Here is a 269,621-nt window from a genome sequence, read left to right as displayed (position 1 = left end):
GGAAAAATCCCAGCCTGGGATCCCTTCCCAGCGAGGCCTTTTTGCTTTTTTCCCTTCGGGGCGGGGGCGGCGCTTCCCTGAGGTGGAAATGAGAGAAAAATTCAAGAAAAAAAAAATTGAAAAAGAAGTTTAAAAAAAAAATGGAATTAAAAAAAAAATAAATAAAAATAAAAACGTTCCCGGGCGGGAGGAGCCGGGGCCGGATCCGCTTCCGGGGCGGGGCCGCTCCCGCCTGAGGCAGCGCAGAATAAAAACAGAGTAGTGCAAAAAAACCGGCTCCGGACTCGTCTTTTGCGGTATTTTTGGGCCTTTTAAGGGTTTTTTAATTATTGTTATTTTTAAAGGGTTTTTGGGGATTTTTTAAACGGTTTTTTTGGGATTTTAAAAGGGATTTTTTCCGGATTTTTAGGGGGGTTTTGAGGGCTTTTTCTTAAATTTTTTGTGGATTTTTTTTAAATTTTATGGGGATTTTGAGGGCTTTTTTTTGCTTTTGAGGGGTGTTTTAGGGCCGCTTTTGGGGATTTTGAGGACTTTTGCAGGTTTTTAAGGGCAATTTTTGGGGGTTTGGCGCCATTTTGGGGTTCGGTGGCCGGGGCTGCTCCCGCCTGAGGCAACGCAGAATAAAAATTGAGAGGAGTGCAAAAAATGGGCTCTGGACTTTTTTGGGGGGGTATTTTTGGGTTTTTTAAGGGTGTTTTTTCTTTTATTTTTAGGGTGTTTTTTGGGGGGAATATTTTTGGGATTTTTAAGGTTTTTTACAGGGGTTTTGAGGGCTTTTTGGGGGGGGAGTTTTTTGGGATTTTTAAAAGGGATTTTATGGGGATTCTGGGGGCTTTTTTTTTCTTTTTGCCATTTTTTGAAGAGTTTTTAGGGGGGTTTTGAGGGCTTTTTTTGGGTTTTTGAGGGTTTTTGGTTTTTTGCTTTTTGAAGGGTATTTTGTGGCCATTTTGGCGGCCTTTTTTGAGGGGTTTGGGGGCTTTTTATTTGGTTTTATTGGGGGGTTTTGTTCACCTTCTAAGGGGCTTTTTTTGATTGGGAACCTTTTTTGAGTGGTGGTGTTTTTTTTTTTTTTTGCTTTCTTGGGGTTTTTTTGGCGGGTTTTCCTTGAGCCTTTTTTTGGAGGTTTTGGGGATTATTTTGGTGGGCGGTCGGGTTTTTGGAAGGGTTTTTTGGGATCTTTTGGAGGGTGGGCCGGGGGCTTTGCACTTTTTTTGGGGCTTTTTATGGGGGCTTTTTGGGGCCTTTTTTTGGGATTTTTGGGGTGGTTTTGGGCTCTATCTCAGAATTTCTGCCTCAAATCCGCCTCTCCTGGATCCCATCGCTGCCTGGGCACGGATCGAAATCTTCCAGCATCTTTTGGGATTTTGGGGGGGCTCTTTTGGGCTGCATCACAAGGAATTTGGTGGTGCTGGAGATTCCCAAATTCCTGGGGGATCCCGCATTCCCAGAGATCCCAAACTCCTGGAGATTCCCAAATTCCTGGGGGATCCCGCATTCCCAGAGATCCCAAACTCCTGGAGATTCCCAAATTCCTGGGGGATCCCGCATTCCCAGAGATCCCAAACTCCTGGAGATTTTGAAATCCCTGCTGGAAATTCCCAAATTCCTGAAATTCGGCTCCGTTTGGTGCTGTCAGCAGTGCGAGGCCCCTGATCCCACCCCGATCCCTTTCCCTCGGGATGAATCCCCCACAACCCCAAAACCACAGCTCCCCTTCATTAATTAACCCATCAATCAAATCAATTAACCAGCAAATCAAAACCACCCCTGGACGCTCCTCCAGCTTCACAAAAACCCCTGGGAAAACCCCGGGCAGGATGCATTTGTTCACCTCCCAGATCAGACATTAAAAACCCACTTTTATTTCGATTTTCTCCTAATTTTTTTTCTTTTTTTTTAATTTTATTTTTTTTTCCTGCTGTTTCATTTCCCGGGAGCCTCTGCCAGGCTCCGGCCCCCGCTCGGAGACGCCGTGGGAGGGGAGAGCCGAGCTGGCGTTTCCTCTCCGTGGGAGCCGGAGGTGACAGCGCTGTGTCACCAGTGCCATCTGTGCCACCACCCCGGCCCGGGGACACCGCCGTTATTCCCGGCTTTGTTCCCAGGATTATTCCCGGGATTCATCCTGATGGTCTCTACCCACTAAAAGAGGAGGGAAAGCTGATTTCTTTTGAAAAAAAAAAAAAAAAAAGTGGGGGAAAAGAATCCACAAGTGGATTTTGGAGCCTTGGAAGTGACAGCGCTGTCACCAGTGCCATCTGTGCCACCGCCCCAGCCTGGAGACACCGCCGTTATTCCCAGGATTATTCCCGGGATTATTCCTGGAATCTGCATTTCCTGACGCTGATGTGCTGAGCTGCCACCTAAGAGGAGGAAAAGCTGATTTTCCTTGGAAAAGGTGGCAAAAATGAGCCACAAGTGGATTGTGGAGCCTCGGATGTGGCATCAGCCATCGGTGCCACCACCCCAGCCCGGGGACACCGCGGTTGTTCCCTGGATCAGCAGCTCCTGACGTGGATTTCTCCAGGAGCCTTTTCTGAGCACTTTCCCACCTGGAGGGGCCGGGACACCCTGGAGCTGGTGCCACCCTCTGGAATGCGATTTTCCAGCCGGGGGAATTCCGACTTTGCCGTTTTCCTCTTGGTGGCTGAGGTGGTTTTGGTCCTTGTGCCAGGGCCTGGGAAGTGATGTCCCAAACCCTGTCCCAATCCCTGTCCTCATTCCTGATCCCATCCCTGTCCTCATCCCTGTCCTCATTCCAATCCTCATCCCTGCTCTTATCCCTGTCCTCATCCCTGTCCCCATCCTTGTCCCCTGTCCCCATCCCTGATCCCATTCCTGTCCTCATTCCTGTCCCAGTCCCTGTCCTTATTCCAATCCTCATCCTTGTCCTTGTTCCTGTCCTCATCCCTGTCCTAATCCCTGTCCCCACCCCTGATCCCATCCCTGTCCTTGTCCCTGTCCCCATCCCTGTCCTAATCCCTGATCCCATCCCCATCCTCTGGGAAAGGAGGATTTTCCCATTTTTCCAACATTTCCATGGAATCCTCCAGCAGAGGCAGCCCCAGAGCCGCTCCCGCCCTTCAGCCCCTGCACCCCAAATCTCTGGGGGTGCTGCCATCCCCCCTTGGCCCTGGGGGGGGGATTCCCTTTGCTGACCCCAAACATTCCAGAGGGTGTCCAAGGGGTCCCCATCAGCCAGGGGGAACTTCCCTGAGGCTGCCCTCGGCTCCAAACCTCCCGGAAAATGTTGGGAAGAGGGAAAAAGGACACGGGGGACAGAGGGGGGGTTCCCCGTGCTCCCCTTTCCCCCCGATGGGCTCCATGGAAAACCCAGCCTTGGGAAGAGCAGGGGGATGCCCAGGTTGGGTCCAGCACTGTCCATGGAGGCTCTGGGAACCCCAAATCCCCAAAATCCCCCAAATCCCAGGGAATTTGGCTCAGGTGAGACAATTCCAGCAGCTTGGATCTGTCCTGCCTTCCTCTGCTCCTCCTCTCCGACCCTGTCACAGCTCCCGGGGTGGCTCCGAGCTTTGTCCCCATCTCCCGGGGACCTCCTGTGCCCCTCGAGGGGGGGATCCCTGCATCCATCAGGACACTCCGGGATGGTTTCGCTTCCGAATTAACTCCGGAGCTGACGGAAATTCTTCATTTGCACTTCAAAGCGCTTTGCAGCGAGTCCTCGGCCGGCGCCGGGAGCGGGATGGTTTTGCGGCAGATCCCGTCCCTGAGGATTCCTGCGGGTCCCTTTGGGTCCCTTTGAGTCCCTGCAGATCCCTTTGGGTCCCTGCGGGTCCCTGAGGATCCCTTTGGGTCCCTGAGGATTCTTGCGGGTCCCTGTGGATCCCTTTGGGTCCCTGTGGATCCCTTTGGGTCCCTGCGGATCCCTTCGGGTCCCTTTGGGTCCCTGCGGGTCCCTGAGGATCCCTTTGGGTCCCTGCGGATCCCTGCGGGTCCCTGCGGATCCCTGAGGATTCTTGCGGGTCCCTGAGGATCCCTTTGGGTCCCTGAGGGTCCCTGCGGGTCCCGCCCGCCCTCCCCCGCTGCTGTCCCACCCTAAAGGTGACATTCCAGGAGCTCTTTGCCTTCCCCAGGCCACGCACCGAGGGCGAGGCACGATTCCCTGCTGGGAATTCCATCGGTGCACCCCTGGCATCGGCCTCCCAAAATATTCCCGGCCTCGTGGGGCGTGTTTAGCTTCCGTGGGAACCTCCTGGAATCTCGGCATCCCCGGGTGGCTCCCCCCACTGCCGGGGGTCTGTCCGTGCCCCCAGCTCAGGGGCTGGATCCCCTCCAGCCTCTCCAGGATGTCCAAGGGAATGTGGACTGGGAATCCCGTGGCTGCTCCCAGTTGGAAATTTTGCTCCCTTTGAGTCCGACCCCAAATCCCGAGCTGGATTTTTCAGCGGTTCCTTCTCCCCCATGGTGACAGAGCCACGGTCAGGACCAGGATTTCTCCATGCTGGCACCTCCCAGCTGGGCTTTGGGGCCGGATCCCCCTCAGTGCCGGTCCCTGAGGCCTTGGCAGGGATGTTTGGAATGTCGGGGTCCTGCAGACCCCCCCTGGGCCCCATCCCTGGGGTTCTGCTCCCACTCCTGGCAGCTCTGCTGGGGTGGGATGAGGCCCTGGCAGGAATCTGGGGCCACCGGGATCGCTCAGAGCCGTGGATGTGTCCGTGGGTGGGTCTGGCCATGCCGTGGGTCATTCTAGGCTCTGTCCTCGGGCACCAAGGCTGGCAGTGACCCCACCGAGGGGTCTGCAGGGGTCTGTCCATGCTGTGGGTCATTCAGGGTCTGTCCTCGGGCATTGGAGTGGCAGTGACCCCAATCCGGGGATCTGTCCATGCTGTGGGTCACCATGGGCACCAAGGCTGGCAGTGACCCCCACCCGGGGGTCTGTCTGTGCCGTGGGTCTGTCTGTGCCATTCCAGGGTCTGTCCTGGAGCCCTGTGGGTACTGGGATGGCACTGGACCACCCACCCAGGGGTCTGTCCGTGCCATGGGTCATTCAGGGTCTGTCCTCGGGCACTGGAATGGCAGTGACCCCACCGAGGGGTCTGCAGGGGTCTGTCTGTCCCATGGGTCATTCAGGGTCTGTCCTTGGGCACCGGGATGGCAGTGACCCCCACCCGGGGGTCTGTCTGTCCATGCCATGGGTCATTCCAGGCTCTGTCCATGGGCACCAAGGCTGGCAATGACCCCCACCCGGGGGTCTGTCCGTGCCGTGGGTCTGTCTGTGCCATCCCAGGGTCTCTCCTCGGGCACCGGGTTGGCAGTGCTCCCCCTCCGGGGGGATTTTTGTCCCCTGGAGCCCCCGGCAGCCGCGGCGAAAGGAGAGCAGCTATTAATAACCCTGCGCACCCAGGGAAAAGATGTAATTCCATAATGGAAGCGGCTCCGAGCACAATTCGGGGAATAAAATGTTCGGGGAGGGGGGAGGGGGGGTTGGGGGGCGGGGGCAGGGGGGGAGCCCAGCCCCCACCGCGCGGGGCTGCGGCTCCGCGGTGCCGGTGCCCCCCGGGATGGAGGGAGAAGCCCCCCGGCCCCGCCACCACCCCCGGGGGCTCCGCAGGGCACGGGGGGCGCCGGGGGGCGCCGGTGCCCCTCCCGGGGCAGGCCACGGCAGCGGGGTCGGGGTCCGGGCTCCGGCGCGTGTGTCCCCCCCGGAGCAGCCCCGGGACCGGCCGAGCCCCGGTGGGGGGGGGGGGGTCACAGCCCCGGGGGCGGCCCCGGCGCGTGGCGGGGGAGGGGCTGGCGGCCGCCCGGTGCCCACGTGGTTTGTCGGTGTCTCCGGAGCGGAAGAAACGGCGGCGGGGCCGGGGCTGCGGCGGGGACCGGGAACGGCAGCGGGACCCGGCGGGGCGGGGACGGAGCCGCATCCCGGCGGGCGCCGCCGCAGCGCAGCAGCAGCGCCGGTGAGTGCGGGGCCTGGGCCGGGGGACGGCGGCAGCGGCCGGGGGGGCACAGCGGGCTGCCCCCGCCCCACCGGGCCTGTCCTCTCCCGCCACAGCGCGACCCCGGCCCCGGCGCCGTCTGCCCCCGCCGCCTTCACCATCCCCGCTTCATCCTCATGCGCTGCTCCATCCCCATCCTCATCCTCACCCCCATCCTCATCCCCATCCCCATCCCCATCCTCATCCTCACCCCCATCCTCATCCTCATCCCCATCCTCATCCTCATCCCCATCCCCATCCTCATCCTCATCCCCATCCTCATCCTCACCCCCATCCTCATCCCCATCCTCATCCTCATCCCCATCCCCATCCTCATCCCCATCCTCATCCTCATCCTCATCCCCATCCTCACCCCCATCCTCATCCCCATCCTCACCCCCATCCTCATCCTCACCCCCATCCTCATCCCCATCCTCATCCTCACCCCCATCCTCATCCCCATCTCTATCCCCGGCTGGATTCGCATCTTCATCCCCACCTTCATCCCCATCCCCGGTTCCGTGCCCATCTCCACCCCGGTTCTATCCCGCTTCCGTCCGCATCCCCGGCTCCATCCTCATCCTCATCCCGTCCCGGCTCCGCCCCAGACCCCTCCTGCGTTTCCGTCCCCGGCCCCCGGCGCGGTGCGGCCCCGGGCTGGACGCGGGGGGGGCCGGGCGGCACCGGGCCGGTCCGGGGGCGTTCGGGGACGGTTTCCGGGGGCTCCGGGGCCGCCGCAGGCCGGACCCCCCCCCTCACCCTATTGCGACCCCCGTCCGCGCTCACCGCGCACCGGGCCTGGCTCGCCAAGTCGGGGGCGCGCTCGCCCCGTGCCCCTTTCCCCGCCGGTTCTCCCCCGGCTCCCCCCCGGTTCCACGGCCGCTGCCCTCGCTCGTGGCCGTGGCGGTGCCCCCAGCCCCTCCCCGCGTCCCCCCAGCCCCGCAGCACCGGGACAGCGCCGGGGGGGTCCCAGCCATGAGGAGGGGGCTCGTCCCGGCCGCGGCCACCGAGGGCCGGGCAGGGGGGGCTGCCCTAGGCCGGCTCCTCCCGAGTGCATCCTCCCGACCCCCAAAAGGGTTTTTTGGGGGGGCCAAGCCCTGTCTCTAACCCAGCCAGGTGCCAGCAGCACCCACAGCCTGGCACATCCCATTCCCGTCCCCATTCCGTTCCCGGTCCCGTTCCCATTCCCACCGGAGCCCTGAGCCGGCCGAGCCCTCCCGCAGTGTCCCAGTCCCAGGGAGCTGCAGCCCCATTTCTGCTCATTTTCCAAGCCTCATTTTTGCTCATTTTCCAAGCCCCATTTCTGTTTTTTTCCAAGCCCCATTTCTGCTTTTTTCCAAGCCCTATTTTCAGTTTTTCTCCCCAGGCATTTGCGGGCCTCGAGGAGGGGCCGGGAGTGCGGAGGGGGCGCGGGGACCCCGCCTGGAACCGATGAGAGCAGCCCTGGCACCCACCGATCCTCTCTTGGCCGATGTCCGGAGCTCCCGCACCTGAGCCACGCCTGTGCCAGCCCCGTGACACGCCGGTGACACGCCAGTGACACGCCTGTGACACGCCTGAGCCCGCGCCGCAGCCCTGCCCAGCCCGCGCTGCTTCGCCCCGCGCCCGGGGCCCGCTGCAAGGCACGTGCCCCAGTGGGCTGGGGAAACTGAGGCACGGCACTCCGGGCAGCAGCAGGGACACCCCGGGGAGCTCCGGGCCGGGCTGGGGACACACAGCTGCCTGCAGGCCCGGAGTGTTGGGGACAAAGAGTGTCCTGTCACCTCGGTGCCTCCGCTGGCAGGGCTTGGGACCCCCCCAAAGGCTCGGGGGATCTTCATTTGGGGGGGTCACCAGAGCTTGGGGAGCCTCATCTTGGCTTTGGGGGTGCCTCAGTTTCCCCAGGAGGGTGATGGCAGTGCCCTCCCTGCCCGAGCAGAGATGTGTCCCCTCTGTCCCCACCCCGGGGGTGGATTTAAGCCCCCTGGTCCAGGATTTGTTCTCTGTGTCCCATGGGACCCCCGGCCTGGGGGTGCCAGGGGGGCCGGGCTGTCCCCAGGCTCCCGAGGGGGCCGTGCTGTGCCCCCCTCCTGTGCCAGCACCCCGCAGACCTCTCCTCCCTCTGCCAGCTCCGTGCCATGAATTATTTGTGTGGCAGTGGCTCCAGATGTCTGCCGAGCCACCCTGCTGCCCGCGGGGACAGGGACAGGGACAGGGATGGGGACAGGGACAGGGACAGGGACAGGGATGGGACAGGGACAGGGATGGGACAGGGACAGGGACAGGGACAGGGACAGGGACAGGGACAGGGCTGGCTGCGCTGCCTCCGGGCACCGCTCCCACCGGGAAACGCCCCGGGAGCCACCGGAGGCGGCGGCTGCGGGAGCCGCGGCCAGCCCGGAGCCCCGCGCGGGGTCCGCGCCGCGGCGGGGCGGGACGGGCGCGGCGGAGACCCCGGGAGGGGTTGGGGACGGTGCCGGGAGCCAGGTGGCTCCCGGGGCTGAGCGGCAGCGCCGGTATTTAGGGCACGGCTGCGCGAGGCGTGGGAGGCCGGGAAGCCGCTCGCGTGCGGGAGCCGCGGCACCGGCCGCTATTTCTGGTGCTCGGTCCCCGGAGGGGACGTCAGGAATGTCACCGTGTCCCCCCCGGGGGGCTCTGCCCGGGGTGCTCTCTGCTCCCTCCCTCCTGCTGATGGAGGCTGGGGGGGTGAGGATCTGTGTCCCCTCTTTCCCCCGTGGGGACGGAGGCGATGGCGTGGCCGGTGTCCCCTTGTCACCCCAGGGGACAGCGTGGGGTCGGAGCTGCTGGTGGTGGTAGCCCCTGGGACCGTCACTCGGTGTCACCGGGACAGGCTGAGCTCCCACAGACCCCGCTCTGACCCACCTGGGCCGGGTGGGTCACCGCCACCCCAGGGTCCCCCCAGCCCCAGCGCTGCCCTGGCCGGGCCCAGCCCCGGCCGGGTGTCAGCGGAGCGTCCCTGCAGGCAGGACATGGACTCCATGTTCGAGGACGACATCAGCATCCTGACGCAGGAGGCGCTGGGGCCGGACGAGGACTGGCTGGACAGCCCCAACACCGACCTGTCGGGCGAGATGTGCTCGGCCTCGCACTTCGCCCTCATCACCGCCTACGACGACATCAAGAACCGGCTCACGGGGCTGGAGAGGGAGAACTCCACGCTCAAGCGCCGCCTCAAGATGTACGAGGTCAAGGTGAGGGGTCGGGGGAAGCTCGGGGGGGCCGGGGGGCCGGAGGGACCCCGCTGACCGCCTGCCCCGCGGCCGCAGTACCCCCTGATCGGCGAGTTCGGCGAGGAGCACATCTTCTCCCTCTACGAGGCCAAGGAGAACTCGCTGCTCAAGAGCGAGAAGGCGTCGCTGCAGCAGCAGCTCAACCAGTTCCAGCACGAGGTGAGGAGAGACTGGGGGTTTGGGGGGGCTTTAGAGGGTCCCTGAGCCATCCACCCACCCCCAAATCCCCTCCACCTTCCCCTGGCAGCTGCAGAAGAGCAAGGAGCGGGAGGAGCAGCTGGAGGAGATGATCCAGGCGTACGAGAAGCTGTGCGTGGAGAAGGCGGACCTGGAGACGGAGCTGGGAGAGATGGTGGGTGACAGCCACCGGCGGGACAGCAGGGCCCCGTCCCCTCTCCACAACAGCACCTGGGCCCATGGTGTCCCCATCTCTGGGGAGGCAGGGGGGCCGTGGCGTTTTGGGGTTTTAGGGATGCTCAGATTTACCCATCTTCCCGCTGTCCCGGTGCCAGCCGGGCATCCCCAGCTCCCCTTTCCCAGCCGGGGAGCCGCTCCTGCCACGCCGCTGCCACCGGATCGATCCCGCTCCAAAAAACCACCCCGAAATCCGCGTGTGCCGGGCGGGGGGGTGGGCAGGACGAGCCCCGGGGAGGGGGCGCAGCGTGGCCGAGGCTCAGCCCCGTCCCCTCCCGTGCAGCGGGCGCTGGTGGAGACGCACCTGGGCCGCATCCGGAGCTTGGAGCAGCAGCTGCGGCAGCGCGACGGCGGCGCCTTCCCGGGGCTGGGCGCTCAGGACGGGCCTTTCATCGCCCGGCACCCCAGCCCCGGCCTGAGCCACGGTGAGCGCCCCTCCCCGCCCCGCCGCGCCCCCGGGACCCGCGGCCGAGCCGGGCTGAGCCGTGCCGGGCTGAGCCGTGCCGGGCTGAGCCGAGCACCCCCCGGGACCCGCGGCCGTGCCGGGCTGAGCCGTGCCGGGCTGAGCTGAGTGGTGCCAGGGCTGAGCCGTGCCGGGCTGAACCGTGCCGGGCTGAGCTGAGTGGTGCCAGGGCTGAGCCGTGCCAGGCTGAGCCGTGCCGGGCTGAGCCATGCCGGGCTGAGCCATGCCCAGGGCTGAGCCGAGCTGTGCCCACAGTGCTGGAGCGCGCCGGGGGCTGGCAGAGCCGCGGGCTGGAGGCCGAGCTGGAGGCGGCGCGCCAGGAGAACCAGCGCGCCCAGCACCGCGAGGAGCACCTCAAGGCCGAGTGCGAGAGGCTGCAGGCGGAGCTGAAGCACCTGCAGGACACCCGGGAGCAGGTGCGGAGCAGGACCGGCCCCGGGGCCGCCCCCGGCCTGGGCGGGTGGGGTTTGGGTGCCGAGGGGTGGCTGGGAGCTGGAACGGGGCAGGGTCTGACCCACGGGACCCCCCTAACCTCAGTGTGTGGGGTTTGGGTGCTGAGGGGTGCTGGGAGCAGGAACAGGGCAGGGTCTGACCCCACAGCACCCCTCATTCCTGCTGGGTGGGGTTTGGGTGCTGAGGGGTGCTGGGAGCAGGAACGGGGCAGGGTCTGACCCCACAGCACCCCTCATTCCTGCTGGGTGGGGTTTGGGTGCTGAGGGGTCTGACCCACGGGACCCCCATGGCCGGGGGGTCCCGGTCTGAGCAGCTCTGTGTCCCCAGGAGCAGTCGGAGCGGGACATGGCCTGGGTGAAGAAGGTGGGCGATGACCAGTAAGTGCTGGGAGGGGGCTGGGCCGGGGGCTGGGGGACCCCCACGCTGGCAGGGGGGGTGGGGGCACACGGGACCGGCTCTGGGGCACGGTGGTCACCCCACACCTCTGGACGGGCTCCCAGGGGGTTCCCCGCATGGAAGTGCTGCAGTGGGGGGATCCCGCACCCCAAAATCACCGACTGTGCCCCAGGGGCTTGGGGCTGAGCGGGGCTGCGGGCACGGGGTGCCCGACACCGAAAATTGTCCTGGTTCCCCGTGCCCCTTTCCCAGTGCCCGGTGCCCGGTGCTGGCTGTTGTCTCGGTGCCTGGTCCCTGGTGTCCGCTGCTGGGTGCCATGTGCTGTCCTGGTGTCCGGTGCCCGGTTCCCGTGTATAGTCCCGGTGCCCGGTGCCCGGTGTCCGTGCATTGTCCCGGTTCCCGGTGCCCGGTGTCCGTGCGTTGTCCCGGTTTCCAGTTCCCGGTGTCCGTGCGTTGTCCCGGTGCCCGGTGCGGACTCGGCGCTGCCTCCAGAGGGCACTGACGGCTCGCGGCTGCCGAGAGAGCGGCCCCGAGTGGCACCGAGGCGGTGACGGTGTCCCCGGACCCCCAAACCCCGAAATTCCCCGGTGGCACCGAGTCGGGGGCACTGTCCCCGAACCCCCCCAAACCCCGAGCGGTGGCACCGAGCTGGTGACGCTGTCCCCATACCCCAAAAACCCCCGAGTGGCACCGAGGCAGTGACAGTGTCCCCGGACCCCCAAACCCCAAAATTCCCCGGTGGCACCGGGTCGGGGCCGCTGTCCCCGCTCTGACGCGGCGCTGGCCTCGCTCGCCGCTGTCCCCAGGCCGGGCGGTGACGGTGACAGCGGGGCCGAGCTGCGGACAGATCGGGGCTGACACGGGAAGGTGCCGGCTGCTGTTTGGGGGGCTGGATCCATCCCCTCCTGCTCCCGAGGTGTCGGATGTTTCCTGTCCTCCTGCGGCACATCAGAGCGAGCGGATCCAGGGGGGGCTGGATCCCTCCCGGGGGGGCCCCCCCCTCTCCCTTCCCCTCCTTAATTCCCCCGATTTCCATAAAGTTCCCTCCATTTCCATTCATTCCCTCCGTTTCCATAAAATTCCCTCCATTTCCATAAAATTCCCTCACCCGAGCTCACCCCCAGATCGCCCCCACGCTCCTCTCACCCCCTTCCCGCAACATCCACGGAAATCCAAACTCCCAAACATCTCCGTTAACGTTCCCCCACCACCAAAATCTTTCGTTTTTAAGCCCAAATCCACCACGCTGGCATGGGGAAACTGAGGCAGGGCTGGCTCCTCACCCCCTCCCCGGGCACAGCTTTTCCCTCCGCGCTCTTTTCTTGCCGATTCAGCTCTTTTTTTGTCACCTGCTTCTCTCCGCCGCTGATTCTTTGGGTGTGAAAAGCGCCTTATCGGCGCTTTCCATCTCCGGGTGATTTTCTAGTGCTTCTGCCGCGCTCTGCTTGGGGCGGGGGTCCCCCCGCGTCCCGATCTTTTATTTTGGTGTCTTTCCTGAGGTTTTAACCTTTTTTGGCTTTCTGAGCTCGCGGTTGTTCCCTCTTGGCCTCCCTCACTAGAAAAACCAGGAGACAAATCTTGAGGAAAGCCCTGGAAAGAGCAGGGTGGGGATTCGGGGGGTCAGACCACCCCCCACTTCCCCGCCCCGCGTTTTTGGGGGCATTGTGTGGGTTTTAATGCCTCTTGCACCCATGGGTGCCAATGTCGGGCATGTCCCCAGCCCTGGCTCCTCCGGCTCTGCAACAAAAAGGGTCTGGGGGACACAAAGGTGACATTCTGTGCGTGTCCCCCATGGCTTTTGTTTTTCTTTCCCTCCTTTTCCTTCTTTTCCTTCCTTTTCCTTCATTTTCCTCCTTTCCTCATTTTCCTACTTTTCCTCCTTCTCCTTCATTTCCTCCTCTTTCTTTTCCTCCTTCTCTTTCTTTTCCTTATTTTCTTTCTTTTCCTCATTTTCTTCCTTTTCCTCTTTTTCCTTCTTTTCCTTTTTCCCCTCCTCTCTTTTCCTTCTTTTCCTTCTTTTCCTCCTTCTCTTTCTTTTCCTCCTTCTCTTTATTTTCCTTCTTTTCCTCCTTTTCCTTGTTTCTCTCCTTTTCCTTTTCCCCCTTCTCTTTCTTTTCCTCCTTTTCCTTTTTTCCTTTTCCCCCTTCCTTCTTTTCCTTCTTTTCCTTCTTTTCCTTCTTTTCCTTCTTTTCCTTCTTTTCCTTCTTCTCCTCCTTTTCCTCCTTTTCCTCCTTTTCCTTTTCCTCCTTCTCTTTCTTTCCCTCCTCTTCCTTTTTTTCCATTTTCCCCTTCTCTTTTCCTTCTTCTCCTCCCTCTCATCCTTTCCCTTCCCCTCCTTTTCCTTTTCTCCTTCACCCATTTTATCTTTTTTTTTCCTCTCCATTCTTCTCCTCCTTTCCCCCCCTCACTCCTTCCCCTCCTTTCCCTCGTTCTTTTCCTCACTTTCCCCTTCTCCTCCTCCTTTCCCACCTCTCTCGGCGCTGTGCCCGCGGGCTCGGCCGGGCCCGGCGCTGTCAGCCGCGGTTACGAGCGGCGGCTCTGGTCCCCGCGGTGTCACAACGGCTCAGCGGGGCCGCGCCGGGACGCGCCGAGCTCCGGCCCCGCGGCTCCTTCCTCCCCTCGCGTCCCCGCCGAGAATCCCGGCTCGGAAAGCGACACCAACTCGGGGCAGAATTGATGATTTTGGCAGCGCTTCCGAGCGCCGGGAGCTGAGCGGGGGGGAGCGCCATCCGCGGCAGCAACTTTTCCATTTGGAGTTAAAAAAATGAATTTGGGGTGGTTTGGAGTCGATTCTTGGGGGGACAGCGGGGCTGTGTGGTGTTTGCGTTCTCTGTTCTTGTGGTATTTATATTCTCTGTTCAGAGATACCCAAAATATCCACAGTGGGGCCACCAGATACTCCCACCTATGGATGCTCCCAGGTGTGGATAATTTTGGGATGGGATATTCCCAGGGATTCCATAAGCCACTGTGTCCCCTTTGGGAATTGTCCTCTGGATCTGGTGGTGTGGCCAGGGTGGAGGGAGGGAATTTCACACACCCTGAGGTGGCTTTTTTTTTCCACCCTGGGTCATGAATTCCTCAGGAATTTCCTGGAGGAATGCTGGAATCACCATCCCGGCAGCAGAACGAAACATTTTTTAGCTGTATTTATTAAAAAAGAACCCAAAAACCAAAACAACCGAAATTCCAGGAGGGAGGTCAAACCCTACCCAAGGATTTCAGCCCTACTGAAGGAGATCACCCCTACTGGAGGATTTAACCCCTGCTGAAGGATTTAACCCCTCCTGAGGGATTGAACAGGTTTTAACCCCTGCTGAGGGATTGAACTGGATCTCATCCCTGCTGAGGGATTTAATCCCTCCTGAGGGATTGAACAGGATCTCATCCCTCCTGAGGGATTGAACTGGATCTCATCCCTGCTGAGGGATTTAACCCCTCCTGAGGGATTGAACTGGATCTCATCCCTCTGAGGGATTGAACAGGATTTAACCCCTGCTGAGGGATTGAACTGGATCTCATCCCTGCTGAGGGATTTAACCCCTCCTGAGGGATTGAACTGGATCTCATCCCTGCTGAGGGATTTCTCCCTGCTGAATCCCAGGGATGTTGGCTGTGCTTTGCTCCGCAGGGTGAACCTGGCGCTGGCCTACACGGAGCTGACGGAGGAGCTGTGCCGCCTGCGGAACCTCAGCTCCCTGCAGAGCCAGATCCTGCGGGCGCTGCTGCAGGACAAGAGCCTCAACGGGGGTGAGAGGAGCCCTGGGGGCTGCGGGGTGGCCCTGGGGGGCACAAACACCGGGAAAAGGGGCTGGGAGAGCTCGTCCTATGGATGGGAGTGAGCGCCGGTGGGTGTCGGTCCCGCCCAGGGAGTGTCCCACACCAAGGGTGTTGCATCCCAAAATATCCACACCTGGTAGCATCCATACCTGGGAGTATCCATTCCAAAATATTCATACCTGGGAGTATCCGTCCCAAATATCCATACCTGGGAGCATCCATGTGTGGGATCATCCACACCTAGGAATGTCCCATAATCCAAGAACATCCATACCTGGGAATATCATCCCAAAAGTACCCACACCTGGGAGTATCCACACCTGGGAGTGTCCCATCCCAAAATATCCATACCTGGGAGTATCCACACCTGGGAACGTCCCATCCCAAAATATCTGTACCTAGGAGTATCGACACCTGGGAGCATGCACACCTGGGAATATCCATCCCAAAATATCCATCCCTGGGAGTATCCACACCTGGGAACATGCATACCTGGGAGTATCCATCCCAAAACATCCATCCCTGGGACCATCCATCCCTGGCTGCATCCCCCACAGGATTTCCCGCAGGGTCCCCATAGTTGAAGGGGGGATGCTCCTGGGTGCTGAGGCACATTTCCCACACTTCCCACATGTCCCACACTTCCCACATTTCCACACTTCCCACATTTCCCACGTGTCCCACGCGGCCGAGCTAACGCGCAGCATTCCCCGTGTGTGTCCCCCTTGTCCCGTGCCAGGCCAGCGCCACTCCCCGCTGTCCCAGTGCCACTCCCCGGCCCAGCAGCGCCGCTCGCCCGCCCCGCAGTGCCCCTCGCCCGTTCCTCCGGGACGCTCCCAGTGCCAATCTCCCGCCCTCCAACGCCGCTCGCCGGGACCCCCCAGCCAATCTCCGGCCCAGCAGCGCCGCTCGCCGGCCCCGGGCCCGTGCCAGTCGCCGGCCCAGCAGCGCCGATCCCCGGTGCCACCCCCCAGCCCATCGCCGGCCCCGCAGCGCCGCTCGCCCGCGCCGCCGCCGCCCTGCCCGTCGCCCGCCTCGGCGTCCCCGCACCGCCTGCCCGGCGAGAGGATGGAGCTGGCCTACGCCAAACCCTCGAGCCGCCACATCAAGGCCGGCTTCCAGGGCCGCCGCAGCTACTCGGAGGTGACCAACGTGGCCCTGTACCAGCAGAGCCGCTCGCTCTGGCTGCAGCCCGAGGCCTCCACGCTGCCCAAGCACCGGCCCTACGGCGAGGTTTACCTGGGCGGCGCCGGGGCCCCGCTCAGCGCCCACGAGCCCTTCGAGGAGCACGTCCGCTTCGAGAAGCAGTCCTCGGACGAGGAGGAGTGGGCGCTGCCCAGCCCGCCCAGCCCCGAGGCCGGGGCCATCCGCTGCGCCTCCTTCTGCGCCGGTTTCCCCGCGCCCGACGCCGACGCCGTGCACCGGACGGCGGCCGCCTACGCCCGGGCCGAGCACGCCCAGTCCTGGCCTTCCATCAACGTGAGGAGGACCCCCCCCAATCTCCCCGCGGGGTTTTGGGGTGGGTTTAGCGGTGGGGAGCATCGAGGGAACCCCCCCAGCGCGGCGGCACCCCGCAGCGAGGTGGCGTGCCTCAGTTTCCCCGGTTGTCACCCGGCCTCCGGCGGGCTGGGGGCAGTGGGGGGTTCGGGGGGGAGGTGGCCGAGGGGATGTGGCCAGCGTGGGGGTCTGATCGCCCTGTGCCCCCCGCAGCTGCTGCTGGAGACGGTGGACTCGGAGGTGCGGAGCTGCCCGCTGTGCCAGCTGGCCTTCCCCATCGGGTACCCGGACGATGCCCTGGTCAAACACATCGACTCGCACCTGGAGAACAGCAAGATCTGAGCCTTGCCCCCCTTCCCCACCTCTGGATGCTGCATGGAAACACACCGGGAGCGCCCGGCTCCCGAAATACCTCCAAGTCTTCAGTAGCTACGGAAAGACTGAGCCCCCCCAGCCCACCCCCCGAGCCCCCCGGAGCCCCCCGGAGCCCCCGGCCCGCTCGGAGCGGGCTCGGCCCCGCCCGCCTCGCCCCCCGTGCCAGGTTTGGATGCTCCGGGTGGGGGACCAGCACCACGCCGGGCCGGGTGGTGGCCGGAGGGGACCCTCTGTGCCCCTGGCTGTCCTCTGTCCCCTCGAGTGTCGCTGCTCGATCTCAGGGAGGATCCGAGGGGCCGGGTCCGGATCCGGCCCCCAGGAAGCAGGTGAGGGGAAGGGGCCGCCCCTTCCCCGGCCCGTGGGGTCAGAGGTGGGGTCGGGGTTGGGAGTGGGGGGCAGCTGCTTGTTCTCGGTCCCCTCTGCCTCGTCCCGCCGGTTCAAGCATCTTTCCTCTCTTTTACATTAAAAGCACCCCCCCACCCCCCGAATTTCCCCCCCTCCCCACAACGATGCTGCTGAGAAACGAACCCGGAGGAGCAGCATGGACCCCCCCCACACACACAGCCCCCCAACATTGCACTGGGCTCCCTGGGGCTCCCCGCACCCCCCGCACGGCGTGGGGACAGCGCAGCCCCCCAGCAGCCCCCCAAATCCCCAGCCCCCCTCCCCGTGCTTCAGCCGGGGGCTGCAGGCGGCTGCTGACCCTGAGCCCCCCACCCCGTCCCCCCCCGTCCCCCCACGTTCGATCTACCTCAAAGCCGCCGGGAGAGGGGGGGTCCGCAGCACGGTCCCCCCTCACCGAGCCGCTCGCGCTGCATGTCCCCCCCGTGTCACAGCGCACACCCCCACGCGAGCCGGGGCTCGGCCGGGCGCGGCCCCCCCACCCCACGCCGGGACCCCCGGGACGAGGGACGCGCCCTCGCTGCCACGCCACCGACTCCAATAAAACCTTCCCAGCGCCCAAAATGCCTCGGGGGGGCTGCAGGCGTCTCCTCTCTCGGGGTCCCTGGGGGAGGAGAGGGGGGGTCCAGCTGGAGGTGTCCCCCCGGGGATGGGGCTGGGGTCGGGGATGAGTCTGGGGGTCGACAGAGCCAGCCTGTGTCGCCGGGGTGGCCATGGGGGTGACACGGTGTGGGGTGTCCTGCAGCTCCCGGCCCTTTCGGGGTTTATCGGGCAGGTGAGTGACCCCAAACGGGACAATCAGGGGCAGAACGGAGCTCGCCAGGCTCGTGGTGACAGAAGGGACACGGCAGGAGCCGGGCTGGGGGGCGATGGGTGGCAGCGTGGGGGGATTGTGCCAGGTTTCCTGGGGAAGGGTCTGGGCAGGGGGAACCCTGTCCCTCCCTCCTCTGTGTTTTTGTAGGTCCTGCACCCCCTCCTGCGGGCTGGGGGGGCCGGGCCAGCGCTGCGGGACCCCCGGGCGGGGCAGCTCCAGGCACGGAGCCCCGGGCACGGAGCACCGGGCGTGGACCCCCGGGCACGGACCCCCGGGCACAGACCCCCGGGCACGGAGCCCTGGCATGGAGCCCCGGGCACGGACCCCCGGGCACGGAGCCCTGGCATGGAGCCCCGGGCATGGAGCCCCGGGCATGGAGCCCTGGCATGGACCCCCGGGCATGGACCCCCGGGCACGGAGCCCCGGGCATGGACCCCGGGCACGGAGCCCTGGCATGGACCCCCGGGCACGGAACCCCGGGCACGGAGCCCTGGCATGGACCCCCGGGCATGGACCCCCGGGCATGGACCCCCGGGCATGGAGCCCCGGGCATGGAGCCCCGGGCACGGACCCCCGGGCACGGAATCCCGGGCACGGACCCCCGGGCACGGACCCCCGGGCATGGAGCCCTGGCATGGACCCCCGGGCATGGAGCCCCGGGCACGGAACCCCGGGCACGGACCCCCGGGCACGGACCCCCGGGCATGGAGCCCTGGCATGGACCCCCGGGCAGGGAGCCCCGGGCACGGAACCCCGGGCACGGACCCCCGGGCACGGAACCCCGGGCACGGACCCCCGGGCACGGAACCCCGGGCATGGAGCCCCGGGCACGGAGCCCCGGGCACGGAGCCCTGGCATGGACCCCCGGGCACGGAGCCCCGGGCACGGAGCCCCGGGCACGGGCCGAGCTCCGCTCTCCGGCCGGGGAGCCCCGGGGGGCTGCGGGGGGGTCCCGTCCCGGTTCTCCGGGCCCGGCCCGGCCCCGAGCAGGGTGCGAGGGCGGCTCCCGGTGCCGCGGGCCGATGGTGTGAAGGAGATAAGGCGCGGTGCCGCAGCCTTATCGCCGCCTCATCTCCGCGTCTGCCCGGGCACGGGCAGGAAGAGCAGCCTCTGCCCACCGCCCGCGCCCCTCGCTGGGCACCGGCAGCTCCGGGGGACCGGAGGGAGAGGCAGAGCCGGGGAGGGGGCACAGGGGGGACACGGTGACCCCCCCGGGGAGGTGATGCTGCAGGGTCGGGTCCCCAAAGGCACCCGCGTGCGGCGGGGCCGTGACCGGGCTGTCCCCCAGTTCGGACCGGGCTGGGGGCGCAGCGGGGCCTGCCCGCGGTCCGGGGGTGCCGGGCCCCCCCCTTCTCCCTCCGCCCGCCTTTTCCCCCGGTTTTGTCTCTCTTTTTTTGAAATCACGTGATAAATGCCAAACGGCGCTGCCGTTACTCATCCCGGCACCGTCCCGGCACCGCCTCCCCCGGGGGCGGCTGCCGCTGACTCAGGACCCGCCCGGCTCCCCCCGCACCGCGGGGACCCCAAAACCACGTCCCTTCAGGAGGTGTCACCTGCTGCAGCAGCGTCCCCGCGATGCTCGCCGGAGCCTGGGGGGCCCCGGCACCCCCGAGCCGCTGCCTGGGGGTGCCCCAGCTCATGGGGGGTCCCGGGGTGCTCGGTGGTCGTCGCTCGGTGCCACGCTGGCACCTCCCGCCAGCAGGGTGATGTCCCCGCGTCTCTGTCAGCCGTGGGGACCCTCCCGTCCCCGTGGGGAGACTCTGAGCCCACCTCACTGCGAGTGGGAGCGGCTCCCACGGCTGCCGCCGTGCCTCAGTTTCCCTTTCCCACCCCGCCGCCTCGCACTGCCCAGCGCGGAGGGAAGCGGGGGTGCCCGGGGGGGGCGTTTGCGGCCCCATTTCCTGTGACCCCCCCGAGCTGCGCCCCGCCGGGGGAGCTGCCGACCGCAGCGCTGGGCTGTGCCTTCGGTGACAGCACCGTCCCACGGCGGGGGTGTCCTCCCCACGCGGCCACCGCGATGCCACCCCCACAGTGTCCCCAAAGCCACCCCGCAGCCCCCCTCAGCCGCCCCGAGGGGCTCCGGGGATGCGGCCCCGCTGTCCCCACGGTGCGGGGCGTGGGGCAAGGTGGCTTTGGTGGCTCTTGGTGGCGTCCCGAGTCCGGCCGGAGCCGGCAGGTCCCCCGCGTGGCCTGGCTGTGCCAGCTGCGGCGACAAGGGACGAGCCGGGCCTGCCTCAGCCGTGACAGGGCCGGGGTTTGTCACCTCCCGCCTGTCCCGAGGGCGGTGGGAGCATCCCCGGGGGATTGTCCCCTCTAATTGTCCCCAGCAGTGGCACAGGGCACTGTCCCCAGGGCCACCCAGGGGTGCGCAGCACCCTCCCACCCCGGCTGTGCCCCCCACTCCTGGTGGGACACGCCTGGCTCCGTGTCCCCCTGTGTCCCCCTGTGTCCCCCATGTCCCCCTGTGTCCCCCTGTGTCCCCCATGTCCCCTGTGTCCCATGCGTCCCCACGCCAGTGGGTCACACCTCACCATTTCCTAGGTGATAACTTCATGGGTTTCTTTTGTTTTTCCCAGCAAAACCCCCTCTTATTTTGGGCACCTTTAAGGTTTCTTTTTCCAGCTTTCAGTTGGGTTGGGTTTCGGGTTTTTTTTCCCCCTTTTCTCCGTGTTTTTATCATTTAGAGGAAAAAACGAAACAATTCTCACTGCTCGGGCCCCGCTGTCCCCTGCAGGGGGGAGGGACACGGGGACCGAGGGTGCTCTGGAGGGGTGGGACTGTCCTGGTCCCCCTGGCTGCAGGAGTCACTCAGGGGATTCTCTGATGTCCTCTGAGGTGAGATCCCTCTGGAATCTCATTCCCTCATTCCCTTTGTCCTTCCAGAGGGATCACCTGCCAGCACAAACCCAAAGCAGCGAATCCAGGGGGGCTCCAGGGACCCCCAGCTGGGCTCGGGGCACACGGCGGCACCTCGGCGTCCCCTCCGTCGGGGTTTATAGGAAACGGCTCGGCGAGGAAGTGCCCGGCTCTGGTGCCCGGGTGAGCGTTTTTTTCCTGCCGTGGGCGCCCCGAAAGGCCCCTGGCTGCGGGGGATCCGGCTGAGTCAAAGCGGAGCCCTGGGGTTTAACCACAGCCCCCAGAGCTGCCGTGTCATGGCAGAGCCGCTCCAGAGGCGTTTATAAGAAATGGAGGGGATGCCCTCGGGGGGAGGCTCCCCCCGGGCCCCCCCCCCAGCTGCCACCGCACCCTGGGGACAGCTCCTCTGGCTCCGGGGCTCGGATCTCAGCCCGGCTTTTCTGCAAAGGGGCCGGCGCCGCTGCGCTTCAGCCTGGCAGCTCAGCCCCTCCCCGGGGTGCCTGGATCCCCCCAGAGTGCCCAAACCGCCCAAGGGTGCCCGTGTCACACTGAGGTGACCTCGGGTGCCTCATCCAGCTGGGTGCCTGGTGCCAGCATCACCCTGGGGTGGCTGTGTCCAGGCTGGAAATGCAGTGCCAGCATCACCCTGGTGCCAGCATCACCCTGGTGCCAGCATCACCCCAGGGTCCTCAGGTCGTTCTGGGTGCCTTCATCTAACTGGGGGTCCTGGTGCCAGCATCACCCATGGGTGGCTGTGTCCAGGCTGGAAATCCAATGCCAGCATCACCCTGGTGCCAGCATCACCCCGGGATCCTCAGGTCATTCTGAGTGCCTTCATCTAACTGGGGGTTCTGGTGCCAGCATCACCCATGTCCAACATCCAGTGCCAACATCACCCCAGCGTCCCCTTGTCACCCCTGGGTGCCTTCATCTAACTGTGGGTCCTGGTGCCAACATCACCCCAGGGTGGCTGTGTCCAGGCTGGAAATGCAGTGCCAGCATCGCCCCAGTGTCCCCTCGTCACCCCTGGGTACCTTCATCTAACCGTGGATCCTCATGCTAGCATCATCCATGGGTGGCTGTGTCCAGGCTGGGTACCCATTGCCACCATCACCCTGGTGCCCACATCACCCCAGGGTCCCTTGGTCACCCCTGGGCACCAGCGTCCAGCAGGGTCGGGGGTTCCTGCACCATCCCTGTATCCAGCTGCGTTCCAGGTGCCAGCATCACCCAGGTGCCAACATCACCCAGGTGCCAGCAACACCCCTGGGCAGCTGTATCCAGCTGTGTTCCAGGTGCCAGCATCCCTCCAGGGTGCCCACATCACTCCCAGGTGCCTCAGTCCTGTCCCTGCCTCACCCTGGGGTGCTCACACCCCGAGCGGAGCTGCTCCTTGTGCCCCCCCCGTTCTCCTGCCCCCCGCCTGTCACTGCCCTGCTGTCCCCACTGTCCCTGTCCCGCAGCAGTGCCAGCATCTCCTGTCCTCTCGCAGATGCTTTTCCTGGAGGTTTCCACACCTCGGGGACAGGGGACAGCGGTGGTGGCACCCGCGGTGCCCGGGCACCTCCTGCCCTTCCCAGCCGGGACACCGCGGCCTGGGGGAGGCCGCGCCGTGTCCCCTCCTGGCCGAGCCACCGCGGTGTCCCCGGTGCCCGTGGTGGGATCGGCTCCCTCCCTGTGCACGGCGGCCTCAGCTGACAGCTCGGGGGGGACGCGGAGCCCGCACAAGCGCGGTCCCGGCTGCCATGTGCCCAGCACCATCATCAGCTGCGGAGCGACGAGCGCCGCCGGGCCCCGGGGAGCCGCGGGCCGCCCGGCCCCGCCGCCCCGCTGCGGGAGGTGACGGAGCCAACGCGCCGTGACACCGGGCTCGCCGACCCCCCCGCGCCACGGCCAGCGCCTCGCCAGCGCCCGCCGGGGGGGACTTGGCGGCTGTCACATCCCATCTGCGCTGGGGACAGCGTCTGCCGGCGCCGTAAGTGGGGTTAAACTCGGGGTCACCCCGATCGAGCATCCGAAGGGGGGGTCTGCTGGAAGGGCACAGCCCCCTCCCCAAATCCCGCCGCGCCCCGGCACCCCCTGCCCCTGTTGTCACCAGGGGAGGGACGGTGAATGCGTCCCCCGGTCCCTGCGCGGCTCTCGGGGACAGCAGCGGTGGTGGCCGGGCGCGGCGCTGGCCCCGGGGCTGTCGTGTCCCCAGGGTGCTGCTCCTCAGCGCTCGCTGCGAGTCACCGCGGCCACGGGGACACGCGTGGCCGTGAGGGACATGACCCGCGGCTGGCCCCGCTCTGGCCGCCGGCCCAAAATCCGCCACCCGGGGGTCACGGACAGCGGCGGCCTGAACTCCCGGTGACCCGCCCGGACCGCGGCTGCGGCCGCCGCGGGGCCACCCCGGCACCGGGCCGCCCTCCCGGGATCACGCCCAGCGGTCCCGGGTGGGTCCCGCCCCGATCCCCCACGAGAAAGCCGGGGCTGTCCAAGAGCCCTCCAGGGCTGCGACAGCGGCGATTTGGGGACGATGTGGCCCCTCTTGGTGGCAGGAACGGGGTGCCAACCGGGTGGGATTTGGGGCTGGGGTCCCACGGCCCTGGCAGAGCTCGTGGCGTGGGTGGCGCGTCCCCTTCCCCTCATCTCCATCGCCCCCTCCCTCCTTTCCGTCCCCCCCGCCACCGTCGGGGCTCTCGCGGTGCCCCGGGCCCGCGGGCGGCTCCTTTAAACCCGCGGCTGAAACGAAACCGGCTCCGGGTCCTTCCCCGCGACCTATTTTTAACATTTGATTGGAATTTGTTATTTGGCTCGGTTTTTTCTTATTATTTATTATTATTATTATTTTCTCCTCCTTTCCTTCCCTCTTCCCGGGTGCGAGCGCGGTGTCAGCCCCGCGTCACATCCATGAACGCGCGCGGGGCGTCATTTGTCACTTCGCATTTCCCCAAGGCCACCTCTCCGCGGCCGCGGCGGTGGCGGGGGGCGCAGCCGGGCTGGGGGTGACCCCCCCCCGGGGTGACGGCGACGAGGATTCTCCTCCTGCCCCACGATTTTGGGAGGGGAGGGCCGGGACCCGGCTGCCGCTGCTGCTGCCGCCCACCCCGGCGGGGTCGCGGTGCTGGGTACGAGGGTCGCTGGCGGGGGCCGGGACACCGGAGTCCGGCCCCCCCCCGACCCCGAGCAGCCGGTGGCGACACCTCCACTTCCGTCGGCACGGCCCCCGCGGGTATTTTTAACTCTGCCGCTTGGCACGCTCTGAGCGTCCGTCCCCGCCTCCGGCCGCCTGGCCCGGCCCGCGCCGGGCGCTCCGGGGCAGCACCGGGCTCTCCGGGGTATCACCGGACCCTCCGGGGCGCCACCGGACCCTCCGGGGCAGCACCGGGCGCTCCGGGGCAAAACCGGACCCTCCGGGGCAAAACCGGACCCTCCGGGGCAAAACCAGACTCTCCGGGGCAGCACCGGGCTCTCCGGGGTATCACCGGGCTCTCCGGGGTATCACCGGACCCTCCGGGGCAGCACCGGACCCTCCGGGGCAGCACCGGACCCTCTGGGGCCGCACGGGACAGGATTGGGACTGGTGGAGCAGGAATAGACCCCATCGGGGATGATTAGAGCAGGGTGCGACCCCACAGAGTGCGATGGGGACGTGCGGGACAGGGTGGGATCCCATGGGGCAGGATGGGATCCCGTGGGGCAGGATGGGATCCCGTGGAGCAGGATGGGATGTTGTGGGGGTATCAGCCCCCAAAAAGCAGGGTGAGACCCCACAGAGTGGGTCGGGACCCCACTCCCCAGGGAGTCAGGATGGCAGGACAGGACCCTGCAGCACAGGAGGGGAACCTCTGGAGCAGGACCGGACCCTATAGGGCAGGATGGGGGGCTGGAAAGCAGGAATAGAGTCCACGGGGCAGGATCAGATGCTGTGGGGGAACATGGGACCCTGCAGGGTGGGACCCTACAGCTCCTGCAGGGCTGGACCTTCCAAATCGTGGTGGGACGCTGGGACAGGGCGGGGTCTGACAGGTGGGACCGTCCCCCATGGGACAGGACCGGTACCTGTGGGGCAGGATTGATCCCAGTGGATCAGGATTGATCCCAGTGGGACAAGACTGGTCCCCGTGGGGCAGGACTGGTTCCAGTGGGGCAGGACCGGTACCTGTGGGGCAGGATTGATCCCAGTGGATCAGGATTGATCCCAGTGGGGCAGGACTGGTCTCAGTGGGGCAGGACTGGTTCCAGTGGGGCAGGATTAATCCCAGTGGGTCAGGATTGATCCCAGTGGGGCAGGACCGGTACCTGTGGGTCAGGATTGATCCCAGTGGGTCAGGATTGATCCCAGTGGGGCAGGACCGATACTTGTGGGGCAGCATCCACATCTCCACCCCTTCCGCCGGGCAGGACCATCCTCACCCCCATCCCAGAGGGGTCCAGCCCCACAATGTCCCCACGTCACCCGTGTCCCCTAGCCCGCGGGACGCCTCCCTGGCCGGATCCCCGACCGGGGGGGGCTCTGGGGAGGGCGCTGGCAGCGGCGCGGGCGATCCCGCACACGCGTGTGCCCGCGGGGGCCGCGTGTTGTCAGAAGCTGTAGCCCGTGTCTCGCCCGCCGTCCCCCCGCCCGGGCAGCGCACATCACTCCCCGGCCTTCGCCTCCCGCTGACGAAGAGGAAGGGCCGGGGGCGCCGGCCCGGAGCCCCCCGCGCCCCCGTCACGCTAAGCCGGCCGGACAGGGGCTGCAGCCCCCCGGCGCTCCCCAGGGAGCCGCGGCTCTTCGCCGAGGATGCGGCTCCCGCTGAAGAAAATCGCCTCGTACAGGAGCGGGGCGAGGGGCCGCGGACGGCGGCGGGGGGTGACACGGACCCCCCGGACCCCCCCGGACCCCCCCGGACCCCCCGGAACCCCCCGGCCCGGCGCACGGTGTCGGCCTGATGCGCACACACGGGCACAGCTGCGTCCTTGCACACGCGTGGCTGCGACCCTTGCACACCCACGGCGGTACCCGGCACACCCTGACACCCACCCGGCCCCCTCTCACACTCGGGGACCCCCTCGCACACCCTGGCAGCCTCTTGCACACCCGAACCCCCTCAGCTCCCCTTTCACACCCCAGCCCGTGACACACCTTTGCACACCCGTGGACACCCCCAGCACGCTCTTGCACACCCACGCAGCCATTGATCCCCCCCGGTGTCCCGCCCCACGCGCGGGGGGCACCCCGGCCGCGGTGTCACGGAGCGGGGACACGGAGCGAGGACACCGTGGGGCGCTGCCCACGCACGCTGCCACCTCCCACGCAGGCTGCCACGGCCGGGGCGAGGAAGAGGAGGAGGGACCGGAGCCGAAGCGCGGATCGGTCTCCGGGGCAGAGGGGACAGGAGGGACCGGGGTCCCCCCGCCGCTGAGTCCCGGCAGCGGGACCACCCCAGGGAGGGGTTTTGGGGGGATCTCATGGCGGTGCCACCCAACGCCAGCGCTCCCGGGGGGACAGCGCAGTGACAGCGGGCACGGGGGGCACGGGGGGCACGGGGGACACGGGGGGCACGGGGGGCACGGGGGGCACGGGGGGCACGGGGGACACGGGGGACACGGGGGGCACGGGGGGCAGCGGTGCTGGCGGCGCGGGGCTCAGCACCAGGAGGGTTTTGGATGGCAGCGGCTGGAACGATGTTAATGACTTTTCTTCCTGTCGCTCTCCTTTTACACCGAGGGCAGCTCCGTAACCAGAGCCGCTTCCTTCCCCGAGATTAAGGAGCCGTCTGCTCGCCCTCCCCGGGCCGCTGAGCCACCCCCCCGCCACGCGGAGCTGTCACCGAATTGTCACCCCCGGCTGGCCCGGGCCTGGCCCTGGTAGCGCTGGCGAAGCGACACCCACCCCTGTCACCCTTGGGTGCCCCTTCCCCGCGAGGTCCGGCGGGGCTGAGCATCCTCCCGGCGCTGCTCAGGACTTGCCCAGGGGGTTCGAGAGTTCTTTAGGGGCCTCGCCACGACCCCCCCGCGGGGCTCCTTCCCTCCGTCCCCCCGTGGGGGTCCCCCAAAGCGGGGCTGCCCGGGTGGGGCTGCGCGGGGTGCTTGGGGCAGGAAGAGGAGGGTGACAACGCCGGGCTGCAGCAGGAGGAGCCGCGGCGTGGGGGGGACAGCGGCTGGGACCCTCCACGCGGGGAGCTGAGCCCCCCAAAACCCACCACCGGCTCTGCTCGGCACCACCCGTGACTCGATTTCCCCGCTGGGACTCAGAGGACTTGGGGGACCTGGCCAGCCTCGGCAGAGGGGACAAAGTGCTTGGGGTGGGACATGAGGGGGCTTTGCAAGGTGGGAGACGGGCGGGGGTCTTGGGGGGGCTCCCAGCGTCTCTCCGCTCCGGGGGGAAGCGGGGATGCGGCTCCGTCCCTCGCCGCCGGCGCAGGCTGCAGGTGGGCGGCGGATGCGGCCCCGGGCCGGGGGTCCCGCGGGTGGGTGGCAGGCGGCCCCGGGTGGGTGGCAGGCGGCCCCGGGTGGGTGGCAGGCTGCCCCGGGTGGGTGGCAGGCAGCCCCGGGTGGGTGGCAGGCGGCCCCGGGTGGGTGGCAGGCGGCCCCGGGTGGGTGTTAGGCAGCCCCGGGTGGGTGGCAGGCGGCCCCGGGTGGGTGGCAGGCCGCCCCGGGTGGGTGGCAGGTGGCCCCGGGTGGGTGGCAGGCCGCCCCGGGTGGGTGTTAGGCTGCCCCGGGTGGGTGGCAGGCGGCCCCGGGTGGGTGGCAGGCGGCCCCGGGTGGGTGGCAGGCTGCCCCGGGTGGGTGGCAGGCGGTCCCGGGTGGGTGGCAGGCCGCCCCGGGTGGGTGGCAGGCGGTCCCGGGTGGGTGGCAGGCCGCCCCGGGTGGGTGGCAGGCGGCCCCGGGTGGGTGGCAGGCTGCCCCGGGTGGGTGGCAGGCGGCCCCGGGTGGGTGGCAGGCGGCCCCGGGTGGGTGGCAGGTGGCCGGGCCGGCCCGGGGGCCCTGCGGTTTGCAATTCAGGTTTCCATGAAGCGCTCGTCACCGCGCTGCCTTCGAGCAGCAGCGAGATGCAAATTCCTCTGGGGTGGGGGCAGTATTTTTGGTTTTCCCTGAGACCAAATTTAGCCCCCGCTGGTGCCCGGTACCCTCGTGCTCATTTTAATAATGAAAACAGGAACAATGCCACTGACTAAGAAAATTACCGCCGAGTTTCCCCTCGTTCCCCAGAAGCCAAATTCCTGCCGCGTCCTTCCATGGCAGAGGCAGAACCTGCCCGGGGGCTGGTCTGGAGGGAGGGGACACTTTGGGGACACTTTGGGGACACTTTGGAGACTTCAGAATTGCAGCCCCGGCTGGGTGCGACCCTCTGCCCTGTCCCTCTGCGGGGTTTTGGGGACGATGCCCAGGAGCGGGGCCGTGTAGGATGCGACATTCCCCAGAGGTGACGGGGAAATCCGGGATAATCCCCCCACCAAGGGTCCAACCCCCATCCCGGCGCTGGAGACCCCAGGGATGGGGGAAACTGAGGAACGGGCGATGCCAGGCTGGGCTCAGGGATGTTTGGGATCCCGGGAATGCTGCCGGGCACGGGCACGGGCTTGGCACTTTGGAAGGGAGGTGGCCCGTGGTGACAAACGTGTCGCCAGCCCCGGGCGTGTCCTGCAGCCGAGCCACTTCCTCCTGGCTCCTCTGCGAGGGCGTCCGGCGAGTGCCAAAGCCACGAAGGTGGCCAGGAGGGACCGGGCACGGCGACCACAAGGTGCTGGCCTCGGCCACCCCGGGGACGCTCGGATGTGTGACGTGTGTGTCACCCACAGAGGGGAAACTGAGGCACGGGGCTGGGGAAGGAGGGGATTTAAGCCCGAGCAGGTCCCGGAGCTCTGGAAGGGCCCCGCGGGGGAGGACGCCCGGCTGCGGGGAGGGCTGGAGCCCAAATCCCGGTGGTCTCTCCTGGTGGAGGGCCGAGCTCAGGCTCAGAGCGCCCCATCCCAAGGGACGCTGTGTCCCAGGGGTGTCCGGGATGTCCCAGAGCATCCCTGTCCCCGGCCAATGGGACAGCTGGTGGCCGGTCAAGGTGATGCTCAGGACACGGCTCCTGTCCCTCCTGTCCCTCTGTCCCTCCTGTCCCTCTGTCCTTCCTGTCCCTCCTGTCCCTGCCGTTCCTCCCGTCCCTCTGTCCCTCTGTCCCTCCCGTCCCTGCTGTCCCTGCTGTCCCTTCCTGTCCCTTTGGCCCTCCTGTCCCTCTGTCCCTCTGTCCCTGCTGTCCCTGCCGTCCCTCTGTCCCTGCTGTCCCCTCCTGTCCCTCTGTCCCTCTGTCCCTCCTGTCCCTCCTGTCCCTTTGTCTCTCCTGTCCCTCTGTCTCTCCAGTCCCTCCAGTCCCTCCTGTCCCTCTGTCTCTCCTGTCCCTCTGTCCCTCCTGTCCCTCTGTCTCTCCTGTCCCTCTGTCCCCTCCCGTCCCTCCCGGCCCTGCGCGAGTCCTCCCTGCACGGGGACACTTGTGACAACCATCTCCCCAGGAGTCCCGCCGCGCCTTCCAGTGTCCCTGGTGTCACTTTACCGTGGCAGGGGGAGACTCAAGGGCGTGACATCCTGAGGACAGGGCCACCACGCTCCTTGTCGCGCCCCTCCGGACCCCGCTGCCGGCGCCGTCCAGGACCGGGACCCTCAGGGCGAGGGGGACGCGGGGTGGCGGTGGCGGGTCCCCAGCTGCGGCCGCGCTGGGGACACTGGCGAGCCCGACACCCTCTGGGTGGCCACGGCGCTGGTCCCTCAGCGGGGGGGTGTCCCTGTGAATTTATTCTCGGCGGCGATGGCAAAACGGGAATGAATTAGCGCGCCGTGACGTTAGGAGCACTTGTGCCTCAGCGCTCGCTCCCCCCCCGTTAATGAGTCGCTCCCCCCGTCCTTAACCCCCCTCCGGCCTTTATGCTCCCTCCTAGAAAAAACAATTCTGGAAATTTCCTTGTTTTCCTTCTTTTCCTCACTTGAGAGCTCGGTGGGTGGGGAGGGGGTGGCAGCGCCCTGGCGGTCTGGGGGTGTCCCGGGAGGGTGGGGACAGCTGAACGGGGGATGTTGTCCCCCCTGCTAGCCTCATGGAGCCGGAAAAGTGTGGGGGGGGGTCAGCAGGGGGGGCTTTGCATAGAGATTGAAGGCCGGGACCCCTCTGAACAACGGCAGCGCTGCAAAGCCGGCCCGAATGGCCGCTAAGCTGCGTCTGCTGGGCCAATCCACACCCCCCGGGACACCCCCGAGCCCCCCGCGTCTGCCCCGGCCCCACGGCCCGTCCTCCCGCCCGGCCGCCTCCTTAACTCCCCATTTCCTCCTGCCCCCAGCTGGGCTGTCCCCATTCCTCGTCCTCATCCCTGTCCCTGTGGCTGACCCGTCCCCGTCCCGGGCCACATCCTCATCCCTGTCCCCATCCTTAGCTGTGTTCCCACCTCCACCTCTGCCATCTTCACCCGTGTTCCTATCTCCAATCATGAGAGATCATCTCTGTCCCCATCCCTGTCCCCATTCCTGTTCCTTGTCCATGTCCCCTTCTCCATTCCTGTTCAAATCCCCATCCCTGTCCCCATTCCTGTTCCTTGTCCCCACCTCTATCCCCATTCCCATCCCTGTCCCCGTCCCCACCCCGCTGTCCCCGGGGGATCCCCACCCGTGACCCTGATCCCGGGGGTGGTTCCGGTGTGGGTTCGGTACCGACCCACGGCTCCCCCTTCTCCTCCTGCCCCGCCCCAGCCCCAGGGGTGTCCCGGCGGTGTGGGGAAGGTGCCCAGCTGCCAGGAGAGGGGACAGTGGCAGTGCCACCCGTCCTGCTGCGCGGTGTGGGTGTCACCGAGCCACCGGGAATGGAAAGTATTGACGGGAGCCGGGCTGGGCAGCGGCCAAGGCCAAACGCCTCGGCGATGGCTCCGGGGGACACCGGGACTTCCCCGGGCACGGCGGGGTCAAGGACAGGTGCCGGGAAGGCCTGGCCTCGGGTGGCACGGGGTGGCACGGGGGGTGGCACGGCTCGGCTGAGCTTCGTGGGGATGTCAAACCACCCCAAAACCGACAAGGGGAGGGGGGACCAGGAGGCGCCGAGCTGTCAGCGCCACCCCTCAGGCGTGTCACCCCCCCAGCAGTGACCGCAGTGACACCAGGGCGGGGGAGGGCCCGAATTGTCCCTTCCCTGTGTCCCCCAAAACCCCAAAACACGGGCAGGAGCGTGGCCCCCCCTTGTCACTGCGTCCCCACACTGTCCCTGTCCCCTCCCGTGTCCCCACCCCCGCTCCCCCGTCCCGTCCCCGGCTCCCCGCGTGTCGCGGTCCCGCGTGGCCCCCTCCCCGCCCCCGGCCCGCCCCGCTCGGGGGTGGGGAGGGCTTGCAGGGCGGAGCTCCCGGTGCGGAGCCGCTTCTTTGGATAAGAGCGCGGGGCCGCGGGGATGGGCAGGTGGAGCGTGTGAGGCACCGGCACCGGCACAGGGCACGGAGCCCCCCCACGCCACTTTTAGGGGTTTTCCGGCTGTTTTAGGGTATTTTTTGCGGGGTTGGTTTTTTTCGCCCCCTCTCCCTTTTGGCTGTCCCCGGACCGCCGCCGCTCGGGGCTCCCCCGGTAGCACCGGGCATGGAGGGGGCGGCGGGAGCCGGTTCAGGCGGGCAGCGCTGAGCGGCGCCGCGTCCCGGGGCCGCCGCCGGCGGGGACCCCCATGAGCGGCTGAGCGGGGCCGGTGCCCCCCGCCCGTCCATGGGCGCGCTGGAGCCGGGCACCGGAGCCCCCCGGCCCGCCGCCCCCATGCTCAGCGCCGCCGCCAGCTTCGCCAAGGAGCCGCCGGGCCCCCGGGACGCCGCCGCCGCTTTCTTCGGTGATGGAGGGGGACCGGAACCGGGAGCCCCCCCGCTGCCTTACGGCGCTCCCGGCGGCTTCGGCGGCCGGTTCCTGGGGCCGTGCCCGCCGTACCGGGCGCCGCCGCCTCCCGCCGGGCCGGTGGAAGGTTACGCGGGCGCCGAGGGCGGTTTCGGCGGCGGGGGGGCCCCGCTGTGCCCCCCGCTCTGTGCCCTGCCCGGGTACCGGGCGGCCGGGAAGGTGCAGGTGATGCTCAACAATTACCCGCTCTGGGCCAAGTTCCACAAGCACCAGACCGAGATGATCATCACCAAGCAGGGCAGGTGAGCCGGGAGAACCGGGGCGGCTCCGGGCCGAGACCGGAGAGCCGGGGAGCACCGGGGAAAAGCGGGGCTAGGGGGCGGCGGGGCACTGGGAGGGACTGGAGGGGACTGCGGTGGGCTGGACGGGGGGGGACGGGGGATTGGCGGGACCGGGGTGTGCGGGGACCGGGAGCTGCCGGTGGGGACACCGGCAGTGAGGGGGGTGGGACAAGCCGGGGGGCTGGCACGGTGAGGGGCTGAGGGGTCCTGCCTCGTATCCCCAACGGGCTGGAAGGGTGGGAGGTGTTTGTGCAGTTGGGGGTGCAAGAGGGGGAGCCCCGTCCCGTGTTGGGTTTCAAGAAAAGCCTGCGAGGGGGAGGCAAAGCATCCCAGACGTCCCCTGGTGCTGTTGCCTTGGGGATTGAGGCTTGTGGGAAGGAGAAAAGGGTCTGGGGGTGTCCCCACGTGTACCAGGGAGGGACAGGGGGGTCCGGACCCTCGGTGTCAGGAAGGTGGCAGAGGTGCTGGCTGCTTTGATCCGGCCCCAACCCACGGGCCGGATCCGGAGCTCGGCGCTGCAACAAGTGGCGAGGAGCTGCTGCCACCCCACAGCGCCGTGGGAGGGTGGTGGGTGACACCCTGTCCTCTCCCCGTCCCCTCGCTGGGGTGGGACCCCCCCTCTCTGTGGGGCAGAGAGAGCCCGGCCGCCCCACGTGTGCCCAGGGAAGGGGCAGCGTTTTGGCCACGTCCTGGCTGCCAAAAATGTCCTGGGTGACGCCACAGCCGGGCACTCGCTGTCCCCTCCGTGCTGGGCTGCAGCTGCCCGAGGCTGGGAGAGGATTGGGGGATTTTTGGGGTGTCTGCCAAACCCCAGTTTGGGGACTCTGGGTGCTCTGTGGGGCCGTGGAGTCGACACAACTTGGCAGCAAGGGGAGCCCGAAATGCTGAACCCGTCCTTCAGCACCACCCTGGGGTGATGAGGACGAGGGTAACCCCACCCTGGGCTGGACTTTGGGGGTCTCGGTGAGAACGGGATCCCAGCAGGGATCACACACAGCTCCGCCTCCGCCAGATCCCCCCGAGGGGCCCCCAAAACGCCGTGCCAAGGGGCAGCAGGGCTGCCTCCCCCCGCTGTGCCCTCGGCAGCTGGCACAGACCCCTCCTGCCGCGCTGCCCCCCCTGCCCAGCCCCATCCCCGCGCCCAGGGGTCCCTTTCTGCCCGGCGCCCCTCGGCTGGCTCGGCCGGGAGGCAGATGGTGTCACTTCGATGCTGAGCCCGACCTGCTGGATGTGTTGGAAGTCTAAACACGTTAGGGCCGCTCGGTTTGCCACGGCCGTGCCCGGCCCCGCTCCGAGCCAAGCCGCGCCGGCACGGGTGGGGTGACACGTCCCCGGGGGGTGGCAGGGGTGGAGGGCACCCCAAATTGTTGTTTGTCGCCCGCCATCCCTCAGGCCTTGCAGGAATGTGCCAAAATTCTGCTTTTTTCCCTCTTTCCTCCGCTCTTTCCCGGCTGGGTGCTGGGGAAGTGTCGCCCCTGCGGTGTCAGGACCTGCTGCTGAGGGTCTGGAAATTGGGGTGGCCCCACAGATCCCATCCCCCCTGGCCCACTGCGCCTCTGCTTTCACCTCCCAGCCTGAAGCCGGCGGGTTTGGGGTTTTTTCCCAGCTCCATGCCCCGCGATGGAGGGGCTGCGGGCTGAGGGGGGGTTGCTCTGTGCAGAGGGGGCTCACGGCGAGCCCAAGCCCGTGGAGAGCGTCAAACCCAGAGCCACAGAACATCCGTTTCCCCCGACCCTGAGCTGCTTTTGCAGCGTGCAGGGCCGGGCTGCAGCGCTGCTGAGACAGGAAAAACCCCAGCGGGGCTCCAGGGGGACGTTGAGCCCCAAACGGGGACCCGAGGAGGGGACCTGAACCCCAAAACGGGGACCTGCCAGGCCGGGGGGCTCTGGGGCAGGGCAGGGGACGCGTTCCCATCCCGCTGTTGGCTCTGCAGCCCCATCCCGCCTCTCCCTCAGCACTGTTGGGGTGCAGCCCCCCCCTTGGACCCCCGGGGAGGAGCTGAGGCTGGGGGGACGTGGTGGCACCGGGGCGAAGCTGGCCAGGCACTGGGATGGACCCTGCTGGCACCGTTCCTGCTGTCCCGTGCCATCCTGAGCTGTCCCGTGCCATCCTGAGCCATCCCGCCCTGTCCTGGGCCACCCCCCCCCAACCATCCCGGTCCGGACCATTCCCGGCCGGTTTCCCACGCCTGTCCCCGCTGTGTCCCCGCTGTGTCCCCGCTGTGTCCCCGCTGTGTCCCCGCGCTCTCGGGGCTGGGCAGGGCAGGATTCCTGCGGAAAGCCCCAAGGGCTCGCCGGCACCCCGGCAGCGACGGGCACGGGGAATTCCTGCCCTGGGGTTCTGCAGCAGGGCCGGGGCTGGCTCTGCAGTTTTGGGGTGACACAGGGGCTGGCCCTGCCCTTTGGGGTGACACGGGGCCCGTCTTTGCGTTTTGAGGGGACGCAGGGGCTGGCTTTGGCTTTTGGGGTTGCACCAAGGGCTGGCGCTGTGTTTTGGGGTTACACGAGGGGCTGGCTTTGCGTTTCGGGGGGACACAGGGGCTGTCCCTGTCATTTGGGGACACACAAGGGCTGTCCTTGCACTCGGGGGTGGCTCAGGATGGCACAGCCTCGCTTTTGGGGGCTGCAGGGCTCTGTCTGCATTTGGGGACACAGGGATGGCTTTGCCTTCGGGGACGACACTGGGGTGGCTTTGGGGACACAAAGTCCAGCGGGTGGCTTTGATTTGAGGAGGGACAGCAGAGGTGGCAGCGCCTTTTGGGGACACTGGGGGTGGCTCTGCCGGGCTGGCAGTGGCTGTGCCCGGCTGGCAGCTCGGCGGGGTCGGTGCAGACATGTTGTGACTTGTCACCGTGCCCGGCTGCGCTGTGACATTTTAGCTGTGCCCCGTCACCCATGCGGGCAGTGCAGCTGTGCTGTGCAGATGTGCCGTGCCAGGCAGCAGTGCCACCGGCGTCACCGGGACTCATCCAGCTGTGCCACCGTGCTGTGGCACCACGGCGTGCATTGCCATGTCACCGTGCCACGTCCAGCAGCTGTTCCATGTCACCGTGCCATGCGTTGTTGTGTCACCACTGTGCCGTGTCACCGTACCGCGTCCAGCAGTTGTTCCATGTCACTGTGCCATGCATTGGTGTGTCACCATGTCATGTCACCGTGCCATGTGCTGGTGTGTCACCTTTCAATGTCACCACGCCATGTCCAGCAGCCATGCCATGTCACTGTGCCATGTGTTGGTGTGTCACCACTGTGCCATGTCACCGTACCGTGTCCAGCAGCCATGCCATGTCACCGTGCCGTGAATTGGTCTGTCACCACCGTGCCATGTCACCATGCCATGCATCGCTCTGTCACCACACCATGTCACCGTGCTCTGCACTGCCGTGCCACCACCGTGCCATGCCACCCGCCCCTCCCGTGCCCGCCGTGCAGCGGGGCTGGCCCGTGTCCCACGCGGCCCCGGTGGCTCCCGCGGTCCCCGCGCTGCCGCCGGGGCAGGGGGAGGCTCTGACCCCCTGCACCCCTTCCCTCGCACCCGACACCCTCCCCGTGTCCCCAGTGTCCCCGCTGTCCCCTCGGTGTCCCCGCGCCGCCGCGAACCGAGGGGGTCACGCCGGGACAAAACCTCCGAGGGCGAACCCGGCGGTGCCCACCCGCTGTTTTTGGGGGGAGGGCACCTCCCAAACCGCAGTGCCCGAGCCCGATCCTGCCTCGAGCGCCGAGGGGGGTTAAAAATAAAGGCGAGGCGAGCGCGGTTTGGGGTTTTGCCCCCACCCTGCCGTGCCCGGCCGGGCCCGTGCGGTTTCCCCGCGGCGGCGGCAGCGTGCGAGCGCCGGGGCTGCGCTGGCAGCGCCGGGGAGCTCGCTGTGGGAGCGGAGGGCAAAAAAAACCCCAAAAAACCAACCCCCTCCAAAAAAAAAGCTGTTTTTAAACTCTCCGCTCCTTGCAGAGCTGGGGCTGGTGCAGCAGCCGCGCTGCGAGCTCGGCGCGCCCGTAGCCGGCGCCTCGGCCGGTGCCCCGGCGGCTCCCCGGTGGTTTTTCGTGCGGTCGCGATGTTTTCTCAGCGGCCGGAGCGCCCCTGCCCCAGCGCGGCCGCCCGGAGCTCGCTGCACAGGGGATGTGAGCCCGCGGGACGGCCCCTCGGGGCACACCGGGGGAAAAGGGGGCTCGGGGGTCCCCGGGGCTCCGGGATGCTCGGGGCCAGCGCCGGTCCCGAGCACGTGCAGCTCCTCGCCACGGCTGCCGCTTTCTCCGCTTCTTTCTCTTTCTGCTTCTCTTTTTATCCTAATCTTTCTCTGTATCTTTAGCGTTCTCTTTATCTTTTACTTTTTCGTTTTCTTTATCATATTTTCATTCTTATTTTTACTATTTCATGTTTTTGTTTTTAGTCATTATCTTCTCCTTCGTTCTCTTCTCCACCTGATTATTCTTCACTTTTCCTCTTCTTTTTTTTTCAGTTATTTTTCATTTTTCTCTTCCTTTTTCTTCTTTTTATTTTTTTATCTACCTTTCCCCCTCCTTCTTTTTCTTAATCTTCATTTTCTTCTCTTGTCTTTTTCTGGCTTATTTTTTTTTTCTTCTTTTTTTTTCTTTCTCTTTCTATTTTTCCTTTTTTCTTCTCTTTCTTTTTCTATTCCTCACCCTCTCGCAAGGGCAATTTTGAGTCAGCCTCCACCCGCTGACTTTTCTTTCCACTGCTCTTCCCCCGGCGCTGCCCCAGCCCCGCTTCCTGCGGGGGCCCGGACCCCCCTTTTCCCCTCGCGTCCCCTCTCCCCCCAGGAATTCGGGGTGAATAATCCCCGTTTGGGGACACCCCCGTGTCCCCGTGCGGGTTTGAGGGGTGCCCGGTGGTGGCTCTCAGCGGGGGGACATGCCCGGGGTGACCGGGCTCCAGCTCCGGCCATCGGAGCTCCAGGAATTGCCAAAATTCCACGGCTGGGAACCGCGTGGGGGCCGAGCCGCTGCCCGCAGCCACGGCTGGAGGTCCCGCTGCCAACCTGGGCTGGGGCTACTGGGGCTACTGGGGATACTGGGGAGCCTGGGGATACTGGGGCTACTGGGGCTACTGGGGCTACTGGGGCTACTGGGGAGCCTGGGGCTACTGGGGATACTGGGGAGCCTGGGGATACTGGGGTTACTGGGGCTACTGGGGCTACTGGGGCTACTGGGGAGCCTGGGGCTACTGGGGCTACTGGGGCTACTGGGGAGCCTGGGGATACTGGGGTTACTGGGGCCACTGGGGCCACTGGGGCTACTGGGGTTATTGGGGCTACTGGGGCTACTGGGGCTACTGGGGCTACTGGGGATACTGGGGCTACTGGGGTTACTGGGGATACTGGGGCCACTGGGGTTACTGGGGGCTACTGGTGCTACTGGGGACCACTGGGGCGAGCGGGCAGGGATGGACGGAGCCGGGAGCGGAGATCTCCCAGCGCAGCGCTGCGGTTTGAGGGGACCCCCGGGGGTCGGGGGGGTGCGGCCCCCGGGGGGGTGGCAGCTGCCGCCCCGTGGTGCCCCCCGGTGCCACCGTGTCCCCTTCCTGCCCTTGGCGCGGGCTGGCGCCCAGCCCGAAATAGCAGCGGTGTTGGTTTCCGATCCGGAAGGTGCTTGGGGAGGGGGAGGAAGATGCCGGGAGGGGGGGGATCGGCCCCGACAGCATCCCCCAGCTGCCGGGGTCACTCAGCTCCTCACGGGCACCCCGCCGGCCGCGGGAGGGGCGGGGGGTGGGCGCCGCGCTGCCTCAGTTTCCCCCAGCACCCCCCCAAACCGCCCTGTGCGCCAAGGGCCGAGCGGGGTGGGGTGACAGTGTCCGTGCCTCTGTCCCCTCCCCAGGCGAATGTTCCCCTTCCTCAGCTTCAACCTGTCGGGGCTCAACCCCGTGGCGCACTACAGCGTCTGCGTGGACGTGGTGCTGGTGGACCAACACCACTGGCGCTACCAGGGCGGCAAATGGGTGCAGTGCGGGAAAGCCGAGGGCAACATGCCAGGTACGGGCCCTCCATCCCGTGCTCAGCCTCCTGCTGCTGCCGGGAGCGGGGCTGACGCTGTCGCCGCTGTCCCCTCCCCAGGGAACCGCCTGTACCTGCACCCCGACTCGCCCAACACGGGCGCGCACTGGATGCGGCAGGAGGTTTCCTTCGGGAAGCTGAAGCTCACCAACAACAAAGGAGCCTCCAACAACGTCGGGCAGGTGAGGCGAGGCTCCTGCCTCCGTGGCAGCTCCCTGGGACCCCCCCACGACCGCTCGCTGTCTCATTTTACCCCCCCAGATGATCGTGCTGCAGTCGCTGCACAAGTACCAGCCGCGGCTGCACGTCACGGAGGTGAAGGAGGGCGAGGGGGAGGACGGGTACCCCTCCCCGCACACCCACACCTTCGCCTTCCCCGAGACCCAGTTCATCGCCGTCACCGCCTACCAGAACGCCGACGTGAGTACGAGACACCCCCCCGCAAAAAAAAAAAAATCCCCCAACAGCGCAAAAACTCCAGCAACCCCCTCAGCATCCTCCCAGAAACCAGGCAGGATATCCCAGTGCCAGCACAGCCCCCCAAAACCGCGCCAGAGCAGCCCCGTTAACCCCCCCAGCATCATCCAGGGTGTCCAGCTTCGGGTGGCCTCCCCCCTGTCTGCCAGCACCTGCAGCATCCCTGCCACCTCAGCATCCCAGGATCTTCCACTGCATCCCTTCAGCATCCCAGAAGCCTTCCATGCACCCTCAGATTTCCAGAGCTTCCCCCTGAATCCCTTCGGCATCTCAGGATCTTCCCCTGAATCCCTTCAGCATCTCAGGATCTTCCCCTGCATCCCTTCAGCATCCCTTCAGCATCCCAGAAGCCTTCCATGGACCCTCACATTTCCAGAGCTTCCCCCTTGGATCCCTTCGGCATCCCAGCATCCCTCCCAGAACTGTCCCACAGCATCCTGCAGCATCCCAGGATCTCCCCCTGCATCCCTGCAGCATCCCAGAGCCTCCCAGTGCCCCCAGATCCCCTCAGATCCCCAGAGCCTCCCCCTGGATCCCTTCAGGCCACCCCTGGATTCCCCGCTACCCCCCAGGACCGTCCTACAAACCTAGCACCCCCTGCCCTGGCAAAGGGTGGGATTCCGGTGGGATGGGGGCAAAGGGACAGGGGGGGACACCCCGGAGGAGGAACAAGCTGCCGGCAGCCCCCCCAACCCCACGTCCCCCCCAGATCACCCAGCTGAAGATCGACCACAACCCCTTCGCCAAAGGATTCCGGGACAACTTTGACTCGTGAGTGCCACCCCCTCTCCTCCCTCCCGTGCCCCCCCGGTGCCCTCCCGGCCTCATGAGGCTGGAACAACCCCCCAAAACCTCACGGTGTGCCCCCCCCCCACCGCAGGATGTACGCGGCCTCGGAGAGCGACCGCCTGACGCCGTCCCCGCCGGAGGCCGCGGGCTGCCAGCAGCTGCTGCCGGCCCCGCGCTTCCAGCCCTTCGTGCCCGAGCAGTACCCGCTGCCCCCGGGCCGCTTCTTCGGGGGGGACCGGGGGGCTGCGCTGCCCCTGCCCCCCAAAGACCCTCCCCACTGGTACTTCCCCCCGCAGCAGCCCCCCGGCCCCGGCGCGCTGGAGTACGGCGGCTACGACGGGGGGTACGGGGGTGGCAAGCTGGTGCCCTACGGGGTGAAGCCGCTGGCGCTGCCGCCCGCCCCGCACCCGCCCCTGCCCTACTACCCCGAGGCCCCGGCGGGTTTCGGGGTGACGGGCGGCTGGAGCCCCGGGCAGTACGGCCCCAAGGGCGGCGCCGCGGCTCTGGGCTGGTACCGGGAGCCCCGCGAGGAGAAGGGCAAGGAGCTGGAGGGATGGGCCGGCGAGCCGCCCGCCGCCGCGGCCGCGGGGGACTCGCCGGACTCGGGGCTGTACGAGTGCAAGCGGCGCCGGGTGTCCCCGTACCCCTCGAGCACCGAGAGCTCCTCCCCGCCCCGCAACGGCGACGCCTACGACAAGGAGCCGCTCACCGACGGCGGCTACTACGGCTTCTACGGCAACTGAGGCACGGCGGCCGCGGGCAGCGAGGGCTCCGAGCGCCCCCGGGCACCCCAAATCCCCCCACAGCACACCCTGGGACGGCCGGAGCGGAGGGGGGCTCAGCACGACAATCAGCCCCCGGTGCCACCCCGGAGGGGCCGCGGGGGCGAGCGGGGAGGGGACGGGCGGGGAGGGAGGGATGATGGTGAAGTTTTTGGGTTTTTTGTTTTTTTTTTTTGGTGTCGGTGGTTTTTAAGGGGGGGGGGGGTTGATGCTGAAGTATTTATTGAGCCCCCCCCGCCCCGCGGCCGGTGTGGGGGGCAGCAGCATATCGCAATAAAGGGGACATTGTGGGACGCGGCTCTGTGGGCGATTCTGTGCGTGTGGGGAGGGAAACTGAGGCACGGGGTGGGGGAGGGACTTGCGCATACCCAGCCTGATTTAGGAGGAGGGTCCTGAGCCCCCCCGGGGGTGGTGATGGTGGCGGGGTGGGGAGAAGGAATCTCTCTGCACACCCCAACTCTTCACAGCCTTTATTAGAGCAGCCCTGTGCACAATTTGGGGTGGGGGGCAGTGGGGTCTCCCCGCCCGCGGGCACCCTGCGACCCCCTAAACCCCCCCATTATCATCCTGTGCCCCCAGGGCAGGGGGGCACTGCCAGCCCCTGCCCCGAAGTGCCTCAGCTGTGCCCAAGGCTCTGCCCTGGGCCGGGGGGAGGCATTGCCAGTGCCCCTCTCCCATTTTTGCATCACAGTTTTACCGAAACAGCGGCAAAATGGCTCGGAAAGAGGAGGGGGGGATTCTGCACCCCCAGTGCTGGGGGGACCAGCCCCATGCTGGGCACTGCTGTGAGGAGCTGGGGGGGCTCAGCACCCCCAGTTTGGGGGTGGCTACCAGAGCACTGCGCTGTCCAGGTGCGAGAAGCCGGGGTCCAGGCGCAGCTTCCAGTAGGTGTTGTTGGTCACCCACGACTCCTTGCCACTGGCATCCGTCACACGCCTGGGCACGGGGTGGGCACGGTCGGGAATTCCGAGGGGGGGGTTTCCCATTCCCTGAGAGCCCCACGCTCCTCTGAACCATGAGGTCTCCGGAGGGTCTCACCATTCCCTTGATTTCCCACACCCCCCTGAGCCATGGGGTGCCCTCAGGACTCCCATGGGGGGGTTTTCCACATTCCCTGACAGCCCCCCACCCCCTTGAGCCATGGGGTGTCCTCAGGGTGGCACCCACAGGGGTTTTCCCCTTCCCTGACAGCCCGCCACCCCCCTGAGCCATGGGGTGCTCCCAAGACTCCTGGGAAGGGTCTCCCCACCCCATAAGAGCCCCACATCCCCCCGAGAGCCCCACGTCCCCTGAGCCAAGTGGTGCCCTCAGCACCCCCAGAAGGTCTCCCCACCCCACAAGAACCCCTCATCCCCCCACTCCGCGGGTCCCCCCAACCTGAAGAAGCGAGCCTGGTGGGCGATGTTGTTCTCCTCCATGACGCGGCGCCGGTCCCGCTGCAGCTGCTCGATCTGGCGCTTCTGCGCCTCGGCCGCCGGCACGTTCCCCTCCTCCAGGTACCTGGGGGACACCGGACAGGGCCGTGACCGCCTGGCCGGCCTCAGCCCGGCCTGGCCGCACCCCGGGGTGCCGCTGACCGCTGGTCCGGCCGCAGCCGCGTGTCCGTGGAGGGCAGGACGCGGCGCAGCTCCGGCGTCAGCTCGTTCAGCTCCAGCGCGAACTGCGTGAAGCCGTAGTTCCTCTCGTGGTCACGGGGCATGGGGTCTGCGTGGAGGGGCGTGGGGACAGTGAGAGACCCCCCTGGGCTGGGGTAACCCCCCCAGAGCTGGGATAACCCCACTAGGGCTGGGGTAACCCCCCCAGGGCTGGGATAACCCCCCCAGGACTGGGGTAACCCCCCCAGGGCTGGATAACCTCCCCAGGGTTGGGGTCACCCCCCAAGGCTGGGGTAACCCCCCCAGGGCTGGTGTAACCCTCCCAGAGCTGGGGTAACCCTCCAGGGTTGGGATAACCCCCCCAAAATCAGGGTCACCCCCCCAAGGTCAGGGTCACCCCCCAAGGTCAAGGTCACCCCCAAGGTCAGGGTCACCCCCCCAAGGTCAGGGTCACCCCCCAAGGTCAGGGTCACCCCCCCAAGGTCGGGGTAAAACCCCAAAGCTGGGGTCACCCCCCCAAGGCCAGGGTAACCCCCCAAGGTCAAGGTCACCCCCAAGGTCAGGGTCACCCCCCAAGGTCAGGGTCACCCCCCCAAGGTCGGGGTAAAACCCCAAAGCTGGGGTCACCCCCCCAAGGCCAAGGTAACCCCCCAAGGTCAAGGTCACCCCCCAAGGTCGAGGTCACCCCCCCAAGGCCAGGGTAACCCCCCAAAGTCAAGGTCACCCCCAAGGTCAGGGTCACCCCCCAAGGCCAGGGTCACCCCCCAAGGCCAGGGTCACCCCCCGGTGGTCTCCCCGGGTCCTCACTGGCTTTCCAGACGCAGTGGCCCGGGCTGGGCCCGCGGTGCAGCCCCTCGTGCCACTTGCCCGCCAGGCGCTCCACGGCCGTCCCGGCGCGGCTCAGCACGGCGCCCTGCACCTCGTTGGCCCCCGCGCCCCAGTACCGGGCCTGCGGCAGCGGCGCCTGAGCGCGGCGGCCGCGGCCAAGGGCGGGGCCGGGAGGGTGGGGCGGGGTCGGGGGAAAGGGTGTGACTGTGATGGGTGGGGGAATTGGGAAAGGGTGTGGCCATACAAAAAGGGTGTGGCAGGCGGGCGAGGGCGTGGCTATGATGGGTGGGGTCATTGGGAAAGGGTGGGGCCATGGGGAGGAATCTTCTGGAAAGGGTGGAGTAACTGGAAAGGGGCGTGACCACAAGGGTGGGGCCAGTGGGAGAGGGCGTGGCTATTGAAGAAGGGAGGGGCAATGAGTGCTGGGTGGAAATTTCCAGAAAGGGCGTGGCTGTGATGGGTGGGGTCATTGGAATGGGCGGGGCTGCTGGGAAAAGGGTGGGGCCAGGAGTGCTGGGCAGGGCTATTGGGAAGGGGTGGGGCCAGACAAGGGGCGGGGCGACAACACAGCGTTTAATTAGCGAGGTGGTTTAATTAGGGGGTGGGGCCAGGCCGCGATAATGCAGAGGGGAGGGGTCAGAGCAGCGTGTGGGCATGAAGGAGCGGGGCGTGGCGGGCACACCTTGCAGAAGGTGAGCTTGCAGTGGAAGGAGGCGTCGCGGGTGTTGCGGATCAGCACCTCCCCGTAGTGCTCGATCCAGCGGGGCCCGCTCAGCACGTTGTGGATGCACGTGGTCACCTTGTTCCACTCGTAGTGGTCCCCGGTCCTGCGGGCACCGGCCCCGTGGGTGGGCACGGAGGGCGGCGGGGCACGGGGGTGCACTATCGGGGGGCTGTCTGTGGGGTTGGGGTCTCACCTGGGCAGCTGGACATTGACGGTGCCCATGGGGACGATCTCCAGGGATTTGCCCCAGAATTTGTTCTTCCACCTCATGTCTGGAGGAGAAGGAGGAGGAGGTGAGACCGGTCCCACCTTGGGGGGCCTCTCCCAGCGCCCAACGCCGTCCCGGGCTCTCACCTTGCCAGAAGACAAAGTTGTCGGACTCGGCGTGGCAGGCGGAGATGGGAGGGTGGTGGGACACCTGGGGGGACAAGGAGGGACATGCCAGCGCCCCGCCCAGCTCCGGGGTGCCCCCCAAGGACCCCCCGGTGCCCACCTGCTCGCTGATGAAGCGGAAGCCGCGGTCGGGCCGCACGCACTCGTAGGTCTCACCCAGCACGGGGTTGAAGGGTTTGCTGCCCGCCCGGTAGTAGGTGGAGGCGTAGGCGGACACGGCGAAGGCGGCCACGTACACCTGTCACCACGGCCACCGCCACGCTGTCACCACGGCCACCGCTGTGCTGCCACCCCGCCCGGGACGGGCACACGCGTGCCCTCCCCCGTTGCCACAAGTCCCAGGAGCCCCGTGTGTCCTCAGACACCTCTGAGCCCACTAAATCCTCCAATTCTCCTTGTCCCCACCTGTCCTCGGGGTCCCCCATGTCCCCTAAATCCCCAAATTCTCCCTGTTCCCACATGTCCTCGGCTTCCCTCGGTACTCCCAGCTCCCTCCCAGTGTCCCAGCTCCCCCCATTGCCCCGGTTCCCCCGATGTCCCGGTTCCCCCGGTGCCCCCAGCTCCCCCCCGTGTCCCGGCTCCCCCCAATGCTCCCGGTTCCCCTGGTGTCCCAGCTCCCCCCGGTGCTCCCGGTTCCCCCTGATGTCCCGGTTCTTCTGGTGTCCCAGCTCCCCCCGGTGCTCCCGGTTCCCCCTGATGTCCCGGTTCTTCTGGTGTCCCAGTTCCCCCGGTGTCCCGGTTCCCCCGGTGTCACAGCTCCTCCCGGTGCCCCCCGCTGCCCCCGGTGTCGCAACTCCCCCCGCTGTCCCGGTTCCCCTGGTGCTCCTGGTTTGCCCGGTCTCCCGCTGCCCCCGGTGCCCCCGCTGCCGCGGCTCCTCCCGGTTCCCCCGGTGCTGCCGGTGCCCCCGGTGCCGCGGCCCCCCGCTCACCAGGCGCTGCCGGGGGTCGCGGGCGCGGCTGGCCCTGTCGAGCAGCTCGCTGTACTCCAGCTCCTCGCAGAGCCGCTGCAGCGTGTTCAGCGGCTCGTTCAGCTGCACGGGCAGCGCCACGCGGGACAGGTCCTTGCCCACGCTGCTCCGCAGGAGCCCCCACAGGCTCACGTCCCCCGTGGGCGCGGGGGGCGCGGGCAGGCGGCTCCTCCGCCGCGGGTCCGGCCCCGGCAGCTCCAGCGGCGGCTCCAGCGGCGGCGGCTCCGCCGGCAGCCCCGGGCGCTCCGCTCCTACCGGGCAGCGGCCGGTGGGATGGAGCCGCGCCCCTCCCCGGAGCTCTCGGGGAGCGGAGCCGTCCCTTCCTCCCGGTTCTCCCCGTCCCGTGTTCCCGTGTCGGGAGGCAGCGCTGCCTCCGCCGCGGTTCTCCCCTCCCGCACCTATCCGGGGGTGAAGCCGCCCCCTCCAGCGGTGCCCATTCCCTGCCCGGTGCCCTCCCCGGTGCTCCCGGTACCTGTCGGGGGGCGGCCCGGCCCCCCCGGCTCGGCGGGCTCCTCGCAGACGCCGGCGGTGACCTCGCTGATGCACGACTCGTCCTCCGAGGGCTGAGGAGCGCAGGGACCGTCGGCGGCTTCGGGGGTCCCGGGGGGATGGGGGGGATGTGGGGGGCGCCCCATGGAGGGGGCGCTACCGGGAAGGGCCCCCCCGAGAGGGTGGGATGAGCCGCGGGATCCGGGATGGGGGTGTCGGGATGAGGGGCGGGCGCCGGGGGGGGGCACCGGCAGCACCCGGCCCCGGCACCGGGCTCAGAGACTGCGGAGACCCCGGGAGCGGGGAGGGAGGGGGCTGCAGGGGGCTGGGGGGGACACGGGGAGCAGGGGGGATCCAGGGGCTGGGGGGGACACGGGGGGCGGCTCTCGGGCTGGCTAATGAGGTGGGACGGGGGAGAGAGAGGGGAGAGATGAACCCAGAGCAGCGAGGAGTGGCAGGGGGTCCGCAGAGCCCCCCACCACCAACAGAGCCCCCTCCCCAGCAGAGTTCCCCACCAACAGAGCCTCCTCCCCAGCAAAGACCCCCTGAGCCCCCTCACCTCGTTCTCAGAGGAGCTGGCGGAGAGGAAAACCTCGCAGGCATCGAAGAACTCGGTGTGCGAGTCGGCCAGCGAGACGATGCTGCGGTTGGAGAGCTGCTGCTCCCGGCCCTTGGCGGGCAGCGCGTCCGGCTGCGGGGACAGCACCGGCTCAGCCCCCACGCCAGGGGGGCCACAGCACCCCCAGAGCGCCCCACGCCACCCCCCTGACCTCATCCGGGTGCAGCGAGGCAAAGGAGTCCAGGGTGGTGTCGGAGGACGCGGACAGCGAGTGGAAGCGGCGCAGGGCGGGCTGCGGGAAGGGAGAGGCTGAGCCGAGCCCCCCCGGCCGGTCCCCTGCAGCCAGGGACGGGCTGACAGGGCCAGGGGACACCCAGCACCCCGCTGAGACCCCAGAAGCAGCACCCGCGGTCCCCCGCGCTCCCTCACCCCGGCGGTGCCGGCGCTGCCGGGGCGCGGGGCCGGGCCCTGGCGGTGCAGCGCCTGCCGCATCTCCTCCAGACGGGCCCTCTCGGCCACCAGCGCGGCCACCACGCTGCTCAGCGAGCCGTGCACTGCCGGGGGACACGGCCGGGAGTCAGCCTGAGGGTCGGCACCCCAAAACCCGCCCCGGGAGCCCGCCCTGAACCACCTTTCTGGGCCAGGACCCAGAAGCTGCGCTGCAGCTGGCTGTACTCCGGGGGGACGCTGAAGGGCAGCTGGCTCTGCGACGACTCCAGGTAGCGGGACAGGTTGGGGACGGAGCCGTGCAGGCGGCCCACCTGGGGGGACACGGGGCTCGGCGGGGTCACCTGGGGGGCTCCGTGCCCCCAGGCAGTGGCCGAGCTCGGGGTGGGGGCTCCAGCTCACCCTCACCCTGCCGATGGTGTCGTCCTTGGCGAAGCTCTGCGTGCACCAGATCTTGGTGCTCCTCCGGCCCTTCTTCGGCCTCTCCGTGGAGGCCGAGGGCTGGCAGGGAGAGGAGGGAGCTGCAGCTGGACCCTCGCCAGGAAGGGGGGACACGGGACCCCCTCCCTCAGCTGGCTGAGCCTCTCACCTGGCTGCCGGAGATGAGCGGGGCCGAGGGGATGCGGTGCAGGGCCTCCAGGTGTTGGAGCATTCCCGTCAGCTCCTGCAGCTTGGCCTGGCACTCCGACAGCTCTGCCAGGGGCACAGAGGTCAGGGAGGGGCACGGGGACCCTGCCCGGCCCCGCACACCCCCTCGGGCCCCGCTCACCGGCCGAGCAGCGCTCCAGCCCCTCGCTGTCCTTCAGCCAGGCGTTCACCTTGTCCCGGGAGCTGGCCAGCATGGACAGGGCAGGGGCACTGCCCGAGGGCAGGATCCGCGTCCACTGGCCCTGCAGCCGGGCACAGAGGGCATCAGTCGCTGTCAGGAGCCACTCGCCCAGGCGTTGTCACCCCGAGCTGCCACCCACCTGCGTGCTGGTCCCCGTGGGACCCCCGGGGGGACACGGCTCCGGCCGCTCGCCGCGGTGGTGGGCGCACAGGCTGCTCACCCAGCTGGAGAACGCCTCCGGGGACTTGATCTGGGGGACAGGGCCGAGTTGCAGGGGACAGGACCTGATGTCCCCAGCCCCGTCCCAGCCCAGCTCCAGAGCCCCAGCGGCACCTTGAGGTGATAAATGTTGTCCTCTGTGTCCAGGTCAACCCTCTGCGCCTTCTTGTTGACGGACATGACGGACTGCCGGACGTCGATGGCACCGTGCAGTTTGCCCTTGAGGACCTGGGGGAGCCCAGGGACGCCTGTCAGGGGGAAGACCCCCCTTTTTCAGGGGGGCCACGGGGGTGTCCCCAGCCCTGAGCCCCCCAGGAGGCTGCGTGGCCGCAGCCTGGGCACACACTCACGTCCTGGCGCGTGGTGGAATATTTCAGGATCCCGTTTTCCAGCACGAAGTACCGCTGGGGATGGAGGGGAAAGGATTTTTTTGGGAGGGGGTGCAGACAGCAGCTGCTACAGCCAGCACCCCCTGCCCAAATCCTGCCAGGACCAGCCGGGATCACGGCTCCTGGTGCCAGCTCTGCCCGTTACCTTGTGCCAGCCCTTCAGGGGCCATTTCCTCTTCTTGAGCAGGTACCCCTCGTGCCGCTGCGGCTGCTGCCCGGGGCTGCCCCGGGCACGGGGCTCCTCCACCACCTCCCAGCTCTCCGAGCCCTGTGGGGACAGGGCTCAGCGTGGGGGTCCCTGAGCACCAGAGGCTGCTGCCCACCTTGTCAGAGACATTTGGTACCCACAGGGGCATCATCGTAAAGCAGGGGGAAGCCCCCAAAGCCTCCCCGTGCTCCTTCTGAGCCCCCTAAATCCAAATGCAACCCCTCCAACCTGCTGGACGCTGCTGTGCTTGGAAGACACGGTGCTGCTGGAGCGGGACAGGGCCCTTTTCGGAGAGCACGGGTCCTTCTCGTGGCTGCCCATGGCCGGAGGGCAGAGGGGGCAGGGGGCACCGGGCCGAGCCCCCCCTCCCGCGCGGGCTGCGGGGCCGGGGGTCCGAATTCGGTTGTCACGGCGGGAGCCGCTGCGGGGAGGGGTCGGGGAGCTCAGGGGTGGCGGCCGCAGCCTCGCCGGGACCGGGGGGTCCCCAGCTCCCGGGGGGCTCCGCACGGCACCGCCGGCGGCACCGAGAAACTTCTGCGTCAGCCGGAGCCTTTGACCCTGCCCGCGCTATCTCGGCTGTGCCACCCAGTCCGGGTCCAGAGTCCGGCCCCGCCGCCCCGTGGACCGGCTACCGCGGGGCAAGCGCGGCACGGCCGGGAGGGTGGCACCGGGACAAGGACCGGGATTAAACCCTGCTCCGGCCCGCAGCACCGAGCCAGGACGCGGCCCCTCCACAGCCCCGCGCCCTCCCGGCGCGGCGTTTGTTCCCTTTGCCCTTCCAGAGGGGAAACTGAGGCACGGGGAAGCTTCTCCCGGCCTTGCCGTCCCCCCTGGCGCTGTGCCTGGTGGGGCAGCCGTGAGTCCCGGCCGCTGCCGTAGGATGGATCCTGGGATAACCCCGGGACAGCGGCCAAGCCCCGGCACCGGTGACCACCGCGCCGGTAACCGCGGCAGCGGTACCCGCGGCACCGGGCAGATAAGCCCGCTGCCATGGATAACCCGGCACCGGTAACGGCGGCGCCGAGGGGAGGGCACCGGGGGTGTCCCGGCTCTCTCCCGCAGGCGCTGCCGCGGATCGGCACCGACCCCTCGCAGCGGAGCGGGGCTGTGCCGGTACAACCGGGAGTCTCCGTCCCTCCCGCGGGGCAAAGCCCATCCCCGTGTCCCCGCGGCGGTGTCACCCCCCGGGGCAGCGGGGGCCGGGGGTCGCGGGGCCGGCCGGACCTCCCCCCCGTGCCGGTCGCCGGGGCTCACCTGGGCGGGCGGCGGGCGGGCGGCGGGAGCCGGTCGCATCCTGCCCGGCGGCGGCGGCAGGAAGCGGAACACGGAGGGCGGTCCGGAGCCGCTCGGCTCTGCCCCCTGCTCCGTGGAGGACCGGAGCCGCCAGCACCGGGAGCCACCGGCACACCGGGAGCCGCGGGACACCGGGAGCCGCGGGACACCGGGAGCCGCCGGGACACCGGGAGCCGCGGGACACCGGGAGCCGCCGGGATACCGGGAGCCGCCGGGACACCGGGAGCCGCCGGGATACCGGGAGCTGCCGGCACACCGGGAGCCGCCGGGGCACCGGGAGCCGCGGGACACCGGGAGCCGCCGGGATACCGGGAGCGGGCAGCGCCCGAGTGCCCACATGGAACCGGGGCAGCCCCGGGGAAAGGGGTGGGGAGACCCCCGCGAGAGGCAGCGCCGCACGGGGGTCTCGGGGTTGGTCATCCCATGGGGGTCCCGGTAATCACCGATCCCTGAGGATCCCGGGAATCACCGACCCGCGGGGGTGTCGGGATGGATGTCTGAGGGTCTCAGGAGCATCATCCCATGGATGGCTTGGGGACTGCCAGCCCCCGAGGGTCTCAGGGACCCCTGACCCACCGGCATCCCGGGAATCATCATCCCACGGGGGTCCCTGGACTCACCACCCCATGGAAGCCCCGGGAATCACCGACCCACGGGGGTGTCAGGGACCACCCCCCCAGGGTGGTCCCGGGGCATTCCCAGCCTGGGATTTCCCTCTCCCACCCCCAGCTCTGCTCCCTCAGAGCAGCCCTGGCCTCTCCCCCCACCCCCGGGGGGCAGGAACACCCCCAACCCACCCCCCAAAATCCCAGACGAGGCCTCGGCATCTCCACGCAGACACTTTAATGGACGGGACAGCGATCCCGGGGTGGGATCAGTGTTACAGCACACCCCCATTCCCAAGGCACGGGGCTTGGAGTGCCCAAAATCCCCCCTGGAGGCTCCATCCCGTGCTCCTCCTCCTGCTCTGGCTGATCCCAGAGATCCCCGATCTCTGCTGGGATGATCCCAAGGGAGCACAAGGGAATGGCCACCACTCCCTGCTGGGACTGGAGGGGGCCACAAGACCCTCAGTGTCAAACCACCAGTCCCTGACACCCCTCTGCGGAGCTGGAGAATTCCATGGGAATTGTGTCCATGATCCTTGAACCCCTCATCTGGGGGGGCTCCCCGTGTCCCAGAGCCAGGGAGGAAGCGGTTCCCGGTGTCCAGCGTCAGCTCCCCGCAGCGCTCCGGCCCGGGGGAGGCCCCGCGGCCGCCGCCGCGTCCCGCAGGCGCCGGACGTGCTCGTCCAGGAGCGCCGTGAGGCGGGCAGGGCCCCGCTGGAGCAGGGAGGAGGTCTGGGAGCACAGCTGGGACAGGGCTGCCACCGTCTGCCCCCGGGACACCTCCAGGGACGGCAGCCGGGCGAAGTTCTCCACGCCCTGGCGGCTCAGGATCGTGTCGTCGATGCAGGCGCCTGCCAAGAGGGAGCTTGGGATGGGCATGGAATGCCAGAGACCTCTGGGAAAGGATTCCTGGCTCCTGCAGGCTGCCCACCCCTTGTTGGATGGGCATGGAATTCCAGAGCTTTTTGGGAAGGGATTCCTGGCTCCTGCAGGCTGCCCACCCCTCGCTGGATGGGCATGGAATTCCAGAGACCTCTGGGGAGGGATTGCTGGCTCCTGCAGGCTGCCCACCCCTTGTTGGATGGGCATGGAATTCCAGAGACCTCTGGGAAAGGATTCCTGGCTCCTGCAGGCTGCCCACCCCTTGTTGGATGGGCATGGAATTCCAGAGCTTTTTGGGAAGGGATTCCTGGCTCCTGCAGGCTGCCCACCCCTCGTTTGCATGGATGCAGCCCCGTCAGGGGGCCTCATTCCCAGTCCTGGCCTAGCATTCCCAACCCTGGATGAGCTTCCCAAGCTCTGGGTCCCCATTCCCAGCCCTAGACCCTCAATCCCAGTCCTGGATGAGTTTCCAAAGCCCTGGGCCCCCATTCCCAACTCTGGGCCCCCATTCCCATCCCGTGCCCCATTCCCATCCCGTGCCCCATTCCCATCCCATGCCCCCACTCCCATCCCATGCCCCCACTCCCATCCCATGCCCCCATTCCCAACTCTGGGCCCCTATTCCCATCCCGTGCCCCATTCCCATTCTGTGCCCCACTCCCATCCCCAGCTGACCCCAGCCCGATTCGGGGTCTCACCCAGCAGGATGACCTGTGGCACTCCCTTGAGCACCCGCAGCATCTCCCTGGCCCGCGGCTCCGGGCTCACCAGCAGGACGTTCCGGCACACGAACAGCGGCAGCAGATTCCGGAGCTTGGACTGTGCCAGCACCGGCCGGGCAACCTGGGAGACAGCCCGGGATGAGCACCGGGGCACCGGGACACCCCGGAGCCACCGGGATAACCCTCACCGGGACACCCTGGAACCACCAGAACACCCCGGAGCCACCGGGACACCCCAGAGCCACCGGGACACCCCGGAACCACCGGGATACCCTGGAACCACCGGGATACCCTGGAAGCACCAGGACACCCCGGAACCCCTGGGATACCCCTGGAACCCCCGGGATACCCCTGGGATATCCCCGGAACCACCGGGATACCCCCGGAACCACTGGGACACCCCGAAACCACCGGGACGCCCATGAACCCACGAGGATACTCCCAGAACCCCTGAGATACCCCTGGGATACCCTTGGAACCATCACCATACCCAGGGATACCCCTGGAAGCACCGGGATAGTCCCAGAATCACCGGGATACCCCAGGGATATCCCCAGAACCACTGGGATACCCCTGGGACACCCCAGGATACCCCAGAATCCACGGGATACCCCTGGAACCCCCAGGATAGCCCTCGAACCCCCAGGATAACCCCAGGACACCCCAGAACCCTTGGGATACCCCCAGACACCCCAGAACCCTCAGGATAGCCCTGGAACCCCCAGGACACCCCAGAACCCCCAGGATACCCCAGAACCCCCAGGACACCCCCAGAACCCCCAGGACACCCCAGAACCCCCGGGATACCCCTGGAACCCCCAGGATAGCCCTGGAACCCCCAGGACACCCCAGAACCCCCAAGATTCCCCCAGGACACCCCAGAACCCCCGGGATACCCCTGGAACCCCCCGAGCCCCTGCAAGGGGCTGAGCCCAACCTCGTTGAGCACGAACTTGAGGTGGATGCCGTGCCTGCGCAGGAAGTGGCGCAGCGTGGCCACGTCCTCCTCCGCCATGGAGTTGTAGTGGCACACGGCCACCATGCGGCTGGCCCGCAGCGTGTCCTGCAGCTGGCCCCGCAGCACCCGCGCGTAGCCCTCCTCCTGGGGACAGGGGGTTTGGGGACAGGGTGGGACCTCTGAGGACACCACATGTGGGGTTTGGGGACAGGGACAGCCCAGGTGTCACAGCACCCACGTGTAGCCCTCCTCCTGGGGACAGGGGGTTTGGGGACAAGGTGGGACCCCTGGGGACACCAAATGTGGGGTTTGGGGACAGGGACAGCCCTGGGGTCACAGCACCTGCAGGAAGCTGTCCTCCTGGGGACAGGGAATGTGGGGTATGGGGACTGAGGGACAGCCATGCTCCCATGGATCTTGCAAGTGTTCCCATGGATCTCAAGGTGCCCTCACAGATCTCAAGGTGTTCCCATGGATCTCGAGGTGCTCTCATGGACCTCGAGGTGTTCCCATGGACCTCGAGGTGCTCCCATGGATCTCGAGGTGCTCTCATGGACCTCGAGGTGTTCCCATGGACCTCGAGGTGTTCCCATGGACCTCAAGGTGTTCCCATGGACCTCGAGGTGCTCCCATGGATCTCAAGGTGATCCCATTGATCATGAGATGACCCCATGGACCTCGAGGTGCCCTCACAGACCTGTCCATCCCGCACACGGGGTCTCGGCTGTTTCCCACTCCCACCCCGGGTCCCGGCCTGCGGATGCCGCGTGTCCCACGTTCCCGGGCCGTGCTGGGCTCACCTGGGGCGCGCGGGGCGCGGGCGGGGGCAGGCAGCGCGGGGGCAGGCTGGGCCGCGGGGGCAGGTACTCGGTCAGGGCCAGCAGCTTCTGCCGCTGGAAGTGCATGGCCTTCCAGTGCCGCGTCACCGCCTTGGAGCCGCGCCGCAGCAGCTGCAGGGCGGGCAGCCAGGCTGCGGGCAGCGCTCAGCGCCGGGGGAGGCTGGCACCAGCCCCCGCCGTGCCCTGGACCCTGATCGTGCCCTGGACCCTGATCGTGCCCCGTTCCCGATCGTGCCCTGGACCCTGATCATGCCCCGTTCCTGATCGTGCCCTGGACCCTGATTGTGCCCCACTCCTGATCGTGCCCTGCTCCTGATCGTGCCCCGTTCCCAATCGTGCCCCATTCCTGATCGTGCCCTGGACCCTGATCATGCCCCGTTCCCGATCGTGCCCCACTCCTGATTGCTCCCCAGTCCCTGATCATGTCCCCGGTCTCTATCCCTGGCCCAGTCCCGTTCCCATTCCTGTTCCCTTTCCCGTTCTCATTTCTGTTTCCATTCCCACTCCCATTCCCATCACCATTCCTATCACTATTCCCACATTCCCGTTCCCATTCCCCATTCCCATTCCCATTCCCATCCCAGCCCTATTCCCACTCCCATTCCTGTTCCTCTCCCATCCCACTCCCATTCCCAGCCCCAATCCCATTCCTGTTCTCATTCCCATTCCCGCCCCTGTTCCTATCCCCATTCCCATCCCCGTCCCCGTACCCATCCCCATTCCCATTCCTGTCCCAGCCCTGCTCCCATTCCCATTCCCATTCCTGTCCCCATTCCCGTCCCCATTCCCATTCCCGTCCCCATTCCCATTCCCGTTCCCGTCCCCGTCCCCATTCCCATTACCGTCCCTGTTCCCGTCCCCATCCCCGTCCCCATTGCCATTCCCGTTCCCGTTCCCGTTCCCATTCCCGTTCCCGTCCCCATTCCCATTCCCATTGCCATTCCCGTCCCCGTCCCCATCCCCGTCCCCGTCCCCATCCCCGTCCCCGTCCCCATCCCCATTCCCGTCCCCGTCCCCATTCCCGTCCCCATCCCCGTCCCCGTCCCCATTCCCGTCCCCATCCCCGTCCCCATTGCCATTCCCGTTCCCGTCCCCGTCCCCATTCCCATTCCCATTCCCATTCCCATTCCCATTCCCATTCCCATTCCCATTCCCATTCCCGTCCCCATTCCCGTCCCCGTCCCCGGTCTCTCACCCCGCCGCCACCGCGCCCCGCCGCTGCCCAGCGCCGCCATCTTGGCGGTGGCGCGCAGGGGCTGCTGGGAAGGGGCCGCGCGGCGCTTCCGGCGGGCCGGTCTCCATGGCAACGGCGCCGGAAAACCGGCCCCGGACCCGGAAAACCGGCCCCGGCCCCGGCCAACCGGCCCCGGCCAACCGGCCCCGGACCCGGCCACCCGGCCCCGGCCCCGGCCACCCGGCCCCGGCCCCGGCCAACCGGCCCCGGTGAAACCCCCCGGCCTCCCCGGGGCTCTCGGAGCCCCCAGCCCGCCGTGCCCCGTGCTGCTGCGCTGCTGTGGCTCCATCCCGGGGGTATCTGAGATCCCCAAACCACTGAGGCCTGGCCCTGGTGACCCCCCTGGCCCTATCCCGGGGGTCTCTGAGAGTCCCCATTCAGTGAGGCCTGGTCCTAGTGACTCCATCAGGGGTCTCTGAGATCCCCAAACCAGTGAGGCCTGGTCCTGCTGACCCCCCCAGCCGCATCCCGGGGGTCTCTGAGATCCCCAGTGGGGTTCCTGGCCCCCCTGATCCCCCCAGTTCCAGTGCCATAACCCCCCCATCCCACAGAGCCCCTCTGCCCCCAGCCAGCTCTGACCCCCATCCCAGCCATCCTTTCCCCACTGACACCCCCAGCCCGCAGCTTTGTCACCTCTGTCCCCTCAGACTGTCACCCCTGAGGAGGGGACAGGGACCCTGTGGCCATGGCTGAGCGAGGGGACAGCCTTGGTGGGGGTGAGTGAGATTTTGGGGGGCTCCTCCTGGGCAGGGGGGGGCTGCACCCCTGGCCTGGACCCCCACCCTGAATTCCCACAGCCCCAGAGGAGCCGTCCCCAGGAGTGACCCTCAGTGACAGCCTCGTCAGCACCCGCAGCCGGTGAGGAGCACAGGGCACCCCAAAACCCCACAGAGCCTGGGATGGGGCTCAGAGCACCCCAAAACCCCACAGAGTCAGAGCTGGGGCTCAGAGCACCCCAAAACCTCACAGAGCCAGAGCTGGGGCTCAGGGCACCCCAAAACCCCACAGAGCCCGGGATGGAGCTCAGAGCACCCCAAAACTCCACAGAGCCAGGGCTGGGGCTCAGGGCACCCCAAAACCCCACAGAGCCCGGGATGGAGCTCAGAGCACCCCAAAACCCCACAGAGCCTGGGATGGGGCTCAGAGCACCCCAAAACCCCACAGAGCCCGGGCTCAGGGCACCCCAAACCCCCCCTGGGCTGGCAGGGAGGGGGCCCAGGGCACCCCAAATGCCCCTGGGCTGGCAGGGAGGGGGCTCAGGGCACCCCAGGGCTGGCAGGGAGGGGGCTCAGGGCACCCCAAACCCCCCCGTGCCCCTGCAGCCCCACAGGGCCGCTGCCCACTGGCACGCTCCGCCTGGACCGGGAGCAGATCTCCTCCATCGGGCGGCTCCGCGGGCGGGGGGACATCCACAGCCTCTACCTGCAGCAGGTACGGAGCTGGGGGGGCAGCTGGCACTGGGGGGCACAGAGACCCCGGTTCTGATCCCACAGACACCCCCAGTTCTGATCCCACAGAGACCCTCAGATCTGCTCCTGGGGAGCACAAACACCCCCGGTTCTGTTCCTGGGGGGCACAGAGACCCCCAGTTCTGCTCCCACAGACACCCCCACTTCTGCTCGAGTTTTCCCTCCCCAGTATCCAGACAGGAACAATTTCTCTCCATCCCAGAAGGTTTTGTCCCAGTGATCCTCACAGAGGTCTCTGAGCCCCCCACCCTGGTGGGTTTCGTCCCAGTGACCCCCCAGTCCCCTCACGGGGGTCTCTGAGCCTCCCCCCATTCCATCCCCCCTGGAATTCCCGTGTTCCCAAGCCCCCATGAGGATACTCAGCTCAGGGCCCTGGATTCTGGGATCTCTCCATGTTCCCTGCTACCCCATTCCCTCTCCAGAATCTCCAGAATCTCCTGGGCTGCCCCCAGGGTTGGTTGGAGCAATCCCAGAGCGTTCCGAAAAATGTGAATTTTCATTCAGTAGGCATAAAAATTAAACCAAACCAAAAAAAAAAAAAAAACAACAAAAACAAAAAAAAAACCAAAAAAAAAAAAAAACCAAAAAAAAACCCCACACATTGGTTGTTTGTTTTTTTTTTTTTTCTATTTTATTTTCCAGAACCAAATTGAGAAGATGGAGAATTTGGAGGCTTTTCCCAACCTGAGGTCCAGCAGCTCCTCCCTCCTCCCAAGGATTTCCTGGGCTGGGGAAGCCAAGGGGGGCTGTGACATCCCCCCAAAACCCTCCCTGTGCCCTCCAGGTTCCTGTGCCTGGCTGGGAACCGCATCCAGAGGGTGGAAAAGCTGCAGGGGCTGCCCCACCTGAGTGCCCTGGACCTGTCCCACAACCTGATCCAGGTGCTGGACACAGGTGGGAACGCAGGAACCCCCCCAGGCCCGTGTGGCACTCCCATCCCCCCCTCCCTGCCTCAGTTTCCCTGGGTCTGGGGGGAATTGCTGCTTTGGGGGGTTGCCTCAGGAGTGAGGGAAGAGCTCAGGGGGGTTTGGGGGAGCAGGAATTTTGGCTCCCAGCCCCTCTGTGCTTTGCCTTTGTCCTGGCAGAGGAGCTGCCCCGCAGCCTCCGGATCCTCGACCTGACCGGGAACCGGTGCACCCGGCAGGAGGGATACAGGTGGGTCAGGGGGGGCAGAACAGCCCCCCAGAAACCGGGAGAAGCCTCGGGGTGATCTCACGGTGGCCTTTGGGTACCTCCAAGAGAGCTGGGAAAGGGATTTTGGACAAAGGATGGAGTGACAGGATAAGGTGGGGATGGATTCGCATTGCCAGAGGGGATTTTGGGAAGGAATTCCTGGCTGGGAGGGTGGGGAGGGGATGGAATGGAATTCCCAGGGAAGTTGTGGCTGCCCCTGAATCCCTGGAAGTGTCCCAGGACAGTTTGGAGCAGCTGGGATAGTGGAATGTGTCCCTGGATGGGATTTAAGCTCCCTTCCCACCCAAACCATTCCATGAAATCTCAAACACAGCCTGTCCCACCAAACTTCAGGGATGTGAATCCCTGCTCTCCAAACCCTAGGGATGTGAATCCCTGCTCAAACCCCAAGGATTTGAATCCCTGCTCAAACCCCAGGGATGTGAATCCCTGCTCTCCACACCCAGGGATGTGAATCCCTGCTCAAACCCCAGGGATTTGAATCCCTGCTCTCCAAACTTCAGGGATTTGAATCCCTGCTCTCCAAACTTCAGGGATTTGAATCCCTGCTCAAACCCCAGGGATGTGGATCCCTGCTCTCCAAACTTCAGGGATTTGAATCCCTGCTCAAACCCCAGGGATGTGGATCCCTGCTCTCCAAACCTCAGGGATTTGAATCCCTGCTCTCCTCCCTCAGGCTCCGGTGGGCTGAGGGAGGATGGGACACCCACTCCCAATCCCACAGCTGCAGAAAATTTGGCTTTTCCTTCATTTTCCCACAGGGATCTGGTGTTGGCAGCCCTGCCCCAGCTCCTGCAGCTGGATTCCCAGCCCGTGCATGGAAACACGGCCGAGCAGGAGGCGGGAGGAGGCTCCTGCAGCAGCAGCGAGGAGGAGGAGGAGGAGGAGGAGGAGCTGCTCCCTGAGCTGAGGGTTCCCTTCACCGTGGACAGAGGTGTCGGGATGGGGCCGGGGCAGGCGGCACTCGGGGCTGGCAGTGCCACAGCTGCTGGAATGCTGTCCCGGCAGATTTCCTGCTGGATCTGCGGCGGGAGCTGGCGGGGCGGGCGCGCTGCAGGCGCAGGACGAGCCTGCAGGAGCACCGGGCCCGGCTGCAGGAGCTGTGCGAGCGCCGGGCTCTGCTGCTGGGCCCGGGGCAGGACGGAGCCGCCACACCCCGCTGTCCCCAGGGCAGCCCCGGGCCACCGTTGTCACCTCTGCCGGCAGCCAGCGGGTCCCAGCCAGCTCCCGGGGCCATCCAGCCCCCAGGCGAGGCTCTGGAGAAGGAGACTCGTGCCAGAGGAGCGGGGAATGGGCAGTTATCCCAAATACCCTGCAGCAGCAGCAGGCAATAAAGGCTTTATTCCCACCCCAGTCCAGCTGGATGCCACCCTACAGCCATCCCGAGGGGCTGGAAATGGGGGAGAGCACACACAGGGCTGTGGGCAGGACTCCCAATCCCATCCCACATCCCTGTCCTTCCCCTGGCACCTCATTCCAGGCCGAGGGCACCTCTCAGTGCTTTCTCCAGGCTAAACTGGGGGCTGGGACCCACGGGGGGAATCAGAAGAGTCAGGGTTGGGCTCTGGGAATGTTTTGTGATTCCCTATCCATGAGAAACGCCATGGGGGAAGCCCAGTCCACCCACCTGTGTGGGGTTTAGGTGTAAAACTTCATCTCGGCCTCCACGCAGTCGAAGAAGAGGTCGGCCAGTTCCTCGGGGCAGGGGCTGGCGGTGCCCTCCAGCAGCTCCCGCATCGCCTGCAGGCCCTGCTTCTCCAGCTCCTGCAGCGTGTCCAGGAGCTGCTGGCCCCGCTCCTGCGGGATCGGGGTGGGTCAGAGAGCTCAGAGCCTGATCCCATTGCAGGGTGGGGTCAGAGAGCTCAGTTTGATCCCATTGCAGGGTGGGGAAGGGTCAGTGAGATCTGTAGGGTCTGCAGGGTCTGTGGGTTCTGAAGGGTCTGCGGGGTCTGTGGGGTCTGCAGTGTCTGTGGGATCTGTGGGACCTGCAGGGTCTGTTGGGTCTGTGGGACCTGCAGGGTCTGTGGGATTGCAGGGTCTGTGGGATCTGCAGGGTCTGTAGGATCTGCAGGTCTGTGGGATCTGTGGGACCTGCAGGGTCTGTGGGGTCTGTAGGTCTGCAGGGTCTGTGGGATCTGCAGGGTCTGTGGGATCTGCAGGGTCTGTGGGCCCTGTGGGATCTGCACTACCTGGTCCCGCTCCATGAGCTCCAGCGCCGCCTGATGCCGGCGGTACAGCTCGTGCCGCCGATCCACGGAGCTCTGGAATCTCGGGATCTGCTTGGCCGGATCCTGCAGGAACTCAGGGGATCTCACCTGCGGTGCCGGCTTGATACCGGCCACGAACACGAAGGGCTTGAAGACAGACCTGGAGGAGAAGCTGGGCTGAGAGAGCAGAATTCAGGGAGCACCACGTCCCCATCCCCAGCGCCGGCCTCACCTGGAGGGGTCCGGGGTGGCGGTGAAGAAGTGGACGCAGGGCAGGGCGGGGTCGCGGGGCAGCACGGACACCATGCTGCCGGCCGTGCGGAACCCCTCTGTGTCCACGCAGATCCCGCTGGCCTTGTCCCGCAGGATGGACATCACCGTCTCCGCCGTGATGTGACCTGGAGGGACGGGCAGGGCCACCTCAGCGCTGCCAGCTCGGCCGTGGGGACGCGTTCGGGGGAGCCGAGGGTGGCTGTCCCCACCCCAGGCCCTGTCCCCAGGAACTGGGGATGTGCCAGCACAGATGCAGCCCTTGGTGAGCCGTGGGATCCCTGTCGCCATCCCTGTCCCCACCTGAGTTCTGCCACAAGAGCTTCTTATCAGTGTGGAAGCAGCCCTTAGGAAGCCATGAATGGGTATTGCTATCCCTGTCCTGTCCCCACCCCTGTCGTGTCCCCATCCCTGTCTCCGTCCTATCCTCCTTCCTGAACCCATCCTGTTCCCATCCCTGTCCTTGTCCTGTCCATCCTGTTCCCATCCCCATCCCTGTTCCTATCCCAGTCCTGCCCTCATCCCCATCCCAGTTCCTGTCCCAGTCCTGCCCTCATCCCCATCCCTGTCCCCATTCCTGTCCCCATCCTGTTCCCATCCCTGTCCCCATCCCTGTTCCCATCCCCATCCCCATCCCCGTCCCTGTCCCTGCCTTGTCCCCACCTTGTCCCCACCCTGTCCCATCCCCATCCCCATCCCTGTCCCATCCCCGTCCCCATCCCTGTCCCATCCTCATCCCCGTCCCCGTCCCCACCTGCGTGCTGCCGCAGCAGCTCCCTGCCAGCGCGGAGCCGCGCCTTGGCCGCCTCCATGCGCGGGGGCTGCTCCTGCAGGGAGAAGGCCCGGGCGAAGCTGAACTCGCCGGCCCCGCTCCACCAGCCCTGGCTCCGCGCCCGCTCCCGCAGCCCCGGGTGCTCGGCCGTGATGTCGCTGCCGATGCTCAGCTGGTTGGAGATGTTGCGGCTGCCCTCTGCGCCGGCCGGGCCCGGGGGTCACTCGGGGCGCTCCGGGACCCCCCGCGCCCCCGGCCCGCCCGCTCCCCGCTCACCGCGGATGCGCTGCGCCGCCCAGTAGCGCCCGGCCGTCTCCAGCAGCCAGGCCTCGCTGCGGTCGGCCAGCAGGAAGGTGTTGTGGTACACGAAGGGCACCGGCTCCTCCTTGCAGCTCCCGCCTTGGCCGTAGCGCTCCAGCAGGGTCGTCATCACCTCCAGGGCCTCCCGGGCTGAGCCACCCCGCTCCAAACCCAGCCTGCGCCGGGAGGGTTGTCAGAGAGTGCTGGCGGCTGGCACAGTGTGGGCATGGGGCTGGCACAGCGTAGGGACAAGGGGCTGGCACAGCGTGGGGACACGGGGCTGTTTTCATCCTCAGCATCCTCACCATCCTCAGCATCCTCACCTCACCAGGTCCATGCCCAGCAGCGCCTCGGCCTCGCCCACGGGCTCGCGGGTCCACACGCCCTCGTTGCCCACGCAGACGCCGCAGTCGTTGGCGCCCATCTCGGCGCCCCAGAGCCAGGCGGGGCGGCTCAGCACCACGGCGTGCGTGTGCTCCGCCTGCTCGATCTCCAGGTATGTGCACTGCGGGGACACGGCGGGACACGGTGTGACACCTGGCACGCTCAGGGCTCTGTCCCTGCAGCCGCCCTGGCACATGGAGGTGATCTGAGGGGACATAGAGGTGACACCTGGCACGCTCAGGGCTCTGTCCCTGCAGCCACCCTGGCACACACAGGTGACACCTGGCACACCAAGGTGCTCAGGGAGACACAGACGTGACACCTGGCATACTCATGGCTCTGTCCCTGCAGCCACCCTGGCACAGAGGGATGACACCTGGCATGCTCAGGGCTCTGTCCCTGCAGTCACCCTGGCACACACAGGTGACACCTGGCACACCAAGGTGCTCAGGGAGACACAGACGTGACACCTGGCATACTCATGGCTCTGTCCCTGCAGCCACCCTGGCACATGGAGGGGACACCTGACATGTTCAGAGCTCTGTCCCTGCAGCCACCCTGGCACAGAGGGATGACACCTGGCATGCTCAGGGCTCTGTCCCTGCAGTCACCCTGGCACATGGAGGTGTTCTGGGGGACACACAGGTGACACCTGGCATGCTCAGCATTTGTCCCTGCAGCCACGCTGGCCCTGCACAGTGGGAGGACACACACGGCTGACCTGGCACCTGATGCACTGACCCCTCTGGCCCCTTTGGCCCAGCACGGCTCACCTGGACTTTGTCCCCAGGACGGTGGCTGGCAGCAGGGACATAGACGATCTCCTGGACCTCGTCTCGGGGACGATCGGCGTTCTTGCCGAAGATGACGGCGGGGGACGCCGTGTGCGGTGGCAGTGCCACGAAGCAGTCGCAGGACGAGGGCACAGCACCGTGCCCGGCCATCCTAAACCGCGTCGGGGCGGGCACCGAGGCCGATGTCAACCCCCTGTCCCTGCCCTGGGTGTGTCCCCAGGGTCCCTTTGGGGCTGGGCGGGGGAGTCTGGAGGGGCGGCCGGGGGGTGAAGAGGTGCCTGGAGCTGCGGGACACCAGGGACCCCACGGCGGGGTGACTTAGGGGCACCCCCCGCCCCGGGACCCCGCAGCTCCGCGCCGACCGGAGCCACCCCCCTTGGCAGCCCCGGTAACCGGGACCCCCGCAGCCCCGACCGCGGGCGGGACCCCCTCCCTCGCAGCCCCGCGGGAGCCTCCCGTTCCCACGGACCTGCCGCTGTTTCCGCACCTCCGCCGCTGCCCGGTCCCGCCCCGGCCCGCCCGGTCCCGCCCCGGCCGTGCGACGGCGGCGCCCGGTGGCCGGAGGCCGCACGGCGGCAGCGGCGGGGACCGGCCGCGGCACCGGCACCGACACCCGCGTGGGTCGGGGGGAAGTTCCCAAAAGAGCCCGGGGACGGGGGTCCCGAATTTCCTCCCGTGGATCAGGAACGGCGGACCCGGGTGTGTCCCGCGGGGGTCCCGTGGGTCAGAGCCCCGCGTGGGCAGCACCCCCGTGGGCACCCCCGCACCTCCGTGGGCGGCACCGGCGTGGGTGGCACCTCCCGTAAACACCCCCGCGCCCCCGTGGGCAGCCCCCGCGTGGGCAGCAGCCGCGTGGGCAGCGCCCCGCCCGGCCCGCGGTATGCGGCCGGACCTGCCGGGCAGCGCCCTGCCCGCGGGGGGACCCGGCCCGGGGGGTGCAGGGCGGGACCCTCGTGGGGGGCTCGGCTGGTCCCAGCCCGTGTCACCCCCGCAGCCAGCAGCCCCCGGACGGTGTCCCCGTCCTGGGAAGCCTTGGAGAGCCGAGGCCAGGCTGGGGGGGCCCTGAGCCCCTCGGTGGGGATGGTTTGGGGTCGGGATCCCAGACCCCTGGGTCCCTTATTTGGGGTCGGGATCCGAGACTCCTGAGCCCCTTGGAATGAATTATTTGGGGTCGGGATCCCAGACCCCTGGGTCTCTTGGAATGAATGATTTGGGGTCGGGATTCCAGACCTCTGGGTCGCCTGGTGGGGATGATTTGGGGTCAAGATGCCGGACCCCTGAGTCCATTGAAAATAAATTATTTGGAGTCAGGATGCCGGACCCTTGGGTCCCTTGGTGGGGATAATTTGGGGTCGGGATGCCAGACCGTGAGTCTCTTGGGCAGGGCTGATTTGGGGTCGGGATTCCGGACCCCTGAGCCCTTTGGCAGGGCTGATTTGGGGTCGGGGTGCCCGAGTCCCTTGACAGGGATAATTTGGGGTCGAGTTGCCGAACCCCTGAATCATTTGACAGCGAAAATTCGGGGTCAGGGCGCCGGACCCCCGCGCCCTTCGGCAGGGATGGAGCCGGAGAGCCGGAGCGTGGAAAACACGCGGCGTTTATTCCAGTACAAAACCCAAACCCCACAGCCCCGCAGCCTCTTCTCAGCACAAACTCTCCCCTCGCCGGGCACCCCCGGGGCCGCCCCGCTCCATCCCCGCCGCAGCCGCCCCCCAGCCCGGGGCCCCGGCCGGGCCGGTCCCTCCCTGCCCCGGGGAGGCGGCCCGGGGGTGGGTGGGGGACGCGGCGGTTCGGGGCGCGGGGCCGGGATCCCCACGCCGCAGCAGGCTGGACTGGTTTCCCGGCCGCCGTCCCTCCCCACCCGGTTTTACAGCCTTCATTGCCCCATCGCGGCAGGCAGAGCCGCGGGGCTGCGGGGGCTGAGCGCACCTGGGGGGGCTGAGCGCACCTGGGGGGGCTGAGCGCACCTGGGGCCCCCTCGCAGCCCCCCGGCTCTGAGCCAGGCGGGGACAGCTCGCTGAGGCTGAACCCCGAGGCCCGGCGTGGCCGTGGGACCTCCCCTGCCCACACGTGGGGTGCCCTGGTGCAGCCCCCCACAATCTGCGGCTCCCCAAAAGGCCGGAGCCCCCCCAGATGCTGCTGGAGCCGGGCTCGGCCGCTAAAGTCCCGTCGGTGCCGCACTGTGGGACACTGGGGAGGGTCCTGAGCCCCCCCGGGGTCCCTTTGGGAGATGAAATCCCACCTGGGGGACACCGAGGGGGAATTTTGTGCTGGAAAAAGCAAATTCCGGAGTCGGGGACGTCCTTCGAGAGCTGCGGACAGCCCAGGTCACCCGAGTGCTGCGGAGGGACGGCGGTGGCCGTGCTGGGGCTGGGGCCACGTCCTCGCGGACCCCCCCAGCGAGACTTCACCTCGTGCTGGGGGGTCCCGGCCCCACGGCTCGCCCCTGCCCCACGGCGCGGGGGGGCTGCTGCCAGCCCCTCGCGCATCCCTGGGGACGGGGATGGGGACAGGGACAAGGACGGGACCCTTTGAGGGGTCCGACCCCTCCCCATCGGCACAGCCCACGGCCACAGCTTCGGCCTGGGACATCCACTCTGCCCGAGCGGCAAAGCCTGGCTTCACCTTAATAAAATAATAATAATAATTAATAATTAATAATTAATAATAATAATTAATAATTAATAATTAATAATAATAAAACACTCAAAACCGAAGGCCTCGGGGCGCCCTCTGGGCACGGACCCCACTCGATTTCACCTCTACCCCTTCCCCCCTGACCTCGGGGTGCTCCAAGCCTGGGCAGCCCGGGGGGTCAGCGCCCCCCAAATCTCCACCCCCTCCCCAGATTCCCAACTGGTTTGAACTGGTGTTGGCTGGGGGGCAGCGCCGGGGGGACCCCCGGGTGCCTTGAGCAGCCAGTGAACCCCCCCCCCTCAAAAAAAAAACCCTCCCCAGGTCCCGGGTTTAGCGTCTCCTTCTGTGTCCGAGGGGTTCTGCCAAAATCGGGGTGTAAGACCCCAAAAGATCTAAAAACCGAGATTCGTGGACCCCCAGCCAGGGGTGTGGGACAGATACGGGGTGCCCTGGGGACAGGGGGTGACCGCAGGGCAGGAAAACCACGGGGTCCCTGGTGGGGGAAGGCCCGGGGGGTCCCCGGGAGGTGCAGGGAACTGGGAAGGGGCAGGCGTGGGGTCCCCGGGGGGACGGGCAGCATGCACGGGGGGCCAGGCAGAATTCCCTGGAATTTCGGGATCCCGGGGAGGGACGGCTACGGGGCCACGGGGGGACAGGCAGCATGCACGGAGGGGACACGGGGTCCCTGAGGGGACGGGGGGATGGCTGCGGTCCCCAGGAGGGACGAGGGGGGCACAGGCAGCTCGCCCGGGGCTGGGGGATGCCCCGCAGGGAGCGGCGGGGGGCTCGGGGCGGCGGGCGGGCAGCGCGGCCGTGCCGGGCCGGAGGAATGCGGCCGTCCCGGCTCTCCCGGGCCCGCGGCCGCCCCGGTGCTTCCCGCCCGGGGCCGCGGCGGTGGGTGTGGGAAAGCTGCAGGTGTGCGCTTGGGCAACCGCCCGCCGCCCTCCGCTCGCCCGCCGCGGCCCCCCGAGCTCCCCACGGCTCACATTCACGCGGGACTCCTCTTTTTTTGGGTTTTCCTCCCCCGCTTTTTCCCCATTCTAGCCACGATTCAGGCCGAAAATGGGTTTCACCATCCTCAAGCCCCACAGCCAAAGCGGGGCTCCGAGGGGTGGGGGGACCCCCCGCCAGCTCAGCATCCTCAGCTGGGGCAGGGGGATGTCGCCAGCCCCCGACCCCCGCGTGTCGCCCGTGGGTGGTGGGCGACAGGAGAACGGGGCTGGCACGGGGCAGGGGCTGAGCCCGGGGTGCCACGGTTTGGAGGGGACCGTGGGGAGGGCGCCGGGGGGCTGCGGCCGCGCCCCCCGAGCGGAGGCTCCCGGGTTTCTCCTCTCCTCTCTCCCTTTCTCCTTCTCCTTCCTCCCCTTTGGGCTGGACGTGCCCGGGCAGCTCCTGCTCCTTCGGCTCCCATTGATGTTCCTCCCAAACAGCCCCGCCGCCTGCCAGCAGCCTCCCGGAAAAAAAAAAAAAAAAAGATTTGGGAAGCCGGGGGAGGATGAGTGGGGGTGGGGGGGGAGCGGGAGGGAGAACCGGGGCGGGAGAGCGGGAGCGGGACAAGTGAAACCGCCGCGGGGCAGCTCCGGCTGCGGCGCTCCCCAACGAGCGGCGGGGACGGGGCCGCGCCACCGGCGCCGTCCCCGGCCTCGCCGCCGCTCCCGGCACAAGGTGCCAGCCCTGCGCCCACCCCCGCCCGAAATCCCTTCGGAGACCGGCCCCGAAGGCTCCCCCCGGCCCCCGCCCCACCTCCATCCGCGTCCCCCCGGGGCTCAGCGGCTCAGTTTGTGGGGGCGGCCGTGCCCCCCTCCGGCTCCCTCTTGCCTCCCTTGGCCGCCGACGGGTCCCCGGCGCCTTTGCCCTCGGGCTCGGCCCCGTCCTTGCCCCCGTCGTGCGTCTTCATGTGCTTGCCCAGGTGGTCGCTGCGCATAAAGACGCGGCCGCAGACGGGGCAGGAGAATTTCTTGGCGCCCGTGTGGGTCTGGAGGTGCCGCTGGAGCTCGTCGGAGCGGGTGAAGCGCTTGCCGCAGAAGAGCCAGTTGCACACGAAGGGCCGGTCGCCGCTGTGCCAGCGCAGGTGGGCTTTCAGGTGGGAGGTCTTGGCGTACGCCTTGCCGCAGCCGGGGATGTGGCAGTTGTGCAGGTGCTTGCGCTTCGCCCCCTCGGGGCACGGGCCCCCTCTCTCCGCCTCCTGGCAGTTGGGGCAGCGGCACGCCGCCTGCCCCCCGCCCCTGGGCACGGCCCGCCGGGCCCCCTTGGGCCGCCCCCCGGCCTCCCCCTCCGGCCCCCGCGGCTCCGGGGGCCCCTCCAGCGCCTTCACCCCCTCGGCCGCCAGCAGATGCTGCGGGGGCAGCAGGTGGGCGGGGGGCGCGCAGAGCTGGTGCTCGGCCCCGCCGTACCCGCCCAGCCCCGCGGGCAGCCCGGGGTGCCCGGGCACCTGCAGCCCCCCGCCCTGCCCGGGCGGCAGCTCCATCCAGCTGGCCCCGGCGTGCAGCTCCCACCAGTTGACGCCTCCGCCTTCCTCGCCGGGGGCTCCGGGGTGCGGGGGCCGAAACCAGGGCTCGTAGGGATGCGCCATGTCCGGGGCGGCCGGCAGCAGCTTGGCGTAGGCTCCGGGGGCGGCGGGGCCGTCGGGGGGCAGCTCTAACCTCGGGGGGCCATGCGGGTCGTAGGCGCCGGCGGCGGCGAAGGCGGCGGCGGCGTCGTCGGGCCCCGGCAGCGGCAGCTCGGGCGGCGGCAGCGGCGAGGCGAAGTCGGGGGCCCCCGGCGCGGCGGGGCCGTGGGGCTGGAAGGGCTGGAGCGGCTGCAGGTCCAGGTGGGTCGGGGAGGCGCGGGGCGCGTCCGAGGGCTGGGATCCCAGGGAGCCGCAGACCGCCGTCAGCATCGCGGGGCGGCGGCGCGCACGGACCTGCGGGGCCAAGCGGGGCGGGCGGGGAGCGGGGAGAAGAGCGGTGAGAGGAGCGGGGGGCGCAGCTCCGCACCCCCCGTATCTGCGCGCACCGGCACCGGCACCGGCACCGGCACCGGCACCGGCACCGGCACCGGCACCGGCACCGGCACCGGCACCGGCGGCTCTGCAGCGCCCGGCAGCCGCGGTTCGGGGGTCGTTGAGCCCCCAGCGAGGAGGTCACGCTGCTCTGCAGCACCGCTGTGACACCGGGATGGTGGCACCCGTTTAGGGGGCACCCCTTACACCCGTCCCCGCCCCCTGCGGACCCTGTGCCAGCCCCTGGTGCCGGTGGGTCACGTCAGCAGAAGGGATCGGTGCCCGATCCCAAAATCGGAGGAAACCTCCAACATCTGCTTGGTCACCCCCCGACTGCGTCCCACAACGCTGCCTGGGTGCCCAAGGGGACGTAGGTGGCATCCCCAAGCCCATGGAAGGGACAGGGCACCCACGGGGGGACACGGTACCCACGAGGCCAACCTGTCTCTCCCGCATGGCAGCCGGGCTGGGAAAGCATCACCCCCCTCTGCTCCCGCCCCAAGGCCAGGGCCCGGCTGGGAGCCCTCGGGCTGTTTTTTGGGGGGGCTGCACCCCCGGGCTGGTTGGCAGCGGGATGAGGCAGCGGCGCCGCGGGCCGAGCCCCCGGCAGCGCTTTGAAGCCGGGCTCGGGGCTGGGCTTGGCCCGGGGCACCCCCGGGCACCCCCGGGGCACCCCCGGGCGCCCCCAGACCCCCGGGCACCCGCGGGCTCCCGGCAGGGCGGCCGTGACTCAGCGGGAGCTGTGCAAACCCCACGGGGCTGGGGACGGGCCCCACCCCGGTGTCGAAATCCACCTGCCGCCACCGGCTCCCGCCACCGGCTCCCGCCCCCCGGCTCCCCGCGGCGAGGGGCGGCCGCGACCCCCGCCCCGGAACCCCCCTGGCACCCCCGGCCGCTCTCGTCGCCATCCCCTTGTCCCCGCCGCCCCCACGCTGCTCCCCCCAGCCCGCGGGGGACACGGACAGACCCTCGGGGACACACTCGGGGGGTGCTGGAAGATTTGGGGTGGGGGATCCCCTAAGGGACCCCCAGCGCCCCCCGATGCCAACGCTGTGATTCCAGGGTCCCCACAATGCTGGAGACCCCTCGGCTGCGCGGGGGCACCGGCGGGGACACCGAATTCCCCTGCCAGGTGTCGCCCAGGAAGGCAGGGGGACCCCAAAGGTCGGGGTGGGAGTTTGGGGGGTCCCAAAATCCCCTTATGGGACCCAGCTGTACCTGTGCTGCGGGCACAGGTGGGCGCTGGCAGGGTGAGCCCCCCAGGGTGGCCGCTGAGCAGATTTTGGGCTCCTGCTCCCCCGTGGGGGCTCAGCTCTGCCCACCCCAACCCTGGGGACGCCCTCCTGGGGACTGTCCCCTCCTCCTGGGGACACCAGTGGGGTGGGAGGGGGCTGGCACTGCCGGGGTGCATCGCTCCCCCCGCAGTGCTGCTCGGTGGGCTCCTGAGCCCCCCAAATTGGGGTCGAACCCACAAAGCGCCACGGTGCCAGCCCCTCACGGGGCTGTGGGGGGGCAGCTGGCACGAACAGGGCCCCCCAGATCTGGGGGTGTCCCCCAGCCCCCCTGACCCCCACGGGACGGGGGGGACCCTCCTCGCGGTCCGGGGGTCGCTCCCACCCCGTCAGGTGCAGCACGGGGCTCTCCTGGACACCCCAATCCCAGCTCGGGGGATCTCCCCCGTTTCGGGGGTCCCACGGCCCCCCCGGTGCAGCCCCACCTTGACCAGCGGCATCATCCCCCCCCCCGCCTCCCGTACCAGTTCCAAACCGGGGCAAAAGGGCCACGACCGGGATGGGGGGAGCGCAGGGAGAACCCCCCCGCACGGGCCTGCCTCGCCAGGCACGGAGCCTCCCAGGACATTTTTCCATCCGGGAATGATGACAAAAATCCCCAGGGGCCCCCAGCGTCCTCCCTCCCTCCCTGGCGGGGCTCAGCGACGCGTTGGCCATTTCACCGCAGGGAAACTGAGGCAGCGGCGGGTGAAGCGTCCCGTGAGTCACGGCCCGGGCTGGGCAGAGGCGGCCCGGCCCCGTCTCCCGGCTCCGCCGGTGCCTCGCCCCGCGGCGGGGCCGGGCGGGCGCCGCTGCCCCCAGCACCGGGAGCCCCGACGGGGGGCACGGGGGCGGCGGCGGGGCCGGGCCCGGGGGATGCCGCGGGTTTGGGGGGGATGCCGCGAGTCCCGGGGGATGCCCCGGGGCCGGGGGGGTGCGGTGGGTTCGGGATTGTCCCCCCGGCCCGACCCAGGGCAGCGCTGCCCCGGGGACGTTCCGGGAGGGGAACGGGGCCGCACCGGTGGCGGCGGGGGGTCCAGCCTGTCCAGCCCCCCGCAGGACTCGGTACCACGGGAGGGGTCTGAGACCCACGGGAAGAGTCGCGGTCCCGAGGGGAGGCGGTCGCGCTGGAAATTGGAGCGCGGGGACGCAGCGCGGTGTCCCGGGAGGTGGCGGGGCCGGGAGCCCCGGGGCTCGGTGGCCAGCGGACGCGGCGGGGTGGCGAGCAGCGACTCGCCGGGGCCGGAGCGGCCGCGACCGCGTCCCTGCCGTCGGTCAGCGCGGCCCCGTCCCCGAGAGCATCGCGGGGGTCGCATCCCCGCGGCCGGTGGCACCGGGGGTACGTACGGGTCTAGCGGCAGCGAGGTCCCGGCGGGTCCGTCCTCATCGGCGGGGCGCGGGCGCTGCTTCCCGAGGGGACCCCGAGGGACCCGCGCGGCTCCCCAGGGACGGGGCACCCACTGGGCCGGGCGAGCAGGAATGGCCGGGTCCCAGCCCGGCCGCCGGCTCTTCCCTCCGCCCCCCCGCCCAGCTCCACCCCCGGCCCGGTGATTTTAACCCTTGGAGGCAGAGCCGCAGCCCCGCCGCTTGACAGGAGCCGGCTCCGGTCCCAGGATCCGGCGGATGAAAGCGGAGGGAGGGGACGGGAAGTTCGCAGCAGACACCGCAAACAGGGGGGTAATTAAAGAAGAAAGCAACAACCGCCTCCCTCCCGCGCCCGTGGCCGCCTCCTCCTGCCACCCCCCCACTGCCCGGAGACCCCCGGGCGCCCCTTGGGTCCCCACCCCCGCCCAGGCACCGCAGCTGTCCCCCCCTCGCCTCTTGGTGACACACAGGGGTGGCCGCCCCCTCCTCCTGCCACCTCCGGGGACCCCCAAGTTGTCCCCGCACCCAGCGGTGGCCCACGGGGGTGGCCGCCCCCTCCTCCTGCCACCTCTGGGGACCCCCAAGTTGTCCCCGCACCTAGGGGTGACACACAGGGGTGCCACCCCCTCCTCCTGCCCGCAGGGGTGTCACCTGTCCCCGTGGGGGGCTCAGTGCCCCCATTGCGCCTCGGTTCTGAGCCGTGGGGTCAGTGGGACGCGGGTGGGCGCCGGGGACAATTTGGGGGTCAGAGCCGGCAGGAGGGGGTGGGACACAGGAGGCACCGATGGATTTGGGGTAACCCAAAACCGCCCAGCAGGTGCCGGCCGAGCCTGTCCCCGCTCGGCCGGGGGTGTCCAACCCCCCTGTCCCCCGTGTCCCCCCACGAGGCTGCCGGGAGGGACAAACCCGGGTGACAACACCACGGCCAGCGGAGCCACTTCTTCACCGCCGCGTCGTGTCCCCATTTCCACCCCCCGCCCCCGGCCGGCGGCCACCACGGCCCCGTGGGGACCCCGGTCCCCAAATGCCACGGGAGAAGGCGGCGGTGGCCCCGCGGGGCCGCGCCAGGGCCGGGATCGCGGCTGGCGCTGGGAGCCCGCACCTCCCGGCCGGCCTGGCAAGGGCCCGGGCGGGCGGAGGGAGCCGGGAGCTCCTCCCTGGCCCCGGGGAAAACTCTCCCGGTTTTCATCATCCCAGCAGGGACGGCTCCGCCGCCGCCGCCACCGAAACGCGGCGGCCTCGTGCGCTGAGCGCGGCCCCGCGGCCCGGCCCCGCCGCGCTCCGGGAGGGGCGGCCCGGGGGGACACCGGGAACGGGGACACCGGGAACGGGGACACGGGAATGGAGACATGGGGATGGGGACATTGGGGATGGGGACACGGGAATGGGGACATGGGGATGGGGACATTGGGGATGGGGACACGGGGATGGGGACATTGGGGATGGGGACATTGGGGATGGGGACATTGGGGATGGGGACACGGGGATGGGGACATTGGGGTGGGGACACTGAGGTGGGGATGGTGGGATGGGAACACTGGATGGAGACACTGGGATGGGGACATGGGAATGGGGACACTGGGGTGGGGACACTGGGGTGGGGACATGGGAACTGGGACCAGGGGATGAGGACACCGGGAATGTGGACACTGGGGATGAGGACATGAGGATGAGGACTTCGGGATGGGGACACCGGGATGGGGACATTTGGGATGGGAACATGGGGATGGGGACACTGGGATGGGGATACTGGAGTGGGGACACAGGAATTGGGACCTGGGGATGGAGACACGGGGATGGGGACACTGGGATGGGGACAGCGGGATGGGGACAGCAGGATGGGGACAGCGGGATGGGGACCCTCGAATGGGGATCCTCGGATGGGGATCCCGGGATGGGGAGGAGGATCCTGCCATGGGGATCCCGGGATGGGAAGGGGCAGGACAAGCCGCTGCTGGGGTTTCTGGTTCTGCAGAAATGGGGGTGAACACACGCCTGGGGCTCTGCTGAGGGGATTTGGGTGCACCCCAATCTCGGGGTCCCACTGTGTCTCCTCTCCTCTGCCTGCCCGGGAGGATCCAGGGCTGTTCCTGTGGCTGCTCCAGTTTGGGGACCCCCGAGTGCTGTTGGGGTGGGGGTGGTGGCCCTGGGGGCCGGATCGTGGCCACCAAGAGCCCTCTGGGGCAGACCTGGCGTGTGCAGCTCCAGCCATCCCAATTCCCATCCCCAGTCCCCATCCCATTCCCAATCCCCATCCCAATCCAAATTCCCATCCCCAGTGCCCATCCCATCCCCAATTCCCATCCCAACCCCTGTCCCCATCCCTGCTGTTCCACCACAGGGAACAGGGACGGTGTCTCCTGGTCCCCAGCTGCCCCTCAGCCACCCTGCACACGTGGCCTGTCCCCGTCCCTTCGTTCCAGGGGCTTCTCCCAGTGCTCCCATTGCTCCCAGTGCTCCCAGTGCCCCCAGTGTTCCCAGTTCAGGATGATCCCAGGCTCTCCCACCCAGCCATTCCCCACTCCAGGAAGGGGCTGCAGGGTGGGAGGATGTGGGCGACACGTGGGGACAGGGATGGGGATCCGGGAGGGCCACGAGCACCTCATCCCACCCGCACCGCACCCTAAAACCCCACTGGGACCGTCTGGACCCATCCCAAAACTCAGATCCAGGCTGGGACTCTGCTGGGATGAGGCTGGGAGCAGCATGAGGGGGTGGCACAGGACTGGGGGCACTGGGAGCACTGGGGGGACTGGGGGGACTGGGGGGAGCAGGATTTGGGGTAAAACCCCACTGGGATCCTCCAGCCCCATCCCAAAACTCAGATCCAGGCTGGGACCCTGCTGGGATGAGGCTGGGAGCAGGATGAGGCGGTGGCACAGGACTGGGGGCACTGGGAGCACTGGGAGCACTGGGGGGAGCAGGATTTGGGGTCTGGGGGCTCCTGGAGCCCCCCGCGGCAGAGCTGGGACCACCCAGGGCAGGGAATCACGGCGCATCCCAGGGGGGATCTCCTCTCAGCACCGAATGTCTGAAACCCCGAGCCGTGCCTTGAAATTACTGCTAATTACAGAGCTCATTTGCATAAATTATGAGGCAAGAGGCAAATGCCTCCAATCCCTCCGAGTGATCAGGCAGCGGGGGAGGGGGGACGGGGGGGGACAGAGGGGGACAGGGGGGTCGGTGCTCCCCAAAACGGCAGCGGCACCTCGGGGTGTCCCCAGAGCCTGGCATGGGGGGGACACGGCCCTCGGGGGGTGACAGGGAGGGGGACAGGGGCAGGATCGGGCGGGGGGTGGCACTGGGGGTTGGGGACAGCGCTGTCCCCAGGGGAAGTGGGGGTGGGGATGAAGGGACAGCGGGACAGAGGGACGGAGGGACAGAGGGACAGAGGGATGAAGGGACAGAGGGACACAGGGACAGAGGGACAGCGGGACAGCGGGACAGAGGGACAGAGGGACAGAGGTACAGCGGGACAGAGGGACAGAGGGACAGCGGGACAGGGGGGACAGAGGGACAGAGGGACGGAGGGACAGGGGGGACGGAGGGACAGGGGGGACGGAGGGACGGAGGGACAGAGGGACAGCGGGACGGAGCAGCGCGGTCACCTCGCGCTCCCCGCAGCCGCCGGTGGCCGGGGAACAGAGGCACAGCGATGTCCCCCGGGGGACGCAGAGGGAACAAAGGGACATCGCGGCCCCCTGCCAGCCCCGGCCGAGCACTCCCAGCGCTCCCGGCTCCGGGCGGGCGGCGATTCCCTCCGGGGCCACCGAGGAACGGCTGAGGGGAGCGCGGCCGTGTCCCCGTCGCCGTGTCACACGGGGGGGTGACAGCGCGGCTCCCGGCTCATCCCTGTCCCCGAGCACGTCCCTGCGCGCCCTCCCACGCGCGTGGGTGCGGATCGCGCACTCGGGGTGCCCCGGGGGGGCTCTGCCGCGGCCGCCACGGGGCTGCGACGTCTGGGTCGCCGCACGCCCCGGGGGCAGCCCGGGGGTGGCCGCGGGGCCCCAGACGGGCACAGGCGGAGCTGCCCGGATCCTCCCCGCGGGTTTTGGGGGGCCCCACGCCCAGACGGCCCCGAGGGGGTGACGCCGGGGTGACGTTGAAGCTGCTGAGCCTGGGGGGGGACCCCGGGACTGCTGGAGGTGGCACGGTGGGGACGATGCCAGGTGAGGAAGGGATGGTGGTGGCACTGGGTGGGAACAGCCCTGCGGGGTGGGCACAGTCCTGGGGGGGTGTCACAGCCACCATGGGTGTGTCACAGCCCCCACGAGGGTGTCACGGTCCCCACGGGGGTGTCACAGTCCCCATGGGGGTGTCTCAGCCCCCAAGGGGGTGTCACTGCCACCACGGGGGTGTCACAGCCAGCACGGGGGTGTCGCAGCCACCATGGGGGTGTCACAGCCACCACAGGGGTCTCACAGACACCACGGGGGTGTCACAGCCCCCACAGGGGTGTCAGGATCCCCACGGGGGTGTCACAGAGCCCCACAGAGATGTCACAGCCACCACGGGGGTGTCACTGCTACCACGGGGGTGTCAGGGTCCCCACGGGGGTGTCACTGCCACCACGGGGGTCTCACAGCCCCGACGAGGGTGTCACAGTCCCCACGGGGGTGTCACAGCCCCCCGGGGGTGTCCCCACAGCTGCTGGGACACCAGCCCCTCCCTGCCCTCCAGCTGTGCCCCCACAAGGTGCAGCTGGCGACAAGAACGGAGCCACCCCCGTGCCAGCCGCAGCGCCCAGGGCACCGCTGGCACCGCTGGCACATCTGGCACCTCTGGCACGGCTGGCACGGCTGGCACGGCGCTGCCCACCCGCTCCCCGCGGCCAGGGCCGCCCGCCAGCCGGCAGAGATCTCTATCGCGATTATCGCGGCGGGGTTGCCCTGCCCGCAGCGCGGCCGGGTCACGGCGCGCCCGCGGGCGGCGTTTCCCCGGCGGAGCGGGAGCCGCTGTCGGGACTCGGCCTCGGCGACGGAGCTGGCGGCTCGGCGGAGGCTTCAATGGCGTTTTTAATTGGAGTTTTAATTAGTCCCGTGCTAATCGCGCTGCCGTATCTGCGCCCAGCCGGCCCGGCTGTCAGTCACGGCCCGGGGAAACCTGCGCGGCGCGGGGCGGGGAGCGGCGGCGGCGGGCACGGGGACAGCGGGGACAGAACGGGGACAGAGGGACAGCGGGGACAGAACGGGGACAGAACGGGGACAGCGGGGACAGAACGGGGACAGCGGGGACAGCACGGGGACAACGGGGACAGAGGGACAGAACGGGGACAGAACGGGGACAGAACGGGGACAGAGGGACAGAACGGGGACAGAACGGGGACAGAACGGGGACAACGGGGACAACGGGGACAGCGGGGACAGAACGGGGACAGCGGGGACAGCGGGGACAGAACGGGGACAGAACGGGGACAGCGGGGACAGAACGGGGACAGAACGGGGACAGAACGGGGATAGAGGGACAGAACGGGGACAGTGGGGACAGGACGGGGACAGCGGGGACAGAACGGGGACAGAACGGGGACAGAGGGACAGAACGGGGACAGAGGGACAGAACGGGGACAACGGGGACAGCGGGGACAGAACGGGGACAGGGACAGGAACGGGGACAGCGGGGACAGAACGGGGACAGGAACAGGGACAGGAACGGGGACAGCAGGGACAGGAACGGGGACAGAACGGGGACAGGGACGGGGACAGGAACAGGGACAGGAACGGGGACAGCGGGGACAGGAACGGGGACAGGGATGGGACAGGGACAGGGTTAGGGGATTTTGAGGGTAGATTTTGGGGAGCGGGGCGGAGCTGGGGTGGATTTCGGGGTGCGGGGCGGGGCCGGGGTGGATTTTGGGGAGCTGGGGTGGGTGAGTAAGCGGGGCGGGGATGGCAGCGGGAGGCTCCCGCCGCAGCAGCTGCCCACAAATGGAGGCCCCGCGGCCACAGACACGGCACAACAAAGCACCGGCAATTATTTGGCTCCAGCGGGAGGGAGCTGCCGGGCCTGGGGGGGTGCAGCCAGCCGGGCACCCCCGAGCACCCCCGGGCACCCCCGAGCACCCCTGAGCACCCCCGAGCACCCCCGAGCACCCCCGGGCATCCCCGGGCTGGCACGGCCAGGGGCCCCGGGGGGAGTGGGGAGGTTCAGGGACCCCCATGGGTTTTGGGGACCCCGAAATTTGTGAGGGGTTCGGGGATCCCCATGGGTTTTGGGGACCCCAAAATCTGTGAGCGGTTTGGGGACCCCACTGGGCACCCCAACCTCTGCTGGAGACCCCTGAACCCTACAAGGGAACAGGGCACCCCCAATCCCTCCAGGCACCCCGATCTCCACCAGCACCCCCACTCTGACAGGGCGCTGGGGACCCCCATCCCGGGGGGAGACGGGGGGAACCCCAAATTCCGCAGGGACCCCCCCAAATTCCGCAAGGACACCAAATTCCGCAGGGACACCAGATTCTGCAGGGACCCCAAATTCCGCAGACCCCCAATGCCGCAGGGTCCCACAATTCCACAGGGACCCCAAATTCCTCAGGGACCCCCCCAGTTCCTCGGGGGCCCCAAATTACACAGGAACCCCCAATTCCTCAGGCACCCCCAGTTCCACAGGGAGCCCCCAAATTCCAAAGGGAGCCCCCGACCCCCGCCCGAGGAGCCTTTAACGGGTGGGGGGCGAGGGGGATCCCCGGGACTCCCCACCCGCCGTGACGTCATCCGCCTCCAACAACCGCTCGGGCTCCCCCTCCGCCAATCACGGACGCAGCTCGTGCGCCTCGCACCTCCCATTGCTTGCTTGAGCTGTCGATCAAAATCTTTGACCAATCATAAGGCGTATTTCGGGTGGGTCCCGCCCACGAGACTGTCCGCCCCTCTTTGACGGGCTGTCAATCAAACAGCGGCTGGGCTTGCGGCCATTGGCTGTCTGCACTGTCAATCAGAGATCTGCGCTTCTATTGGCTTCCCGCTGCCGTCCATCACCTCAGATCTCCGCGCCCATTGGCGGAACCACCCCTCCATCACCATCCTTATCGCTCAGCGCAGCTGCCAATCAACCTCCACCCCAACTCCGATTGGCCGCTTCTCCCCCATCTCACCGGCTATTGGCCAGCTCTCAAAGGACCCGTTCGGCGATTGGTCCGAACGCGGCCAGGGGGCGGGCGCAGCAGGGCGGTGCCGGGCGGAGGAAGATGGCGCCGTGAGCGGTGGGAGCCGCCGCCGCCGCCGCCGGCCGGTCAGTGCGGGGCCGCCGGGGCCGGGCCGCGGCCGCCGCGGGGCCGCCCGGCCGGGAGCGGCCTCCCCGAGCCGCCCCCCCGGCAGCGCCCGCCGGGCGGGCCGCGCTTCCGGCAGCGGGGCCCGGTCGGGGGCGGACCCGGCCTGTGGGACCCGCCCCCCCCGGGACCGGCGGGGGGGATGTGAGGGGGTTTGGGATGATTTGGGGAGGTTTGAGGGGGGTTTGGGGGTGTTTGGGGGGATTTGAGGGGGTTTGGGATGGTTTGGGGGTGTTTGAGGGGGGTTGGGGGGATTTGGGGGAGGTTTGGGGGGATTTGAGGGGATTTGGGGGTGTTTGAGGGGGGTTGGGGGAATTTGGGTGTGTTTGAGGGGGATTTGGGGGAGGTTTGGGGGAATTTGAGGGGGTTTGGGGGGATTTGGGGTGTTTGGGGGAGGTTGGAGGGGTTTGGGGGGATTTGAGGGGGGTTTGGGATGGGTTTGGGGAGGTTTGAGGGGATCTGGGGGGATTTGAGGGGTTTTGGGGTGGGGGATTTGGGGTTTTGGGGGGGTTTGTGAGGGTTTGAGGGGGATTTGGGAAGGATTGGGGGGGGGTTGAGGGGGATTTTGGGGGGTTTGGGGGAATTTGGTGGGGGGGAGGATTTTGGGGGAAGGTTTGGGGGGAGTTTGGAGGTTTGAGGGGTTTTAGGGGAAGCCAAATTTCCCCTGGGGATCTGGGGCTGGTCCCCGGGGATCTGGGGGTGGTCCCTGGGGATCTGGGGATGGTCCCTGGGATCTGGGGCTGGGATCTGGGGATGGTCCCTGGGGATGAGGGGCTGGTCCCCAGGGATCTGGGGCTGGTCCCTGGGGATCTGGGGCTGGGATTTGGGATCTGGGGCTGGGATCTGGGGCTGGGATCTGGGGCTGGTCCCTGGGATCTGGGGCTGGGATCTGGGGCTGGGATCTGGGGCTGGTCCCTGGGATCTGGGGCTGGGATCTGGGGATGGTCCCTGGGGATGAGGGGCTGGTCCCCAGGGATCTGGGGCTGGTCCCTGGGATCTGTGGATCCCTGGGGATGAGTGGCTGGTCCCCAGGGATCTGGGGCTGGTCCCTGGGATCTGTGGATCCCTGGGGATGAGGGGCTGATCCCTAGGGATCTGGGGCTGGTCCCCAGGGATCTGGGGCTGGGATTTGGGACCTGGGGCTGATCCCTAGGGATCTGGGGCTGGTCCCCAGGGATCTGGGGCTGAGATCTGGGGCTGGGATTTGGGATCTGGGGCCGGTCCTGATCCCCTCCTGGCCTGTCCCACAGCTGCAGGGACAGCATGGCTGCCACGGCCGCCGTCAGCCCCAGCGAGTACCTGCAGCCCACCGCCGCCTCCGCCCAGGTGAGCCCGGCCCCGGAGGGGCAGGAAACTCCCGGGGGATCTCCCGGGGGCTCCTTCCTTCCTCCCTCCCGGGGGTCTTCCTCCTTGCTGAGGGTCTGTGCTGTTCCCAGGCTGGGCTTCCAGCTGTTTGTGATGGTCCCTGGGAAACCCCAGGGAGTTTTCGGGATGTCCACAGCTTTAGGGTGGTTCTAAGGGCTTTTTACAGTGGTTCTAAGGGTGGTTCTAAGCTTTAGGGTGGTTCTAAGGATGGTTCAAATATTTAGGATGATTTTAAGCTTTAGCGTGGTTTTAAGGACGGTTCAGATATTTAGGATGATTGTAAGGATGGTTCTAAGGATGGTTCTAAGCTTTAGGATGGTTTTGAGGATGGTTTTAAGTTTTAGGATGATTTGAAGGATGGTTTTAAGCTTTAGGATGGTTTTAAGGATGATTCTAAGGGTGGTTCTAAGCTTTAGGTTGGCTTTAAGGATGGTTCTAAGCTTTAGAATTATTTTAATGATGATTTGAAGCTTTAGGATGGTTCTAAGGGTGGTTCTAAATATGGTTCTAAGCTTTAGGATGGTTTAAGGATGGTTCTAAGGGTGGTTTTAAACTTTAGGATGGTTCTAAATCTTAGCATGGTTCTAAGGGTGGTTCTAAGCTTTAGGATGGCTCAAATATTTAGGATGATTTTAGGGATGGTTTTAAGTTTTAGGATGATATGGAGGATGGTTCTAAGCTTTAGGATTATTTTAAGGGTGGTTCTAAGCTTCAGGATGGTTTTCAGGACACAAGGATGGGATTTTAAAGGATTTCAGGGCACAAGGATGGGATTTTAAATGTCCCCACTGCTGAAAGCAGCGAGGTGCTGGACATGGGGAGGAATTCCTTCACAGAAAAATTGGGAATTGGGATGAACTGCCCGGAAAGGTGCTGCAGTCACCTGGGGGTGTTTAAGGGAAACCTGGACGTGGCCCTCAGTGCCCCCAGGTGGGACTGGACAGTCCCAAAGATCCTTTCCAGCCTCATTTTTTGGGGAATTCCCACACACGGGTAATTAATCCTCTCCCTTAATCAGGGCTGAGCTCTGTTGTTTTGATTTTTAAAAGTGCTACGTTTTCTTTTATTTTTTTTTTTTAAGTTTTAAAGTTCTTATAGAACTCCTTTAGCTTTCTGATAATGTTTATGTATTTGATAATCAGAGTTTTTACACATTTTATGTGGAAATAGATTAGTTTCCATATTTCTGTGTGGATGGAGAGAAATGATTGATTGATGGATGGATGGATGGATGGATGGATGGATGGATGGATGGATGGATGGATTGATTGATTGATCGATCTTTGGACCAGTGTGGTTGGAGAGGTGCTGATTCCATCCTCCAATCCACGGTCACTTCTGGAATTCTATAAATACCAGATCTTTGAATAAAACTGGTATTTTCTGGTATCTTCTGAACTTAAAAAAAACAAACAAAAAAACAACGCAAAAAAATCCAAGAAAAACCGCAAAAAAAAATCCCAAGAAAAACTGCAAAAAAAATCCCCAAAAAACCCGCAAAAAATCCAAGAAAAACCGCAAAAAAATCTAAAAAAAAATCGCAAAAAATCCCAGAAAAACTGCAAAAAACCCAAGAAAAACCACAAAAAAACCCAAGAAAAATCACAAAAACCCCCAAGAAAAACCACAAAAAAACCAAACAAAATACCAAAAAAAAACAACCCCAAAAAACAAGCAAAAAACCGCCAAAAACCCCAAAAATGGTAAGAAAAAGGTAATATTTTTAAGATTCAGAAGAGCGGAGCTGCTCCTGCCGGGGCTGGCCCTGACTGCCCTCTCTCCCCAGGACTCGCAGCCCTCTCCCCTGGCCCTGCTGGCCGCCACATGCAGCAAGATCGGTCCCCCGGCCGTGGAAGCGGCCGCGGCGCCGCCGGCGCCTCCCCAGCCCGCCCCTCGCAAGCTGGTGCCCATCAAACCCGCCCCGCTGCCGCTGGGCTCGGCCAAGGGCGGCATCGGCATCCTGTCCTCCAAAGGGAACCTCTTCCAGATCCAGGGCTCCCAGCTGGGCGCCTCCATCGCCGGCGGGCAGCTGGTTTTCGCCATCCAGAACGCGGCCGTGCTCAACAAAAGCTCGCGTTCCTCCTCGTCCTCCTCGTCCTCCTCGTCGTCCTCGTCGTCCTCCTCCAACATCCAGTACCAGGCGGTGCCGCAGCTGCAGCCCGGCGCGGCTCAGACCATCCAGGTGCAGCCTAACCAGATCCAGATCATCCCGGGCACCAGCCAGGCCATCCTCGCTCCCTCCTCTTCCTCGCACAAACCCGTGCCCATCAAACCGGCCCCGGCGCAGAAAGCGGCGGCGGCGGGTGGCGGCGTGGTCAAACTGCCCGGCGGCGGCAACGTCACCCTCACCCTGCCCGTCAACAACCTGGTGAGCGCCGAGGCGGGCGGGCAGCCCCAGCTGCTGACGGACAGCCCTTCCAAAGCGGGCAAGAAACCTCGGAAAAAGACCACGGCGCCGGGCCAGCCCGCCGCCCTGGCCGTGGCCGAGCAGGTGGAGACAGTGCTGATCGAGACCACGGCCGAGAACATCATCCAGGCGGGCAGCAACCTGCTGATCGTGCAGAGCCCCGGCGCGGGGCAGCCGGCCGTGGTGCAGCAGGTGCAGGTGGTGCAGCCCAAGCAGGAGTCGCAGGTGGTGCAGATCCCGCAGCAGGCGCTGCGCGTGGTGCAGGCGGCCTCGGCCACGCTGCCCACCGTGCCCCAGAAATCCTCGCAGAACTTCCAGATCCAGGCGGCCGAGCCCACCCCCACCCAGGTACGGCCTCCCTGGAGTCTGCTCCCTCTTGTTCCCCTCCGCTGCTCGCCCAGGGTTTGGGGCTGGAGGGTTTTGTGAGATATTCCCAGCTTGGGGGTGGTTCAGGCATTGCTGAGTGGATTCTCTGGAGATCGGGGGTGCAGCCATGCCCTCTGCAGGGATTTAGGAGCTCCAGCTGCTTTTTCAGTGTCCTGAAGCCTCCCCAGTGCCACAGCTGGGGTTGGGATGAGCCAGCTGGGAGCCCCTGGGACACGAATGGGGGAGGGAGAGGGGTTGGTGTCTTTGTGTTGCCTTGGGCAAAATCCAGGAGTAAATCCAGGAGCTTTCTCCTTTCTCCAGCGGTCCCACAAAGCTCCAGACTCACTTCCCAGTGAGAGGGAGGAGGGGCTGGGATGCATTTCCCAGACAAGCTGTGGCTTCCCCATCCCCGGCAGCATCCAAGCCCAGCTTGGACCACCCTCCTCCAGCAGAACCAAGTTAAAACAAGACAAAACCTCCAAACAAAACCCCACCAACCCCAAACCATCCCACCACTCCCGAGCTGTGCGGGGCCCATCAGATCCCTGCCAAATCCTGCTCCTCTTCTGCGGGGGCGCCGGGCTCCAGGACGGTTTGGGTGGATGGAGACCAGAGATCTCTGAAGCTGCTCTTAGAATATCTGGTTTATTAGAGAGGGTGACGGGCCCTGCTTGGAGTCACCAGAGGTGACCCGTGGCAGGCCCTAGGGCATGGGGGCAGGGAGAGGCAAGGGGTAGAGGGAGATAAGAGGATGCTCCAGGAGAGGGGGGAAGTTCCAAGAGAGTGGGAGTTCCAAGAGAGGGGAAGTTCCAAGAAAATGGAAGTTCCAAGAGAGCGTCTGGCTCCTCAGGGACCCCTTATCAGGGGGCTTCAAGGTGGGCTGGAACAAGACTTAGGCCAATGGGGTCACAGACTCCTGATGCTTCAGGGGAGGGTTACAGGTGTGGGATGAACCACACATTGGGGTGAGATCGAACAGTCCATTTGACCCTTGGACCTACCTGTAGGTAAGGGCATTATTCAACCAGAAGGGTGATTGTCTTCATCCTGGCTGTACTATTGTCTTCTACTTGTGCAGTAACTAAGGTTTGGTATGTCACAAACAAAGTGGGAGTAGGAGTAGGAGGAGATGTTACCATCTCAATCACTGTATTTCCTAAATCCTTTACCAGGAAATCCTATTTATAAGGCTTTTCTTGTTCCATCTTCCCCAACACTTCCCTCCTGGTCTGCAGGTGTACTTCAAGACGCCGTCGGGCGAGCTGCAGACGGTGCTGCTGCAGGACACCTCGTCCATCCCGGTGCTGCCGCCGGCGGGGCCGGCGGGCGGCCCCGCGCCGCGCAGCCCCGGCCGCAAGCCGGCCCCGCGCAAGGAGCGCCCGCTGCCCAAGATCGCCCCAGCCGGGGGCATCCTCAGCCTGAGCGCGGCGCAGCTGGCGGCGGCCGCCCAGGCCATGCAGACCATCAACATCAACGGCGTGCAGGTGCAGGGCGTGCCCCTCACCATCACCAACAGCGCAGGTGGGCGCCAGCGCCGGGGGGCTCCCGGAGCTTCCCGAGGGTGGGCATGGGCGGTGGGATCAGCCCTGGAGCAGAGCAGATCAGATCAGATCCTGAGGGTGACAGGGATTGAGCTTCCCGAGGGTGGGCATGGGCAGTGGGATCAGCCCTGGAGCAGAGCAGATCAGATCAGATCCTGAGGGTGACAGGGATTGAGCTTCCCGAGGGTGGGCATGGGCGGTGGGATCAGCCCTGGAGCAGAGCAGATCAGATCGGATCCTGAGGGTGACAGGGATTGAGCTTCCCGAGGGTGGGCATGGGCGGTGGGATCAGCCCTGGAGCAGAGCAGATCAGATTGGATCCCTCAGGCTCCTGAGGGGGACAGGGACTGAGCTTCCTGAGGGCAGGGATAGGCAGTGGGATCACCCCTGGAGCAGATCAGATCAAATTAGATCCTGAGAGTGAGAGGGATTGAGCTTCCCGAGGGTGGGCATGGGCGGTGGGATCAGCCCTGGAGCAGAGCAGATCAAATCAGATCCCTCCTGCTCCTGAGGGGAACAGGGAGAGTGGGCAGCTCCCGGAGCTTCCCAAAGATGGAAGGTCCTTGGATCAGATCAGATCAAATCAGATCCCTTGTGCTTCTGAGGGGGACAGTGGGCAGCTCCCGGAGCTTCCCAAGGGTGGGGATGGGCAGTGGGATCAGCCCTGGTGCAGGTCAGATCAAATCAGATACTGAGGGTGACAGGGACTGAGCTTCCTGAGGGTGTGGATGGGCAGTGGGATCAGCCCTGGAGCAGAGCAGGTCAAATCAGATCCCTCAGGCTCCTGAGGGGGCCAGGGACTGAGCTTCCTGAGGGTGGGGATGGGGAATGGAATCCTCACCAGATTTAAACAGATCCCTCGTGCTCCTGAGGGGGATGAGGACACTGGGAAGCTCCCTGAGCTTCCTGAGGATGGGGATGGGGAATGGAATCACCCCTGGATCAGATCAAATCAGATCCCTCGTGCTCCTGAGGGGAACAAGGACAGTGGGAAGCTCCCTGAGCTTCCTGAGGATGGGAGGTGTCTGAAACAGATCAGTTCAGATTGGATCAGATCTCTCGTGCTCCTGAAGTGGACAGGGACAGTGGGCAGCTCCCTGAGCTTCACAAAAATGGGAATGTGGAATGGAATCCGGTCTGGATCAGATCAGATTAAATCAGATCTCTCGTGCTCCTGAGGGGGACGAGGACAAGGAGCAGCTCCCTGAGCTTCCCAAAGATGGGATGTCCCCAGATCAGATCAGATCTGATCCCTCGTGCTCCTGATGGGGGACAGGGACAGTGGGCAGCTCCCGGAGCCTCCCAAGGATGGGATCTCCCCGGATCAGATCGGATCCCTCTTGCCCCCAGGGGCTCTGCAGTGTCAGCACCTCCTGCAGTCACTCCCACGAGCCGGGAGTGTTTCCCAGAGTGTCCTTTGGGTGGTTGCCAGCACGTCCTGGAGAGCTGTGGGTGACAGGGATGGCTGCCTGCCCAACCTGGCTGTGCCAAGCTGGGGAAGCACCTGAGGTTTCCTGGGGCTGGAGCATCTCCCTTGATCCCATTCCAAGGCTGGAGCATCTCCTTTGATCCCATTCCAGATCCCATTCCAGGGCTGGAACATCTTCCTTGGGTCCCATCCAGATCCCATTCCAGATGCCATTCCAGGGCTCGAACATCTTCCTTGGATCCCATCCAGATCCCATTCCAGATCCCATTCCAGGGCTGGAACATTTCCCTTGGATCCCACTCCAGATCCCATTCCAGGGCTGGAACATCTCCCTTGGATCCCATTCCAGATCCCATTCCAGGGCTGGAACATCTCCTTTGATCCCATTCCAGATCCCATCCCTGGGGCTGGAACATCTCCCTTGGATCCCATCCAGATCCCATTCCAGGGCAGGAACATTTCCCTTGGATTCCACTCCAGATCCCATCCCCTGGAACATCCCCACCCCTGGCAGCGAGGAACTCTCCACGCTCCCAAGCCCAGGAGAGGCACATTCACCCCCCCAGCTCCATTTTTCCAGCTCCACATCCAGGGATCACCATTCCAGGGCAGGAACCCCTCGCTCCAGGGATCTTCCCGAAGCCCAAACCCGCCGGGCTCGGCCCCGCTGCTCCCGGTGCCGGGAGCGTCACGTCCTCACGTCCCTGTCCGGTCCCACGGAGCCCAGGGGAGGCAGCTGTGTCTGCAGGGAGCTTATCTCTTATCTCTTATCTCCTCCCTGAGATAAGGCCGCTCCTGCTGCCTCCCTGCTTTCTGCCCCTCTGCTCCTCCTCAGCACAAACCCCAACCCCAGCGCCGTTTCCCGCTCCACCGTTCTCCCAGGACTGGCTTTTGTGGCGCAGGGGGGGATTGAATTAATTGGATTAATTAGCTCTTTCAATCAGTGTGGAGGGGACCGGTAGGACCTGCTGCCCACGGGGTGCGCTGAGCTGAGCCAGCCTCAGCCAGGACATTCCCACCTCCTCCCATCCTTCGGCTTCGCGCTGCCGCCGGATCCCTCGCTCCCTCGCTCCCTCCCTGCTGCTGTGCTCCTGCGCTGCCAAACCCCACTTGTTCTTCCCCTCCTCCTCCTCCTGCTGGGAGCAGCAATCCCAGTCCTGATCCCAATCCCAATCCCGATCCCGACCCCGCTTGCTGACGCTGACCCCGTCTTCTTCTTTCCAGCCCCTGTCACGGCTGCCAGGGACGCCCGAGCCTGGAGCGGCCCTTAGGCTGGCTGCTGGGGTAAGTCCCGTTTTTTTGCTCAATATATTGCACGTTTTTTCAAAGTTTCTTTTTTTGTTTCCTCTTTTTGAGCCTTTTTTTCCCCGCCCCCCTAAAAGGGTCGAAAAACTTTTTTGAAAACTTTGAAAAACCGCACAGTATATTCAGAAAAAAGGGACTTACCGGGAGAGGCACGCGGCAAAGGGGGGCTGTGCTGCATGAGGGGAGAAATCTGGGATATTCCCTGCTCCAGAGGGTCCGGTGGGAGCAGCGTGGATGGATCCTGACTGCTCCTTTTCCCTCCCCAGGCCAGCAGCAGCTGACGGTGCAGAACGTGGCCGGCAACAACGTGACCATCAGCGGGCTGAGCCCCACGCAGATCCAGCTGCAGATGGAGCAGGCGCTGTCCGGGGACATCCAGCCCGGAGAGAAGAGGAGGAGGATGGCCTGCACCTGCCCCAACTGCAAGGACGGCGACAAGCGGTGGGTTGGGAGAGCGGGAAGGGCTCGTCCTGCTGGGATCCACCTCTCCCAGAATAACCCGGAGGGGCTCATCCTGCTGGGATCCACCTCTCCTTGAATAATTTGGAGTGGCTCGTCCCGCTAGGATCCGCCTCTCCTGGAATAATCTGGAGGGGCTCATCCCACCGGGATCTGCCTTTCCTGGAATAATCCAGAGGGGCTCATCCTGCTGGGATCCACCTCTGCTGGGCCATCCTTTGGGATCCTCCTCTTGGAATAACCCAGAGGGGCTCATCCCGCTGGGATCCACCTCTCCCGGGCCATCCCTCGGGATTTACCTCTCTTGGAATAACCAGGAGTGACTCATCCCGCTCGGATCTGGGATCTGCCTGACCCGGGAGCAGTTTATCCCTTGGGATTCGCCTGTCCCAGGAGGGGTTCATCCCTCGGGAGCTGCCTCTTCCGGGCTGACCCAGAGCGGTTCATCCCTCCGGATCTGCCTGTTCTGGGAGCTGTTGATCCCTCTGGATTTGCCTCTCCCAGGCTAACTCAGAGCGGTTCCTCCCTCGGGATCCTGCTTGTCCTGGGATCTGCCTCTCCCAGGAGCAGTTCCTCTCCCGGGATCCGTCTCTCCTGGAATAACCGGGAGCGGTTCCTCCCTCGGGACTCGCCTGTCCCGGGCTAACTTAGAGAGCTTCATCCCTCGGGATCCTGCTTGTCCTGGGATCCGCTTCTCCCAGGAGCGGTTCCTCCCTCTGGACCCGCCTCTCCTGGAATAACCGGGAGCGGTTCCTCCCTGTGGATCTGCCTGTCCCGGGCTAACTCAGAGCGGTTCCTCCCTCGGGATCTGCTTGTCCTGGGATCCACCTCTCCCAGGAGCGGTTCCTCTCCCGGGCTAACCTGGAGTGGCTCATCCCGCTCAGATCCGGGATCCACCTCTCCCAGGAGCGGTTCCTCCCTCGGGATCCGCCTCTCCTGGAATAAACTGGAGCGGTTCCTCCCTCTGGATCTGCCTGTCCCGGGCTAACTCGGAGCGGTTCCTCTCCCAGGATCCGCCTCTCCTGGAATAACCTGGAGCCGTTCCTCCCTCTGGATCCGCCTCTCCTGGAATAACCGGGAGCGGTTCCTCCCTCGGGGCCCGCCCGTCTCCGCTGACCCCGTCTCTCCCGCAGGCCGGGCGATCCCGGGAAGAAGAAGCACATCTGCCACATCCCCGAGTGCGGGCGGACGTTCCGCAAGACGTCGCTGCTGCGGGCGCACGTGCGGCTGCACACGGGCGAGCGGCCCTTCGTCTGCAACTGGGTGTTCTGCGGCAAGCGCTTCACGCGCTCCGACGAGCTGCAGCGGCACGCGCGCACCCACACAGGTCTGGGACCCCCGGGGACCCCTGAGCGTGGGGCGGAGACACACACGGGGCTGGGGTGTCCCGGGATATCCCCAGTTCCCATGGCAGAGACAGACACGGGGCTGGGATGACCCGGGATATCCCCAGTTCCCATGGCAGAGACACACACGGGGCTGGGATGTCCCTGGAGTGTCACTGTTCGCAGTGCAGAGACACACACGGGGCTGGGGTGTCCCGGGATATCCCCAGTTCCCATGTCAGAGACACACACGGTGCTGGGGTGTCGCGGGATATCCCCAGTTCCCATGGCAGAGACACACACGGGGCTGGGATGTCCCTGGAGTGTCACTGTTCGCAGGGCAGAGACACACACGGGGCTGGGGTATCCCCATTTCCCAGGGCAGAGATCCCAAACGGGGCTGGGATGTCCCTGGAGTGTCCCTGTTCGCAGGGCAGAGACCCACACGGGCTGGGATGTCCCAGGATATCCTCAGTTCCAATGGCAGAGACACACACGGGGCTGGGGTATCCCGGGATATCCCCAATTCCAATGGCAGAGACACACACGGGGCTGGGGTATCCCTGTTCACAGGGCAGAGACCCCAAACGGGGCTGAACCCCCCGGGGGACCCCTGAGCGTGGGGCAGAGACACACACGGGGCTGGGTTATCCCGGGATATCCCCAATTCCCATGGCAGAACCCCAAACTGGCACTGCAGTCCCACCCCGCTGTCCCCACTGTCCCTGAGCCCTGTCCTTGTCCCCACAGGTGACAAACGCAGGTGCCAGCAGCTGTGTCCCCGCTGTCCCCTGACCCCCGTCCCTGTCCCCAGGGTGACAAACACAGGTCCCTGCTGTCCCTGACCCCCGTCCCTGTCCCCGCAGGTGACAAACGCTTCGAGTGCGCGCAGTGCCAGAAACGCTTCATGCGCTCCGACCACCTGACCAAGCACTACAAAACCCACCTGGTCACCAAGAACTTGTAGGGCCGGCGGGGCCCGGCCCCACAGCCGGGGCCAGGCCGGGTCCCTCCCCGAGCCCCGCGCTGGCCCAGCCCCACGGCACGGCCGGGGTGACCGTGGGGCACCGGGGGGACCCGGGCACGGCCCCACGGCACGGCCGGGGTGACCGTGGGGCACCGGGGGGACCCGGCCCTGGCCCCACGGTGTGCCCGGGGTGGCCGTGGGGCACCGGGGGGACCCGGGCACGGCTCCACGGCATGGCCGGGGTGACCGTGGGGCACCGGGGGGACCCGGGCACGATCCCACGGTGAGCCCGGGGTGACCGTGGGGCACCGGGGGGACCCGGGCACGGCCCCACAGTGAGCCCGGGCGGCCGTGGGGCACCGGGGGGACCCGGGCACGATCCCACGGTGAGCCCGGGGCGGCCGTGGGGCACCGGGGGGACCCGGGCACAGCCCCACAGCACAGCTGGGGCAGCCATGGGGCACCGGGGGGACCCGGCCCCGGCCCCACGGTGTGCCCGGGGTGGCCGTGGGGCACTGGAGGGACCCGGGCATGACCCCACAGTGAGCCCGGGGCGGCCGTGGGGCACCGGGGGGACCCGGCCCCGGCCCCATGGTGTGCCCGGGGCGGCCGTGGGGCACTGGGGGGACCCGGGCACGGTTCCACGGCACCGAGCGCCCCAGAAAGGGGCTGGGAAGCCCCCGGGCTTGGGGGTGACACACAGACCCACCTGTGACCCCCCGGGTTTGGGGGTGACACACAGACCCACCTGTGACCCCACAGACTTCGGGGGTGACACACAGATCCCGGTGACCCCATGGGTTTGGGGGTGACACACAGACCCACCTGGGACCCCCCGGGTTTGGGGGTGACACACAGACCCCAGTGACCCACGGGTTTGGGGGTGACACACAGACCCACCTGGGACCCCACGGGTTTGGGGGTGACACACAGACCCCAGTGACCCACGGGTTTGGGGGTGACACACAGACCCACCTGGGACCCCACAGACTTCGGGGGTGACACACAGATCCTGGTGACCCCATGGGTTTGGGGGTGACACACAGCCCCCCCACAAGCTCATGGGGTACCCCAGACCCTTCCTGGGACCCCACAGATTTAAGGGGTGTCCCTGAAACTCATGGGGTACCCCAGACCCTCCCCTGTGACCCACAGTCCCCCCTGTGACCCCCCAGGTTTATGGGGTGCCCCAAACCCCCCCTGTGACCCCCTCAGATTTACGGGGTACCCCCAAACCCCGCAGAGGCCCCCGGGAGGAGGGGCAGGAGCACATTCCTACTTTATATTTAAAGTTATAAATACTATAAATATCTATGATCCCTTTGGAAAAATCCCTTTTTTTCTATGGAATCGTTGCCTTACACTCCCCTCCCCAGCCCCCCGTGCATCATGAGTGCTTTTTTAATCTATTTAATCCCTCAGTTCCCTCACAAAATTCCCATTTTTCCCCTCCCCCACGGCCAATTGTCTCTCCCGATTTTTATTTCCGAGCAACGTCGGCATTTCCCCACTTTATTTTATTTTATTTGCAATTTTGGGACTCCATCCCTTATTTCCCCCCCCCTTTTTTTTTTTCTATTTTTCCCCTTTTTTTTCTATTTTCCCCCTATTTTCTCCAATTTTCCCCCCTTGTTTTTTCTATTTCCACCCTTGTTTTTCCCTTTTTTTTTCTTTTTTCCCCCCTTTTCCCCCTTTTTCCCCCTTTATTTTTCTTTCCCCTTTTTTCCTTTTCCCCCTTTTTTTTCTATTTCCCCCCTTTTTTCTGTTTCCCTTTTTTCATTTTTCCCCCTTTCTCTTTTCCCCTTTTTCTCTTTTCCCCTTTTTCTTTTCCCCCATTTCCTCTTATTTTTTCCTTTTTTCCCCCCTTTTTTCTTTTTTCCCCTTTTATTTCCCCCCTTTTTTTTCCTTTTCCCCCCTTTTTTCCCTTTTTTCCCCCCTTTTCCCCCACGTGTGCGTCCCCTCCGTGTACAGTGTACATTGTATCATAGATTATATTGCTTTGGAGCTTTTAAATTAAACAAAATCCACTTTATTTTTTAGTTGAGGGCGTTTTCCCTGGATTATGTGACGGATCTGTTCCCAGTTTTCTGAGCTGTACCCGGAGGCAGCCGGGAGCTTTTCCTTGCTAAATAAATTCAGTCACCAGAGGCCATTCCAGGCTCGTGTTCCCTCTTTTTCTTATTCCCTGGGAATTTCGTGGATGTGGTGAGAAAATTGGGAATGGGGGAATTTGGATGAATTGATGGAAAATTGGAGGAATTGATAGAAAATTGAGGAATTGATGGAATTTCAAGAAATTGATTGAAAATTGAGGAATTTTTGCAGGAAATTTGCTCCCTACCCCACCTGTGAGCTGCTGGGTCAGGAGTGGCGGTTCGTCCCCAGATGTCCCTGTCCCCAAATCCCTGTACCCCTGTCCCCAAATCCCTGTCCCCAAATCCCCCTGTCCCCAAATCCCCTTGTCCCCAAATGTCCCCAAATCCCTGTCCCCAAATCCCCATCCCCACCTCTCCCAGCCCCTGTCTCTCATCACAATCCCCCCCAGCCATGCCCAAGGGTCCCGTTCCCACCGTCCCAGTGTCGCTGTCCCGGTGTCCCCGTGTCCCGGTGTCCCCTGTCCCCTCCCGGGGTCGCGGCCCCTTTAAGAGCCCCGCGCGCCTCTCCGTACTCCGCCACTACTTCCGGGTCTCTTGTCCCCGCCCCTTTCCTCCTCCTCCAATGGGCCGCCAGCTCCTCCGGAGGCGCGCGCTCTGTGCCGCTCCCTATTGGCTGTGTTGGAGGAGGGGGCGTGTCCGTTCTCGGCCACGCCCCCGGCGCGGTGCGGGGCCGCAATGGAGCTGGAGCAGCTGCGGAAGCGGTACCGGGGGGACAGCGAGGTGGTACCGGGACACGGGGGACACGGGGGGACAGCGAGGTGGTACCGGGACACGGGGGACACGGGGGGACAGCGAGGTGGTACCGGGACACGGGGGACACGGGGGGACACGGGGGGACACGGGGGGGACAGCGGGGACAGGGAGGGGACAACGGGAGGACAGGGAGGTGTTCTCCCGGTCCCACCCCGGTGTCCCGTGACCGTTTCCCGGTGTCCCCAGGCGTTCGAGGAGTGTCACCCGCTGTCCCCTGACCAGTCCCCATGTCCCTTCGTGTCCCCAGGCGTCCGAGGAGTGCCACCCAGTGTCCCCTGTCCCCGTGTCCCCCTGACCCCTGACCTGTCCCCTGTCCCCAGGCGTTCGAGGAGTGCCACCCAGTGTCCCCTGTCCCCTGACCTGTCCCCTGCCCCCTGACCTGTCCCCTGTCCCCTGACCTGTCCCCAGGCGTTCGAGGAGTGCCACCCGCTGTCCCCTGTCCCCTGACCTGTCCCCAGGCGTTCGAGGAGTGCCACCCAGTGTCCCCTGTCCCCTGACCTGTCCCCTGCCCCCTGACCTGTCCCCTGTCCCCTGACCTGTCCCCAGGCGTTCGAGGAGTGCCACCCAGTGTCCCTTGTCCCCTGACCTGTCCCCTGCCCCCTGACCTGTCCCCTGTCCCCTGACCTGTCCCCAGGCGTTCGAGGAGTGCCACCCAGTGTCCCTTGTCCCCTGACCTGTCCCCTGCCCCCTGACCTGTCCCCTGTCCCCTGACCTGTCCCCAGGCGTTCGAGGAGTGCCACCCAGTGTCCCCTGTCCCCTGACCTGTCCCCTGCCCCCTGACCTGTCCCCTGTCCCCTGACCTGTCCCCAGGCGTTCGAGGAGTGCCACCCAGTGTCCCCTGTCCCCTGACCTGTCCCCTGCCCCCTGACCTGTCCCCTGTCCCCTGACCTGTCCCCTGTCCCTGTCCTGTCCCCAGGCGTTCGAGGAGTGCCACCCAGTGTCCCCTGTCCCCTGACCTGTCCCCTGACCTGTCCCCAGGCGTTCAAGGAGTGCCACCCGCTGTCCCCTGTCCCCTGACCTGTCCCCTGCCCCCTGTCCCCTGACCTGTCCCCTGTCCCTGTCCTGTCCCCAGGCGTTCGAGGAGTGCCACCCGCTGTCCCCTGTCCCCTAACCTGTCCCCTGTCCCCTGACCTGTCCCCTGTCCCTGTCCTGTCCCCAGGCGTTCGAGGAGTGCCACCTGGTGTCGCTGGAGCCGCTGGGGCAGCTCCGGGCGTGGCTGCAGGAGGCGCTGCAGTGCCCGGACATCGCCGAGCCCAACGCCGTGTGCCTGGCCACCTGCGGCAGGTGCCACCGCGGGGACACCGGGACACCGCGGGGACATGGGGGGGACACCGGGGACACCGCTGGGGGGACACCAGGGACAGACTGGGGACACCGCAGGGGACACCGGGGGTGAGACGGGAGACACCGGGGAGTGACACAGGTGACATGGGAGTGACACACAGGAGGTGACATGGGTGACACTCAGGTGACACTCAGGTGACATGGGTGACACTGGGGGTGACACACAGGAGGTGACACAGGTAACACACAGGGGGTGACGAACACACAGGGGGTGACATGGGTGACACTCAGATGACACTGAGATGACACAGGTGACACCCAGGGGGTGACACAGGTGACATACAGGTGACACTGAGGTGACACACAGGTGACACTGGTGACACGCGTGTCCCCGCAGGGATGGGCGGCCCTCGGCCCGCATGGTGCTGCTGAAGGGGCTGGGCCCGGACGGGCTGCGCTTCTTCACCAACTACGAGAGCAGGAAGGGCCGCGAGCTGGTGAGGCCTGGGGAGCCAAAAACCCTGAAAGCACCCCAAAATCCTGATAAACCCCCCAAAATCCTGATAAACCCCAATAAATCCTGATAAATCCTGGAGCTGGTGAGGCCTGGGGAGCCAAAAACCCCCAAAAGCACCCGAAATCCTGATAAACCCCCCAAAATCCTGATAAACCCCCCAAAATCCTGATAAACCCCCCAAAATCCTGATAAACCCCAATAAATCCTGGAGCTGGTGAGGGCTGGGGAACCCCTGAAATCCCAGTAAACCCTGATAAACCCCGATAAATCCCCAGAAATCCTGATAAATCCCAATAAATTTGGAATTCCTGGAACTGCCAAGGGCTGGGGGAGGGAAATTTTGGGATAAATCTGGAATTCCGGGATCCTCTTCCCACCAGGACTCCAATCCCTTCGCCTCCCTCGTCTTCTACTGGGAGCCGCTCTGCCGGCAGGTGAGGGGGTCCCGGGGTGCTGCCCTGGGGTTTGGGGTCACCCCCGGGGGGATTTGGGGCTGGGGTCACCCTCAAGGGGGATTTGGGGCTGGGGTCACACCCGGGGGGATTTGGGGCTGGGGTCACCCCCTCAATGGGAGGATTTGGGGCTGGGGTCACCCTCAAGGGGGATTTGGGGCTGGGGTCACCCCTGGGTGGGTGCTGGAGTGAGACAGCATGGGGGTGGTTGCGGTTTTTGGGGGGAAAAGTCAGGAAATTGGGTGGTTTTGAACTCGGGAGTGCCTTTAACATCGCTAGCCAGGTCCTGGAGGATGGTGGACCCCAGCAGGGACATGATCCCTGTGGTTTTTGGGTGGAAAAGTTGGGGAATTGGGTGGTTTTGTGCTAAGGAGCCCCTTTGGACCTGTGCTGGCCCAGGTGTGGGGTCAGGCCCCGTCCTGCCGCACAGGAGCGGGGTCAGGGTTCAGGGTGTGGGTTCAGGGCTGTTCCTGCCCCACAGGAGCGGGTTCAGGGTGTGGGTTCAGGGCTGATCCTGCCCCACATCTGTGGGTTCAGGGTGTGGGTTCAAGGTGTGGGCTCCGGGCCATTCCTGCCCCACAGGTGTGGGTTCAGGGTGTGGGTTCAGGGCCGTTCCTGCCCCACAGGTGCGGGTGGAGGGCTCGGGGCTGTTCCTGCCCCACAGGAGCAGGTTCAGGGCCGTTCCTGCCCCACAGCTGTGGGTTCAGGGTGTGGGTTCAGGGCCGTTCCTGCCCCACAGGTGCGGGTGGAGGGCTCGGTGCGGCGGCTGCCGGAGGAGGAATCCGATCGCTATTTCCAGTCCCGGCCCAGGGACAGCCAGATCGGGGCCGTGGTCAGCAGGCAGAGCTCCGTCATCCCCGACCGCGAGGTGGGCCGGGGTCGGGATCGGGGCCGGGGTCGGGATTGGCCTTGGGATCGGGATTGGCATTGGGATCAGCCGGGATCCACCAGGATCGGCCTCCCTGTTCCCTTTGGGATCAGCTCTGGGATCCCCTCACAGCCCCGTTGTGTTTGGGGTCCCCTCACGGCCCCGTTCCCTTTGGCATCCCCATTCATTCCCTCTGGGATCCCTGTTCCCTTTGGGATCCCCTCACAGCCCCGTTCCCTTTGGGATCCCTGTTCCCTTTAGGATCAGCTCTGGGGTCCCTGTTCATTCCCTCTGTGACCCCTCACGGCCCCGTTCCCTTTCAGTACCTGCGCAAGAAGAATGCGGAGCTGGAGGAGCTCTACAGGGACAAGCCGGTGCCCAGGCCAGACTACTGGTGAGCACGGGGAGCTGAACCCCCAAATCAGCCCAGAACCCCCCTAGAACCTCCCTGAGCCCCCCTAAGACCCCCAGACCCCTTCAGAGCACCCTCAGAGCCCCCCTGAGTCCCCTTAGATCCCCTCAGAGCCCTCTGAATCCCCTCAGATCCCCCCAGATCCCCCCTGAACCCCCTCAGATCCACCCAGAGCCCCCATGAAGCCCCCCAGATCCCCCCAGAGCCCCCCCGGTCCGGTGTCCCCGGCAGGGGCGCGTACCTGGTGGAGCCGGAGGTGGTGGAGTTCTGGCAGGGCCAATCGAACCGGCTGCACGACCGGATCGTGTTCCGGCGGCTGCGGGACCGCACGGCGCCGCTCGGGGCCATGACCCACCGCGGCCACGGCGACTGGGTCTACGAGCGCCTCTCGCCCTGAGACCGAGTGGCCCCGGACCGGCCCCGGACTGGCACCGAGCGGCCCCGGACCGGCACCGGACTGGCACCGAGCGGCCCCGGACCGGCACCGGACCGGCACCGAGCGGCCCCGCAATGTCCCCGAGTGTCGCGACTGCCCCAGAACTTCTTGGGGAATATCCCCGAGGGAATGTCCCCGAGGGTGGCGGCGGCCCCACAATGTCCCCGAGCGGCCCCGGAACGTCCCCGAGGGTCGCGGCCGCCCCGCCCTGTCCCTCGCTGTACGCTGGGGAATGGCTTTGGAGCTGCCCTCACCTCGGTGTGTCCCCAAATCTGCCTGCAGCTGCTTCTGGTGGTTAATTAATCGTGTTAATGATCGTGCAGGGTCTGGCTGTGACCCCAGTGACCCCCCTGTCCCCATCCCTGTCGCTGTCCCTGTCCCTCGCTTTGTGCTGAGGAGTGGGTCCAGAGCTGCTCTCACCTCGCTGTGTCCCCAAATCTGCCTGCAGCCGCTTCTGGTGGTTAATTAATCGTGTTAATGATCGTGCAGGGTCTGGCTGTGACCCCAGTGACCCCCCTGTCCCCATCCCTGTCGCTGTCCCTGTCCCTCGCTTTGTGCTGAGGAGTGGGTCCAGAGCTGCCCTCACCTCGCTGTGTCCCCAAATCCGTATGCAGCCGCTTCTGGTGGTTAATTAATCGTGTTAATGATCGTGCAGGTCCGGCTGTGACCCCAGTGACCCCCCTGTCCCTATGCCTGTCGCCATCCCTGTCCCTGTCCAGCCGCTGCCACCTCTCCCTCCCTGTTTTAGCTGGAATTGTGGAATGTGCTCCATTCCCAGTTCGTTACCGCTGTTGTTTAATTAACTTAAATCGTGTTGCCGTTGTCGTGGCCTGTCCCAGGGCCGCGAGCCCCCAGCCCTCACCCGTCCCCTCCTCCAGCTGCCTGGGAAAAAATAAACCGGGATTTCTGTGCAGCCTTTGGGTTAATTCCGGGTTAATGTTTACCCAGGCGGGGCCGGGCTCTCCCGGGACAGCCGGAGCTCGGAGCTGCCGCGAATCCCGGGCCTGGACCCGGCCCTGGCTGAAACCAACCCCAAAAACGCGCCCCGGTCCCGAGTGTGCTGTCCCGGAGCGGGATCGTGCCAAGGGCACCCTGTCCTGGGCGGTGCCAGGGCAGCCCTGGCATGCAGGGACGGTGGCCACGGGGCTGTCACCCCCTTTGTGCCACTGTCACAACCCCGGAGTGGCTCTGGACCCGTCCCGTGGCAAGGACAGGAGGGGACAGGGCGACGTGGCAGGAAGGGGCACAGAATTGTCCCAAATTCCAGGGGTGAAAGGAGCGAGGGGCTCCGCTCTCCTCCCGGATCCGCCGGGACACGATCCGGGATCCCGGAGCGACAAGGGACGAGCAAACAGAGCCCAGGGCGGGACCGGGGGCAGCTGGCACCGGCCCGGGGGGCAGCTGGCACCGGCCCGGGAGGAGCTGGCACCGGCCCCGTGCCGGGAAACCGGGGCTGGGCTCGGGGCGGGGCTGGAGCTCAGGAACAGCCGCGCCCTGCGGAGCTGGATCCCGGCATCGCGGATCCCGGGATCACGGATCCCGGCATCGCGGATCCCGGGATCCTGGCTCGTCCCTTTCTCCGCGGGCTCCGGGATCTGGGAGGGCTCCCCGGGCTGCGGCCGGCCCCGCGTGTCCCCTTTTCCAGCGGGTCCGGGATTCCCCGGGATGGCCGCGCTCCCAGCGGGGCTCCAGAGGGAGCCAGACCTGCCAGCAGGGATCCCGGGATCCGCAGGAAATCCCTGGAGCCGCCTCTGCGGGGTCAAGGATTCCTCAGGATGGCTCCCAGAGGGATCCAGACCTGCCAGGAGGAATCCCAGGATCCGCAGAAAATCCCGGGAGCCGCCTCAGCTTCCACCTCCCGCGTGTCCCTTTTTCCCTCGGGGTTAGGGATTCCCCGGGATGGCTCCCAGAGGGATCCCGGAGGGATCCAGAGCCTTCCCACCCTTCCGTGCCGGGTTCCGGAATCCCGGAGCTCTCCCGGATCCGCCTCTGCTTCCTCGTCCTTCACCGGGGCAGGGATTCCCCGCCCCGCCCCGCTCCCACCCGTGTCCCGCGGCGATCCGGAGCCTTCCCACCCCTCCAGGCCGGACCCAGCGGAGCTCTCCCGGAGCTGCCTCCGCCCCCAGGCTGGGTTTATTAACCGCAGTTAATTAGCAGCAGGCGCGAGCGCTCCCAGCCCGGCGGGGCGGGATCCCCGCTTCCAGCAGCGGGGAGCGATTCCCGGGAATTGCGGCTCCTCCTGGGAGCGCTCCGCGGTCCCCGCGCGGGGATCGGTCCCGCACGGTCCCTCGGGACGGGGAAGGGTCGCATCCCCTCCCGGGGCTCTGCAGCCCCTCGGGACTGGGGCACGAGCGGGGCTCGGCCCCAAAAAGCGACGGGAGGAGGGGATTGGGATGGGATTGGGAACGGGATCGGGAATGGGACTGGGGCAGAGCCAGGGCGGCCACGGGGGGACTGTCCTCATCCCAGTACGAACCAGTCGGCGCTGGGCAGCGGGAGGGACGGGGAGCGCCGGCCCCGCCGTGCCCCGGGGCCAGTCCCGCAGGTCAGGGATAATCTATCCACAGGTAAATTCCAGCCCGAGTTCTCTCCGCTCCGGCGGCCCCGGCGGGCGACAATCCTCCCGGCTCACTTCTCGTCGCGCTCGCCGGCCCCGCACAGGTTGGGATGCTCGGCCAGCGTCGCCCTGACTTTCTTCTTCTCCTTGAAGCGCCCGGAGTGCGAGACCTTGACGTGCTTGCCCTTGGTGCTCTTGTCCACGATCTTCTCCAGGCGGGCGGCGAAGCCGGGGGTCCCCTCGGGGCCCGGCCCCTCCGCGCCGTCCCCGCCCGGCGCCGCCGGCCCCTCGGGGCTCTCGTAGAGCACGGCGGGCGCTGCCTGCCGCTTCCGCAGGAACGTCAGCTTCCACCAGCCGTGCCCGTCGCCCATCCTGCAACGGGATTCGGGGGTCGCGCTCCCTCCCGCAGCTCCCGCCGCCCTCCCCGGGGCTGCGCTCCCGCAGCTGCATCGGGGGCGCGGCGCTTCCTTCCCGCGGGATGCTCGCGGCGGGATCCCCCGGGAGCACCGGGACGGGATGGGCGTTCCGCGGCTCGGGAATTGCGGAGGAAAGCCGGGAAAGGCCGCCGGCAGTGCCGGGAGCTGCCCTTATCAGCCACGTGTGGCGGGGAGGGAGCGCGGCGAGCAACCAGGAACAGGAACTGGGCAGGTGGCACCGGGAGGTGCCGGCGGCGCTGCCGGGGGGTCCCCGCCTGCCCCACACCGGGCTCGGCGCTCCCCGTCCCCGCCGGGGCCGGGCGGGAGCGCGGCAGGGGCCGGGGAAGGCTCCGGGACGGCTCCGGAGCCGAGCGTGGCTCCGGGGCAGGAACCGAGGGAAGGCGGCTCCCGAGCCCGGGGCACGGAGGGGATTCCCGGTGCCGGGGTGCAGCACAGCCCGGTGTCCCGTCCCTGTCCCCACCCGTGTCCCCGTGGCGCTCGGCCACCAGCGATCCCTCCCCGGTGTCGCCCGGGGCATCGCTTTGGGGACAAAACCCCCGTTTCCCGCTGCGACGTGGGGACAAGGGCACGGGGACTGCGGCCGCCACCCCGCCGCTGGCCCCGGTGTCCCCGGCGCCCCTTGCCCGTGCCGCAGCCAGGTGGGACCATCCCTGGCCGTGTCCCCAGAGCGTCCCCGGGGGTCCCACAAACCATCCCCGGCACGGATACCGCACCCCGGTACCTGCTCCTGCCGCGACGGGGTCCCGGGGCTGTCCCGGACTGTCCCGGAGGTATCCCGGGGATTTCCCGGGGTGTCCCGGGGGGGCAGCGTGGGCAGGTGCCACTCACCTGCCGCTGTCCCGGTGTTCCCGTCAAGGTGAACCCGCTCCCAAACCCCTCCCGCCGGAGCAAACAGCGGGGCCGGGCCAGGCACGGCTGAATATTCATGACAGGGAGCGGTGCCAGCCCCGGGAGGGTGGCCCTGGCTGGCCCCGGGTGGCCCTGGCTGGCCACAGGTGGCTCTGAGTGGCCCCGGGTGGCTTTGGGTGGCCCCAGGTGGCTCTGAGTGACCCTGAATGGCCCCGGTGGCTCTGGGTGACCCTGGGTGGCTCTGGGTGACCCTGGGTGGCTCTAGGTGGCCCCGGGTGGCTCTGGGTGACCCTGGGTGACCCTGGGTGGCTCTGGGTGACCCTGGGTGGCTCTAGGTGGCCCCGGGTGGCTCTGGGTGGCCCCGGGTGGCTCTGGGTGACCCTGGGTGGCCCCAGGTGGCCCCGGGTGGCTCTGGGTGGCCGTCACCGCCGCGGGCCGGCCGTGGCAGCGCTCGGGGCACGGTGGCCTCGAGGCCCGGTGGCGGCAGCTCGGTGGCACGAGCAGATCCCGAGGTGGCACGACGAGGGTCGGGCACCGGGAGCGGGGGAACCGCGGCCCCCGCTGGGAGCAGCTCGCGCTGTCCCCACCGGGTCACCGGCACCGTGTCCCCACGGGGATCCCGCAGGGATTGGGATCTGCTCGGGGATCCTGCAGGGTTTGGGATCTGCTCAGGAGGCTCGCGGGGATCCCTGAGGGATGGCTGGGAGGGATCCCGGGGATCCCGGCTCGGTACTGGGGCACCTTGGGACTGGGACCGGGATTGGTGCCAGGTTTGGAACCGGGACTGGAATTAAGGGTGGAATTGGGATTGGGACTGGGATTATGGCCGGGACCAGGATCGGGACCGGGATCTGGACCGGGATCGGGATTGGGATCAGGGAAGGGACCGGGACCGCTATCGGTATCAGGATCAGGACCGGGATCGGGATCGGGCCTGGGATTTGCTCCGGGCCCGGGATCAGGACCGGGACCGGGATCAGGACCGGGCCCGGGATTTGCTCCGGGCCCGGGATCAGGACCGGGCCCGGGATTTGCTCCGGGCCCGGGATCGGGATCGGGCCCGGGATTTGTTCCGGGCCCGGGATCAGGAGCGGGCCCGGGATTTGCTCCGGGCCCGGGATCAGGACCGGGATCAGGATTTGCTCCGGGCCCGGGATCAGGACCGGGCCCGGGATTTGCTCCGGGCCCGGGATCAGGATTTGCTCCGGGCCCGGGATCAGGACCGGGACCGGGATCAGGAGCAGGCCCGGGATTTGCTCCGGGCCCGGGATCAGGACTGGTTCCAGGTTTGGAGCCGGGACCGGGTCCGGGCCCCCCGAACTCCCACCGCCCTCTCCGATTGGTCCGATCCATCCCCGCCCCTTTCCCCTCCAGCCAATCGAAACACAGGGACGTGGCGCTGCTTCCGAGCTGAAGCCTTGTGATTGGCGGGAGCGGGACCTTGGGGCGGGGCGCGCTTTGATTGGCTGAGGCGCGGGAGCTGAGGCCGCCGATTGGCTGGAGCGGGGAGGGCGGAAGTGGAGGGGCGGTGACGGGAAAGATGGAGGTGCGGAGCGGAGCGGGGAAAGGAGCGGGACCGGGAGCGGGGAAGGGAGCGGGACCGGGACCGGGGAAGGGAGCGGGACCGGGGAAAGGACCGGGACCGGGAGCGGAGCGGGGAAAGGAGCGGGACCGGGACGGGGACCGGGACCGGGACCGGGACCGGGACCCGGAGCGGGGAAAGGAGCGGGACCGGGACCGGGGAAGGGAGCGGCACCGGGACCGGGAGCGGGGAAAGGGCCGGGGAAGGGACCGGGAGCGGGGAAGGGAGCGGGGAAAGGGCCGGGAGCGGGAGCGGGGAAAGGGCCGGGGAACGGAGCGGCACCGAGGAAGGGAGCGGGGAAAGGGCCGGGGAAGGGATCGGGACCGGTACCGGGAACGGGACCGGGACCGGTACCGGGGAAGGGGCCGGGAGCGGGTCCAGGTCCAGGGCAGCGGGGCCAGCCGGGCCCGCCGCTGGAGCGGAGGGTCCCGACCCCCGCCCCGCTCCGGTGCCGCTCCCGGTGCCGCTCCCGGTGCCGGTGCCGGTTCCCGCAGCCCCGTTCCTGCCGTGTCCCCCGCAGGTCGCTCCCCAGGACTACCGGAACGTTCCCATCGACATCCAGACCAGCAAGCTGATGGGTACGGGAAGGAATCCCGGCCCCGGGAAGGAATCCCGGCGCCGGCCTCTCCCGGCTCCGCTTCCCTCCGAACCGGGCAGGGACCGGGAATTCATCCCGATGATCCCGGCCCAGTTCCCGCGTTTTTCCTCCTGCCCTGGGGGCAGAGCTGGGATCCATCCCAGAGGTTGGGAGAACACTCGGGAATTCCTCCCGGTGTTTGTCCCCCATGTCCCCAAACCCGGGGGTGTCCCTGCGGTGATGGCACTGTCCCCTTAGCCCAGGGGTGTCCCCATGCCCGGTGCTGTCCCCAAACCTGGGCTGTCCCAAACCCTGCTGTCCCCAAACCTGGGCTGTCCCTGCGGTGTCATGGGCCTGTCTCTATCCTGGGCTGTCCCAAACCCCGCTGTCCCTGTACCTGGCTGTGCCTGTGGTGACACAGACCTGTCCCTGTGGTGGCACAGTGCTGTCCCTGTACCCGGCTGCCCCTACAGTGACATGGTGCTGTCCCCATACCCGGCTGTCCCCACGGTGACACGGTGCTGTCCTCACGGTGACACGGTGCTGTCCCCACGGTGACATGGTGCTGTCCCCATACCCGGCTGTCCCCACGGTGACAGACTGGCTGCAGGACCGGCGGCACTGCGGGCGCCGCTGGCCCTATGGTGACACAGACCTGTCCCTGTGGTGACACGGTGCTGTCCCCACGGTGACAGACTGGCTGCAGGACCGGCGGCACTGCGGGCGCCGCTGGCCCGCGCAGGTGGCGCAGGTGCGGGAGCGGATCCGCGCGGCGCTGCAGGACATGCCCGAGCACCCCGAGATCCGAGCGCTGCTCCAGGGCTCCTGTCAGTGCCTGCGGGGCCGGGGGTTTGGGGTCTGGGGGATTTGGGGAATTTGGAGTTGGGGTTTGGAGATTGGAGGTTGGGAACTGGGATTTGGGAATTGGGGATTTCATATTTGGAGATTTGGGGTTTGGGGTATTTGGGGTTTGGGGTATTTGGGGTCTGAGGTATTTGGGGTCTGGGGTCTGGAGTTTAGGGTATTTGGGGTTAGGGCTATTTGGGGTCTGGGGCTTGGGGTATTTGGGGTTTGGGGTATTTAGGATTTGGGGTTTGGGGTGTTTGGGGTTTGGGGTCGGGGTTTGGAGATTGGGGGTTGGGAACTGGGATTTGGAAATTGGGGATTTCATATTTGGAGATTTGGGGTTTGGGGGCTTGGGTCTGGGGTATTTTCGGGTCTGGGGTTTGGGATTTGGGGATGGTTCTTCCCACCCCCCACCCCACCCCCCACCCAAGAGCCAGGATTTGGGGTGGTGGTGGCACCTCAAGAACCCCCCAAAACCTCCTGGGGATCCCCTAAAACCTCCCGGGGATCCCTCAAAACCCATTGGAGATTCTCTAAAACCTCCTGAGGGTCCCCCCAAGCCCCCCAGGCCCCTGACCCCACTGCCCCCCCAGACCTGCACTACTTCCACTGCCTGCGCATCGTGGAGATCCTCAAGGGCACCGAGGCCTCCACCAAGAACCTCTTCGGCCGCTACTCGTCCCAGAGGATGAAGGTGGGGGCGCCCTCCTCTTCCTCCTCCTCCTCCTCTTCCACCTCCATCCTCCTTTTCTTCCTCTTTCTCCTCATCCTCGTCTTTCTCTTCACACTCCCCATCCTCCTGTTCCTCCTTGTCCTCCTTACCCTCCTCATCTTCTTCTCCCTTGTCTTCCTCGTCCTCCTCTTCCTCTTCTTCCTCCTTTTCCTCCACATCCTCTTCTTCCTTGTCCTCTTCCTCTTCTTCCTCCTCTTCCAGCTCCATCCTCCTTTTCTTCCTCTTCCTCCTCCTTCTCCTCCTCCTTCTGCTGCTGCTGCTGACCCTGGTGTTTGTCCCCAGGACTGGCAGGAGATCGTGTCCCTCTATGAGAAGGACAACGCCTACCTGGGTGAGGGGGGAATCACGGGAATAACGGGAATATCGGGAATAATGGGAATATTGGGAATTATGGGAATATGGGAATAGTGGGAGTGGGAATTATGGGAATATGGTAATAAAGGGAAGGGGAATAATGGGAATTGGAATATTTAGGATAATGGGGATAATGGGAATAATGGGAATGGGAATGGGAATTCCCTGAGGTGTCCCAAAGAACCCCCCGGGTGGGTGAAATTTAATCCCCAAACTGGGATGGGAAAAGATGGAACAGGGGAATCCGGCACCCAAACTGGGTCAGGATTTAAGGTGAATTCAGCCCCAAACTGGGACAGGATTTAAGCTGAATTCAGCCCCAAACTGGGACAGGATTTAAGCTGAATTCAGCCCCAAACCAGGATGGGATTTGAGGTGAATTCAGCCCCAAACCGGGATGGGATTTAAGGTGAATTCAGCCCCAAACTGGGACAGGATTTAAGGTGAATTCAGCCCCAAACCGGGATGGGATTTAAGGTGAATTCAGCCCCAGACCGGGTCAGGACGGGATTTAAAGCTCAGGGTGTACTCGATCCCGCGGGACGAGCCCCCCGGGGTGTCGGGGACGCCCCGAGCCCCTCGGGGTGACCCCGCCGTCCCCCCAGCCGAGCTCTGCAGCCTGCTGGGGCGCAGCGTCAGCTACGAGGCGCCGGCGCTGCGGCGGCAGCGGGGCCGCTGGCAGCAGGCGCAGCAGGAGCTGGCGCGGCGCGAGGACGAGTGCCAGCTGCGGGCGGGCGAGCTCCGCGAGCGCTTCCTCGGCTCCTGCCGCCAGTACGGCATCGCCGTGAGTGCCCGCGCAGCGCCGGGGCAGCGGGACGGGCTGGGGAGAGCGGGAATGAGCCCAGAACGGGCTGGGAATGAGCCCAGAACAGACCGGGAATGAGCCCAGAACAGGCCGGGAATGAGCCCAAAACAGGCCGGGAATGAGCCCAGAACGGGCCGGGAATGAGACCAGACCGGGCCGGGAATGAGCCCAGAACGGGCCGGGAATGAGCCCAGAATGGGCTGGGAATGAGCCCAGAGCAGGCTGGGAATGAGCCCAAAACAGGCTGGGAATGAGCCCAAAACAGGCCGGGAATGAGCCCAGAACGGGCCGGGAATGAGCCCAAAACAGGCCGGGAATGAGCCCAGAACGGGCCGGGAATGAGCCCAGAATGGGCTGGGAATGAGCCCAGAACGGGCCGGGAATGAGCCCAGAACGGGCCGGGAATGAGCCCAAAACAGGCTGGGAATGAGCCCAAAACAGGCTGGGAATGAGCCCAAAACAGCCCGGGAATGAGACCAGACCGGGCCGGGAATGAGCCCAGAGCAGGCTGGGAATGAGCCCAGAACGGGCTGGGAATGAGCCCAAAACAGGCCGGGAATGAGCCCAAAACAGGCTGGGAATGAGCCCAGAACGGGCTGGGAATGAGCCCAGAGCAGGCCGGGAATGAGCCCAAAACAGGCCGGGAATGAGCCCAGAACAGGCCGGGAATGAGCCCAAAACAGGCTGGGAATGAGCCCAAAACAGGCCGGGAATGAGCCCAGAACGGGCCGGGAATGAGCCCAAAACGGGCCGGGAATGAGCCCAGAACAGGCTGGGAATGAGCCCAGAACGGGCTGGGAATGAGCCCAAAACAGGCTGGGAATGAGCCCAGAGTAGGCCGGGAATGAGCCCAGAACAGGCTGGGAATGAGCCCAGAACAGGCCGGGAATGAGCCCAGAACAGGCCGGGAATGAGCCCAGAACGGGCCGGGAATGAGCCCAGAACGGGCTGGGAATGAGCCCAAAACAGGCCGGGAATGAGCCCAAAACAGGCTGGGAATGAGCCCAGAACGGGCTGGGAATGAGCCCAGAACAGGCCGGGAATGAGCCCAAAACAGGCCGGGAATGAGCCCAAAACAGGCCGGGAATGAGCCCAGAGCAGGCTGGGAATGAGCCCAGAGCAGGCCGGGAATGAGCCCAAAACAGGCCGGGAATGAGCCCAGAACGGGCTGGGAATGAGCCCAGAACAGGCCGGGAATGAGCCCAGACCGGGCCGGGAATGAGCCCAGAGCAGGCCGGGAATAGCCCCAGATGGGCCCCAAAATAACCCCTGAACAGAGCCTGAAACAGGTGTCCCCGCAGTGTCCCAGGGTGTCCCTGTGGTGTCCCTAGGGTGTCCCCTCAGTGTCCCCTCAGTGTCCCCTCGTGTCCCTACAGTGTCCCCAAGTGTCCCAGGGTGTCCCTGTGGTGTCCCCAGGGTGTCCCCAGGGTGTCCCCTCAGTGTCCCCTCGTGTCCCCGCGGTGTCCCCAGGGCGAGGACGTGCGCCGGGAGCTGCTGGCGCAGGCTCAGGCGCTGCCGTCGCTGCTGTCCCGCGTCGGGGACGGTGCCAGCGCCCTCGGGGACGCCATCGAGCTGTACCAGGCCTGCGTGGCCTTCGTGTGTGACAGGTGGGACGGCCCCGACACCCCAAAACGGCCCTGGTACCCCAAAACAGCCCTGAAACAGCCCTGACACCCCAAAATCAGTCCCAAAACGGCCCCAGAACAGCCCCAAAACAGCCCTGGTGCCCCAAAATGGCCCCAAAACAGCCCTGGCACCCCAAAATCAGCCCCAAAACAGCCCTAACACCCCAAAACAGCCATTACACCCCCCAAAACAGACCCTACCCCCAAAACCAGCCCTGGCACCCCTCAGTACAGACCCTACCCCCAAAACCAGTCCCCAGACTTCCCTCAGCCACCCTAAAACAGCCCCAGAACAGCTCCCAGTCCCTCCCAACCCCTGGCGCTGCGGGTGCTGCGGTGTCCCCAGCCCCGGTGTCCCCATGACCAATGTCCCCCTGTCCCCCCTCTGTCCCCCTGTCCCCTCTCTGTCCCCGTGTCCCCTCTCTGTCCCCTCTGTCCCCATGTCCCCTGTCCCCTCTCTGTCCCCATGTCCCCTCTCTGTCCCCCCGTCCCCTCTCCTGTCCCCTGTCCCCTCTCTGTCCCCCTGTCCCCTCTCTGTCCCCTCTCTGTCCCCATGTCCCCGCTGCTGTCCCCATGTCCCATCTGCTGTCCCCATGTCCCCTCTCTGTCCCCCTGTCCCCTCTCTGTCCCCCCTGTCCCCTCTCTGTCCCCATGTCCCCTCTGCTGTCCCTCTGTCCCCTCTCTGTCCCCTCTCTGTCCCCCCTCTGTCCCCCTGTCCCCTCTCTGTCCCCTCTCTGTCCCCCTGTCCTCTCTCTGTCCCCCTGTCCCCTCTCTGTCCCCTCTCTGTCCCCCTGTCCCCTCTCTGTCCCCTGTCCCCTCTCTGTCCCCTCTCTGTCCCCTGTCCCCGCAGCCCCGGGGCCGAGGCGCTGCCGCTGCTCCGGCACGTTGCGTCCCACGGGAACTCCTCGGTGTTCCGCTGGCGAACCGGGCGGGAGCCGCGGCGCCTGGAGCGGCCCGAGCCGGCACCGGAGCCGGAGCCGCCGCGGGAGGACGCGGGGGACACGGGGGACACGGTGGGTGCCCCGGGGGACACGGGGGGACACGGGGGACACGGTGGGGGACACGGGGGGACACGGGGACATGGGGGTTGCCACGGGGGACACGGTGGGGGACACGGGGGAGAACACGGGGGACAGGGGGGACACGGGGTGTGCCCTGGGGGACACGGGGGACACGGTGGGGGACACGGGGGGACACAGGGGGACACGGGGGACACGGTGGGGGACACGGGGGGACACGGGGACATGGGGGTTGCCACGGGGGACACGGTGGGGGACACGGGGGAGAACACGGGGGACAGGGGGGACACGGGGGGTGCCCTGGGGGGCACGGGGGACACGATTTGGGGGACAGGGGGGACAGGGAGGGGGACACGGGGAAGTGCCACGGGGGACACAGAGGACAGGGAGGGTGCCCCGGGGGACACTGGAGGTGCCCCGGGGACACGGGGAACACGGAGGGGGGGACACGGTAGATGCCCCGGGGGACACGGGGGGACCCCGGGTGGCTCTGCCGGGCGGGGCCGGGCCGGGCCGAGCCTCAGCACCGGTCCGGGGCCGTTCCCGCAGATCGACTGGGGGGATTTCCCCGCCGAGCCGCCCCGGGGCGGGGACACCGGCGGCGACACCGGCGGCGACACCGCGGAGCAGGCCGGGCCCCAGGTGGGTGACGCCCCTGTGTCCCCAAATGCTGCCTGTGTCAGCCTTTGTCACCTTCCATTCCTCAGGGGATGGTGGCATTGATGGGGGTGATTTCCCTGTGTCCCCAAACCCCCCCTGTGTCACCCTTTGTCACCTTTCATTCCCCAGGGGGACGATGGCATCGACTGGGGTGACAGAGAGGGACAGGAAGGGACGATCACAGCAGAGCCCAGCCCCCAGGTGGGTGACACCCTCAGAGCCGAGTGTCCCTGTGTCCCCAAAGCCCCCCTGTCTCACCCTTTGTCACTCAGTGTCACACTTTGTCACTTTTCATTCTCCAGGGGGACGACGGCATCGACTGGGGCGATGGCGAGAAGGGGACAATCACAGCAGAGCCCAGCCCCCAGGTGGGTGACACCCCCAGGGCTGGGTGTCCCTGTGTCCCCAGACCCCCCCAGAGTCCCCCTGATGTCACCCTTTGTCACCCTTTGCTCCCCAGGGGGACGATGGCATCGACTGGGGTGACGGAGAGGGACAGGAGGGGACGATCACCGTGCTGGAGGCTGGAACTGAGGGTGAGCAGGGCTGGGGGGTCCCAAATCCCCCCAAATCCCCCGTGCCCAGTGCCCATGGACACCCCAGGGGGTTTGGGGTGGGACAGGGAAAGATTTGGGTGCTGGGTAGGGAATTTTGGGTTCTGGGCAGGGATTTGGGTGCTGGGAAGGGGTTTGGGGTGCTGGGCAGGGGTTTGGGGTGCTGGGCAGGGATTTGGGTGCTGGGCAGGGATTTTTGGGTGCTGGGCAGGGATTTGGGGTGCTGGGCAGGGGTTTGGGTGCTGGGCAGGGATTTTTGGGTGCTGGGCAGGGATTTGGGTGCTGGGCAGGGGTTTGGGGTGCTGGGCAGGGATTTGGGGTGCTGGGCAGGGATTTTGGGTGCTGGGCAGGGATTTTGGGTGCTGGGCAGGGATTTTGGGTGCTGGGCAGGGGTTTGGGGCTCCCTGGGGTGAAGCTGAGCTGAGTTTGGGGTCCCACCCCGCCGCAGCCCCCGAGGACGTTGCCCGCGGCTCGGACGCGCTGACCCTGCTGGAGAACCCCGAGACACGGAACCAGTTCATCGACGAGCTGATGGAGGTGGGCGCCAGGGACAGCGGTGACCCTGGGGTGTCCCTGGAGGTGACCCTGGGGTGGCCCTGGTGGTAGCCCTGGTGGTGGCCCCAGCAGTGGTATTGGTGGTGGCCCTGTTGGTGGCCCTAGCAGTGACCCTGTTGGTGGCCCTGATGGTGACCCTGACCATGGCCCTGGTGGTGGCCCTGATGGTGGCCCTGTTGGTGGCCCTGTTGGTGGCCCTGGTGGTGGCCCTGCAGGTGGCTCTGCTGTGGCCCTGACAGTGAGCCTGGAGGCAGCTCTGGCAGTGGTATTGGTGATGGTTCTGATGGTGGCCCTGGCAGTGGTCCCAGCAGTGGCCCTGATGGTGACCCTGACCGTGGCCCTGCTGTGCCCTGTTGGTGGCCCTGGCAGTGGCCTTGGTGGTGGCTCTGGAGGTGGCCCTGGCAGTGGTATTGGTGATGGTCCTGATGGTGGCTCTGACAGTAGCCATGGTGGTGACCCCACTGGTGTCCCTGGTGGTGACACTGGCTTTGGCCCTGTTGGTGGCCCTGGTGGTGGCCCTGGAGCTGGCCCTGCTGGTGGCCCTGGCAGTGGCCCTGGCAGTGGTATTGGTGATGGCCCTGCTGGTGGCCATGGTGGTGGCCCTGCTGTGGCCCCAGTGCTGGCCCTGACAGTGGCCTTGTTGGTGGCCCTGCTGGTGGCCTGGCAGTGGTGTTGCTGGTGGCCCCGCCGTGCCCTGACGCCGCCCGTGCCCTGTCCCCTGTCCCCTGTCTGCAGCTGGAGCTGTTCCTGGCGCAGCGGCTGCAGGAGCTGGAGGCCGAGGCCGACGTGGTGGCCATGAGCCAGCTGCAGCTGGCCCCGGCCGCGCTGCAGGGCCAGAGCCGCGGGCGGCTGCGGGCGCAGCTGGCCACCGCGCAGGACCTGCTGCGCCAGCTCTGCTCCCGCAGCGTGCAGCACCTCTGCATGATCCTCGCCTCGCCCAGGTGCCGGGACTGCCCCGAAGGGACAGACTGCCCCAAAACGGCCCTAAACTGCCCCAAAACGGCCCTAAACTGCCCCAAACTGCCCCGAAACAGCCCCAAAACTGCCCCAAAACAGTCCTAAACTGCCCCAAACGGACCCAAACTGCCCCAAAACAGCCCCAAAATGGCCTTAAACAGCCCCGAAATGGCCCTAAACGGCCCTAAAGTGCCCCAAAACAGCCTTAAACTGCCCCAAACAGCCGCGTGCTGTCCCCGCTGTCCTGTATCCCCATTGTCCCCCTCCCCGCGGTGACCCATGCTGTCCCGTGTCCCTGCTGTTCCCTGCCCTGCAGTGACTTCTGTCCCATGTCCCCTGCCCCGCAGTGAGGCCTTTCCCGTGTCCCGTGTCCCCCGCCCCATGGTGACCCCGGTGCTGTCCCCATTGTCCCCTCCCCATAGTGAACCCGCTGTCCCCTGTCCCGTGTCCCTCTCCCCGTGCTGTCCCGGGTCCCGGGTCCCCTCCCCACAGTGACCCCTGTCCTGTGTCCCCATTGTCCCCTCTCTGCAGTGACCCCGCTGTCCCGTGTCCCTCTCCCCGTGCTGTCCCGTGTCCCGTGTCCCCTGTCCCGTGTCCCTCTCCCCGTGCTGTCCCGTGTCCCGTGTCCCCTGTCCTGTGTCCCCTCTCTGCGGTGACCCCGCTGTCCCCTGTCCCGTGTCCCTCTCCCCATGCTGTCCCGTGTCCCGTGTCCCCTGTCCTGTGTCCCCTCTCTGCGGTGACCCCGCTGTCCCCTGTCCCGTGTCCCTCTCCCTGTGCTGTCCCGGGTCCCGGGTCCCTTCCCCACAGTGACCGCTGTCCCCTCTCCCGTGTTCCCATTGTCCCCTCCCCATGCTGTCCCGTGTCCCGTGTCCCTCTCCCCGTGCTGTCCTGTGTCCCGTGTCCCCTCCCCGCGGTGACCCCTGTCCCGTGTCGCAGGTACGTGGAGCGGGTGGCTGCGCTGCTGCGGCGGCAGCTGCTGCAGGCCGAGCTGCTGCAGGCCAAGCGAGCGGCGCTGGGCCAGCGGCGCCGCCAGGCCCTGGCCGAGCAGGCGGCCCTGGAGCCGCGGCTGCAGCGGCTGCAGGAGAGCAGCCGGGAGCTGCAGCGCCTGGTGAGGGACCCCCGAGAGCCCCCCGAGACTCCCGAAAACCCCTGAGCCCCCCTAAGCCCTCCAAGCCCCCCCAAGCTCCCCCTGAGCCCCCTAAGAGCCCCCCAAGAGCCCCCGAGACCCCCTGATCCCCCTGAGCCCTTTCAGGCCCCCCAAGAGCCCCCCTGAGCCCTCCCAAGCCCCCCTGAGCCTTCCGAGCCCCCCAAGAGCCCCCCGAGCCCCCCTGAGACCCCCGGTGCCGTTGCAGATCGAGGCCGACATCTCCAAGCGCTACGGGGGGCGCCCGGTGAACCTGATGGGCGTCAACGTGTGACACTGGGACACCTGGGGACATCAGACACCTGTGACACCGGGGGACATCGGCCTGTGACACCTGGGGACATCAGAGTGACACTGTGACACTTTGGGACATCAATTTAACACCTGGGAACATCAGAGTGTGACACTGGGGACATCAGCCTGGGACCCCCAGGGGACACCAGCCTGTGCCTGTGGCCCCTGATGTCACGGGGGGTCCCCAGGGTGCCGCGCCCATCCCAGCCCCCCCTGCCCACCCGGGGGTGCTGCGGTGTCGCCGAATAAACCCAAATTTGTTGTCACATCGAGTGGGCTTGGGGCGGGGACAGGGATGGGACAGGGACGGGGATGGGGGCAGGGAAAGGGACAGGGACAGGGATGGGACGGGGGACAGGGACAAGGATGGGGACAGGGGGGTGGGGGCCAGACCCGGAGCGGGGCTCGGGGCCACCGGCCCCGCTCCTTTGGGTGCCCCGGGGGTCCCATTTCCCAGCAGAGCGGGCGGTGCGTGGGCGCTGTCGCCGCCGCTGGCGGTCCCCGGGCGCGGTGGCACCGGGACCCCGCGATCACCCCAGACCCCCCTAAACCCCCCAAAACTGGGCCGGACTGGGATAAACTGGGACAAACTGGGCCGGACTGGGATAAACTGGGACAAACTGGGCGGGGGCTCCGCAGCGGCTTCGGGGCGGGGCTGCCGCGCCCAGTGACGTCACACGATGGCCACGCCCCCTCCGACAGCTGATTGGCTGGTGTCGCGATAGCCCAGCCGCAATTCAGGCCTCCCGGCCGCTGATTGGCCCGGCTCTGCTGTGGCACCGCCCCCAGACGGGGCTGGGAGTTCTCAATGGGGCTGGGGGGTCCCAATGGGGCTAGGAGTTCTCAATGGGGCTGGGGGGTTCCTAATGGGGCTGGGGGGGTCCCAATGGGTGTTTTGGGGTGCTGTGGGGTGTTTTGGGGCGCTGTGAGGTGGTTTGATGTGTTTTGGGGCGTTCTGGGTTGTTTTGGGGCGCTGTGGGGCCGCTGTCTCCCCCGCCAGCCCTTTTGTCCCCGCCTTTGTCCCCGTGTCACCCGCGGGGCCTTCGCGCCCCCCCCCAATTCTCCTCCTCCTCCTCTTTGTTCTCGGTTCCGAGGGGACACCGAGGGGACACGGAACCCCCCGGGCATGGGGATACCCAGGAGGGGGCTGGGCTGGGTTTTGGGGGGCGCTCCGTGCCCTGAAACCCCCCCCACCCCCGGCCGGCTCCGCTTTGCGGGTCCCCAGGGGGAGGGGACCCCCTGTGATTGAGGGGGGGGCGCTACAATGGGGAGTCCCCAGAAGGGAAGGGGGTTCGTAGGGGCGGAGTTTTGGGGGGTCTCGGGCACCGGGGGGTCCCGGTTTGGGGGGTCAGGGCGGGGTCCCGGAGACGGGGGTCCCCGTTTGGGGGGTCAGGGCGGGGTCCCGGAGACGGGGGTCCCCGTTTGGGGGGTCAGGGCGGGGTCCCGGAGACGGGGGTCCCCGTTTGGGGGGTCAGGGCGGGGTCCCGTGCGCTGCCGCGGAGCCGCCGGCAGGTGGCGCTGCAGGACCGCGAATGCGCGAAGGGGCGTGACACCGGGGGCGGGGCCAATGTATGAATGGGCGTGGTCAAATACCTTATTAGGTTATTTATACTTTTAATGGGCGGGTCTATGCAAATAAATCCGGTGTCGCAAGGGGCGCTGGGAAAGAGCCGTGCTGGGGCCGCGGCGTTGGGGGGCGAAGCGGGGGCGGATTTTGGGGTCCCGGGGGGGATTTTGGGGTGCCAAGAGCGCATTTTGGGGTGCCATGGGAGCGTGGGGGGCCCTGGACAGGCCGTGCCAGCCCGGGCGGCTCTGTAGGGTTGGGGTTACCCCCCGAGAATGGGGCAAAACCCGGGTGGGTGGGGGGGGTCCCAAAAAGGGGTGATCCCAATGTGGGGAGGGGTCTGTGGGGTTGGGGTGTCCCAAAAAGGGGTGATCCCAATGTGGGGAGGGGTCTGTGGGGTTGGGGTGTCCCAAAAAGGGGTGATCCCAATGTGGGGAGGGGTCTGTGGGGTTGGGGTGTCCCAAAAAGGGGTGATCCCAATGTGGGGAGGGGTCTGTGGGGTTGGGGGTCCCAAAAAGGGGTGATCCCAACGTTGGGGTGTCCTCAGGATGATTGTCCTAAGGTTTGGGGGGGGCTGTAGGGAACATCCATGGGGAGTGGGGGGTCCCAGCCCCACGGGACCCCTGTGCTGGCCCCATGGAAGTGATCACTCCCTAAGGATGGGGATTTAACAACAAAACCCCATAAATATCCCAAAAAACCGCCCCGGCAAGGAGGGAAAGAGCCGGGTCCGCCCCGACACCGGATTGGGCAGGAAAATCTTTAATTGTGGCTGGATCCAGCTGGGAAGGACAAACTTCATTAGTGCCTAATTAATCCCTGGATATCATCAGCGCTGGGGGAGGATCCCAGACCTGGGAAGGAGCTCCTGGATCCATCCCAAACAATCCCAGTGCCTGCTCCCATTCCCTGAGCCCTCCCAGCCTGGAATTTTCTGGTGGCTCACCCAAATTTTGCCTTGTTTGGGAAAATTTTTGCTTTAATTTTGGGGCTGGAGCGTTTTCCTGGGAGGAAAAAGCGGAGAAGGGGCTCGGTGCCCGCCTCAGTGGCACGAGGTGGGCACGGGGACAGGGCCAGCTGTCCCCAAACAGCGCTGGGGACACTAAAAATAACCCGGGAGGGACAGCCCGGCTCGGGTTCCCGGCTGGAAACTGCCCCGGGCAGGCACGGGAGGGTTTGGGGGGGCTCCCAGACACCCCCTGTTCCAACCCTGGGGGGAATTTGGGGTGGAAAACAGCCCCAAAATCCAACCCAGGATGGGTTTAGGGTGGGCAACATCTCTGAAATCCAACCTTGGGTGGGTTTAGGGTGGAAAATACCCCCAAATCTCCATCCCAAGGAGGTTTAGGATGGAAAATACCCCAAAAATCCAACCTTGGGTGGGTTCAGGGTGGAAAACACCCCCAAATCTTCAACCTGCTGGGGCAAGAGCCCCAAAATCCAACCCAGGATGGGTTTAGGGTGGGTAACACCTCCGAAATCCACCCCAGGGTGGGTTTAGGGTGGAAAACACCCTCAAAATCCAACCCTGGGGGGGTTTAGGGTAGAAAACAGCCCCAAAATCCAACCCTGGGGGGGTTCAGGGTGGAAAATAGCCCCAAAATCCATCCAGAGAATCTCCGGGGTCTGGGCACTTCCAACCTCTCCAGCACCTTCCCTTGTCTCCCTGGATCTCTGCAGGTTTTTGGGGGGTACAAAGAGCCTGGAAAATCCTGGGAAACGCCTGGGAGAAGCTGGCCAGGCTTGCCCTGCCGCGAGGTGCGGATCCCACGCCGCTTTCTCCGTGTTTGTTTTGTTTCCCCGGGATGAAGCAGCGCCTGTGGCATCCCGTGTGTCCTGGCAGGTTTGTGGGGCAGGGAAGGAATGGCAGGATCGGGGCGGTGCTGCCAGGGCCTGCCAGCTGCTGGCACGGTGTGGGCAGGGATTGCACAGGGAGCAGGGATGGGCAGGAATCCCACAGGGATCTGCGTGGGAATGGGAAAAGGGGCAGGAATCCCACACGGAGCAGGGATGGGCAGGAATCCTGTGTGGATCCATGTGGGAAGGGGAAAAGGGGCAGGAATTCCACGTGGATCTTTGTGGGAAGGGCAAGAATCCCACAGGGATCTGTGTGGGGAGAAGGGGCAGGAATCCCACAGGGATCCCATGTGGGAATGAGTGAAGGGGCAGGAATTCCACGTGGATCTTTGTGGGAAGGGCAAGAATCCCACAGGAATCTGTGTGGGAATGGGAAAAGGGGCAGGAATCTCAGTCAGATCCATGTGGGAAGGGCAGGAATCCCATGTGGATCCATGTGGGCAGGAATCCCACAGGGGTTGGTGTGGGAAGGGGCAGGAATCTCACCCAGATCCATCTGGGAAGGGGAGGAATCCCCCATGGAGAAGGGAAGGGAAAGAATCCCACAGGAATCTGTGTGGGAATGGGAGACGGGGCAGGAATACCACAGGGATCCGTGAGGGAAGGGGCAGAAATCCTGCATGGAGAAGGGGAGGGCAGGAATCCCATGTGGATCCATGTGGGAAGGGAAGAAGTGGCAGTAATTCTGTGTGGATCCATGCGAGAATGCCCGCGCCATAAAGAACAAAACACCGCTCCCTGTGTGCCCCGGGGGATCAGCCCCGAATCTCCCCGCGGGGACGGGGGAGGCTCCCGGCAGCACCACCCAGGGCTGTGAGGGCGCCGGGAGCTCCCGCGGGCAGCCCGGCTAAGGGGGCGGCCGAGCAGCGGCTGCGGCCCTCAGAGCGCCGGGGCCGCCATGGCGGCCTCACCCCGCCCGTTGCCACGGCAACCGCTGCGGGGGCAAAGCGATTGGTGCGCGCCGCTGCCATTCAAATCCTCTGCGTCGTCTCATTGGTTGGCACCGCTGTCACTCAGTAGGGGTTATACGCGCCATTGGGTGGGCGCGCTGTCAATCAAGCACGCAGCGGGGCGAGCCGCGCTTCCCCGCTTCTGATTCTCCATTGGCTCGGCCGCGCCGAGCGCGACGGCCGCCCGCGCCTTCTCGCTCGCCTATTGGTCGGTTCGCCTGCCAATCAAAGCGCCGCCGGGGAGGCGGGAGGCACTCCCAGCCGCTCGCTTCCCATTGGTCCGCGCCGCGCTCTCGCCTCCCCTCGGCGGGCGGTGATTGGCGGCGGGGCGGGGGGGGCGGTTGGGCCGGGGCGGGGAGCGGGAGCGGCGGCGGCGGCGGGGCCGGAGCGGCGGCGGCGGAGCCCGGCGGGTACCGGAATCTGTGGCGGAGGGTGCGGGGAGGCGGCGTGCGGAGGTGGCGGCGGCGGCGGCGGCGGCAGCGGCGCGCTTGGGGCGGGGCCGGCCGCGCTCTGAGGGGGGACGGCGAGGCCGCGGGAGCGCGCGCGCGGGTGGGGCGGGGTCACGTGGCCGCACCTGGAAAAGGGGGGGGGGTGCGAGGTCACGTGGGGCCTTAAAGGGCCCCGGTACCGGTACCGGGAACGGGGCGCGCACGTGGCTCCCCCCCACTGGGGACCCCCAAAAAAAACCGGGGACACACCCCTATACACACACCCCCCCCAAAAATCCGGGAGCCGCCAGCTCGGCATCCCCCGGCTGCGGGCGCGCACGGCGGGAGCCGCCCCGGTGGGACCGGGAGCGTTCCCGGTTTTCCGTGGAAAAGCCCCGGCGCGGCTGGAAGCACGGCAAGGCGGAAAGGCGGGCGGATTCCTTCGGCCGGCGGGAAGTTGACGCAGCTGCCTAAGAATAGCTCGGGCAGGGGGAGCGCGGACGGCAGCGGAGGGAGCCCGGGGCGGGCAGGGACACCGGGAATTGCGGCGCGATTCCCGGGATTCGGCGGGGGAAGGCCGGCGGGGTGGCGCCCCGGTGGTACCGAGCTTGCTCTGTGGTTGCGTTGCAGCTGCTGATGAAATCGCAGCCGGGAGCGCCGCAGGCTTTGGACCTTCCCAGGCTCGGGACCTTTGACTCATAAAAGGAGCAGAAAAAGGCGGAAAGCGCCGGGAGAGCGGAGGAGGAGGAGGAGGAGCGGGAGCTGAGGAGGAAGAGCAGAGCCCGGAGCTGCGGGGGACACCGAAAGTCGCTGCATGAGGAGCTTTGGGACAGTAAGTCAACAGGGAATCGGGGATTCCGCCTCTCCGCCCGGCATAAAAACAAAAGTCAAGGCGAGGGTGGAGCTGCCGGGGCAGCTCCCTCCTTTAAACTCTGATTTTCTCCGCTTCTCCGCGCTCCAATTTCCTGATTTTCGCACAGGAAAACCGAGCCTCGTTGAACGAAAAACCTTTTGAGCGTTCTTTAAACTTTTCTCCCGGTTTTTAGCTGTGCCCTGAAGGGCAGAAACTGTTTGAAAGTGGGGCAGAGCAAAGCCAAACCCACCCAACCTGTTGTGGAGGCTGCGCCTTCCCTCGTTCTCCATCCCCAACCTCGCTCTTTATTTTTTATTCATTTTATTTTGTTTTCCCCTCCACCAGAGATTCTCTTTCCGAAGAAACACTTTACAGAAGGCCTGATCCAGCTCACCATCCTGTTTCCCTCACTCTCCATCCCCAACCTCAGCCTTTGTTGTGTTTTTAATTAATTTTATTTTGTTTCCTCTGCCCCAGAGTTGCTCTCCCTGAAGAAATACTTCCAGCTCACCATCCTGCTCAGCCTCACTCGCCATCCCCAGACTTCGGTTTTTATTCACTTTTATTTTGTTTCCTCTCCCCCAGAGATGCTCTCCTGATCCAGCTCACCATGTTGCTCAGCCTCTTTGTCCATCCCCAACCTTTGTGATTTTTTGTTATTAATTTTATTTTGTTTTTCTGTCTCTGAAGAAACTTCAGGGAAGGCCTGATCCAGTTCGCCATCCTGTCTCCCTCACTCTCCATCCCCAACCCCAACCTTTGTTGTGCTTTTCATTAAATTTTGTTTTCCCCTCCACCAGGGCACTTTCTCTGAAGAAACACTTAATGGAAAGGCTGATCCAGCTCTCCGTCCTGCCTCCCTCACTCTCCATCCCCAACCCCAACCTCTGTTGTGTTTTTTATTCCCTTTATTTTGTTTTTCCTTCTCCAGAGATGCTGTCCCTGAAGAAACACTTCACAGAAGACCTGATCCAGCTCTCCATCCTGCTCAGCCTTGTCCATTCTCAATCCTTGTGCTTTTAATGAATTTTATTTTGTTTTCCCTCCCCCAGAGATGCTGTCCCTGAAGAAGTACTTCCAGTTCACCATCCTGTTCAGTCTCACTACCATTCTCAATATTTGTGGGTTTTTTTATTCACTGTATTTTGTTTCCCTCCCCAGAGATGCTGTCCCTGAAGAAGTACTTCCAGTTCACCATCCTGCTCAGTCTTGTTTCCCATCCCCAACCTTTGTTTTTTATTCACTGTATTTTGTTTCCTCCCCAGAGATGCTGTCTTTGAAGAAGTACTTCACGGAGGGCCTGATCCAGTTCACCATCCTGCTCAATCTCACTGTCCATCCCCAGACTTTGGTTTTTATTCACTGTATTTTGTTTCCTCCCCAGAGATGCTGTCCCTGAAGAAGTACTTCCAGTTCACCATCCTGCTCAGTCTCACTATCCATTCTCAATATTTGTGGGTTTTTTTATTCACTGTATTTTGTTTCCTCCCCAGAGATGCTGTCCCTGAAGAAGTACTTCACGGAGGGCCTGATCCAGTTCACCATCCTGCTCAGTCTCACTATCCATTCTCAATATTTGTGGGTTTTTTTATTCACTGTATTTTGTTTCCTCCCCAGAGATGCTGTCCCTGAAGAAGTACTTCACGGAGGGCCTGATCCAGTTCACCATCCTGCTCAGTCTCACTATCCATTCTCAATATTTGTGGGTTTTTTTATTCACTGTATTTTGTTTCCTCCCCAGAGATGCTGTCCCTGAAGAAGTACTTCACGGAGGGCCTGATCCAGCTCTCCATCCTGCTCAGCCTTGTCCATTCTCAATCCTTGTGCTTTTAATGAATTTTATTTTGTTTTCCCTCCCCAGAGATGCTGTCCCTGAAGAAGTACTTCACAGAGGGCCTGATCCAGTTCACCATCCTGCTCAATCTCACTGTCCATCCCCACACTTTGTTTTTTATTCACTGTATTTTGTTTCCTCCCCAGAGATGCTGTCTTTGAAGAAGTACTTCACAGAGGGCCTGATCCAGTTCACCATCCTGCTCAATCTCACTGTCCATCCCCAGACTTTGGTTTTTATTCACTGTATTTTGTTTCCCTGCCCAGAGATGCTGTCCCTGAAGAAGTACTTCACGGAGGGCCTGATCCAGTTCACCATCCTGCTCAGTCTCACTATCCATTCTCAATATTTGTGGGTTTTTTTATTCACTGTATTTTGTTTCCTCCCCAGAGATGCTGTCCCTGAAGAAGTACTTCACGGAGGGCCTGATCCAGTTCACCATCCTGCTGAGCCTGGTGGGCGTGCGCGTGGACGTGGACACGTACCTGGGCTCGCAGCTGCCGCCGCTGCGGGAGATCATCCTGGGCCAGAGCTCGGCCTACACGCAGACGCAGTTCCACCGCCTGCGCGGGCCCTGGGCCGGCCATGGGCTGCCCCCCAAGAGCGCGGGGCTGGAGGGGCTGCCGGGCGCCCGCCGCCTGCTCAGCCTGGACCGGCTGCGCGTGCCCCGCGCCCGCGTCAGCGCCTGGCTGGTGCACCGCGACGCCGAGGCCGCCGTGCCCGCCGGGCAGCCCGGCGCGGCCGGCCCGCTGCCGGACGGCTCCGGCGGCGACGGCGGCGCCCGCGACGGCGCGCCCGAGCAGGGCTTCGGGGAGGAGATGGAGGATCTGGGAGCCGTGGCGGCGCCCGGCAACGGGGATCTCACCAAGGAGGTAGGGAGCACGGGGTCTGGGGGTTTGGGGGGAGGGTGGTGGGGAACGGGGGTTTGGGGGGTTTGCGGGGAGGTCATGGGGTGGGTTTGGGGGTTGATGTGTTTGATGGTGCAATGCTGGATTGTGGTCGTGGAGAGAGGTGTCGGTGCTCATCCATGGCCTTGGGTCCTTCCAGGTGTGTGGAATGGGGGTGTTGGTGCTGATCTATGGCCCCAGGTCCTTCCAGGGTCATGGAGAAAGGGTGTCGGTGCTGATCCATGGCCTTGGGTCCTTCCAGGTGTATGGAATGGGGGTGTCGGTGCTGATCCAGGGCCTTGGGTCCTTCCAGGTGTACAGAATGGGGGTGTCGGTGCTGATCCAGGGCCTTGGGTCCTTCCAGGTGTGTGGAATGGGGGTGTCAGTGCTGATCCAGAGCCCCAGGTCCTTCCAGGTGTACAGAATGGGGGTGTCAGTGCTGATCCATGGCCCCAGGTCCTTCCAGGTGTATGGAATGGGGGTGTCGGTGCTGATCCAGAGCCCCAGGTCCTTCCAGGTGTACAGAATGGGGGTGTCGGTGCTGATCCATGGCCCCAGGTCCTTCCAGGTGTATGGAATGGGGGTGTCGGTGCTGATCCAGGGCCTTGGGTCCTTCCAGGTGTACAGAATGGGGGTGTCGGTGCTGATCCAGGGCCTTGGGTCCTTCCAGGTGTATGGAATGGGGGTGTCGGTGCTGATCCAGGGCCCCAGGTCCTTCCAGGTGTATGGAATGGGGGTGTCAGTGCTGATCCAGGGCCTTGGGTCCTTCCAGGTGTACAGAATGGGGGTGTCGGTGCTGATCCATGGCCCCAGGTCCTTCCAGGTGTATGGAATGGGGGTGTTGGTGCTGATCCAGGGCCTTGGGTCCTTCCAGGTGTATGGAATGGGGGTGTCAGTGCTGATCCATGGCCCCAGGTCCTTCCAGGGGTATGGAGAGAGGGTGTCAGTGCTGATACATGTATTTGGGTCCTTTCAGGGACATAGAGAAACGTTGTCGGTGCTGATCCAGGGCCTTGGGTCCTTCCAGGTGTACAGAACGGGGGTGTCAGTGCTGGATCGGGGCTGGTATCAGGAATTCTGGGGTGCTTTTCCCTTTTTCTCTGCCCTGTTCTGGCTCCAGTGCTGGATCGGGGCAGGTGTCAGTAATTCTGGGGTAATTCCGGGGCACTTTTCCCATTTTCTCTGCCCTGTTCTGGCTCCAGGGGAGCAGTGGAAGGAGGGGGAAGGAGCTGGGGGCCCCTCGTGACTCTGGGGATTGGGAAAGAGCAATCCAGCTGGGAAATCAACAGCAGCGTTGGGAAACAGCCCTGGCCCAGGTGTGGAGCAGGTGGTTGGGCTGGAGCCTGGCCAGGAGCTGTGCCTCCCTCAGTTCTCCTCCCAAAGTTCAGTTCCTCCCCCAGTTCTCCTCCCAAAGTTCAGTTCCTCCCCCAGTTCTCCTCCCAAAGTTCAGTTCCTCCCCCAGTTCTCCTCCCAAAGTTCAGTTCCTCCCCCAGTTTTCCTCCCAAAGTTCAGGTCCTCAATTTTCCTCCCCAGAATTCATTTCCTCCCAAAGTTCAGTTCCTCCATCAATTTTCCTCCCCAGAATTCAGCTCCTCACTTTTCCACCCCAGAATTCAGTTCCTCACTCAGTTTTCATCCCCGGAATTCAGTTCCTGTTTTCCTCCCCAGAATTCCGTTCTTCACTCTGTTTTCCTCCCAAAATTCAGTTCCTGGCTCACTTTTCCTCCCCAAAATTCAGCTCCTGCCTCAGTTTCCCTCCCCAGAATTCAGCTCCTGCCTCAGTTTCCCTCCCCAGCGGGCTGGGCAGGGGGGGTTTGGTTTTCCTGCCTGAGCCAGAAGCTTTGGGAAGGCCGGCATGGATTCCAGCCCGGGATCCTTGGGTCCTTCCAGGTGTGTGGAATGAGGGTGTCAGTGCTGATCCAGGTCCTTCCAGGTGTATGGAATGGGGGTGTCAGTGCTGATCCCAGGCCCCAGGTCCTTCCAGGTGTGTGGAATGGGGGTGTCAGTGCTGATCCAGGTCCTTCCAGGTGTGTGGAATAGGGGTGTCAGTGCTGATCCAAGGCCTTGGGTCCTTCCAGGTGTGTGGAATGAGGGTGTCAGTGCTGATCCCAGGCCCCAGGTCCTTTCAGGTGTGTGGAATGTGGTGTCAGTGCTGATCCAAGGCGCCAGGTCCTTCCAGGTGTATGGAATGGGGGTGTCAATGCTGATCCCAGGCCCCAGGTCCTTCCAGGTGTGTGGAATGGGGGTGTCAGTGCTGATCCAGGTCCTTCCAGGTGTGTGGAATAGGGGTGTCAGTGCTGATCCAAGGCCTTGGGTCCTTCCAGGGTCATGGAATGGGGGTGTCAGTGCTGATCCCAGGCCCCAGGTCCTTCCAGGTGTGTGGAATGGGGGTGTCAGTGCTGATCCAGGGCCTTGGGTCCTTCCAGGGTCATGGAATGGGGGTGTCAGTGCTGATCCAGGGCCTTGGGTCCTTCCAGGGTTATGGAATGGGGGTGTCAGTGCTGATCCATGACCCCAGGTCCTATCAGGTGTGTGGAACGTGGTGTCAGTGCTGATCCAAGGCCCCAGGTCCTTTCAGGTGTGTGGAATGTGGTGTCAGTGCTGATCCAAGGCCCCAGGTCCTTCCAGGGTGGCTCTGCCCTCCCAGCGGGACAGGGGGAGCCGCTGGTTTAGGCTGCAGCAGGGATTGGGATTGGGATCAGGGTCAGGACTGGGATTGGGATCAGGGTCAGGACTGGGATCGGGGTCAGGGTCAGGACTGGGATCGGGATCAGGGTCAGGACTGGGATTGGGATCAGGGTCAGGATTGGGATTGGGATCAGGGTCAGGACTGGGATCAGGGTCAGGATTGGGATCAGGATCAGGGTCAGGACTGGGATCAGGGTCAGGATCGGGATCAGGGTCAGGATCGGGATCAGGGTCAGGATCGGGATCAGGGTCAGGATTGGGATCAGGGTCAGGATTGGGATTGGGATCAGGGTCAGGATTGGGATCGGGGTCAGGGTCAGGACTGGGATCAGGGTCAGGGTCAGGATTGGGATCGGGGTCAGGATTGGGATCGGGGTCAGGGTCAGGATTGGGATCAGGATAGGGATTGGGATCAGGATTGGGATCAGGGTCAGGGTCAGGATTGGGATCGGGGTCGGGATCAGGTTTGGGCTGTAGCGAACGCTGGGAGCACTGCAGGGACAGACTGGAGGGGATGGAGCCGGCCCTGGGAATGTCACCCCCGTTCCCTGCCCATTCCCTGGGAATGTCACCCCCATTCCCAGCCCATTCCCAGGGGAAAATCCCAGCGGTGCCAGGGGGACACGAGGCTGAAGGTCCCCACCTTGTGCCATCCCTGGGGATTCCCCGGGAGGGATTCCCGGCCTCGGGTTCTGCCGGATCCTGGCCTTGTGCAAGGTCACTGGGGAAGGCTCTGCCGCCCTTCCCGAATTTGGGATTCCGGGCTCTGAGGAGCTTCAGGCAGGAAAACCGGGATCACATTCTGGGGGGATCTGGGGGAGCTGCCGTTTTCCAGGATTTTGGGGGCAGAGGAGCTGCCGTTTTCCAGGATTTTTAGGGGATTTGGGGGCAGAGAAGCCGGGAGCTGCCGTTTTCCAGGATTTTTAGGGGATTTGGGAGCAGAGGGGTGGGGTGGGGGAGATCTGCGGCCGCACCTTCCCCGATCCCGGCCCTTCCCGCATCCTCCTCGTCCTCGGGGCTCTGTTTTCCTTCCTTTCCTCCCTGATCCCGGCTTTTCCTGCATCCCTGCTTGTTCTCAGGGCTCTGTTTTCCATGATTTCCCCCCAAGTCCCGGATTTTCCTGTTCTCCCCCAGCTCAATTTTCCATTATTTCCCCCAAATCCCGGATTTTCCTGCTCACTCCCAGCTCAATTTTCCATTATTTCCCCCAAATGCCGGCTTTCCCTGCTCTCTCCCAGCTCAATTTTTCCATTATTTCCCCGCAATCCCGGCTTTCCCTGCTCTCCCGGCTCCGTTTTCCCGATTCCCGAGGCCGCCGCGGCTCCAGGAAATCCCGAGCGCGGCTCCCACGTCACTCCCTCACCCCATCCCGCCGCTCTCCTCCCCTCCCGCATTTTCCTTTTGGGGTTATTTTTTTTTAAGGCTGCGATTTTCCACCCCGACTCCCCGGAAAGCGCGGGGAGCCGGGAATATTCCCGCCGGGAATGCCCCGGGAGCGGCGGGGCCGGCCCGGGCGGGGATGGAGCTGCAGATGGCTCCGGGGCCGGGCTGGAAATTTTTCCATGACTTTTTCCTGGCACATTGCGACTCCCGGTGGGTTGTGCGCGGTCCAGGCGCGACCTTGCCGGGGGAATACGGGCGATATAAATAATTCTGGGAAGCTGGAACTCGCTCCGGGAATGCTGTGCGGGATTTTTTTTTTAATATATATATATATAATTTTTTTTTTTTCTTTTTTGGGCGTTGCAGCACCCGGAGAGCGGGCGGGGCTGGAGTGGGGTGTGGGGGGAGGTTCAAGGGAATTATGAAACCCACTTGATTTTTATCCCACGGATAAAAAAATGCCGGTTTTGAGCCGGGCCTAAAGACAAAGCTGGGATTAAATCCCAGCGCTTCTCTGCAGCATTGGGGGTGGGGAGGGCGGCCGAGGCTCCGTGCCCGGGGCCGTTTCCACAACACGAGGATAAAAATACGTGGGGCATGTGATGAGCTGCGGGGGCTCAGCGCCGTCCCAACCCCCCCCCGCCCGGGGGATCTCCTTACACTTGGCCGCCGTTACCGGGGCGTGCCCGCGCCCAGGAGCACCGGGGGCAGCAGGGGCTCACCGGGGGTCGCGGGCCGGGCTGTGCCGGGGGACGGGGCGGAGGTGGCCGCGGGCTGTGCGGGGTCCCGGGCCGGGGTCCCGGTGCTCCCCCCCCCCCTCCGCTCCCGGTGCGGCGCGGGCGGGGCCGGGGGGGGCGGGGCGGCCCCGCTGCGCCAGGGCGGGGGCGCGGCCCGGTGGGCGCCGCGCGAGGCGCTGATTGGCTGAGCCGGCGGCCCCCGCCGGCGCTGATTGGTCAGGGCGGCGGCCCCCGTGGGCGCTGATTGGTCGCGGCCACCGCCCGGGGCGGGGCGGGGCCGTCGGCGGAGGGGGCGTGGCCCGGGAGCGCCGCATCCCGGCGGGGAGGGGGCGGGGCCCGGCGGAGGGGGCGGGGCTTGGCGGCCGCCGCAGCCGGGAACGGCGGGGGGGGAGGGTTGGGGGGGGGCGGCCCGCCGAGCCCCTCCCGGTCCCTCCCGAGCCCCTCCCGGCCCCGCCGAGCCCCTCCCGGCCCCGGGGGCCGCCGCCGCAGCCACAGCAGCATCCTCCGCACCGGGGGCGGGGGCGGCTGCTGCCGCCGCAGCGGGGCCGCGCGGGCACCTGTGGCCGGTGGGGCGGAGCGGAGCGCGGCTCCCCCCGCCGCTGCCGCCGCCGCCGCCGCCGCCGCCGCCGCCCCGGCCGGCGATGCGTGCGCGGCGCCGCGCCCCGGCCAGCCCGCCCCGCCGCCGCCGCCTCCTCCTCCTCCTCCTCTTCCTCCCCCGGGGACCATGATCGGCGTGCGCCGCGGCCCGGGCGGCAGCTGGGGACATGAGAAAGGTACCGGGGCCGCCCCGAGGAGCGGGGGGATGCGCGGGCGGGGGGGCTGCGGGCAGCCCGGTGGCGGCGGGCGGCGGGCAGGGGCCCGTCGGAGCGGCTGAAGTTGCATCAGGTGGGTGGGAATGCGGGGATTTTCCTGCCACCCCACCCCTTATGCAAATGGCCGGGATGGCACCACGGGCTGATGCAAGGCGGGCACGGCGCAGCCAGCGCCGCGACGCGGGCCCGGGCGGCCCCCGGCGGCGGGCGGGCGGCCATGGGCGGCGGGCAGGGCAGCGCCGGCCATGCCGAGCCCGCGGAGCCGCTCCCGGCCCGCCCGGTGGCGGCGGCGGCCGCGCGCGGCCCGGCCCCGGGTGGGCGGCGGGCCGGGCTGGGGGGTCCCCGGGGAGGGGCCGCAGGGTGGGGACCCCTCCCCGGGCCAGGGGCGCTGAAGGCAATGTGGTCTGTCTTGCAGGACATCGATTTGATTGACATCCTGTGGAGACAGGATATCGATCTCGGCGCTGGGCGAGAGATTTTTGACTACAGCCACCGACAGAAAGAGAGCGAAGTGGACAAAGAGCTGAGCGATGGGAGGGAGCGCGGGGACAGCTGGAGGAGTGCAGGGAATGAGGTCTTGGATAGAATCCCGCTAGTTGATGGAGAGACCGGGGAGAGTTTCCCTGCGCAGGTAACGCCCCGGGCCGGCCGCGCTGGGACTGCGCTCCCGGGGCCCTCCGGCACTGCCGGTGCCTGCACGGGGCCGCTCCCACAGCAGCAGGGTTTGCCCTCCCGGGGCTCTCGGTGCTGCCGGTGCCGGCACGGGGCCGCTCCCACAGCAGCAGGGTTTGCCCTCCCGGGGCTCTCGGTGCTGCCGGTGCCGGCACGGGGCCGCTCCCACAGCAGCAGGGTTTGCCCTCCCGGGGCTCTCGGTGCTGCCGGTGCCTGCACGGGGCCGCTCCCACAGCAGCAGGGTTTGCCCTCCCGGGGCTCTCGGTGCTGCCGGTGCCTGCACGGGGCCGCTCCCGCAGCAGCAGCAGCAGGGTTTGCCCTCCCGGGGCTCTCGGTGCTGCCGGTGCCTGCACGGGGCCGCTCCCGCAGCAGCAGCAGGGTCTGTCCAGGTGGGCAGCGGCTTTTGGGCAGGGCTGGCCGTGTCCCCTCGGGCAGCCGCAGAGTGGCCCTGGCCTGTGCGGCCAGAGGGGACAGCAGGGACAGCAGGCACAGCAGGCTGGCCGGCAGCGGCGGCGGCGCTGGCGCTTTCCCGTAGCCCCGAGCAGCGGGAGGATGGAGCCAGCACAGGAGCACTGGGTGGGGCTCTGGCTCTTTTTTGGATGCGCTGCGATCCAGCCCTGCTGGAAGGGAGCTGATTCCAGCCAAGGCCGCGGCTCCCAGCCCGTGTCTCTGCTGTCCCCCCAGGTGCCCGGAGCGGAGGACCAGACCGCCCTGTCCCTGGAGGAGTGCCTTAGGCTGCTGGAGGCCACCTTCCCCTTTGGGGACAACTCCGAGGTGAGCCCCCGGGGTGGATCCCCAGGCTCTCGCTGCGCTTTCGGTGCCTCCCGTGCTTCTCCCGCAGCAGCAAATTGGGTTTGGCTGCTCCAGGAGGCTCCAGGCCCCCTGTGAAACCACGCGGGGAGGGGGGGCCGCGGCTAATTAAAACCTCCTGGCTTTGCTCCTCGTTAGTTCACAGGAAAGCGGGCGGGAAGGGCGCTGGGCTGCGGGTGGCTGAATCCCTGAACATCCATGTGCATCCCCGAGCCCCCATGGCTGAGAATCCATCCCTGAGAATCCCTGAACATCCCTGTGCATTCCTGAGCCCCCAGCCCTGAGAATCCCTGTGCCTCCCTGAGAATCCATCCCTGAGAATTCCTGAAAATCCATATGCATCCCTAGGCATCCATCCCTGCTCATCCCCGAGTATCTCTGAACATTCCTGAGCATCCATCCCTGAGAATCCCTGAATGTTCCTGAGAATCCCTGAGTGTCCATCCCTGAGAATCCCTGAATGTTCCCATGAATCCCTGAGAATCCATCCCTGAGCGTCCATCCCTGAGCATCCTTGAGAATCCCTGAATGTTCCTGAGCATCCCTGAGTGTCCATCCCTGAAAATCCTTCCCTGAGGATCCCTGAATTTTCCCGTGAATCCCCGAATGTTCCCGTGGATCCCTGAGCGTCCCCGAGGTGCCAGCCCTGACTCCCTGCCGTGCTCAGTTCCCAGCTGCGGATGTCTCGGCCCTGAGCGAAGCCGTGCCCGGGCAGAGCCGGGCCCCGGGCGGCCCCCCGAGCCTGCTGTCCCCTCTGCTGGCCGAGACCGAGTCGCCCTTCGACCTGGAGCAGCAGTGGCAGGACCTGATGTCCATCATGGAGATGCAGGTGAGCTCCGGGAGGGGCGGGAAGGGCCTCGTCCCTCCAGGTGCGGCCGCGGGAGCTCGGCTCCTGGCCGGCGCGGTGAGGCCGCGGTGAGGCCGTCCCCGGTGCCGGAGCTCCCCCAGCGCGCCGTGCCCGTCTCTTGCAGGCCATGGAGGTGAACAGCACGAGCGCCGAGAGCCTCTACGGCGGCAGCGGCGGGGACCTGCTGGCGTCCAACTACAGCCTGGCCCCCGGCACGCCCATCAACCAGAACGTCAGCCTGCATCAGGCCTCGCTGGGCAGCTGCTCCCAGGACTTCTCCCTCTTCAGCTCGGACATGGAGAGCCCCTCCATGGCGGGCGGCTCGGCCCTGCTGCAGCTGGCGCCCGACAACTCCACCGGCCTCAACGGCACCTTCGGCTCCACCAACCTGAGCGGGATCTTCTTCCCGCCGCAGATGAACGGCACGGCCAACGAGACGGCCGGGCCCGAGCTGCCCGACCCCCTGGGGGGGCTGCTGGACGAGGCCATGCTGGATGAGATCAGCCTGATGGACCTGGCCATCGAGGAGGGCTTCAACCCCGTGCAGGCCTCGCAGCTGGAAGAGGAGTTCGATTCCGACTCAGGTCTTTCCCTGGATTCCGGCCACAGCCCCGCGTCCCTCAGCAGCTCCGAAGCTTCGTCCTCGTCGTCCTCTTCCTCTTCATCCTCGTCCTCCTCCTCGTTTTCCGAGGAAGGCGCCGTGGGCTACAGCTCGGACTCGGAGAACGTGGACTTCGAGGAGGCGGAAGGGGCGGTTGGCTACCAGCCAGAGTACAGCAAGTTCTGCCGCATGAGCTACCAGGACCCGGCGCAGCTGCACTACCTGCCTTACCTGGAGCACGTCGGCCACAACCACACCTACAACATGGCCCCGGGCGCGCTGGACCCCGAGGAGCCCAAAGCGCCCGGCGCCGGCAAGAAGAGCGGCAAGGAGAAACCGTCGGAGCTGCTGGACAAGCAGCTGAGCCGCGACGAGCACCGCGCCAGGGCCATGAAGATCCCCTTCACCAACGACAAGATCATCAACCTGCCCGTGGAGGAGTTCAACGAGCTCCTGTCCAAGTACCAGCTGAGCGAGGCGCAGCTCAGCCTCATCCGCGACATCCGCCGGCGCGGCAAGAACAAGATGGCGGCGCAGAACTGCCGCAAGAGGAAGCTGGACACCATCCTCAACCTGGAGCGCGACGTGGAGGAGCTGCAGCGCGACAAGTCCAAACTGCTCAGGGAGAAGGTGGAGTTCCTCAAGTCCATCCGGCAGATGAAGCAGAAGGTGCAGAGCCTGTACCAGGAGGTGTTCGGGCGGCTGCGGGACGAGCAGGGCCGGCCCTACTCGCCCAGCCGCTACGCGCTGCAGTACGGCAGCGACGGCAGCGTGCTGCTGATCCCGCGCGCGCCCGCGCCCGCCGAGCCGCAGCCGCGGCGCCAGGAGCGCAAGCAGAAGGACAGGAGGAAGTGAGGGCGGCGGCGGAAGGGAGAGCTGGGACGAGGGCCGAGCCTGGAAGTGCTTGCGGAGGGAACTTTGATGCCTTCTTATCCGATTCTGTCTTCTCCAAGCGCACGCGGCGCCGGCGGCGCGCGCCGGGGACTCTGCGGGAGCGGCCGTCCCGGCACCAAGGGGACGGGGACGGAGCCCACCCCAAGCCCAGCTGCCACCGGCCACCCCGGGGTGCTGGGAGAGCAGGGACGAGCTGGCATCGCTGCTGGGGAGGTTGGCACGAGGTGGATAAAACGTTTAAAAAACAAAAAAAAACAAAAAAAAAAAACCAAACAAAAAAAAAAAAACAAAACAAAAAAAAACCAACCCGACAAAAAAAAAATTCCCCACAAAAAAAAAAAACAAACTACTGTTAGAAACTGGCTTTAAGTAAGAGAAAAAAAAACAAAAAATAAGAAAAAACGAGATTTAAGCGAATGGACTTCAAACCAAGCTATAGGAGAGACGTTTTTCTGAACTTCCAAAGTTCTGTGATTTCAGGTAGTTGGTTGTTTCTAATTTGTTTTTTCCTTTTTTTTTTTTTTTTTTCTTTTTGGGTTTTTTCCCCCATTTTTCCTTTTATCCCGACCCCGTTTTTTTTGCCATCGGTGTGTGTGAGATATTCCAGATTTCTCCTTCCTCGATGGAGATCAGACCAGGGCACACGTGGAGAGACACAAAAGTGGCGTGACTTCCATTAACCCTTTCCAGCCCGAGGAGAGCAGAGCCAGGGGTGACTCCCATTAACCCTTTCCAGCCCGAGGAAAGGCCAAAACCCGTCCCCAAGGAGGGGGGATCCGCGCAGAGCTTTGGGATGGGGAAGGGAGGGAGCAGCAGGATCCTTCCCGAGCACTCGGCCCCCGCCTGCCTCTCCTGGGAAGGGATTTGGGGTCAGGAACAGCACAAGGGGAGCGCTGGGACCCCGATGCCAACCTCAGCCCCGGCCTTGGGCTGTCACCGCGAGCGTTCAACAGCTGCAGGTCCCTTAACCACGCTTGTTTTGGGTTTTTCGGGGGTTCCAGCCTTGATTTGTTTATTTTTCCCTCCCCCTTTTAGGGTCTAGAAGTGCTTGTGTTGAGTAAAAAACAAAGAAACAAACAAAAAACCTAAAAAAAAACACAAAAAAAAAAAAAAAGAAAAAAAGCCAAAAAAAAATTTAAAAAAAGGGAGAAGCCCAAACATTGAAAGCTGCTCAATGTTCTCTTTGCCATAAAGATTCCGTGTAACCGTGTGATCACATTATAGGATTCTCTTCTGTCCCTAGAGGTGTTGGTCTGACTTCCTTTGTTTTTCAGGAGGGGGGTGGGGGTAGTGCCTTGATCACTGTCAGGTCTCCACACCTCGGAGACCGTCCTAGAGCTGTATTTCCATATAGCACAGCTGGGAGTGTTCTGACTTTACCAGCAACCAGAAAAAAAAAATAAAACAAAACACAAAAAAAACCAATAAAAACCAAAATAGAAATGAAAAAAAAAATAGAAATAATAAATTAAAAAAAAGAAAAAGCTTAAAAAAATGAATAAAATGAAATAACGGCTTTTCCGAGCCAGTCCTGTGCACGGGATCCGAGCAGGATTCCAGGGTGGTCCTTCCACCTGGAGAAGCAGCAGGGAAGGCCCGCTGGCACGATGCGTGTGGGTTTGTGGGAATGTTTTCCAGGTTTTTTGGGGAATGCTTGGAGCTGGGATTGGCCGGGTGGGAGCCTCGAGCCCCCTCCGGCTCCCCGGGAATGAAGCACAAGTTGGGATGTGGGGAGGTTGGAAGGGAGAGAGAGCCCTGTGCGTGTGGTTTAAATTATTTCTTTTTTGTTTCCTCTTAGAAACTTTTTTTGATTTGAATGATCTGTGACCTGTCAGGGAGAGAAGAGAGATTGTTGTGAGCACAGGACAAAAAAAAAAAAAAATAAAAACGGCTTATTCACTGTACCAGCCTCGGCTCCGAGGGGTTTTATTTGGGATTTGAGGATGGAATTTTGGGAATTCATGGATTTTCTCCCATCACAGCTGCTCCAGATCCAGCTTGGATGGGAAGGAGTTGTTCCAACCCTGTGGGGGATGGAGAAGGAAAAGGAGAAGGAAAAGGAAAAGAAGAAGGAAAGAGAAGAAAAAGGAGAAGGAGAAAGGACAAGGAAGAAAAACGAATGAAAAGGAGAAGGAAAAGAAGAAAAAAAAGAAAAAGGAGAAGGAAAAAGAAGGAAAGAAAGAAGAAAAAGGAGAAGGAAAAAGAAGGAGAAGGGGAAAGGACAAGGGAGAAAATCTAGAAGGAAAAGGAGAAGGAAAAAGAAGAAAAAGGTGAAGAGAAGGAAAAGGAAAAAGAAGAAGAAAAAAGAAAGAAAATAAAGGAAAAGAAAAACTGGAATGAAAAAGAGAAGGAAAAAGGAGAAGAAAAAGGTAAAGAGAAGGAAAAGGAAAGAGAAGGAGAAGGAAAATAAGGAAAAGGAAAGAAGAAAAACTGGAATGGAAAGGAGAAGGAAAAAGGAGAAGAAGGAGGAGAACAGAAAGAAGGAAAAGGAAGGAGAAGGAAGAAAAACTGGAATAAAAAGGAGAAGAAAGAAGGGAAAAGGAGAAAGAGGAAAAGGAGAAGCAGAAACTCCTCTGAGGGTCCAAGCAGCTCTGGCCCTTTTCTCCCGGGTGCATTCCCGGCTCCGCGAGGCGCTGCAGGCCCTGATCCCTCTCCTTGGAATTCTGACTCCCCAGGCCTGGCTTTGCTGCTGGGAATGGCCTGGGAGCCTCCTGCCGGAGCTGCTTCTGTCCCGAGGGTGGAACAGCCCAAATCCTGCCCCAAATCCTGCCCCGGATCCTTCACTGGGAGCGTTTCCCGTGGATTTCCCCGGAAAAGCGGCGCCAAGGCCCTCTTTGGGGGTCCCTGGATGAATGCGGAACTGCCGGAATTGCAGGATGGAATTCTGTGGTGCAATCCCTGCTCTTCCCAAGGTTTGGTCCTTCCCCAGCCCCTCGGCCCAGCCCAAGCGGAAAATCCAACCCCAATCCCCCTCCAGCCCCAGCCCGGCTTCCCAAAATCCCAAAGGGTCCCAAATCCCTTCTGCTCGGGGTGGGAAGGGGCCGGGTCCCGCTCCCGGAGTCGGAGCCGGATCTGAGCTCTGCCGAGGGGAGGTGGGGCGGTAAACCCACACCGGATCCACTTTAGATCCACATGAAATCCATGCTGGATCCACTCCAGATCCACATCAGATTCCCAATAAATCCACACTGGATCCAAGGATCTCCCCGCTCTCCTCCTGGCTGATGATTCCAGATACTCCTCAGGGGCTGGGTCCCAGCTGGCAGAAAATCCCACAGGGATTCCCTGCAGGGAGCTCATGGGGAAGGGATCCACCGAAGGGATCCACTGCTCCTCCCGGGATCTCTGCTCAGGGGAGGGATCCACCGAAGGGATCCACAGCTTCTCCCAGGATCTCTGCTCAGGGGAGGGATCCACTGCTCCTCCCGGGATCTCTCTCTGCTCCTGTGCTCTCACAGCTCCTTCCCCGTGCCCAAATCCATCGGGAAGCTCCAGCTGAGCCCAGGGCCTTTGGAGCCTGAGGAAGCTCCAGCTTCCATCCTCTTCCTCCAGGAATCATCTTCTTTCTCCAGGAGCCGTCTTCCTCCTCCAGGAACCATCATCCTCCTTCCCAGAAACCACCATCCTCCAGCAGCCACCATCCTTCTCCAAGACCATTTGTCTTCCTCCAGGAACCACCATGCTCCTCAAAGAACCACCATCCTCCTCCTCTTCCAGGAACCACCATCATCCTCCTCCTCCTCCTCCGGGAGCCCTCCTTCTCCAGGAACCACCAGCTATCCTCCTCCTCTTCCAGAAGCCACCATCTTCCTCCTCCTCCTTCTCCAGGAGCCACCATCCTCCTCCTCCAAGAACCTTTGTCTTCATCCAGGAACCACCATCCTCCTCCTCCTCCTCCAGGAGCCACCATCCTTCTTGCTCTTCCTCCTCCTCCAGGAACCACCATCCTCCTCCTCTTCTAGAAGCCGCCATCCTCCTCCTCCTCCAGGAGCCACCATCCTCCTCCAAGAACCTTCCTCCTCCTCCTCCTCTTCCAGGAAACCACCATCGTCCTCCTCCAGGAGCCACCATCCTTGTTTCTCTTCCTCCTCCCAGAGCCTTCCTCCTCCTCCAAGAACCTTCCTCCTCCTCCTCCAGGAAACCAGCATCGTCCTCCTCCAGGAGCCACCAATCCTCTTCCCAGAACCTTCCTCCTCCTCCAGGAGCCCTCCTCCTCCTCCAAGAGCCTTCCTCCTCCTCCCAGAACCTTCCTCCTCCTCCAGGAGCCCTCCTCCTCCTCCCAGAGCCTTCCTCCTCCTCCGAGAACCTTCCTGGTCCTGCAGGAGCCCTCCTCCTCCTCCCAGAGCCTTCCTTGTCCTTCAGGAGCCCTCCTCCTCCTCCCAGAGCCTTCCTCCTCCTCCAGGAGCCCTCCTCCTCCTCCCAGAGCCTTCCTCGTCCTTCAGGAGCCCTCCTCCCAGAGCCTTCCTCCTCCTCCAGGAGCCCTCCTCCTCCTCCCAGAGCCTTCCTCCTCCTCCAGGAGCCCTCCTCCTCCTCCCAGAGCCTTCCTCCTCCTCCAGGAGCCCTCCTCCTCCTCCCAGAGCCTTCCTGGTCCTGCAGGAGCCCTCCTCCTCCTCCCAGAGCCTTCCTGGTCCTGCAGGAGCCCTCCTCCTCCTCCCAGAGCCTTCCTCCTCCTCCAGGAGCCCTCCTCCTCCTCCCAGAGCCTTCCTCCTCCTGCAGGAGCCCTCCTCCTCCTCGTGCTGCAGGCCCGAGCCCCGCGCTGCTCTCCGGGCTGCCAGGAGCCGCCTGCGGCGCGGAGCTCGGCCGGGCTCGCCGCGGCGCCGGGCGGAACCGACGGTCACTTACCCAGCCACGCTCCCCGCGCCGGGCCCGGCTCTGCTCGGCCTCTCCTCTGCAGCTGGAGGCCAAAACCAACCCAGAACCTGCTCCAGAACCTTCTGCAAAGCTCTACCCTGGCTCAGGGCTCACCTTCCCTCCGTCTCCTGCTCTACCCGGACACTCATCGCTGGAGGAAAGGGAGCAAGGGAAAGAAAGGATTAAAAAAATAATTTAAAAAAAAAAAATCTAAAAAAAATTTAAAAATCAGGATTATAAATCTAAAATTTTATTGAGACCAAAAAAAAAAAAAATCGAAACAAAACAAAAAAATCCAAACTAAAAACTGGACAGAGCTCGGTATGAAGTTAAAATCCAAACACGAACTTTTACATTTGCACACGGATTTTTGCACAGGAACCCAAACACATGCTCATAAAAAAGGTTTGTACAATGCACGTCGAGATCCCACCCCTGGAGTCACTTAAATAGTTCCGGATTGGGAAATAAATCTGATTTCAAAAATCAACCCCCCCCCCACTACCACGAGGTCCTGGGAAAGCAGCTCCCAACCTCGCCTCGGGAGAAATTGGGATTGATTGGATTTTTCCTTGTGCTGCTCTTGGCTCCTCTCCCTCCCATGTTCCCTCCCTTGCTGGCTGGGCAGGAAAATCCAGAGTGGGAAAAAGAACAAGTGGTCAGAAATTCAGGAATTTTTTTTTTTGGAGGGGGGGATTCCCCCCCCCCCAAATTTGGAGAAATAGCACCTTAGAACAGAAAAACAAAAGGGTTAAAAAGGCAATAAAAGGGTTAAAATCCATCCCCCCCACCCCCCCATACAATGCACGTGTCAGGAGTGGCAGTTCTGCTGCAGGACGATACAGAATCACAAAGCTGCATTTTCACAAAGTCTCCCCTTCGTCCCCTCCCACCCCAAAAATTCCCTCCCCCTTTCCCCCAAAAATTCCCCCTAAAAATCACTCGAGGATTAGCTCCGGAGATTTTGGACATTCACAGTTTCAGTGTCTCTGTCCCCCAGTTCTGGCAGCAATTCTGGGATCTTCTCCCTTCCTCCCTTAATTGTTTTTTAATCAATTGATTTTCTTTGCTGAATTCATGGGTTTTTTTAGAAAAAAGACCAAATTCAGGTTCTTTAAAAAAGAAAAAAAACCAAAAAAACTACAAACCCAAGAATATGGAAACGATCTAGGAATGTCATCACCAGACATCCTTAATTAAAAGTGATTGAATTCGCCCCAAAATCCCTCCCCTTCCTTCCCAAAGGATAACACCAGGAAACAGCAAAAAAAAAAAAAAAAAAAACCAAAAAAAAGGAAGAAAACAAAGGAAAAAGAAAAAAGGAAAAGAAAAATCCGAATCAAAAGACCTACACACATGCTACGCCTTAAAAATGCAGAGTTAACACTATTGGGAACAAGGCTGGGGCTGTGGGATGGGCTGTGGGGGGAAGCAGATCCGTCTGCATTCCCAATCCCAATCCCAATCCCAACCCCAGCCTGGCCATCCCGGCGAGTCCTTCATGGAAGGGGCTTGGCTCCTGCTCCCACTGCTTTGAGACCCTCCCCAGCCCGAAATTCCCACCCGATCCCAAGCTTTCCATATCCCCCTGGGCTCTCCCTCCCCCCCACCCGTGGAATCTGGAATTCCATGGGATTCTGCTGGGAATCTGGACACGGCAGGGAGCAGAGGAGTGGCTGCAGGGCACAGACACCGGGCTGGGGGGGCTCTTCCAAGGGCACCTCCAAACCCCTCCTTTGCTCACACCCCACGAAAGTTCAGATCGTCTTCCCAAAAAAAACCCCGAGAGCTGCCCGAAGAGGGGACAACCAGGGCTTAGTTCTTGTCCTCCTTCTTGTCATCGTCCTCTGAGGGGTAGGAGTGCCATGTCAACCGCTCCTCGTAGAACGAGATCACCACCTGCGGGCACTTGATGTTGGCTTCCTTGGCGGGCACCAGGTCGGCCTCGTCCGAGTTCTTCCTGCGGGGGAGAGGACAGCGAGTCAGGGAGGGGAGCAGGAGGAGAATGGAATTCCTGAGAGGTTCTGGATGTCCCAAATGTCCCTGACCCCAACCCTAAACCCTGACTCCAAACCCTGACTCCAAACCCTGACCCTTGGTGGGCACCAGGTCGGCCCTGTCCGAGTTCTTCCTGCAGGGGAGAGGACAGCGAGTCAGGGAGGGATGGGAGAGCAGCAGAACAGAATTCCTGAGGGACTCTGGATGTTCCAAAGGCTCCTAACCCCTAATCCTAACCCTAAACCCTGACTCCAAACCCTGACCCTTGGCGGGCACCAGGTCGGCCCCGTCCGAGTTCTTCCTGCAGGGGAGAGGACAGCGAGTCAGGGAGGGATGGGAGAGCAGCAGAACAGAATTCCTGAGGGACTCTGGATGTCCCAAAGGCTCCTAACCCCTAATCCTAACCCTAAACCCTGACCCTAAACCCTGACTCCAAACCCTGACCCTTGGCGGGCACCAGGTCGGCCCCGTCCGAATTCTTCCTGCGCGAGTCAGGGAGGGGGAAAGGAGGGATGGGAGAGCAGCAGAACAGAATTCCTGAGGGCTCTGGATGTCCCAAAGGCCCCTAACCCTGACCCTAACTCCTAACCCTAAACCCTAACCTGAAGCCCTAACCCTAAACACTAACCCCTAACTCTAAAGCCTAACCCTGAACCCTAAACTTAAACCCTGACCCTAACCCCTGAGCCAACCCCAAATCCCTGAGCCTGACCGTTCCCTGGGGTCAGAGCCTATGTCCCCTCCCGGCCCTCCTGATCCAGAAGGTCCCTCCTGATCCCCTTTTCTCCAGGACCAACATTCCCATTCCCTCAGCAGCTCCAAACCCTTCCCTGACCCTTGTGCAGACACCGAAGTTCCCTCCTGATCCCCTTTTCTCCAGGATGAACATTCCCATTCCCTCAGCTGCTCCTGGAGCTCCAAACCCTCCCCTGTCCCTTGTGGAGACCCAGAAGTTCCCTCCTGATCCCTCTTTTCTCCAGGATGAACATTCCCATTCCCTCAGCACTCCAAACCCCTCCCTGTCCCTCATGGTGACCCAGAAGTTCCCTCCTGATCCCTCTTTTCTCCAGGATGAACATTCCCATTCCCTCAGCACTCCAAACCCCTCCCTGTCCCTCATGGTGACCCAGAAGTTCCCTCCTGATCCCTCTTTTCTCCAGGACCAACATTCCCACTGCCTCGGCACAGAGGGACCGTCCCTGGTCCCACAGAGCTCCTGACCCCTGGATGCAGTGGGAAGATCCCCTGGGAATCAGGAGCAGGGGCCAGCCCCCTGCAGCCCTCACCACTTCATCAGGAACATCAGCTCCCCGCTGGAATCCGTGGCGCCGATGATTCGCTCCGGCTCGAAGCCCCGGGCGAAGCCTCGCGGTTTCTCCGACTGGGAAAAAGGGGGGAAAAGGGAGAAAATTCCATTTGTGAATCCCCAGAGTGACATTCCCGGCTCTGGGATGGGCAGGGAGGATCAGGCTGGAGTTCCAGGGTTGTGGGAATGTTCCCAGGGCTCCAGGAGAGCTGGGAATGTTCAGCTGGAGAAGGGAAGGATGCAGGGAGAGCTGGAGAGGGACTGGGAAAAGGGATGGAGGGACAGGACACAGGGAACTGGTTAAACTGGGATAGGGCAAGACTGGGAAAGCAGACTGGGAAAGCAAACTGGGATCAGACTGGGAAACAAACTGGGAAAGCAGACTGGGATCAGACTGGGAAAGCAAACTGGGATCAGTCTGGGAAAGCAAACTGGGATCAGACTGGGAAACCAGACTGGGATCAGACTGGGAAAGCAAACTGGGAAACCAGACTGGGATCAGACTGGGAAACCAGACTGGGATCAGACTGGGAATCTTGGCAAGCCAAGCTCAGCCATCACCTCCTTCCTCCTTCCCAAACCTCCAGCCTCCCATTCCTTGAAAAAACCCCTTGGAATGGCTTTTCCAGGGACCAAAAAATGGCTTTTCCAGGGATTTTCCTCGGAATCCTTTTCCCGGGATCCCATTCCAGCCTCACCTCTTCCTTCTTTTTCTTTGGTTTGCTCTCCTCCCCTTTGTCCTCCGTGTCGGACTCGGCCTTGCGCTTGCTGCCCTCGGATTTCTCGCTCTCGTGGGCGGTTTTCTGGGATTGCAGGAATTCCGCGATCAGGTCCGGGCAGTCCAGGTTCTCCTCAGGCTCCCAGGTGTTGTCCTCGCTGCCAGCAAACACAAATCCCTCATTTTTCCCGGTTTTCCCAGCCCAGAAAATCCCGGATGGGGCATCACCGGGATGCTGGGGAGGTGGAATTTGGGATGGTTGGACTGATCCAGGTGGGAATGCTGGATCCAGTTCCCAGATCCTGACATTCCCCTTGCTGGATCATGGATCCTGCGGGATATTTATCCAGCTCCTCATCCCAGAGTTTTTCTCAGCTTCCACAGCTGTTCAGGGAATCAAAAATTCCTGAAAATCCATCCAGTGCTGGCTGGGAAAACTCTGGATTCAGAGCTGGGGAAATCCTGGAGGAAAGGGAGGAAATTCCTTGGATCCCACACTGGGATTGAAGGGGGAAATCCCTCCAGGATCTGTTTCCAGGTCAGAATGGGATCTCCCACCCTGGAACGCTGGGATTTTCCAGGATTTTCTCTCCCTGCCCTGCTGGAGTTCCTTGGGAACACTGGGATTTTCCCTGGGATGGGAAATCCTTAGGAACAGTGGGATTTTCCAGGATTTGTTCTCCCTGGGATGGGAAATCCTTTGAACAGCATGATTTTTGTTGGAATACCGGGATTTCCCTAGGAACACCGGGATTTCCTTGGAAACACTGGGACTTTCCTTGGGAACACTGGGATTTTCCCAACCAGGATTTTCCCTCCCTGCCCTGCTGGAGTTCCTTGGGAACAGTGGAATTTTCCTTAGGAATACTGGGATTTTCCTTCTGAACACCAGGATTTCCCTGGAACGCCGGGATTTCCCTGGGAATGCCGGGATCTCCCCGGGAACTCCGGGATTTCCCTGGAACACCAGGATTTCCCTGGAACACTGGGATTTCCCCGTCCTGCCCCTCTCCCTGGCAGGACGGACCCCCAGGACCCTCCCAGCTCCCAATTTTCCCGGGAAAGCGTCGGATCCGGGCGGGAATGACTCACTCGGAGAAACCCTTCCACTTGAGCAGGTATTCCACCTTTCCCTTCACCACGCGCCGATCCAGGACCTTTTCCACCACGTATTCCTCCTCCTCCTCCTCCAGCACCTCTTCCACCTTCTTCTTGTTCTGCTTTTTTCCCATTGTGCTGGCCAGCTTCTCCGCTTTCCCGGGCTGCTGCAGGCAGGAAAATCCCGGATTTGGGGATTTTGGGAATGTCGGGATGCACAATTTGGGATGTTTGGCCTGATTCAGGTGGGGCTGTGTTCCCTTCTCGGGGAGAATTCCTTGGATCCCACACTGGGATTGAGGGGTGGAATCCCTCCAGGATCTGTTTCTAGATTGGAATGGGATTTCCAACCCTGGCACAGTCAGATTTTCTGGGATTTTGTCTCCCTGCCCTGCTGGAGCTCCTTGGGAACACTGGGATTTTCCTTGGGAACACTGGGATTTTCCCACCCTGGAACACCAGGATTTTCCTTGGGAACACTGGGATTTTCCAGAATTTTCTCTCCCTGCCTTGCTGGAGCTCCTTGGCAACACTGGGATATTCCCACCAAAAACGGGAAAAAAGGCTGGGATCAGGGCAGGAATCCAGGTGAGAATTTCCCGGGAATTCCTGGAGCAATCCCAGGATTTTGACACAAAGATTTGGATTTTTGCCTTCCCCACTCTTTAATTCCAGCAATTCTATACAATTTTTTTTTTTCCTAAAAGCTACTCCGGGTTTTCTTTCCCAGCCTTTCCCAAATTTTCCTGGCTCATTCCTGACCTCCCAGAGCTGCCCTTCAGCCCTTGGAAAAAGTGGCATTTTCCCATCCAGGATTTTCTCTCCCTGCCTTGCCTGGGATGGGAAATCCTGAGGGGAAAAATTGGCATTTCCATCAACTCAAATTCCATCATCTGTTAATCCCAATTAATCCCAGGTCACATTCCCAGATCCCGACCTCTCCGTGGCCATTCCCTTGCTGGATCATGGATACTCTGGGATATTTATCCAGCTCCTCATCCCACGGCTGTTTAGGGAGTCAAAAATTCCTGAAATTCCATCCAGTCCTGGCTGGGAAAACTCTGGATTCAGAGCTGGGAATATTCTGGATTCAGAGCCAGGAAAGCCCTGGATTCCGAGCTGGAAAAACTCTGGATTCAGAGCTGGGAAAAGCCTGGATTCTGAACATTCTGGGGCATTTTTGGGATCCATTTTTCCCAGATTCCCACAAGGAATTCCCAAGGGCTGCAGGGCCTGCATTCCAAGCCCATTCCCAGGTTTTTTTTTGGGGCATTTCCCAGCGGCTGGAGCAGCCCCAGCTGAATTCCGTGGATTCCAGGAGCCCGATCCTCCCCTCTCAGTTTCCGGAGGAATTCTGGGATTTATCCCTATTCTTTTCCCTATTCTTTCCAGCCTTTTTCACAGCAAATCCCAGAGTTATCCCTCCAGAATCCCTATTTTTATTCCGGGATCCCTCAGTTTTATGGGAACACATCCCTGGCATCCCCCCCATCCGCATTCCACAGAGAATTCCCTTTTTCTCGCCTCCAAAATCCCCTTTTCTCCCCCCAAAAACTTCCCCACAGGACCACAGGGAAGATTCCCGGGATAACCCCGGCTCCAAAGCCAGTTTTTCCTGGGAAAAGCTTTCCCAGCTCTTTCTCCAGACCCCCAAATCCCTCTGGGATTCCAAAAACGTTTTTCCAGCACCCAAAATTCCCAGAGCTTTGGCTCGCCCAGATCCCGAAATCCCAGCAAAGTTCCCCCAAAACAGCTCCTCCTCCATTCCTGACCCCAGCCCCGCCCCAAATTCCCGAATTTCCCTCCCAACCCCGGATTCCCAGGATTTTTCCTGCTTCCCGCCAAAAGTTGTCGCTTGTCCCTCCCCATCCCGCGCCCTGCCCGATTCCCGCTTTTCCTTCCCCTCATCCCAAGGGGGTTTGAAAGCCCTGTCCCCAAAATCCCTTTTCCCCCTCACAATTCCCCTTTTTCCCTCACAAATCCCACTTTTTCCTTTCACAAATCTAATTTTCCCTCATAAATCCCACTTTTTCTCCTCATAAATCCCACTTTTCCCTCACAATTCCCAGGTTTTCCCCTCACAAGTCCCACTTTTACCCTCACAATTCCCCCTTTTCCCTTCACAAATCCCACTTTTTCCCCTCACAAATCCCACTTTCCCCCTCACAATTCCCTTTATTTCCCTCACAATTCCTGAGTTTTCTGCTCACAAATCCCACTTTTTCTCCTCATAAATCCCACTTTTCCCTTACAATTCCTGGGTTTTCCCCTCACAAATCCCACTTCCTTCCCTCACAATTCCCTTTTCCTCCACAAATCCGTTTTCCCCTCATAAATTGCAGGTTTTTTCCCTCACAAATCCCAGTTTTTCTCTCACAAACCCCTTTTCCTCCACAAATCCCAGGTTTTTGCCCTCACAAATGCCACTTTCCCCCTCACAAATCCCTTTTTTTCTCCTCACAAATCCCCCTCTTCTCTGTCCCCTCAAATCCCACTTTTCCCCCCACTAAAATCCCCCTTTCTTCCCTCCCCCCAAGTCCCATTTTTCCCCTCACAAAATCCCTTTTTCTTGCCCCCAAAATCCCTTTTTTCCCCCTCACAAATTACCCTTTTTTCCCAAAAAAAACCAACCAAGCAAAAAAAAAAAAAAAAAACCAACAAAAAAACCCCACAACATTTTCACCCCACAACTTCCCATTTTCCAAACATCTCTCTCTCCATGGGATCTGCCTCACCCCAAAACTCCTGAACCCCAAAACTCCCCTTTCCCCCGTGCAGCTCCTTTTTGGGGTCACAGCCCCACCGGCATCCCAACATTTCACACATCCCATCCCGCTGATCCCCCTTTCCCACCACCCCAAAATCCATCCCTACACTGACCCCATCCCAAAACCCATCACTGACCCCGCCCTGCACCCCAAAATCCATCCCTACACTGACCCCAGCCCCAAATCCCCTTCTAAGCACCCCAAAATCCATCCCTATACTGACTCCAGCCCCAAATCCATTCCCACAGTGACCCCATCCCAAATCCTCTCATTACCCTAAATCCCCTCCTCAAATCCATCCCTACACTGACCCCAGCCCCAAATCCCCTCTCTATCCTCCCAAATCCATCCCTACACTGACCCCAGCCCCAAATCCTCCCCTCAGCACCCCCAAATCGATCCCTACACTGACCCCACCCCCAAATCCTCTCTCCATCATCCCAAATCCATCCCTACACTGACCCCATCCCAAATCCCCTTCTAAGCACTCCCAAATCCATCCCTACACTGACCCCACCCCCAAATCCTCTCTCCATCATCCCAAATCCATCCCTACACTGACCCCATCCCAAATCCCCTTCTAAGCACTCCCAAATCCATCCCTACACTGACCCCACCCCCAAATCCTCTCTCCATCATCCCAAATCCATCCCTACACTGACCCCATCCCAAATCCCCTTCTAAGCACTCCCAAATCCATCCCTACACTGACCCCAGCCCCAAATCCTCTCTCCATCATCCCAAATCGATCCCTACACTGACCCCAGCCCCAAATCCCCTCTCCATCCTCCCAAATCCCCTCCTCAAATCCCTCTCTACACTGACCCTATCCCAAACCCCCTCATCACCCCAAATCCATCCCTACACTGACCCCAGCCCCAAATCCTCCCCTCAGCACCCCCAAATCGATCCCTACACTGACACCATGCCCAAATCTCCTCACGGACCCCATCCCCATCCTCATCAGCGCCGAATCCGTCCCTACACTGACCCCAGCCCCAAACCCCCCCTCATCACCCCAAACCCCCTCACTGACCCCATCCCCGCCCCCCAGCCCCCCCCACACCCCCTCCCCTCCCCCCACGGCCGCCCCGCCCCCCCTCACCCCCCTCACCCCCACCCCCCCCGCCGCCCCCCGCCGGCGCTCGGTGCCGGCTCCGCGCTGACCTCGCACAGCCCCGCCGCCGGTGTCCGAGGGAAGGGGCGCGGGGGGCGCGCTCGGGGGTCGGGGGGGGCCCGGGCCTGGCCGCGCTCCGTCCGCCGCCCTGAACAAAAGAGCCCGGCCAGCGCCGCTGCCCGCCGCGCGCACCGCGCCTGCGCCGCGCCCGCGCGGGGCGCGCCGGGACGTGTAGTCCGCGCCGCCGCCGAGCCGCAGTGCGTTCCGCCGGGCGGCGCGGGGCGTGATGGGAGGTGTAGTCCGCGGAGCGCGGCGGCGCTGCGTGCGCGCGAGGCGGGGTGGGAGGTGTAGTCCGGGATGGTCAGGCCTCTCCGTTCTGCGCGTTGTTTAATTAAACAATTAGGAGTTATGAACGGTGGGAAAGTCTTCGAGCTCAAGCCGTGACCCAAAAGCGCCTTGTCCCACAGGTCAGGGCCCCGAGCGCCACGTCCAGTGGGCCGTGCCCAGCCTGTGCCAGCGCCCAGGGAAGGGTTCCGTTTATGGGCTCCATAAATAATCTTATTTAGGGAATCTTGGAATCGCTCAGGCTGGAAAAGCCCTCTAAGATCTCCAAGTCCAACCCTAGGATCTAAGATCGCCAAATCCAACCCTTCCCCCAGCACTGCCATGCCACCCCTGACCCGTGTCTCTAAGTGCCACCTCCTCGTGTTTTTGGGGATGGGGACTCCAGCACCGCCCCGGGCAGCTGTGCCAGCGTTGTGTTCCCATTTCCAGGGAGAAATTCCTGCTGATGCCCAACCTCAGGCCGCACCCTTTCCTCAGGAAGCAGAGCCTGACCCCCACGGCTGCCCCGCCTATCAGGGAGTCGTGAAGAGCCAGAAGGTCCCTCCTGCTCCCTCTTTTCTCCAGGATAAACATTCCCAGCCCCTTCATGTCCCCTCCTCATCCAAGGGTCGGGGCGTGGGGCGGCACCTGGGACAACACCGGCGTTCGGACTACACCTCCCAGCATGCCCCGCACCGGAACTTCCGCCACCTCCGCGCTATAAAAGCGCGCGCCGCCGCCGGCGCCGCTCGAACGGTCCGCGGGCGGTGCGAGGTGAGGGGAGCCTGAGGGGAGGGCACAGGTCCGGAGATCTCGGGGATCCCCGGTCCCCTCGGTGCATCCCGGCGGATCCCGGCGGATCCCGGCTCCCCTCGGGGTCTCCCGGTGTCCCCAATCCCCCGGGAGGACTTGCGGGGCCGGGCCGGGCCTCAGCCCCGCTCCGCGGCCTCTCCCGGCCCGGGGCTCGGGCCCAGCTCCGATCCCTGTGCCGAGAATTCCCAAAAGCATCCCCGGGAATTCCCCCCGCGGCGTGGGGAAGGAAGGAATGGGGTTCATTCCCGGTTTTCCCTGGATTTTTGGGACTCTCCCGGGCCTGGGCTGGGGCCGCGGTTCCCGGGAATTTTCTCCTTCCCTGGAAAGGCGAAACAGCCTCGGGAATTCTCCCAGCCGGCGTGGGAAGGGAATAATTGGGATTCGTTCCCGTTTTTCTGCCTTTTCCCGAGGTTTTGGGACCCGTCGTGGTGCGGGACATCCCCGGGAGGGAGAATGAGGAATCCTTTCCTTCCCTGGGAGGAAAAAGATCCTGAAAAATAATTATTGGGAAAAAAAAAAAAAATAACTACTTCCAATGTTATACCGTGTCCGAGGAAAATAGGGAGTGAATGGTGTTTATGAACAGCCTCAGGAATTCACCCTCCACAGGGAAAATCGGGAATAACTGGGATTCATTCCTGTTTTTCTGGCTCTGGAGGGTTTTCCGTGGGTGGGAGTGAGGATTCCTGCTGTTCCAGAGGGTTGGGAAAGGTTTTCGGAGGTGGACCAGGATAAAAGGAGCCTGAGATAACAATGAATGCTTTCCCTGGCAGGAATTTCCCTGGAAATGAGGAATTTCTCTGGAATTCTCTCCTTGATCCCCAATCCCAGGCAGGTGAGAGGCAGCAGAGCCTTGGAAAACCCCGAATTTGAGGGAAATAACCCCAGACTGGGAATCCTAGAGCACCTTAAAGTGAAGCTTTTCCCAAATTCCAGAGATTTCCAGTCTTCCCAAAAACTGCAGTGTCCCAGAATTCTGGGGGATGCAGAATCCGTGGAAAACCCACAGAAAGGATTTCTCTGAATCCCTTTTTTGTCTTTATTCCCAGATGTTTCCCGCTGGGCTCTGGCTCTAGGATGTTGGAGAACCGAGAGGAAGTGAGGAGCATTCCTGGTTTATTCCCAAATCCTGGAATTGGGGCGAGTGGAATCCTTGGGAATTCCATCTCCGTGGATAATTCCTGGGAGTCCGTGGGGCTGAGCCCAGGACCAGCTGGGAGTGGGAATGAATGGGACTGGCTGGAAAAGTGGGAATGGAAATGGCTGGAAATGCAGGGATGGGAAATGGGAATGCCTGGAAATGTGGGAATGGGGAATGGGAAATGGGAATGTCTGGAAAAGTGGGAATGGGAATGTCTGGAGCCCCTCAGACCCATTCCCAGGAAGCTGGAGAGGCAGGAATGGGGTGGATCCCTGAGCTCCTGATCCCATTCCAGGACAGCGGGAATGGGGTGGATCCCTGATCCCATTCCAGGGAAGCAGGGCTGGTGGATCCCTGATCCCATTCCAGGACAATAGGGCCGGGTGGATCCCTGATCCCATTCCAGGGAAGCAGGGCTGGTGGATCCCTGATCCCATCCCGGTTTCCGCAGGAGCTGACCACGGTGCGGGTGCAGGATCCGCGCGTGCAGAACGAGGGCTCCTGGAATTCCTACGTGGATTACAAGATCTTCCTGCACGTGAGCTGGGATCAGGATCAGCCCTGGGAATGTCCCGAGCCACGGAGGGGAATCCTCGGGATCCTGTCCTGGGCTGGCTCCCGGATCCGGCAGGGATGGAGATCCAGCCCCTCGATCCCAGGGATAATTCTCATGGAGAATTCCCAGCCTGGATCCTCTGTCCAGGCAGATCCAGCCCCTCGATCCCAGGGATAATTCCCATGGAGAATTCCCAGCCTGGATCCTCTGTCCAGGCAGATCCAGCCCCTTGATCCCAGGGATGATTCCAACCCTGGATCCCTCAGCCCTCAATTCCCAGTGATTCCCTCCAGGGAATCCCTCCCAGGGTCATTCCCAGGGATCCCTCCCAGGTTTCCCTCCCAGGATCATTCCCAGGAATAATTCCCAGGGATCTCTCCCAGGGATTTCTCCCAGTGATCCTTCCCAGGGTCATTCCCAGTGATCCCTTCAGGGATCCCTCCCAGGGTCATTCCCAGGAATCATGCCCAGGGATCTCTCCCAGTGTCATTCCCAGGGATTTCTCCCAGCAATCCCTCCCCGGATCCCTCCCAGGGTAATTCCCAGGGATCTCTTCCAGGAATTTCTCCCAGTGATCCTTCCCAGGGTCATTCCCAGGGATTTCTCCCAGTGACCCCTCCCCTGATCCCTCCTTGGATCAATCCCAGTTATCCCTCCCAGGGTTATTCCCAGGAATCATACCCAGGGATTTCTCCCAGTGATCCGTGCCCGGGTTCCTTCCCCATGATCCCTCCCATGGTCATTCCCAGCGATCCCTCCCGGATCCCGCTGCCATTCCGGTGTTTTTCCCAGACCAACAGCAAGGCCTTCACCGCCAAGACGTCGTGCGTGCGGCGCCGCTACCGCGAGTTCGTGTGGCTGCGGCGGCAGCTCCAGCGCAACGCCGGCTCCGTGTAAGGGCTGCGGGATTCCGCCCCAAATCCCGGGATCTGGGATCGCCCGGGGCCAAAATCCCAAAGATTTCCCAGGCTCCGTGTAAGGGCTGCGGGATTCCGCCCCAAATCCCGGGATCTGGGATCGCCCGGGGCCAAAATCCCAAAGATTTCCCAGGCTCCGTGTAAGGGCTGCAGGATTCCGCCCCAAATCTGGGATTTGGGATCGCCCGGGGCCAAAATCCTAAAGATTTCCCAGGCTCCGTGTAAGGGCTGCGGGATTCCACCCCAAATCCGGGATTTGGGATCGCCCGGGGCCAAAATCCCAAAGATTTCCCAGGCTCCGTGTAAGGGCTGCGGGATTCCGCCCCAAATCCCAGGATCTGGGATTGCCCGGGGCCAAAATCCCACAGATTTCCCAGGCTCCGTGTAAGGGCTGCGGGATTCCGCCCCAAATCCCGGGATCTGGGATCGCCTGGGGCCAAAATCCCACAGATTTCCCAGGCTCCGTGTAAGAGCTGCGGGATTATGCCCTAAATCTGGGATTTGGGATCGCCCGGGGCCAAAATCCTAAAGATTTCCCAGGCTCCGTGTAAGGGCTGTGGGATTCTGCCAGAAATCCCAGGATTTGGCATCGCCCAGAACCCAAAATCCCAAAGGTTTCCCCATTTTCCCAGGGTCCGTGTAAGGGCTGTGGGATTCCGCCCCAAATCCCGGGATTTGGCATCGCCCAGGGCCCAAAATCCCAACATTTCCCCCCGTTTTCCCAGGCTCCATGTAAGGGCTGTGGGATTCCGTCCCAAATCCAGGATTTGGGATCGCCCAGAACCCAAAATCCCATAGTTTCCCCCCGTTTTCCCAGGCTCTGTGTAAGAGGTCCTGGGATTCCATCCCAAACTACCGGGATTTGGGATCACCCAGGGCCCATCCCAAAGTTTCCCCCCGTTCTCCCAGGCCGGTGCCGGAGCTGCCGGGAAAATCCGCGTTTTTCGTGGGAAGCACCGATGAGTTCATCGAGAGGCGGCGGCAGGGGCTGCAGCACTTCCTGGAGAGGTGGGAGCGGGGATGGGCTTTGGGATGGTTTGGGATATTTGGGATTTGGGATGTTTGGGATGTTTGGGATTTGGGAAGGGCTGAGGGGAGGGTGCAGTGCCCAGGGGTGGCCGGGAGGTGGCAGCAGTGAGGGCTGGGTCACCCTGGTGACCGTCCTTGCTGTCCCCAATGTCCCCCTGTCCCTGCTGTCCCCATCCTGTCCCCCTCCTGTCCTTGCTGTCCCCCTGTGTCTGTGCTGTCCCCCTGTCCCCAATGTCCCCCTGTCCCTGCTGTCCCCCTCCTGTCCCCCTCCTGTCCTTGCTGTCCCCTGTGTCTGTGCTGTCCCCCTGTCCCTGCTGTCCTTGCTGTCCCCATCCTGTCCCCCTCCTGTCCTTGCTGTCCCCCTGTGTCCGTGCTGTCCCCAATGTCCCCCTGTCCCTGCTGTCCCCCTCCTGTCCCCCTCCTGTCCTTGCTGTCCCCCTGTGTCCGTGCTGTCCCCCTGTCCCTGCTGTCCTTGCTGTCCCCATCCTGTCCCCCTCCTGTCCGTGCTGTCCCCCTGTCCCCAATGTCCCCCTGTCCCTGCTGTCCCCATCCTGTCCCCCTCCTGTCCTTGCTGTCCCCCTGTCCTTGCTGTCCTTCCTGTCCCACTCCTGTCCCTGCTGTTCCATTCCTGTCCCTGCTGTCCCTTCTGTCCCCCTGTTGTCCCCACTCCTGTTCCCACTGTCCTTGCTGTCATTTCTCTCCTTCCTCCCTGTGTGCCCAGGGTGGGAGGTGACAGCAGAGGTGACCTTGTCCCAGTATCTCCAGGGTGGGAGGTGACCTGTCCATGTCCCCAGGGTGGGAGGTGCCAGCAGAGGTGACCGTGTCCCTGTGTGCCCAGGGCGGGAGGTGCCAAGGTGCCCGCACGGGTGGGCCTGTCCCTGCAGGGTGGGGTGGCAGCAGGGTGAGCGGTGTCCCCGTGTCCCCAGGGTGGTGCAGAGCGCCGTGCTGCTGTCCGACAGCCGCCTGCACCTGTTCCTGCAGAGCCAGCTGCCCGTGCCCGCCATCGAGGCCTGCGTGCAGGGCCGGGGCCCGCGCTCCGTCACCGACGCCATCCTGCACTACGCCATGGCCGGGCCCGCCTGGGGACAGCGCGGGGACGGCGCGGGGCTGGGCGCTGCCAGGTGAGGGGACAGTGAGGGGACAGTGAGGGGCTGGGGCTGCCAGGTGAGGGGACAGTGAGGGGATGGGGCTGCCAGGTGAGGGGACAGTGAGGGGATGGGGCTGCCAGGTGAGGGGACAGTGAGGGGATGGGGCTGCCAGGTGAGGGGACAGTGAGGGGCTGGGGCTGCCAGGTGAGGGGACAGTGAGGGGATGGGGCTGCCAGGTGAGGGGACAGTGAGGGGATGGGGCTGCCAGGTGAGGGGACAGTGAGGGGCTGGGGCTGCCAGGTGAGGGGACAGTGAGGGGATGGGGCTGCCAGGTGAGGGGACAGTGAGGGGATGGGGCTGCCAGGTGAGGGGGCAGCACAGGGACAGTGAGGGGCTGGGGCTGCCAGGTGAGGGGACAGTGAGGGGATGGGGCTGCCAGGTGAGGGGACAGTGAGGGGACAGTGAGGGGATGGGGCTGCCAGGTGAGAGGACAGTGAGGGGATCCACGCTGCCAGGTGAGGGGACAGTGAGGGGATCCACGCTGCCAGGTGAGGGGACAGTGAGGGGATCCATGCTGCCAGGTGAGGGGACAGTGAGGGGATCCATGCTGCCAGGTGAGGGGACAGTGAGGGGATCCACACTGCCAGGTGAGGGGACAGTGAGGGGATGGGGCTGCCAGGTGAGGAGACAGTGAGGGGATCCACGCTGCCAGGTGAGGGGACAGTGAGGGGATGGGGCTGCCAGGTGAGGAGACAGTGAGGGGATCCACGCTGCCAGGTGAGGGGACAGTGAGGGGATGGGGCTGCCAGGTGAGGAGACAGTGAGGGGATCCACGCTGCCAGGTGAGGGGACAGTGAGGGGATGGGGCTGCCAGGTGAGGAGACAGTGAGGGGATCCACGCTGCCAGGTGAGGGGACAGTGAGGGGATGGGGCTGCCAGGTGAGGGGACAGTGAGGGGATGGGGCTGCCAGGTGAGGGGACAGCACAGGGACAACGAGGGGCTGGCCTGGGGACAGATCTGATCCGGGCTGGGCAATCTGTGCTGGGATTTGGGGGACAGGGGGAGCGGCCCGGGACCTCCCTGTGGATCCCAGGGCACTCCCAGTGGATCCCAGGACAATTCCCAGCTCCTCCCAGTGGATCCCAGGACAATTCCCAGCTCCTCCCAGTGGATCCCAGGACAATTCCCAGCTCCTCCCAGTGGATCCCAGGGCATTCCCAGCTCCTCCCAGGACAATTCCCAGCTCCTCCCAGTGGATCTCGGGGCAGAGGAGCCCAGTTCCAGGGGGCTGGGATGTCCCTGGCATGGGAACATTCCCCTTTTCCAGCTGGGATGGAGCTGCCCGGGCGGGGCTGTGCCCAGGAAATCCCGACATTCCCTGGAGAATTCCATTTTTCCTGCTCTTTTCCAGCTGTGCCGGGGGCTGCCTGGAGAGCTTCCCCTGCTGGAGTGACTTCGGCATGGACGAGGCACGGCCGGACAGCCCGGCCGGACAGCGAGTGACCCCTCCGGACAGCCTGGCCGGACAGCGAGTGACCCCTCCGGACAGCCCGGCCGGACAGCAAGTGACCCCTCCGGACAGCCCAGAGGAGCTCCAGGATGTCCGGCCGGACATGGAGTGACCCCTCCGGACAGCCCAGAGGAGCTCCAGGATGTCCGGCCGGACATGGAGTGACCCCTCCGGACAGCCCGGAGTGTCCGGCCGGACACCGAGTGACCCCTGTGGACACTGAGTGACCCCTCCAGAGTGTCCGGCTGGGCACCGAGTGACCGCTCCGGACAGCCCAGAGTGTCCAGCCGGACACTGAGTGACCCCTCTGCAGAGCCTGGTGTTCCCAAAATTCCCAGCTGGACACTGAGTGACCCCTCTGCAGAGCCTGGTGTTGCCAAAATTCCCAGCTGGACACTGAGTGACCCCTCTGGACACACCCAGGCCCCGCAGCCCTCGCTGGGAGAGGGGTCAGCGCGGATCCCTGGGATGGGAGCACTGGGAGCACTGGGAATGCGGCCCCAGCCGTGGCCCAGCTCCTTCCCTGCACATTCCTGATATTCCCTGATATTCCCAACAGTGTTTTCCTCACTCTGCTCCTGCTCAGATCCCTCTGGAATTCCCAAATTGGGCTCAAATCCCTGAAGTGGGCTCGGATCCCTCTGGAATTCCCAAACTGGGCTCAGATCCCACTGGATTTCACAAACTGGGCCCGGATCCCTCTGGAATTCCCAAACTGGGACAATCTGAGCCGAGCTTCCCACCGGGAAAAGGGAGGGATGGGGCTGGAGTTTGTGTCCCCTTCCCGCTGGAATTCCAGGGATTTTGGGGAAAGCAGGAGCAGCTCGGGTGGTTTCGGTGTCTTCCCCTCCCTCAGCACTTGGTGTGGGCAGGAAATGAAAATAAAAATAAATTAAAATAAAATAAATAAAATTCAGACGGAAGTGGAGGAGATTTCCGGGTTCTGCTGGGGGTGGGAGAAGCGCCGGGAATTTTGGGATTTAGGGAATTTGGGAATTCCTCACCCCCAGCCAGGGCTCGGGGCGGGTTTTGGGGAGGTTTTGGCTCCAGGGAAGGCCCGGGAATTTGGGAATCTCCTGGAGGCGCAGTGGGAATGGCAGGAGGAGTTCAGAGCCGGAAGCGCGGCTGTGATTGACTGGTCCTCATGAATATTCAGTAATTCATTAATATTCATGAGCACATCGCTGCTGCCATGGCCCAGCTGTGCCTGGGATCCGATCCAAATTCAGGGATCCGCCCAGATCCCGTGGATCCGCTCCGAATCCAGGGATCTGATCAGAATTCCGGGATCCGCTCAGAATCCAGGGATCTGACCCAAATCCAGGAATCTGCTCCAAATCAAAGGATCTACTCTGTGCCCAGGGACCCACTCCAGAGGGATTGGAGCCAAATTCCAGAGGGATCTGGGCCCAGTGTGGGAATTCCAGCAGGACTGGGGCCCAGTTTAGGAATTCCAGAGGGATCTGAGCCCAGTGTGGGAATTCCAGCAGGACTGGGGCCTCCATCCAGTGGCTCCGCAGCCGAGTGTGGGAGGGGAGGGGGACCTGGAGCAGTGGGAAAAGTGGGAGTGGGATCATTCCCAACCATTCCTGACCATTTCCCACCGTTCCTGACCATTCCTGATTGTTCCTGACAATTCCAGATCATTCCAGATCATTCCCAGCCATTCCTGATTATTTCTGGTCATTCCCGGAGCAGCCAAACTTGGAGAGGAAAAAGGAATTTATTAAGGGACAACACCTGGATTTGGGATAGAAAACACCTGGATTTGGTAGAGGGAGACACCTGGATTTGGGATTTGGGATAGGGGAACACCTGGATTTGGGACAGGGAACACCTGGGTTTGGGATCTCCAGGGGATTTGGGATTGGCCCAGGAAAAGTGGGATAACGAGAGCGGGAGATCTCCAGGGGATTTGGGATTTTGGGGAAAAGCAGGATGCGTGCCTCAGTTTCCCCACGTAATGGCTCCAGGAGGGATTTTTGGGATAAATCCACTCGGTGCCGGCGCCGGGTCCTCCGCACGTGGCTCTGCTGTGTGAATCCCATGGGATCTGTGGGATTTGGGGGATCTGTGGGATCTGTGGGATTCGGGATCCAGGGAATGCCACAGGCCGGCGTTGTCCCCGCGCTGCTGTTCCCGGTCCCGCCTGCTCCAGGGAAAACGGGGATGGAGACGAGGACACCGCGGACAGCCGGGGATGGATCCGGGACCCCAAATCCCAAACCCCAAATCCCGATCTCCAAACCCAAAACCTGACCCCAAACCACAAACCCTGCGCCCCAAACTCCAAACCTCACATCCCAAACCTGACACCAAACCCCCAAATCCCAAATCCCAAACCCCAAATCCCGATCTCCAAACCAAAACCTGACCCCAAACCACAAACTCTGCGCCCCAAACTCCAAACCTCACATCCCAAACCTGACACCAAACCCCCAAATCCCAAATCCCAAACCCCAAATCCCGATCTCCAAACCCAAAACCTGACCCCAAACCACAAACCCTGCGCCCCAAACTCCAAACCTCACATCCCAAACCTGACCCAAACCCCCAAATCCCAGCCCCCAAACATGACCCCAAATCCCAAACCCCCAACCCCACACCCCAAATCCCAAACTCCAAACCCCCAACCTCAAACCACACACCCTGCACCCCAAACCTGATCCCAAATCCCAGACTCCAAACCCCACGCCCCAAACTTGACACCAAACCCCCAAACCCCACACCTCAAAGCCCACACCCCAAATCCCAAACCCAAAACGTGACCCCAAACTCCAAACCCTGCACCCCAAACCCAAAATCTCAAACCCCAAATCCCAAATCCAAAACCTGACCCCAAACCCCCAATTCCAGACCCCAAACCCCACACCCCAAACATGACCCTGCACCCCAAACCTGACCCCAAACCCTACACCCCAAATCTGACCCCAAAACCCCAGATCTGACCCCAAACCCTACACCCCACAGCTGAGCCCGCAGCTCTCACCTGTCCCGGTCACTGCTCCAGGTCGAAGGCGGGCGCCAGGAATTCCCTCGGGACGATCCCGATTTCCCGGCCGAGCTCCCCGACCCACCAACCGTACCCGGGGTACTCCTGTGGGACCGGGATTGGGGTCAGAAACACCCCAAACCCCGCGGAAAAACCCCAAATCCCACAGAAAATACTCAAAATCCTGCCAAAAACATCCCAAACCCCACGGAAAAACCCAAATCCCACAGAAAATACTCAAAACCCCACAGAAATACCCCAAATCCTACAGAAAATACTCAAAATCCTGCAAAAAACATCCCAAACCCCACGGAAAAACCCCAAATCCCACAGAAAATACTCAAAATCCTGCCAAAAACATCCGAAAACCCATGGAAATACCCCAAATCCTACAGAAAATACTCAAAATCCTGCCAAAAACATCCCAAACCCCACGGAAAAACCCCAAATCCTACAGAAAATACTCAGAATCCTGCAAAAAACATCCCAAACCCCACGGAAATACCCCAAATCCTACAGAAAATACTCAAAACCCCACAGAAATACCCAAATCCTACAAAATTACCCCAAATCCTACAGAAAATACTCAAAACCCCACAGAAATACCCCAAATCCCACAGAAATAACATAAATCTCACCAAAAAATACTTCAAATCCTACCAAAAAAAACCAAAATCCTACCAAAAAATACTCAAAATCCCACAGAAATACCCCAAATCCTCTGGGTCAAGGTTTGGGGCCAAGAAGGAGAATTTTTTTTATGATTATTCTTACCCCAAAGTATACTTTTAATTATTACCCCAAATTTATCCCTAAAATCCAAATTTATTCCTAAAACCCCGCAGGCTGGGCCATTTCACAGTCCCAATCCCGATTCTAAACCAATCGCTTCTCTGCTAAATCCTGGGATAAACCTTGGGATGAATCCCGGGATTTTCCAGCATCCAAAAGCATGGAAAAACCCCCAAATTTATCCCTAAAATCCAAATTTATCCCTAAAATCTGAATTTATTCCTAAAACCCCGCAGGCTGGGCCATTCCACAGTCCCAATCCCGATTTTAAACCAATCCCGATTTTAAAATAATCCCAATTTTAAACCAATCCCTTCTCTGCTAAATCCTGGGATAAATCCCGGGATTTTCCAGCATCCAAAAGCATGGAAAACCCCCCCAAAATTATCCCTAAAATCCGAATTTATCCCTAAAACTCCGCGTGCCGGGCCATCCGGATTTTAAACCAATCCCAACTCCTTCTGTACCGAATCCGGGGATGAGCCTGGGCCTAAATCCCGGGATTTTCCTAAATCCCGGGATTTTCCCAAATCCCAGGGCCGGAGCAGGCCGCGAACTCGCGCCAGCCCAGCTGGAATTTTCCCCCCGCGCGGCGCTGGAAGAATTAAAAGCGCATTAAAAACTCGCGGCAATCGCGCCGGCGCTGCCAAATTGCCCCGCGCCGCCGGCGGCAGATGTTCGTTAATTATGCTAATTTTTATTAAAATCATTAACGCCGAGCCCTGGCACGGCGGAGCTGCCTGAACTCTGCTCCGCTCCTTCCCGGCCCGCTGGAATTCCGGGGTTTTGGGGAGCGGGAGGAGGAGGAGGAGGAAGGGGAGGACGGGGTTTTGTTGGAGTTTGGTTAATTAGGGCTTAACGAGGGCTCTGCTGCGCTGGGCGGGGATTTTGGGAATTTTATGGAATTTTATGGGAAGGACTGGAAGGGAGAGGGTGGGTGGGGAAAGGGAGCCTGGGAGGGGTGAGGGGGGCATTGGGAGCACTGGGAACAACTGGGAATCACTGGGAAGCGGAGCAGCGTCCCCCCCATTCCTGGGAATCGTTGGGAATCAGGAAATTGGGAATCTGGCACCCTATCAAAACTGGGAATGGATTTGGGGTCACTGGGAATTGGACTTGGGGTCATTCGGAATTGGACTTGGGGTCGCCCTGATTTCATCTCCCTATTCCCAGGAATCCACAGGAATCGGGAAATTGGGAATGTGGAACCCTTTCAAGGTTGGGAATTGCATTTGGGGTCACCACAACTCCATATCCACATTCCCAGGAATCAGCAGGAATCAGGAAATTGGGAATGTGGAACCCTTTCAAAGCTGGGAATGGATTTGGGGTCACTGGGAATTGGATTTGGGGTCCTTGGGAATTGGATTTGGGGTCACCATGACTCCATCTCCCCATTCCCAGGAATCAGCAGGAAGCAGGGAATTGGGAATCTGATTCCCTTTCGAAGACGGGAACTGGATTTGGGGTCACCCCAACTCTGTCCTCCCCATCCCAGGAATCCTCAAACTGGGAATCCCATCCCAACAGGATCCATCCCATCCCACCAGGATCTGTCCCATCCCTTTGGGATCTCCACATCCCATCTCATCGGGGTCTCCATGTCCCATCCCAATGGAGTCTCCATTCCCATCCCACCAGGATCCACGTGTCCCATCCCACCGGGATCTGTCCCATCCCACTGGGGTCTCCATGCCCGATCCCACTGAGGTCTCCATGTTCCATCTCAACAGGATTTGTCCCATCCCTTTGGAGTCTCCATGTCCCATCCCACCAGGATCCACGTGTCCCATCCCACCAGGATCTGTCCCATCCCCTTGGGGTCTCCTTGTCCCATCCCAACCCATCAGAATCCATGCATCCCAAAGATCCAATTCACAATTCCCCACAAAATCATCCAACCACAGCCCTGCCACCGCCCCACCCTGCCCGAGGGACCCCGGGGTGACACGGGTGTGACAGGGCTGACACCGGGCTGACACCGGGGTGACACAGGGGTGACAGGGGTGTGACAGGGGTGACAGGGGTGACACGGGGGTGACAGGGGTGACACGGGCTGACACGGGGTGACACGGAGTGACATGGGGCTGACACGGGAGTGACACCGGGGTGACACCGGGTTGACACGGGTGTGACAGGGGTGACACGGGCTGACACGGGCTGACCCCGGGCTCCAGACTCCCTTCCCGGATCCCCTCCGAGGCCCCGGCAGCGCCGGCTCGGTCGTTACCGCCCGGCCGAGCGCGGCGCGGAGCCCGCGGCGGCGGACCCGTTCCATCCCCCGGACCCGTTCCATCCCCGGGCCCGTTCCATCCCCCGGGCCTGTTCCATCCCCCGGGCCTGTTCCATCCCCCGGACCCGTTCCATCCCCCGGACCCGTTCCATCCCCCGGGCCTGTTCCATCCCCCGGACCCGTTCCATGCCCCGGACCCGTTCCATCCCCCGGGCCCGTTCCATCCCCCGGGCCCGTTCCATCCCCCGGACCCGTTCCATCCCCCGGACCCGTTCCATCCCCGGGACCCGTTCCATCCCCCGGGCCCGTTCCATCCCCGGGACCCGTTCCATCCCCCGGGCCCGTTCCATGCCCCAGGCCCGTTCCATCCCCCGGCCCCGTTCCATCCCCCGGGCCCGTTCCATGCCCCGGACCCGTTCCATCCCCCGGCCCCGTTCCATCCCCCGGGCCCGTTCCATGCCCCGGACCCGTTCCATCCCCCGGGCCCGTTCCATGCCCCGGACCCGTTCCATCCCCCGGGCCCGTTCCATCCCCCGGGCCCGTTCCATGCCCCCGACCCGTTCCATCCCCCGGGCCCGTTCCATGCCCCGGGCCCGTTCCATCCCCTGGACCCGTTCCATCCCCCGGACCCGTTCCATCCCCGGGACCCGTTCCATCCCCCGGGCCCGTTCCATCCCCCGGACCCGTTCCATCCCCCAGGCCCGTTCCATGCCCCAGGCCCGTTCCATCCCCCGGCCCCGTTCCATCCCCCGGGCCCGTTCCATGCCCCAGGCCCGTTCCATCCCCCGGACCCGTTCCATTCCCCGGACCCGTTCCATCCCCCGGACCCGTTCCATCCCCCGGACCCGTTCCGTCCCCCGGGCCCGTCCATCTGCGCCGCCGCCCCGGGAGGCGCCGCCGCCGCTCCGCTTGGCCGCTGATGTTCTCCTAAATCACCGGCCCGGCGCTCCGGGGCCACCGCCGCCGCCGCGCCGGTTCACCGCGAGTGCACGGCGGAACGGGGGCGCCGCGAGGGCACGGGGAGGGCACGGCGTGGCCTTTGGGTGGAATTCCCAGGGATTTGGGCTCCCGAGCTGCTGGGGGTGCGGGGGAGGGGGGACACAGGAGGCGCGCAAAAAAAACCCCCAAAAAATCGGAATAAAAATCCGCAGGAAGTTGCTGGGAGGGTTTGGGGGGCGCAAAAAAAACCCCCAAAAAATCGGAATAAAAATCCGCAGGAAGTTGCTGGGAGGGTTTGGGGGTGCGGGAATGTCGGGTTTGGAGGTTTGAGGTGCAGGGATTGGGGGGTGTTCGGGATTCAGGAATTTTTGGGGTGCAGGGAGGGTTTGGGGGTGCAGGGATTGGGGGATGTGCAGCATCCATGGGATTTGAAGTTTCAGGGATGCAGAAATTGGGGAGAAATGGGCTGGAATTGGGGGGAAATGGGCTGGAATTGGGGGGGACATGCCGGAATTGGGGGGAAATGGGCTGGAATTGGGGGGGACATGCCGGAATTGGGATTTCACATCTCCGGGACTACCCGAGGGATGAATTCAGGGATTTGGAGTCTCAGGGACACAGAAATTGGGGGAAAACGTGCCGGAATCGGGGTGCAACACCCTGAAATCGGGGTAAAACACCCCAGAATCGGGGGTCTCACATCTTCAGGAATACCCGAGGGATGAACTCGGGGATTTGGAATTTCAGGGATGCAGGAATCGGGATGAAACACCCCAGAACCGAGGTGAATCCCCCTAGAACCGGTATTAAACACCCCAGAACCGGTATTAAACACCCCAGACCGGGTCGAATCCCCCCAAAGCGGGGCGCATCCCCCCAGAACCGGTATTAAACACCCCAAACTGGAACGAATCCCCCCAAACCGGGGCGAATCCCCCCAGAACCGGTATCAAACACCCCAAACCGGGTGGAATCCCCCCAAAGTGGGGCGAATCACCCCCGAACCGGTATTAAACACCCCAAACCACGTCGAATCACCTCAAACCGGGGCGAATCCCCCCAGAACCGGTATCAAACACCCCAGAACCGGGTCGAATCCCCCCAAACCGGGGCGAATCCCCCCAGAACCGGTATCAAACACCCCAAACCGGGTGGAATCCCCCCAAAGCGGGGCGCATCCCCCAGAACCGGTATCAAACACCCCAGAACCGGGTGGAATCCCCCCAGAACCGGTATCAAACACCCCAGCCCGGGTCGAATCCCCCCAAACCGGGGCGAATCCCCCCAGAACCGGTATTAAACACCCCAAACCGTGTCGAATCACCCCAGACCGGGTCGAATCCCCCCAAACCGGGGCGCATCCCCCCAGAACCGGTATCAAACACCCCAGCCCGGGTCGAATCCCCCCAAACCGGGACGAATCCCCCCAGAACCGGTATTAAACACCCCAAACCGCGTCTAATCCCCCCAAAGCGGGGCGAATCCCCCCAGAACCGGTATTAAACACCCCAGCCCGGGTCGAATCACCCCAAACCGGGTGGAATCCCCCCAAAGCGGGGCGCATCCCCCAGAACCGGTATTAAACACCCCAGAACCGGGTGGAATCCCCCCAGAACCGGTATCAAACACCCCAGCCCGGGTCGAATCACCCCAAACCGGGGCGAATCCCCCCAAAGCGGGGCGAATCCCCCCAGAACCGGTATCAAACACCCCAAACCGGGTGGAATCCCCCCAAACCGGGGCGCATCCCCCCAGAACCGGTATTAAACACCCCAAACCGGGTGGAATCCCCCCAAACCGGGGCGAATCACCCCAGAACCGGTATTAAACACCCCAAACCGGGTCGAATCCCCCCAAACCGGGGCGAATCCCCCCAGAACCGGTATTAAACACCCCAGCCCGGGTCGAATCCCCCCAAACCGGGTGGAATCCCCCCAAAGCGGGGCGAATCCCCCCAGAACCGGTATTAAACACCCCAGACCGGGTCAAATCCCCCCAAACCGGGTGGAATCCCCCCAAAGCGGGGCGAATCCCCCCAAACCGGGTGGAATCCCCCCAAAGCGGGGCGCATCCCCCAGAACCGGTATCAAACACCCCAAACCGGGTGGAATCCCCCCAAAGCGGGGCGCATCCCCCAGAACCGGTATCAAACACCCCAGAACCGGGTGGAATCCCCCCAGAACCGGTATCAATCCCCCCAGAACCGGTATCAAACACCCCAGAACCGGTATCAATCCCCCCAGAACCGGTATCAATCCCCGCAGCCCGGGGCTCTCCGGTCCCGGCGCTCCGGCCCCGTTACCGGTTGCCGCGGTAACGGGCCCGGCCCCGCCGCCTCCCGGGGCGGCTCCAGCTGCGCCCGCGGCCCGCGGCGGGGTCAGCGCGGGGCCGGCAGAATTAATGAGCGCGGCCGCTAATGAGGCGGCGGCGGCGGCGGCTGCTCTCCGTGTGTCGGGGGCACTCGCATTTCCAGAGCTCATTACGGGCTGCAATTAGGCTGCGGCACCGCCAGAGATTTAGCTCGTTTTTTTTTTTGTTGTTGTTGTTGTGTGGGTTTTTTTTTTTTTCCTTTCTTTTTTTTTTTTTTTCCCTCTTTTTTTCTTTCCACTCTTAAATTAGCATTTTAATAACGCCGCTGCCGAGCGGGGAGAACAACACCAAAATTGGCCGTTTTTCACGGGGAAAAAACTTCCCGGCTCGAGTTTAATGGCGCAGTTGTGAGGGAGAGAGAGGGGGGGAAAAAAATGAACCTTTCCCGCCTATCCCAGCGGGAAAAAAAAGGGAAAAATGAAATGGAATGAAATAAAAAAGCGGGAGGGATTTTTATCTGGTTTATCGCGCGCTCCGGTTGCCGAATGTGCTCCCAGGGCGATTATTTGGGTTTAAAGCCGCGCGATGGAGAGGAGCGGCCGGGGCACGTCGGAGCTGCGGGGACGGTTCGGGGTCATCCCAAATAATCCCAAATCCCAAATCCCAAATCCCCCGAGAAGGGAGCGGGCTGCGGATCTGGGAGCAGCAGGTGCCGGTTCCGGGATAAAATCGGCTCCAAAATAGAATCAAAACTCAGATCCAAAATCCGATTTAAAAATCAGATTAAAAATCCCATTAAAAAAAAAAATCCTATCAAATTTCTGTTTAAAAATCCCATTCAAAATCCAAAATCCCATTCAAAATCCCATCAAAATTCTCTTTCCAGACAAAACCCCGGGGCCGCTTCCCCCCTCCGAAATTCCCCGCGATTATTCCCTGAGATTCCCGGGATTTGGGAGGGGAAGGGGACTGGGGACAGCCCAGGGATCGGCGACACGGACGCGTCCCAGTTTTCCAGGGAATTGCCAGAACCGCCCCTTTTCTTCCCAGATTTTCATCCCAATCCCAATCCCGAGCGCTCCCTTTCCCAGCAGGATTCCTGATCCCGATTTTTTGGTGATCCCAAATCCCCCAGGATTGGGAATTTTTGGGGTTTTCCCCAAAGCGCCGCGTGCTCCTTCCAGCAGGATTCCTGATCCCGAATTTTTGGGATTTTCATCCCAATCCCAATCCCGAGCGCTCCCTTTCCCAGCAGGATTCCTGATCCCGATTTTTTGGTGATCCCAAATCCCCCAGGATTGGGAATTTTGGGGAGCTGCCCCATTTTCTTTCCAGATTTTTGGCCAAATCCCAATCCCGGCCCCAAAGCGCCGCGTGCTCCTTCCTGCAGGATTCCAGATCCCAACGATTTGGGGATTGGGAATTTTGGGGTTTTCTCTCAGGATTGGGAATTTTGGGGTTTTCTCTCGGGATTGGGAATTTGGGGAATCTTCCCTCGGGATTGGGAATTCAAGAATTTTCCCTCGGGATTGGGAATTTTGGGAATGTGGGAAAGGGGGAGGGACCCCGGGAAGCCATGGGGGGAACTGGGAGAGGGGCCTGGACTGGGACAGGGGAACTGGGAGAACTGGGAGAACTGGGATTGGGGAACTGGGAGAACTGGGAGAACTGGGAGAACTGGGAGAAATGGGAGAACTGGGATTGGGGAACTGGGAGAACTGGGATTGGGGAACTGGGAGAACTGGGAGAACTGGGAGAACTGGGAGAACTGGGATTGGGGAATTGGGATTGGGGAACTGGGAGAACTGGGATTGGGGAATTGGGAGAACTGGGAGAACTGGGATTGGGGAACTGGGATTGGGGAACTGGGAGAACTGGGATTGGGGAATTGGGACAACTGGGAGAACTGGGATTGGGGAACTGGGAGAACTGGGATTGGGGAACTGGGAATGTGTTCCCCACTCCGATCTCAAACTGGGATTACTGGGATCGGGATTTCCTCTCTGTCCCAAACTGGGATTACTGGGAATGTGTTCCCGACCCCAAACTGGGATTACTGGGAATGTGTTCCCAATCCCAAACTGGGATTACTGGGAATGTGTTCCCGATCCCAAACTGGGATTACTGGGAATGTGTTCCCGACCCCAAACTGGGATTACTGGGAATGTGTTCCCGACCCAAACTGGGATTACTGGGAATGTGTTCCCGACCCCGACCCCAAACTGGGATTACTGGGAATGTGTTCCCGACCCCAAACTGGGATTACTGGGAATGTGTTCCCGATCCCAAACTGGGATTACTGGGAATGTGTTCCCGATCCCAAACTGGGATTACTGGGAATGTGTTCCCGATCCCAAACTGGGATTACTGGGAATGTGTTCCCGACCCCAAACTGGGATTACTGGGAATGTGTTCCCGACCCCAAACTGGGATTACTGGGAATGTGTTCCCGATCCCAAACTGGGGTCACTGGGATCGGGGCTGAATTCCCGCGGTTTTCATTCAATCCCACATTTATTGGGGACAATTCCCAAAATTCCAACCTTTTTTAGGGATCCCGAATTCCCTTTTCTGTGAACCCGGGATCTTCCTTCCCCGTTTATTGGGGACAATTCCCGAAATTTCTGGGAGTTCCGGGATGTTTTGGGATTTCCGGGATCTTTTGGGATTTCTGGGGTTTCCGGGGTTTTGGGGATTTCTGAGATTTTTGAAATTTTTGGGATGTTTTGGGATTGTTTTTTTCCCTGCAGTTTCTGTTTTTCCTGCTGTTTTCCATGGAAAAATTCCCAAATCTGCTGGCAGGGGTGGGTGCAGATGGATGGGATGGAGGTAGAATATAAAATATAGAAAAAAAGATAAAATATAAAATATTAAAAATAAAAATAAAATAAAAGAAAAATTAAAATTAAAAATAAAAAATAAAAAATAAAAATAAAAATAAAAATAAAAATAAAAATAAAAATAAAAATAAAAATAAAAATAAAAATAAAAATAAAAATAAAAATACAAATACAAATACAAATACAAATAAAAATAAAAATAAAAATAAAAAATAAAATAGAAAGTGTAAAAATTACAATACAAGATATAAAATATAAAAATTAAATTGTTGAAATATACAATAGAAAACGTAAAATGTAAAATATAAAAAAATCAAATATATAAAATATAAAGTGTAAGACATAAAGTATAAAGATGTAAGGTATAAAATGTAAGATATAAAAATTGAATTAATAAAGTATAAGCTGTGAAAGGTGAAATGCAAACTATAAAAAAATCAAATATAAAAATTAAAATGTGAAATGTAAAGTATAAAAAGTAAAAAATAGAAAAAATTCTATAAAATGCAAATGCAGCATTTCAAGTATAAAATGTAGAACATCAAAGTCAAAATAGAAAATATAAAATTTAAACTATAAAATATAAATTTAAAAATTAAAATAAAAATAACAATAAAAATATAAAAAATAAGAATTAAAAAATTTAAAATAGAAAATAGAAAAATTAAAAACATTAAAAAATAAAATATAAAAATTAAATTTAAACATTTTAAAATCGAAACTAGGAATTATGAAGCACAAAAGAGGAAGTATAAAATATAAAATATAAAATATAAAATATAAAATATAAAATATAAAATATAAAATATAAAATATAAAATATAAAATATAAAATATAAAATTAAAACCAGAAATTTTCTGTTAATACATTTCTTTTATTTGCCTCTTTGTTTAACAATTTTGCCATTTATTATTTTAAATTGATATTTATTATTCTTTTAATTGTGATTTTATGAATTTTAATTTTATTTATTCGGTACTATTTAGTATATATTATTTATTTGCCATTTACGATTTATTATTTATTATTTACTATTAATTGTTATTTATTTTAATTGATTTTATACTATTTATGATGTATTATTTATTATTTACCATTTACTATTTGTTATTATTATTTACTATTTACCATTTGTTATTATTTATTATTTACTATTTATTATTTCCTATTAGTTATTTATTATTTACTATTTCTTATTATTTACCATTATTTATTTACCATTATTTATTATTTATTTTTAGTATTTAGTATTATTAGTTTTTATTCATTTTTAATAATTTATTATTAATTATTGGATTAACATCGATTTGACTCTTTATCTGTTTATTTAGGAATTTATAATTATTTATTTAACATTTATTTACCTATTTGTTTGCTTGTTTATTTACTAATTTATGATAAATTACTGATTAATTAAGGACTTCCTGTACCTGTTAATTTAGTAATTGATAATTAATGAATTCACATTTCTTTACCTCTTTGTTTGCATATTTATCTATTAATTTACAATGAATTAATGATTAATTGATGAGTTAATTTACCTGTTTATTTAGGAATTGATAATGAATTAATTCACATTTATTTATCGGTTTGTTTACCTGTTCATTTATTAATTTATAATGAATTTAAATATCTGTTTATTAATTAGTTGACGTTAATTTACCTGTTTGTTTACCTGTTCATTTATTAATTAATAATAAATTAATTTCCCTCTTTTTTTGTTTGTTAACATTATTATTAATTAATGTTACTTTACCGGACTATTTATTAATTTATTAACATTCATTTACCTTCTTATTTATTAATTTATAATTAATTTATATCCTCGATTTATTATAACTAATTATTATTTCTTAATTATTAATAAAATAATTGTGTTATCATAAATAAATTATTTAATAATTTAGAATTAATTTAGAATATAACAATGCCCCTATTTAGCAACTAATTATTTAATTTAATTAATTAATTAATTAATTAATTAATTCCATTTATTTCATGAATTCATTTTCCCAGCCGAGGCTGATCCCAGGAAGTTCCCAGTGCAGAATTCCCAAGGAAATGTGGGAAAATCCCGGAATTCCGGGAATTGCAGCGACCGGGGTGAGCCCGGAATTCCGGGAGCCGAGACGGGATTTGGGATGGAGAATCCGGGATTTGGGATGGAGCTCCAAAATTTGGGATGGAGCTCCAAAATTTGGGATGGAGCTCCAAAATTTGGGATGGAGCATCAAAATTTGGGATGGAGCATCTGGGATTTGGGATGCAGCACCAGGAATGTGGAGGTGGGGATGGATGAGGGGAAATTTGGGATTCGGGATCAGGAATGCGCAGGTGAGGCCCTGGGGATGAGGAAAATTTGGGATTCGGGATGAGGAACACTCAGGATCCATCCCGGGATGAGGAAAATTTGGGATTTGGGATGAGGAACACTCAGGATCCATCCCGGGCTGAGGAAAATTTGGGATTTGGATCAGGAACACTCGGGATCCATCCCGGGATGAGGAAAATTTGGGATTTGGATCAGGAACACTCGGGATCCATCCCGGGATGAGGAAAATTTGGGATTCGGGATGAGGAACACTCAGGATCCATCCCGGGATGAGGAAAATTTGGGATTTGGATCAGGAACACTCGGGATCCATCCCGGGCTGAGGAAAATTTGGGATTTGGATCAGGAACACTCAGGATCCATCCCGGGCTGAGGAAAATTTGGGATTCGGGATGAGGAACACTCAGGATCCATCCCGGGCTGAGGAAAATTTGGGATTTGGATCAGGAACACTCGGGATCCATCCCGGGATGAGGAAAATTTGGGATTCGGGATCAGGAACACTCGGGATCCATCCCGGGCTGAGGAAATTCCGGGATGCGGATTTGGGGACACGCGGGGGAATCCCGGAGGATTCGGCACCGATTGGGAACAGCCTCGGCCCGTCCCTGACCGGGAGTGACCGGGAGTGACCGGGAGTGACCGGGAGTGACCGGGGGTGAGCAGAGGTGACCGGGAGTGACCGGGAGTGACCGGGAGTGACCAGAGGTGACCGGGAGTGACCGGGAGTGACCAGGAGTGACCGGGAGTGACCGGCAGTGACCGGGGGGTGACCGGCGGTGACCGGGAGTGACCAGGAGTGACCGGGAGTGACCGGCAGTGACCGGGGGTGACCAGTGAGTGACCGGGGGTGACCGGGGGGTGACCGGGGGTGACCGGGGGGTGACCGGGGAATGACCGGGGGGTGACCGGGGGTGACCGGGGGGTGACCGGGGGTGACCGGGGGATGACCGGGGGGTGACCGGGGGTGACCGGGGGGTGACCGGCAGTGACCGGGGGGTGACCGGGGGGTGACCGGGGGTGACCGGGGGATGACCGGGGATGACCGGGGGTGACCGGCGGTGACCGGGGGTGACCGGCAGTGACCGGGGGTTGACCGGGGGGTGACCGGGGGATGACCGGCGGTGACCGGGGGATGACCGGGGGTGACCGGCGGTGACCGGGGCTGACCGCTGCCTCCCAGCTGCCGCCGCTCCCGGCGGGATCATCCCGGGATCCGAGCGCAGCTGAGCCCGGGCCGAGCTCATCCCGCGCCGCCTCCGGGCACGGAGCGGGGGGGGCAGGGCTGGCCCCGTCCCAAATCCATGGAAAACGGTGCCCGTCCCAAATCCATGGAAAATGCCGCTAGGTGTCACCCCGCGCCTTCTTCTGGAATTCTCTCCCGCCACTTCCCTCTCCCGGTTTTCCCGGGCAGGGATGGAGGGAATGAACCGATCCCGGTTTTTCCGGGCAGGGAATGAACCGATCCCGGTTTTCCTGGGCAGGGATGGAGGAAGGAATGGACAAATCCCGGTTTTCCTGAGCAGGGTTACAGGGAATGAGCCGATCCCGGTTTTCCCGGGCAGGGATGCAGGAAGGAATGAACCGATCCCGGTTTTCCTGGGCAGGGATACATGGAAGGAGACGATCCCGGTTTTCCCGGGCAGGGATGGAGGGAATGAACGGATCCCGGTTTTCCTGAGCAGGGAATGAACCGATCCCGGTTTTCCTGGGCAGGGATGCAGGAGCCACGGAACGCGGGAAGCGGCGCCACATTCCCGCAGTTATCCCGGAGGAGGAATCGCTGGGATGGGAAAGAGGGAGCAGGGCCGGGAATGGGATGTGGGAACGGGGTTTTGTTGGGATTATGGAATTCCGGGATGGGCTGGGTGGGAAGGAGCTCAAACCCCGTCCCAATCCCAGTCCCGCCATGGGCAGGGACCCATCCCGATATCCCAGTCCGGCCTGGCCTTGGACGCTGCCAGAGGTGGGAATTCGGGATGGGAATTCGGGATGGGAATTTGGGATGGGAATTCTGGATGGGAATTCAGGATGGGAATTCGGGATGGGAATTTGGGATGGGAATTTGGGATGGGAATTCGGGATGGGAATTTGGGATGGGAATTTGGGATGGGAATTCAGGATGGGAATTCAGGATGGGAATTAGGGACGGGAATGACTCTTCCCTTTTCCCAGTCGAATTCCCAGTGTTTTCTCCCTGGGAATGAGCCGTTGGCACCTCTGGGGTTGTCACCCTGCACCTCCCAGATCCCGGGGAACCAGGATCCCTTGGGATCGGCATTCCCGGGATTCCTGGGATCAAACGGGCCCCGTTTCCCTGGAAGTGCCCAAGGAGCACCGGGACAGTTTTGGTTTCCACAGCGGGGATCACGCCCAGATCCAGCCCCGACAATTCCATGACTCCCTGACCCCATTCCGCTCCCGGTGCCCAGATTTCCCGGGAATGCCGGGCCGGGAAGGCGCCAGATGGGATTTTATGGGAGCCGCCATTCCGTGGTCGGAGCCAGCGGGCGCCGCGAGATTAATTCCGCGAAATTAATTGGGACAAGATTGAAAAGGAAATTAAGGCGCAGCTGAGTGAACATTCCCAACCTTTTCCCTCCTCCTCCTCCTCCTCCCACCGCTGCCTCTCCCTCCCTCCGCTTCCCGCATCCCGAATTTACAGGGAAAATCCCCCAGGATCCGTCGCTTCTGGGCCAGGGATCCCAGCACAGGCAATTCCCCAAATTCCCAAATTGGGAATCCCCCAAAAATGGGGAATTCACAGTTTCCGGAGCGGGGTGCAGGATCAGGAGGGGGAGCTGCTCCTCCGACCCCAAATCGGTCCCAATCCCAGTAAAAACCAGTAAAAAACAATAAAAACCCAGTAAAGACCAGTGAAAAACAAGTAAAACCAGTAAAACCCAGTGAAAACCATTAAAACTCAGTAAAGACCAGTAAAAACCAGTAAAACCAGTAAAACAAGTAAAACCAAGTAAAAACTCAGTAAAAACCAGTAAAAAACAATAAAAACTCAGTAAAGACCAGTAAAAACCAGTGACAACCAATAAAACCCCCTCCTGACATCATTAATTTAATTTGAAATCTTAATTTTGAGAGATTTTAGCACCTTTTGGCCTTGAAAATGAGCTCAAATCCCAAAAATTTCCTGCTCCTTCCTCCCAGAGGACATGGATGAAGTCAGCCCATTGGAAATGGGAAATAAAATGGGAAATGAGCCAAAATTCCCCCAAAATTTTTTAAAATTCCCCCAAAAAAATTCTGCATTCCACGTCACTGAGGATGTGGATAAGGCCATGACAGCGGGAATGGGAAATAAAATGGGAAACGAGCCAAATTTCCCAAATAAATCCCCCCAAAAAAATCTGGATTCTACCTCAGGATAGGATGAGGATGCGGATGAGGTCCCGTGGGTGGGAATGGGAAACAAAATGGGAAGTGAGGAAAATTTACCAAAAAATCCCCAAAAAATTCCCCCAAAATTCCCCCAAATTCCCCAGAACTTCCAGCTCCTACCTTGCTGAGGATGCGGATGAGGTCGCCCCGTTGGAAGGAGAGCTCGTCGGGATTGTCCCCGCGGCAATCCCACAATCCCTGGTAATAACTGGAGTAATCCCAGTCGGAATTTTCTGGGAAAAAGGGAAGAAAAGGCTCAGGGTGGTGAGGGATTTATAGGTGCGGGATCACGGAGGTGATTCCGGAGCTGAAAGTTCTCCTGGAGTTTCTCCGGGATGGGAAAGGCTCCAAATCCACCGGGAATGTTGAAAATTGGGAATGGGAATGCCGGGAATTCCATGGGACACCGCGATGGCCAAGGGAATGACAGGAAATCAGGGAAATGGGAAAATCTTCCTGGAGGAGATTCCAGAGCCGAAAGTTCTCCTGGAGTTTCTCCAGGATGGGAAACGCTCAAAGTCCATTGGGAATGTTGAATGCTGAGGTTGGGAATGCCGGGAATTCCATGGAATTCCATCACGGACTGGCCGGCCGAGGGATTGCTGCTCCCCCAAGAGTTTGGTCCCGGTTTTCCGGGAATTCCTTTCCCAGGAATTCTCATCCCGGCTCCTTTCCTGCTTCCCAGAAGGACAGGAGGGAGTGGGAGGCATCCCGGGAATGTCCAGAGGGATCCTGGGGGGTGGATCCCAAAATTCCTGCAGGTTCCCTCCCCGGCCTTTTAGGGATAAAAATCCATTTAAAAATTCCCAAACAGCTCCTTTATCCCAGGAATTCTGGGAGATGTCTCCTTATCCCATCGGGAAGAGTCTTCCCAAGTGGAATTCCACCAGTGCGAAGAGTCAAATCCCAGGAATTCTCTCCACATTTTCCACAGCCCAGGATGCTCCAAAGTGGCCAAAATCCCAAAATATTCCCCCATCCGTATCCTGGGAATCCTTTGGATTGGGATCTTACCCTCCTCGCTCCCGAAATCCTCCTCATCCTCCGGGAATGGCGGCTCCAGCTCCTCATCTGGGGAGGCAAAAAACAGTGGGAAAAATCCGGGAAAAACGGCGGAAAAATCAGGGGAAATCTGGGAATGTCGCAGCTCCGGCAGGCCCAGAGCTCCGAGAGAATCCTGGGAATAAAAAATTCCCGGATTGATTGTGGGGGGAGGAAGTATCGGAGGGGATTTTCATGGAAAACTGGAATTGTTGTGGGCACTGGGAAAAACAAATCCATGAATTCCGGGTGTCCCCGTAGGAGATTCCAGAGGGGAAATTCCAGGCTGGGAATGCGAGGAAGGAAGGAGGAATTAAGGAGGAAACTCGGGAAGAGGAGGAGGAAGGGATGGAAGGAATGATCCCAGGGAAAAGGCGGATTCCAGAGGGGCTGGGAAGGCTTGGAAAAGCGGGAAGGGAATGGAGCTGCGAGGAGCATCCCAAATTTCCGTCCTCATCCATGGAAAAGCCATTTCCCATCCAGGGAAAATCCCTTCCCATCCCACGGACACCCCTGCTCGCTCCCTGTCCCATTCCCAGGCACATTCCCAGAGGATTTGGAGCTGGGAAATCCGGGAATGGGATCCATGGGGACAGGAGCAGCCCCTCCCCACCATCCGGGGGTTTTCCTGGAATCCAACCCGATGGATCCGGGGGTTTTCCTGGAATCCAACCCGATGGATCCGGGGGTTTTCCTGGAATCCAACCCGATGGATTCGGGGGTTTTCTTGGAATCCAACCCGATGGATCTGGGGGTTTTCCTGGAATCCAACCCGATGGATCCAGGGGTTTTCCTGGAATTGAAACTCGGCCTGGAAGTGAAACTCGGCCTTCCCAGTCCCAGCCAATATTTGGATTTTCCAGTGTTGAATCCGAGGAAAATACTGGAAAATCCAGGAATGGGATCCATGGGGACAGGACGAGCCCCTCTCCAATATCCAGAGGTTTTCCTGGAATTAAGTCTGATAGATCCAAGGGTTTTCCTGGGATCCGGCCTGGAAGCGAAGCTCTGCCTTCCCAATCCCACCCAACACTTGGATTCTCCAGCACTGAATCAAAGGAAAAAAAGCTGGAAAACTTTGGAAAATTCCACTTCTCCCTCCCAGCCCACTTTTGGGATCCTCATCCCAGGGGTCCGGAGCCGCCGGCGCATCCCGGGAAGCTTCGGAATCTCTGCGGAGCCGAGTTTTTAATGGAGCAATTTGATTCAATTTTCCAGTCGATAAAATTCCCCGGCAGCGCTCGGCGCTTCCGAGCGGACACCTTCACTCCTGATTTAACATTCCCATCGAATCCTTCCCGGGAAATTGGAAAAATTTATCACCTGTGAAATTTTATTTGGCCTCGGCCGCGTCTGTTTTTGTAAAACTTCATTAACGCCGAGGAAATTATCTCTCCGCGGATTTTCCCGGTTTTTCTTTTATTTTTTTATTCCCGTCTCCCGGGTATTTTTCCGTGGTTTTTGGTCGGGAGGTAAAGGAGGGAGAAGGGAGGATGGGATTGGGGCTTTTCCTGGGGATTTTGGGGGTTTGGGATGGAGGAAAATCCGTGAGTTGGGTTATCCCAGAGAGCTGGGAAGCCTAATCCATGGAAATCCATGGAAATGCATGGAAAACCATGGAAATCCATGGAAATGCATGGAAAACCATGGAAATGCATGGAAAACCATGGAAATCCGTGGAAATGCATGGAAAACCATGGAAATCCATGGAAATGCATGGAAAACCATGGAAATCCATGGAAATGCATGGAAAACCATGGAAATCCGTGGAAATGCATGGAAAACCATGGAAATGCATGGAAAACCATGGAAATCCATGGAAATGCATGGAAAACCATGGAAATGCATGGAAGTCCATGAAAATCCATGGAAATGCAGGGAAGTCTATGGAAATCCATGGACTTTTCCTTGCCAGGCTATTTCAGGAAAGCTGGAACCTCTAATCCATGGAAATCCATGAAAACCTATGGAAAACCTGTGGAAATCTGTGAAAACCCATGGAAATTCATGGAAACCCATCAAACTCTATGAAAATCCATGCAAATCCATGGAAAACCATGAAAACCCAAGAAACCACATGAAAATCCATTGGAATTCTTGAAAAATCCACGAAAATCCATGAAAACTCTGAGGGCTGCTCCAGCAGGATCCCCAGATCCAAAATTCCCAGAAAAACAAGGGTTGGGTTTGGAAGGTCCATCAAAAGATCGGAATAAAGAAACGGGATAAAACCTTGGAATTTTGGGTGGGTTAAAAGCAGAGATGTGGGAATGGCCGCGGTTTCCTCACGTTTTTCCAAGGAAAAGTTGGGAATTTGGGAGCTCACCTGGCAGCACCTCGTAGATGTCGTCGCCTTCCAGCGCCGGATCCTCCGGATTCAGGGTGGAATTTTGGGAATTGTTCATGGAATCGGAGCTGTCCTGGTCCTTGGAGAGCTCTTCCTCCTCCTCCTCCTCCTCCTCCTCATCGCAGGGAATGGTCAGGGAGCTCAGGTCTGCCGGGAAAGAGGGAAAAAGGGATGGAAAAGTGGGAATTCTCCCCATTCCAGAGGGTGGGATGGAAATCCAAATCCTGCGGCCGAGAATGAGCAAAAACCCAAGGAAAAACCCAAGGAAAGATGGAAAAAACCCAAGGAAAGATGGAAAAAACCCAAGGAAATATGGAAAATCCCAGGGAATGACCCCAAATTCCACGTGGGCCTGGAGGGATGGAGGCTGGGAAGCTGCCTGGGGATTCCAGAGAATTTCTGGAATTTTCTCTGCCTCCAGCTGGAGCAAGTCCCCACAAATCCGGGTGCGGATGGATGGAAAGTCCCGATCCAGGTGGGAAAACGCTTCCCAAAGATCCCAAAAAGCGGGAGCTGCTCCGGACTCACCCTTGAGGAGGAACTGGATCTGCTCCACCCAATCCTGGGCCTCGGCCGCGCTCGGAGCTGTGAACTGCCGGGAGAATCCGTTATCCCGGGATTTGGGATTTGGGATTTGGGATTTGGGATGAGGGGACAGGGATCCCCCATTCCCAACCCCAGGGCACCGGGAAAAGCCATTCCCGGGATTTCTCTCCCAGCTGCAATGGGAGAGGAGCACAGCCAGAATATCCCGGGAAAGCTGGAAAACCGAATCCATGGAAACCCATGGAATTCCATGAAAATTCGTGAAAACCATGGAAACACATGGAAATCCATGGAATTCCATGAAAACCCATGGAAACCCATGGAGGCCCAGGGAAATCCATGGAAGCCCATGATAATCCATTGAAGTCCATAGAATTCCATGAAAATCCACGAAAATCAATGGAAACCCTAGCAAGGCTGTCAGATCTAATCCATGGAAATCCATGGAAATCCATTCCCATTTCTCCCCCAAATTCCCATTTCCCCCCCAAAATTCCCATTTTTTGCCTTGAAATTCCCATTTCCCCCCCCAGAATTCCCCTTTTCCTGCCGTTTCCCACCTCGTAGGAGCGTTTTCCGGGACAGAGCAGCTGGAAGCAGCAATTTTTCCGGGAATCTTTCCGGAGCTGGGAATCCAGGTGGGCCTGGTAGCGCTCGATGGGAAAGGAGCCTTTGGGCTGCTTGCCTGGGAAAAGGGAATTGGGCAAAATTTGGGATTTTCCAGCTTTTTTCCCACCTCTGGATGCGGCTCAGGGGGGTTTATCCATGGAGGGAAACTGAGGCACATGGCTGGAAAATTCCAGGAAAGGGGAATGTCCGGAAAATTCCGGGAGAATGAAACGGATGGAAAATCTGGGAAAGGGGAAATGGCCAGGAAAAATCTGGGATAGGAAAATAGTGGGAAAATCCAGGGAAAGGGGAATGGCTGCAAAATTCCAGGGAAGGGAAATTCTGGGAAAGAGGAATGGCCAGAAAATTCCCTTTGCTCCAATGGAAAAATAAACCCAAATCCAGCTGGGATTTTCCCTTCCAGGAGCTGGGAATTGTGGTTTTCCATGGTCACATCCCTGTTTTCCACCCAAAAGTTGGGAATTCTTTTCCCACTCACTTTTCTCGTTGGCGTAGTAGAGGAAATTCCGTTGGGTGAGGACGCACCAGCGCTTGTGCCACTCGGAGCCGAAAAAGCTGGGCTCTGGAAAACAGGGAAAAATGGGGAAAAATGGGGAAAAAACCGGGAAAAGCCAGGAAAATCAGGAAAAGCAGGGAAAATCCTCCATTTTATTCCTTGGGGATGCCTTTCCATGGATTCCGTGCGGCCGGGGAAGGCGTTTGGGGTCAAATCTCTGGGAAATGTTGTTAAAGCGGAGATGAGCGGAGTTAAGCCAGGCCTAACTCCGAGCTGAGCTCAGGGAAAAACCAGGAGCTCTCCTGCCTCTTCCCATCAATAATTCCCGAGAAAATCCCATTAGGGGAGGGAATAATTTGTGCCTTTCACGGGAAAAGGGAGATAAGGCCCAGGCTGATTCCGAGCCCGGCTCTTATCTCCGCATTAAACGTGGGATGATCCCGAATCCCTGGAGCTTTTCCCGGCTTTTTCTCCTCATTAGTTTTGCCCTCCAGGCCTGGGCTGGGCTTAATTTAATTCCAGGATTTAATTTGGATGCTCTGGAAAAGGGAATGAGCCCGACAAGGCGTTGGAAAAACCTGGAAACTCCTGCCAGTGGAAATCTCATGGATTTCCTGCCTTTTCCTGGTTTTTATTTTAGGCTGGAAATTTGGGGTTTTCCCAGATTTGCAGGTGGCAGCCTCTGATCTTCTCCTGGAATTCCAGGTTTTACCTCGGGATCTCTTCTCCAGGTATCCTTGCTTCAAAATATTCCCGGAATCCTGGATGGGCCGTGGGATCTCCTCCAGGCCTGCGGGGAGCAAAGCAAAGGAAAACCTTGGAATTCGCCATTCCCAATCCCACATTCCAAGGTTTCCAGCTCCTTTCTTTGGGGAAGTTCGGTTTATCCTGATCCCGCTGATATTCCCAGGACTGGGAGCAGGAAACAGGGTCTTGGAATTCCAGGATTCAGCGGGATGAGGCTGGAGCTGCCCCTTTTCCCTGGAATCTGGTTGGGTTTTGGACATGGAAAAGGCAACTCCCATGGAAAATCCAATTCCCACTGTGGATCTGCCCATGGAATCTCACCCCAAAGCCTGGAACGGCTCTGCCGTTCCCAGCTGATCCCAAAAACCTGGGAATCCTGGGATCGTGGGAGGTGAGCCTGGATGAGCTTTAGGATCCCTTCCCGCCCAAATGATCCCCTAATAAATCCACATAAAAATTAAAAACACGGAAATGAAAATAGAAAAACAGAAAAATATATTAAAATCTTTTTAGAATAGAAAAAGAATATAAAAATACGGACCCATGACTTGAAAATCCCTGGAATTCCTTCCCTGTTCCCCAATTCTTCCCCCATCCCAACATTCCGACCCCGGCCGAGCCCTGCCTGATCCACAATGAGCCGGAAAATCCTAAATCATTCCCTAATGGAGCGTCCATCCCATCCATCAGCGGGTGGGAATTCATCCCCATTAATTCCCTAATCCATGATAAACTTCCCGTCCTTTCCTGTCCGCGTGGGGACTCCGTAAATCCCGACTTGTGCTCCGGCTCCACCGGAGCGTTCAGGTGTGCTCCGACCATTCCTCGTTAGCCCGACGGCCTCATTTTCCCGGGAATGGCCTTGGAGGCCTCGTTTTCTGGGAATGGCCTTGGAGGCCTCGTTTTTCCAGGAATGGTGAGGCCTTGGAAGCCTCATTTTCCCAGGAATGGCCTCGGAAGCTCTATTTTCTGGGAATAGCCTTGGACGTCTCATTCCTAAGGCAGTAAACTTGGGAATTCCACAGGCAGCAAACTTGGGAAAAAGTTTGGAATTACAGGAAAACTTGGAACTCCGGAGGCAACAAACTCGGGAATTCCAGAGGCAAGAAACGGGATAACTCCCCACAGCGGGGCAAATCCAGGGGGTATCCAGCACTTTTTGGGATTCTAGCCGAGCCGACGCTTGGCAGAGCTGGGGAACAGCTTCCATAAATCCCGGCTCATCCCGGGAACGCCGGGATCAGCCCCCGCATCCGGCTGGGAAGCGCGGCCGGAGTTCGAGCGCGGCTTTTCCGCGTTCCCGATAAGGAACTCATCCATCAGGGCCGGGGCGAGGCAGAAGGGCGGGATCGGGGCTGGATTTATCGGGAATGTGTCATTCCCTCCCCACGGCCCGCGGGATAAATGGATCCTCCATCATTCCCGGCCGCTCCGCACCTGCGGCCGCGCGCGCTCCGGGATGAGCGGAGCCGAGGGTTTGATGGATTTTCCTGACGTTAATGAACGTAAACAAACAAAGGAGAGAGGGAAACATCAAATAATTCCCGTGACAGCTCCCAAAAGGAGCCGGGAGAGCGGGAAGCGCTTCCCAAAGGGAGCCGCGTTTGATGTGGGATCGGGATTTGTAAACAGCGGCAGCTCCGGATCGCGCCTTATCCAAATATTTCCCTTTCCCAGCGCCGGCTGAAAGTCGGGATTGACGGCGTTGGACTCTTCAACTTTCAGCTTTCACCCCGCGGCTCCGGAGGGAGGGAGACCCCCGCCCCCATTCCCGCTGGAATTCGTTCCCTAATTTCCCCTTGGAAAAGCTGATATGGGGCAGCTGGAGATCAAAGGCCCGGTGCTGCTTTTCCCCGGCATTCCCGGTTTTCCAGAGGGTCCCAAGCCCCTCCAAGGAGCTCTCGGCCCCAAAGGAGGAGGGAGGGGGGAGTGACCTCAATTCCTGCCGGGATTTGTTCCCTAATTCCCCCTTGGAAAAGCTGATGTGGGACACCTGGAGATCAAACTGGTCCCGCTCTTCCCCCTCATTCCCGGTTTTCCAGAGTTTTCCCATTTTCCTCTGGTCACAGCCCTCATCCATCCCATCCCTCTTTTCTCTCCAGGTCAGGAGCTGCCCATGGATCAATCCCAGAGGGATGAAGCTCCCCTGGCCATGGATAAACAGGATTTGGGATGCTGAGCCATGGGAACAAATCCCAAATTCCAAATATCAAATCCCAAATCCCAGCCCAACCACCCCTTTTCCTTATTCCCAACAGGGGCAGTGACCCAGGGAAAATCCCAAATTTTGGGGAGCTGAGGGTGTCACAGAGCGGGAATTCCACATTTAATCCCGAGCAGCAGCAGCGCTGAAATTCGGGAATAAAAGGAAGGGAATGAAAAGACCTTCCTGCCATAAATATCCCGGGAATTGCCACCGGGACTCCGGGGTTACGTCCCGGCTCTTCAAAAACGTATCCCAAGAAAATCAAGCACCTCCATCACCTCCCGGGAATATTTACGGCCTCCGGCAAGGCTGGCCAGCAGAATTCCCACTTGGAATTCTCCAGGAGCCGGCAAAGGTCAGCGCAGGGATGGAGGCGGCTGAAGGATTTCCCTCCCGGGATCCCAAGGCCGCGAAATCCCAACCCTGGAGCTGCTCCCAAGGGATTCTCCCGGGGTTTGGGGTCGCGTCCCGGGGCAGGAATTCAGGGAAAGGCCGTGTCATTCCAAGATTTTGCCACAAGGAAGCAGCAGAAGCTCAGGATTGGAGCTGGGAGCAGGAGCGGGAGAGGCAGAGGGGGGCTGGGATCCCAATTCCCAAATTTCCCACCCCAAAAAGGGGCTGGGAACACCATCTGGGATCCCAATTCCCAAATTTCCCATCCCAAAAAGGGGCTGTGCAGATCCCAGACCCCCGCTTTTCCCCAGTTTTAGGGTGTCAACTCCGTGTCCCCATTCCCGCTGGGAATTCCAAGGGAAGAAGACAAGAGGTTGGCAGGTCCCTGTCCCCATCCCTGTCCCTTTTCCTGTTCCTGTTCCTGTTCCTGTTCCTGTTCCTGTTCCTGTTCCTGTTCCTGTTCCTGTTCCTGTCCCTTTTCCCATCCCATCCCATCCCATCCCATCCCATCCCAGTCCCCCCAGACCCCTTTTCCCGTTTCAGGGTGGCAGCTCCGAGCCCCATTCCCGCTGGGAATTCCAAGGGAAGCAGATGGGGGTTGCCAGGTCCTTATCCTTGTCCTTGTCCCCATCCCTGTCCCTTTTCCCATCCCATCCCATTGATCCCATCCCATCTCATCCCACCCCAGTGCCCCCAAACCCCTTTTCCCAGTTTTGGGGTGCCAGCTCCGAGCCCCATTCCCGCTGGGAATTCCGCGGGAAGCTCCAGCCCCGCTCCCTCCCTTTCCCTCTCCTGACCTCATCACTTTTCCCCCCCTTCTCCAAAAGTGCTGAGCGCGGCTTTCCCGGGAATTATTTATCCGCGGGAGAAATGATTAAAAAAATTATTGGGAAAAAAAGGGAGATAAAACAAAACATCGATCGCTCCGGCCGCATCCGCCTCTGGGAGCGCTGGGAAGTGACAGCGGATAAAGGATGGCGGGGCCAGGAAAACAGGGAACTGCTTTTTATGGCAGCTCGGATTCCCACAAAGCCATAAATCCGGGATGAGACGGGTCGGGAGCTCCAGCTGGGGTTTGGGGATCTTTGGGAAGGAATCCTGGTGGGATCGGAGCTCCAGGACCCCAAATCCTGCTGGGATCAGGATTCCAGACCCCAAATCCTGCTGGGATCAGGATTCCAGACCCCAAATCCTGCTGGGATCAGGATTCCAGACCCCAAATCCTGCTGGGATCAGGATTCCAGACCCCAAATCCTGCTGGGATCAGGATTCCAGGACCCCAAATCCTGCTGGGATCAGGATTCCAGACCCCAAATCCAGGTGGGATCAGAGCTCCAGGACCCCAAATCCTGCTGGGATCAGGGTTCCAGACCCCAAATCCTGCTGGGATCAGGATTCCAGGATCCCAAATCCTGCTGGGATCGGAGCTCCAGGACCCCAAATCCTGCTGGGATCAGGATTCCAGGACCCCAAATCCTGCTGGGATCAGGATTCCAGACCCCAAATCCTGCTGGGATCAGAGCTCCAGGACCCCAAATCCTGCTGGGATCAGGATTCCAGACCCCAAATCCTGCTGGGATCAGAGCTCCAGGACCCCAAATCCTGCTGGGATCAGGATTCCAGACCCCAAATCCTGCTGGGATCGGAGTTCTGGGACCCCAAATCCTGCTGGATCAGGATTCCAGACCCCAAATCCTGCTGGGATCAGGATTCCAGACCCCAAATCCTGCTGGGATCGGAGCTCCAGGACCCCAAATCCTGCTGGGATCAGGATTCCAGACCCCAAATCCTGGTGGGATCAAAGCTCTGGGACCCCAAATCCAGCTGTGATCAGGATTCCAGGATCCCAAAATCACAGCTGGATCAGGGTTTTGGGATCCAGGGGGATCATTCAGCCCCCATCCCAAAATCCCGGTTGGATCAGGGTTCCAGGATCCCAAAATCCAGGTGGGATCAGGGATTTAGGATCCAGGGGAGAACATTCAGCCCCATCCCAAAATCCAGGTGGGATCAGGATTCCAGGACCCCAAATCCAGGTGGGATCAGGGCTCCAGTGTCCAGGGCAGACATTGGGCCCTTTCCCTAAAATCCAGGGATTCGGGATTGAACAGAACCCCAGGAATGGGATCCCATGGGAACTCAGCCCCTTCCCAGCCCGGATCCGATCCCAAACTTTCCCCTCGTTCCGTGGGCAGGGAGGGACGGGAACATCACCGGGAATTTGTGACCCCGCGCGCGGAGCCGACATTGATGGGAAATTGGGGAAGGGAGGATTTTATTGCTCTCTCCGTCAAAACCCGCGGCTCCATCCGAGGCCCGGGAAGCGTGGGATCGATATCCCGGCCTTTAATATCATCCCAGAAAACCAAAAAAAATCATTATCCCGTTAGTTTTATTATGGAGTTACGGCTGAAAAATGGGACCTGCGGGTGGTTTCCATTTCCTCGGCCGTTTTTTACGGGATTTTTTCTGGGTTTTTTCCATCCCCTGCTGCCTCTGGATCAAATCCTGCCGGGATGGGAAGAGGGATTTGGTGGGGATTTTGGGAAGGGCCTGGCTCTGCTCTGGGATGGGGCTTTGTGAGCCCCAAATCTCCAGGGTGGGATTTTGGGAACCCCAGAATTCCAGGATGGGATTTTGGGGGCCTCAGAGTTCTGAGATGGGATTTTGGGAACCCCAAATCTCCAGGATGGGATTTTGGGAACCCCAGAATTCCAGGATGGGGCTTTGTGAGCCCCAAATCTCCAGGGTGGGATTTTGGGAACCCCAGAATTCCAGGATGGGATTTTGGGGGCCTCAGAGTTCTGAGATGGGATTTTGGGAACCCCAAATCTCCAGGATGGGATTTTGGGAACCCCAAATCTCCAGGATGAGATTTTGGGAACCCCAGAATTCCAGGATGGGATTTTGGGAGCCCCAAATCTCCAGGATGGGATTTTGGGAGCCCCACGCCCCTCCTGACCCTTGGAAAGCCAAACATCCCCACAATGTCCCAGACTGGGGGTGGATTCCCACCGGGACAGAATTCCCGATGTCCTGCTGGGGCCTTGGTGGTGTCACCGCTGCCTGTCCCCATCTCCCTGCCAGGCACGGCCGGATTCCCGGGATTTATGGAATTGGGGAACACCAGGAGAGCCAAATCCTCAACCTCACTTTGGAACCAGGGATGAGACGGATCCAGGATGGTTCCTGGGATCCATCCCACGATCCCACCTCCCATTCCAGCTGCTGGGAGACCGGGATTGGGACAGGAGATCCCAGCCTGGAGAACACTAGCACATCTGGGGCATCCTGGCACACGTGGATTCCCGGGATTTATGGAATGGGGGAACACCAGGAGAGCCAAATCCTCAACCTCACTTTGGAACCAGGGATGAGGCGGATCCAGGATGGTTCCTGGGATCCATCCCATGATCCCACCTCCCATTCCAGCTCTCGGAGATTGATCCGGTGGCCTCCTTCCCAATCCCAGGGACATCCTGGCACATGTGGATTCCCGGGATTTATGGAATGGGGGAACACAGAGCCAACACCTCGACCTCACTTTGGAACCAGGGATGAGACAGATCCGGGATGGTTCCTGGGATCCATCCCATGATCCCACCTCCCATTCCAGCTGCTGGGAGACTGGGATTGGGACAGGAGATCCCAGCCTGGAGTTCATTTGGGACACGTGGATTCTGGGATTTATGGAATGGAGGAACACGGAGCCATCACCTCCACCTCACTCCGGAACCAGAGGGATCCGGGATGGTTTCCGGGATCCATCCCAAGATCCCAACGTTTCCCAGCCCCCACGGGGGTCTGTGCAGCACCCAGAACGCCGGGATCAGGGCGGTAAATCCCAGCCTGGAGCAGCATCCCGGCAATCCCCGGGAATCCTCTCCGTGCCCTCTTCATTATCCCGTTCCCAGCGGGAAGTTCTGAGCTCCTTCCCGGCTCCCGCTATAAAGAAGTGATGGATGGCCGGGAAAGCTCTGGGAGTTCATCCATTCTCCCATTAAATTTTCCTTTAATTGGTCTCGGAGTCAATCAGGAACTCGCTGGGCAGTGAATTAAGGAAAATAAAAAGAGGGAAAAATCCACGGAGTGGGGGAGTCTTTGTGCCGTTCCTGGGTTAAAAAATGCTGGATTTGCTTCCAGAGGGGCTGGAATTCCACACCAGGAGGGTCCTGCATGGATTGAGGGATCTCCAGGAGTGAGGAATCAGCCAAGTGCTGCCAAATCACCAAAAAATCTTTGGAAAAAATGAGGAAATCCATGTGGGAGCACCGGGATTGGCTCCACTCCCCCTTCCAGGAGCCTCAGGATCAGCTCCATCCCTTGGGAATACCAGGATCAGCTCCATTCCCACTTCCAGGAGCCCAAGGATCGGCTCCATCCCTCAGGAGCCCCAGGATCAGCTCCATCCCTTGGGAACACCGGGATCAGCTCCATTCCCCTTCCAGGAGACCCGGGATTGGCTTCATTCCTCGGGAACACCGGGATCGGCTCCATCCCTCGGAAAAACCGGGATTGGCTCCATTGCCCTTTCCAGGAGCCCCGGGATAAACTCCATCCCTCGGAAACACCGGGATCAGCTCCATTCCCCTTCCAGGAGCCTCAGGATCAGCTCCATTCCCCTTTTCAGGATCCACGGGATCAGCTCCATTCCCTTTCCAGAAGCTCTGGGATCAGCTCCATCCCTCAGGAGCCCCGGGATCGGCTCCATCCCTCAGAAAACACCGGGATCAGCTCCAATCCCCTTCCAGGAGCCCCGGGATCGGCTCCATCCCTCAGGAGCCCTGGGATCAGCTCCATCCCTTGGAAACACCGGGATCAGCTCCATTCCCCTTCCAGAAGCCCCGGGATCGGCTCCATCCCTTGGAAACACCGGGATCATCTCCATTCCCTTTCCAGGAGCCCCAGGATCAGCTCCATCCCTCGGAAACACCGGGATCGGCTCCATCCCTCGGAAACACCGGGATCAGCTCCATTCCCTTTCCAGGAGCCCCGGGATCAGCTCCATCCCTCGGAAACACCGGGATCAGCTCCATTCCCTTTCCAGGAGCCCCGGGATCGGCTCCATCCCTCGGAAACACCGGGATCAGCTCCATTCCTTTTCCAGGAGCGCCGGGAACGGCTCCATTCCCCTTCCAGGGGCCCTAAATCTCCCGGCGGGAGATTTACGATTCCCATTCCCGTTCTTTACTGCAAATCCAATCGGGCAGTAATGGTGGAACACGGGAACGCCGTCACCCAGGGCTGATGGCTCCCATAAAACCGATGTCATTCCAAACGGATGAGTTTATAAACGGGAACAAACCCTCGGCGCTGACAGGAACATGAAACCCATTCACCATTTAAGCGCTTCCCATTTTTTATTCCCAGGATTCGCAGCTGCCGGGGAACGCGGAGCGCTGCCGCAGGGAGGGGATGGGCTCGGAATCCGAAAACTGGGCTCCAAATCGCCCTGGATCTGCTCAGTACCCGGCGGGATTTGTCCTCTCCCGCTTCCAGAAAGGTCCTGGTGACCCCAAGGTGTCATAGACCCCAAAACCAGCCCCAAAACCAGGCCAAAATCCAGCCCTGAAACCAGGCCAAAAACAGCCCCGAAACCAGGCCAAAAACCAGCCCTGAAACCAGGCCAAAAACCAGCCCCAAAACCAGGCCTAAAACCAGGCCAAAAACCAGCCCCGAAACCAGGCCAAAAACCAGCCCCAAAACCAGGCCTAAAACCAGGCCAAAAACCAGCCCCGAAACCAGGCCAAAAACCAGGCCAAAATCAGGCGTAAAACCAGCCCCAAAACCAGCCCCAAAACCAGCCCCAAAACCAGCCCCAAAATCAGGCCAAAAACCAACCCCAAAACCATGTTGGATCTCAGCATCCAGCAGGATTTATCCTTTTCCACTTGGGAAAGGCTCCTGGTAATCCCAAAATCCTAAAACCAGCCTGGATCTCAGCATCCAGCAGGATTTATCCCTTTCCCACTTTGGAAAAGCTCACAGGGAGCGTAAGGTTCCCAAAAGCCTAAATCCAGCCCTAAATCCAGCCCTGAACCTGCCCTGTATCCAGCAGGATTTATCCTTTTCCATTTTGTAATCCCAAAATCCTAGAACCAGCCCTAAAACCAGCCTGGATCTCAGCATCCAGCAGGATTTATCCCTTTTCCACTTGGGAAAGGCTCCCAGTAATCCCAAAATCCTAAAACCAGCCCCAAAGCCAGCCCCAAAACTAGCCCTGGATCTGCCCAGTATCCAGCAGGATTTATCCTTTCCTACTTGGGGAAGGCTCCTGGTAATCCCAAAATCCTAAAACCAGCCTGGATCTCAGCATCCAGCAGGATTGATCCTTTTCCACTTTGGAAAAGCTCCCAGTGACCCCAAGGTTCCCAAAATCCTAAAACCAGCCCTAAAATCATCCCTAAAACCAGCCCCAAATCCAGCCCCAACACCAGCCCAAAATCCAGCAGGATTTATCCCTTTCCCAGTGCAGAAAGGCTCCCGGTAATCCCAAAATCCCAAACCCGGCCTGGATCTCAGCATCCAGCAGGATTTGTCCCTTCCCACTTGGGCGAGTGCCAGCGATCCCGCAGGATCCCGATTGTCGCCGTGGCGACGGGCGCGGATCCATCCCCGCTCCAGGTGCGTTTGGATTGCTCCTCCCGGAGATTTTCCGCCCGCTCCGGGGCTCTTTCGGCACCTCCTCATTTCCCGGAGCAAATATTTATGGAATATTGTCCTGGAGCTGAGCGGGGGAAAGGGGGAGAGCTGCACCTGCTCCCACAAATCCCCGCTGTTTTTCTCTGGGATTTTTTGCTGGAAAACCAGGGAAAATCCCAAATCCTGGAATGGTTTGGGATGGAAGGGCCTTAAATCCCATCCCATTCCCATCCCGTTCCCATCCCATTCCCATCCCATTCCCATCCCATTCCAGGGGCACGGACAAATCCCATTATCCACCCCAGTGCGGCCTGGGAGAATTCCAAGGATCCAAGGAATCCCAAAATCCCACCTGAACTCCTCCTTTTCCACTTGGAACACATTCCCTGTGTCCTGTCATGGCACTTCCCAATGAAAATATCTGGGATATCACCCTAAAGGATGGGGAATGTCCCTGCCTGGTGCCGGATCCCAGGAAAAGTTGGAAAATACAATTTTTCCCTCTCCAGTGATGAATTTTCTCCTTCTGGAAAACCGGGATAACACTGGAGAGCTTCTCCTGGGAAGGGCCTGATGACCCTCAGTGCCAGCAGTTAAACAGCCGGAATTTTTCCCTGGTATTCCAGGAATTAGGATGGGAATGATCCTCAATCAGCCAGATCCAACTGCTTTCTTTGGGAAAAAGGAGCAGGAACATCTTTGGCTCCATGGGAGGATTCCTTTGGAGAGATCCGTGATCCCTGAGGATCCACGGAATCACGGAATGGGATCGGGATGGGAGCAACCTCCAAGCCCAGAATTCCAGGAATTGTGAATCCTTGGGATCTCCCCTCCCACCAGACCAGGCTCAGATCGTTGATCCATGGATAAAACCATGGAAAACCGGGAAAAGAGAGGGGAAAAAAAATTCCCATACAAATATCCCGGAGCCAACTTTTCCAGACCTCGCCGTCCCGGATCCGGGGGCGTTCCCGGTGCCCACGGATCCCACCGGGATCTCCTCCCTCCCTCCCTTCCTTCCTGCCCCGGGAGCTGCCTGGAATCCCATCCCGAAGGGAAGGAAGCGCCCCCGGAGCCTCCGGCCATAAATCCGGGCCCATCCCATGGAAATTCCGGAGCCGGGAACGTTTCCGCCTTCCCTGAGCCAATTCCGAGCCTTTGGCTCCATCCTTGTTTTTCTTGGGAATGGGAGCAGCCCCTTCCCTAAAAACCCCATTCCCACCCAAAAAACACCCCAGGAAAAGCTGGAGCAGCCCACGGATCCCATCCCGGGAAAACCTCTGGAATATTTGCAGCGAGGATCCCAAAATCCTGGGATTCATTAAGGCCTCAATTAATAACAATTAATTAATAACAGGCTGGCATTAATTAGGACAAGCGGCCTCGGCTTCCAACAGTTTTCCAAAGGTTTCTCCCGTCCTGCCCAGGGAATGGATGTCCTGGAATGGTTTTGGCTGGGATTTAGAGTGATCCGGGATAAAAACAGGGAATTTGGAGGAGGGATTGAGCTGAAATCCGGGATTTGGGATGCTCCAGCTCCTTCCCAGGTTGCAGGAACACAGGAGCTTGGGAATCATCCCTAAATCCCATTTTTTGGGGCTCAAAGCCCATTTATCCCTCCACAAATCAGGAAAACCACGAAAAACTCGGGAATGATCCCTAAACCCCTTTTGGGAATGATCCCTAAACCCCTTTTGGGAATGATCCCTAAATCCCTTTTGGGGATCATCCCTAAATCTCTTTTGGGAATCATGGAATCATCCCTAAATCCCTTTTTTTTTTTTTTTTTTTAGGGGACTCAGACCCAGTTTTCCCACCCCAAACCAGGAACGCGCCAAAAAACCGGAATTTTTCCAGCCTCATCCCTTGAATATTTAACCAAGGCATTTTTTAAGGAAGAGCTCCAATCCCGAGGGATGGATTTTTATCCTTTTCCATGTGGGAGCCGATGCTTTCCAGGATGAACGGCCCCTGTTTTCCCAAGCTTTCAAATCCCACTAAATTTCCGTTTCCCTGGAAGAACTCCGCAGAATCCCATAAAATTTGATTTATCCGCCTGCGTGAGCCACACGGAACCGCAATTTCCAGGATAAATGCCGGGTGTAAATTGTTGTTTATGTCGGATTCCGACTGCCTTTACGAGTTTTCCCGAGAAAACCTTTTCCTGAGAAAACCTTCCCGCCTTTATTTCTGCCGTCGGAGCCTCTCCTGCCCGCGGAGGAATTCTCAGGATTGGGGGCTCACCTTTTTCCCACTTTTTTTCTGGGGACAACTGTGGGAGTTCGGGATTTGGGATTGGCTTAAATCAGAATTTTAAGGGAATTCCTGGTGCCGTTCCTGGGGTTTTCACTCAAGGATCAGTCGGGATTCTCTGGAAAATCCTGGTTGGGAAAAACGCTCATTCCCATCAAAGTGTGGACACAGCAAAGGGAGAATTCCTTGGGAATGTGGGTGGGAAAAGCCACTCCTTCCTACCCTCATTCCCACCCAAAATCCGGGCACAGCCAGTGGAAAATCCCTCAGGAATGTGGCTGGGGAAAACCCCAAATTCCGACCCAAATTCCTGTCACAGCCAGCAGAGAATCCCTCAGGAATTCCTCTGGGAAAAACCTCGAATTCCCACCCAAAATCCAACCCCAAAGGCCAGAGAATCCCTTGGGAATCGTCCTGGAATGCTGGGCTGGGAAATGAAGCCTTGAGAAATCCCGGGAAAAGCAAATCCCAAAATCTTCCGTGCAATGGGAATGGTGCCCAGCAATGAGAAATGAAACGGGACAAGTCCCGAGAAATCCCGGGAAAAGCAAATCCCAAAATCTTGATGCCATGGGAATGCCAGGATGGGAAATGAAACGGGACAAGCCCCAAGAAATCCTGGGAAAAGCAAATCCCAAAATCTTCCGTGCAATGGGAATGGTGTCCAGCAATGAGAAATGAAACGGGACAAATCCCGAGAAATCCCGGGAAAAGCAAATCCCAAAATCTTCCGCGCCATGGGAATCACCTGAAACCCTTTCCGTGGGGACACCAATCCATCCTTTCCCTGCTTCCAGAGGGAAGGGACCCAACCCATTCCCTGGATTCTCCCAAAAAATCCTCCCCGCCAGCACAACCCCCAAATCCAAGGCAACTTTTCCTCCAGCGGAAAGCCGGGAAAAGGTCAGGGAGCGGGAAAAATAATAAGATTTTCTAACGGCTTCCTTCGGAGCAAAATATTATCCGTTCTCCCGCTTTTTTTCCGGCTTTTATGGAAGGAGATTCTGCCAATTCCAAAGAAAAAGGAGGATTAAAATGAGCTTCTGCACCTTCGGGGGCCCATTTGGAAGTTTTACTGTACGGAGCTGACAGGAAAAATCGGGAATTAATATCCCGGAGCCGCTTCCGAGCTGCAATAGCAATTATTGGACTCCGTGTCCCTGGATAAATAATGGGGCCATTCCGCTAATTAGCTCCGACGATCCCGGCTCCGTGGAAATCCTCCCCCGCCCGGAAAAACAACGCCGGGTTTGGGGGAATGGCGGCTTTTTCCACCTGGAAAAATGGTGGGAAAAATGGGAGAAAATAGGGGGAAATGGGGGGAAAATGGGGAGGGAAATGGAGGAAAAATGTGGGGGGAAATAGTGGGAAAATGGGAGGGAAATGGTGGGAAAAATGCTGGGAAATTGTTGGGAAAATGGGGGGGAAATGGAGGAAAAATGGTGGGAAAATGGGGGGGAAATGCTGGGAAAATTCTGGGAAAATGGGGGCGAAATGGTGGAAAAACCCAGGGGTTGTTCCCATGTTTGGGTTTGGAATGGGAGGTGTCAGTGGAAAAATCAGGAATGCTGATGGGGAATTTAAAATGTTCCGGATTTCAGATTCCCACTCCATGGAAATCCTTCCCCGCCCAGAAAACCAACGCCAGATTTTCAGGAATGGCGGCTTTTTCCACCTGGGAAAACCGTGGGGAAATGGTGGGAAAATCCGGGAGTTGTTCCCGTGTTTGGGTGTAGAACTGGAGGTGTTGGTGCAAAAATCGGGAATGTTGATATGGAATTAAAAATGTTACGGGTTTCTGGTTATTCCTAATAAAATTATCCCGGTGATTCCCACTCCCGTGCGACTCCATTAATTCCAGAGGTGTTAAGTGGGAGCAGAGCTCGGAATTAATTAATCGATCAATCAATCAATCAATCAGTGCTCTGGGATGGTTTTCCCACTTCAAATCCTGTTTTTTTTCATTATTCCCTAATTATTTTCCAGCCTTGGGATTGCAACAGGAGCTGCTGTTTTCTGGCATATCCCGATTTATTCCAAGAAAAAATGGGATCTCCATCTCCAGCCCAAATTCCCGGGATCCGCCGCTCCAGGGGACTGCAGCCTCATCCCAAAAGTTCCAAAATTAAAATACTGAAACCTCGGATTTTTCCGGGTGTTAAATCCCCTTTTCCCACTCTTCTCCTGTGTCCCATCTGTCCTGGATTTTCCATGGATCAGATCCCACTCCAAACGCTCCTTGGCATTATTGGGATCCTATTCCAAGCTCCCTGAATTCCCAAAACCCGCCTGATCCCTGGGATTATCCCAAATCCACCTTTTCCACAGGGTTTGGAGGAGGGAAGCAAAACTTTATCCCAGAAATTCCTGTTTTTTTAAAGCCTTGATGATCCAAGAAATTCCAGGTGCCGAAGCACTCCCAGCTCATTCCATGCTTGGAATTTGGGCACTTCCTTATTCCCTTCGCAGCCCACCCGGATCCGACAAAAAATCCCAAATCCCAAATCCCACATCCCTTATCCCAAATTCCTCACCCCAAATCCCATATCCCAATCCCGTGTCCCAATCCCACATCCCAAATCCCAAATTCCATATCCCAAATCCTGTATCCCAAACCCATATCCCAATCCCTTATGCCAAACCTGTATCTCAAATCCCACATCCCGTATCCCAATCCCGTATCCCAAATCCCAAATCCCAAATCCCAAATCCCAAATCCATATCCCAGTCCCGTATCCCGGTCCCTTCCGGCTCCGCAGGCAGGGGGCAGTGGCGCCATTTCCTGGAGAACATTCCCAGCTGGAAATTTCCAAAACGGGAAGAGGAGAAGGGCCGGGAATGAACCCCCAAAAAACCGGGAATTCTCCCCCTCCATGGATCCACTGATCCCAAAAAATCCCTCCGGGGGGCAGGGATGGAGCCAATCCCTGAGAAAATCTGGGAATGGGCATTGGATGTGCTGGGGTTTTCTCCCGTTCCCAGAAAAGGATGGATCAGGGATTGCGCCTCAAGAATTCCAAGTGGAGCCTCCAATTCCCTCCCATTCCAAGAATTCCTCTGTTTTTCCAAAGGCCCCGTTGGAAAACCCCACAAATCCAAGGATCCCAGGGAGATATCCGTTCCCACTCCGATATTCCAAGGAAATTCACAACCTTGGGAATAACTCCGTGATCCCTCCTTGGCCCCTCATTCCTGGGAATCGGAATTCCTGGGAATGGCATTCCCTGATCCCGCTGTGATTTTGGGATCCCCGCTGCCCCGTCCTCCCATCCCGGTGTTTCTCCCGGTGTTCCCGGTGCCGGATTCCAGCCTGGAATTCCCAGCTCCATTCCATGAGGAGAATTCCCTGACCAATCTCTCCCCTTAGCTGGAAAACCGGGAATTCATCCTGGAGCTGCTCCCACTGAGCTTGGCGGGGAAATTTTCCTGGGATTTATGGCAGGGAAACATGGAAAAGGTTCCATTTTCCATGGAAAAAAGCAGGATGTTGAGCTTGAATCCCATTCCAGAGGCATGGAAAACAGGGAAAAGCCATTCCCAAGGATTCAGCCCAGCCCAAGGATTGGTAATTCCCAATCCCGATCCAAAGGGATGAGTCGGGAGGAGAATCCGGAGCTCGGGAATTCTGGGAAAACCCCTGAGTGGGATCCAACAGCATCAGAATTTCCGGGATAGGCCTTGGAAAAACAGGGATAGCACCGGGATTGAGGGATGCAGGGATCGGGAAGAGGGAAAATGAGCAGGGAATTCTGATCCTGAAGCAGGAATGTGACAAATACACGGAATTTTTAGGGAGAGAATCCCAGATCCCAAGGGTTCAAGAATTCCCAAGAATCTTGAAAATCCCAGATCCTGAAGGTACAAGAATTCCTGAGGATCTTGGGAGCTTCAGGATCCCAAAGGTTGAAGAATTCCCAAAGACCCCAGCAACTTTAGAATCCCAAATCCTGATGATAAAAGTATTCCAGCAAAATCCCACTCCAGCAATCCCAGAAAACAAAATCCCAGATTTTCCCCACCCCAAATCCGCCTCCTCTCCCAAATCCGGGATGGGATTTCTCCGTGTGTTCACCTTTCCCATAAAAACCCTTTCCCTTCAACCTTCCTCTGGAAAAGGAGGGGAAACATTGGATTTTCCTTTTTTTTTTTTTCCCTGGATTTATTCTTTGATTATTTTTAGGGGGAATGAATCAATCCTGTGGGATCAGGGCTGGGAAATCCCATGGGATCGGGGCTGGAGAATCCCATGGGATCAGGGCTGGGAAATCCCATGGGATCAGGGCCGGGAAATCCCATGGGATCAGGGCTGGAGAATCCCATGGGATCGGGGCTGGAGAATCCCATGGGATCAGGGCTGGAGAATCCCATGGGATCAGGGCTGGAGAATCCCATGGGATCGGGATTGGAGAATCCCATGGGATCGGGATTGGAGAATCCCATGGGATCGGGATTGGAGAATCCCATGGGATCGGGGCTGGAGAATCCCATGGGATCAGGGCTGGGAAATCCCATGGGATCGGGGCTGGAGAATCCCATGGGATCGGGGCTGGAGAATCCCATGGGATCGGGGCTGGAGAATCCCATGGGATCAGAGCTGGAGAATCCCATGGGATCGGGGCTGGAGAATCCCATGGGATCAGAGCTGGAGAATCCCATGGGATCGGGGCTGGAGAATCCCATGGGATCAGAGCTGGAGAATCCCATGGGATCGGGGCTGGAGAATCCCATGGGATCGGGGCTGGAGAATCCCATGGGATCAGAGCTGGAGAATCCCATGGGATCGGGGCTGGAGAATCCCATGGGATCAGAGCTGGAGAATCCCATGGGATCGGGGCTGGAGGATCCCATGGGATCGGGGCTGGGAAATCCCATGGGATCGGGGCTGGAAATCCCATGGGATCGGGATTGGAAAATCCCATGGGATCAGGGCTGGAGAATCCCATGGGATCGGGGCTGGAGAATCCCATGGGATCAGAGCTGGAGAATCCCATGGGATCGGGGCTGGAGAATCCCATGGGATCAGAGCTGGAGAATCCCATGGGATCGGGGCTGGAGGATCCCATGGGATCGGGGCTGGGAAATCCCATGGGATCGGGGCTGGAAATCCCATGGGATCGGGATTGGAAAATCCCATGGGATCAGGGCTGGAGAATCCCATGGGATCGGGGCTGGAGAATCCCATGGGATCAGGGCTGGAAATCCCATGGGATCAGGGCTGGAGAATCCCATGGGATCGGGATTGGAAAATCCCATGGGATTGGGATTGGAAAATCCCTGTCCCGGCCCCAAACCGAACCCTTTTGGTGGTTTTCTTCCCATTTCCCATCAGAATTCCACCTTTTGGACGGATTTTCCCTTAAAAGCCTCCCCGGATTCCAGCCCCGCGCAGTTGCCAAGGAAAATCCCGCAGCGTTCCCAATCCTTGCCCGAATTCCCGAGAAAAGCCGAGGCTGTGTACTCCAGGCGGGAACGGCCTGGATTTGACCGCGGGATGACCCCGCCACCAGCCGTCCTTTTTTACAGCATTCCCATTTTTTTTCCCTTGGAAAACGGATCCCTAAAGCATCCCTGCCCCTGCGCCGGGAATTCATCCTGGGAAAAAAGGGCCGGCTCCTCTTTCCCACAGCCCCGGCTTCCGGGGAGAATTCGGGGAGAATCCTGGAAAAAAAAGGGGGAAAAGGATGCGGAGCTCAGGGGAAAAAGGGAAAAGGGGAATCTCGGATTTCCTTCTGCTTCCCGCTGCTGGGGTTTGGGCTTTTCCCAAAGAAATGTTAAAAATCTCAGTTTAAATGTTCCTAAATATTCCCCAAAATCCCTGTCTCAATGTCTTTGAATATCCCCAAATATCTGCATTTAAGTATCCCCAAATATTCCTGAATATCCCTAAATATTCCCAAATATCCCTATTTGAATATCTCTAAATATCCTGATTTAAATATTCCTAAATACTCCCAAATATCCCTATTTAAACATCTCTAAATATCCTGATTTAAATATTCCTAAATATCTCCAAATATCCCATTTTAACTATTCCTGAACATCCCTAAATACCCTTAATAAAATATCCTTAAATATCTCATTTTAAATATTCCCCAAATATTCCTAAGTATCCCTATTTCAATATCCCCAAATATCCCAATTTAAATATCCCTAAATATGCCTAAATATTCCCAAATATCCCGATTTAAACATCCCAAAATATCCCGATTTAAATATCCCTAAACATTCCCAAATATCCCAATTTAAAAATCCCTAAATATCCCCAAATATTCCCAAATATCCCAGTTTAAATATCCATAAATATCCCTATTTAAATATCCCTAAATATTCTCAAATATCCTCAAATATCCCAATTTAAACATCCCTGAATACCCCCAAATATTCCAAAATATCCCAATTTAAATATCCCCAAATATCCCAATTTAAATATCCTTAAATATTCCCAAAAATCCCAATTTAAACACCCCCCAAAAATTCCCAAATATCCCAGTTTAACCATCCCTAAATCTTTCTTTTCCAGGGATGCATTCCCAGCTCCTTTTCCCCCTCTCCTCCTTCTCTCCTTTCCCAGGCAGAATTCCTGATCCAATAATTCCAAGGAAAATGAACGGGGCAGAACGATCCATTAATCCCGAGGAAAATCGGGAGCTTCCTGCTTTTCCACCGGAGCTTTCCAGCTTTTTTATGGGATTTACACCAGAAAATTCCAGCCCCATCCCAAGTCTGGAGTCGTCCAAAGGTGCTTTTCTTTGGGAAAAGCAGAATTTTGGGAATTTCCTGGTTTTCCTGACATTTTAGCCCAAAACCTGGAGTTTTCCTGCTTTTCCTGGTTTTTTATGGGATTTAGACCAGAAAATTCCAGCCCCATCCCAAGTCTGGAGTCGTCCAGAGGCATTTTTCTGGGAAAAGCGGAATTTTGGGAATATTTCTGATTTTCCTGCCATTTTAGGGACTGCTGCTGCCTCAGTTTCCCCAGCTGAAAAACGGGAATGAGGATTCCCATTCCTTCCTCCATCCTCCCCCACAACCCATCCCTGGAGCGCTCCAAGATTCCCAAATTCCCAAAAATTCCTCCAAAGACTCCAAATTTCCTCTCTCTGGATCCGCGCCTTCAAATTCTGACAGGAAAATGAAACCAGAGCAACGAAACGAGGGAAAAACAACAAAAAAAGGGGGAAATGGGAATTTTTCCTAAAAAATCCAGGTCCAAGGCTATGGAAAAATGGAGAAAATCCAGATTTTCCTGTGTTTTTCCAGAGGCTGCAGCTGGAAAACATCCCAAAATTTCCCTTGAACCCCATTCCTGGAATTTGCCGGGAAGGGATTTTTCCCGAATTCCCATTTTCCCCTAATTCCCAATCCAAATCCCTCTTTTTCCCCATCCCAAAATGTCCCGGCTTTGCCAGGAATCCTCTCCCCGGACGGGATCTGAGCTCTGGAATTCTCTGGAAGAAGCCCCAGAATTCCTGAGGAAAAGGAGAAAAATGTGGGAACGGCCCGGGAATGCCAAAGGTGGGGGGAAATGGGCAATAAAATCCTGGGATTTGTCGGGAACAGCAATTCCAGAGTTAATCAATGTGCCAAAAAAGGGACTTTTCCCATTGATCCGGATATTCCGGATGAAGGAATTCCCAGCTCCTGCCCCGTGACCCGGCGGGAAATGAAACATCCGCCCCTTTCCCCCTCCCGACACTAATCCATGCCGGAAAAATCCCTTTTCCTGTTGGATTTTTAAGGGAAAAATCAAAATTTGCTAATTTTCTGGCCAAAAGGTCTGAAAACTTGAGTTTTTTTAATAGTCAGGAATTTTTATTTTAATTAAAAACCCTGGGATTTGGAATAAAATTCAGCCATAAATCAGAATTCCTACAACGAGCCCGGATCAAAGGTTAAAACCTGGGATCATCCCAGCAGTTCCTCGGGAAAAGCTTTCTTTGGATCAATTTGGAAAGGAAAAACATGGATGTTTTTGCTGGAAAAATGATTTTTATGGGAAAAACCCAATCCACGGAGCTTTTCCCGGGAGATGGAGCATCCCTGAATCCCAAATGTTTGGAATTCTGGCGTGGGATTGGATGTCCATGGATGGATCCCAAGGCAAAGCGTTCCCAGGGCTGGGACACCTGAGCTCCTGCGGGATCCCCCCGCCCATCCGAGGGATTTATTCCTTCCAGTTGCTCTTGGAATTGTGCGGAAATCCAAGGAAATTCAACCCACGGAATTCAGCCCTTTGCTCTTGGAATTGCGCGGAAATCCAAGGAAATTCAACCCACGGAATTCAGCCAAAACCAAACCCGCTGCAAATCCGGACAAAAGCCAAAATGATGGAATTTCCCTGAAAAAATCAAAGTGACGACGGCACCAAAAGCCCCGAAAATCCGGATAAAAGCCCAAATCCCGGAATTCCGGGCGGGAATCCAAGCCAACCTTGGCCCCCCTGGGATCCCCCGGGGGGATAAACGAATTCCAGCGGCGCAAGGAGCGCGGAAAATCGGGATGGAGGCCACGGAACGGCGCCGCGGGCCGGGCGGGCGCACCTGGAGAAATCCATCAGAATTCCGGATCTGGGGAATGCGGGGGTCATCTGTGACCAGACCCCCTGGAAGGCCCCGAAAATTCCCAGGAGCCGCTCCCGGAGGCGCCCCGGGAAGAAGGAGCCGGAATTGCGCGGCTCCGGCCGGGATGGGCCGCCCCGAGGTCAACGGGAGTGAGGAGGGAAACGGGAAAATGGGAAAATGGGAATGGGAAATGGGAATGGGGAATGGGAATGGGAAATGGGGAATGAGGAATGGGGAATGGGGAATGAGGAATGGGAATGGGAAATGGGAATGGGAATGGGAATGGGAATGGGGAATGGGAAATGGGAATGGGAATGGGAATGGGAATGGGAATGGGGAATGGGGAATGGGAATGGGGAATGGGAATGGAAATGGGAATGGGAAATGGGAATGGGAAATGGGAATGGGAAATGGGAATGGGAAACGGGAAATGGGAATGGGAATGGGAATGGGAATGGGAAATGGGAAATGGGAATGGGAATGGGAATGGGAATGGGAAATGGGAATGGGGAATGGGGAATGGGAAATGGGAATGGGAAATGGGGAATGAGGAATGGGAAATGGGAATGGAGAATGGGGAATGGGAAATGGAAAACGGGAAATGGGAATGGGAATGGGAATGGGAATGGGAATGGGAATGGGAAATGGGAATGGGAATGGGAATGGGGAATGGAAATGGGAATGGGGAATGGGAATGGGAATGGGAATGGGGAATGGGAATGGGAAATGGGGAATGGGAATGGGGAATGGGAATGGGAATGGGAATGGGAATGGGAATGGGAATGGGAATGGGAATGGGAATGGGAAATGGGAATGGGGAATGGGAATGGGGAATGGGAAATAGGAATGGGGAATGGGAATGGGAAATGGGGAATGGGAATGGGGAATGGGAATGGGAATGGGAAATGGAAAACGGGAAATGGGAATGGGGAATGGGGAATGGGAAATGGGGAATGGGAATGGGGAATGGGAAATGGGGAATGGGAAATGGGAATGGGAAATGGGAATGGGGAATGGAGAATGGGGAATGGGAAATGGAAAACAGGAAATGGGAATGGGAATGGGAATGGGAATGGGAATGGGAATGGGAAATGGGAATGGGGAATGGGAATGGGAATGGGAATGGGAAATGGGAATGGGGAATGGGGAATGGGAAATGGGGAATGGGAAATGGGAAATGGGAAATGGGAATGGGGAATGGAGAATGGGGAATGGGAAATGGAAAACAGGAAATGGGAATGGGAATGGGAATGGGAATGGGAATGGGAATGGGAATGGGAAATGGGGAATGGGAAATGGGGAATGGGGAATGGGAATGGAGAATGGGGAATGGGAAAATGGGGAATGGGAAATGGGAATGGGGAATGGGAAATGGGAATGGGAATGGGAAATGGGGAATGGGAAAAGGAAGGGATGGGATTGAGGGAGAGCAGCTTGGGAGGGAATTCCTGGAAATTCCCACATTCCTGGAAATGTGGGATTTGTTGGGAAAAGGGAGGGAAACGGGAAAACAAAATCCCCGGATTTTGCCTGGGATAGGGCAGAGGCCTCGGCCTCAGCAGAAATTCCATCACCCGGAATCCCTGGAACTCTGGAATCCCTGGAATCCCTGGAATTCTGGAATCCCTGAATCCCTGAAATCCAAGAATCCCTGGAATTCAGGGAAGCCTCAGAATTCCCATTCCATGAAAACCAAATATTCCACAAAAAATCCCATTCCATGAAAACCGAATTATTTCATGAAAACAGAATAATCTGTAAAAATCTAATATTCCAAATGAAATGAGATGAAAAGAAGTGAAATAAAATGAAACTAAATGAAATGAAGGGAAATAAAATAAAATAAAATAAAATAAAATAAAATAAAATAAAATAAAATAAAATAAAATAAAATAAAATAAAATAAAATAAAATAAAATAAAATAAAATAAAATAATAAAATAAAAGCTGTTTCCCACCCCAGGAATTTTCCAGCCCTTCCAAGCCCCGGTTGGCTCCGGCTCCCTGAATTTCCCTGGATTTTCACATTCCCATTTTCCCCTTTCCACCTTTTTCACCCCCCACCTTTTTATCCAGGCCAAAAAAAGAAAAAAGGGAAAAATCTGCGCAGCTCCGGGGACTTTTGGGAACTCCTGGCACTGAAAAAGTGTAAAAGCAACCAGCAGCCATGAAGCCCTTTGGATTCCCTTTTTATTCCCTTTTATTCCCAGTTTGATTCTCTTTTTTTCCTTCTTTTATTCCCTTTTCCCGCCTTTTTTATTCCCTTTTTGATTCCCTTTGATTCCCTTTTTCATTCTCTTTTTTATTCCCTTTGATTCCCTTTTTATTCCATTTTTAATCCCTTTTTTTCCCTTTGATTCCCTTTTTGATTCTCTTTTTGATTCCCTTTGATTCCCTTTTTATTCCCTTTTTTATTCCCTTTTATTCCTTTTTATTCCCTTTGATTGCCTTTTATTCCCTTTTCTTTCCTTTGATTCCCTTTGATTCCTTTTTTATTCCCTTTTATTTCCTTTGATTCCTTTTTTTATTCCCTGCTCCGAAATTTCTCCTCGGAAACATTTCCCAACCCAGAATTTTTTTTTTTTTTTTTTTTTTTATCATTCATAAAACCTTTTTGATATTTATTTCCCAGCCCAGATTTCTTTTTGGCTTTTATCATTCTAAAACCCATTTCCATTTTTATTTCCCAGCCTGAATTTCTTTGGAGGTATTTTTACCATTCTAAAAACAATTTTAATTTTGATTTCCCAGCCTGGATATCATTCTTGATTTTTCTACCATTAAAAATTCATTTTGATTTTTATCTCCCAGCCTGGACTTCTTTTGAGTTTTTTCACCGTTAAAAAAAAAAAAAATAATAATAATTTTGATTTAAAAAAAAATTAAAAACCATAAAAAACCAACAAAACAGAGCGGAAAAGCAAGGGAAAAAAATCCAATTTTTCCTTTTGCCCATCACGGGCGGGTTCTCAGCAGGCCCATGTGGCAGCGGAGCCCAAAGAAGGAATTTCTCCACGGGAATTGCAGGAATTTCTCCGCGGGAATTGCAGGAATTTCTCCGCGGGAATTGCAGGAATTTCTCCGCGGGAATTGCAGGAATTTCTCCGCGGGAATTGCAGGAATTTCTCCGCGGGAATTGCGCCGCTCCGATTCCCAGATTCCCTCCCTCCCCGCTCCCGCTTAACCCCGGCGGCGCCTCGTCCTCAGGAATCGATTTTCCATTGATGGCCGGAATTCCGCCCTTGGACGTTTGCGCCGAGGTCGGTGTTCCCGTTCCTTCCCAAATCCATCAATTTGGGGTTTTTTTGGTTTTTCCCTCCCTCTCTCCTCTCCCGGCGTGGAAATCTCCGATATCCGTCATTAGCTCGATTACGTGGGATGAGGGGTTGATTCCTTTAAATGATTGAACCTTGGGAGAACCCGCCGGGACCCCATAAATTCCGGCCCCGCTAATGAAAATCATCCGTTAGGGCCGTTCCCGGAGAGAACGGGAAAAGGGATTAAAATATCTCGGAAAATCAACTCCCTTTTTTTCCTTAATCCTTGGAACCCTTTGATAATTCCCCAAAACCTCCTTTATTTTCCTTGGATAATTCACAAAAATCCTCCTTTATTTTCCTTGGATAATTCACCAAAATCCTCCTTTATTTCCCTTGGATAATTCACAAAAATCCTCCTTTTTTTCCCCTTGGATAATTCCCCAAAACCCTCCTTTATTTCCCTTGGATAATTCCCCAAAAACCTCCTTTATTTTCCTTGGATAATTCACCAAAACCTCCTTTATTTCCCTTGGATAATTCACCAAAAACCTCCTTTATTTTCCTTGGATAATTCCCCCAAACCTCCTTTATTTTCCTTGGATAATTCACCAAAAACCTCCTTTATTTTCCATGGATAACTCACAAAAATCCTCCTTTATTTTCCTTGGATAATTCACCAAAAACCTCCTTTATTTTCCTTGGATAATTCCCCCAAAACCTCCTTTATTTTCCTTGGATAATTCACAAAAATCCTCCTTTTTTTCCCCTTGGATAATTCACCAAAAACCTCCTTTATTTTCCTTGGATAATTCACCAAAAACCTCCTTTATTTTCCTTGGATAATTCACAAAAATCCTCCTTTATTTTCCTTGGATAATTCACCAAAAACCTCCTTTATTTTCCTTGGATAATTCATAAAAATCCTCCTTTCTTTTCCTTGGATAATTCCCCCAAAACCTCCTTTATTTTCCTTGGATAATTCACAAAAATCCTCCTTTTTTTCCCCTTGGATAATTCACCAAAAACCTCCTTTATTTTCCTTGGATAATTCACCAAAAACCTCCTTTATTTTCCTTGGATAATTCATAAAAATCCTCCTTTATTTCCCTTGGATAATTCACCAAAAACCTCCTTTATTTTCCTTGGATAATTCCCCCAAAACCTCCTTTATTTTCCTTGGATAATTCACAAAAAATCATCCTTTTTTCCCCTTGGATAATTCACAAAAAAATCATCCTTTTTTCCCTTTGGATAATTCACCAAAAACCTCCTTTTTTCCCCCACCTCGGCACTGATCCCAAAACTTTTTTTGGTACGATAACTGATTTTTCCCGGATTTTTGGAAAAGCCCCTTTGGAAGGAGAAAGGGCACTAAACTCCCTTTTTTTAAAGCTGAATTTGGCAGAATTTAGCTCCTAATTCCAGAAATAATCATCCAACGCTTTTTGTGGCTTTCCCTGAATTTCCTGGAGTTTTGATCCATGGAAATGGGAAGGGATGGAGCCCAACCCCAAAAATTGGACTGAAAACCCAACCCAGGGCACAGAAAGAAGGGGGGAAAAGCAAAATTCAGGAGTTTTGCACCAAGTTTAGATAGATTTTATTCATTAATAAACCAAATAAATTTAATTTAAGCTGTGCCCCCCTCTTGGGGACATTTTTAGGATCCAGGTGCCTCTGATGAGAGATGTTGTCCCATAAATTTAATTTTTTGGCATTGTTTTGTCCTTTTCTTGGTAAAATGGGGGATTTTTACACATTTTTGGGGAGAGGGGTTGGTGGAGCTCCACACAGGACGAGCACTAAGAAATTTTGGGAAGATTTGAGGAAAAACAACAGGATTTGAGATGGATTTTCAAGGAAAAAGGCCAAAAATGCATCATGTGCCCTCTTTTCCTCATTGGGGTTTTTCTGGTTTGGTTTGGGGGTTTTGGGATTTTGGGGCGGTTTTTAAAGCAGTTAAAAAGAGCCAAACAACCCCAAAATTCACCCAGCTGACCCCAAAGGTGGCTCCGGGAATTCGGGCACGGAATGAATTCGGGATGATCTGGAACTCTCCAGGTTTCCCTCAGGCCATTCCGAACGGGACGGGGTTCTCCGGGATCAGCCAACGACCTTGGGAGAACCAAGACGTGAGCAAGGAGAACCACCACGCCCTCCCCTTCCCAAGCCAAGCAGCTCCAGAAACTCCAATCGTTGAAGGTTCGGAGACGGAACAATCCCGTTTCTGCGGCGCCTTGGAAGCGGAGCCGGGAGCTGCCGGATTTCTGGAGCTCCTGACGTTCCGTGGAGGCACCGGGGAGGACCAGGCCACTCCTGGGCCACTGGTGGCCACCAGGCCTGGCAGTCCTGGCCAAAGCAGGTCCCCAGGGTCTCCAAAAGTGTCGATAAATTGGTTTGAAAGGGATCGGAGCTGGAGCCGGGATTTGCCCAAAGCTGGAGCAACCTCAGCGAGATAAAACCGGAGCCGAGGGAGGAGTGCAGGATCAATGCCAGGAGGAGCTCAAAGGCTCTGGATCCTCATTTTTCCCTGGATCCTCATTTTTCCCTGGATCCCATTTCAGGAACACGACCTCCCTGACCCCGAGAAAATCCCGGGTTTAAAACCTGGGTTTAGGGGCAGCTCCTGGATTTCCCAGCTCCAGCAGATCCCGGTTCCAACCCTGAGAAAATCCCGGGTTTAAAACCTGGGTTTAAGGGCGGCTCCTGGATTTCCCAGCTCCAGCAGATCCCGGTTCCAACCCTGAGAAAATCCCGGGTTTAAAACCTGGGTTTAAGGGCGGCTCCTGAACTTCCCAGCTCCAGCAGATCCCGGTTCCAACCCTCCTGCTCCAAGCCGGAGCGACTTCACCGGGATGAAACCGGAGCCGAGGGAAGAGTTCGGGATCGATTCCAGGCAGGAATCAAAGGCTCTGGATCCTCATTTTCCCTGGGTCCCTTTCCCAGTGTGAACACGACCACCATGACCCCGCTAAAAACCCAAATTGAAGCGGCGGTTTAAGGTCGGCTCCGTTTCCCAGCTCCGACAGATCCCAGCTCCAATCTGGGATCAAAGCAAAGGAAGATCTGGGGAGGAACCGGAGGCTCTGGACCTTCACCTTCCCCCGGATCCCATCCCCAGAGCGCGTAGGAACACCCTGACCCCTGGAAAACCCCACATTTAAAGGATGATTTAAGGACGGCTCCTCCATTTCCCAGATTCCCAACGCTCCTGGAAACCAAACCCAATTTCCCTGCTTTAATCACGGCGCCTCGCTTTGTCTCCGAGCCCTTTCTTTGCCTTTCTCTCCCTTTCTTCTCCATTTATTTCTTCCCTTTTTTTCTCCTCTGGGTTTTTTTTTGTGTGCTGAACCTGTAAAAGGCGCCGGGCTCGGAGTTCATTTGGCCGCGGAGCTGATAAGCCATGAAAAACACGGAGCCGGCGATGGAAGCGCTGACAGCGCCGGGCCCAGCTGCAATTTGCCTTCCAGGGCTGTCTCCGAAAACAAAAACGCTCCACACGCAGCATGCAAAGAAGTTCCGAGTGCGTTGGGGGGCTCGGGGAAAGAGGAGAAGGGGGTGGAAAAAGCCACATGGAAGACGAGAAGGGCGGGCGGCGCTGGGAGCGGGGAGAGAGCTGCAGATCAATCATTTATAATTAACAAAAATCCGATTGGGGCTTTAAATAGAGATCAATGTGCGGCGGGGCTGAGTGGATTGCGAGGATGTATTCACCTTCTCGTAACTCTCCTCGCGAGCTGTCACACCTCCCGAACCCCCATTTGTTTTGTTAACAAAGCTTCAGGGGGCGCCGGGCTCTCATTGAAATTTCATTAATCTAATGGAGTAAAGTCCTGGAGAGGGGGGGAAAAAAAAAAAAGAAAGGAAAAAAAATCAAATTCTCGTTGGGCGAGATGGTACCTGGGAAAGATAACCTCTGGTTGAACTCCCCGCCTCGGCGGGCTCTGCCATCAGTCTGGGAGCAGACAGCAGCGGGATGATTGCAGCCACCGGCCGCAGATCCTTCTTCTGCTGCCGCCGCTTCTGCTGCCGCGTCCCCCCCGCGCCCCCCGGGCCGAGCAACGGCGCCGCCGGCCACGCGCGGGGACCACGGCGGGGTCACGGCGGGGACCGGGCCGGGTCAGGGCTGAAACCAGCCTGGGTTCACGTTTGGGACCACGGCGGGGTCATTGAGGGGACCGGGCCGGGGTCAGGGCTGAAACCAGCCTGGGTTCACGTTTGGGACCACGGCGGGGTCATTGAGGGGACCGGGCCGGGTCAGGGCTGAAACCAGCCTGGGGTCAGCTTTGGGACCATGGTGGGGTCATTGAGGGGACCGGGCCAGGGTCAGGGCTGAAACCAGCCTGGGTTCACGTTTGGGACCACGGCGGGGTCATTGAGGCAACCAGGACAGGGTCAGGGCTGAAACCAGCCTGGGTTCACGTTTGGGACCATGGCGGGGTCATTGAGGGGACCGTGCCGGGTCAGGGCTGAAACCAGCCTGGGTTCACGTTTGGGACCACGGCGGGGTCATTGAGGGGACCGGGCCGGGGTCAGGGCTGAAACCAGCCTGGGGTCACGTTTGGGACCACGGCGGGGTCATTGAGGGGACCGGGCCGGGGTCAGGGCTGAAACCAGCCTGGGTTCACGTTTGGGACCACGGCGGGGTCATTGAGGGGACCGGGCCGGGTCAGGGCTGAAACCAGCCTGGGTTCACGTTTGGGACCATGGTGGGGTCACTGAGGGGACCGGGCCAGGGTCAGGGCTGAAACCAGCCTGGGTTCATGTTTGGGACCATGGTGGGGTCATTGAGGCAACTGGGCCAGGGTCAGGGCTGAAACCAGCCTGGGGTCAGCTTTGGGACCACGGTGGGGTCATTGAGGCAACCAGGACAGGGTCAGGGCTGAAACCAGCCTGGGTTCAGGTTCGGGACCACGGCGGGGTCACGGCGGGGACCGGGCCGGGTCAGGGCTGAAACCAGCCTGGGTTCACGTTTGGGACCATGGTGGGGTCATTGAGGCAACCAGGACAGGGTCAGGGCTGAAACCAGCCTGGGTTCACGTTTGGGACCATGGTGGGGTCATTGAGGCAACCAGGACAGGGTCAGGGCTGAAACCAGCCTGGGGTCACGTTTGGGACCATGGTGGGGTCATTGAGGGGACCGGGCCAGGGTCAGGGCTGAAACCAGCCTGGGGTCAGCTTTGGGACCACGGTGGGGTCATTGAGGGGACCAGGACAGGGTCAGGGCTGAAACCAGCCTGGGGTCAGGTTTGGATCTGCCCTGGGGTCACGGTGGGGACTGTACAGGGGTTGGGTCTACAATGACCTTGAGCTTGGTTCTGGGACTGCACCAGGCCATGCCTGGGACAGGACCAGGGGTTCGGGTCTAAAACCACCATGGGCTTGGTTCCGGAACCACCACGGGCTCGGTTCTGGACCCACCACGGGCTCGGTTCTGGACCCACCACGGGCTTGGTTCTGGACCCACCACGGGCTCAGCTCTAGCACCACCACGGGCTCGGTTCTGGACCTACCATGGGCTTGGTTCTGGACCCACCATGGGATCAGCTCTAGAACCACCACGGGCTCGGTTCTGGACCTACCATGGGCTTGGTTCTGGACCCACCATGGGCTCAGCTCTAGAACCACAACGGGCTCGGTTCTGGACCCACCATGGGCTCAGTTCTGGAACCACCACGGGCTTGATTCTGGAATCGGTCCTGGAACTGGACACGTCCCCCCAAGATGTCCCCTCAGGGACTCCCGGAGTTGTTGAGGTTGGAAAAGGCCTCCAAGATCAAGCCCAAACTTCAACCCAGCGCTGCCACAGAATCATGGAAGGGTTTGGGTGGGAAGGGACCTTAAAGTCCATCCAGGGACACCTCCCACTGTCCCAGGCTGCTCCCAGCCCCGTCCAGCCTGGCCTGGGACACTTCCAGGGATCCAGGGGCAGCCACAGCCGCTCTGGGACCTGTGCCACCACTCCCACGTCCCCAAGTGCCACATCCACGCACCCTTTAAATCCCTGCGGCGGCTCCAGCTCTGCCCTGGGCGGGAAACGGGGGCGTCTTTTTTGGGATATGCCCATTCCTCCCTCCAGCTAAAAATCCCAAACTTCCTTCTCCTCCCCACCCACCGCAGCCCTCAGCTTCTCCTTGGAACCCTCACAGGTTTTCAGGGGGTTTCCAAGGGAGAATTGGCTTCCAAGGGAGAGCTGGGGATGCGTGACCTCCCCCGGCAGCTCCCGCTAGCTTTTCGGGGATGTTGTATTCCGAATATTCCAGGAATCCCAACAACTGGAGGAGCACAGCCACAGGAGACTCTCAACTTTCAGTTCACGCTCCCGGCAAATTCCTCGTCCTCCTGGCTGTGGGAAAGAGCAGGAAACTTGAATCCGAGCGAGGAAGGGCCGTTAAAAAAGCGGAAATCTCACGGGTTCCTCAATGCCTGGCACGGCGGGCGGGGCAGGAATTTTTGGAAAACTCCGGGAATTCGAGAGGATGGTTATAAAGCTGAGCACAGACATCTGCACAGCCCCATTCCACTCCAACAGCGGCAGTTATTCCACAGGTTCTTCCTAAATTTATTGGGAAAATGAAATCGTCCATTCCCCCGCTCCAAAATCCAGGTGGCGGATAAAATCCAGCTGCAATTTTTATTTGGGATAATCCCAGGCAGCGCCAGCTGTGGCGAGTGGTGCCGAGGCCTTGGCTGCAACCCCAAATCCTGCCTTGATTCCCGATTAAAGGAGGCCCACAGAAACCCAGGAAATCAAACCTGGAAAATCACCATTAAATCCATGTAATGGCCCTGGTGGGGCCATGGTGACGGGTCCCGCCTTGTCCCCACACCAGCCCCACTCTGGTGGCACCGAGGTGGCACCGAGGAGACCCAGAAGATCCAGATCCCCTTCAGGACATCCCCCCGTCATTTTTTGGCTTTTTCCCTCCCCTCCTTCCTGTTCTCCAAGGTCTTTCCTCCCCCAGTCCTGAGTTTTCCAAGGTTTCCTGTGGTGGGTGGAGAGGGACAGATCCTCCCTGTCCTGGGAAAAACGGGATAGGTGATTCCATGGAAAATCCCAGCTCCTTCTCCTGCTCTACAGGATTTGTGTCCTTGGACGAGCTGCTCCTCATGGTGGGACTTCCCTCAGGGATGGAATTCCAGGGAATCTGTGGCTGCTCCATCCCTGGAATTGTCCCAGGCCAGGCTGGAGCAGCCTGGGATAACAGGAATTGTCCCTGGATGGGACTGGAGGGGGTTTCATGTCCTTTCCAGCCCAAACCGTTCCAGGATTCTGGAATGCTCTCCTGACCCACCCCAAGCCCCTCCTTCCAGCTCCAGGTTTCGTGATCCGGCCGGACTTCGGGGGATCAGAGGCAAAAAAAGCAGGAAAAAGATGGAACTGAGGGAAGGAGGAGTGGGAGGGCAGCAGGACAGAGTGGCCAGGACAGGACAGAGTGACCAGGACAGAGTGACCAGGACAGAGAGACCAGGACAGGACAGAGTGACCAGGACAGGACAGAGTGACCAGGACAGAGTGACCAGGACAGGACAGAGTGACCAGGACAGAGCGACCAGGACAGAGAGACCAGGGCAGAGTGACCAGGATAGGACAGAGTGACCAGGACAGGACAGAGTGGCCAGGACAGAGTGACCAGGATAGGACAGAGTGACCAGGACAGAGAGACCAGGACAGAGTGACCAGGACAGAGAGACCAGGACAGGACAGAGTGACCAGGACAGGGTGACCAGGACAGAGTGACCAGGACAGAGAGACCAGGACAGAGTGACCAGGACAGGGTGACCAGGACAGGACAGAGTGACCAGGACAGAGTGACCAGGACAGAGTGACTAGGACAGAGTGACTAGGACAGAGTGACCCTGCCAGGTAAATGGACAGAGCCAGGACAGAGTGACCCTGCCAGGTGACCCTGCTGGACAAACGGACACGGCCAGGCTAAGAAGGGCTGAGCCAGCAGATCCCAGCCTGGAATTTTCCAGGAGTGAAACCAGGGAATTTTGGCACATTTAGCACTGATTCCTCCATGGCCATGGCCCAAAAAAATCCCATTTATTTTGTGCAGAGACAACAGAATTCCAAGAACATCCAGGGAGGATGGAGTGAGCCAGGGATTCAAGGAGAGGGCAACATTGAGCCAGGAAAATTCCCAGAGGGAATTCTGGGGCTGAGATCCCACAGATATCCCACATTCCCAACCCTCTGCTTTCCCTGGAAATCCTCTCTTGGCCCCACACTGACCACGGGTGTCCCAAATTTCCAACCCCTCAGTTTTCCCTGGATCTCCCCTTTTTGGCCCCACACTGACCGTGGGCACCCCAAATTCTCACCCTGACCCTGGGTACCCCACATTCCCAACCCCTCTGGTTGATCCCACACGGATCCACCTGCGGAATCCGCCCCCATCCCTTCCCGTTTCTCCCATTCCAGCCCCGCTCCGGAATTGTCTGGAATTGTCTTTCCCTCCCCGATCCAACCGGGCTAAAGGACGAGCAAGGAGAGAAGAAGAAAAATCCCTCTCACAGAACATTCCAGATGGAATTTAAAAAATCCCCAAATTCATTTGTTTGCTTGTTTGTTTGTTCGCAGCGCGGCGCCTTTTTGGGAATCCGTGCGGGAGCAGGGAAGCGAGGAAATCTGGGAATGAGCGAGAGGCGCACGTACGGCCCCGATTCCGAACACACACACGGACGAGCCTTGGGGGAATTGGGTGAACTTTTGAACCAGAGCTGCGCAGAGACAGAGCCGAGAGCCTGTTCCCACTTTAATAAACAATTCCCTCTTTTTTTTTTTTTCCTTTCCTTTTTTTTTTTTTACCCTCAATTAATTAAGGTTTGGGAAGGAAAAAAAATGGCAGGAGAGGAGTAATGGAGCAGGCGGCGCGTTCCTTACAGATGGATCCTACCTTTGGCTGCTTATTAAATCTCTGCATGATTGCGCTGCAGAAAATTAATCGCATTGTTTTCCCTGTTTCCGAGGGCTCTGCAAACAGCTCGGGAAGCGCGGCCGGGCTCCCGCTCCCTACCCCCATTCCCGCCTGGAAAACCAGGCCGGAGCCGCGGCTCCGCGCCCGCTTCGCTCCGCGGGTTTCTGGCGCTGGGGGGAAGTTGGAGGGCTTGGGGGAAAATTTGGGATTTTCACGTTCGGGTGAGGCAGGATCGGGTGGGAAAGAGGGAAAGGGTTGGAAGAAATGTGTGGGGAGAGGGGAAGGACCTGGATCCCTGCAGGGTCCTGGAAGGGTGGGATGGTGGAGATGGAGCCCAGCTCCAGCCTCCTCCTCATCCTCCTCATCCTGGTCCTCATCCTGATCCTCACCCTGATCCTGATTCTCAGCTGCCTCCTCTTCCTCCTCCTCCTCATCCTGGTCCTTACCAAGATTCTGATCCTCATCCTCACCCTAATCTTGATTTCATCCTCATCCTCATCCTCATCCTCAGCTGCCCCCTCTTCCTCCTCCTCATCCTGGTCCTCACCCTGATTCTGATTCTGATCTTCATCCTCACCCTGATCCTGATCTTCACCCTGATCCTGATCTTCATCCTCACCCTGACCCTCAGCCTCCTCCTCTTCCTCCTCCTCCTCCTCCCATCTCCAAAGGCACCACCACCAGTTTGAGCTCCCAGTCTGAGCCCCAAACTGGGATGGGATGAAGGACAGCCAATGTCCCAGTTTGAACCCCAAACTGGGATGAAGGACAGCCCATGTCCCAGTTTGAACCCCAAACTGGGATGAAGGACAGCCCATGTCCCAGTTTGAACCCCAAACTGGGATGGGATGAAGGACAGCCCATGCCCCAGTTTGAACCCCAAACTGGGATGAAGGACAGCCCATGTCCCAGTTTGAACCCCAAACTGGGATGGGATGAAGGACAGCCCATGTCCCAGTTTGAACCCCAAACTGGGATGGGATGAAGGACAGCCCATGTCCCAGTTTGAACCCCAAACTGGGATGAAGGACAGCCCATGTCCCAGTTTGAACCCCAAACTGGGATGAAGGACAGCCAATGTCCCAGTTTGAACCCCAAACTGGGATGAAGGACAGCCCATGTCCCAGTTTGAACCCCAAACTGGGATGGGATGAAGGACAGCCCATGTCCCAGTTTGAACCCCAAACTGGGATGAAGGACAGCCCATGTCCCAGTCTGAGCCCCAAACTGGGATGGGATGAAGGACAGCCCATGTCCCAGTTTGAACCCCAAACTGGGATGAGGAACTGCCCGTCCCGAGGCCTTTGGCGAGTCCGGATTTGCATTCCCATTGTTTGGAGCGAGCGGAGCACTTCCACAGCTGCTCCCAGGCCTCTGGAATTCCCATCCAGGACCTTTGGGCACCGAAACCCGGGAGAACAATGGAGCAGGTGTGGGAGCGAGGGAAATCCCTCCGGGTTCCCGTGGAGAGGGACAGGGCACGGCCCCGTTCCCAAAATAACCCCGGCAGCGCTCCCGGGAATTGCCCAGGGTCAAAAATGGGATCGAGGCCAGTTCTGGGATACGGGGAGAGCGGGATCAGCAGGAAGGGAAAAGAGGAAGGGGAAGGGGAAAGGAAAAGGGGAAAGGGAAAGGGGAAAGGGGAAAGGGAAAAGGGGAAAGGGGAAAGGGGAAAGGGAAAAGGGAAAAGGGGAAAGGGGAAAGGGGAAAGGGAAAAGGGGAAAGGGGAAAGGGGAAAGGGAAAAGGGAAAAGGGAAAAGGGAAAAGGGAAAAGGGGAAAGGGGAAAGGAAAAGGGGAAAGGGGAAAAGGAAAAGGGGAAAGGGGAAAAGGAAAAGGGGAAAGGGGAAAGGGGAAAGGGGAAAGGAAAAGGGGAAAGGGGAAAAGGAAAAGGGGAAAGGGGAAAAGGAAAAGGGGAAAGGGAAAGGGAAAAGGGAAAAGGGGAAAGGAAAAAGGGAAAAGGGAGAAGGGAAAAGGGAAAAGGGGAAAGGGGAAAGGGGAAAGGGAAAAGGGAAAAGGGAGAAGGGAAAAGGGAAAAGGGGAAAGGAAAAGGGAGAAGGGAAAAAGGGAAAAGGGAAAAGGGAAAGGGAAAAAGGGAAAAGGGAAAAGGGAAAAGGGACAAGGGAAAAGGGGAAAAGGGGAAGAGGGGAACAAGGGAAGAGGGAAAGAGGGGAAATAAAAGGGCAAAAGGGGAAAGAGGGGGAAGGAGGGGGAAAGTGGAAAAGGGAAGGGAAAGGGACATGGAAAATGGGAAATGGAAAGGGGAAAGGGGAAAGGGAAAAGGAAATGGGAAATGGGAAATGGGAAGTGGGAAAAGGGAAAAGGGGAAGATGGAATTGACCTTTCCCAGACCTCTCCTGTGCTCTGAGGCAGAGATCCCTCACCCAAATTCATCCCAAACCTCCAGCTTCCCATGTGGAATCTCGGGATGGGAAGGAATCCCTTCCTGGGCACAAAAACCGGCAGCTGGGTGCCAGGCTCCGAAATCCCCCGGGATCCGGAATTCCCAACCCCCAGATCTTGCACTTCAGAGCCCTCCAGCCCATCAGGGTCTGCCCAGAGCGGGATTCCAGCTCAAATTTTCAGGAATTTTGCATTCCCTAAGACCAGGAAGAGGAGGAGCAGCCCCCAGCACTTTGTACACAAAATCCCAACCAGGAAACCAGGAATGTTCCCGATTATCCCCTAAGGAATCTGCTCCAAAGCAAAGGGATGACGGGGAAACTGAGGCACAATGCAGAGCAAGGATACAAATCCAGAACTGGAAGTGCTTTGCCTTCCCCATCCCTCTTTTTCTTCCCCATTCCTCTTATTCCATCCCTCTTTTCTGAATCCTTTATTTCCAATCCTTCTTTTCCCAATCCCTCTTTTCCTTCCCCATCCCTCTCTTCTTTTCCGAATCCTTCATTTCTCATCTCCCTTTTCTCATCCCTCTTTTCCTTCCCCTTCCTTCTTTTCCCTCACCATCCCTCTTTTCCCACCCTTCTTTTCCCACCCCCTTTTTCCCATTCCCTCTTTTCCCATCCCTCCTTTCCCATTCCCTCTTTTCCCATCTCTTTTCCTTCCCCATCCCTCTTTTCCCTCCCCTCTTTTCCCATTCCTTCTTTTCCCACTCCCTCCTTTCCCACTTCTTTTCCCATCCCTTTTCCCCATCCCTCTTTTCCCATTCCCTCTTTTCCCACTTCTCTTTTCCCATTCCCTCTTTTCCCACCCCTCTTTTCCCTCCCAACCTCCCCAAAACACCAAAACCCTCCCTGGGAACCACCACCAACACCCCAAAAACCCTTCCCATCCGGAGAAACCCCAACTCCATCTGGAGAAACCCCAACCCCATCCGGAGAAACCCCAACCCCATCCGGAGAAACCCCAACTCCATCCAGAGAAACCCCAACTCCATCTGGAGAAACCCCAACCCCATCTGGAGAAACCCCAACTCCAGCCGGAGAAACCCCAACCCCATCCGTGCCGAACCCCGCGGGCGGCGGAAAATCGGGAAGTGCCGTCCAGCCCATCCTGGGATGGTCCATGGTTGCCATGGCTGCGGGTGACCCCTCGGAAAATCGGGAAGCGCCGTCCGGCCCATCCTGGGATGGTCCATGGTTGCCATGGCTGCGGGTGACCCCTCGGAAAATCGGGAAGCGCCGTCCGGCCCATCCTGGGATGGTCCAGGGTTGCCATGGCTGCGGGTGACCCCCTCGGAAAATCGGGAAGCGCCGTCCGGCCTATCCTGGGATGGTCCAGGGTTGCCATGGCTGCGGGTGACCCCTCGGAAAATCGGGAAGCGCCGTCCGGCCTATCCTGGGATGGTCCAGGGTTGCCATGGCTGCGGGTGACCCCTCGGAGCCGCGGCTGCACCAGCCGGGGGCAGCGGGGGCGGCGCGACCCCCGGGGTGAAAAGTTCAGGCATCCCAGGAAAAACCAATACGGCCTCTTCCCGATTTATTTCCATTCCCGGCAAGCCATGCATAGAAAATCCAGATCAATCCCATTGGAAAATCCCAGCCCGATCCCATTGAGCCCCGCCGGGACGCGACACCCGATGGATGCAAGCAGATGTCCGTGGGGGCTGGGCGGCCCTTCCAATTTATTCCCAATTTATCTCAATCCCGCCCCAAAATCCCCTTTGTCGGTTAAAACAAAAAATCCCCCTTGCCCTCCCTCTGGAATTCTGTTGAATTCCTTTTTTTTCCCCCCGTTGGTTTTCCCAACCCGGCGTGGAATCCGGGAGGATGATGAGTGTTCCGAACGCGTCGCTGGCGATTTATATCCCGAATATCCCGATTTTTCCCGGGGTTCTGCCGATGGATCCCGGATTTTCCACCTCCCCAAACCCTCCTGGAGGTCCCACCTCGGCAGGAGCTGCCACGAGGAGCCACGAGGTGGCTCCTGCAGCCCTTCAAGAAATCCGGAATATTCCGCAGGGATAACGGGAATTCCACGGGAATCGGGGCGGGGGGTGGGATGAGGCGACTCAGCGAATCTGGGCTTTGCAGGCAAAAAATTCTCTTTTTTTTTTTGGTGGGATGGTGGGAAGGGAAAAGCAGGAAATCTGGGATTTTATAGAAAAAATATATTGAAAAAAAAGGTGCTCAAAATTCCCCAGAAAATGGGATTTTTCTTGCTGCTTTTTAAGGGATGGTGAGAGGAGAAAAGTAGAAAATCTGGGATATTATATTAATTTTTTTTTTAAGTGATTAAAATTTCTTTGTGAATGGGATTTTTGTGGCTGCTTTTTAAGGGGTGGTAGGAGGGGAAAAGCAGGAAATCTGGGATTTTATATAAAAAAAAATAATTTAAATAAAAGGTGCCCAAAATTCCCTGGACAATGGGATTTTGTGGCTGTTCTTTAAGGGATGGTGGGAAGGGAAAAAGCAGGAAATTTGGGATATTATATTTAAAAAAAATTTTAAAAAGGTGCCCAAAATTCCCTGGAAAACGGGATTATTGTGGCTGCTTTTTAAGGGATGATGGAAAGGGAAAAGCAGGAAATACAGGATACTATTTTTAATTTTTTTTTTTTAATGGTGCCTAAAATTCCCTGGAAAATGGGATTTTGTGGCTGCTTTTTAAGCGATGGTGGAAAGGAAAAGCAGAAACTCTTGGATATTATTTAAGAAAAAACAGGAGCCAAAATTCCCTGGAAAAGGGGATGGTGGAGGGGAGAAGCAGAAAATCTGTGATTTTATATTAAAAATATATATTTTTAAAAGATGCTCAAAATTCCCTGGAAAATAAGATTTCTCTTTCTGTTTTTTAAGGGATGGTGGGAGGGGAAAAGCAGGAAATCTGGGATATTGTTTTTTAAAATGGTGCCTAAAATTCCCTGGAAAATGGGGGGTTTTTTTGCTGTTTCTAAGAGATGTTGGAAGGGGAAAAGCAGAAAATTTGGGATATTATTTAATAAGTATTAAAAAACAAACAGCGCCCAAAAATCCCAGGAAAAAAAAATGAAGGGAAGAGCAGAAAATTTGGGATATTATTTAATAAATATTAAAGAAAAAACTATGCCCAAAATTCCCTGGAAAATGGGATTTTTGTGGCTGCTTTTTAAAGGATGTGGAAAGGAAAAGCAGGAAATTTGAGATAGTATTTAATACATATTTAAGAAAAAACAGGAGCCAAAAGTCCTTGGAAATAGGGGTGAGGGAAGGGAAAAGCAGAAAATTTGGGATATTATTTTTTTTAAATGGTACCTAAAATTCCCTGGAAAATGGGATTTTTGTGGCTGCTTTTAAGGGATGATGGAGGGGAAAAGCAGGAAATCTGGGATATGATTTAGAGGATTTTTTTAAAAAACAGTGCCTAAAATTCCCTGGAAAATGGGATTTTTGTGGCTGCTTTTAAGGGATGGGAAGGGAGAAGCAGGAAAAGGGTCGGGAAGGGAAATCCCGATCCTAAAGCTGACCCAGCGCTGCTCCTGCCCAGGATCGGGGCCAGGGATTGGGATTGGGATTGGGATTGGGATTGGGATTGGGATTGGGGCTGGGATTGGGATTGGGGATTGGGATTGGGGCTGGGATTGGGATAAAGGATTGGGATCAAGGATTGGGATCGAGGATTGGGATCGGGATCAGGGTCAGGGATTGGGATTGGGATCAGGGATTGGGGCTGGGATTGGGATCGGGGATTGGGATCAGGGATTGGGATCGGGATCAGGGTCAGGGATTGGGATTGGGATCAGGGTCAGGGATTGGGGCTGGGATTGGGATCGGGGATTGGGATCAGGGATTGGGATCGGGATCAGGGTCAGGGATTGGGGCTGGGATTGGGATTGGGATCAGGGATTGGGATCAAGGATTGGGATCAAGGATTGGGATTGGGATAAAGGATTGGGATAAAGGATTGGGATCGAGGATTGGGATCGGGATCAGGGTCAGGGATTGGGGCTGGGATCAGGGCTGGGATTGGGATCGGGGATTGGGATCAGGGATTGGGGATTGGGATTGGGATCAGGGATTGGGATAAAGGATTGAGATCGAGGATTGGGATCGGGATCAGGGTCAGGGATTGGGGCTGGGATTGGGATCAGGGATTGGGATCGGGATCAGGGTCAAGGATTGGGGCTGGGATCAGGGCTGGGATTGGGATCAGGGATTGGGATCGGGGATTGGGATTGGGGCTGGGATTGGGATCAGGGATTGGGATCGGGGATTGGGATTGGGGCTGGGATTGGGATCAGGGATTGGGATTGGGGTCAGGAATTGGGATTGGGGCTGGGATTGGAATCCAGGATTGGGATCGGGGCTGGGATTGGGATCCAGGATTGGGATTGGGGTCAGGATTTGGGATCGGGGTAAGGAATTGGGGCTGGGATTGGGATCAGGGTCAGGATTGGAGTCAGGGATTGGGATTGGGATCAGGGCAGGGGTCAGGGCCAGGGTCGGGGTCACGGCCGGGGTCTGTTTGGGCAGATTTTTGGGATTTGGGGTCTGGGTGGGTTTTGGAATTTGGGCAGATTTTTGGGATTTGGGGTCTGGGCAGATTTTGGGATTTGGAATCTGGGCGGATTTTGGGGTTTGGGTGAATTTTGGGATTTGGGGGCGGCTGCAATGGGGACAAGGTTGGATTTTCCTCCCTTGCCCTTGGCGTTCTGGTTAAATTCCAAAGAAATCAAATTTCAGTGACTTTGATCCATTTACCCCAACTCAAATCCCAAAAGAAATCAAATTTAATTATTTTGATCCATTTATCCCAACTCTAACCCAAAATCCAAATAAAAACCTTCCATTTTCCATGGGTTTTCCCCAGATTTTCCCAGGTTGGGTGGGATGAGGAACAGGAAATTTTCCCCCTCAAACCAAACGGAATTTTTTAGGGATTGCCATCGAGAAATCCCCAAATTTAACCAAATCCTCGATTTCCCTGGAGCAGAAACTCAGGGAGGGGCAAAAAAAAAAAAAAATCAAAAATAATAAAACGGAGCTTAAAAAAAAAATCCCAAAGGAACGAAAAGCGAAGCAAATCCCGGGATTTTCCCGGGGAGGGATGGAAATTCCCGAGAATTCCCCAAGGCCCCAGACAAAGGGTGGTTGATGAATGCGGGGTTGGGGTTAGGCCGGGTTTAGGCCCGGTTTTATCTGAGCCGGGTAGAAAACTCATTAATCCCCAGACTAAATGAGGTGGGAATGCAAATAGGGGAGGGGACGAGGGCAGGAGGGGGAGAAAAGGGGGAAAAGGGAAAAAAATGGGATTTTTTTAATCGGAGACAGGAAAAAATTGGATTTGTTTTATATGGGAAGGGGGAAAACTGGGATTTGTTTTATAGGAGAGAAGAAAAAATGGGATTTATTTTATAGGGGAAGGGGGGAAAATGGGATTTGTTTTATAGGGGAGAGGGAAAAAAAATGGGATTTGTTTTATCCAGGATGGAAAGTAAAAATGGGATTTGTTTTATAGGGGATGGAAAATAAAAATGGGATTTGTTTTATATGGGGAAGGGGGAAAATCAGATTTGTTTTATAGGGGGTGGAAAATAAAAGTGGGATTTGTTTTGTATGGGAAGGAAAAAAATGGGGTTTGTTTTATATGGGATGGGGGAAATGGGATTTGTTTTATAGGGGAGAGGAAAAAATGGGATTTGTTTTATTCATGATGGAAAATAAAAATGGGATTTATTTTATAAGAGGAAAGGAGGGGAAAAAAAGTAGGATTTGTTTTATCTGGGATAGGGAAAAATGAGATTTGTTTTATCTGGGAAGGGGGGAAAATCAGATTTGTTTTATCCAGGATGGAAAATAAAAATGGGATTTGTTTTATCTGCGATGGGGGAAAATGAGATTTATTTTATATGGGATGGGGGGAAAAAATTGATTTATTTTATCAGGGAGGGGGAAAATTAAGTCAGGGAGGAAAAAAGGGGAGAAATTTGGGATCTGGAGTTTTGGGATTTCCAGACGAACGGGCTGCCCAACAAATGAGCCGCCCCAAAAGTTCCATTCCCTACAGGGAATTGGGGCTTTGAAAAAAATTTGGCGTTTGGGGTTTGGAAATATTTGAAAGGGTCCTGAAGAATTTTTAAAGATTTTAAAGGGTTTTAAAGGGTTTCAAATGATTTTGAAGGATTTTAGAGCGTTTTGAAGTATTTTAAAGGATTTTCAAGGGTTTTGAAGGCATTTAAAGGATTTTAGAAGGTTTTGAAGGATTTTTAAAGATTTTCAAGGGTTTTAAAGGGTTTTGAAGGGTATGAAAGGATTTTAGAGAGTTTTGGGTTATTTTAAAGGATTTTGAAGGGGTTTAAAGGGTTTTAAAGGATTTTAAGAGATTTAAAAGGTGTTCAACCATTTTAAAGGGTTTTGAAAGGTTTTGGAAGATTTAAAGGGGTTTGAAGGATTTTGAAGGGTTTTAGAGAGTTTTGAATTATTTTAAAGGATTTTAAAGGCTTTTGAAGGATTTTAAAACATTTAAAGGGTTTTCAAATATTTTAAAGGGTTTTGAAAGGTTTTGAAAGGTTTTGAAGGATTTTAGAGAGTTTTGAACCATTGTAAAGGATTTTAAAGGTGTTTCAACGGTTTTGAGGAGGTTTTGAAGGATTTTAAAATATTTTAAAGGGTTTTTTAATAGTTTAAAGGATTTGGGAAAGTTTTGAAGGATTTTAGTGAGTTTTGAAATATTTTAAAGGATTTTAAAGGGTTTTAAAGGAGTTTAAATGGTTTTAGAAGGTTTTGAAGGATTTTAAAATATTTTAAAGGGTTTTAAAATATTTCAAAGGGTTTTGAAGGGTTTTGGAAGGTTTTGAAGGATTTTAGAGCATTTTGAACTATTATAAAGGATTTTAAAGGGTTTTGAAGGAGTTTAAATGGTTTTGAAGGATTTTGGAGAGTTCTGAAGCGTTTCCAAGGATATTTTGGGGGGTTTTGAAGGAGTTTAAATGGTTTTGAAGGGTTTTTGAGAGTTCCAAAGCGTTTCCAAGGATTTTTTGGGTGGTTTTGAAGGAGTTTAAATGGTTTTGAAGGATTTTGGAGAGTTCTGAAGCGTTTCCAAGGATATTTTGGGGGGTTTTGAAGGAGTTTAAATGGCTTTGAAGGATTTTGGAGAGTTCCAAAGCGTTTCCAAGGATTTTTTGGGGGTTTTGAAGGTTTCGAAGGCTGGCACCGCCCCGTCCCAGCCTTCCCGCACACCCCGTGCATCGGGTGTTTATCGGGAATTCCTTCCCCGGTTTTGGAAGGAGCTCAGAGAGCACCGGGAGCTCCCCTGCCCCCAAATTTGCTCCTCCCTGGCTTCCGGTGCCTCCCGACCCTAAAATCAGGGCTGGAAAAATCCCAAAAGCCATCAGTTCCCAGTTAAATAAACTTCCCGTTTCTCCCCCAAATTCCGGGGGATTATTTTTTGCTGTTTTCGTTTTGTGGCTTTGATCCTCTCCCTTCAGCTGATTAATGGATGAATTAATTAATGATGAATTAATCAGGAGGCCTCTGGGGGATTTGGGATGGTTGTCTCCGGTGGGAGATATCCCAGTGCACGGCATGGGGTTGGAATTGGGGGGTTTTTAGGGTTTTTCCCACCTCAAACCATTCTGGGGTCGCTGAGTCAAACCACCCGGACCCCACAGCTGCATCCAAGGGATAAATGGGATCCAAAGGATAAAATTCCCTAAATCCAGCTCAGCCCTTCCCTCCTGCACCTCTTGGCTCTGCCAAAGGGTCTTTGGGATCATCCAGGCCAGGAAAATGAGGGAAAATCCAAAAAAATCTGCCCAAACCCAGCGGGTTCCTGGCTGGAAAGTGCCACAATGAGGGGAAAACCCTGACCCCAAATCAATCCCGAGCCCAAATCAATCCCAATCCCAAATCAATCCCAACCCCAAATCATCAATCCCAACCCCAAATCATCAATCCTGAGCCCAAATTATCAATCCCAAACCGAAATCATCAATCCTGGCCCCAGATCATCAATCCCGAGCCCAAATCATCAATCCCGAGCCCAAATTATCAATCCCAAACCTAAATCATCAATCCTGAGCCCAAATCATCGATCCCGAGCCCAAATCAGAGCCGATGGATGGGATGTGTCTGTGGGGTGGGATTGGTTTATTTGGGATGGGTTTGTGGGATGGGATTTGCTTGGGATGAGTTTGGGGGAGGATTTGGGGTTTGGGGGAGGATTTGGGGTTTGGGTTTGGGTTCTTGGATGGCGTTTGGGGATAAAACAAGAAGCGGCGCCTGCACACGATCCTGCCTGGGCACATTCCCAAGGCCCGTTCCCAAAGCCCGTTCCTGTTCCCAAAGCCTCTTCCCAAACCAGTTCCTAAACACCATTCCCAAAGCCCCTTCCCAAGGCCCGATCCCAACGTCCCTTCCCATTCCCAAAGCCCGATCCCAAAGCCCGGTTTTATCCCCAAAGCCCATTCCCATTCCTAAAGCCTCTTCCCAAGGCCCGTTCCTGTTCCCAAAGCCCATTCCCAAGGCTTCTTCCCATTCCCAAGGCCCATTCCCGTTCCCAAAGCTCCTTCCAAAAGCGCGTTCCCGTTCCCAAAGCACATTCCTGTTCCTGTTCCCAAAGCGCGCTCCCATTCCCATTCCCATTCCCGTTCCCATTCCCATCCCTATTCCCATTCCCATTCCCATTCCCATTCCCATTCCCGTTCCCGTTCCCATTCCCATCCCTATTCCCATTCCCATTCCCATTCCCATTCCCATTCCCATTCCCATTGCCCGTTCCCATTCCCATTCCCATTCCCATTCCCATTCCCATTCCCATTCCCGTTCCCGTTCCCATTCCCATCCCCGTTCCCATTCCCATTCCCATTCCCATTCCCATTCCCATTCCCATTGCCCGTTCCCGTTCCCATTCCCATTCCCGTTCCCATTCCCATTCCCGTTCCCGTTCCCGTTCCCCGTTCCCGTTCCCGGCCGCCCCCACACGGGGGCGCTGCAGAATTCCGGAGCCGCCGCCGCTCCCCGGGGGAACCGAAACTAAATAAACCCTAAAACCACCAAAATTACCCCAAATCAACGCTAAATACACCAAAATGACCCCAAATCAACCCTAAAACCACAAAAATTACACCAAATAAACCCTAAAAACACGAAAATAACCCCAAATATACACTAAATACACTAAAATTACCCCAAAGAAACCCTAAAAACAAGAAAATAACCCCAAATAAACCCTAAATATACCAAAATAACCCCAAATAGACCCTAAATAAGCCCTCAAACACCGAAAGAACCCTAAATACACTAAAATCACCCCAAATCCACCTGAACAGACCCCGATAGCCACGGGCAGATACCCCTGAATAATCCCAAATCGTGCAAATAACCCCAAATCGTGCAAATAACCCCAAATCGTGCAAATAACCCCAAAGAGCCCCCAACAGACACAGAGAGACCCCCCCAGACACCCCAAATATTCCCTGACAATCCCAAAAATCCTTTGGCATTCCCAAATATCCCCCGAGACACACGGACACACCCCGAGATCCAGCAACACCTCTGGACACCCCAAATATCCACAGACTGCCCCAAAAATGCCCCAATAAACACGGACACGCCCCAAATATCCACAGACAGCCCCAAAAATGCCCCAATAAACACGGACACGCCCCAATATTCGCTGACAAACGGGAATAAAGGAATATCCAAAGGGATCAATCAATATCCAAAGAGATCAGTCAATAACCAATGGGATAAATCAATATCCAAAGGGATTGATCAATAACCAAAGGGATCAATCGATATCCAAAGGGATCAATCAATAACCAAAGGGATCAGTCAATAACCAATGGGATCAATCAATATCCAAAGGGATCAATCAATAACCAATAGAATCAATCAATATCCAAAGAAATCAATCAATATCCAAAGGAAACAGAGGGTTATTCAAAGGAATCAGTCAATATCCAAAGCAATCAATCAATAACCAATAGGATGAATCAATATCCAAAGGGATTGATCAATAACCAAAGGGATCAATCGATTGGGAATGGAGGAAGCGCTGAATTCTGGGATGGATGATGGGAAACCCCAACGGATTCCGGCTTTATCCTTGATCTTCTCCCGAAGACAAAATTCCAACAATTCCAAGGAACGCCAAAACCATCCCAGAATTCCGAGACATTTTCCAAAACATTCCCAAAAAACCAACGACTCACCCTCATCCCGGAATTCTGTCGGGAACGGGGCCGGGGAAATCCGGGAAGGGCCGAAATTCCAGCCGGGAATTTCCTCGGAGCCGTCGCGTCCGTCGCGCTCGTCCCCGCCTGGGTGGGAGCGAATTTTGGGGAAATTTCAGGAATTTTGAGGAATTTTTGAGGAAAAATTGAGGAAAATTTCAGAAATTTGGGAGGAATTGTTTAGGAAATTTGAGGAATTTTTGTGGAAAATTTGAGGGAAAATTGAGGAAAATGTGAGGAATTTTTGAGGAAATCTGAGGAATTTTGAGAAAAATGTGAGGAATTTGGAAACCCCCAAATTTTACCATTTCCTCCCAAAATCCAACCTGATTTTTGTGGGATTTTCAGGGGGTTTTAGGATAAAGGATAAAACAACGGATTTTTGATATAAGTTTACTGGAAAAGGGGATAAACCATGGAATTTCCAAATAAATTTACAGGGACTGGGATAAAACCATGGATTTTTGATAATTTTTGATAATTTTTTTTTAAAAAGGATAAAAACATGGATTTTCTGTATAAACTTTTGGGAAAAAGGATAAAAACATGGATTTCCTACAAACGAATGGCCCCATCTGAGGTGTGGAAAGGATCTTTCCGCTCCTGAAATGAATTTATTTGGAATTTTCCGGGGAATTTCCGTGGCTTTTCTGGAGAGGCCGCCCAGCGCCAGGTGCTGAAGTTGACTTTTAACGAAAGCGGCGATGAAAGATTTTTAATTGGACGTGGAAAGATTTTTAATTGGATATGAAAAGGTTTTAAATTGGATATGAAAAGGTTTTTAATTGGACGTGGAAAGGTTTTTAATTCAATATTTGCTCGGGCCGGGGCAGCTGCTCCTCACTCAGCGCCCTCCAAACAGCCCCAACATGGAATTTCCAGCAGCGATTCCCAAATAAAGCTGGGCCAGAAAATGATCCAAGGGCAAGAATTCCCATTTTTAGGGGAAAAATGGGAATAATAAAAGAAAAAATGTGGGGTCATCAAATGATCTAATATCAAGATTTCCCATTTTTTGGGAAAAAAATGGGATTTATTAAAAAAAAAAAAAGTGGGGTCATGAAATGATTCAATTCCCATTTTTAGGGGAAAAAAATGGGAATTGTGGGAAAAACAAGTGGGGTCATAAAATGATCCAAGGGCAAGAATTCCCTTTTTTAGACAAAAAATTGGAATAATAAAGGAAAAAAAGTGGGGATTTTTGTTTGGGATATGTTTGGGATTTTTTGGGGCTTTTTGGGAGGGTTTTGGGGATATTTTTGGGGAGATATGTTTGGGAATTTTGGGGGATTTTTTGGTACTTTTTGGGGATTTTTTGGGATTATCTGGGGGGTTTTGGGGATGTTTTGGGGGTTTTTTTGGAATATGTTTGGGAAAATTTTTTTTGCGATTGTTTAGGCTTTTTTTAAGGATTTTTGGGGCATTTTGGGGGGATTTTGGGGGGATTTTTTGGGGTTTTTTGTGACTTTTTTGGGGATGGAGCTGCTGGAGCTTGCAGTGATTGCCGGCGCCCAGCAGGTCGGGCTGCGGGGCAGCGGCAGCCGGGAATGCGCCGCTGGAATTTGCCTCCCCTCCCCCAGGCACGGGAAAAACATGGAATTTCTTGGGAATATCCAAAACCAATCCCAGGAAAGGGTGGGGAGGAAAAAATAATGGAATTTCTCGGGAATTCCCAAAGGCAGCAAGAATGGGGAGGGTAAAACATGGAATTTCTTGGGAATATCCAAAGCCAATCCCAGGAAAGGATGGGGAGGAAAAAAATCATGGAATTTCTCGGGAATTCCCAAATCCAGCAAGGAATAATCCCAGGACAAATATATCTATTAATATATGTACTACCTAATATATATAACTCTAAAAATGATATAATATATATCATATAGAAATACATAATTATATAAAAACTCTAAAAATTATATAATATATATTATATATAAATATATAATTATATGAAAACTCTAAAAATGATATTGTATATAATATATAATTATATAATTATATAAAAACTCTAAAAGTGATATAATATATATAATATAGAAATATATACTTATATAAAAACCCTAAAAGTGATATAATATATATACTATATAAATATCTAAATATATAAATAAATAAAAATTCTCTGCTTTTGTTTCCGTCTCCGCCGTGTTTTGACATCTCCGGGGCGGGATTTGAGCCGCGCGTTCCCGTTCCCGTCAATCCCGACGTTTTTTTCTGCTTTTTCCCAAACACTCCATAAATCCCAGCCGGGCTTGCGAGCCCGAGCCCCGCTCAGCAAAGGCTTTTTCTAAATAAAACTTCCTAAAATCAGCCGGCACTCCATCCATTCCCGGCCACTCCGGCCCGGCTTCAAAGGGAACCTTTGCAGCAAAAAAAGGGAATTTTGGGGTTTTTTTTGTTGTTGTTTTAATGATTTGCTACTTGGCCTTGTCATAACTACACGGAATAAAAAGGAGAGGGTTGGGGAAACGCCAGGTTCCGGCTGCCGGCAGCTGCAGCTCCCCGGATTTGGGCTTTTAGAGGGATAAAAAGGTTGAAAAAAAATTGGGTTTTATTGGGTTTGGGTTTTTTTGGGATTTTCTTCCTGGGGGGAGAGGACAGGGATGGACATGGCGGCACACCTCCAGCGGGATGGAGTTTTGTTCCGAGGCAGAGTGAAAAGAAAGGGATCTAAAATGGTTAAAAGGGAGATAAAATGATCCCAAAAGAGTTACACAAAAAAATGAGGCAAAAAATTGATAAAAATATCAACTAAACCGGGCCTGCTATGAGGTGAGGCCTATTGAGGCCTACTGAGGCCTACAGTGGGATGGAGTCCTTTTCTGAGGCAGAGTGAAAAAAAAGGGATTGAAAAGTGAATAAAAGGGAGAGAAAACAATCCCATAAAATGATCCCAAAAGAGTTATAGCAAAAAATGAGGCAAAAAATTGATAAAAAGATCAACTAAACCAGGCCTGCTATGACATGAAGCCTGCTGAGGCCTACAGCAGGATGGAGTTTTGTTCCGAAGCAGAGTGAAAAAAAGGAATCAAAAAATGGATAAAAGGGAGAGAAAATGATCCCAAAAGAGTTACAAAAATAAATGAGGCAAAAAATTGATAAAAATATCAGCTAAACTGGGCCTGCTACGAGGTGAGGCCTGCTGAGGCCTACTGAGGCCTGCTGAGGCCTACAGCAGGATGGAGTTTTGTTCTGAGGCAGAGTGAAAGAAAAGGATCAAAAAGTGGATAAAAGGGAGACAAAATGATCCCATAAAATGATCCCAAAAAAATTACACCAAAAAATGAGGCAAAAAATTGAAAAAAAAATCAACTAAACCAGGCCTGCTACAAGGTGAGGCCTACTGAGGCCTACTGAGGCCTACAGCAGGATGGAGTTTTGTTCTGAGGCAGAGTGAAAAAGGGATCAAAAAGTTAAAAAAAGGGAGACAAAACATTCCCACAAAATAATACTAAAAAAGTTACACCAAAAAACGAGGCAAAAAAATGATAAAAATTCCAACTAAACCGGGCCTGCTACGAGGTGAGGCCCACTGAGGCCTGCTGTGACCTACTGAGACCTACTCCGACTTTTCTCTTTGCTAATGAATCCCTTTAATTAACAAAGTTCCCAATTTTTAAACCCTTCCCGGCTGGACTCACCTCGGGATGGGAATTCCAGATGGTACCTGAAAAACCAAAGGGAAAAAAAGCCGTAAAATCCCAAATTTTCCCCAAGGATTCTCCCAGCCTGGGAGAATTTGGGAAGCAGGGAATGGGAAACACGAGGAATTCCAAGAGGAATTGGGATGGGCCAGTCCTGGAGAGCAGGGAAGGGATGGGATTTAAAGCCCTTCCCAGCCCAAATTCCATGGATTTCCATCCATTGGAGCAGATCCTTCTCCAAACACAAAAATTCCTGAGACCTTTTTTTCCCTCAAATCCTTTAAAAGTCATTTCCAGGCCCAAAATATTCCAGGATTTTCACTGAGCTCATTCCCAGCAAGTGGAGGGTGATCCACATTCCACCCACTCCCAAAAAATAAATAAGGATTTAATATTTTTTAAATCAGGATTTTTTCCTTTCTCCCATTTCAGGAAAATCTTGGGAAATCATTTTAATCCAGGAGCAGCACTGGGAAATTTGGGAATCCCACCAAGGGTTGGGAATAAAACACAAAGTGCCGGTTCCAAGATGAGCTCCGGTGGCAGGAATTGGGAAAATCCAATTAATTAATTCAGATCCTCATTAAAAACTTTCCTGGAGAAAACGAACCCTCAGGAACATCCCAGCCCCTGGCACGGATTCCTTGGGAAACAACCCCGGAATTCCCATGAAGGGCCTGGTATTTATTGGAGTTTTTTTCCTTTGGATTAAAAAAAAAGGGCCAGGAAAAATTCAAAATATGCACAAATTTCCTGGGATACTGGGTTGGGAAGAGCCTTTTGGAGGAAATATTGGGAATTTTTGGGGATGTTTTTGGGGCTGGTTCCCAGGTTCCACAAGGAGTTTTTTCTCCATCCTGTAGCTGCTCCATTTTATCCCAAAATTCCCAAAAATCCAGCCCCACATGAGGACAGCTGGAAAAGCAGCTCCAGTTTTTTATTCCCCTAATTTTTTATCCTTAAATCCCAGCATTTCCATGGAAAATTCCAAATAGCCAACATTTAAGCCAAAAAATAATCAGCTCTAAGAGATCCATGCATTCCCCCAATCCCAAAAAATCCAGATTCCCAAAATTCAGGATATTTTTGCCTCCTGGACAAAGAAGAACAGCAAAAATCCCTTTTTTTTCCGGGAATTTTTGCCTCAGAGCTTTTCCCGGCCACGTTTTAGCGCCAACATTTCCTGAATGATTTTCTGTCACTCGCAATTCCCGCTCCGTGAAAGCGCCGGGGCTTTGTTCCCGACCCCTGTCATTTTTAATCCCAGGAAATGGCCTAAAAAAAATGGGAAAATTGAGTTCCGTTCCCTCCCGGAGCAGCTCCGGGGATTCAGATGGAAAACACTAAAAAAAAACAAAAAACAAACAAAAAAAAAAACTTGGATTCTCTTGCTCTTTCTCATTTTTTAGGATAAAAAAAAATCCAAAAAATCCAATTTCAGCTCAAGGATTTGGTTTTAATTCCATGGTTGGATTGTTTTTACACCAGGAAGGAAAATCTGGGAGAAAATGGAATTAGGGATGGGGGAGCAGAGGATTTTAGGGAATGTGGAGGAGTCAGGAGCTCATTTCTACCAAAAGAAGTCTTGGATAAATCCCACAAATGCCAGATTTTGGGAGACCTTGGATTTCCAGGAAGGTCCCCCAAGGAATTTTGCTCTTTCCCCAATATTTTCCCTAAATTTGGTGTTTCCTCCACCCCTTCCTGCATAAAAATTCATCCCAATCCTATTTTCCCAAGATATTCTTGGGCCTGCAACACCCAATAAAATGCAAAAAAATTTGGGTAAATTTGTGTTTAATGGGATTTGAGCAGTGGGACAAATCCCAAAATCCAAACCCTCTGAGCCAGATCCATAAAATCCAGGCAGCTTCCGATTAAATTCCAAATTTTTCCTCATTAATTAATGAAATATTCCCAAGGGACAGGGTGAAATGGAATCTTTGAAGCCAGGATTTAAATGTCTGGGAAAATAAATAATTTTTTTTTTTTTTAATCGATGCTGGATGAGATTTCCAACAGGGGAAAAAAAAAAAAAAACTGGGAGCTGGGAAAATGGGATTGGGAATTCCCCACTAGGGGAGAAATGGATTTAAATTCCTTTTCCAGCTCAGTTGGGGCTCTCAGGTTTCAGGGTAATGATGGATCCAGGAGGAAATGGATGGGAAAATTGGGATAATTCCATCAGCTGGGCTGGAAAAGGCTGGAAAATTCCGGAAAGGAGCAACCCAGGAGGCTCCAAAGGGAATTGGTGGTGGGAGCGATCTCAGGGATAAAAGGAGGTGAAAATGGGTTGGATTTGATTTGGATTAATGGGAGAAATTCCTTCCTTAAAAGAAAAAGAGGGGAGAACATCCCCATCCGGAATAAATCAGGAATATCCCAAAATTCCTTCCTTAAAAAGGGGGGGAAACCCATCCTGAAAATAGGGAATAAATCAGGAATACCCCAAAATTCCTTCCTTAAAAAGGGGGGGAAACCCATCCTGAAAATAGGGAATAAATTGGGAATATCCCAGAATTCCTTCCTTAAAAATAGGGAAAAACCCATCTTGAAATTAGGGAATATATTTGGAATATCCCAGAATTCTTTCCTTAAAAAAATTAAGAGGTAAAAATCCTGAAATTGTAGAATAAATCAGGAATATCTCAGAATTCCTTCCTTTAAAAATAGGGGAAAACCCATCCTGAAATTAGGGAATAAATCGGGAATATCACAAAATTCCATCCTAAATTCCACCTAAAAAAGAGGGAAAAATCCCCATCCTAAACCAGAGAAAATCCAACCAAATCCAACGACAACTCCCCAGGATTCTCCGTTATCCCGAGCCTGGAATATCCATCAAATTCCAAACATGGGGGAGTTGCAGCAGGAGGAGGAATCCCCAGACCCTGCCGGAATTCCAGGATTTGGAGCGGGAATTCCGGGAGATCCCACCTGGCTCGGAGGCGCTGGAAGGAGCCCAGGACGGCGTCGAGCTGCTCCCGCGCCCGCGCGCTCAGCGGCTCCTCCCGCAGAGCCCGGCCCAGGAAAGCCTCAGCCTCTGGAAAAGCGGGAATGGGAATGGGAAAAATGGGATACGCGGCCTTGGACAGGGAAATGGGGGTGGGAAGGGGGAGGAAATCCAGGAATGGGAATGGGAAAAGTGGGATAGGTGGCCTTGGAGGGGGAAATGGGGGTGGGAAGGGGAAGGAAATGTGGGAATGGGAATGGGAACAGTGGGATAGGCGGCCTTGGAGAGGGAAAATGGACGTGGGAAGGGGCAGGAAATTTGGGAACGGCTGGGAAAATCGTGGAGAGGGAAAGTGGGTTTGGGAAGGGGAACAAACCTGGGAAAGGGATTTAGAAAATTTGGGAAGGGCAGGAAATCCAGGAATGGCAGGAAAATCAGGGATACGTGGCCTTGGAGACAGAAAGTGGGTTTGGGAAAGGATTTAGGAAACCTGGGAATGCAATTTAGGAAACCAGGAAGGGGTTTAGGAAACCTGGGAAGGGAGAAGAAAGCTGGGAAAGGGTTTAGGAAATCTGGACCTGGGAAAGAAAGCTGGCCTGGGAAGGGGCAGGAAATCTGGGAATGGGAAAGGGTTCAGGAAATCTGGGAATGTTTGGGGCCAGGGAGGCCCCATGGTCCCCCAAATTTTTGGGTCAGGGAGGCCCCACAACCCCCAAATTTTTGGGGTCAGGGAGGCCCCACAACCCCCAAATTTTTGGGGTCACAGAGGCCCCACAACCCCCAAATTTTTGGGTCAGGGAGGTCCCACAGCCCCCAAATTTATGGGGTCAGGGAGGCCCCACAATCCCCAAGTTTTTGGGGTCACAGAGGCCCCACAACCCCCAAATTTTTGGGGTCACAGAGGCCCCACAACCCCCAAGTGTTTGGGGTCAGGGAGGCCCCACAACCCCCAAATTTTTGGGGTCAGGGAGGCCCCACAACCCCCAGATTTTTTGGGTCACAGAGGTCCCACAACCCCCAGATTTTTGGGGTCACAGAGGCCCCACAACCCCCAAATGTTTGGGGTCAGGGAGGCCCCACAACCCCCAAATTTTTGGGGTCAGGGAGGCCCCACAACCCCCAAATTTTGGGGTCAGGGAGGCCCCACAACCCCTAAATTTTTGGGGTCAGGGAGGCCCCACAACCCCCAAATGTTTGGGGTCAGGGAGGCCCCACAATCCCCAAATTTTTGGGGTCACAGAGGCCCCACAGCCCCCAAATTTTTGGGGTCAGGGAGGCCCCACAACCCCCAAATTTTTGGGGTCAGGGAGGCCCCACAACCCCCAAATTTTTGGGGTCAGGGCCGGGGAGGTCCCAGGAGCCCTGAAGAGCCCAAAGGTGCCCAGAAAAGCCACCCCAACCCTGGCCAGCCCCACCCCGCTCCCCACGGCGCGGGAAGGGGGCCAGGAGGGATCCGTCACCTTCCAGGAGCCGCCGGATCTCCTCTGGGATCGCGGCGTCCATGGGATCCACGGGATCCACGGGATCCACGGGATCCACGGGATCGCGTCCCACCGGGGCCGCGCCGGCTCTGGGGTGACGAGGAGGAAGCCGCGAGGGTGGGGACACCCCAAAAACGAGGAGGAACCTTTGGGGTTTGCCTTCCTCCTCCTCCCCTTCAACCCCAGCAGATCCCCGGGATCCTTCCCAGCTGTCCTGGGCGATCCCAAAAATTCCGCTGGGGAAAGCTGAACTCCAGCCAAGGAGCTCCGCCTGGAATTCCCGGCTGGAATTTCCTCCCGGAGCTTCCTCGCGCTGTTCCTGCCCTCAAAATTGGGATTTTTCCAGGTTTGCCACCCCAAAAATTCCAGAGAGGAAAAGCTGAATTGGAATTCCCGGCTGGAATTTCCTCCCAGAGCTCATCTGGAGTTTCCCTGGGGCTGTTCCTGCCCCCAAAACTGGGATTTGTTCCAGGTTTTTCACCCCTAAAATTTCCAATGGTGGAAAAAAGGGGATGATCTGGGATGAGATTTCCCCTTTTCCCATTTTCTGCGTGGAAAAGAGGTTGGGTTGGGAAAAAAAATCACCTGGGATAGGGAAAAGATGGAAAAACTCCTGGAAATGTGGGAGATTTCTGAAAGGAAATACTCCTGAAAACATGGAGATTTCCTCCATAAGGAAATGTGGGAAATATCCCTGGAAATTTGGAGATTTCTATGTGGAAATATGGAAAATATCCATGGAAATATGGAGATGCTCCTCCATAGGGAAATGTGGGAAATATCCCTGGAAATTCAGAAATTTCCATGTGGAAATACGGGAAAGATACTTTTAAATTTGGAAATTTCCACATGGAAATACTCCTGGAAATCCAGAGCTGCTCCTCCAGGTGCTCCCGGGTGTTTTGGGCCCTGCTTTTCCGAGAAATAAAGGAAAAAATTCCATTTTTTTTTTCACTTCTCAGCACAAAGCAGACAAGGAGCAGGTGCCAGGGGGATCCCGAGTTTTTGGGGTCGGGATTTGGGGTCGTGGAGCCGAAGGAGAAACCCCAAAGCAGCTCCAGAGTCCTTTTGGGGATATTTTGGGGCCGTTTTGGGTTGGGATTTGCACCTCAGCAATCCCATTTTTCAAGGAGGGTGATTTTATGGAGAAGGGCCCACAAAAGGCAAATTTCCCCAAAAATTCCCTGCTGGATTTTTTGGGATTTTGGGATTTTGGGGGTTTTTTCCTTTGAGGGAGCACCGGGGGATTCTCCAGATCTGGGACCCAAAACCTCGGAGCTGTCGCTGCCACGTCATTCCCAAACTTTCCCACCCGGCTTTTCCCAACGGATTTTTTTAACCCTTTCTGTGCCGGGTGGGAAAATCAGGGTTTGCCCCTCCCCCTCCGGCCCGGCTCGGCTTTAGCACCGAAACGGCCCCAAAAATGGAGATTTGGCAGCGGATGCTGAGGCCTCAAACACAGGAAACGCAGCTCGGGGGCCCCGAGCAGAGATGGAAAATCAGAATATCACAGGAGCCGCTCCGCTGGTCTTTTGGGGGCCTCGAGCCTTTTTTGGGGCAAAATTTGGGTTTTTCCTTGTCAAAAGCTGCTCCTCAAATGTCCCGTCCAGGTGGGGCTCAAATTTAGGGAATTCGGAGCCTTTTCTCTGGGAAAATTTGGATTTTTTTCCCTGTCAAAAGCTGCTCCTCAAATCTCCCTGACAGGTATGGTTGGGATTTAGGGAATTCTGAGCCTTTTTTGGGGCAAAATTTGGGTTTTTCCTTGTCAAAAGCTGCTCCTCAAATGTCCTGTCCAGGTGGGGCTCAAATTTAGGGAATTCGGAGCCTTTTCTCTGGGAAAATTTGGATTTTTTCCCTGTCAAAAGCTGCTCCTCAAATCTCCCTGACAGGTATGGTTGGGATTTAGGGAATTCTGAGCCTTTTTTGGGGCAAAATTTGGGTTTTTCCTTGTCAAAAGCTGCTCCTCAAATCTCCTGTCCAGGTGGGGCTCAAATTTAGGGAATTTGGAGCCTTTTCTCTGGGAAAATTTGGATTTTTTTCCCTGTCAAAAGCTGCTCCTCAAATCTCCCTGACAGGTATGGTTGGGATTTAGGGAATTCTGAGCCTTTTTTGGGAGATAATTTTGGGTTTTTCCTTGTCAAAAGCTGCTTCTCAAATCTCCTGGCCGGGTAGGGTCTCCTGAGGTGGGATTTAGGGAATTAAAGGCAGGAAATAAAAATAACAGAAAATAAAAATATCTCAGGTAGGGTCTCAGGGAAAGGATTTTCCCAATTTCCAAGGAAATGACCTTTTTTTTTTTTTTCCTTCCCTCTTTTTTCCTCACCACTTCAATTTTTGGATTTTGGAAGGGTCACAGATTTGGCTTTGGGATCAGCTGGGAAGGAGAGGGGGGAGTCTGGCACCGTCCTTGTGCCCGCAGCATCCCAAATTTGGGGATTCCGGATTCAAAACCTCCTCCCCACGGGACAGAATTCCCACCTGGATCCTCGCAGGGCCCGGCTGAGCCCGGCTGGCATCCTTGGGAAATGCGATTTCCCGGGAAACGGAGGCGGGATTGGGAGTAACCATGGAAACGGAGCTGGGAAAACAGAGAGGCAGAGCCCTGGTCCTGTCGGGAATATCGGGAATATTTGGGAAAATTGGGGGGGAAATGGGAGAGGCAGAGCCCTGTTCCCACTGGGAATATTGTGAATATTGGGAAAATTGGGGAGAAAACAGGAGAGGCAGAGACTTGTTCCCACTGGGAATATTGGAGGGAAAATGGGAGAAGCAGAGCCCTGCTTCCACTGGGAATATTGGGAATATTGGGGGGGAAATGAGAGAAGGACAGCCCTGCTCAGAATTTGGGATTGAATCCAGCGGGGAATTCCTAAAGGACAGCCCTGCTCAGGGTTTGGGATGGAATCAAACCCTGATGCCTTTTAGGATTGTTTTTCCCAGCAATTGCTCCCTGGAATGGGCTGGGCTGGAATTTCCAGGGAATCTGTCCCAGAATTGTCCCAGGAATTGCCTCGGGCCAGGCTGGAATTGTCCCTGGATGGGGCTGGGTGGAATTCCAGCTCCTTCCCACCCAAATCATTCCATGGCTCTGGAATTCCGCAGTTCCTGGCCCCAGGATTGGGAAAGGCCAGGCCAGCATTCCATGGAAATTCCAGGCTAGAAAAGGGCTGGGAAAGGCCAGGCCAACGTTCTATGGAAATTCCAGACTGGAAAAGGGCTGGGAAAGGCCAGGCCAGTGTTCCATGGAAAAGTTAGAAAAGCTAGAAAAGCTGGGAAAGCTAGAAAAGCTGGGAAATATTGAAAATATGGAAAAGCTGGAAAAGCTGGGAAATATGGAAAATATGGAAAAGCTGGGACAGCTGGGAAAGCTGGGAAATATGGGGAATACAGGGAATATGGATAATAAACTGGGAAAGCTGGGAAAACTGGGGAATATGGAAAATGTGGATAATAAAGCTGGGAAAGCTGGGAAAACTGGGGAATATGGAAAATGTGGATAATAAAGCTGGGAAAGCTGGGAAATATGGGGAATAGGGGGAATACAGAAAATATGGATAATAAAGCTGGGAAAGCTGGGAAATACGGGGAATATGGAAAATGTGGATAATAAAGCTGGAAAAGCTGGCAGGGAAGGGAGAGCCTCAGGCACTGAAATTCCCACAGCTCCAGGATTTTTCCCCCTGGGAACAGCTCGAGATTCCCCCAGGGAATGTCTCCTCCCCGTCCCTGTGGGAGCAGGGAGAGCAGGCCCAGGCTGAGGGAGTTCGGGGCAGATTTGGGGTTCTGACTCCGAATTCCCAAATTTTGGCCTCTTCCCGCCGGAAAAATCCCAATCCTGAGCCCAGGAGGGCGTTCCCAAATCTCCAAAAAAAATAAACCTGGCTCAAAAAAAACCCCCGATTTTGTGGGAGGTGAAATCTTTATTCCCACGGAATTTCTGCTCCGTGCCTCCTGACAGGAAAAATTCCTGCCGGGAGGAGCTTCCCACGTGGAATTTTTGGGGTTTGGGTGATCCCTGGGGTCGGTGTTTCCGGCGGGGAATATTCCGTGATGCCGTGAGGGTTTTGTTAAAAGCAAAGCCTGGTTCCACTTTCCGGGCCCGACTCCTCAAAACGCATGGAAACGGCGTCAAAAATCGGAATTTTGGAGGGACGAGAGCGGGAAGCAGAAATCTGGGATTTGGTATGTTCAGGATTCCACGGCGCCCCTCAGAACCAGGCCTGGCCGGTGGAAAAGTGGGGAGAATTCCCTCTGAATTCCATAAAAATCCAAAATTCCTGGATTTTGAGCTGCATTCCCGGCCAGGGAAGATGAAAAGCCATCCCTGGAGCCCGGCAGAATTCCATCGGAGCCGCAGCAGCTGCTCGGAATTAAAAAAATAATTTTAAAATATTAAATAAATTTTTAAAAATATAAAAGGAATAAGAAATTCCTCATGAATAAATAGAAGGAAAATGAGGAGGGGGGAAAATTTAAAAAAACCACAAAAACGTTCATGAGAACAAAAGAAGAGGAAGTCTGGGGGAGAGGCGCCGCGAGCTTTGATCTCAGAGAGGAGGGAAAAAAATGTAAAAAATGTTTAAAAATGTAATTAATGCAACATCTCCCGCAGCAGGGCTGGGCTGCGCCCGGGATCCGAGATAAGGGAATTTTTTGGGAATAAGGAAGGGTGGGTTTGGGGGAAGAGAGGGGTTTGAAGGGAAAGAGCTCGGTTCTGAGAGAAAAAAAGCTATTTTTCAGGGAAAAGTGCCCTTTTGGAGGGGAAAAAAAGGCTATTTTTGAGGGAAAAAGTGACTTTTTTTAGGGAAAAAAGGCTATTTTGGAGGGGGAAAATGCCTAGTTTTGAGGGGGAACAGATATTTTTGAGGGGAAAGTGTCATTTTTGAGGAGAAAGAGGCCATTTTTGAGGGGGAAAACCTATTTTCAAGGAGAGATGCCATTTTTGAGGGGAAAGTACCCACTTTTGAGGGGAAAATGCCATTTTTGAGGGGAAAGAGGCCATTTTTGAGGGAAAAGTCTAATTTTTGAGGAGAAAGATGCCATTTTTGAGGGGGAAATGCCATTTCTGAGGGGAAAGGGCCAATTTTTGAGGGGAAAGAGATATTTTTGAGGAGAATGTGCTCACTTTTGAAGAAAAGTCTCATTTTTGAGGGAGAAGGGCCCATTTTTGAGGGGAATATGCCAGTTTTGAGGGGAAAATATACATTTTTGAGGGGAATGTGCCATTTTTGAGGGGGAAAAGAGACATTTTTGAGGGGAAAGTACCGTTTTTGAGGGAGAAGGGCCCATTTTTGAGGGGAATGTACCATTTTTGAGGGAAAACACACATTTTTGAGGGGGAAAGAGACATTTTTGAGGGGAAAGAGCTGGGTTTTGAGGAATGCAGTTTTTGCTTGTGGCCCAACCCGATCTGATTAGCGATTCTGTGTTTAAAGAAACCTCCGCAATTCCCCAGTGGAATTCCCCGCCTGGTGCATCTGGGCTCCATCCCTTATCTCTTAGATAGGAGAAATTCCCGGATTTACGAATTCCGGGCTGGGGAGACAGAAACGGATCAAAGGCTGGGAATGGCTTTGGGAATGCCGAGAGAGCCGAAGGAAAATCGGGAATATCTGGGGCAGAAGAGGCTCCCAAGGAGCAAATCCTTGATCCAACCGGGGGAATGTTTGGGATCGGCAATCCCCCGGCAGGACGGGCCGGTTCTGCTCGCCGGGGTTTGGGGTTTTGGGGGTTTTGGGGGTTTTTTTTGGAGGGTTTTTGGGGTTTTTTGGGGGGTTTTTGGGTGATCGCTAGGGAGCACCTGCGGGCCGGGATGCCTGCGGGGTTTTGGGAGGGTTTTGGGAGGTTCCCCCGGGGCCGCTTTGTTTTTTTAGGCTGAGAGGCTGAGATGGATGAGAGCCCCGAGGATGTTTTCAGCACTTCATAAATCAGCCGCCAGCTGGGCGGCTTCACCGCGCAAACCTGCTCAGGTTCCTTCCCTGCCCTCCTTTTTAGCCTTTCCTTCTTTATTTTATCCTGCCCTCCTTTTTAGCCTTTCCTTCTTTATTTTATCCTGCCCTCCTTTTTAGCCTTTCCTTCTTTATTTTATCCTGCCCTCCTTTTTAGCCTTTCCTCCTTTATTTTATCCTGCCCTCCTTTTTAGCCTTCCCTTCTTAATTTTATCCTTCCCTCCTTTTTAGCCTTTCCTCCTTTATTTTATCCTTCCCTCCTTTTTAGCCTTTTCTTCTTTATTTTATCCTTCCCTCCCTTTTAGCCTTCCCTCCTGTTTTTATTCTTTCCTCCTTTTTTTATCCTTTCCTCCTTTTTTATCCTTTCCTCCTTTTTTCACTCCTCCTTTTTCCCTTTCCTCCTTTTTTTATTCCATATTTTTCCCTTTCCTCCTTTTTTCATTCCTCCTTTTTTATCCTTTCCTCCTTTTTTATCCTTTCCCCCTTTTTTTATCCTTTCCTCCTTTTTTATCCTTTCCTCCTTTTTTCACTCCTCCTTTTTTCCCTTTCCTCCTTTTTCCATTCCTCTTTTTTTTCCCTTTCCTCCTTTTTTTCTTTCCTCCTTTTTCCATTCCTCCTTTTTTTCATTCCTCATTTTTTGTTTCCTCCTTTTTTATTCCTCCTTTCTTCCTTCCTCCTTTTTTTCATTCCTCCTTTCTTCCTTCCTCCTTTTTCTCTTTCCTCCTTTTTTATTCCTCTTTTTTCCTTCCCTCCTTTTTTTCCTCCTTTTTTCTTTCCTCCTTTTTTCTTTCCTCCTTTTTTCTCATTTTTTTACTCCTGTTTTACATTCCTCCTTTTTTATTTCTCCTTTTTTATTCCTTTTTTTTCCTCCTTTTTTCTTCTTTTTTATCATTCCTCCTTTTTTTACTTTCCTCCTTTTTTCATTCCTCTTTTTTTCCTCCTTTTTTTTCCTTCATTTCTTCACTTTCCACTTTTTTCTCTTTCCTCCTTTTTGTATTCCTCTTTTTTTTCCTTTCCCCCTTTTTTTCTTTCCTCATTTTTTTTCTCTCCTCCTTGCGCTGTAACTCCAGTTCCTGATGACAAAAAACACGCTCTGGGTTTGTTCCTGGGTGGATAAACCTGCTGTAAATTTGGGGCAAAATGTGCATTTTTTGGGGCATCTGAATTTCCCCACGGATGGAGCAGCTCCAGAGTGACAGGAGAGACAGAGGGAAGGAAATGGGGTAAAAATGAGATTTAAAAAAGGTGCAGATTTCAGACAGAGGGCTGGAAAATTTGGGAGCCAATTTTGGGTGTGGGTCCCAACATTCCCAAAAATCTGCCCCAAAACAGGCCCAAACCATGGAGTGGAAAATTCCATGTTCTACCTGGAGCGGAAAATATCATTCCTGCAAGGGAAAATGTCATTTCTGCATGGAAAAAAAATTATTTCTGCATGGAAAAATGTAATTTCTGCATGGGGAAATGTTGTTCCTTCATGGAAAATGTCATTTCTGTAAGGAAAATGTCATTTTTGCATGGAAAAAAATCTCATTTCTGCACAGAAAATGTTCCTGTTGAGGGTCTGAGCCTCGCTCGGGGGAGGCTGCAGGGCTGTGGTTTGGGAAAAAATGCCTTTAAATGGTGTGAAAAAAGGAATTTATGGAACAGAAATGAGGCTGGGGGTTGGGAACGTGGGAGTAGTGAAATGGAAAAAAGGAAAATGGAGAAATAGAAAAATGTAAAAATCTATAAACATAAGAATATCAAAATAACAGAAGATGGGAATAGAGAAATGTAGAAATCCAGGAATATAGAAATATAGCAATGCAGGGAAATGGCAATAGAGGAATACAGGAATATAAAAATATAGGGATATAGAAATACAGGAATATAGAAATAGAGAAATGGAAAAATAGAGAAATATAGAAATATGGCAAAACAGGAAAATAGAAATGGAGACATATAGGATTATAAGAATATAAAAATATAGGAATACAGGAATAGAGAAATGTAGAAATGTTTCTGTGTCTGTGGGGTCAGTGCCCAAACCCAAATCCTGAGTGTTTATCTGCCCCAGGGCTCAAAATTCTGGAAAAATTTCCCACAGAAATCCCAAAATTCCAGACGTTCACATGTGGGACAGTGACAACAATTTTCCCACAGAAATCCCAAAATTCCAGACGTTCACACCCCATGACAGTGAAACGATTTTCCTGCAAAAATCCCAAAATCCCTGACACTTCAAAGCCACAAAATCCATCTTTTTGAACGAGGTCAGGCTGGATTTTTGGGGTAAAAATCTCCCTTTTTGTCACCCCCCTGCTTATTTCCCAATGTAAACAAACAGCACGGCCTGCTCTGCGGATTTGCCTTTTTCTCCCCAAAAAATGCCCAAAAGTGACAAAATAAATAAATTTACGATCTCCTCCAGCAGCCAAGAGCACTTGTGGGGAAAAGGGGAAATGGTGTGGGATGGAAATAAAATATTTAAATGTTTGATTTCCAAATAAAAACGGGATTTAGGCTTCTGCGGCCTCGTCCTTCCTTTGGGATCTGTTTTTCCAGAGGAAAATTAAAATTTTCCAGATAAAAATGGTGTCAGAAAGGAAGAGACAGTGGAGTCCTCAAGTTTGTGGATATTTTTTTATTACTGGGATAAAAAAAATTAAATATTTTATTTTCAAATAAAACCAGGCCTCTGAGGCCTTTGAGGCTTTGTCCTTCCTGTGGGATCTGTTTTTCCAGAGGAAAATTAGAATTTTCCAGATAAAAATGCTGCCAGAGAGGGAAGAGACAGCAGAGTCCTCAAGTTTGTGGATGCTTTTTATTGCTTGAAAAAAAAGGGAAAAAAGTGGGAAAAGTGGGGGGGAGCTTAAAAAGGGAGAAAGAAGGGGAAAAATGGGGAGGGAGATAAAAAAAAAGGGGAGAAGAGGACAAAAAAGGGGCAGAAAGGTTAAAAATTGTAAAAAAGCAGGGGAAGGGGGAAATAAAGGGGAAAAGGGGGCAAAAAGGGGAGGGAAAATGGGGGAAAAGGTTAAAAAAATTTAAAATAAAAAACTTTAGAAGGAGGGAAAAAGGGGAAAATGGAAAAAGGGGGGGGGAATAGGAAGAAAAAGGAATTAAAAAGGAAAAACGTGGGGGAAATATAAAATTGCTCATCTTCATTATCTCTGGCTGCCTGGACCATAAGGAGCACTTGACCTTGTGGCACCCAGCGCCTGCCCCTGGCGTGGTGGGGAAAGGGGAAAGAAAAGGGAGAAAATAAATGTAGAAAATGGTTTAAAAGGGTTTTAAAAGGGGGGAAATTAAAAAAAATGGGGGAAAAGGGGAAATAAAGGGGGAAAAGGGGGGCAAAAAGGAGGGGAAAGGGGAAAAAAAGGAAAATAAGGGGAAAGGGGGCAAAAAGGGGGGGATGGGGGAAAGGGCAAAAATTGGGGAAATAAAGGGGAAATGGGTAAAAATGTGGGTGTGGGGAAAACAAAAAGAGGGAAATCAAATAAAAAATCATTTTAAAAGGGAAAAAAGATGGAATGGACCCTATTTGCTATCTCTGGCTGCCCTGAACGCGAGCAGCACTTGACCCCGCGGCACCCAGAGCCTGCCCCGGTATGAGGGGAAAGGGAAAGGAAAAGAGGGAAAAGGGAAAAATGGGAGGAAAAGGGGAAAAAAGTTATGGGGGAAAGGGGGAAAAGGGATAAAAAAGGATTCAATCGTCCCGATCCCTGTCTGTGGCTGCCAGGGCACAAGGAGCACTTGAGCCCCGAGCCCGAGTCCAGCTCACCCCGGCACGGGGGGAAAGGGGAAAGAAAAGGGAGGAAAAGGAGGGAAAAATAAAATAAAAATATCAAATCGGCCCCGTTCGCTGTCTCTGGCTGCCCGCAGCACCCTGGAACGCGGGATCCGCTCGAACCGCCGCCCCCGAGCCGCCCGCCCCGCGCGGGCTCCGCCAGCAGCCGGGACCGGGACCGGGACCGGGGCAGGAGCGGGGCAGGAGCGGGACCGGGAGCGGGAGCGGGAGCGGGAGCGGGACCGGGACCGGGACCGGGACCGGGACCGGGGCGGGAGCGGGACCGGGAGCGGGACCGGGACCGGGACCGGGAGCGGGACCGGGACCGGGACCGGGAGCGGGACCGGGACCGGGAGCGGGACCGGGACCGGGACCGGGGCAGGAGCGGGACCGGGAGCGGGACCGGGACCGGGAGCGGGAGCGGGAGCGGGAGCGGGAGCGGGAGCGGGACCGGGACCGGGAGCGGGACCGGGACCGGGACCGGGGCAGGAGCGGGACCGGGAGCGGGACCGGGACCGGGAGCGGGAGCGGGAGCGGGAGCGGGAGCGGGAGCGGGACCGGGAGCGGGGCAGGAGCGGGACCGGGACCGGGACCGGGACCGGGACCGGGAGCGGGGCAGGAGCGGGACCGGGAGCGGGACCGGGACCGGGACCGGGACCGGGGCGGGAGCGGGGCAGGAGCGGGACCGGGAGCGGGACCGGGACCAGGAGTGGGGCGGGAGCGGGACCGGGGCGGGACCGGGGCGGGAGCGGGAGCGGGAGCGGGAGCGGGACCGGGACCGGGACCGGGAGCGGGGCGGGAGCGGGACCAGGAGCGGGAGCGGGAGCGGGGCGGGAGCGGGAGCGGGAGCGGGACCGGGAGCGGGGCGGGAGCGGGAGCGGGAGCGGGAGCGGGACCGGGACCGGGACCGGGACCGGGAGCGGGACCAGGAGCGGGAGCGGGAGCGGGACCGGGAGCGGGACCGGGAGCGGGAGCGGGACCGGGGCGAGAGCGGGACCGGGAGCGGGGCGAGGTTTGGGGTGAGGATTGGGGAGAGGAATGGGGTGAGGAACGGGGCGAGGATTGGGGTGAGGATTGGGAGAATGGGGTGACGATCGGGGGGAGGAATGGGGTGAGGAGCGGGGTGAGATTCGGAATGAGGATCGGGGCGAGGATCGGGCTCGGACACGAACCCGGCGGGGAGATTTCCTGTAAACACCCGCGGGATCGGGGTGAGGATGGGGATGAAGATGGGAATGAAGATCGGGGTGAGGATCGGGATGAAACTGGGGTGAGGATCGGGATGAGGAATGGGATGAAATTGGGGTGAGGATCGGGACGAGCCCGGCACGAAGGCGGCGGGGCGAGCTCCTGTAAACACCCCCGGGATCGGGGTGAGGATGGGGATGAGGAATGGGATGAAGACCGGGATGAGGAATGGGATGAAGACCGGGGTGAGGCTCGGGATGAAATTGGGGTGAGGATGGGGATGAGGAATGGGATGAAGACCGGGTGAGGGTCGGGCCGAGCCCGGCACGAAGGCGGCGGGGCGAGCTCTGTAAACACCCCCGGGATCGGGGTGAGGATGGGGATGAGGAATGGGATGAAGACCGGGTGAGGATCGGGCCGAGCCCGGCACGAAGGCGGCGGGGCGAGCTCTGTAAACAACCCCGGGATCGGGGTGAGGATGGGGATGAGGAATGGGATGAAGACCGGGATGAGGAATGGGATGAAGACCGGGGTGAGGCTCGGGATGAAATTGGGGTGAGGATGGGGATGAGGAATGGGATGAAGACCGGGTGAGGGTCGGGCCGAGCCCAGCACGAAGGCGGCGGGGCGAGCTCTGTAAACAGCGCCCGGAGCGGCTCCAGGAAAGGGCAGCGCTGGCCAAAGGTGGCCGCGGGGACGGGGCCATCGCTCAGCGGGGCTGGCACGGGAACATCGGATATCCAAACACTCCCCGAGCACTCAGAGCGCCCGACACGAAAGATTTGATGGGCTCGTTTGATAATGTTTATTTGGATTTTCTCCCCACCTGCGGGAGGGGCGGGGAGAACACAAATAAGAGATAAAAAAGCCCTCCCGGGGGATCTTTGGGGATTTATTTATGATTTATGAGGCTGAGCGGGGGGAAAAGAGAAGGGGATTTGTTGTAGGGAGGAGTTCAGAGTTGGTTTAACGCCAGCAGGGAAGATCCGGGTTTGTGGTTTGGGTGAGGCACTCACCTAAATCGTGATTTAAAATTTCAATTTAATCGTGGTTAAATCGGCTCCTCCACCTCTGCCGGGATGGGGAAAACGGAACGGAAGGAAATGGGGAAAAGGGGAATGAAGGGGAAAGGGAATGGAAGCAAATGGAGAAAAGAGGAATGGGAAGAAATGGGGGGAAAGTGGATGGAATGAAAAGGGGAAAAGGAAATGGAAGGAAATGAGGAAAGGGAAATGGAAGGAAATGGGGGGAAAGTGGATGGAAAGAAAAAGGGAAAAGGGGAATGGAAGGAAATAAGTAAAGGGGAATGGAGGGAAATGAGGAAAAGGGGACTTGAAGGAAATGGGGGGGAAAGGAGGGAAAGAAATGGAGCAAAGGGGAATGGAAGGTGTTGGGGAAAAGGGGAATTGGGCTCAGCCTCGCTTCCCGGGCTGTGGGCCGGCCCCGTTCCCGCTCCCTGCTGCTCCCTGGCCCAGAGCAGCCCTGGAGCACCCCCGGAGTCCGGGGGGTCCGAGCTCTGCTCCCCCCGGGGTGACTCTGTGGGAATCGGTGCTCCAGAAAGGCCCGGGAGGCAGCAGGGAGCTGCCAAAGCCAGAGGCCATTCCCTAATCCAGAATGTCCAGAGGCCATTCCCTAATCCAGAATGTCACTGGTCAGTGAGATCCAGAGGCCATTCCCTAATCCAGAATGTCACTGGTCAGTGATTTCCAGAGGCCATTCCCATATCCAGAATTTCACTGGTCAGTGATTTCCAGAGGCCATTCCCATATCCAGAATTTCACTGGTCAGTGATTTCCAGAGGCCATTCCCATATCCAGAATTTCACTGCTCAGTGATTTCCAGAGGCCATTCCCATATCCAGAATTTCACTGGCCAGTGATTTCCAGAGGCCATTCCCTAATCCAGAATTTCACTGGTCAGTGATTTCCAGAGGCCATTCCCTAATCCAGAATTTCACTGGCCAGTGATTTCCAGAGGCCATTCCCTAATCCAGAATTTCACTGGTCAGTGATTTCCAGAGGCCATTCCCATATCCAGAATTTCACTGGTCAGTGATTTCCAGAGGCCATTCCCTAATCCAGAATTTCACTGGTCAGTGATTTCCAGAGGCCATTCCCATATCCAGAATTTCACTGGTCAGTGATTTCCAGAGGCCATTCCCTAATCCAGAATTTCACTGGTCAGTGATTTCCAGAGGCCATTCCCATATCCAGAATTTCACTGGCCAGTGATTTCCAGAGGCCATTCCCTAATCCAGAATTTCACTGGTCAGTGATTTCCAGAGGCCATTCCCTAATCCAGAATTTCACTGGTCAGTGATTTCCAGAGGCCATTCCCATATCCAGAATTTCACTGGTCAGTGATTTCCAGAGGCCATTCCCATATCCAGAATTTCACTGGCCAGTGATTTCCAGAGGCCATTCCCTAATCCAGAATTTCACTGGTCAGTGATTTCCAGAGGCCATTCCCTAATCCAGAATTTCACTGGTCAGTGATTTCCAGAGGCCATTCCCATATCCAGAATTTCACTGGCCAGTGAGACCCTGTGGTCACTCCCTGTCCTCTCCTCCTCCGGACAGAATTTTCCCTGGAATACGGAATTCTGTAGAAAAAGCGTTTTTGGGGCAGCTCCGACCTTCCAGCCCGGCCAGAATTGGGAATTCGGATTTTTACAGGGGCTCTGTTCCCTCTTAAATTCCCACCCCAAATTCCAGGATTTGGGAAGTGAACCCAGCCTGGCCAGAACTGGGAATTTGGCCAGAATTGGGAATTCTGGTTTTTACTGGGGCTCTGTTCCCTCTCCCTAATTCCCACCCCAAATTCCCACCCCAAATTCCAGAATATGGGAACTGAACCCGACCTGGCCAGAATTGGGAATTTGGCCAGAATTGGGAATTCTGTTTTTTTTTCTGGGGCTCTGTTCTCTCTCCCAAAGCCCCACCCCAAATTCCAGGATTTGGGAACCAAACCCACCCTGGCCAGAATTGGGAATTATGTTTTTTTCCCAGGGCTCTTCTCCTTCCCCACCCCAAATTCCAGAATTTGGGAAGTGAACCCAGCCTGACCAGAACTGGAAATTCAGATTTTTCTGTGACTCTTCTTCTTCCCCATCCCAAATTCCAGAATTTGGGAATTGAACCCGACCTGGCCAGATCTGGGAATTTGGCCAGAATTGGGAATAATTTGGATTTTTCTGGGGCTCTTCTCCTTCCCCACCCCAAATTCCAGGATTTGGGAACCGAACCCCCCCTGGATTTTTGGATTCTTCTCCAAACCCCAGCGAATCCTTCCCGGGACACTTTTTAATCCAAATTAATTCGATTTGAGCCCAAAAAATCCTTTAGTGATCAATTCCCGGCGGTGCCGTGCCCCTGCCAGCCCAAAATCCCCTCGGAAAAATTCCCAAACATTCCAGAACCTTCCACGGCATGGAAATAAAAGGGAAAATTCTCTTTTTTGCTCCTTTTTTGTCCTTTTTTTGTCCTTTTCCAACCCCACCTTACCCCGCAGTTTCTGGGAGCTTTTTTCTCTCTCTGCCTCATTTGAAAATTTTTGGTTTTGGGTTTTTTTTCTGCTGTTTCGGACAGGAAATCTCAAACTCTGCTCATTTCCAGACGGAAATCCTTCTGAAAATTATCATTATTTAATAATCTCTTAAAAAAAAAAAATCAATATTCGCTTTTCCTTCTCTTTTTTTTTTAACCTGTGCTGAAAATTTATTGATTTTTCCTCCATTCCCTTCCCAAACCCCGATTTCCAACCCCCAAATTCACCTTTAAAACCACTTTTTAACAAAAAAAAAAAAAAAATCTAATAAAAATTAATTTGTTAACGGGGGAAAAAAAAAAAAAGCGAAAAAGAGGCGATCACGGAGCTAAAACCGGGTTTATCTCCCCAGGTTTGCCAAAGCCGGGCTTAAATCGGGATAAAAGCGGCGAGGAGCGAGTTTGGAATTTTTAAATTTTATCGGAGCTCGGTATTTACACTCCGATAACCTCTTGGTCCCAAAAAACCAACCAAACAACCAAAAACAAAACAGAAAAAAAGCGAATTTTGTGCTCCTCGGGTTTCAAAATCCGATAAAGAACTAAAAAAATGCGGAGCCTCCCCGAAAACAACCCTGCGTTGATTTTATTTAAATTATTTTTATCATTTTTGGGGGTTTTTTCCATTAAAAAATCGTCTTGCAAGGCGGAATTTCTGGGAATTATTCAGAGTTAAATTCGATTTTTTGGTGCCCGAGGAGGAGGGGAAGATTTGAGGGTGGGGAAAAGGAGAATAAAGAAATTTATTCTGAATTTTGGTGTTTTTCTGCCGCCTTTGATCCGCTGCTCTGGTGGGTTCCTCCCTAAGGGAGATCAAGGAGAATTTTTATCTGTTATTTTTTATTAAAATCCCACTTTTTGTGGTTAAAAAAACAAAAAAATCCGGTTTTTTTTTAATGTTCTGAGTGAGGAAACGCCCTCGGGATGTTCCCTCTGAAGTGGTCACATCATAGAAAGAATAAAAATAAATATAATCATATAAAATAATAATAAAATAATAACTGTTATATCATACAAATATAAAATAGTAATATAAAAATTAATAATATATCATATAAATTAATAAAATAATATTAACACAATAAAATAAAACTATACCATAATATACAATTAAAGTATAAAATAATAATATAAAGTAATTCATATAATACTAAAATAATAATTTAAACATATTTTTATTATTTATATATTTTATAGAAAACATTTAAAAATATAAAGAATAATAAAAAACAGAAGAATTCAGGAATTTTCCAGGGAGCAACAAAAAAAATCTCATTTTTCTGCTGGGTTTTTGCCCAGGGAAGGAATTTCTCTGATTTTGTGCAAAATGAGCTGAAAAATCAACAAATAAATAAAATAATAAAAATAATAATAATAATAAAAACCGCATTAAAATTGGGAATTGCGGGGTTCCCGTTCCTGGAAATCGGGAAAAATTTCCTGGGAAAATTGGGAGGAAATCAAGGGAATTCTGCTCCAAAAATCGACATTTTCCTCCAAAAAGTGAAAATCTCGGGAGTTTGAACAGGGCTGGATTTCAAATCTGAGGGGAGGAAAAAGAAAGGAAAAGGAAAAATTAAAATAGGAAAAGAAAATTAAAATAGGGAAAGGAAAAAAAAATTAAAATAAAATCAAAAATATAGCATAAAAATATAGCATATGAGAAAATAAAAATGTAAAAAAGGAAGCAAAATACAACATGAAAATAAATCTAATTTAATTTTGTTTAAAATAGAACATAGAATTAAATAGTATTTTTAGGATAGAACGAAATAAAATAAAATAAAATAAAATAAAATAAAATAAAATAAAATAAAATAAAATAAAATAAAATAAAATAAAATAAAATAAAATAACATTTTGCGATTTGGGGGGATTTTTGGGGGTTTGGGCGATTTTTGGGGATTTTGGAGTTTTTGGGGTTTTGGGGAATATATGGCAAATATTGAATATATGGGATATATGGATTACATTGAATATATACAATTCTTTTTGATTATATGGATTATGTGGAATATATTAATTATATTGATTATATGGAATGTATGGGATACATTGATTACATGGATTATCCTGATTATATGGTCTTTATGAATTATATTAATTATCTGGAATATATTAATTATATTGATTATACGGATTATATGGACTTCATAATTATATTGATTATGTAAAATATAATTGTATTGATTATATGGGTTATGTGGAATATATTAATTATATGGATTATTTGGACTTTATTAATCACAAAGATTATGTGGAATATATTAATTATATGGATTATATTAATTATACTGATTATATGGACTTTATTAATTATATGGATTATGTGGAATATATTAATTATAGGGATTATTTGGACTTTATTAATCACAAAGATTATGTGGAATATATTAATTATATGGATTCTATTAATTATACTGGTTATCTGGACTTTGTTGGTGTCCCGGAGCCCCCCCGGGGCCTTTCCCGGCCGCTCCCGCCGATTCCCGGGATGAGTTTGTGGCTCCTGGGATAAAACGGGAGTGAGAGAAACCCCGGGGGGAAAACGGGATGGGAAAAACCGGGATGGGAAAAAACGGGATGGGAAAAACCGGGATGGGAAAAACCGGGATGGGAAAAACCGGGATGGGTGGGAAAAAATGGGAAAATTGAATTTGGTGGGGAAAACCGGGATGGGGTGGGAAAAACCGGGATTTGGTGGGAAAAACCGGGATGGGAAAAACCGGGATAGGTGGGAAAAAAACGGGATTCAGTGGGAAAATTGAATTTGGTGGGGAAAACCGGGATTTGGTAAGAAAAAGGGATTGGGTGGGAAAAACCGGGATGGGGTGGGAAAACCGGGATGGGAAAACCGGGATGGGAAAACCGGGATGGGAAAAACGGGGTGGGGTGGGAAAAAACGGTATGGAAAAAAACTGGATTGGAAAACCGGGTTTGGGTGGGAAAAACAGGATTCGGTGGGAAAAAACGGGATGGGGTAGGAAAAAACGGCATGGAAAAACCGGGATGGGGTGGGAAAAAAGGGGGTTAGGTGGGGGGAAATGGGATTCGGTGGGAAGGTTGGAAAACCCGGGGGGAAAAAGGGATGGGATGGGAGAGGGATGGGGGGGAATTGTTGGAAAATTCGGGATGGGAAAAAGGGGCTGAGGTGGGAGCGCTGCTGAATTTGGGGTGAAGCGCTGCTGAATTTTGGGTGAGAATACTGCTGATTTTTCGGGTGAGAATACTGCTGAATTTTGGGTGGAGCGCTGCTGAATTTTGGGTGAGAATACTGCTGATTTTTCGGGTGAGAATACTGCTGATTTTTGGGTGAAGCGCTGCTGATTTTTTGGGTGAGAATACTGCTGATTTTTGGGTGAAGCGTTGCTGATTTTTGGGTGAAGCGCTGCTGATTTTTGGGTGGAGCACTGCTGATTTTTTGGGTGGAGCGCTGCTGATTTTTGGGTGAAGCGCTGCTGATTTTTTGGGTGAGAATACTGCTGATTTTTGGGTGGAGCGCTGCTGATTTTTGGGTGAAGCGCTGCTGATTTTTGGGGTGAGCGCTGCTGATTTTTGGGTGAGAATACTGCTGATTTTTGGGTGGATCGCTGCTGATTTTTGGGTGGAGCGCTGCTGATTTTTGGGGTGAAGCGCTGCTGATTTTTGGGGTGAAGCGCTGCTGATTTTTGGGTGGAGCGCTGCTGATTTTTGGGTGGAGCGCTGCTGATTTTTGGGTGGAGCGCTGCTGATTTTTGGGTGGAGCGCTGCTGATTTTTGGGTGGAGCGCTGCTGATTTTTGGGTGAGAATACTGCTGATTTTTGGGTGAAGCGCTGCTGATTTTTGGGTGGAGCGCTGCTGATTTTTTGGGTGAAGCGCTGCTGATTTTTTTGGGTGAAGCGCTGCTGATTTTTTGGGTGAAGCGCTGCTGATTTTTGGGTGAAGCGCTGCTGATTTTTGGGTGAAGCGCTGCTGATTTTTTGGGTGAAGCGCTGCTGATTTTTGGGTGAAGCGCTGCTAAATTTTGGGTGAGAATACTGCTGATTTTTTGGGTGAAGCGCTGCTGATTTTTGGGTGGAGCGCTGCTGATTTTTGGGTGAAGCGCTGCTGATTTTTTGGGTGGAGCGCTGCTGATTTTTGGGTGGAGCGCTGCTGATTTTTGGGTGGAGCGCTGCTGATTTTTGGGTGGAGCGCTGCTGATTTTTGGGTGAAGCGCTGCTGATTTTTGGGGTGAGCGCTGCTGATTTTTGGGGTGAGCGCTGCTGATTTTTGGGTGGAGCGCTGCTGATTTTTGGGTGGAGCGCTGCTGATTTTTGGGGTGAGAATACTGCTGATTTTTGGGTGAAGCGCTGCTGATTTTTTGGGTGGAGCGCTGCTGATTTTTTGGGTGAAGCGTTGCTGATTTTTGGGTGAAGCGCTGCTGATTTTTTGGGTGGAGCGCTGCTGATTTTTTGGGTGAAGCGCTGCTGATTTTTTGGGTGAAGCGCTGCTGATTTTTTGGGTGTTTTTTTGGGTGAAGCGCTGCTGATTTTTGGGTGGAGCGCTGCTGATTTTTTGGGTGAAGCGTTGCTGATTTTTTGGGTGGAGCGCTGCTGATTTTTGGGTGGAGCGCTGCTGATTTTTCGGGTGAGAATACTGCTGAATTTTGGGTGAGAATACTGCTGATTTTTGGGTGAGCGCTGCTGAATTTTGGGTGAAGCGCTGCTGATTTTTTGGGTGAGAATACTGCTGATTTTTGGGTGAAGCGCTGCTGATTTTTTGGGTGGAGCGCTGCTGATTTTTTGGGTGAAGCGCTGCTGATTTTTGGGTGGAGCGCTGCTGATTTTTCGGGTGAGAATACTGCTGAATTTTGGGTGAGAATACTGCTGATTTTTGGGTGAGCGCTGCTGATTTTTTGGGTGGAGCGTTGCTGATTTTTGGGTGGAGCGCTGCTTCTCCGCCCGGCCGCGCCGCCCTCCTCCCCCGGCACCGCTCCCGTCCCGGCTCTGCCCGCGGATTCCCCGCGTGGGGTTTGGTTTTTGGTTTTTTGGGTTGGTTTTGGTGTTTTCCTCCCGACCTTTTGCAAGAAAACCCCCTTTTCACCTCTTCCCCTCTGTGTTTTTCTCCGCTCGTATCTCGGAGCTAATTGGGCTCTCTGAAGTCTTTTCTCGGCAGCAAATCCCGGCCCCACTCCCAGTCCCTGCCCCATAGCCCAGGGACGCTGCGGGGCCCGAATCTGGGCGGTTTCTGAGCCTTTTTTAGGTTTGTTTTAGTGTTTTGTGTTTTCTCCCTGACCTTTTGCAAAGCGCGACTGGAAGAAAATCCCTTTTCACCTTTTCCCCTCGATTTTCTCCCCCCGCCCCCCGCTTTTATCTCGGAGCTAATTGGGCTCTCCAAAACCCTTTTTTTTTTGCCCAGAGAAAGGAGTGTATTAGACCGGGGAAAGATTTTATCTGCGGGGCCCTGCAGAAGCCGCAGCAGGTACTTCATCCCTCATCCCTCATCCCTCAGCCCGCGTCCCCCGGCCGCCCCCGCCGAGCAGATTTGCAAATTTACCCAAGGCCGAACAATGGATCCTCCTGGCAGCCCCTCTGTTGACTTGTTTAGAAATCCCAGAGGCGTTTCGAGGTAAAAAGGTCAGCGCTGCACCGGGCCCGCTCTTCCTCCCTCCCCTCCGTCCCTCCCTGGAGGTGAAACCCGGAAATTTGATTTATTCTGGGCCAAATCCCCTTTTAGGCCCGGCCTTTGGGGAGCTGAGGGGAATAAACGGCCTTTGACGCTTCGTTTATTGGCGTTTGAGGCGCGTGAATTGGGAATAAAACAGAAATTCAGGGGGGAAAAAATTAAATCAGAAATTCCTCCCATCCCCACCCCGCAGCCGCAGCGCGTCCCGGTTTTTGCGGGATGCGAATTCCCGGGATTTTCACCCCGGGATTATTTCCTGCTCTCCTCAGGCCGGGAAATGAGTGCAGAATTCCAAGAGGGAATTCTTTTTGGGAAGCCGGGCCCGATTCCAGGAAAAGGGATCGGCCCCTTTCTTTGGGATCCTCGGAACTTTTCCTTCCTCCTCCTCCTCCTCCTCCTCCCTCCCAGGCCGGGCTCCCCCGCCCCGCATCCCGCAATTCCCAGAGATTCCCACTGGGCTGAAAAGACGGGAATTGAGGGGGGAGGAAAAAAAATCAACTTTATTGGGCTGAGGTAGTTCCGTGCGGGGGGCAGGAGATTCCGACGGAGGAAGCGCTCGGGATTTCGGGATAATTCCATTTTTACCAGCAGCTTTTCAGTCCTGAATCCTCGCGGGGAGTTAGGCCGAGGTTAAATCCCGGCTTTATCCGGCTCCGGTAAGCCCGAGAGGGTGCGAGGAACGCGCTCCGGGCTTCGAGGCCGCCGGGAGCTCCGAAAAATCCTCCCCGTCCATCCTCGCACCTCCTGCGGCAGCCCCCGAGGGCGGCCCGGGCTCCTTTTCCTCCCAGGACAAAAATCACAAAAATACCAAAAATCCCCTCCCGTCCTCCGCCGGCAGCAGCAAAAATCGCCTGGAAATAATGACCCTGTAAAGCAGAAATAGTGCAAAACGGGAGCAGAAAATTGCGCTTTTTCTTTCTTTCTTTCTTTCTTTTTTTCCCTTTTTTTTTCTTTTCTTTTTTTCTCCTTTCCTGAGGGTTTGACTCTTTGCAGAGGCCTCGGGCGTCTTGGGCGCCTCGGGTCTCATTTCAACATCTACAATCAGGAAATAAAAGGGAAAAGAAGGAGGGGGAAATGCCCGAAACTTTTTAACTTGTTCTCGTGGTTTGGTTTTTTTGGTTTTTTTTTTCTGGTTTTTTTTGGTTTTTTTGTTTTTTGTTTTTTTACATTCTCACAAGGAGGAAAAACGCATCGGGCAGAGAGGGAGGGGAGAAAAAAAAATCGTCGCGCTCGTTTTTCCAAAGGGGAGCGAACTAAATTAATTTTTTTTGTTTGTTTGTTTGTTTTTTTCCCTGGAATTGAAAGTGCAGTTCCTAACGGGGAAGGGAGAAGGCAGAAAAGTCCCTGAGCCACGGAAATTGCTGCGGCCGCCGGCCACGGCCGCTCCCTGCGAGTCCAGCGGGGCGATAAATAACGAGAGCCACGGGCGGTGCCACACGCGTGGGGACAGCCGGGGGGTCCGGGGGTCCCTCGGGGCTCCCTCGGGGACAGCCGGGGGGTCCGGGGGTCCCTCGGGGGCTCGCAGCCCCTCGGGGACAGCCGGGGGGTCTGGGGGTCCCTCGGGGGCTCCCTCGGGGACAGCCGGGGGGTCTGGGGGTCCCTCGGGGCTCCCTCGGGGACAGCCGGGGGGTCTGGGGGTCCCGGGGGGCTCGCAGCCCCTCGGGGACACCCCCGGGGGTGCCGAGGGTCCCTCGGGGGCTCCCTCGGGGACAGCCGGGGGGTCCGGGGGTCCCTCGGGGGCTCCCTCGGGGACAGCCGGGGGGTCTGGGGGTCCCTCGGGGGCTCGCAGCCCCTCGGGGACACCCCCGGGGGCTCTGAGGGTCCCTCGGGGGCTCCCTCGGGGACACCCCCGGGGGCTCTGAGGGTCCCGGGGGGCTCGCAGCCCCTCAGGACACCCCCGCAGCTCTCAGGAGGAGCCGGAGCTGGGCGAGGCCTCGGGCGAGGATGGCTCCGAGCCTTCGGCCGCTTCCTTGGCCGCCCCGCGGGCAGCGGCCGGGGCCAGCCCTTCCTTCTCCCTCTTCTTCTGCTTCATCCGCCGGTTCTGGAACCAGATCTTCACCTGCGTCTCGTTGAGCTCCAGGCTGGCGGCGATCTCCACCCTGCGGGCCCGCGTCAGGTACTTGTTGAAGTGGAACTCCTTCTCCAGCTCCGTCAGCTGCTTGGTGCTGAAGTTGGTGCGGATGGCGCTGGGCGGCCCCAGCAGCCCCAGCTCCGACGCTTTGCCTGGGAAAGACCCAAGAAGCGGCGGGGCAGGAGCGGCCGGAGGAACGCTCCCCGCCGGGGGTCTCCCCTTCTCCCCCCGCCCGCAGCGCCCCGAGCTCCCTCCCGGCGCCTCTCGGCCTCGGCCCGGCTCGCGTCCCGCTCCGGGCCCCGCTTTTCCCGCAGATCCATCTGGAGATCCTTCCAGAGATCCTGGAGATCCAACTCCTCATCCTCCCCGCTGGGTTTTTCCCCCGGGATCCATCCCCTGAGTTTTCCTCTCCAATGCGTTCCCTGAGTTTTCCTCCTGGGATCCATTCCCCGGGATTTCCCCTTGGGATCCATTCCCTTTGGCTTTCCCCTGGGATCCATGCCCTGGGATTTCCCCCTGGGATCCATTCCCTGGGGCTTTTCCCCAGGATCCATCCCCTGGGTTTTCCCCCTGGGATCCATTCCCTAGGTTTTCCACCTGGGATCCATTCCCCGGGATTTCCCCTTGGGATCCATTCCCTGGGTTTTCCCCTGGGATCCATCCCCTGGGTTTCCCCCCGGGATCCATCCCCTGGGTTTTCCCCCCGGGATCCATCCCCTGGGTTTCCCCCCGGGATCCATCCCCTGGGTTTTCCCCCCGGGATCCATTCCCTGGGTTTCCCCCCGGGATCCATGCCCTGACCCCGCGGGAAGGGCTGGAAGGGGAAGGAGAGGGTGATGATGGCGGGGGAGGAGGAGGAAGGCCGGGGTTCGAGGGAAGGTGATGAGGAAGGAAGCGGAACAATAGCGGAGGGGGTGGAAGGCGCGGCTGAGGAAGGAGGAGGAAGCGCCGAGCGTTTCCTGCTCTGAGCTGGGCTTAAATCAGCCTCGGGCCTGCGGGAAACCGAGCTCAGGGAGGCTCCGTGGGGTGGGATGGAAAATCTCTGGGTGCGGTTTAAGAAAAAGGCCCCAAAACCCAAACAAACCCAACCCAAACACAAAAAAACCACCCCAAAACACAAACACAGAAAAGAAAAACCCCAAACCTAAACAACCTGCCAACAAAACCACCAAAACCCAAACAACCCCCACGATAAAACCCCAAAACTCAAACAACCCCTAAAAAAAGACCCCAAACCCCAAATAACCCTCCAAAATACCCCAAAACCCAACCGAACCCATCCCAAACCCATGGAAGACGAGTCCAAACTCTTGGGGCTCGCTGCGGGGCCGCCCCACTCGCCCCAGACTCACCAGTTTTGGGGGGGTTCCTCTTCACCCTCATCCACTCGAAGGTCAGCGCTGCCTCGCCCTTGGCGCCCGGCTCGGGGTGGCCCGGGGGCTCCTCGGGCGCGAGGTCGCCAAAGAGGCCGGGCAGGTAGCCCGGCTGCTCCTGGCCGAAGGCGGGCGGCTGCGGGAGCTGCCCCGCGGGCCCGCAGTAGCCCTCGGCCGGCGAGCCCGAGCCGTAGGCGGCCGCCGGGAAGAACAGCCCGTCCGCGTCCTGCTGGCCCAGGTAGAGCGGCTGGTAGCCCGCCTGGGCTGGGTAGGAGGAGGAGGAGGAGGAGGAAGGCGGGTGGAAGCCGTGCTGGGGGAGATGCCCGGCGGCGGGCGCGGGGGCCGGCAGGCCGAAGGGGCTCTCGGCGCTCGGAGTGGGGCTACCGGAGCAGGGCGAGAAGGAAGGCGAGGCCGGCTCGGGGTGGCGGGGCTGGAAGGCGGCGGCGCCGCGGTTACAAATTGCGAACTCCAAGAAGGAGTTCATGGCGGTATTGTCCATCTGCCAGTGATGGAGGAGGGTCAGCGCGTTTTGGGGGCGATGCCGCCTGCCCTCCAACCTTTGGGTGCTATGTCAAAGCTGGGAAACTTCCCGCGGGCACCGGGGGACCCCGCGGAACCGCGGCCGGACCGGGGGGGACCCCGCGGGCGGAGCGGGCCCGGCCCAATGAGCGCGGCGCTGCCCAAGTTTGCGGCCGGCTCCGGCTCATCCATCACGGGCCCGGCGTTTGCATGACAAAGGGGCTTCAATCAAACCCGGCCCATCAATCTGATAACAACACGGCCGCGTCAAAACCTTCTCCTCAAAGGCTTTAAAAGAGACAGGGCCGAGCTGGGGTGCTGAGGAGGGGGGGGAAAGGTTTGCAGTGACCCGCGAGTGTTTTTTAAGTGCTAAAAAGGGCCCCGAGTTATGCGGGGAGCCGGTTTTAGGCACAAGTTCTGACTTTAAAAGGGTTTTTTTTTTTGCTCCCCCCCGAGCGATGCCGGCTCGGTGTGAGAAAAAGAAAAGAGGGCGAGGGGATGGGGAGGTGTGAGCACAAAAGGACGATGCTCTTTTATCCATTTGGGACTTTTTCCCCCTCTAAGCGCCCGGCACCAAAGCGGTTCGGGGTTTGCCGGGATGCTGAAAGCGGCCGGAGAAAAACTCGCTCGGTTTTTCGCTTTAATTTCTCCCGCACGAGCTTTGTGCCGTAATTAGATCAACTTTCTAATGAGGAGGCCAAATGAAGTCAGCAAGGACGGAGCGGCTTTTGTTGGAGCCGGGCCAGGCCCGGCCCTGGCAAATCCCGGGAACGAAAGCCGAGCCCGGCGTCCACCTGGGGATCTCCCATCCATCCGCTCCCGACCAAAACCGGGCCTGGGGGCTCATGGGCTGCACACGTCCGACTAAAACTGGGTTTAGGGGTTCACACACTGCACACTCCCGACTAAAACCGGGTCTGGGGGCTCATGGGCTGCACACTCCCGACTAAAACCAGGAATTCACTTCGGGAATTCGGTTTTTAGGGGTTCATGTACTGCACACTCCCTACAAAAACCGGGTTCACGCACTGCACACTCCCTACCAAAACTGGTTTTAGGGATTTATGTACTGCACACTCCCTTCTAAAACCGGGTTTAGAGGTTCACGCACCACACACTCCCTACTAAAACTGGGGTTTAGGGGTTTATGCACTGAGCTCTCCCTACCAAAACTGGTTTTAGGGGCTCACGCCCCGCACACTCCATACCAAAACTGGTTTTAGGGGTTCATGTACTGCGCTCTTCCTACTAAAATTGGGGTTTAGGGATTTATGTACTGCACCTTCTCTACTAAAACTGGTTTTAGGGGTTTTTGTACTGCACACTCCCTACCAAACCCATTTTCAGGCGCCTTAAACAGCCGCAGGGTGCTGAGCTGAGCTGTGCAGGGTTTTGAGCTGAGTTTGCGGGGCTCTGATCTGAGCTTTGCGGGGCAATAATCTGAGTTTTGTGGAGCTCTAATCTGAGTTTTGTGGGGCTCTCAGCCGAGCTTTGCGGGGCTCTGAGCTGAGTTTGTGGGGCTCTAATCTGAGTTTTGCGGGGCTCTAATCTGAGTTTTGTGGGGCTCTAATCTGAGTTTTGCGGGGCTCTGATCTGAGCTTTGCGGGGCTCTGATCTGAGCTTTGCGGGGCTCTGAGCTGAGTTTTGTGGGGCTGTAATCTGAGTTTTGCGGGGCTCTGAGCTGAGATTTGTGGGGCTGTGAGCTGAGTTTTGCGGGGCTCTGATCTGAGCTTTGCGGGGCTCTAATCTGAGTTTTGCGGGGCTCTGAGCTGAGTTTTGTGGAGCTCTAATCTGAGTTTTGCAGGGCGCTGATCTGAGTTTTGTGGGGCTCTGAGCTGAGTTTTGCAGGGCGCTGATCTGAGCTTTGCGGGGCTCTGAGCTGAGCTGTGCGGGGCTCTAATCTGAGTTTTGCGGGGCTCTAATCTGAGTTTTGCGGGGCTCTGAGCTGAGTTTTGTGGAGCTCTAATCTGAGTTTTGCAGGGCGCTGATCTGAGTTTTGTGGGGCTCTGAGCTGAGTTTTGCAGGGCGCTGATCTGAGCTTTGCGGGGCTCTGAGCTGAGCTGTGCGGGGCTCTAATCTGAGTTTTGCGGGGCTCTGATCTGAGTTTTGTGGGGTGCTGATCTGAGTTTTGTGGCGCTCTGAGTTGAGCTTTGCGGGGCTCTGAGCTGAGTTTTGTGGGGCTCTAATCTGAGTTTTGCAGGGCGCTGATCTGAGTTTTGCGGGGCTCTAATCTGAGTTTTGCGGGGCTCTGATCTGAGCTTTGCGGGGCGCTCATCCCGTCTCTAGCGGGGTCCGGCTGAGGAGGAGGAGGAGGAGGAGGAGGAGGAGGAGGAGGAGGAGGAGGAGGAGGAGGAGGAGGAGGAGGAGGAGGAGGAGGAGGAGGCGGCGGCGGCGGCAGAGCCGCTGCGGGCCGGGCTCGGAGAATGGGAACATCGGCGGGCAACATGGATTTCCTTGTTCCGAGCGGGCGGACAAGGGCGGGCCGGCCGCGGCCGCCCACGGCCATTTGTTGGCTGTCAGGAGGATTTAGTGGCCGGCCACGCTCCGCCGCGGCTCCGCTCCGCTCCTCTGCCTCTCCCCGGGCCAAAAGTTCACCCTGAAAGCCGAACCCGACAGGGACAAACCCGCTGTGCCCGGGGGCGGCGGCTGCTGACAAACCCCCGCCCGCCAGCGGCGCCCCGCTCCTTCCTGCAGCCCCGAAATTTCATTTTTAAAGCCATTCCCAGCCGCCGTCCCGCCTTAAAAAATTCAATTTGCCGTTTGCTTGTTGGTTTATTCGCGCTCCGCTGAGGCTGAGAGGCCTCCAAAATGGAAATGTTTTGGGTTATAAACCTAGAAACCTTCTCCAAAACTTCCTTTTTTTTTTTTTTTGCATCATTCAAAGCGGCGCTCCCGTCATTCCCCCGGCAGGAGAAATGGATTTTTAATTCGATTCCTTTGATATTTCCTTGAGTTCGGGTTCAAACGGATGATTTATGGCTTTAAAAGGAGAAAAAAAAATATACAAAATGCAGATTTTATTTGTTTATTCGTTTATTCCGGCCTGCGATCCGTGGGTTTGTGTTTTCCGATGGTTTTCCGCAGCTGTTGCATCAAGGCGGTTTTATTTTAAATTAAAATCACGAAAAATCGCGATTTTTTTTTTTTTTTTTTCAGTTGTGGCAGGGAAACTTTTTCTCTAAGCCGAGCCTAAATTAGAGCTGAGGTGAAAAATCCGATTTTTGGCGTTTTTCTGTGGATGGGACGGGGGTCCCAAAATTGGAATTGGTGAAATTGGGCAAAATTCAGCCTGAAATGGGGACGGGTGCGGGGCTGGGGTTTAGAGCTGGGATCGCTTCGGGAATTTGGGAAAAATCCCTTTTTTGGGGGGTTCCTAATGCTCAAATAAGGGATTTCGGGCTGGGGTAACTTCGGGATTTTGGGAAAAATCACTTTTTTTTGGTTCCTAAGGCTCAAATGAAGAATTCAGGGCTGGAATCACTTCGGGAATTTGGAAAAAATATCTTTTTTGGGGATTCCTAAAATTCAAATGAGGGGTTTAGGCCTGGAATAATTTTGAAACTTTGGAAAAATTGCCTTTTTTTTTTGTTCCTAATGCTCACATGAGGGATTGAGGGCTCGGATCACTTCGGGATTTTGGGAAAATCGCTTTTTTTTGGTCACTTTGATTCAAATGAGGGATTTGGGGCTGGAATAATTTCGAACCCCCAGCCCTTATTCCAAGCCTATGGAAGAATCTCGATTTTTAGGTCTTTAGTTTAAAATCTTTAAATCTTTATTTTAAAATATTTATTGGAAGCCTTTACCTGAAATCCCCATTTAAATTTTAAATCTTTATTTTAAATCTTGATTTTTGAGCCTCGATTTGAAACCTTGATTTGAAATATTTATTTATTTGTTTGTTTGTTTTATTTCAAATCTGGATTTTAAATCTGTGTTTTTAATCTTGAACCGGGGGAGGTTTTTGTGCAGGGCACAGAGGGGGGACGAGGCATTTCCAAAGGCTCAGAGGGTCTCCAGATGCTTCGGTTTTGGGCTTAAACAGAACTTTTTTGGGTTAAATAGAACTTTTTGGCGGTTTAATAGAACTTTTCTGAAGTTAAACGTAACTTTTTAGGGGGTTAAACAGAAAATTTTGGAGGTTTAATGTAACTTTTTTTGGGTTAAATATAACTTTTTTGGAGGTTAAACATAACATTTTTTGGGGTTAAATAGAACTTTTTGGGGTTAAATATAATTTTTTGGGTTAAGTGTAACTTTTTTGGAGTTAAATAGATCTTTTTGGGGGTTAAATGTAACTTTTTTTGGGAAGCATCAATTAGAGCTGAGGAGGCGCTGTGGTGAAAAATCGGAATTATAATTTATTTATTTATTATTTTTTTGTGGATGGAAAGGTCGGACAGGACGGGAGAGAAAAGAGGCGCGGGAGGGATTGAATGAGTCACGGACATCGCATCATCCTCAGGGGGAAAAAAAAGCATAAAATTCAAATAAAATTTTTAAAAAACCCCAAAAAACAAAACCACAACGGAACAAATACAGATAATTCAGATAAAATAGGAAAAAAAAACAGGGAGGAAAAAAACCCGATAATTCAGATAAAATAGAAAATAAAAAGGTGGGGGGGGAAGCACCGATATTTCAGATAAAATTAAATTTAAAGGCAATAAAAGGTAAATAATCAGATAATTCAGATAAAGTGGGGGAAAAAAAAGGATAAAAGCCAAGACAATTCAGATAAAATGGGGGAAATAAAACGGGGAAAAGCCCGGATAATTGGGATAAAATGGAATTATTTTAGGGATCAGGTTCCGGCTCCCTGGCTCGGGGAGTCCTGCCCGGCTCCCCTGGGAATCCCAGCGGATTTTCCATGGGCTGGAACCCACCCCGCCTCGTTAATTAGGCTCATTTGCATATTCATTAGTGTGCCAGAGTGGAGAGGAGGAGTCTGAAGCCGCTGCCCTGGGGCAGGGATATGGGGAGTCCCGAATTCCTGGGAATTCCCTGAGATCCCAAATCCCTGGGGTTCCTTCAGATCCCAAATTCCTGGGGATTCCCAGAGATCCCAAATTCCTGGGGGTTCCCTCTGATCCCAAATCCCTGGGATCCCAAATCTCTGGGGATCCCAAATCCCTGGGGATTCCCTGGGGGTCCCAAATCCTTTCCCCGGGGGTCCCAAATCCCTGGGGATTCTCTCTGATCCCAAATCCCTGGGGTTCCCTCAGGTCCCAAATTCCTGGAGATTCCCCCAGATCCCAAATCCCTGGGGACCCCCTCAGATCCCAAATCCCTGGGGGTTCCCTGATATCCCAAATCCCTGGGAATTCCCTGAGTTCCCAAATCCCTGGGGATTTCCTCCAATCCCAAATCCCCAGGGATTCCTTCTGATCCCAGATCGCTGGGCATCCCCTCAGATCCCAAATCCCTGTGTTTCCCTCAGATCCCAAATCCCTGGGGATTTCCCCAGATCCCAAATCCCTCTGGATTCCCTCAGATCCCAAATCCCTGGGGATTCCCTCCGATCCCAAGTCCCTGGGGATCCCCTCTGATCCCAAATCCCTGGATTCCCTCTGATCCCAAACCCAGGCCTTGCTCCGCGCTCCGACAGGCGCCGGGATCGCTGCAGGCTGTGATCAATGGCCAATATCGGCAGCCCGGGTTTATCAATATCGGGGATCCCGGGGACCCAAATCCATCCTTTATTCCCATTTTCCCCCCAATTTCAGCTCCCGGTGAGGAAAACGAGCCGGGATAAACCCGGGAGCTCCCCAAGGTTCCCTCTCCCAGCTCCTCCCTTTGGATGGAAAACTGGAAATCCATCAGAAGGGAATGGAAGGAGAAATGGAGAGGGAAATGAAAGAGGAAAAAGGGCAATTCCCAAAAAATCCTCTAAAAGCTGCAGAATTCCCAGGAAAAGGGAACCCACCCGCTGCTAGGCCCCATTCCCGCTGGGCTTCTCCTCCAGGGAAGATTCCCACGCCCGATCCAAGATCTCCAGAGCTTCCAGGAGCTCCTCAGCAAACACATCCCCCTTCCCTCCGCAGCGCAAAATCAATATTTCCTCAACCCGCCGCTCATCTGCATATTCCCCGCTTAATTGCCGCCAGGCGATTGCCGTGTTTTGCCAACAATCGAGGCCTGGAATACGCTTAATTCGCTTAATTCGCTTAATTAATGCCCTCCAGTTGCGCGGAACAGAAGGGCAGGGCTGCAAATTTTCGCTCCCCCCGTCGGGCTGACATTTTGGAGGAGGTGAAGAACGGCCGAGCCGATGGCGGCCGCTCAATAATTCAGATTTTATGGAGTGCTCCCCTCCTCTCCTCCCAATTAGCTTCGCTCTCGCTAATTAGGACAAATCAGAAGGGCCCCGCTGTTGGTGGGGAGCCGCCGTTCCTGAGGCGCCGCGCGCGGCCGGGGCAGGGACCGGGCCCGACGGAGGGACCATCCCACCCCTGCTGGGGTGGCACCCATGGGAGATCGGGGTCTGATTTGGGGTTTGGGGTCACTCATCCCACCCCTGCTGGGGATTTTTATTGATAAGAACTCAGGGTTTGATTTGGGGTTTGGGGTCACTCATCCCACCCCTGCTGGGGTGGCACCCATGGGAGATCGGGGTTTGATTTGGGGGTTTGGGGTCACTCATCCCACCCCTGCTGGGGTGGCACCCATGGGAGATCGGGGTTTGATTTGGGGGTTTGGGGTCCCTCATCCCACCCCTGCTGGGGTAGCACCCATGGGAGATCGGGGCTTGATCTGGGGTTTGGGGTCCCTCATCCCACCCCTGCTGGGGTGGCACCCATGGGAGATCGGGGTTTGATCTGGGGTTTGGGGTCCCTCATCCCACCCCTGCTGGGGTGGCACCCATGGGAGATCGGGGCTTGATTTGGGGTTTGGGGTCACTCATCCCACCCCTGCTGGGGTGGCACCCATGGGAGATCGGGGTCTGATTTGGGGGTTTGGGGTCACTCATCTCACCCCTGCTGGGGTGGCACCCATGGGAGATCGGGGTCTGATGTGGGGTTTGGGGTCACTCATCCCACCCCTGCTGGGGATTTTTATTGATAAGAACTCAGGGTTTGATTTGGGGTTTGGGGTCACTCATCCCACCCCTGCTGGGGTGGCACCCATGGGAGATCGGGGTTTGATTTGGGGAGTTTCGGGGTCCCTCATCCCATCCTCATTTGGGATTTTTATCAATAAAAACTCGGGGTTTGATTTGGGGTGTTTGGGGTCCCTCATCCCATCCTCATTTGGGATTTTTATCAATAAAAACTCGGGGTTTGATTTGGGGAGGTTTGGGGTCCCTTTTCCAGGGGTCCCTCCTGTCCCCTCCCTCAGCCTCGCCCTTCCCCACGGGAAAAGGGCGTGGAAATGTGGAAATCCGCTGGGTTGGGACATTTCCCCTCATTTTTAGGGTATCTAAATATGGAAATTTGCTGGTTTGGGGACATTTCCCCTCATTTTTATGGCATCTAAATGTGTAAATCCGCTGGTTTGGGATATTTCCCCTCATTTTTATGACATCTAAATATGGAAATTTGCCTGTCTGGGGATATTCCCCCTCATTTTTAGGCTGAAGAGTATTTAAATATGGAAATTTGCCAGTTTGCGGGTATTTCCCTGTATTTTTTTAGACTGAAGAGCAGCTAAATGTAGAAATTTGCCGTTTGGGGATCTTTCCCCTCATTTTTAGACTGAAGAGCATTTAAATATGGAAATTTTTCGGTTTGGGGATATTCCCCTTAATTTTTAACTAATCTAAAAATGGAAATCTGCCGCTTTTTTGATTTTTTTTCCCTCATTTTTCAGCTGGATAAAGGCGGAGCCGTCCCTGGGGAGGCCAAAAGGATGCTCAGACCCCAAACCAGCCCAAAACCAGGAGGAGGAGGAGGAGGAGGAGGAGGAGGAGGAGGAGGAGGAGCAGAAATGTGGAAGCGCAGAACAAATGGCGCTTTGATAGACAAAATCTGGCAGCCCCGAAGCGGCCGCCGAGCGCTCTGCAGCAGCCGGGGATATTAAATAAACCCCCAAAAATTCAATTTTCTCCTCTTCCTCCCCAAAATTCTCGGCTCGGGGACTCTCGGAGCGGTGGGAGAAGGGCAGGCGGGTGCTGAAGGCTCCCGGCAGCAAAATTCGCTTTTTTCCCCCCTCCGTGGGAAGGTGGTTTAGGGATTTAAATATTGAAATATTCGCGGATATCGGATCCGGATGAAAACGTTTCCCGGAGCGAGGTTTTGGGATTGCCGGCTCGTTTTTTCCTGGAGAGAAGATTTTTCTGGGGGGGAGAAAAAAAAAGATGGTTTGGAGTCAAAAGGTGGCTGTAAAATCAGCCCGCCCCCTCTTTGTTAGAGCCGAGAGAGATCATCCACAGCGATTTCCAAAACATCTGTCGAGCCTTCGCCTCCTTTTATTTCCCTTTTATTTCTTTATTTTATTTTAATTTTTATTTGTTTATTTTAATTTTTTTTTTTTAAATAGTGTCAACCCAGCCCGGCTCTGCCACTTTTAACCCCAAATAAAAAATCCCAAATTTTCTGAGCGTTCCCTGAAAAGGGGGATATTATCCCGCCCAGGCACTGAAAACACTAAAATCCCTCCTGGGATGGGTTTTGGGGTTCCAAATCCCCCCTGGGATGGATTTTGGGGTTCCAAATCCCTCCTGGGATGGATTTTGGGGTTCCAAATCCCCCCTGGGATGGATTTTGGGGTTCCAAATCCTGCGTGGGGAGGAAGATTTGAAAGGGATCCAAGAGACCACAAATCCGGGGGGGGTTTGGGGTTTTTGGGATTGGAAAAGGGAGGAGGAATAAAATGGATTTTAGGGTTTTGGGGGTTGGAAAAGGGAGGAGGAATAAAATTGATTTTAGGGTTTTGGGGGTTGGAAAAGGGAGGAGGAATAAAATGGATTTTAGGGTTTTGGGGTTGGAAAAGGGAGGAGGAATAAAATGGATTTTAGGGTTTTGGGGATTGGAAAAGGGAGGAGGAATAAAATGGATTTTAGGGTTTTGGGGGTTGGAAAAGGGAGCAATAAAAGGGGGTTTGGGGTTTGTGGGGTTGGTAAAGAGAGGGGCATTAAAAGGGATTTTGGGGTTGGAAAAGGGGGGAGGAATAAAAGGGGATTTTGGGGGAGGAATAAAAGGGGTTTGGGGCTTTTGGGGGTGGAAAAGAGAGCAGGGATAAAAGGGATTTTGGGGGGTGGAAAGGAGAGGAGGAATAAAAGGGATGTGGGGTATATGGAGTGGTAAAAGAGGAGCAATAAAAGGGATTTTGGGGTTTTTGGGGGTGGAAAATGAGGGAGGAATAAAGGGGGATTTTGGGGAGGAATAAAAGGAGTTTGGGTTTTTGGGGGTGCAAAAATAAAGAAAACCCCCCCAGGCCCATCCCTTACCCCTCCTCCTCTCCCGTTCTTTTGGTGACCCCCAACGCGTGGAAAAATTTTCATTTTTTTGAGTTTTGACCCCAAAAATCCTCTTGTTTCCCCTCGTGTTTTTGCAGCTCCGGACGTTTCCAAGGCCGGGAATTGCGGTGGGCTCTGAGAGAAAAGAGGAGGAGGAGGAGGAGGAGGAGGATGGGGATGAAGGGCGGGATCGGGGTGTGGGAGGCCGGGAACGGCCCCGGAATTCGCGTGGGCTCCGCGCTGCCTTTGTGTTGCTTTTCCATCCCTTTATCCCCTTTATTTTTGCTTTTTATTTGGATTTTTTTTTTTTTTTCCCCTTAAATTCGAGGATTTTCCCATCCCCGAAGCAACACCCCGCTTTGATGGGATAAAATCAATAAATAAATGAATAAATAAATGAACACCAAGGAGGAGAATGAAACCAGAATCCAGGGAATATTTCCCGGAATTCCTCTGGAATTGTTGGCTGGGAGCGATTTCTTTTGTCTCCTCTCAGGGCGCACGAGGAGATTTTGAAACCTCATTACAAAGCAGGGAAGAAGCGAATGATTTATGGAGGAAAACAAAAAAAAAATAACCACAAAAAAAGCGCTTCTCTGGAATGAAATCCAGAGCAAGCATGAGTTGGTCGCTTTTATAAAGACTTTTATTTACTCTATGAAAATAATGTACAATAAATAATTTGCCCTTTGCTACGAAAGGATTTGAATAAATAGTCTACATCTAAAACGTAAAAAGAGGAAGGAAAATTCCCCCGATATTTTTTTTTTTTTAATTTTATTATGAAATCTAAAAGTCTCCTTCTGATTCCTGAGAAAGTCGCTGGGGAGGAGGATTTATAAATTAATTTTTTTTTTTTTTTCTCCCAAGGGGCTGAAATCACCTGAGAACCACCGGCTGCTTCCTTGGAAATAAATAAGGGGGCAAAAAAAAAAATATATATATATAAATAAAAGGATGGCAAAATACCTGAATTTTAGCAAACTCGGCCGCTCTTTCACCTCTGGAATAAATAAATAAATGAATCCTGGGAGGGACGTTTGGGCACGCGGAGCTCTCATACGGAAGGGGAGGAGGTGACTGAGGGAGAAATGGCTTCAGGTTGATTTTGGGGGGTTCCTCCTCTTTTAGGGCCAATTTTGGGAGGGGTTCCTCTTCTTTTGGGGCCGATTTTGGGGTATGGGCTCTTGTTTTAGGGCAGATTTTGGGGGTTTCCCTTGTTTCGGGCCAGATTTTGCGGGTTCCCATTCATTTAGGGCAGATTTTGGGGTTTCCCTTTTTTTTAAGGCAGATTTTGGAGTTTCCCCCTTCTTTTAGGGCAGAGTTTGCAGTTTCCCCCTTATTTTAGGCCAGATTTGTGTTCTCCTTCTTTTAGGCCAGATTTTTAGGGCTCCCCTTCTTTTAGGGCAGAATTTGGGGGGTTCCCCTTATTTTAAGCCACATTTGGGTGTTACCCCCTTCTCTCATGCCAGACTTTGAGGCTCCCCCTTCTCTCATGCCAGATTTTGGTGTTTTCCCTTTATTTTAGGGCAGATTTTGGTGTTTCCCCCTTCTCTCATGCCAGGTTTTGGTGTTCCCCCCTTCTCTCCTGCCAGATTTTGGTGTTCCCCCTTCTCCCCTGCCGAATTTTGGGGCTCTGACCCCCCCGACCCCTCCGCAGAGCCGGGACTCCGCTCCAGCTCCCAGTGCTGCAGCTCCGCGGAGCAGAGCGCGCTGCCCAGCAGCTCCAGCTCCTCCTGCCAGCAGCGCAGGGGGGTCCCCGAGAGCCCCCCGAGATCCGAGAGCCCCCCGAGTTCTGAGAGGCCCCCGAGATCCGAGAGCCCCCCGAGACCCGAGAGCCCCCCGAGACCCGAGAGCCCCCCCAGTTATGAGAGCTCCCCGAGTTACGAGAGCCCCCCGAGTTACGAGAGCCCCCCGAGTTCTGAGAGCTCCCCCAGACCCGAGAGCCCCCCGAGTTACGAGAGCCCCCCGAGTTCTGAGAGCCCCCCGAGATCCGAGAGCCCCCCGAGATCCGAGAGCCCCCCGAGACCCGAGAGTCCCCCCAGACCCGAGAGCCCCCTGAGACTCGAGAGCCCCTCGAGTTCCGAGAGCCCCCCGAGTTACGAGAGCCCCCCCAGACCCGAGAGCCCCCCGAGACCCGAGAGCCCCCCGAGTTCTGAGAGCCCCCCCAGTTCCGAGAGCCCCCCGAATTCCGAGAGCTCCCCCAGACCCGAGAGCCCCCCGAGTCCCGAGAGCGCCCCGAGTTCTGAGAGCGCCCCGAGTTACAAGAGCCCCCCGAGTTCTGAGAGTCCCCCCAGTTCCGAGAGCCCCCCGAATTCCGAGAGCTCCCCCAGACCCGAGAGCCCCCCGAGTCCCGAGAGCCCCCCCAGTTCCGAGAGCCCCCCCAGACCCGAGAGCCCCCCCAGTTCCGAGAGCCCCCCGAGTTCCGAGAGCCCCCCGAGATCCGAGAGCCCCCCGAGTTACGAGAGCCCCCCGAGACCCGAGAGCCCCTCGAGACCCGAGAGCCCCCCGAGTTCTGAGAGCCCCCCGAGATCCGAGAGCCCCCCGAGTTACGAGAGCCCCCCGAGACCCGAGAGCCCCTCGAGACCCGAGAGCCCCCCGAGTTACGAGAGCCCCCCAGTTCCGAGAGCCCCCCCAGTTCCGAGAGCCCCCCGAGTTACGAGAGTCCCCCGAGACCCGAGAGCCCCCCAAGACCCGAGAGCCCCCCCAGTTCCGAGAGCCCCTCGAGTTCTGAGAGCCCCCCGAGACCCGAGAGCCCCTCGAGTTCCGAGAGCCCCTCCAGACCCGAGAGTTCCCCCAGACCCGAGAGTTCCCCCAGACCCGAGAGCCCCCCGAGTTCTGAGAGCGCCCCGAGTTACAAGAGCCCCCCGAGTTCTGAGAGTCCCCCCAGTTCCGAGAGCCCCCCCAGACCCGAGAGCCCCCCGAGTTCCGAGAGCCCCCCGAGTTCCGAGAGCCCCCCGAGTTCCGAGAGCCCCCCCAGTTCCGAGAGCCCCCCCAATTCCGAGAGCCCCCCCAGACCCGAGAGCCCCCCGAGTTCCGAGAGCCCCCCGAGTTCCGAGAGCCCCCCCAGTTCCGAGAGCCCCCCGAGACCCGAGAGCCCCCCCAGACCTGAGAGCCCCCCCAGTTCCGAGAGCCCCCCCAGACCCTCGCCGGGCGGACATCCGCCGCCCTCCGGCGCGGCGCTGGCTCCGCGCTCCGCGGGCCGGTCCCGGGGGTCGCCGCCGCCGCCGCGCCCGTCCCCGGGGGGCTCCGGGCGGCGCCGCCGCTGCCGCTTGTGCTTCATGCGGCGGTTCTGGAACCACACCTTGACCTGCCGCTCGCTCAGCTCCAGCAGCGCCGCGATCTCCACGCGCCGCGGCCGGCACACGTACTGGTTGAAGTGGAATTCCTTCTCCAGCTCCAGCAGCTGCGTGTTGGTGTAAGCGGTGCGGAGCCTCCTGGAGCCGCCGCTGTCCGACAGAGCCTCTGGGGAGTGCAAAAAAAATTTTTAAAAATTATAATTATAATATAAACCAGCGCGCTGGAGAAGTTCCGTGCCGGGCAGCCGCTGCGCCAGGGGAAAATTGAAATGTATTTGTGAAATAAAAAGTTGAATTCAACTTTTGGCACTCTGGAGAAGTTCTCTGCCTCGAGGGAAAAAGGGATTTTGCTCCTTGGTCTTTCCCTTCAGAGCTCTTCCCTGCCTGCCGCTCTGGCCGATAAAGGGAATTTCAAATTATTCCTTCTTCCGAACTCTGGAGAATTCTCTGCCTCGAGGGAAAAGGGGATTTTGCTCCCTGGTCTCTCCCTTTAGGGCCCTTCCCTCTCCGCTGCTCTGGTGGAGAAAGGGAATTTCTAACTTCATTCTAAATCCCCAAAATGTAGGAAATTTCTACGTTTCTAAAATGTAGGAAATGTCTGAATTTCTAAATTCCTTCTTTCCTGTTTGCTTATTTGGTTGGTTGGAGGGTTTTTTTGGTTGGTTGGTTGGTTTTTTGTCTTGTTTTGTCGGGGCTTTTTTTTTTTTCCTTGTTATTTTTTGGTTTTTGTTTTTTTTTTACCTTTCCCCGGCACTTTGATTTCACTATTCCACTTTTCCCCGGCCAATGAGCTCCCTTCGTCCTGCCCGATTTTACCCGAGCCATGGAAATCCTGGAATTGCTCCTCCAGCACTTTATCCCGAGGGAAAGGCCGAGCAGCGAGAGGCTGCTCCTCTTTCTGCTCCTTTTTCTGCTCCTTTTTCTGCTCCTTTTTCTGTAGGGGGGTTCGGGGAGGGTTTTGGGGCTCATAAATTCATTTTTTTAGGACCAACCCTCGCTCTTTTACCTCCCCACCCTGCTGCCAGCAGCCCCCGCCTTCCCCACCCATTTCCCCTCCCCTCCGCGCTTCTTGGGCGGGGGGTTTGTTGTCTTTGCTTTTCCCCTTTTCAATTTTTTCCCCTTTTTTTTATTTTTCCCTTTTAAATTTTTTCCCTTTATCTTTTCCTTTTTTTTTTTTTTTTTTAATTTTCCCTTTTTTTTTTTTTTTTTAATTTTTTCCCCGTAGTCTGTAAAAACCTTCAGCTCTGGCGGAGAAAACCGAACAAACGGAGTTGCGACCCCCCCGCTCTGTCCGGACCCCCCCCCGGGCCCTTCTCGCTCGGGGTTTTTTTTGGCAGAAGCTGCAGAAATTTGTTTTTTTTAGGGAGGGAGGCAGCAGAACCCCCCCAAACCCCGCGCTGAGGACATCGCTCCGTGAACCCCACGCGTGACACAACCCCGGGGGCAGAGCGGGGGGGTGGGCTGGGGATGTTTTGGGGCAGAATTGCTGATTTTCCCCATTTACACCCCCCATCCCCCCAGCCCCGGCCGTACGAACCTGCGGGCAGCGGCGGCGAGGAGGAGGAGGAGGAGGAGGAGGAGGGTGGTGGGGAGGAAGAGGACGGAGCCGGGGCGGGTTTTTTGGCCGCTTTCTTCTCCTTCATCCACGGGAAGCTGGCGGCGCGGGGCCCGGGCGGCGCCGGGGCCCGGGGCCGGCTCCGCGCTCCGCCCGGGCGGGGAGCGCGGCTCCCGAGGCGGCCGCGCTCCAGAGGACCAGGAGGGAACGGCGAGTCCTTGATGGATGAAGTTTGAAACGTCTCCAGGACAGCGGGGAGACACGTCAGGCACTCGGCGAGGGAAGGTTGGCTGTTTATAAAGCCGATCTCCCTCGCAAATTCAAAATTCATGGCTTTTGCCGGGGTTTAAAAAGCGGCAGGGAGGCGGGGGAGAGGGAGGAGGAGGAGGAGGAGGAGGAGGAGGAGGAGGGGGACAGGGAGAGAAATCTGAAAGCGGGTTTTGGTGGCGGGGAGGATGCCGGGCCGCGGCGTTCCTGTAATTGGGGTGTCGCAGCTCAGCCGGCGGACGGGACCCGGCCGGGCTGGAGCCGGGCTGGAGCCGGGCCGGGGCGAACCGCAGCCGGCTCCTCATCACGTGCGGGGCCCGGCCAATGGCAGGCGGGGCCTGGAGGCAAACACTGCGGGATTTTCTTTAATTGATTAAAAAAAAATTAATGGGGGGCGGGGGGAAGCGAGCGAGAGAGAGGAGCCCCAGAAAAGGGCTCCACCAGCAACACCATCAACACCCCAGCATCAACATCCTTCCTTGGCTGTGGGCTCTTCCTTCCTGCAATCCTTCCTGGAATCCTTCCTTCATTCCTGGAATCCTTCCTGCAATCCTTTCTTCCTGGAATCCTTCCTGGAATCCTTCCTGGAATCCTTCCTTCATTCCTGGAATCCTTCCTGCAATCCTTCCTGGAATCCTTCCTTCCTGCAATCCTTCCTTCCTGCAATCCTTCCTTCCTTCCTGCAATCCTTCCTGCAATCCTTCCTTCCTTCCTGGAATCCTTCCTGGAATCCTTCCTGGAATCCTTCCTTCCTTCCTGTCTGTCTGTCTGTCTGTCCCGATGCTCCCTGTTCTTTTTGCCTGCTGCTCCCTGTCCTGCCTGTGCTTCTTTCCCTGCCTGCCCTGCCTGTCCTTCCTGCTGTCCCCTGTCCTTCCTGGAGGTTCTTGTCCTGCCTGCTGCTCCCTGCCCTTCCTCTCCTTCCCGATGTCCCCTGTCCTGCCCTCCGTGTCCTTCCCGATGTCCCTTCTGCTGCCCCTCCTGTGCTTCCTGGTGTTCCCTCTCCTGCCTCTCCAGCCCGATGCTTCCCATCCTGCCTGTCTTTCCTGCCCTTCCCGATGTCCCCTGTCCTTCCCAGCCTTCCTTCTCCCACATTCCAAACCCATTCCCTGCCCATTCCGTGTCCATTCCCTGCCCTTTCCCTGCCCATTCCATGCTTGTTCCAGCCCCATTCCAAACCCGTTCCAGCCCCATTCCAAACCCATTCTAAACCCATTCCAGCCCCATTCCAGCCCCATTCCAAACCCATTCCAGCCCCATTCCAGCCCCATTCCAAACCCATTCCAGCCCCATTCCAAACCCATTCCAAACCCATTCCAAACCCGTTCCAGCTCCATTCCAAACCCATTCCAAACCCATTCCAAACCCATTCCAAACCCATTCCAGCTCCATTCCAGCCCCATTCCAAACCCATTCAAAACCCATTCCAGCCCCATTCCAAACCCATTCCAAACCCATTCCAGCCCCATTCCAAACCCATTTCCGCTCCACTCCAGCCCCATTCCAAACCCATTCCAAACCCATTCCAGCCCCATTCCAAACCCATTTCCGCTCCATTCCAGCCCCATTCCAAACCCATTCCAACCCCATTCCAGCCTCACTCCAGCCCCATTCCAAACCCATTCCAGCCCCATTCCAAACCCATTCCAGCCCCATTCCAAACCCATTCCAAACCCATTCCAGCTCCATTCCAGCCCCATTCCAAACCCATTCCAGCCCCACTCCAGCCCCACTCCAGCCCCATTCCAAACCCATTCCAAACCCATTCCAGCCCCACTCCAGCTCCGTTCTGCCCGTGCCCTCCCAGCCCGCTCCCGGTGCCTCCAGCCGAGCTCCCGGCGCTGCCAGGCCCGGCTCATCCCGGGAGCTGCGGGGAAACGGGAAAACGGGAAAAGGGGAAAATGGGAAAACGGGGAAAGGGGAAAACGAGAAAAGGGGAAAACGGGAAAACGGGAAAATGAGAAAACGGGAAAAGGGGAAATTGGGGAAACGGGAAAACGGGAAAATGAGAAAATAGGAAAACGGGAAAATGGGAAAACAGGAAAACGGGAAAAGGGGAAATTGGGATTTCCCTCCCTCGTCCCCGCTCCAGGCTCTGCCCGGAGTTGGTGCTCCAGCCTGGCTGCCAGCACCGAGCGATCAGGGGGGCTGTTAAGCGCAGTTTAGTTAAACCGGCCGGTTTAGCGTTTCAAAGGCAAACACCGGCCTGGTCCTCCTCTCCCCGGCCAGGCCTGACGGACCCTTCGCACTCGATTAAAGGCCAGACACCTTTTAAGGTCACCGATATCTCTAAAATCGCTTTTTTTTACCTTCCCATCTCTCTCTTTTTTTTTTTTTCTTTTTTTTTCCCCATCTCCAATAAAGCAGCGCCACTTCCAGAGTTTACAAAATAAATAAATAAAATGAAAGAGTCATTTCCCGAGATTTTTTTTTTTTTTCCTTCCTTTCTTTCTTTCCCCCTCTCTAAAGCGCCCCGGGTCCACACAACGCGAAAAGAAGAGAGAAACCATCAATCTTTTCCTCCAAAGACTTTTGACAGCTCGGCCTGACTCACTCAGCAAAGAAATTTGGCTTTTGCCATGGAGTGGTTTTTTGTTTTTAACCCAGGGCAGATTTATAAACTTTAATCCGGGTAGAAACTAAAAAAAAAAAAAAAATAAAATAAAATAAATTTAAGAGACATGAAAATGAATCTGCCTGGAGGGGATGGAAAAGGAGAATTTTGGGTTTATTTTGGGGTTTGTTGGAGCTCCAGTTCTCCCAGTTTGCAGCCTGGGAGGCTCCGGTCCCGCAGGGAGAAGCCTGGAAACTTTTGTCCCTTGAAGCATCTGCGTGGGTGGGGAGGCTTGGGAGGGCCACGGAATAAATCCAAAGCTCGTTTAGCAAGCGGGGGTAAAGAAAATAATGACCGTAATTAAAAAAACACCCAGCGCAAAACCAAATTTCCCGGAGGATTCGGCGGATTCGCGTATCCAAACCACCCCAAAAATCTGTTTGGTATCATCAGAGCAACGATTAAAAAGGAAATGATTGAAATAATCGGGGTTGTGCCCATCCCCGGCTGGTTTGAAGTGGATTTTTGGGGGTTGAAGTGGATTTTTGGGACTTTGAGGTTGGAAATTCCTCGCTTTGGAGGAGCTGGGATGAAGAGGAAGAATTTGGGATGTAAAATTCTTCCCAGCCGCTCCCAAAATTGTCTCTGCTCTTTGCTCGCACTCGGGGTCGCAAAGGGAAAAGAAAAAAGAAAATAGGGGGGGATGAAAAGAGGGGAAAATGAGGAGAGGGGGAGTTAAAAAATGGGGAAAGAAAAGTGAGGGGGTGAAAAGAGGGGGATGGAAATAGGGGAAAATAAAAAGGGGGAAAATGAAAAAGGGGGAAAAACGAAAAGGGGAAAAATGGAAAAATGAAAAGATGGAAAAGGGGGAATGGGAAGAGGGGAAAAAAGAAAAGTGGGGAAAATGGAAAGGGGGAAATGAAAAGGGGGAGAAAATGGAGAGAGGGAAAAATTGAAAGAGGGGAAAATGGAAAGGGGGAAAAATGAAAAGTGGAGGGATGAAAAGAGAGGGGGGAAATGAAAATTGGGGGAAAATACAGAGATGGAAAAATGAAAAGAGGGGGAAATGAAAAGAGGGAAAATGGAAAGGGGGAAAATGAAAAGTGGGGGGATGGAAAGGGGGGGAATTAAAAGGGGGAGAAAATGAAAAGGGAGAGAAAATTAAAAGGTGGAAAAATGAAAATATGGAAAATTAAAAGAGGGGAGAAATGAAAAGAAGGGAGAAATGAAAAGAGGGAAAAATAAGAAGAGAGGGAATGAAAAGAAGGAAAATGAAAAGGGGGAGAAATAAAGAGAGGAAAAATAAAAAAGACCAAAAAACCTCTTGGGAAATCGGGATATTTTTTTCCCCCACATCACACGGAGGCACAAAGGGGGAAAAATCTCCAAATTCCATGAAAAGCATCGAAGCCCCGGGAGAAATTCCCGGAGTTCCCAGGAGCCGGAGCCGGGAGGGAGCAGCGCTTTAACCCCGCGTGGGAGGAAACGCCGCCCGCCCAGGGCGCGCCCCGGAATTGGAAATTTTTTTTTCCCTTTTTCCCAGATTTTCACCATTTCCTGGGAATCCCTGGCGCAACATGGCGCCCGCAAAACTCCGGGAATGGGAGAGGGAGAGAGAAACGTTCTGCGCGATGGTCCCGAGCCAGCCCCGGCCGCTCTGCGCCCCGAAATTCATTTAAATTCCGAATATTTCACAGGCCGGGGCGGGAAATGGCTCCTTGCGGCCTCTGGGTTATCGTTATTTATGATTAGAATTGGTTTGTCATGATTTATAATTGTAATTTTTAATTAGGAACGCGGAAATCGGTTTATGAGAGGTTTTCCCCACCTTTTTTTAATCCCTCGGGGGTTTATCCTGGCTGGGCACACGGGTGGATGAAACGAGGGAAATGTCAAAGAGCTGGAATGCAGAAGTGCGGGATGGAAAAACGCCGTGGAGGAATTAAATATAAAGTGTAAAATATGAAATATAAAGACGAAATAGGAAATGTAAAATATAAAATATAAATCTACTATATAGGCTATAGACTATAGGCTATATAAGATATATAATATATGATATATGATCTATAATTTATAATATAAAATATGTAAGATAATATATAATATATAATATATAATATGTAATATATAATATATAATATATAATATATAATATATAATATATAATATATAATATATAATATATATTATATAATATATAATATATAATATATAATATATTAATATATAATATTATATTTCACAATATTAAATATATATTATAAAATATAATGTATAATAGAGAATATATATTATATAATATATTATATAATATATATTATATATAATATATTAATACCAAATATATAAAAATATATAACGCACAAAATACAAAAACCATGTGCTG

General features: G+C 58.2%; 17 protein-coding genes and 2 long non-coding RNA genes across 39 annotated transcripts; 9 read left to right on the top strand and 10 right to left on the bottom strand.

Moving 5' to 3' along the window:
• Positions 1-5,516: 5,516 nt before the first annotated feature.
• Positions 5,517-17,504, top strand: TBKBP1 (TBK1 binding protein 1). 2 transcript variants are annotated; one of them, XM_077788437.2, is made up of 11 exons: positions 5,517-5,912; positions 7,297-7,556; positions 8,897-9,121; positions 9,197-9,319; positions 9,408-9,512; positions 9,858-9,999; positions 10,293-10,453; positions 10,818-10,867; positions 14,518-14,636; positions 15,406-16,145; positions 16,377-17,504. In XM_077788437.2, exons 3-11 carry the CDS (start codon positions 8,900-8,902, stop codon positions 16,503-16,505), a joined length of 1,791 nt encoding a protein of 596 aa, XP_077644563.2. In that variant the 5' UTR covers positions 5,517-5,912; positions 7,297-7,556; positions 8,897-8,899; the 3' UTR covers positions 16,506-17,504. The 2 variants fall into 2 exon arrangements, with proteins under 2 accessions (XP_077644563.2, XP_085417898.1); XM_085561772.1 differs by lacking the exons at positions 5,517-5,912; positions 7,297-7,556 and having other exon boundaries at positions 15,406-17,504.
• A 13,450-nt stretch (positions 17,505-30,954) lies between these two features.
• TBX21 (T-box transcription factor 21) lies at positions 30,955-39,973 on the top strand. The gene is made up of 6 exons (XM_021545478.3): positions 30,955-31,709; positions 37,580-37,734; positions 37,816-37,937; positions 38,017-38,175; positions 38,942-39,003; positions 39,113-39,973. Exons 1-6 carry the CDS (start codon positions 31,288-31,290, stop codon positions 39,762-39,764), a joined length of 1,572 nt encoding a protein of 523 aa, XP_021401153.3. The 5' UTR covers positions 30,955-31,287; the 3' UTR covers positions 39,765-39,973.
• A 286-nt stretch (positions 39,974-40,259) lies between these two features.
• Positions 40,260-48,769, bottom strand: OSBPL7 (oxysterol binding protein like 7). 2 transcript variants are annotated; one of them, XM_085561770.1, is made up of 23 exons: positions 48,706-48,769; positions 47,680-47,872; positions 47,389-47,511; positions 47,205-47,258; positions 46,969-47,082; positions 46,775-46,885; positions 46,576-46,696; positions 46,396-46,499; positions 46,209-46,307; positions 45,991-46,120; positions 45,789-45,913; positions 45,571-45,651; positions 45,360-45,491; positions 44,784-44,874; positions 44,273-44,562; positions 43,444-43,581; positions 43,305-43,368; positions 43,144-43,222; positions 42,909-43,053; positions 42,206-42,347; positions 41,381-41,507; positions 41,181-41,303; positions 40,260-40,739 (listed from the first exon to the last, which is right to left on the bottom strand). In XM_085561770.1, exons 2-23 carry the CDS (start codon positions 47,770-47,772, stop codon positions 40,631-40,633), a joined length of 2,595 nt encoding a protein of 864 aa, XP_085417896.1. In that variant the 5' UTR covers positions 47,773-47,872; positions 48,706-48,769; the 3' UTR covers positions 40,260-40,630. The 2 variants fall into 2 exon arrangements, with proteins under 2 accessions (XP_085417896.1, XP_085417897.1); XM_085561771.1 differs by having other exon boundaries at positions 46,215-46,307.
• An 803-nt stretch (positions 48,770-49,572) lies between these two features.
• MRPL10 (mitochondrial ribosomal protein L10) lies at positions 49,573-54,002 on the bottom strand. The gene is made up of 5 exons (XM_085561769.1): positions 53,949-54,002; positions 52,715-52,884; positions 51,894-52,058; positions 50,933-51,077; positions 49,573-50,203 (listed from the first exon to the last, which is right to left on the bottom strand). Exons 1-5 carry the CDS (start codon positions 53,986-53,988, stop codon positions 49,959-49,961), a joined length of 765 nt encoding a protein of 254 aa, XP_085417895.1. The 5' UTR covers positions 53,989-54,002; the 3' UTR covers positions 49,573-49,958.
• A 39-nt stretch (positions 54,003-54,041) lies between these two features.
• On the top strand, positions 54,042-58,165 carry LRRC46 (leucine rich repeat containing 46). Of its 4 annotated transcripts, XM_085561768.1 has the most exons (9): positions 54,042-54,102; positions 54,578-54,703; positions 54,785-54,845; positions 55,310-55,418; positions 56,099-56,145; positions 56,241-56,350; positions 56,542-56,611; positions 57,412-57,584; positions 57,659-57,998. In XM_085561768.1, exons 2-9 carry the CDS (start codon positions 54,673-54,675, stop codon positions 57,982-57,984), a joined length of 927 nt encoding a protein of 308 aa, XP_085417894.1. In that variant the 5' UTR covers positions 54,042-54,102; positions 54,578-54,672; the 3' UTR covers positions 57,985-57,998. The 4 variants fall into 4 exon arrangements, with proteins under 4 accessions (XP_085417894.1, XP_085417892.1, XP_085417893.1 ...); XM_085561766.1 differs by lacking the exons at positions 54,042-54,102; positions 54,785-54,845; positions 55,310-55,418 and having other exon boundaries at positions 54,624-54,703; positions 57,412-58,165; XM_085561767.1 differs by lacking the exons at positions 54,042-54,102; positions 54,578-54,703; positions 55,310-55,418 and having other exon boundaries at positions 54,770-54,845; positions 57,412-58,165.
• Positions 56,062-61,874, bottom strand: SCRN2 (secernin 2). Of its 3 annotated transcripts, XR_014950203.1 has the most exons (10): positions 61,847-61,874; positions 61,357-61,528; positions 60,523-60,704; positions 60,176-60,375; positions 59,882-60,097; positions 59,090-59,255; positions 58,840-59,017; positions 58,278-58,447; positions 57,263-57,720; positions 56,062-57,147 (listed from the first exon to the last, which is right to left on the bottom strand). XR_014950203.1 is itself a non-coding variant. In XM_085561763.1 (9 exons), exons 2-8 carry the CDS (start codon positions 61,525-61,527, stop codon positions 58,289-58,291), a joined length of 1,272 nt encoding a protein of 423 aa, XP_085417889.1. In that variant the 5' UTR covers position 61,528; positions 61,847-61,874; the 3' UTR covers positions 57,772-57,906; positions 58,278-58,288. The 3 variants fall into 3 exon arrangements, 2 of the variants coding, with proteins under 2 accessions (XP_085417889.1, XP_077644467.2); XM_085561763.1 differs by lacking the exons at positions 56,062-57,147; positions 57,263-57,720 and adding an exon at positions 57,772-57,906; XM_077788341.2 differs by lacking the exons at positions 56,062-57,147; positions 57,263-57,720 and having other exon boundaries at positions 57,974-58,447.
• Positions 61,875-65,658: 3,784 nt separating this feature from the next.
• SP6 (Sp6 transcription factor) lies at positions 65,659-69,750 on the bottom strand. The gene is made up of 2 exons (XM_021545482.2): positions 69,613-69,750; positions 65,659-66,916 (listed from the first exon to the last, which is right to left on the bottom strand). The coding sequence occupies exon 2, from the start codon at positions 66,890-66,892 to the stop codon at positions 65,789-65,791; it is 1,104 nt and encodes a 367-aa protein (XP_021401157.1). The 5' UTR covers positions 66,893-66,916; positions 69,613-69,750; the 3' UTR covers positions 65,659-65,788.
• A 6,968-nt stretch (positions 69,751-76,718) lies between these two features.
• On the top strand, positions 76,719-88,115 carry SP2 (Sp2 transcription factor). Of its 2 annotated transcripts, XM_077788434.2 has the most exons (7): positions 76,719-76,860; positions 78,148-78,223; positions 80,049-81,017; positions 82,271-82,556; positions 85,577-85,751; positions 86,903-87,096; positions 87,961-88,115. In XM_077788434.2, exons 2-7 carry the CDS (start codon positions 78,161-78,163, stop codon positions 88,059-88,061), a joined length of 1,788 nt encoding a protein of 595 aa, XP_077644560.2. In that variant the 5' UTR covers positions 76,719-76,860; positions 78,148-78,160; the 3' UTR covers positions 88,062-88,115. The 2 variants fall into 2 exon arrangements, with proteins under 2 accessions (XP_077644560.2, XP_077644561.2); XM_077788435.2 differs by lacking the exon at positions 76,719-76,860 and having other exon boundaries at positions 78,086-78,223.
• A 2,698-nt stretch (positions 88,116-90,813) lies between these two features.
• On the top strand, positions 90,814-95,852 carry PNPO (pyridoxamine 5'-phosphate oxidase). Its single transcript, XM_077788433.2, has 7 exons — positions 90,814-90,937; positions 92,130-92,254; positions 92,652-92,751; positions 93,152-93,205; positions 93,963-94,091; positions 94,415-94,485; positions 94,735-95,852. Exons 1-7 carry the CDS (start codon positions 90,893-90,895, stop codon positions 94,898-94,900), a joined length of 690 nt encoding a protein of 229 aa, XP_077644559.2. The 5' UTR covers positions 90,814-90,892; the 3' UTR covers positions 94,901-95,852.
• Positions 95,853-96,737: 885 nt separating this feature from the next.
• Positions 96,738-98,466, bottom strand: PRR15L (proline rich 15 like). Its single transcript, XM_085561762.1, has one exon. The coding sequence runs from the start codon at positions 97,865-97,867 to the stop codon at positions 97,568-97,570; it is 300 nt and encodes a 99-aa protein (XP_085417888.1). The 5' UTR covers positions 97,868-98,466; the 3' UTR covers positions 96,738-97,567.
• A 1,821-nt stretch (positions 98,467-100,287) lies between these two features.
• CDK5RAP3 (CDK5 regulatory subunit associated protein 3) lies at positions 100,288-110,755 on the top strand. Of its 3 annotated transcripts, XM_077788340.2 has the most exons (16): positions 100,288-100,328; positions 100,885-100,942; positions 101,637-101,768; positions 102,381-102,481; positions 102,803-102,851; positions 103,480-103,658; positions 105,150-105,286; positions 106,155-106,317; positions 106,873-106,965; positions 107,113-107,184; positions 107,286-107,351; positions 107,444-107,519; positions 107,986-108,074; positions 108,828-109,033; positions 109,986-110,157; positions 110,402-110,755. In XM_077788340.2, the coding sequence occupies exons 1-16, from the start codon at positions 100,323-100,325 to the stop codon at positions 110,465-110,467; spliced, it is 1,665 nt and encodes a 554-aa protein (XP_077644466.2). In that variant the 5' UTR covers positions 100,288-100,322; the 3' UTR covers positions 110,468-110,755. The 3 variants fall into 3 exon arrangements, with proteins under 3 accessions (XP_077644466.2, XP_085417886.1, XP_085417887.1); XM_085561760.1 differs by lacking the exons at positions 107,113-107,184; positions 107,286-107,351; XM_085561761.1 differs by lacking the exons at positions 107,113-107,184; positions 107,286-107,351; positions 108,828-109,033.
• A 4,383-nt stretch (positions 110,756-115,138) lies between these two features.
• On the top strand, positions 115,139-130,391 carry NFE2L1 (NFE2 like bZIP transcription factor 1). 6 transcript variants are annotated; one of them, XR_014950202.1, is made up of 8 exons: positions 115,139-115,268; positions 115,917-116,118; positions 118,364-118,845; positions 124,896-125,111; positions 125,837-125,926; positions 126,630-126,791; positions 126,934-128,784; positions 130,287-130,391. XR_014950202.1 is itself a non-coding variant. In XM_077788336.2 (7 exons), the coding sequence occupies exons 3-7, from the start codon at positions 118,366-118,368 to the stop codon at positions 128,263-128,265; spliced, it is 2,280 nt and encodes a 759-aa protein (XP_077644462.2). In that variant the 5' UTR covers positions 115,139-115,268; positions 115,917-116,118; positions 118,364-118,365; the 3' UTR covers positions 128,266-130,208. The 6 variants fall into 6 exon arrangements, 5 of the variants coding, with proteins under 5 accessions (XP_077644462.2, XP_085417885.1, XP_077644464.2 ...); XM_077788336.2 differs by lacking the exon at positions 130,287-130,391 and having other exon boundaries at positions 126,934-130,208; XM_077788338.2 differs by lacking the exon at positions 130,287-130,391 and having other exon boundaries at positions 115,149-115,290; positions 126,934-130,208.
• LOC146765138 (uncharacterized) lies at positions 120,472-121,164 on the top strand. Its single transcript, XR_014950243.1, has 3 exons — positions 120,472-120,750; positions 120,794-120,887; positions 120,990-121,164. It is a non-coding gene; the product is annotated as an uncharacterized LOC146765138 (long non-coding RNA).
• Positions 130,392-133,369: 2,978 nt separating the features above from the next.
• On the bottom strand, positions 133,370-142,350 carry CBX1 (chromobox 1). Of its 2 annotated transcripts, none has more exons than XM_077788335.2 (5): positions 142,211-142,350; positions 138,270-138,442; positions 137,158-137,335; positions 136,440-136,534; positions 133,370-135,115 (listed from the first exon to the last, which is right to left on the bottom strand). In XM_077788335.2, exons 2-5 carry the CDS (start codon positions 138,407-138,409, stop codon positions 134,971-134,973), a joined length of 558 nt encoding a protein of 185 aa, XP_077644461.1. In that variant the 5' UTR covers positions 138,410-138,442; positions 142,211-142,350; the 3' UTR covers positions 133,370-134,970. The 2 variants fall into 2 exon arrangements, with proteins under 2 accessions (XP_077644461.1, XP_077644460.1); XM_077788334.2 differs by having other exon boundaries at positions 138,270-138,439.
• A 319-nt stretch (positions 142,351-142,669) lies between these two features.
• On the top strand, positions 142,670-150,455 carry SNX11 (sorting nexin 11). Of its 2 annotated transcripts, XM_085561755.1 has the most exons (8): positions 143,221-143,258; positions 144,071-144,132; positions 144,347-144,395; positions 144,890-144,976; positions 145,787-145,887; positions 146,821-146,919; positions 147,867-148,061; positions 149,441-150,455. In XM_085561755.1, exons 3-8 carry the CDS (start codon positions 144,375-144,377, stop codon positions 149,649-149,651), a joined length of 714 nt encoding a protein of 237 aa, XP_085417881.1. In that variant the 5' UTR covers positions 143,221-143,258; positions 144,071-144,132; positions 144,347-144,374; the 3' UTR covers positions 149,652-150,455. The 2 variants fall into 2 exon arrangements, with proteins under 2 accessions (XP_085417882.1, XP_085417881.1); XM_085561756.1 differs by lacking the exon at positions 144,071-144,132 and having other exon boundaries at positions 142,670-143,258.
• A 790-nt stretch (positions 150,456-151,245) lies between these two features.
• On the bottom strand, positions 151,246-226,196 carry SKAP1 (src kinase associated phosphoprotein 1). Of its 4 annotated transcripts, XM_085561754.1 has the most exons (13): positions 226,086-226,196; positions 224,610-224,715; positions 221,670-221,695; positions 218,008-218,115; positions 173,147-173,224; positions 172,417-172,500; positions 171,869-171,993; positions 171,291-171,354; positions 170,742-170,909; positions 168,389-168,445; positions 167,495-167,607; positions 152,529-152,636; positions 151,246-151,688 (listed from the first exon to the last, which is right to left on the bottom strand). In XM_085561754.1, exons 1-12 carry the CDS (start codon positions 226,126-226,128, stop codon positions 152,538-152,540), a joined length of 1,071 nt encoding a protein of 356 aa, XP_085417880.1. In that variant the 5' UTR covers positions 226,129-226,196; the 3' UTR covers positions 151,246-151,688; positions 152,529-152,537. The 4 variants fall into 4 exon arrangements, with proteins under 4 accessions (XP_085417880.1, XP_085417878.1, XP_085417877.1 ...); XM_085561752.1 differs by lacking the exons at positions 224,610-224,715; positions 226,086-226,196 and having other exon boundaries at positions 221,670-222,018; XM_085561753.1 differs by lacking the exons at positions 151,246-151,688; positions 152,529-152,636; positions 167,495-167,607 and having other exon boundaries at positions 168,080-168,445; positions 226,086-226,155.
• Positions 226,197-247,479: 21,283 nt separating this feature from the next.
• HOXB1 (homeobox B1) lies at positions 247,480-250,248 on the bottom strand. Its single transcript, XM_021547499.2, has 2 exons — positions 249,624-250,248; positions 247,480-248,423 (listed from the first exon to the last, which is right to left on the bottom strand). The coding sequence occupies exons 1-2, from the start codon at positions 250,141-250,143 to the stop codon at positions 248,107-248,109; spliced, it is 837 nt and encodes a 278-aa protein (XP_021403174.2). The 5' UTR covers positions 250,144-250,248; the 3' UTR covers positions 247,480-248,106.
• A 7,309-nt stretch (positions 250,249-257,557) lies between these two features.
• LOC146765137 (uncharacterized) lies at positions 257,558-261,196 on the bottom strand. Its single transcript, XR_014950201.1, has 3 exons — positions 260,530-261,196; positions 259,552-259,695; positions 257,558-258,438 (listed from the first exon to the last, which is right to left on the bottom strand). It is a non-coding gene; the product is annotated as an uncharacterized LOC146765137 (long non-coding RNA).
• Positions 261,197-261,206: 10 nt separating this feature from the next.
• HOXB2 (homeobox B2) lies at positions 261,207-264,813 on the bottom strand (the record flags this gene model as incomplete). Its single annotated transcript, XM_077788394.2, has 3 exons — positions 264,397-264,813; positions 262,651-263,025; positions 261,207-261,355 (listed from the first exon to the last, which is right to left on the bottom strand). Coding segments are annotated over exons 1-3 (873 nt in total), but the record flags the coding sequence as incomplete, so codon positions are not given.
• Between the last annotated feature and the right edge of the window lie 4,808 nt (positions 264,814-269,621).

This window comes from Lonchura striata, chromosome 27 (assembly GCF_050655825.1).
Source record: "Lonchura striata isolate lonStrDom1 chromosome 27, ASM5065582v1, whole genome shotgun sequence".
NCBI lineage: Eukaryota > Metazoa > Chordata > Aves > Passeriformes > Estrildidae > Lonchura > Lonchura striata.
The sequence above is the reverse complement of the archived record's forward strand: the minus strand, read 5'-3'. Positions and strand labels throughout refer to the sequence as shown.

What these genes read in the sequence shown, in the direction of transcription:
- TBKBP1 (XM_085561772.1), top strand. Translation starts at nt 8,900, where the DNA reads ATGGACTCCATGTTCGAGGACGACATCAGCATCCTGACGCAGGAGGCG. An exon ending in TCAAGATGTACGAGGTCAAG is followed by an intron (nt 9,122 to 9,196) that starts GTGAGGGGTCGG and finishes CCGCGGCCGCAG; the next exon opens with TACCCCCTGATCGGCGAGTT. An exon ending in GGACAAGAGCCTCAACGGGG is followed by an intron (nt 14,637 to 15,405) that starts GTGAGAGGAGCC and finishes GTCCCGTGCCAG; the next exon opens with GCCAGCGCCACTCCCCGCTG.
- TBX21 (XM_021545478.3), top strand. Translation starts at nt 31,288, where the DNA reads ATGGGCGCGCTGGAGCCGGGCACCGGAGCCCCCCGGCCCGCCGCCCCC. An exon ending in ATCATCACCAAGCAGGGCAG is followed by an intron (nt 31,710 to 37,579) that starts GTGAGCCGGGAG and finishes TCCCCTCCCCAG; the next exon opens with GCGAATGTTCCCCTTCCTCA. An exon ending in TTCCGGGACAACTTTGACTC is followed by an intron (nt 39,004 to 39,112) that starts GTGAGTGCCACC and finishes CCCCCACCGCAG; the next exon opens with GATGTACGCGGCCTCGGAGA.
- OSBPL7 (XM_085561770.1), bottom strand. Translation starts at nt 47,772, where the DNA reads ATGGGCAGCCACGAGAAGGACCCGTGCTCTCCGAAAAGGGCCCTGTCC. An exon ending in ACACCATCGGCAGGGTGAGG is followed by an intron (nt 46,121 to 46,208) that starts GTGAGCTGGAGC and finishes GTGTCCCCCCAG; the next exon opens with GTGGGCCGCCTGCACGGCTC. An exon ending in CCACTGCGTCTGGAAAGCCA is followed by an intron (nt 41,508 to 42,205) that starts GTGAGGACCCGG and finishes CCCTCCACGCAG; the next exon opens with ACCCCATGCCCCGTGACCAC.
- MRPL10 (XM_085561769.1), bottom strand. Translation starts at nt 53,988, where the DNA reads ATGGCGGCGCTGGGCAGCGGCGGGGCGCGGTGGCGGCGGG. An exon ending in CCGCGCCCCGCGCGCCCCAG is followed by an intron (nt 52,059 to 52,714) that starts GTGAGCCCAGCA and finishes CCCTGTCCCCAG; the next exon opens with GAGGAGGGCTACGCGCGGGT. An exon ending in TCAAGTTCGTGCTCAACGAG is followed by an intron (nt 51,078 to 51,893) that starts GTTGGGCTCAGC and finishes GCTGTCTCCCAG; the next exon opens with GTTGCCCGGCCGGTGCTGGC.
- LRRC46 (XM_085561766.1), top strand. Translation starts at nt 56,114, where the DNA reads ATGGAGAATTTGGAGGCTTTTCCCAACCTGAG. An exon ending in GAGGCTTTTCCCAACCTGAG is followed by an intron (nt 56,146 to 56,240) that starts GTCCAGCAGCTC and finishes TGTGCCCTCCAG; the next exon opens with GTTCCTGTGCCTGGCTGGGA. An exon ending in GATCCAGGTGCTGGACACAG is followed by an intron (nt 56,351 to 56,541) that starts GTGGGAACGCAG and finishes TTGTCCTGGCAG; the next exon opens with AGGAGCTGCCCCGCAGCCTC.
- SCRN2 (XM_085561763.1), bottom strand. Translation starts at nt 61,527, where the DNA reads ATGGCCGGGCACGGTGCTGTGCCCTCGTCCTGCGACTGCTTCGTGGCA. An exon ending in GTCCTGGGGACAAAGTCCAG is followed by an intron (nt 60,705 to 61,356) that starts GTGAGCCGTGCT and finishes GTGTCCCCGCAG; the next exon opens with TGCACATACCTGGAGATCGA. An exon ending in AGCTCATGGAGCGGGACCAG is followed by an intron (nt 58,448 to 58,839) that starts GTAGTGCAGATC and finishes CCGATCCCGCAG; the next exon opens with GAGCGGGGCCAGCAGCTCCT.
- SP6 (XM_021545482.2), bottom strand. Translation starts at nt 66,892, where the DNA reads ATGCTGACGGCGGTCTGCGGCTCCCTGGGATCCCAGCCCTCGGACGCG.
- SP2 (XM_077788434.2), top strand. Translation starts at nt 78,161, where the DNA reads ATGGCTGCCACGGCCGCCGTCAGCCCCAGCGAGTACCTGCAGCCCACC. An exon ending in CACCATCACCAACAGCGCAG is followed by an intron (nt 82,557 to 85,576) that starts GTGGGCGCCAGC and finishes TTCCCTCCCCAG; the next exon opens with GCCAGCAGCAGCTGACGGTG. An exon ending in GCACGCGCGCACCCACACAG is followed by an intron (nt 87,097 to 87,960) that starts GTCTGGGACCCC and finishes CTGTCCCCGCAG; the next exon opens with GTGACAAACGCTTCGAGTGC.
- PNPO (XM_077788433.2), top strand. Translation starts at nt 90,893, where the DNA reads ATGGAGCTGGAGCAGCTGCGGAAGCGGTACCGGGGGGACAGCGAG. An exon ending in GGGAGCCGCTCTGCCGGCAG is followed by an intron (nt 93,206 to 93,962) that starts GTGAGGGGGTCC and finishes CCTGCCCCACAG; the next exon opens with GTGCGGGTGGAGGGCTCGGT. An exon ending in CCGTCATCCCCGACCGCGAG is followed by an intron (nt 94,092 to 94,414) that starts GTGGGCCGGGGT and finishes GTTCCCTTTCAG; the next exon opens with TACCTGCGCAAGAAGAATGC.
- PRR15L (XM_085561762.1), bottom strand. Translation starts at nt 97,867, where the DNA reads ATGGGCGACGGGCACGGCTGGTGGAAGCTGACGTTCCTGCGGAAGCGG.
- CDK5RAP3 (XM_077788340.2), top strand. An exon ending in GCCGCCAGTACGGCATCGCC is followed by an intron (nt 103,659 to 105,149) that starts GTGAGTGCCCGC and finishes CGGTGTCCCCAG; the next exon opens with GGCGAGGACGTGCGCCGGGA. An exon ending in GCTGGAGGCTGGAACTGAGG is followed by an intron (nt 107,520 to 107,985) that starts GTGAGCAGGGCT and finishes ACCCCGCCGCAG; the next exon opens with CCCCCGAGGACGTTGCCCGC.
- NFE2L1 (XM_077788336.2), top strand. Translation starts at nt 118,366, where the DNA reads ATGCTGTCCCTGAAGAAGTACTTCACGGAGGGCCTGATCCAGTTCACC. An exon ending in ACGGGGATCTCACCAAGGAG is followed by an intron (nt 118,846 to 124,895) that starts GTAGGGAGCACG and finishes TCTGTCTTGCAG; the next exon opens with GACATCGATTTGATTGACAT. An exon ending in TGTCCATCATGGAGATGCAG is followed by an intron (nt 126,792 to 126,933) that starts GTGAGCTCCGGG and finishes CGTCTCTTGCAG; the next exon opens with GCCATGGAGGTGAACAGCAC.
- CBX1 (XM_077788335.2), bottom strand. Translation starts at nt 138,409, where the DNA reads ATGGGAAAAAAGCAGAACAAGAAGAAGGTGGAAGAGGTGCTGGAGGAG. An exon ending in AAGTGGAAGGGTTTCTCCGA is followed by an intron (nt 137,336 to 138,269) that starts GTGAGTCATTCC and finishes GTTTGCTGGCAG; the next exon opens with CGAGGACAACACCTGGGAGC. An exon ending in CAAAGAAAAAGAAGGAAGAG is followed by an intron (nt 136,535 to 137,157) that starts GTGAGGCTGGAA and finishes CCTTTTTCCCAG; the next exon opens with TCGGAGAAACCGCGAGGCTT.
- SNX11 (XM_085561756.1), top strand. Translation starts at nt 144,375, where the DNA reads ATGTTGGAGAACCGAGAGGAA. An exon ending in ATTACAAGATCTTCCTGCAC is followed by an intron (nt 144,977 to 145,786) that starts GTGAGCTGGGAT and finishes TGTTTTTCCCAG; the next exon opens with ACCAACAGCAAGGCCTTCAC. An exon ending in CTGCAGCACTTCCTGGAGAG is followed by an intron (nt 146,920 to 147,866) that starts GTGGGAGCGGGG and finishes CCGTGTCCCCAG; the next exon opens with GGTGGTGCAGAGCGCCGTGC.
- SKAP1 (XM_085561751.1), bottom strand. Translation starts at nt 221,889, where the DNA reads ATGGAAATCCATGGAATTTGGGCTGGGAAGGGCTTTAAATCCCATCCC. An exon ending in TCTGGAATTCCCATCCCGAG is followed by an intron (nt 218,116 to 221,669) that starts GTGAGTCCAGCC and finishes GCTCCCACCCAG; the next exon opens with GCGGGGACGAGCGCGACGGA. An exon ending in CATCTACGAGGTGCTGCCAG is followed by an intron (nt 168,446 to 170,741) that starts GTGAGCTCCCAA and finishes TTGCCTCCCCAG; the next exon opens with ATGAGGAGCTGGAGCCGCCA.
- HOXB1 (XM_021547499.2), bottom strand. Translation starts at nt 250,143, where the DNA reads ATGGACAATACCGCCATGAACTCCTTCTTGGAGTTCGCAATTTGTAAC. An exon ending in GAGGAACCCCCCCAAAACTG is followed by an intron (nt 248,424 to 249,623) that starts GTGAGTCTGGGG and finishes GGTCTTTCCCAG; the next exon opens with GCAAAGCGTCGGAGCTGGGG.